The sequence below is a fragment of the Pituophis catenifer genome, unplaced genomic scaffold, assembly GCF_029215685.1.
Source record: "Pituophis catenifer annectens isolate HBS135680 unplaced genomic scaffold, rPitCat1.0.hap2 SCAF_2, whole genome shotgun sequence".
NCBI lineage: Eukaryota > Metazoa > Chordata > Lepidosauria > Squamata > Colubridae > Pituophis > Pituophis catenifer.
In genome coordinates, this window is record NW_027256882.1 from 294,880,907 (window position 1) to 295,120,228 (window position 239,322).

At 45.6% G+C, this 239,322-nt stretch overlaps 3 protein-coding genes across 5 annotated transcripts; 2 read left to right on the forward strand and 1 right to left on the reverse strand.

Annotated features, from left to right (window-relative positions):
* The first annotated feature begins 896 nt into the window (after nucleotides 1–896).
* Nucleotides 897–19,401, forward strand: DCAF12 (DDB1 and CUL4 associated factor 12). Its single transcript, XM_070936024.1, has 9 exons — nucleotides 897–1,120; nucleotides 6,609–6,863; nucleotides 9,632–9,838; nucleotides 11,347–11,407; nucleotides 12,516–12,712; nucleotides 13,765–13,830; nucleotides 16,280–16,442; nucleotides 17,392–17,570; nucleotides 18,629–19,401. The coding sequence occupies exons 1-9, from the start codon at nucleotides 1,052–1,054 to the stop codon at nucleotides 18,785–18,787; spliced, it is 1,356 nt and encodes a 451-aa protein (XP_070792125.1). The 5' UTR covers nucleotides 897–1,051; the 3' UTR covers nucleotides 18,788–19,401.
* An 8,060-nt stretch (nucleotides 19,402–27,461) lies between these two features.
* On the forward strand, nucleotides 27,462–163,894 carry UBAP2 (ubiquitin associated protein 2). 2 transcript variants are annotated; one of them, XM_070938977.1, is made up of 28 exons: nucleotides 27,462–27,516; nucleotides 66,565–66,704; nucleotides 70,492–70,569; nucleotides 74,291–74,401; nucleotides 77,857–78,010; nucleotides 80,086–80,163; nucleotides 86,907–86,961; nucleotides 90,779–90,882; nucleotides 95,153–95,205; nucleotides 98,901–98,968; nucleotides 103,538–103,727; nucleotides 105,499–105,712; nucleotides 107,377–107,654; nucleotides 111,372–111,541; nucleotides 114,668–114,884; nucleotides 117,710–117,749; nucleotides 125,448–125,625; nucleotides 127,443–127,491; nucleotides 130,984–131,164; nucleotides 135,898–135,989; nucleotides 136,625–136,675; nucleotides 148,449–148,527; nucleotides 150,568–150,782; nucleotides 152,094–152,193; nucleotides 154,141–154,248; nucleotides 156,131–156,198; nucleotides 159,436–159,627; nucleotides 163,708–163,894. In XM_070938977.1, exons 2-28 carry the CDS (start codon nucleotides 66,606–66,608, stop codon nucleotides 163,801–163,803), a joined length of 3,318 nt encoding a protein of 1,105 aa, XP_070795078.1. In that variant the 5' UTR covers nucleotides 27,462–27,516; nucleotides 66,565–66,605; the 3' UTR covers nucleotides 163,804–163,894. The 2 variants fall into 2 exon arrangements, with proteins under 2 accessions (XP_070795078.1, XP_070795079.1); XM_070938978.1 differs by having other exon boundaries at nucleotides 136,628–136,675.
* A 3,290-nt stretch (nucleotides 163,895–167,184) lies between these two features.
* On the reverse strand, nucleotides 167,185–231,915 carry UBE2R2 (ubiquitin conjugating enzyme E2 R2). Of its 2 annotated transcripts, XM_070938982.1 has the most exons (5): nucleotides 231,342–231,648; nucleotides 179,663–179,749; nucleotides 175,693–175,790; nucleotides 172,308–172,442; nucleotides 167,185–170,409 (listed from the first exon to the last, which is right to left on the reverse strand). In XM_070938982.1, the coding sequence occupies exons 1-5, from the start codon at nucleotides 231,516–231,518 to the stop codon at nucleotides 170,181–170,183; spliced, it is 726 nt and encodes a 241-aa protein (XP_070795083.1). In that variant the 5' UTR covers nucleotides 231,519–231,648; the 3' UTR covers nucleotides 167,185–170,180. The 2 variants fall into 2 exon arrangements, with proteins under 2 accessions (XP_070795083.1, XP_070795084.1); XM_070938983.1 differs by lacking the exon at nucleotides 179,663–179,749 and having other exon boundaries at nucleotides 231,342–231,915.
* Between the last annotated feature and the right edge of the window lie 7,407 nt (nucleotides 231,916–239,322).

A 239,322-nucleotide genomic window follows, 5' to 3' on the forward strand; every position in this document is an offset into this window, starting at 1 on the left:
CTGATGACCGTTTTTCACACAATGACCATTGCAGCATCCCACAGTCACATGATCCAAATTCGGACGCTTGGCAACTGACTCACATTTATGACGGTTGCACTGTCCCAGGGTCATGTGATCCAGTAGTGGGTTCCAATTACCTTTGCTACCGGCATGCGCAGAGCGTCCGTGATGACGTCTGGGAAGGTGGGCGGAGCCTCCTGCCGCCGCCACTACCGGTTCTCGCGAACCACTAGAAATCCACCACTGACGTGATCCCGTTTTGTGACTTTCTGACAAGCAAAGTCAATGGGGAAGCCGGATTCACTTAACAACCGTGTGACTAACTTGACAACTGCAGTGATTCACTTAACAATTGTGCCAAGAAAATTCGTAAAATGGGGTAAAACAAGTAATGTCTCCGTTAACCACCAAAAAAAAATATTGGCTTCCATTGTGGTCGTAACTCGAGGACTACCTGCCATTACTCAAGTGGAGGAAAAATCCCGGCTGGGCTTTAGCCATCGAAGGTCCCCTGGCGACGCATAGGGGGCGCCATAACAACCACAATGGCGCGCCCTCAACGCGCGCTTTGGCCAATCAGAGGAAGCCTCCGCGGCCAGGCCGAACCCAAATCATCGCTCCTCCTGGCGCTTGCCCAGTTGCGGGGTTTTGTTTTTTTTTTTTAACCCTGAGGGCAAGAAGCAAGTCGAGGCCGAACGGAGGAGTCGTTGCCGGGCAACCGCGAGCGAGCGAGCGGGCGGGGCGTGGTCGTCTCGCGCGCCTGCGCAGACTCTTTCACCCCCCGCCCCCCAAACCGGGCTGCCGTAAAGCGCGACGCCGTCGAAACGCTCTGCTTGGCCTCCCGCCGCGGGCGGGCGCGAAATGTCGTGAGCCGCATCCGGCCGGTGGACGGCGCGGGAGCGACCGCGCGCGGGCGGGCGGGCGAGCGAGCGGCGGCATCCCATGGTCCGTCGGGGGCGGCGGCGGCGGCGGCGGGCGTCCCTGTCCTTCCCCTCCCCCTTCATGCGGGGCCCGGGCCGGGGCCGCGCCCGAGTCGCCCCCGCCCGTTATGGCCAGGAAGACAGTTAGCAGGAAGAGGAGAGCGGCCGCCCCCGCGGCGGGGCCCGGCGGAGAGCAGGTGGGTGGCCGCCCTTCGCGCCTTCTCCCTCTCCCCCGGCGACTACAGCCCCCATCGGCCCCGGCCGTCTGCTCGGAGGGTGGCGGGACTACAGGTCCCATGCGCTCCGCGGGCCAGGGAGGCGCCTATCCCATCGCTTGCTGCCCCGTCCGGAGCTTCGGATCTGGGCTGGGTTGTTCTTCTCGCTGCTATCCGGGACTACAGGCTCCATCGTTCCCGTTCTAGTGGGTGGGAAGACTACAACGCCCATCGGCCTCTCCCGGGGGGGAGGGGCGCTGGACTGTCGTTGCCATCGCTCCCAGCCGGGACTACAGCGCCCATCGCTCCCGTTCTACTACCGTCCCCATCGCTCGCTTTCCTATGCTGAGCGCGTCGGACTACAATGACTATGCTCCCCGCCTCCTTCCTCTTGGCTCCCAGCCGCAACTACAGCCCCTATCCTCCCCACTCGAAGGGATGGGATGACTACACTCCCCATCGTCCCCGTCCCTCTTCTAAGCACGCTGACGGGTGGGGAATAGGCGCCGGACTACCTTCCCCATCGCCCCCAGCCAGAAACGGCATCCCAGGAGGGGTCACGGCGCCTATTGCTCCCTCCCTTCTAATAAGAGCGTTTGGGGACTGCAGGTCCCATGCTCCCCGCGGGAGCAGGGGGGGGAGGGCGCCGGACCCTTCCCATCGCTCCCATTCAAGGGAATGGGATGACTACAGCCCCCATCAGTCCCTCCCGCCTTCTAATCGCCTCTACGCTCGCAGGACCGCAGCTCCCATCCTCCATCCCGCGGGCGGAGGCCTTCCGGACCCCTTGCCCATCGATCCCCGCCGGGACTACAGAGCCCATCGCTTCCTCCCCTCTTCCTAACTGCAGCTCCCATCCTCCCCGCGGGCGGTGGCCCTTTGCCCATCGTTCTCCGCTGGGACTACAGCGCCCATCGCTCCCAGCCGGGGCTACAGTGCCCATCGCTCCCTCCCCTCCTCCTAACCGCAGCGCCCATCCTCCTTCCGAACCCCTTGCCCATCGCTCCCAGCCGGGACTACAGAGCCCATTGGCCCGCAGCCCCGTGGGGGGGACGTGGGGGCGCGGGCAGGCCTTGGGGCCGTTCCCGGGGGGGGGTCTTGCCCGTAGGGCGCCGGTTTGGCGCTGTGGTCGTGTGAACGCGTTTCTTTATCCCGTGTTCGCAGGAGGGAGGGGCAGGAAAGGGTTAACGCCTCTTTGGCTGAGAAGGCGGGGCTAGAAGCCTTGGGCTGATTTAATGAGCTGATGAATGACAGCCTAGCTCTGGTTTCGCTCAGCGTTGCTCTGCTTTCAGATGGCTGGACTGCACTTCCCAGAATTCCCCAGCCGGCATGGCAAGCTGGGGAATTCTGGGAGTTGAAGTCCACATGTCTTAAAAGTTACCAAGTTTTTTTGAGAGCCCAAAAGGGAGTTAGTAAGCAAAGGTGGCTGGGGAATTCTGGGAATTGGAGTCCCCCCCATCTGAAAGCCCCCAAGGTTGGCCAGTGCTGGTTTAACCAAAGGCTTTTGCGGGAAGCGCATGAGAGTTTGGATTTGATCTTGGCTTGGACTCTTCCATGTTTTATTTGTATTCATTTTATTTTATTCACTAATTAGGGTTAGAGTATTTATGTTTTTATATCGTAAAGTATATATCCTAAGATATCATATATTATCATATAATAATCGTAAATAAAAAAATAGATTTATGTACTGCCCATCTCGTCTAGAGAATGACTGTGAGTGGCTTAGAAATGTTACTTTGTAGTAATAAAACATAATAGTTTTAGAGTACAGGTGGGTCACCACTTGCGACTACAATTGAGGCCAACATTTATGTTGCTAAGTGAGACATTTGTTAAGTGACTTTTGCTGACTTACAGGCGGGGTGAGCAGCAATTTAAAATTATGCCAAATGTAACTATGCAAACGAGGACTGTATAAACAGCCTGTTGAAAAGTACATTGGGAAATAATGAGGCACAAGCTTTTTTTTGTGGGGTGGGGAATCCTCCAGCTGATGGGAAAAAAATAGGCTTTTTAAATAAGCACACCCAGGTCTTCATGGTTTTCCGAAAAACCAGTAGAGTTGGGGCCAAATTGACAAATGTTATTAGTTTATCGACGTATAAAATAGGAAGAAAAAAAAGAAAATAATGGGGAAATTTAGGAAGGAAAATGGAAGAGGAAAAACTGTACGGTAAAAGGGAAGAGAAAAAGATTATTGGCTTCTGAACTCGTTTTAGCCCAATAGAATAAGGACTACAATTGAGGCCAACATTTCTGTCACTAAGTGAAACATTTGTTAAGTGAATTTTGCTTCATTTTACAACCTTTCTTGCCCCATTTGTTAAGTGAATCAGGACAGTTATTTATTAATTTTATTTATTAAATTTTTTATACCGCCCTTCTGCTGGACTCAGGGCGGTGAACAGCCAAGAATAAAAAACATCCAATAGAAAATTTAAAGTTATTAAAATAATTAAACAAATTTTGGCCCAGATTTAAAACATCGCAACTAAAATCTGTTACAATTAAAATATCTAAGGGGTGGGGGGGTTACGCCAGCCCAGCTTGGTGAAATAGAAGTTTTGAGGGCACGGTGAAAAGCACGGAGATCTGGTATCCTACGTTATTAAGTGAGTAGCACAGTTGTTAAGTGAATCCGGCTTTCCCCTTGACTTTTCTGGTCAAAGGGGATCACGTGACCCTGGAAACACTTCAACTGTCATAAATACAAGTCAGTTGCCAAACATCTGAATTTTGGTCACCATGGGGATGCTGTAATGGTCATAAGTGTGAAGAACGGTCGTAAGTCACTTTTTTTCAGTGCCGTTGTAACTTTGAACCATCACTAAATGAACTGTTGTAAGTTGAGGACCACCTGTATTAACATAGCAGTGATGGCTAACCTTTTCCGGACTGAGTGCCCAAAGCATATGCGCACACCTGAACGCCCAAAATGCAATGCATGCACGGCCCTTGGCGCATGTGCCCCGGCCCCCATGCATGCGCACCCCCTCGCATGTGCCCCATGTACACACACACGCCCCCCACGCATGTGTGCCCCCTCCACGCCTGCGTGGCAGAGACCTGAAGACCAGCTGGCCGGCAGGAGGCAGGTGGGCAGTGTAGCTGAACTGGGGCGACAGCTTGCGTGCCATCAGAGAGGGCACTGTGTGCCACCTCGGGCACGCATGCCATAGGTTCGCCATAACAGACATACAGGCTCAGCCTTTTACTTTTGCCTAATAATATATAGTAACAACATCTGCAAAACCCAAAATCAAGGTTTCATTTTTTTTCCCACCCCGAGCACAAAGTCCAGAAGCGGTTTCCAAGTAGAAACTAAAGAAATTGCACTTTTGTCTTTAATCAAAGCAGTCGGTTTGGCCATGTCTGCTTCTCCCATCGGCTTTTGTAGCCATTTGTCCACTGTCCACTGTGGGAATCAAAGTACAGGCAGTCCTCAACTTAGAACAGTTCATTTAGTGACCGTTCAAAGTTACGACATCACCCAAAAAACGGCTTACAGACCATTTTTCACACAACCATTGCGGCATCCTCATGGTCACATGGTCAAGACTCAGACAGTTGGTAAATGGCTCATATTTATGACGGTTGCTGTGTCCCCGGGGGGGGAGGGTCACATGATCCCCTTTTGCGACCTTCTGACAAGCAAAGTCAACGGGGAAGCCAGATTCAATTAATAACCATGCGACTACCTTGACATCTGCAGTGATTCACTTAACGACTGTGGCGAGAAAGGTCGTTAAATGGGGCAAAGCTCACTTAACAAACGCCTTGCTTAGCAATGCAAATTTTGGCCTCTATTGTGGTTGTAAGTTGAGGACTAGCTGTATACTTCCATTTTTGTGCATAGATCATTCTGGATCCTATAGCATCATATTTTTGACGTTCTTTTTCACGTTTTTTGTCCATTAAAGGGGTCAAATGGAGCTTCAGGTTAGGCCTTTCTGTGGGGCAAACGTACCCAATAGCAGATCTTCCTTCTGGATCTAATCAGATAAACCTATTTCAACCCCTTAGAGCAGGGGTCTCCAACCTGGGCAACTTTAAGACTTGTGGACTTCAACTCCCAGAATTCCTCAGCTAGCAGGCTGGGGAATTCTGGGAGTTGAAGTCCACAAGTCTTAAAGTTGCCCAGATTGGAGACCCCTGCCTTAGAGCAGTGTTTCTGGGGAGCTGGCTGGGGAATTCTGGGAGTTGAAGTCCACAGGTCTTATAGTTGTCAGGTTTGGAAAACACTATTTAGAGCAGGGGACCCCAACCTGTGGGTCACAGCTCCCTAGTGGACTGTGCGGGGTTTTTGCAACCGGGCCGCAGAAACGGACGGCAAGTGCACACCCATGCGTCCTTATGCACAAGCAGCAGGCGAGCACACACGTGTGCATCCCCACTTAGAATCGAATAGAATAATAAACTTTATTGTCACTTTAAATGCACACTGATCAGCACGCCTTAAAATGAGATTCTGTTGCATACATTGCTCTCAAAGGGTCACTCCCTCCAATATACAACTATGGAAACATGACAAAAAAAATTAATGCATATACCCACATACACACACTCATCTATGACCCAGAGAAACAACACAGTCTAGTTCGGATGTATACAGATACACAGCGAGAAAAATGAACCTCGCGAGTTTTACCAGACGGAAGCATGCAAGCCCGCTCCATTTAAATGAGCAGCTGGCACACGTACAGGCCGCTCGTGCAAATGAAGCTGTGCACACTTGCCAGTCGCTCACGCGGAACCATCCCCTCTCTTTCCCTCCGGCTGGTTCGCAAAGCTGCTAAAATTTGGGGAACTCAAACGTTGCATTAAGCTGCGTTAACTGAGGGATACAATCAAGATCAAGGGAGGTCCTAATACCACTCTATAAAGCCTGAGTAAGGCCACACCTAGAGTCCTTCATCCAATTTTGGTCACCAACCAATAAAAAAGAGTTTGAGACTCTAGAAAGAGTGCAGAGAAGAGCAGCCAGGATGATTAGGGAACTGGAGGCTAAAACATACGAGGAACGGTTGCAGGAACTGGGCATGGCTAGTCTAGTGAAGAGAAGGACCAGGGGAGATAGGATAGCAGTCTTCTAATACTTGAGGGGCTGCTACAGAGAGGAGGGGGGGGGTCAAGCTATTTTCCAAAGCACCCGAAGGCCAGACAAGGAATAATGGATGGAAACTGATCAAGGAGAGATTCAACCTGGAAATAAGGAGGAATTTCCTGACAGTGAGAACAATCCACCCATAGAACAGAAGTTGCCTCCGGAAGTCGTGGGAGCTTCATCCCTGGAGGCTTTCAAGAAGAGACTGGACTGCCTTCTGTCAGAAATGGTGTAGGGTCTCCTGCTTGGGTGGGGTGGGGGTTGGACTAGATCACCTACAAGGTCCCTTCCAACTCTGTTAATCTAATCTAATCTAAAAAAACCTCCAGTTTAGAGATTTTTTTGTCCTTAATTTTCCCGCAGTACGGCTGGGATCACTCAGTTCACAAAAGGAAGAGGCTTCCGCCAGTGAAGCGGTCCTTGGTGTGCTACCTGAAAGGACGAGAGGTGCGGCTTTCCAACGATTCCAGCTACCACCGCTTGCTGCATGCATACGCAGCTCAGCAGCTGCCCGGGTTGCTGAAGGAACGAGAATTTCACCTGGGCACTCTTAACAAAGTCTTTGCGTCGCAGTGGTTAAACCACCGGCAAGTGGTGTGCGGGACGAAATGCAACACGGTAAGGGCGCGTTCCCGTGGTTATTGCCTTGATGTTTCTTCCACCAGGGCTTGGATGGCGCGAAACGTAATGCCCGTGTTAGTCCTCCAAGGTAAAGCAAGCAGAAGGGCGAGAGGAAAAATGGTAATTTTTTTTGAATGTGTGACTTCATAAAATCCCTCTGGATTATAGAGGTGGCTATAAGAATGAGAGAGGAATCTCCAATGGCAATTTTGGAGATGGCAAGGTTGACTCAGCCTTCCATCCTTTCTAAGGTAGGTGAAATGAGGATCCAGTTTGTGGGGGCAATAAGATGACTTTGTATAAATATACAAAAGTATGAAGGCTATTGCTTAACGCATTGTACGCCGCCCTGAGTCTCCGGAGAAGGGCGGCATATAAATTAAAAAGCAAAGCAAAAGCAAATTTTAAGACTTGTGGACTTCAACGCCCAGAATTACCCAGCCAGTATGGCTGGCTGAGGAATTCTGGGCATTGAAGTCCACAAGTCTTAAAATCGCCAAGTTTGGAGGCTTCTGAATTAAGAGCAGACTCATCTCCCCACCTTTCCATGTGCATCTTGCTCCCTTCCTCCCCATCTTTTAATTGCAAATTACGGCTCATCACAGTTATCCAGATGTTCAGACTGGATCTGGCATTTTTATCCACATACCGAGTCCTTCCCAAGGACCTGGGATAGGCAGATCAAGATGTTTTGAAGATGTTGCTGTTTTGTGATGTGAAAGTTACCGTCGCAGGATGGCAGCTGTTCCGAGTCAAGCTGCCTTCCTTTTGCAATTGACTGAAGGGGATTTTGTCAATGCCGATGGCGTTCAAGTGATGCTCCAGTTGTTTTGGGATTGAATCCAAATCTCTTTATCACTTGTTGGTATTGCCTTTACTTTCTTTGGCCGCAGTCGTTGTACTTCTCTTTGCAGGTCTTTGTATTTTGTGATTTTCTCCAGCTCTTTCTCTTCTCTTCTGTTGTCTCCAGGCACTGCCACATCCACTACCCAGGCTTTTTTTATCTGTCTTATCAACAATTGTTAAGTCCAGGGTGTTATGTGGCAGGTGCCTGTCTGTCTGAATTCTAAAGTCCCAGAGCAATTCTTCATTTTCTATGTCTTTCTCTATTCTATGATCCCAAAAGTTGTCGCTTGCAGGTAAATGATATTTCTTGCAGATTTTCCAATGTGCCATTGTTGCTACTTCCTCTTTTTGCCACCTCTTGCTTCTAACATCCGCGTAGAGGAGGTCAGGAGACCTGGTCTGCCCTGTAGTCACAACAGGTGTGTCCCTTCTTGTTGACTGTTCTTTAGTAAGGCTGGAGAAAATGCGGCCGAACCGGATCGGCCTGGATGAGGCTTAATTTTTTTTTTGTGGTGTCTTGTTGACTATCACACCTGAGTTGCTTTTCTGACTTAACTCTGGAACAATCAGAAACATCCGTCTGGGCTTCTGCCTCGGGGTGCTTAAACATGGTTTTGGGCACTCCTGAATTTCATTTGATGTATCTGTTGTACTAAGAACGTGGTTTCCTGGAAGACGATGCCCAACGTGCAGAAATGGGCATCGTCATCCTTGAAAACGCATGAACGGGAAAGTTGTACGTACCTCAGATCGGGTGAGTGGGGTATTGATTTTCCTGTTATAGACTATTGCTTTGCTCTGTCGTCGTTGGTAGGGAGTGTTCTTGGTGAAGAGCAAACCCTACTCCCTTCTAGCACTGATAGTGTTACCTAGTTGGGTCATGAAACGTCTGCAAGAAAACCACCAAGCTCAAAGAGCACCAAGGACCCCACAATTCTCCTCCTCCTCCTCCTCCTCCTCCTCCTCCTCCTCCTTTCCACAAAGTCCACTCCCTTCTAACACTGATGACATTACTTAGTTGGATCATGAAATGTCTTCAAGAAAACCACTAAGTTCAGAGAGCAGCAAGGACCCCACAATAGTTCCCTAAACTCCATTGCCTTTTAGCACTGATGATGTTACTTAGTTTGGTCATGAAATGTCTGCAAAAAAAAAAAAAAAACCCAAGCACAAAGGGTATCAGGGATCGTACAGCCTCTTCCTCCTCCTCCTCCTCCTCCTCCTCCTCCTCCTCCTCCTCCTCCTCCTCCTCCTCCTCCTCCTCCTCCTTTCCACAAAGTCCACTCCCTTCTAACACTGATGACATTACTTAGTTGGATCATGAAATGTCTTCAAGAAAACCACTAAGTTCAGAGAGCAGCAAGGACCCCACAATAGTTCCCTAAACCCCATTGCCTTTTAGCACTGATGATGTTACTTAGTTTGGTCATGAAATGTCTGGAAAAAAAAAAAACCAAGCACAAAGGGTATCAGGGATCGTACAGCCGCCTCCTCCTCCTCCTTCTCCTCCTCCTCCTCCTCCTCCTCCTCCTTTTCCTCCATCTCCTCCTCCTCCTCTTCCTCCATCATTTTGCAAACCCCAAGTGCTGATGACATTACGTAGTTGGGTCAGGAAATGTCTGCAAGAAAACCAGCAAGCTCAGAGTGCAGAAAGGACCCCACAGTACTCCTCTTCCTCCACTTCTCCTCCTCTCTGCAAACTCCACTTCTGTCTAGCGCTGATGACGTTACCTAGTTGGGTCATGAAACATCCGCAAGAAAACGACCAAACTTGGGAGAGCACCAAGGACCATTCAACCCTGAGCTGCAAGTTTTCTCTGCTATAAATGAGCCCATTGTTCACCTTTCCGTGTAGCTTTCTAATATATAATATCTTCCTGAAATGTCCCCCCCCCCTCCCCCGGTCTTGTCTCTTGCAGTTGTTTGTAGTCGACGTCCAAAGTGGGCAGATCACCAAGATTCCCATCCTGAAGGATCGAGAGCCCCACATCGTCAACCAGCAGGGCTGTGGGATCCATGCCATCGAGCTCAACCCTTCCAGGACCCTCTTGGCCACCGGGGGCGATAACCCCAACAGCCTCGCCATTTATCGCCTGCCCACCCTCGATCCCGTGTGCGTGGGAGATGTAAGTCCCTGCAAAGATGTGAAAGCTTTGAGTTTAGCCATCAAGAGGTCAGATCGGACACAGGAAGTCCTCGACTTACAGCAGTCTGTTTAGTGGCTGTTCAAAGTTGCAACGGCGTTGAAAAAAGTGACTTGGGACCCTTTTTTCACACTTGCGATGCTTACAAAAATTCAGAGGCTTGGCAACTGACTGTTGCCGTATCACAGGGTACTTACGAGACCGCCTTCTGCCACCAATAGCCTCTCACCGCCCAGTACGCTCCCATAGAGAGGGGCTTCTCAGGGTGCCGTCAGCCAAACAATGTCGACTGGCAGCCCCCAGGGGGAGAGCCTTTTCTGTGAGGGCACCCACCATCTGGAACGAGCTCCCCCCAGAGATATAGAAGATTCCGGATCTGCGCACTTTCCGCCGTGCCCTCAAAACATTCCTGTTTCAGCAGGCCGGCCTGGCCTAACTTTCCCTTTATATTACTTTTTGATTTTGTTTTAAACTGGGATGTCTTGAATTATCTAGGACCAGAATGTTTAGTATATTTTAATTGGTTTTTTTTTATTATTAACGTTTGTATTACATGTATTTTTATCGTTCGCTGTTCACCGCCCTGAGTCCCTTAGGAATAGGGCGGTATATAAATTTAATAAATAAATAAATAAAAATAAATAAATGTGATCCCCTTTGGTAACCTTCGGACATAGAAAATTAATGGGGAAGACAGATTCGCTTAACAACTATGTTACTAATCAACTGCAGTGATTCGTTTAACAACGGAGGCAGGAAAGGTCGTAAAGTGGGGTGAAACGCACTTCGCAAATATCTCACCAAAAATTTAGGCTCCATTGGGTCGTAAGTCAGGGACTACCTGTATTGCCTTGCTAACTTAGGTGACGAGTTGGTTAAAATCCTTCCGAATTGTTGAGGCCTGGAAAGGTAATTGATTGAGTCAACTTGTTCTCTTTTCGATTACGGAGTTAGTCCTTGACTTACGACTGTTCGTTTAGCGACCATTCTAATTTACGTTGGCACTGAAAAAAGTGACTTATGACCACTTGTCACGCTTAACGACCGTGGCAGCGTTCCCATAGTCACGTGATCAAAATTTGGGTGCTTGGCAACTGGCATGTACTTACGATGGTTCCACTGTCCCGGGGGGTGGGGGGGGGTTCCACATGATCCCCATTTGTGACCTTCCCAGCCAGGTTCAGACAAACAAACTCAATGGGGAAAGCTGGATTTACTTAATACGTGATTCACTTAACAACCTACAGAGTTTCACTTAACAACGGTGCCAAAAAAAGATAATAAAATCAGATATGATTCATTTAACAGACGCCTTGCTTAGCAACGGAAATTCTGGGACCAGAATTCCTAGTTGTAAGTCAAGGGCTATACTGTACCTGTACTCAAGTACTGTAAAAATATATTAAAATTTCTTCAATGATAGGTGAGAACTGACTGTGCTACAATCACCTGATTTCTTTGCCTTCACGTTATTCCTTCTTTCTTTTTAGGATGGGCACAAAGATTGGATATTTTCTATTGCATGGATCAGTGATACAATGGCTGTTTCTGGTAACACTCAAACTTTATATTATTGTTGTTGTTGTTGTTGTTGTTGTTGTTGTTGTTGTTGTTGTTATTATTATTATTATTATTATTATTATTATTATTATTATTATTATTATTTAGAGGAGATGTGTTCAAATTTATTCATTACAGCCATGAGGCCAGATATAAGCAAAATGTTGAATAGAAAATATTACAACTTTCTATATCAGGGGTTCTCCAAACTTGGCTGTGGTTTGTGGGCTTCAGCTCCCAGAATTCCCCAGCCAATGCCTGCTGGCTAGGGAATTCTGGGAGTTGAAGTCCACAAGTGGTAAAATTGGTAAGATTGGAGGCTATATCTATATCTATATATCCCTATCTATCTATCTATCTATCTATCTATCTATCTATCCGTATATCTGTACCTCTCTCTCTCTCTCCCTCCCTCCTTCCCTCCCTCTATCTATCAATCATCTATCTTATCTATCTGTCATCTATCAATCGATTATCTATCATCTAGCTGGCTTCTCCAGAGATAAGAGATAAAAACATTGTGCCAAGTATATGGTATTCATATTTTTATAGTATTTTATTCTCATTATATGCATGTTTTGTATAGTCTTATCCTTTTATAACGTTCTAAGTTGTCCATTACTAGACGGCCTACAAATTAGAATACGATAAGAGATGGATAGGATAGGATAGGATAGGATAGGATAGGATAGGATAGGATAGGATAGGATAGGATAGGATAGGATAAGATAGGATAGACAAATGGTTGTCCCATCTCTTCTTAAAAACGTCTAGTGTTGAAGCATTTACAACCTCTGGAGGCAAGTTGTTCCACTGATGAATTGTTCTCACTGTCAAGAAATTTCTCCTTAGTTCTAGGTTGCTTCTCTCCTTGATTAGTTTCCACCCACTGCTTCCTGTCCTGCCCTCAGGTGCTTTGGAGAATAGCTTGACTCCCTCTTCTTTGCGGCAACCCCTCAAACATTGCTATATCCTTCCTTTCATTAAACTAGAAATGCCCAATTCCAGCAACCATTCTTTAAATTGAATGACTAAATAAATCCTTCTCCTTTCTTGGACCTGCGTTCGATGCGTGCTTGAACGTGCTTCTTTCCGGTAGGCTCCCGAGATGGGTCAATGGGCCTCTGGGAAGTGACGGATGAAGTCTTGGCCAAGAGTGACGCACGGCGCAACCTGGCGCAACCTGTCCCCGTCTATGCACACATCACCCACAGGGCACTGAAGGACATCCCCAAGGAGAACACTAATCCCGCCAACTGCAAAGTCCGGGCACTTGCTTTCAACAACAGGAACAAGGTGAGGAAGACGAAGCAATGACCCTGGAAAAACAGATAGTCCTCGACGTACGACCACAACTGAGGCCAACATTTCCATTGTTAAGTGAGACTTTTCTTAAGAGAGTTTTGCCTCTTCTGACGACCCTTCCTGCCTCCATGGTTAAGTGAACCACTGCAGTTGTTCAAGTCAGTCACATGGTGTTGAAGTGAATCTGGCCTCCTTGTTGACTTTGCTCGTCAGAAGGTCGCAAAAGGGGGTCACGTGACCCCGGGATGCTGCAACAGTCATAAGTACATGCCAGTTGCCAAGCATCTTAATTTTGATCGCGTGACCTTGGGTAGGCTGCCATGGTCGTAACTGAAAAATGGCCATAGGTCACTTGTTTCAGTCCCATTGTAACTGTTGTAAGTCAAGGAATCCCTCCATTTCTACAGGTAGTCCTCGACAGTTTATTTAGACTGCAGACAGCTACCCTGGTCTGGTGCCCTGCTAAGCCGTAAACCATCATTTAGACATGACAGTGACTTACATTCATATGTTGCTAAGCCAAAACCAAACAATCTGGTGATTTCTGCAATACAGGGAGTTCTCGATTTACAACCGTTTATTTAGTGACTGTTTGACGTTACAACGGCACTGAAAAAAAGCCGGTTTTCACACTTATGACCGGTTTTTGCTTCCCTGTGGTCACGTCACGTGATCAGAATTCAGTTGCTTGGCAACTGACACATTTATGACAGTTGTAGCATCCCGAGATCATGTGATCCCCTTCATGACAAGCAAAGTAAGCGGGGAAGCCAGATTCACTGAATGACGATGTTCCTCAATTAAGAACCCAGGGATTCACTTAACTGTGAGAAGAGAGTCATAAAATAGGAGCCAAGCTTACTTGACAACTCTCTCGGTTAGCAATGGAAATTTCAGGCTCAATTGTGGTCGTAAGTCAAGGACCACCTGCAGATGAACTCAACCTCTGTTTTCAGAAAAAGCAAAATGGCTAAGTATTATGGATGTAAGTAGAAGCTTTCACATCCCAGTCGCTTGAACAGTTAATATTTTTTCTCTTCCAGGAACTGGGAGCTGTTTCTCTGGACGGATATTTCCACCTCTGGAAAGCAGAACACATGCTGTCCAAGGTAACTCCCTTCACACCTGCACACACAGGTGAATCAAACAGAACAGTTTAGTTGGAAGGGATCTTGGAGGTCTTCTAGTCCAACCCCCTGCTCAGGCACGAAACCCTATACCCGTGATGGCGAACCTGTGGCACGCGTGCCGGAAGTGGCAGGCAGAGCCATGTTGCCTGGCATGTGTGGTGTCACCCATTCCTCTTCCGGGTTTCCGGCGCACACATGCACACCGGCCAGCTAGTCTTCTGGTCACTGGTGCGCATGTGCGCGCAACAATCAGCTGGCCTTCACACATGCCAGTGTCACTTCACATGGGCACTTCACAGTGCCAGAAACCGGAAGATCAGCCAGCCAGCTGATCGTCCATTTCCCGGTGTGTGCATGCCTACTGGCCATTCTTCTTAGCGTCCATGCCGTCGACGCCCGCATGCAGCCCTGGGACATCCACCCCCTTGCCAGCCAGGAGTGCTGCCACCACTCGCTTCCCTGCATCTGCCCGCCTTGTCACCGCCACCACTGCTGCAAGGAAAGGCCCCAAAGCTGCGCTTCCCGGGATCCATGTGGGCTGCCGCAGGGGGAGACCAGGCATGGCTGGCTGGACGCTGCCCGGAGTGGGAGGCTGGCAGGAGGAGAAGGAGCCGCCGCTGTCTCTTAGCCGGCAGAAACGGCCTGTCGTCGCAGCCTGCCGCCTCCCTCCCTTCAGTTTCCATCCATTTTTCCTCCTTCTTCCATCCATTCCTGGAAAGTCCTTTTTTCACATTTTCTGAAGGCAACATTGTTGGCTTTATCTGAAACCTCATTTATTAAGGGCTTTTTAAAACTATTCCCTCCAGTTGAATTTGCCTTTTCATGGGGACATCTTAACAAAGCAACAGAACAACACAGTTGGATGGGACCCTGGAGGTCTTCTAGTCCAACCCCCTGCTCAAGGAGGAGCCTTCTACCATTTCAGGCAAATGGTTGTCCAGTCTCTTCTTATGAACCTCCAGTGATGGAGCACCCATAACTTCTGGAGGCAAGCTGTTCCACTGGTGAATTGTCCTCACTGTTAGGAAGTTTCTGCTCAATTCCAAATTGCTTCTCTCCTTGATTACTTTCTATCGGTCGTTGGACAAGAAGGATCTTCTGTTGGATCAATGAAACTCAGCAGGTTAAAAATTAAAATAGAATTTCCTGATTTGGGTGTAAGGGAGAACTTTGGCTTTGTGCTGGGTTGTGCTGACCCTTAGATGCATTTGGGGGGGAGTGGGGGAGAGAGGGCTCATGTGAGCGTAGCATTTCTTGGCAACTTGGTTGAAAAGCTACAAAGAGCATTCAAGCTCTTTTCCAGCTTCTTAATCTAGCATTGCGATCCTCTTTTGTTTTGTTGTGGGGACTCACAATTTTTTCCCTCCGGGTTTATTTGTTTAAATATCTTTTTGTTTTTGAGAAAGAGTGCAAGAACAGCACAGTGGCATCAGGCAAAATTATTTTAGCTCCTCGAAGAGTTGTGCGTTCAAAAAAAAAATTTCTGTTGTGTTGTAAAACTTCACCGTCCTTTGAAATGTTTCGTACACATTTCCGAGGTAGAAAATAAGGAAAATTTTGTTGACTTAAGTTGCACACATAACATCAGTCGAAAATTGAGTGCTTTTTTTTTTTAAAAAAAAAAACAGGATTGTTTGTGATCTGTGATGCAAATTTCTGCGTTATAGGTACTCCTTGACTTATGACCGGTCACTTAATGACTGTAGAAAGTTACAACGGCCGGTGCCAATATTTAGGAATACTATTAATCAGAATCAAATCAGAATTAGAATAGAGCTGGAAGGGACCTTGGAGGTCTTCTAGTACAGCCCCCTACTCAAGCAGGAGATCTAATAATAGATCTGGGTATTTTACATTTCCTGGGCCACATCTGTCCCTTTGGCTGTCCCTGTCCGGCCCACGTGAGATTAATTGGAAATTAGAAATCAAATGTTAAATAAATGGACATACCATGCACGCAATGTGACGTTGTTTTATTTTGAAGGTGACTTTTTTCTTCAATTTCTCCCCCTTCACAGTTCTATTGGTTTGGTCCTCCACAAGAGTTCCAGTTTTTCATGTGGGCCCTCGGGAAAATTAATTGCCAATCCTTGGTCTGTAAAAGGGGTCTCCAAACTTGGCAACTGTTAAGTCTGGGGAATCCTGGGAATTGAAGTCCACAAATCTTAACAGTTGCCAAGTTTGGAGAGCCAAAGCTTAGGCTTGCCAGCCTCAAGTCTTGTCTGGGGGAAGTAGCCTGTCTTATTATCGTCCCAGTTGTGGATTGCGTACCTTGTGCGAAATCTCCGCGGTGGATGGTGTTCATGTCGTCTGTCTGTAAAATATATCCAGAAGTGGTTCTGATTTTGGTTCGTTTATTTAAATGTCCTTCGGAGCTTCTGTGGTTCCGAGTTTTCATCAAGGTTTTTTCCCTTTCTCGCTTTTGCAGCTCCTCTCCACCAAGCTGCCCTACTGCCGGGAAAACGTGTGTCTGGCCTATGGTCAGGAGTGGTCGGTGTACGCCGTTGGGTCTCAGGCCCACGTCTCTCTCCTGGACCCCCGACAGCCTTCCCACAAGGTTAAGTCTGTCTGCTCCAGAGAGCGAGGAAGCGGTAAGGAGACCTTCCGTGAAACATTTGGGTTTGTGTATGAAAAATGGGTGGAGATGCAGCTCTTTTTGTTTTCCAACTCGGAGCCCTGCAGGTGCTTATGGATTTTCCTTCCTTCCCTCCCTCCCTCTCTTTCTTTCTTTCTTTCTCTTTCTTTTTCTCTCTCTCTTTCTTTTCCTCCCTTCCTTCCTTCCCTTCCTCCCTCCCTTTTTTCTTTCTCTCTCTTTCTTTTTCTCTCTCATTTCCTTCCTTCCTTCCTTCCTTCCTTCCTTCCTTCCTTCCCTCCCTCCCTCTCTTTCTTTCTTTCTTTCTCTTTCTTTTTCTCTCTCTTTCTTTTCCTCCCTTTCTTCCTTCCCTCCCTCCCTCCCTTTTTTCTCTTTCTTTTTCTCTTTTCCTTCCTTCCTTCCTTCCTTCCTTCCCTCCCTCCCTCCCTCTCTTTCTTTTTCTTTCTTTCTTTTTCTCTTTCTTTTCCTCCCTTCCTTCCTTCCTTCCCTCCTTCCCTCCCTCCCTTTTTTCTTTCTTTCTCTTTCTCTTTCTCTTTCTTTCTTTTTCTCTTTTCCTTCCTTCCTTCCTTCCTTCCTTCCTTCCTTCCTTCCTTCCTTCCTTCCTTCCTTCCTTCTCTTTCTTTCCCTCCCTCGCCCTTCCCCTTTCCCGTATTTACAATGGTTGCAGTATCCTTGGGGATTCTCATTTGCAACTTTGGGGAGTTTCTGACAAGCAAAGTCAATGGGCGGAGCCAGATTCACTTAAGGACCACGTCATTCACTTGAGTCCAGCGATTTGCTTAACTACAGTAGCAAAAATCGTAAAACGGGGCAAGACTCACTTAACAACTATCCCGCTTAGCAATGGAAGTTTTGGGTTCAATTGTGGTCATAAGTGAAGGACTAGGTATAGGGCCGGGATTTGTTTCCGGTTCCCATATAACGCCTCCGTCCTTCTTCCGCCACAGGCATCCGCTCCGTGAGCTTCTACGAACACATCATCACGGTGGGGACGGGACAGGGCTCCTTGCTGTTTTACGACATCCGAGCCCAGAGGTTCCTGGACGAGAAACCGCCACAGAATTTCTACGGATCAAAATTGGCAGGAAGTGAAATTCTCAAACTCTCAACCGGCAAAGGTTGGCTGGTGAGTCGCTGCAGAAGGAGGAAATGGGGGGGGTCATGTAGGGCTCCCGGGGTGGGGGGGGGGCATGTTGAGAGGTCAACAGGAGGTGTCCTCAGACTACGGAGACTCTTAGAAACCAGGTGCTTTGCATAGGTTTTTCCTTCAGTAGTTTGCGTTATCAAGATGGAAGGGAGAGTTGGTCAGCTAAAGCAGAGCTATAGAGGGATTCCAAAACTTCCCCAGCAATCACTCAATTGGTCTAGTGATGAAGGCACCAGCTAGAAATCAGGAGGTGGTGAGTTCTAGTCCTGCCATACGCATGTAAGCTGGCTGGGTGATTTTCTGCCAATCACCACGAAGCTCTTGAGTTCTAGTCCCACTTAGGCATGAAAATTGGCTGGGCGACTCTGAGCCAGTCACCAGGGACAGTGAGTTCTAGTTCCGGTTTAGGCATGAAAGCCGGCTGGGTGATTTTGGGCCAATCATCAGGAGTCTGTGAGTTCTAGTCCCACATTAGGCAAGAAAGCAAACGGTGTCTTTGGGCCAGTCTCTCAAATGACAACCTGGTCAGTTAATTCCTGTTGCTACACACCATCGATGCGATAAACCCAGAATCTGTATTTGGGAGTAAACCAGGAATTGCGTATCTCTTGTGCTGTAGTTCTCCTCTCTTTCTTCCTTGGTCTCGGAGGTGTACAGGCAGTCCTCGACTTACAGCACTTCATTTAGTGACCGTTGAAAGTTGCAGTGGCACTTTAAAAAGTCGCTGCTTTTCACACGACCGTTGCAGCATCCCCATGGTCACGTGATTAAAATTTGGGTGCTTAGCTATGAGCTCGTATTTATGACGGTCGCAGTGTCCCTGGGTCACGTGATCCCCTTTCGCAACCTTCTGTCAAGCAACGTCCGCAGGGAAGCCAGATTCACTAAACAACCGCGCGACTAACTCGACAAGAACTCAACTCAACTCGAGAAGGGCTCAATAATTGTGGTCGTAAGTCGAGGACCCGCCTGTACAGATCAGCTCTTGGGAAGGCAGTTGGTTGCATCTCTAACCGACGTCCGTTTCCTTTTGACAGAATCATGACGAAACCTGGAGGAATTACTTTTCGGACATCAGTTTCTTCCCCAACGCCGTTTACACGCACTGCTACGACTCGTCGGGCACGAAGCTTTTTGTGGCAGGAGGACCTCTTCCTTCCGGACTCCACGGGAATTACGCCGGCCTCTGGAGCTAATGACACTTTTCCCCGGGGAAAAAAAAAGCCTCTGGAAGCGTGACTTTCTCCTTCTTCTCCTCCTCCTCCTCCTCCCTCACCTTCATTTTCTCTCCTTTTTTAAAAACAAAAGGATTTGCGTGGTGGACATTCCCGTCTTCTGGTTTTGATGCCACTCGGGGTTTAAACATTTTTTTTTTTTTTAAGGAGGGGAAACCATCGATCCCGTCGGGTCTCCCAGAAGTTTTTGTACATTTTTAAAAATGGGGTGTGTTGTTGGGTTTTTTCTTTTTTTTTTCTTTTTGGTTGCTGTTGTTGTGGTGGTTGTTGACCTGCTTTTAACTTTCTACAATAGACTGAGGGTTGGCGCCCTTTTTATTGCGTTTCCTAAAAATGGCGGCGTCTTCGCCCCCGAGCTTAGGCTGACCGACCGACCATAAGTCTCATTTTTCTCCTCTTACTTCGCTGGGAGGTAGGATCCCTCGATTCGATCGGCTGCTGCCGAGCTTTCTATGAAAGCCCAGGGGCTGTTTGTGTGTGTGCGCCCGTGCGCACGCATATATGTGTACATGTATGTGCAGGTACTTTGTCGGTCACCTTTCCTGGAATAAAAACAATCTAATTAAAAATCAAAATGTATTTATACGACAGGCCTTTCTACCTAATCCACAGAGTTAGGCCTGCCCTGCCCCTTAACTCTGGGTCAACCTTTAAAAAGTGCAGGTTTCACAACGATGCCGTTTTCGTTGCTCCGTCGTTTTTTTATTTTGTTTTAATATATAAAGGCAACCATGTTCATTCAATAGAGACACATTAAAGACAATCCCTGAGAACCATATATAATGTGCCCAGCACTGGTTTAGCAGAAGCAGTTGTGAACTCGGTATGTGGATAAGTGCTTTTACACGCAGACACACACACACACACACACACACACACACACACATACATCGAGTGGGGCGGTGGCCTAGAGGTGGAGCTCTCGTCTCACAATCAGGAAGCTGTGAGTTCGATCCTAGGTAGAGGCAGATTTGCAGGTTCTTTTCTCTCTCGGCACAATGGGAATGTATCTGCTGAACAAAACTCCGCATTGGCGACAGGAAGGGCATCCGGCCGGTAAACATTGCTAGCTCCATTCAGTTGCCCAGACTCCACAAACACATACACATATACATACACATATATATACACACACACACACATTTTTCTTTTTGTTTTGAAAAGCTGGCGAATAAGCTACACAGAGTTCTTCATCCACACTCTCAGATAATGTTCGGTTGAAGCTAGCTGCTTTCCAGCTTTTAGACCGATGTTTTGTTTTTTTAAAAATGGCTTCATATAGATTGTGTTTCTAGGGTTGTTTTTTTTTTTTTTTTTAAAGCAACTTCATCAACTATGAATGCCCCAAAGGAGAAGAAATTGCAGAGGGGAGGGTGCAGCAGTGGTGAAATCCAAATTTTTTTTACTACCGGTTCTGTGGGTGTGGCTGGGTAGGTGTGGCAGGGGAAGGATACTGCAAAATCTCCATTCCCACCCCACTCGGGGGCCAACCAGAGGTGGTATTTGCCGGTTCTCCGAACTACTCAAAATTTCCGCTACCGGTTCTCTAGAACCTGTCAGAACCTGCTGGATTTCACCCCTGGGGTGCAGACATGGGTCTTCAGAAATGGAATTTTCTTCTTCAGCTAATCGGAAAGAGGAGCAAGAGTTTCTTTCCTGCCATGACATACAGGAATCAACAAGCAAATATCTGGCCTCTCTTCTGGCTTTCTAGGAAAACTAACCGGATAATTGTCCGTGGGTGGGGTAAGGGGTGGGGGGAGAGATTTTCTCCGGAAGAGTGCAAACTTAAGTGTGATGCACACGTACAGTTTGTGCTCCTTCCTGCCCTTGTCTTCATTCTTTCTCTCCCCAAGGATGAGATCGTGGTGGGAACGCAAGCTGGCTGGGGGTAAAACTCACCTTAACCAATCTTGTGCCTTGAAGGTAAAGCGTTTTAAAGAGAAAGATCTCTTAACTGCCTCCTGGATCACGGAACTGGTGGGTGAAATGCCACTTGTGCAGAAGGATAGCTTCTGAATATATAGATAGCCCCTGTCTAAACAACCATTGATTAATGACTGTTCAAAGTTACAACGGTATTGAAAAAGGGGACTTACAACCATTTTTTCCACACGACCGTTGCAGCATCCCCAAGGTCCCTTTTTTTTTTTTTTATTTGATTTATATGCCGCCCTTCTCCGGAGACTCAGGGCAGCTTACAATGCGGTTAAGCAATAGCCTTCATACTTTTGTATATTTATACAAAGTCAGCTTATTGCCCCCACAATCTGGGTCCTCATTTCACCTACCTTAGAAAGGATGGAAGGCTGAGTCAACCTTGAGCCTTGGAGAGATTCGAACCTGCAGTAATTGCAGGCAGCTGGTGTTAATCACAATGCTTTTAGTCTGCTGAGCTACCAAGCTCGTTTCAACGTTTGATCAATGTTTCAGGCTGTTGACAACTGACTCACATTTATGACCGCTGCAGTGTCTCAGGGGGAGTCAGGTGATCCCCTTTTCCGACTACAAAATCAACATGGAAGCCAGGTGCACATAACAACCATGTTATCAATTTACCAACTGCAGTGATTCACTTAACGACTGTGGCAAGAAAGGTTGTAACAATAATCAGTGGAACAACTTGCCTCCAGAAGTTGTAAATACTCCCAACACTGGAAGTTTTTATGAAGAAATTGGATAACCATTTACCTGGTGTAGGGTTTCCTGCCTGAGCAGGGGGTTGGACTTAGAAGACCTCCAAGGTCCCTTCCAACTCTGTTATTCTATTCTATTCTATTCTATTCTATTCTATTCTATTCTATTCTATTCTATTCTATTCTATTCTATTCTATTCTATTCTGTAATGAGGCAAAACTTGCTGAACTAACTTCTGTTCCATTAGCAACGGAAACTTTGGGCTCAGTTGCAGTTGTTAGTTCAAGGACTATCTGTGTCATGTGAAGCAGAGTTTAACACACATACCCACCAGTGGTGGGTTTCAAAATTTACTACCGGTTCTGTGGGCGTGGCTTGGTAGCATGGCAGAGGAAGGATACTGTACAATCTCCATTCCCACCCACTCCAGCTGAAGATTACTGCAAAATCCCCATTTCCTCCCAATCAACTGGGACTCAGGAGGCAGAGAATAGATCGGGGCGGGGCCAGTCAGAATTTTTACTACTGGTTCTCCGAACTACTCAAAATTTTCGCTGCCGGTTCTCCAGAACTGGTCAGAACCTGCTGAATACCACCTCTGATACCCACCCTTCAGAAGGTTGCATGAACTCACTGATACAAGCGAGCCTCAGACAATTGTTGTGTGTTTCTGGTCACACAACAATTAATGAGGTTTAATTGCAAGAATTTCTTTTAAGTATGATTTTGGTTCCATAAGCATAATACTCAACCTTTGGTGCTACAGCTCCCATAACTCAGGTCAGTCATGCCCTTTGTAGTCCAGGCCATACCCCAACTCTTATGGAGGGCGGAGCTATGCTCCTATAGGCAGTCCTTGAATTTCAGCAGTTCAGTTAGTGACGGTTCAAAGTTACAACAGCATTGAAAATTAACTTGGGACCATTTTTCATAGTTACAACCTTGGCACCGTCCTCGTGATCAAAATTCAGACACTTGGCCACTGACTCATATTAATGACAGTTGGAGTGTGATCCCCTTTTGCGACCTCCTGACAGTCAAAGTCCAGAGGGAAGCCTGATTCACTTAACAACTCTGTGACAAGAAAGGTCGTAAAATGGAGCAAAATTCACTTAAGTGTTTCACTTAGCAACAGAAATTTTATGCTCAATTATGGTCATAAGTCCAGGACTACCTGTACTTCAGCAGCTGATGTATCTTGGGTGTTTGCCTTCGTACAAAAGTCCACTGGTAGACAAAAACACACCTTTACTCTGAGTTCTGAAGAAAAATAAAAACATATAGGTAGTTGTTGACTTACAACTATTTGTTTAATGACTGAAGTTACAACGACACTGAAAAAAGTTACTTATGACCGTTTTTCACACTTAGGATCCATTGAAGCATCGCTGAGTTCACATCATCAAAATTCAGGTGCTTGGCAACTGACTCATTTATGACGGTTGCAGCGTCCTGATAACGATGTGATCACCATTTGTGACCTTCCCAGCTGGCTTGTGACAAGCAAAGTCAATAGGGGAAGCCAAATCTGTTTAATGACCGCGTGATTCACTTTATAACGGCTATGATTCGCTTAAGAACTATGGCGAATAGCCAGAAAAGGCTATGCTGGCATTCAAAGTCTGCAGAGTTTGGGGGAAAGGAAAAAGAATCTTCATACGCATTATTCAGACACTCGATTATGGACTCTCAGGATGTGACTGCATTTAAAAACAATAGTATTTTGCATATGTTTTTAATCCTTTTAAAAGTTCTGTCAGAGAGAAGCCATATAGTTAAAAAGAAGACTTTTGTTTTCAGCTGCATTTCTACAGTGCCACTTGGTGCTTGATGAAGGAGTTAAGTGTCTTCTTTCTGAGCTGGATTTTATCCTATATACAGATGGGTGAATTTGCCTGAGGGATAAAGCAAGTGGCCAGCTGCAAATGTCATCGTGTTTGTTACACAGATTGCCAGATATGAAATAAAGTATATGTAGATATTTCGATAGAAAATATTTGTAATTCAGGGGTGAATTGTTGGGTCCTTGGTGCTCCCTCAGCTTGGTGGTTTTCATTGAGATGTTTCATGACCCAACTGGGTAACATCTTCAGTGCTAGAAGTGGGGAGGAGGACTGTGGGATCCTTGGTGCTCTCTGAGCTTGGGTGTTTTCTTGCAGACATTTCATGGCCCAACTAGGTGACATCATCAGTGCTAGAAGGGAATGGGATTTGTGGAGAAGAGGAGGACTCTGAGGTCTTTGGTGCTCTCTGAGCTTGTTAGTTTTCTTGTAGATATTTTATTACCCAATTAGGCACTTGATGTTACCTAGTCAAGTAATAAAATGTCTGTGAGAAAACACCAAGCTTAGAGAGGATCAAGGACCTCAGAATACTGTATATGTAGTTTGAGTTAAACTGGATTTCTTGGTGCTCTCTGAGCTTGATGGTTTTGTTAGCCAACTAGATAACATCAGTGTGAGGGATTGTGGAGATACGCATGTAAAAAAAACTTGAAATTTAGTTCATAAACTGTTGAGAACCGGATCACATTCCATACACACCCTAAATTTCTCCCTGTAAAAGTTCCACTGTTTTTCATAAGTGGAAGTTGGTTCAAAGATAGGCAGCTATAGAAATGCTTTAAATAAATAAGTACACAAATAAGTTTTGGAATGAAAAGTGACTCCAGCTGTATTTATCAGAATGAAGAGTCTCCTTGTGGGGTTTCCCCCTCTGGCTAGTCATTTGATGCCAACAGGCAATCTTCATTAGGAGAGCAAGGCTGCATGACGATTAAAGCTCTCTAATAACCATCCTTAGTACTGAACACATTAAGCTTTGCAAAAATGTTGAGATCTGTAATTATCCCCGCCTGGAAACAAAGACAAGCGGGTTACCAAATCCCCATCAGCAGATTAGAATCATAGGATTCTAAGGCTGAGAGGCACCTTGGAGGTCTTCTAGTCCAAACTCCTGCTTAAGCAAGAGACTAGTCTATGCCATGCTGGACAGATGCTTGTCCAATCTCTTCTTGAAAACCTCCAGTGTTGGAGCATTCACAACTTCTGCAGGCAAGTTGTTCCACTGATTAATTGTTCTTACTGTCAGGAAGTTTCTCTTTAGTTCTAGGTTGCTTCTCTCCTTCATTAGTTTACATCCATTGCTTCTTGTCCTACCCTCAGGTGCTTTGGTGAATAGCTTGACTCCCTCTTCTTTGTGGCAACCCCTCAAATATTGGAAAACTGCTATCATGTCACCCCTAGTCCTTTTCATTAAACGAGACATATCCAACTCCTGCAACCGTTTTTCATATGTTTTAGCCTTCAACCCCTATTCATGTTTGTGGGTCTCCTCTGCACTCTTTCTAGAGTCTCCACATCTTTTCTATATTTGTGGCAACCAAAACTGGACATAATATTCTAATTATGGTCTTACCAAGACATTATGAAGCCTTCACGTGATCTTGATGCTTTCCGTCCGTTCAGGCAGCCTAGGACAGTGTTGGCTTTTTTGGCGGCTGCAGTCCACTGCTCGCTCCATCCATCCATCCATCCATCCATCCATCCATCCATCCAATTTATGATGGTGACTCAGTTTAAGTGATTGAGCGGCTATTTAACCATACATAAAATAGAATAGAATAGAATAGAATAGAATAGAATAGAATAGAATAGAATAGAATAGAATAACAGAGTTGGAAGGGACCTTGGAGGTCTTCTAGTCCAACCCCCTACCCAGGCAGTGGTACTTAAGTGGTGGTCCATCAAGACTCCAAGATCTGTCTTGAAATTATTACTGTTGAGCCAGGTACCTCCTAGTCTGAGGGGTCTTCAGTGTTCTCTGAGTTGCTGGTTTTCTTTCAGACGTTTCATGACCCTAATTAGGTAACATCATCAGTGCGATGATAATAAGATCCTGTCTTATATTTTTTTGAACCCCGAAATAAGCGCTTGGCTTTATTTTTGGGGAGGTCTTATTATTTTGGGACACGTGGAGGAAACCAAAGGAAATGGTAGGGACCCGGCTGTGCATGCGTTTAAATATTTTCGGGGAGGGCTTATTTTCGGGGGGGCTTATTTTAGCGCATGCACTTAAAAGCCCGATTGGGTTTATTATCAGGGGATGTCTTATTTTTGGGGTAGAAGACACTGAAGTTCTTCGTGGTCTCTGAGCTCGGTAGTTTTCTTGTAGATGTTTTATTACCCTACTAGGCACTGATGATGTTACCTAGTTAGGATCATGAAACGTCTACAAGAAATCAAGCAAGCTCAGAGAGCACCCAGGACTCCTCATTTCAACCCTGATCTACAAATATTCTCCTTTATTGGCACCTCCTATTCTATCCCTGTGCATTTGGCTTTTCTTGCCTAAGTAAGTGTAAAAAGTTGCTTTTCTCACCATTTTGCTTCAATGCTCCAGTCTTTTGAGATCCTTCTGGATCTGGAGGTTTCACGGAGCATGTATTGGAGGAATTGTCTTCATGGCAGATTAAATACTTTCTGTGGAGAAGGTTCTGAATTCAACAGACCTAGGAAAGATCTCTCTTTCAGTCTCTGTACTGAATGTCTATTGAGATTCTTTGTCATCCAAGTCATGGTTGTCCCAATGGTGCTTTCTTCTTTTCTTTTCAAGAGGCAACCGGACTTTCTGGTTTTTCTTTGAAGACGTTTCGCTTCTCATCCAAGAGGCTTCTTCAGCTCTGTTTTTCTTCTTCAGAGCTGAAGAGGCTCCTTGGATGAGAAGCGAAATGTCTTCAAAGAAAAACCAGAAAGTCCAGTTTCCCCCTGAAAAAAAGCACCTTTGGGACACTATTTAATTTTTGATTGATTGATTATTTTATTGGCCAAGTGTGATTAGGCACACAAGGAATTTGTCTCCAGTTTTTTCTTTCTTATCCTTTTCCTAAAATGTCCTCAGATTGTGGAATTCTAGGCTATTTTGTCTGTTTGTTGTGCAAGGCTTCCAATACAACCGTGCATTCAAACGTCTTCATTTCCATGATGCGTGTAATGGCAATCCTCCAATTACAACGGCAATTGGGACCAAAATTTCCATTACTAAGCAAAGTGGTCATTAAGTGAGTTGCGCCCAATTGTATGATCTTTTTCTACCCGGGTTGTTAAGCGAGTCACTGCCATTAAGGGAATTATCATAACTCGGAGCAGTGAACATTTCTAGTAAGTCCTTCCTCTATTTTCTCCACAACAACCCTGTGAGGCGGGTTGGACTGAGTGATTGCTATTTGGTGGATCCATATACGCATATTTACATTTTCTATATAATTTCTGTGTGTGTGTGTGTGTGTGTGTGTGTGTGTGTGTGTGTGTACACATGTATATTTTTGGGTCCTGTAATTATTTTTGTTTGTTTTTCTGTTATTTTGTTGCATTTTTTTTTTTTTTGGCTTTTACCCGGTTCAAAGTCACCCAAGGGATGGGCCGCTATATAAATTGACCGAATGAAAGAGATTATGCTGCATAATATAAGGGTAAAAAATGCCTCTTTAACACTTAACACCCACACACAAAAAAAAGGAGACTTTCACACTATCACTTTTTCCTCAGGGAGCCGCCGATCCCGCCTTTTTATTTTGGTCACGTGTTGGTGACGTCACCCGGCCCCTCCCCTTCTCCCCTCCCGATTCGCTAGTAAACAGTCCGTGTTAGTTAGAGGAGCCCCAATCCGGAGCGGAGAGACTCCCCAATCCCCGTCTGCCCCTCCCTTTTTTTTTTTTTTCCTAGTCCTATTCCTCCGCCCCTGTCAGCATCACGTGACCGAAGACGCCGAGCCGGGAACCTCCCGAGGAGACTACTGAGGAGAAGAGTGCGCGAGGCGGAAGAGGCTTGCTGCGCAGGCGCCGACCGCAGACGCGGGGCGGGCCCAGACGAGCCAACGCGCCTTCCTCCGGCTTGGTCACGTGCCGCTCTGAAGGGAGGGAGACGGGGAGGAGGCGGAGTATACGAAGGGGGAGGAGGAGGCGGAGGGAGGTCACGTGACTGTGGGAAGAGGGGGGGGCGCCGCCGCCGCCGCCGCCAGTGCTGCCGCCGACGCTTTGTGAGCACGTTGGGCAGGTAACGAGCGCGCGCGTCCGCGGCGAGGGCGGGTGGGGGCCGCGCGGGTGGGGGCTTGTCCGCGGGCCCGCGCACGGTCGGCGGGGTGGGGGTGGGCGTCCGTTCTCCCTCAGGGCGGTGGGCGGGCGGGGGGGGTGTGGGGGCTTCAGAAGCGCCTCAGCGCCCCCCCCCCTTTTTTTTTTTTCGTCCCCTCAGAATGGCGCCTCGCGAGGGGGAGGGGGAAGGAGGAGGAAGAGGAGGAGGCGGGCCCGCGACCCCCTGAGGGAGGTTTTTAGGGACAAACCTCCCCCCTTCCTGAGGGGAAACCTCGAGAAGGGAGGGGGTGGGGGAGAACTTTCCCCTCAGGCGGACTACACGCCCCATGCTCCCCAGCGCTGAGCCCGTATGGGGCCTATCAAGGGGGCTTTGCCTCCCCTCCCCTTCCCCAAAAGAGGCAGAATAAGTGACATTTTCGGAGGGGGGGGGAGCAAAGGTGGTGGGTCCTCAATCCCCCTTCTGCCCCCCCTCTCCTCCTCCTTTTCCGGGGTCACTTTCTACTTTTATTTATTAATTTATTTATGATTCCGTCTCTATATGCAGCCCCATTCTCTGCTCCCCCCCTTTTGAGATCACTTTCTACTTTTATTTATTTATTTATTCCATTTCTCTGCCCCCACCCTTATTTCTCTTCCTCTCCCCCCCCTTTTTGAGATCACTTTTTACTTGTATTTATTAATTTATTATCCCATTTCTGTATGCAGCCCTATTCTCTGCCCCCCCCTTTTTGAGATCACTTTCTACTTTTATTTATTTATTTATTCCATTTCTCTTTCTCCCCCCCCCCCCCCACTATTGTCTCCCACCCCCTTTTCGAGGTCACTTTTTACTTTTACTTGTTATTTTTTGGTATTCCATTTCTCTGCCCCCACCCTTAGTTCTCTTCCTCCTCCCCCCTTTTTGAGATCACTTTTTACTTGTATTTATTAATTTTATTATCCCATTTCTGTATGCCATCCTATTCTCTGCCCCCCTCCTTTTTGAGATCACTTCTTAATTTTATTTATTATTATCCTATTTCTATATGCAGCCCTATTCTCTGCGCCCCCCCCAGATCACTTTCTACATATATTGGTATTATTTATTATTCCATTTCTCTGCCGCCCTATTCTCTCCCTCCCTCCTTTTTTGAAATCACTTCTTACTTTTATTTATTATTTATTATTCCATTCCTATGCAGCTCTAGTCTCTCCCCTTGCGTGGCGCCACCCCCTCCCTTCGAGGTCACTTTCTACTTTTATTTAATTCTTATTTACGATTCCATATCTTGCAGTCTATTGGAGGGGACAAGAAGCTTACGTGGGGCGCCCCGCCCTTGCTTGGCTGCCCTGGCATCTGCCATGGAAAATCCAAAAATGTGCTCCCTCCCAGCTTCCCCTTCTCTGAGCCCAGTTTTATTTTGGGAGGATAGCAATCCCTTCCCAGGGTGGGTGCCTCTGCCACCCTTGGCTCCCTTCCCAGGATTGGCCGTCTCCCCCCTCCTGCTTGGAACAGGGGGTCTCTCCGCCCTCCAGTCCTTCCTGGCACAGCCTGCAGGGGGTCTGCATGGGACAGAAGGGTTGCCTGTCGCCTCCCTTGCTTGCTTTGTGTGTCTCTTCCTGGGTCAGGCTGGTGGGAGAGTGGTTTCAATCCAGCTCTTTTCCAGAGTAGTCCTTGAGTTTGGACTTATTTACTACATATAGGCATAGATAGTCCTCGACTTATGACCACGAATGAGCCCAACATTTCTGTTGTTAAGTGAGACACTTGTTCACTGAGTTTTGCCCCATTTTAGGACTTTTCTTGTCACGGTTGTTAAGTGAATCACTGCAGTTGATAAGTTAGTAACTCGGTTGTTAAGTGAATCTGGCTTCGCTGTTGACTTTCCTTGTCAGAAGGTGGGAAAATGTGATCCCATGACCTCGGGACATTGCAGGACACATCATAGATATGAACTAACGGCCAAGCACCTTGCTTCTGATCACATGATCATGGGGATGCTGAAAAAGTCATAAGTATGAAAAACCTTCATAAGTCACTTTTTTCAGTGCTGTTGCAATTTTAAATGGTCATTAAAGAAACTGTTGTAAGTCGAGGACTACCAGTAAATCCTCTACTTATAACAGCTCATTTAGTGATCATTTTTCACATTTAAGACCATTGCAGCCTCCCTATAGTTATGTGATCAAAATTCAGATACTTGACAACTGACTCATATTTATGACGGTGGCAGTGTCCTGGGGTCATATCTCCTTTTGGGTTCTTCTGACAAGCAAAGTCAATGGGGAAGCCAAGTTCACTTAACAACCGTGTTACTCTCCTAATAATTGGTCGTAAAATGGGACAAAACTCTCTTAACAAATGTCTCACTTAGCAACAGATTTTGGGCTCAATTGTGGTCCTAAGTCGAGGATTACCTGTAGATAAAGCTGCCCAACTCACAGCTAACGAGGTGACTCCTGGAGGCTTACAGAATTTCAATAAACGTATTGTGTTTCTGAAGTCTGTTCTTGTTGACTAATGAAACCTTAGTAACAGTAGTTGACTTGTTTCTTTTTGGAGTGGTGAGAGTCTAAAAAACAATTTTCAGGTTTAACTGCAGGGAGCATGGCTGAATCTATTTGGCAGAGATGCCTTAGTAACTGTATACAGGTAGTCCTCAATTTACAACTATTTGTTTAGTGACCGAAACACTGAAAAAAGTGGCTTATGACCCCTTTTCACTCTTATGGACCATTGCAGCATCCCATTGGTTACATGATCAAAATTGCATGGCTTGGCAACTGACATGTATTTATGACGGTTGCAGTATCCTGGGGTCATGTGATCCTCTTTTGCAACTCTCTGAGAAGCAAAGTTAATGGGAAAGCCAGATTCACTTAACAACCACGTTGCTAACAACTGCATTGATTCACTTAACAACTGTGGCAAAAAAGGTCATTCAGTGAGGCAAAACTCACTTAACAACTGTCCTGCTTAGCAGTGGAAATTTTGGGCACGGTGCTGGTCATAAATCGAGGACTGCCTGTGTGTCCAATCCTGCAGATATTCTGAGCCTAGCTCTCCTCTGCCTTAACCATTGAGCTTTGTTTGGGGGTTGAAAGCAGGATTAGTGTTTTTTTCAACTTGAGCAACTTATTAAGATTTGTGGATTTCGATTCTTGGAATCCCCTACCCAGCCATGCATGCAAGAGGAGAGATAGATGGAAGAGAGGGATGGAGGAAAGGGAGAGAAGGGACGGAGGGACGGAGGGAGGGAGGAAGAGAGAAAAGGAAGGAAGGGAGGGAGGGTTCTGGAGGTTGAAGTCCACACATCTTAAAATTGCCAAGCTTGGGAAACACTGATCCAGAGGGCAACAGAGGGAAAGAGTGTTCCAGGTGTTGAACTGCTGTCCTGGACAGGTGAATTAAAAGTCAAAGCGTTCACAAGTTGCTTATATCTAAAGTAGATGATTCTGCAAAATTGAAACTAGTATTTCTTGTGGAGTGAATTTCCTGATTGTTAACTGGTCTCCCAGTAAGTGAGCCTTAGAAACTACCGGTATTAAGTAGTTGCTTGATAGTAAACAACTCACAGCTTTTCTCTTAATTTGAGTGAACATTGAAAAGGGAATTAAAATGTACAAATGGGGGTAATGTTGGCTGGAAAAGTGGAAGGCCCACCTTGACTTTTGAAACAATTTTCATCCCACCCTTTCATCCAAGAAATAGGTGGATTTGAGTGTAAGGATGAAGGAATTAAAAAAAATCTGCAAGCCGTCTTTGAAAACTCTTATTTTGCAGTTAAATTTTTAGTAACATCTAGCCAGACACCAATTCTTTATTTAGCAAGTGTCTATTGTTTTATATGAGATGCATTCTTTAAATCTTGGGAAGAAGCTGTCCAACTTTTGACTTTTTTTTTTTTTTTTTGCAAACTTATTCAGAGGACATTTTCTCTGTTTTACCATACTAGCTTTAAGATTCTGCTGCACTACATATATACCTCACCTCCAACATATCTTTATACTAGGTATACTGGATTAAAAATGTATGCAATGATTAGAAGCATAGTTGGAGAAGCCAGGATTTCTTCAGATCTCAAATATCTTGAAAGTTTGCCAAAGTCTATAGGTTGTGCTAAATACCGATAATCCTCGATTTACAACCATTTATTTAGTGTCTGTTCAAAGTTGCAACGGCACTGAAGAAAGCGACTTATGACCAGTTCTCACACTTAATGGCCATTGCAGCATCTCCGTGATCACAGCAAAATTTCGGTGCTTGGCAACTGGCTAGAATTTTTGTCAATTGCATTGTCATGATGTTATGTGATTGCTGTTTGCGACTTTCCCAGCTGGCTTCTGACAAGCCATGGGGAAAGCCAGATTCGCTTAACAACCACATGATTCACTTTGCCAATAACTAGCGATTCTCTTGGCAACCATGGCAAAAGAATTGGTAAAATGGGGTGCAACTCACTTAACAACTGCCTTGGTTACCAATTGAAATTTTTGGACTCAATTCTGGTCGTAAATCTAGGACTACCTATAGTTGGGTCTCTCCTTGATTGGTTTCCATCCATTGCTTGTTGTCCTGCCTTCAGGTGCTTTGGAGAATAATAGGTTGACCCCCTTCTTTGTGGCAGCCCCTCAAATATTGGAACGCTGCTATCATACCCAATTCCTACAACAGTTCTTCATATGTTTTATCCTCCAGGCCCCTAATTATCGTTGTTGCTCTTCCCTGCACTCTTTCTAGAGTCTCAACATCTTTTTTACATTGTGGAGACCAAAACTGGATGCAGTATTCCAAGTGTGGCCTTACCAAGGCATTATAAGGCAGTACTAACACTTCATGTGATCTTGATTCTATCCCTCTGTTTATGTAGCCTAGGATTGTACTGTATTGGTTTTTTGGAAGCTGTGCCACACTGTTGGCTCATACTTAAGTGATTGTCCACCAGGACTCCCTATATCCTTCTCAATGGTAAAAATTACCATATGTTAATTTTTATCAGTACATCCTAAATTTATTAATTTGGGCATGACTGATGCACAGGCTTACTTATTTTTGGTTTCCTGTGTGTCTGTATCACTAAAATAATGCCAATATCTGCCTCACTATAAGTACAACTTAGATTGTTAGACACAATTCTCTGCCAGTGTATTTGTTTGCTTAGTATATTTCGTTTACTTTTTTGTTTGATTGCAAAAAATTCTATTGCTGGATTTGTGACATTTTCAGTATTTTCTTTCCTTTTTGTAATGACAGGATGTGGAGTTGTTTGTGAGTAAAAATCAACAACAAAAGAAATGGAGATTGCAAAAGCATTACCATGCAGCTTTTTCTGGTGTTGACGAAATGCCTTCGGATTGAATTCCTGCTTCCTTGAAAACGTTTCTTGAATGCATTAGATTTACATTCCTTCAAGCTATTATTTTAAAATCATTTGGTAGGGTGAAGAATACAGTTAATCTCAACTACCCCATTCTTTTAAAAAGAAAAACACAGATTTAAGATTTCTTACATATTCTAAGATTTAAAAGTTTGTAAGCTGCAAATTAAGAAATAATCAAGGCATAATTAAGCATGAAACTTTCCAACAGTTTCTAAAAACAATTTATCTCTCTTGATAACCTTTCAGCGTATAATTTACTCTTTCTCAATCTGTATTTATGTGGAGTTATATCTTCTGAAACCAAGGTCCTTATATTTTAATAATTCACCCTATCAGCACCAATAACTATCAAAGGTACTCTTAACTTCCCTTTCCATCTTCCCAAAACAAGATGATATGTGGGCACCTATGAATTTCTCTACTTTTTGTTTCACTGAGGCTAAAATATTTCTATGCTGAAACATTCCTTCTTCAACACTTAATCCTCGACTTAATGGCCACAATTGAACCCAAAATTTCAGTTGCTAAGCGAGACAGTTGTTAAGTGAGTTTTGCTCCATTTTTATTTATTTATTTATTTATTTATTTATTTATTTATTTATTTATTTATTTATTTATTTATTTATTTATTTATTGGTTCGATTTATATGCCGCCCTTCTCCGGAGATTCAGGGCGGCTTACAATGCGTTAAGCCTTCATACTTTTGTATATACCTGCTTAGTAGGGCTTTCGCCCCCCCCCCCCCAAGCGGTGTTCTTTTTTATACAAAGTCAGCTTATTGCCCCCACAATCCGGGTCCTCATTTTACCTACCTCGAAAGGATGGAAGACTGAGTCAACCTTGAGCCTGGTGATATTCGAACTTGCAGTAATTGCAGGCAGCTGGTGTTACTTAACAGCACTTTAGTCTGCTGCACCACCAAGGCTCTTTTTTATTTATTTATTTATTATTTATTTATTTTTCATATTTGTATACCGCCCTACTCCCGAAGGACTCAGGGCGGTGAACAGCCATAATAAATACAAATACATATAGAAGTTAAAAACTATTAAGAAACAGATTAATTTAGGCTCAAAGATTAAAAAACATCCAAATTTATCTAAAGAGGTTTAAAACCCAATTTAAAAGACAGTTATGACCTTTCCTGCCCCATGTATTAAGTAAATCACTGCAATTGTTAAATTAGTAACCTGGTTGTTAAGTGAATCCGGCTTCCCCATTGACTTTAGAATAGAATAACAGAGTTGGAAGAGACTTTGGAGGTCTTCTAGTCCAACCCCCTGCTTAGGCAGGAAACCCTATACCATTTCAGACGTTGCTCGTCACAAGGTCCCAGAAAGGGATCACATGACCGAGGGACACTGCAACTGTCACAAATACATCGCAGTTGCCAAGCGCCTTTATTTTGATTGCTTGACCATGGGGGATACTGCAATAGTGTGAAAAATGGTCACTAAACGAATGGTAGTGAGTCAAGGACTACCCGAATTTCAGTTTCTTTTAGTGAGATTGGGATTGATCCAGTAAGGGACATTTTGAGGTTAGAAAACTCAAACCTCAGTCTTGTACACTTCCAATGCAGGTAGTCCTTGACTTAACGACCACAATTGAGCCCAAAGTTTATGTTGCTAAGTGACACATTTGTTAAGTGAGCTTTTTCCCATTTTACAACTTTTCTTGTTGCGTTTGTTAAGTGCATCGTTACAGTTGCTAACTGTACATGGTCATTAAGTGAGTCCAGCTTCCTCATTGACTTTGCTTGTCAGAAGGTCACAAAAGGGGATCATGTGATCCCGGAACACAGCAGGCGTCCTAAATATGAACTAGTTCTCAAGCATTCGAATGTAAATTACATGACCTTGGGGATGCTTCATTGGTCATAAGTGTGGAAAATGGTCATAAGTCACTTTTTTCACTGCCGTCGTAACTTTGAATGGTCACTAAATGAATTGTAAGTCGAGGACTACCTGTACTGTATTGTGCCTTTTTAAAAAGCTCCTTGCAGTATTAAAGTTTCAGCCAGGACAATTTCCCACACGATCAAGTAGCAGTGATCCAATTAAAAATGTATTTTAAGGTTAGGGTCAGCTTGATAACTTCCTGAAATGAATTCAAAAGGAATTCTATGTCACCAGGCGTTCCTCCTGCTTGATTTGCAACCTCCCTGTGGGCCAAGGTTTAAAAACCTCTGCAAAAAAGTAAGGTTAAAACAACTTTAGAAATGTTTTTTCTCTACTTGCCTGTGTTCCATTATTTTTTTTTCTGAGCCATAAAAATAATTCTGTGTAACCTTGGTTTTACAGTAACTATTTTCATGTCTCTCTAGGCATGAATGTAAGCTAGTTTGTGTATAGCTGTATTGTAGATGCTTTGGCTGTATCTTCCCTAGTGCCATTTGTGTGGAATAGGAATTCGGCATACTCAAACTAGTGTTAAATGAAATGTTTTGATTTTTTTTTTCCCAAGTCCTGTTTATTACCACTATTCCATGTTCTAACAGAACAGCCAGATAATCTGATAAAACAGTTATTGTTAGTATTGGTGAAGTTTCTGTAGTATTGAATAAGCTTTGTTCATTCCTTATCCTTGGGAAAAAATCCTTTTTAAGAATTAAAAAAAGTGTGTTTAAATATTCATGCTGGCTTGCTTTTTACCTTATGCTTTGTAAGCAATTTTATTGTGCTTGGAAATACAAATACGAAATGGCTGTAACTATGGATTCTTATAAATATATGAGTGATGGAATGAAGGAAAATACTCCTCGCTATTTAAATAATTGGGAGTAAGATTACCATATTATATAGGATAGATTGTTCCCTCTCAAATTTGTAAAGCAGAAAATCCTTATTAATATAGTTCCACAATATTGTTTTCCACTAAAAATGTTTTAATCTTCACACTATCACAAGGTCATTTAAGGACAGCTAGGTTGTAAGTTTTCTCTTTCAGATTCCTACTAAATCTTTCTGTGGTTTATTGATTTTAGAATCTGACTAGGAACTAGACCTCTCTGTTGTGATTTTCATTTTGGAGTAAATTTATATTTTGAGACATTTCTCATCTTCCTTCTGCTTTCTAAAGAAAAGCTATGTCACTAAAAGCTGATTGTGGCAGGAGTTTATCTCAAGGAGCATAAAACATATGTCTAGAACTGATCAGTTTCTTCCAGACAAAAAATGCTAATCTGTCTATAAAGGTAGAATTAGAATTATAAAGATAGATGGTGACGGCATGTTGCTGTATTACTCAGTCTTGTCTTTTCAGAACTGAGAGACTCAATTATCATACATTTCTGTTAGTTAGTGGGAGGGTAAAGAATCCCTGAAAAATGCTGAAGCTCCAGCTGTTGACACTGGACATCTGGATCAAAATTTCCTTTAATATCTGAAAGCCCATCAGAAATTGTGCTTTCTGGTTTTTTTCTCCAGAGCAAAAGTGAAGCGTGTGAACAGCCCAAGGCCAGCCTTGAACACCATGTGGCTACTAGCAAAGGACACTGTTTAGAAAGAATGGTACATGAAAAATGGAAAGCATTTTGTGGTTCAGAAGAAACAAGCCCTGAGCAATTTGTTTCTCCATGCTTTGGTGAGATCAAAATCCAAAATAGCTTAGGATGTTTTGGCCGTGAGAAACAGGCTTCTAGGGTTGCAGCAAATCTGGAGGACGGGTGGCTGGCAGGAAAGAGATACAGATACTCTCTGCTTCTGTGCCACCGTTGACTTAATTGTAGCCTCCCTTGCACTTCTTATTTATTTTGTATGTGATGAGAACGTGACAGAAGAGAAGTAAACATATACACACAGTCAATGATAAAGGTTTGCAGGGGTACAGCAGTGGTCCCATAACTGGATGTCCAATTCAGCTGTCCCGCAGATCTCACCTCTGGCATTATGTCATGCAGATCTTCTAGGGAACCAGGGAATGCATGTTGTCGTGGACAGTCTCGCCCATTATTATTATTATTATTATTATTATTATTATTATTATTATTAGTTAATCTTTAGTGAGATTCACAGCCTTTGAGGCTGATTAATAGCTCAGCAGCTCGAGTCCTAACCAAGGACCTAGGAACTGTTAAGGTATCGTCAAAGGATGTAAGCTGTTCCAAGTAAGGTGGTTTTTTGTAGAGTCAAAATGTTCAAGTCCGGCAAATTTAGAATTTCTAAATAGCGGGGTAGCCCTTTGGGTATTGCTCCAAGGGCTCCAATTACAATCGGGACAACACACGATTTCTTTTTCCACAGTCGTTCAACTTCAATTTGCAAATCTCGGTACTTTGTGATTTTTTCTTGCTGCTTATCTTCAATCCGTGCATCACCAGGTATTGCAATGTCAATGAACCATACTTTTTTCTTTTCAACTATTGTTATGTCAGGTGTGTTGTGGACCAAGTGCCTGTCAGTCTGAATCCTAAAGTCCCACAAGATCTTGAGTTTCTCATTCTCTAAAACTTTCTCAACCTGATGTTCCCAGTGGTTTTTGCTGTACTCAAATCCAAACTTCTGGCACAATTTCCAGTGAATGATCTTAGCAACATAGTCATGGCGTTGTAGGTAGTCAGTTTGTGAAATTTTGCTGCATCCACTGATCAGGCAGTCGGTGGATGCAGCAAAATTTCACAAACTGACTACCTACAACGCCATGACCGTGTTGCTAAGATCATTCACTGGAATAATAATAATAATAATAATAATAATAATAATAATAATAATAATAATAATAAATAATAATTAAATTTTTATATCGCCCTTCTCCCGAAGGACTCGGGGCGGTGTACAGCCATATTAAAACAAACATATACCATAAAATTTAAAAACAATTTAAAATATATAAAAATTTGGCCCTTATGTTAAAAACTACAAACACCCAATTAAAATTCATTAATTTTCATAGTTGCCATATCAGCACCTTTGCATTTGAGGCAGCCATTTGTCATAGAATCATAGAGTTGGAAAGCACATCAATGAATCAAAACCAGAGCTGAAATGGACCTCGGAGGTCTTCTAGTCCAATCCCCTTCTCAAGCAGGAGACCCCATTTCAGACAGGTGGCTGTCCAGACTCTTCTTAAAGACCTCCAGTGATGAAGCACCTATAACTTCTGGTGGCAAGCTGTTCCACTGGTTAATTGTCCTCACTGTCAGGAAGTTCTTAATTCCAGGTTGCTTCTCTCCTTGATTAGTTTCCAACCTATTGTTTCTTGTCTTGCCTTCTGGTGCTTTGAAAAATACATTGACCCTCTCCTGTTCTTTGTGGCTGCCCCTCAAATCTGGAACACAGCTATCATGTCACCCCTAGTCCTTTGTATTGTTTACTGAGCTTTGATCATGTGACCATAGAGATACTTCAGTGGTCGCAAATGAGTAAAAACAGTCGTGAATCACTTTTTTCAGTAACTTTGAAGGTCATTAAATGAACTGTTGCAAGTCGAGGACTATTTGTACAACCTTACTGATATTACAGAATATTTGTAGCTCATGGTTGAAATGGATAATCCTTGGTGCTCTCTGAGCTTGGTTGTTTTCTTGCAGACGTTTCATGAACCAACTAGGTAACGTCATCAGTGCTAGAAGGGGGTGGACTAGATCAGGAGTCCCCAACCTTTCGGACCTCAGGGACCATTAAATTCATAATTTTAAATCCTGCGGACCAATAATATGATCTACCTAATGACCAGCTGGTAGGCGTGGCTAGGTGGTCATGTTTTTGGGTGGGCGTGGCCAACTCAATGTCACTCACATCGAGGGGCACTTCGCCAGCCTCTCCCCTCCCCTCCCAGCCACTCCTGGCCTCCCTGCCCGTACTCCTTAGGGCCGCAACAGGAAGCAGTTGTTGGAGCTAAGTAGCCATCACGAGAAAGAGTTGGCAAAACAGCTCAGTTCAAATTGGATTTGACCGAGAAGGAGGCTCAGCAGAAGCACCTCACTGAGGACTACGAGCATAGGCTTTCCAAGGAGAGGGAATACCTGTGGGAATGCAAGGCCAGGTACCGGCGCCTGGAGGCTCAGCGGATTGAGATGGTCAGCCAGTTCCAGGCCCTGAGGCAGTCCCACTGGAACGAGGCCCTCCGGCTCTTTGCCACCAGCAGCGCTTCCCTCCAGCCTTCACCCAAAGCCCCGCACCAGGAGGCCGAAGCACACCCCTAGTCAGAATTTCTGCCCCCCCTCCGACCCACACAAAAAGACCCCGAAGGGGGAGACTCTCTGCAGCAACACAAACGTTCATTGCACGTATCCGGCCCAGGGGTCGTAGTTTCAGGACCCCTGATTTAGTGCCATATAAAAAATGCAAATAATTTTTTTGTGGACCACCAAAATTACTGGACTAGATAACTCCAAATGTAAGCAATCCAGCCTCTAAGCCAGGAATTTCCTCTTTTTCTGCACTCTTCCTAATGACTTTTCATTCATTCAAGGAATTGGCCTTTTTTTTTTTTTTCTTCACTCCTGGTGGGAGGCAGCCCAAATTTGTAGTTTTCAAGACCATAAGTTTGCTTCCCTGTAATTTTGTGCACATTCCTTCTAATAGAAGCCCTCCAGAGTTTATTGGAGCTTTTTATTTTGCTGGGGGTGGATGTGTGCATTCATTTTTTGAGACTCTGGCTGGTCAGGAACCACCTCCTGTTTCCCTTTTACGTTCCAAGCTTGTGGATGCGGAAGAGAGAGAGAGAAACAGGATGCTTTGATCAGGGCCCAAATCTTGGGTCACATCCTTCTTTAGAGTTGGAGAAAAAAAGGCACGATTGTTAAGCATCTTGATATTCTTGGAGAGCCTGGCTTGACTCTAGCAGTGCAGATTTCCCTTGAATCTGGACAGGGGTTTGATAAGGTTATTTTGCACTGAATATTTTGAGGTTCAGCTGTGGGGACAGTCCATGGTTCCTCCCCAGCTCCATATAGGTAGTCCTTGATTTATAGCCATCTGTTTAGTGACTGTTCAAAGTTACACTGGCACTGGAATAGGCAATTTATGATAGTTTTTCACATTTACGGTTGCATTTTTTTTTTTTGGCAGCATCTCCAGGGTCATGTGACCAAAATTTGGGATCTTAGCAACTGGCTCATATTTATGACGGTTGCTGTCGCCCAATGTCACATGATCCCCTTTTGCGACCGTCTCACAAGCAAAGTCAACGGGGCAGCCGGATTCCCTTAACAACCATGTTACTAACTTAACAACCGCAGTGATTCACTTAACTGACAAGAAAGGTCGTAAAATGGGGCCAAACTCACTTAACAACTGCCTCGCTTAGCCAAAATATAACAAAAGGGCTTTTTTGGGGGGGTATGGGAAGGTACATATCTTTCTATCCTTACAGGTTTGTATCATACAGGCAGTCCTCGACTTAATGGCCACAATGGTATCCAAAATTTCCATTGCTAAACATGGCAGCTGTTAAGTGAGTTTGGTCCCATTTTGCGACTTTTTGCCACCGTTGTTACGTGAATTGTGCAGTTGTTAAACAAATCTGGCTTCCCCCATTGCTTGTCGGAGGCTGGCTGGAATGGTGATCCTGGGAGGCCGCAGCCATCAAATACATGCCAGCTGCTAGGTGTCTGAATTTTGATCAAGTGATCTTGGGGATGCTACAACGGTTGTAAGTGTGAAAACTGGTTTTAAGTCACTTTTTTCAGTGTCGGTGTGACTTCGAATGGTCACTAAACGAATGGTTGTAAGTCAAGGATTACCTGTACCAGTTTGCTATGGCCCGTCAGCGGCCTGTGCAATTAGTAGCTGATTCCAACAGCGAGGAGGCTGGTGTGGTGCTGCTCCAGCAGCCTGTGCAGCTGGCGCTTGAGTCAGACAATGAGGAGGCTGGAGAAGATGTGGTGCCAGAGGCAGGGATTCAGCCAGGGCCTTCAGAAGCTCCCATAAGTGAAGAGGAGGAGGAGCCTCTTCTCGATGCGCGCAGAGCTGTTAAAAGGCAGGAGTGGCTCCTTAGGAGGTCTCCTTGAGAGTAAGGCTTGGGGCTAATTGGCCACTCCCCTAGCCTACTTAAGGGAGGACAACGACATGCAATTTGCAGGAAACAACTTCGTTCATATTCCTTCGCGTCTTGATTCCAGAAACGTTTGATTCGGCTCTTGTTTATCTCTTGTCAGTTTTCCTGCAAATTGCTTCTGGGCATTCTGCCAACCACAGTAAGCTTACGGTTATCTGAAATACTGTGCCTCAGAATTGAATTATTATTCCTTGGATTCTTGTCGGCTGTTAATGAAGTTAAATGAACAGCCCTTGTTCAGAAAAGACTGATTTAAACTGTACTTGTATTTGAACAACTACTGAGAAAGCTCCTTAGTAGTCCTTAATTAGTAAACGAAGGTTTGTACGGACTTTGTGTGTGCTGCGTTCTTTGGGGTCCATAGCTGGGGCAGAACACAGTTCCTCCCAATGCCTCAGCCCATTAACTGCCCGTTTTACACTGCTGCCCTTCGGATCTTGCCTTACTTGCTCTCCCCATCTGCCTTTTTCCTCTCTCAGTGGTTCATGTGGGCGCCTGGAGTCTGTACTATACAGGCAGTCCTCGACTTATGACCACAGTTGAGCCCAAAATGTATGTTGCTAAGTGAGAAATTTGTTAAGTGAGTTCTGCCCCATTTTACAGCCTTTCCTGCCACAGTTGTTAAGTGAATCACTGCAATGGTTAAGTTAGTTGCACGCTTGTTAAGTGAATCCGGCTTCCCTATTGACTTTGCTCGTCACAAGGTCACAAAAGGGGATTACGTGACCCTAGGACACGGCGACCGTCATAAATGCGAACCAGTTGCTAAGCATCCAAATTTTGATCATGTGATCATGTCATTTGATGCTTTTAACAGTCATCAGTCGCTTTTTTTCAGTGCTGTTGTAAGCTCAGACGGTCACTAAACCAACTGTTGTAAGTCGAGAACTACCTGTAATGATTCAATTTGATCCGTGTTTTCAATCAACTGAGCAGGGCAATAAATTTAAGATTATAGTCAAAAGCCTGTAGTCGTTTTATTCCTAGGGCTAATAGCCAGGAAATGGAAACATGAAAGAAAAATGCTTAGCTCAGACTTTCTCTTTGGAACCGAGGTGGTTTCCATTATAAAATCAGCGCATTTTGGAGAAGATGCTGAGTTTTTAGCCAGCGTAATGGCACAGATTTCATCCAGCCCGAATTGAAAATTGGGTGGCACAGATGGCATCCAGGGGGTTTGCCTTCTAGGGGCAAAGCTCCCCCCCTCCTCCACTCAGGTTATTAGCAGCTGTCTTGTCTATAATAAACCAACATAGTAAGCAAAAATCTGAAGGAGTTGAAGAGACGGCTTGAACACAGACAGAGAAGGCCGAGTGCCAAATCCGCTCCTATGTAGGTTAAAGCTTCTTGAAACTTTCTTTCCTGCACAAGTTTTATCCTTAAATGAACACCTTTCAGAGATTTTCCAAGCACCCCGTCACTATTTATAGTCAAATCAGAAGAAAAATATAGTTGAATGCAGGGTGGATAAAAATCAATGATTTTTTTAAAAAAATAAAAAAAAATCAGATTTATTTGATTTAAATAGGATTTTTTTGATTATCAAATTTAAATTTTAATAAAATGCTTTTGAAGTAAAAATCTATCTAAAGATACTCTTCTATTTAAGATACATTAATAATTTAGTTTATTCAGCATGAAACGGAGCTTAGTTATGTAGCATGAGGAGGCTGTATATTCTGTAATATTGGGACTGTTGGCGAATCAACAGCAGGTCAGAGGAGGAGCTGCTGCGGGACAGATGACGGTTCTTTAAAAATTATGATTTAAATCGAGTTGATTTAAATCAAGCCTTTTTACTAGTGATTTAAATCATGATTTAAATCGTGATTTAAATTGACTTGATTTAAATCAAATCCACCCTGGTTGAATGTCCACTTACTTGCTGTGGCCAGTGATCTTTTGGGATAAGTTTCATGAGGATCTGAATTCTATTGTTAATCCGAACCACTTGGCGGCAGGCCCAATTCCCAACGCATTGAAACCAATTCAGTGCATTCAGTTATTAGGTAAGAGGCTGTAGACAAAGTCATTTGTCCAACAACATGTGCTGTTTCCCCTGCCCTTTTGTGGAGTTAATCAACTTGGTAGATTCCCTGAGATACACGATGGTTAAACTTGAGCATCTTTTTGCACTGCCCTTTCAATCAATCAGAATAGAACTGGAAGCGATCTTGGAGGTCTTCTAATCCAACCCCCTGCTCAATCAGGAGACCCTATGCCATTTCAAACAAGTGGCCGTCCAGTCTCTTTTTAAAAGCCTCCAGTGATGGAGCACCCACAACTTCAGGAGGCAAGTTGTTCCAGTGGTTAATTGTCCTCCCTGTCAGGAAATTTCTCCTTAGGTCTAGATTGCTTCTCTCCTTGACTAGTTTCCACCCACTGTGTCTTGTCCTGCCTTTAGGTGCTTTGGAGCAGTGGTCACCAGGGTGGATTTGATTTAAATCACAATTTAAATCATGATTTAAATCACTAGTAAAAAGGCTTGATTTAAATCAACTCGATTTAAATCATAATTTTTAAAGAGCAACTGTCATCTCTGCTACTCCTTTGACCCACCGTTGACTCACCGATAGTCCCAGTGTTGCAGAATATACAGCCTCATGCTACATAACTAAGCTCCATTTCATGCTGAATAAACTAAATTATTTATGTATCTTAAATAGAAAACTATCCTACGATAGATTTTTACCCCAAAAGTTTTTTATTAAAATAAATTCGATAAAAATCAAAAAAATCCGATTTAAATCAAAAAAATCTGATTTTTTTGATTTTTTTTTTTTAAATCATTGATTTTTATCCACCCTGGTGGTCACCAACTGGTGGTCTGTGGACCACTGGTGGTCCGCATGACAATTTTGGTGGTCCGCAGAAAAATTATTTGCATTTTTTTATATGGCACTAAATCAGGGGTCCTGAAACTACGACCCCTGGGCCGGATACGTGCAATGAACGTTTGTGTTGCTGCAGAGTCTCCCCCTTCGGGGTCTTCTTGTGTGGGTCGGAGTGGGGCAGAAATTCTGACTAGGGGTGTGCTTCGGCCTCCTGGTGCAGGGCTTTGGGCGAAGGCTGGAGGGAAGTGCTGCTGGTGGCAAAGAGCCGGAGGGCCTTGTTCCAGTGGGACTGCCTCAGGGCCTGGAACTGGCTGACCATCTCAACCTGCTGAGCCTCCAGGCGCCGGTACCTGGCCTTGCATTCCCACAGGTATTCCCTCTCCTTGGAAAGCCTATGCTCGTAGTCCTCAGTGAGGTGCTTCTGCTGAGCCTCCTCCTCGGTCAGATCCCATTTGAATTGAGCCAGCTGTTTTGCCAGCTCTTTCTCGTGGTGGCTACTTAGCTCCAACAACTGCTTCCTGTTGGGACCCTAAGGAGCCTGGGTGGGCAGGGAAGGAGTGGCTGGGAGGGGTGAGTAGAGGCCGGTGAGGCGGCCCTCGATGCGAGTGATTTTGAGTTGATCGCACCCACCCAGTCACATGACCACCTAGCCACGCCCACCCAGCTGGCCATTAGGCAGATCATATTAGTGGTCCACGGGATTTTAAATTATGAATTTAGTGGTCCCTGAGGTCCGAAAGGTTGGTGACCTCTGCTTTGGAGAATAGCCCCCCTCTTTGTGGCTGCCCCTCAAATACTGGAATACTGCTATCAGGTCACCCCTAGTCCTTCTTTGTATTGGTTACTGATATACTAATTTTTTCCCAGCCCCTTGTATATTAGTGTTTTCTCCAATAGCAAGCAGCAACTTGTTCATTTATTAAACTATCTCTACCCTCAATTTATCTGTAAATCTCAAAGCAGGCTTCCAAAGTCTATAAAACGGTAAGCCACAGAATAATACAATAAACCAAGCAATTAAATTAACATTTTTTGGGGGAAAATAGGTTTTTGATTTTCTAAGTGGCTGTCTTAAGCCCTACATTACGGCTTCACTATAGTTTTCCTTTATTTTCCACCTTTAGATGAAGGGTGTTGTGGCTCCGTTGTCTGAGCCTGGGCTATTGACAAAGGAAACCATCTGGTATGTTTTAATAGTTGGGGACTCTCAGAAGTGCAAAAGGGGGAAACACGCAGGACTCTTGAGATTGTTCATTCTTCCCTACATTGTGAGCCCATCTTGACTTGAGATCTCTTTCTGTGACAACAGAATGATGTCACAAATTCAGAGCTAGGGGTGAGTTAAAGTCTGACCACAGTAGGCTTGGAAGAAGAATAGAAGGAGAAGATAAATATTGCTAGTTTTCAGTCTTGCCACTGAAGAAAATGTGGCACGGAGTGGCCAAGGTAAGGTCATAGGATGTTGGAGTCTGTTAAGCAGCTACATCTGGAGTTTTGAGGATTTTAAAGGATGCTTTTCTGTACGGTGTTGATCTGTGGTAGTGGCTGTTGGGATCCTGAATGTGATAAATTATTAATATTGTAATCCAAGTCCGGGATATTTCGGATTGTTCTCTTTAAGTTTCAGCTCTGTTGCAAGTGGGTTTTAAAGAGTAACAACTAAGTTGTGTTGAGGAATTCTTGAAGCTGGTTAGGTTTGGATTTTCCCCTTCTATGGTATGAACAGTGACTGCGTTCACATGATAACCTGAAACTAACCAACTAGATTTTTTAAAATTTCAACTGTATCCTGCTTTCTTCTACGGCTACAACTTACGGAGTTAGGGTTATTGATTGATGGCTGATAGGAACCCCTGCAAATTTGGGTACCACATACCATACTCATAAAGGTATTACACCAATTAATTATAATCTCTGGTGGGCAAAAGTTTCTCAGACAAGACATTTTAACACTAGTGGCAGTTTGAAAAGGAATAACAGATTATTTGTGCAATCACAGACAATAGTTCCGATGTGAGAGAATAAATACTGTATTACCCAGCCCAGATCATAGTGTAGCTTCTCTTTCAGTGGCTTAAAAGGTAATTGTCTATCCTTTTTTGACAGTAAATTGTGCATTTTAGGAAAAACGTTTCTGAAATAGTATTCTCATTGTTCCTGTCGCCCATCTCCTCCCACTTGTGACTGCATGACTGTAACTTTGTTGGTTATATCCTTGCAATTTATATTGATATTGTTTCGTAGTATGATTTGATTGCTTATTGTACCGTCTGACATTCACTGGGTGTTGTGCCTTGTGATTCTTGACGAGTGTATTTTGTCTTTTTATGTATACCGAGAGCATATGCACCAAAGACAAATTCCTTCTGTGTCCAATCACACTTGGCCAATAAAGAATTCTATTCTATTCTATTCTATTCTATTCTATTCTATTCTATTCTATTCTATTTGACAGTGTTGAGATACAAGCAGGGGTGGGCTGCTGGGGGTTCACAGGGGTTCGGGAGAACCTCTAGCTAAGATTCTGTGCAGTTCGGAGAACCCCCAAATCCCACTCTTGGCTTGCCCCACCTGCCCCTCCCCTCCCAGGAGTCCCCACGGGGTCTGTTTTGGATGCAGGTAAGTGCAGGGCACGTGCGGAGGCTCGGGGAGGGTGAAAAATGGACCTACTGGATGTTCGGCCTCCGGAGCCTGGGGAGGCCATTTTCACCCTCTCAGAGGCTCAAGGAAAGCTTCTGGAGCCCGGGGAGGGCAAAAACGCCCCCCCCCCCCGCCATGATGAAGGAGGCCGACTAGGCCACGCCCACCATGGCCACGCCCACCCAGCAGAGAACCCCTTGCTAAAATTTTTGAAGCCCATCTCTGGATACAAGATCAAATGTAGTGAGAAAACTCATTTTACAATGGGGTCTCTACAAAAGGAAAAATCCTTTTTCCTTGAATTATAATTAACCATTGTTGTAAGTGTACAGATGATTACATGCTTCCAATTCTGCTTAATGATGAATGAGGCAATGTGTGTTTAAAACTTAACATTAACTTTATTTTATTAGTTGGTTTACAAGAATACCTTGATTTAGAGCAAGGATTGTAAATTAAAGCTGCTGCCATTGTGCCAGGAAACTGCCCAAGGCTGCTAATAATCAATGCCAGGAATTTCTCAGCTGCTGCAAATGAAAATTTATCGTGTTAAATTTGGAAAAACGTCAAGAACTTTTCTGTTTTCTGCTTAGCAGATTCTGGTAATATAGGTAGTCCTCCACTTATGACCATCATTGAGCCCCAAATTTCTGTGGCTAAACGAGACATACGTTAAGTGAGTTTTGCCTCATTTTATGACTTTTCTTGCCACCGTTAAGTGAATCTGGCTTTCCCGTGGACTTCGCTTAGCAGAAGTCACAAAAGGGGATCACATGACCCCAGGATGCCACAAGTGTCATAAATATGAATCCGTTGCCAAGCGTCTGAAGTTTGATCACATGACCTTGGGAAGGCTGCAACAGTCGTAAGCATGAAAAATGGTCTTAAGTCACTTTTTTCAGTGCCGTGGTAACTTCGAATGGTCCCTAAATGAGCTGTTGTAATTCGAGGACTACCTATAATAGTTCAGGACTTCATTTGGTGCATGATACTTGAAGGCATAACCTTCCCATTATAGAGCTTCCAGAAAGGTGAGGGGCACCTTATTTGAACAGGGCCTTCTTGGTTGTGGCACCCAGGCTTTGGAAGGCTGTTGCTTTGGAGGCCAAACTGATCTCCGGAACCGCGGCGAGCTATTGACTGAAGCCGTGGGCAGAGGCCCAAGCCGCCTCGGAAGCTGGCGGCTTTGACAGTCACACTGAGCTCGTCTGCGCAATCAGTAGCAATAATTAAGGAAAATAAAACAAAGGAAACCTGACCCAATGACCAGTTGGAAGGTCCAGAAGTGAAATAACAGGAGCAACTGCGAATGGGTGTCTCTGTCAGAAGACTGAGTCGAGAACTGGGTCCAATGGACACAAGAGGGGCGTGGCCTGAAAAGTTACAACTCAGTCTCTGGGCCAATTGCACTGTATCAAACTGGGTCCTCAATTTACCTACCTTAGAAAGGATGGAAGGCTGAGTCAACCTTGAGCCTGGCGAGATTCGAACTTACAGTAATTGCAGACAGCTGGGGTTAATCACAATGCTATCAGTCTGCTGAGCCACCAGGCCCTTCCGTTCAATACCAGGAAAAGGTTGGCTCGTGCCACCAGTATCAACCATTAGTATCACGCCCCGCTCCGACGTTCTTTTTTTGTTCTTTTTTGTTACCTATTCCATGCAAATTAAGTGTAACTTGTTTATAATGGTGTGTTTCTAAGGTCTGTGCTTTTAACTAATTCACTGTTTATGTTATGGGCTTTCCCTGTTTTATCTCGTAAATGCGAGACTCTGAATAATGTGTGGTCAAAAAAATATTTACATAGATAGAAATAAACCCATGATTTAAGTAAACACATGATTTAAGTAAAGGCCTTGTGAGCGCTTACCTTTCTGTTTCACAGTTTATTTGCCTGAAGGATGTTTTTCAAAGGTTGCAATATTAGAGGGAGGGACTAGTGCTTAACAGATGAATTTATTTAAGTGATCGCTTCTTAGTTGAATAATATTTATTGATCTCTGGTAAATCTTAAATTAGAATTGCAGAAAAAACAATTGTTACCAACCTGCCTTCCATTGAGGACCCATATACAGAACGAGCCAGAAAGAGGGCTGTGTAAATATCTACAGACCCTTTGCATCCTGGACATAAACTGTTTCAACTTCTACCCTCAAAATGACACTATAGGACACTGCATATCAGAACAACTACACACAAGGACAGTTTTTTCCCCATGCCATCACTCTGCTAAGCAGCTAATTTCCACAACACTGTCAAAACTATCTAGAAAGGCAGTATTTTACCATCATTATTCTCATCTTCCCTGTTACCTATCACCTTATCTTCTTACGACTATAACTTTGTTGCTTGTATCTTATGATTTAAATTGCTTAATTAGCATCCTGGTATGATTTATGTTGATTGCTTATTAGTATCCACGACTATCACTTAAGTGTTGTATCTAATGTTTTATGATGAATGTATTTTTGCAACGACTATGATAATGATCTATCTCTATTGTTGTATGTAGACTGAGAGCTTATGCACCGGAGACAAATTCCTTGTGTGTCTATTCACACTTGGCCAATAAAGAATTCTATCTAAAGGATGCTAAATAGTCGTCTCTGAAGCTGGGGTTTTGTCAGCTTGTCAAGTCACAAATTCCTTCATCGCAAAGTGGGTTCTACTGATAGCATGAGGTTGCATACAGGCAGGCCTCAATTTACAACCATTTGTTTAATGACCGTTTGAAGTTACCACTGTACTGAAAATGGCCATTACGCGACCCTAGGATGCTGTAATCATTGTACATACATCTTGGTTTGCCATGTGCCCAAATTTTGATCATGTGATCATTGGGATGCTGCAACAGTTTAGTTGCACAATTGTTAAGTGCGAAGACCGGTCATAACCGGTCATTCTGCCGCCAATAGCCTCCCACCGGCCAATACGCTTGCACAGAGAAGGCCTCTTCAGGGTGCCGTCGGCCAGACAATGTCGGCTGGCGACCCCCAGGGAGAGAGCCTTCTCTGTGGCGGCACCTGCCCTCTGGAACGACCTTCCCCCAGAGATACGCACGATACCAGACCTCCAGACTTTTTGTTGGGCTCTGAAAACTCATTTATTTCATCTAGCCGGGCTGGCTTGATCCCATTCTTTCGGTTTTAATTTGAAATTGGTTTTAACTGGGTTGTTTTAAATTGAGGGCCAAAAGTATTTAATGTTTTTTAAACTGTTTTTAAATTTTATATGTTGTGTTTTATCGTGGCTGTTCACCGCCCTGAGTCCTGTTGCAGAAAGGTGGTATAAAAATCAAATAAAAAAAAAATTAAATAAATAAAAATAACTCCCCATTCTCCAACCTTCCCAGCTGACTTCTGACAAGCAAAGTCAGTATGATTCACTTAACAACTGCAGTGATTTGCTTAACAACCATGGCAAAAAAGTTGTAAAATGAGGCACAACTTACTTAACTACCTCCTTGCTTAGTAGTGGAAATTCTGCTCCCTCAATTTTGGTTGTAAGCCGAAGACTTTGAATGGGATTTTGTTTCTGCCCTTGTTAGTAATACAGCTTTCTCCTTCTCAAAAGCTTCCTTGTATCCCTCTTGTCATTTAAACTGGGTTCACACAGCATGCTAGATTGTCTGGTAAGAGTATATACAGGTAGTCCTCAACTTACGACCACAACTGAGCCCAAAATTTATGTTGTTAAGGGAGAAATTTGTTAAGTGAGTTTTGCCCCATATTATGACTTAAGTGAATCACTACAGTTGTTAAATTAGTAACACAATCGTTAAACATTTCCATTGCTAAGTAAGATGGTTATTAAGTGAGTTTTGACCCATTTTACAACCTTTCTTGCCACAGTTGTTAAATGAATCACTGCAGTTATTAAGGTCGTAACACAGTTGTTAAGCCAATCTGGCTTCCCTATTGACTTTGCTTCTCAGAAGGTCTCAAAAGGAGGTTACGTGACCCCCGGGGCTCTGCAACCGTCATAAATGTGAGTCAGTTGTCAAGCATTTGAATTTTGATCACGTAACCATGTGGAGATTGCAACAGTCGTTATTATGAAAAATGGTCCTAGGTCTCTTTTTCCAGTGCCGTTGTAACTTTCAACGGTCACTAAATGAACTGTTGTAAGTTGAGGACTACCTGCAGTGCGTGAACTCAGCAATTGGGTTCTACTAATTCAAGTTTAGGGTTCAGTGCTCTTTGTCTTGTCCGTTGAAATTCAACTGATTAAAGAAAGCATCAGCAATTATTTCAGGATAATCTCCTATGTCAGATGGATGAGTCAGGATGAAAACTTCAAGCGCTACAGGTAGCCCTCAACTTACAACAGCACAACTCGTTTAGTGACTGTTCAAAGTTACAACGGCACTGAAAAAAGTGACTTATGACCATTTTTCACAGTTATGACCTTTGCAGCATCCCAATGGTCAGGTGATCAAAATTCAGATGCTTGGCAGCTGACTCATATTTACGACGGTTTTTTTTTTTTTAATTTATATGCCGCCCTTCTCCAGAGACTCAGGGCGGCTTACAATGCGTTAAGCAATAGCCTTCATACTTTTGTATATTTATACAAAGTCAGCTTATTGCTCCCACAAACTGGGTCCTCATTTAACCTACCTTAGAAAGGATGGAAGGCTGAGTCAACCTTGAGCCTGGTAAGATTCGAACCTGCAGAAATTGCAGGCAGCTGTGTTAATAACAGGGTGCTGTGTCCCGAGGTCATGTGATCCCCTTTTGTGACCTTCTGACAGGCAAAGTCAATGGGGAAGCCAGATTCACTTAACAACCGTGTTACTAACTTAACAACTGCAACGATCCACTTAACAACTGTGACAAGAAAGGTTGTTAGATTAAGATAAAATGTGGAAGGTCAATTAAGTTAAAGGGTTTCACTGTAAGAATTGAGTAAGATGAAGTACATTGTGTACAGCCAAAAAGTGTGATGTGGATTTTGAGAAACATACTTTATAAATGAAGAAATAAGATAATTAATTGAAGTAATACTAAGAAATTAGGATTTGAAGGGCGGATGGTGATATTGTTTATATATTATGTATTATGAAGAGATTAAGATAAAATAAAGTAGGGAAAAGGAATAATATGGCAGAAATTAAAATATGTAAATTGTATTTGGAAAAAACAAAAAGGAAGATTGTAAAAATCAATATATAACTATGTTATAAGTTGTATAGGATCTGACCCGGTCAATACTCTGTTCATAACATATGTATGTGAAAGAAAAATTTAAAATTTAATAAAACTTGTTTTTAAAAAAAGATTGTAAAACAGGACAAAACTCCCTTAAAATGTCTCACTTAACCACAGAAATTTTGGACCCAATTGTGGTCATAAGTCGAGAACTACCTGTATATGTAAACTTTTCACCTCTTGAGAAATGATCTCTCGGGTTTATTTGGCTTTATTTTGATGGCGAATAGCTCATCTTTCTTAACTGAAATATCATTTGGTGCTTGGAAATCACAAGGGTTGTATAATAGGCTTCATTTGATCTGCGGGGATTGCTGTGTGATATTTCTTTCCTTTCCTGAACTCAGATGTTTGACTTGGTTGTTTTCCAGCGTCTCTGAACCTAGATCAGTGATGGCGAACCTTTTTGGCACTGTGTGCTGCGTCAGGGCTGCAATCCGGAAGAGGAGCTGCCCAGGCAGGGTGCATGCACGCACCCAAAAATGAACTTCCGGTTTCAGCCAGCTACTCTTCCAGGTTTCTGGCGGTCATGCACAGGCGACGATCAGCTGGCCGGTGCGCATTCTTACACAGGAAAACGGAAGACCAGCTCTTCTAGTTTCCGCCACTGCCGCATGCAAAAAGGACAGCTGATCATAGCATGTGCATGCGCTCCAGAAACCCAGAAGAAGAACAGGCGACGCCGCACGTGCCAGGCAACATGGCTCCATGTGCCACTTTGGGCACGCGTGCCATAAGTTCGCCATCATCAGGTTAAGCAATAGCCTTCATACTTTTGTATATTTTATACAAAGTCAGCTTATTGCCCCCACAAACCGGGTCCTCATTTTACCCACCTTAGAAAGGATGGAAGGCTGAGTCGACCTTGAGCCTGGTGAGAGTTGAACTCGCAGTAATTGCAGGCAGCTGGATGTTAAATGCTGCCTTAGTAGGAGGCATTAGCCTCCTACGCCACTCAGGCTCCTTTAGAGCAGGGCTGTCCAACTTTGGCAACGTTGAGACTTCTGGACTTCCAACTTTGAGAGCAGAAAGAATGCCTGATGGAGGGATGTCTCACTCAATAACCACTTAGCTGAATGACTGAAGATTTTAGTTGTAAGTTCGGAACTACCAGTATTTGCGAACAATTAACCAGTTCCGACTAGAATTAAAAAAAAAAAAAATCCAATTGACATGAGACATTTGGAGATCAATGAAACAATTTCCTTGAAAACCAATTTCACAATGCTGTGCTTTCTCTCTCTCCCCCCCCCCCCATGCTTAATTGCTAGCTTGCCTGTTAGCTTTAAAAGCTCATTAGACAGATATCTGTGTGGAGTACGGACAGCTGTTCAAATGATTCCCATGACCATTTTTAATGGGTGACACTTATAGGGCAGCAAACAAAGTACTCCTTTGATACTCCTTGAGAATTTATTTGTCATGTTCATGTGGTGTATAGATTTTTCTGCGGTTAAGTGAGACATTGTTACGTGAGTTTTGCCCCATTTTACAACCTTTCTTGCCTCGGTTGTTAAGTGAATCATTGCAGTTGTTGAGTTGTTCAATGAATCTGGCTTCCCCATTGACTTTGGTGGTCAGAAGGTAGCAAAAAAAAATGATCCCAGGGACACAACAACGGTCATAAAATCAACCAATTGCGAAGCATCTGAATTTTGATCACATGATCATGGGGATGCTGCAAAGGTCGTAACTGTGAAAAATGGTCATAAGTCACTTTTTGGACGATCACTAAATTGTTGTAAGTCGAGGACCACCTGTATGATGTACATAACATTATAGACCAGGTTCAGATTATGGGGTGCAAAAGTGCCACACCTGGAATTCTTGTTAAGCGTTATTTGCTTTCTGGGGCCAAATAAAAACTTGGTTTGGATTTTTTTTTCATACTGACAGAGGCAGGGTATTCTAGAAAAGGTACAGTGCTTCAACTTATGACCACAATGGACCCCAACGTTTCTGTGGCTGAGCGAGACAGCCTGTTAAGGGAATTTTGTCCCATTTTAAGATCTGTCTTGTTGCCTCAGTTGTTAAGAGAATCGTTGCAGTTCTTAAATTAGTCACACGGTTAAATGAATCTGGCTTCCCCATTGACTTCGCTTGTCAGAAGGTCGCAAAGGGGGATCATGTGACCCCAGGATCCTGCAACCGTCATAAATACGAGTCAGTTGCCGAGTGTCCGAATTTTGATCACGTGGCTGTGGAGAGGCTGCAACTATTCTAAGTGTCAAAACCTGTCATAAGCCACCTTTTAATGCTGTTACAACTTTGAGCAGTCATTAAATGAACTGTTGTAAGTCAAGGACTACCTGTACTTCCTACAACCAAACTCAGAGAGCACCAAGGACCCCTCAGAAAAAATGCTCTGCTTTGTTGTACATAAAACGAATGGGATACTCGCTTAACATGTCAGAGCCTTTCTGTTCAACCTGTTGTTAGCTTCCAGAGTTGATGGAAATGGTGCTGTTGGCTGATCCTAGAGAATACAATATACAGGTCAATCAGAATAGAGCTGGAAGGGACCTTGGAGGTCTTCTAATCCAGCCCCCTGCTGAAGCAGGAGACCCTATATAATTTCAGACAGGTGGCTGTCCAGTCGCTTCTTAAAACCTTCCAATGATGGGGCACCCAGAACTTCTGGTGGCAAGCCGTTCCACTAGTTAATTGTCCTCACTGTCAGGAAGTTTTTCTTTAATTCCAGGTTGCTTCTCTCCTTGATGAGTTCCCATCCATTGCTTCTTCTCCTGCCTTCTGGTGTTTTGGAAAATAACTTGACCCCCTCCTCTTTACACCCATTCATTTAATGACTCAAAGTTACCACGGCACTGAAAAAAGTGACTTATGATCGTTTTCACACTTACAACCATTGCACATCCCCTTGGTGAATAAAACACCCTCCTTTCATTCCAGATATTTGCCCAAATATTTGAAACATATATTTCCTTTTGGGTGTAGAACACCCCAAACCATCCCTTCTATATGCAGAATGGAATAGAAGGGAAGGGAAGGGAAGGGAAGAGAAGGGAAAATAGAATAACTGTATTGTCATTTTGAATGTACACTAATTGGCAGACATTAAAATGAAATTTCATTGCATACAGCTCTCAAAGCATCACCACCTCCAATATACATTACATAAACATGACAAGATAGATAGATAGATAGATAGATAGATAGATAGATAGATAGATAGATAGAAAATTATGCATAGACCCACATATATTCTATGACACAGAGAAACAACACACTCTAGTTCAGATGTATACATGTTTATGGCAAGAAAAACCAATCCTGCGAGTTTACCGGATGGATGGCATAGGAAACAAAGCCATTACAGAATCAGGTAGTCCTGCTAGAAATACTTTGAAACCTCCTCCCAGAGGGGAGCAACAGAAACAGACCATGGAAGGTGTGTGTGTGAGTCTCTAACAATGCTTTGAGCTCTATGCACATAGCACTAATAAGTGGTATCCTTAATAACAGGAAGCGAGCTTCCTACAATCTTCTCTGCTGTTCTTACCACTCTCTGTAGGGACTTTCTATCTGAGGTACTGCTGCCTCCAAACCAAATAGGGAAGCAGTTTATTTGTAAGAACATCCTTACTTCAGTGCAGTATGTCCAAAGGAGGTTTTGTATCTAATTTGTTCCGAAAATCAATGACCTAGCTCTATGTCTTTTCCATTCCTGGTAAATTGGAGATGCTGAGAAGCTAAAAACAAATGACTCAGAAAGATGACTGGCTTTTTTTTTTTTTGAGGGGGGTTGTGTTGGCATGCCTGGTTGGTGAAATTTGCTTTTATCCTATAAAAAAAACCCCAAATTTTACAAATGTCTAAGAATCTCCACCAGTTAAGCAATTCAGGGCTCTTATATTGTTTATGAAAAACAATAGTTTTGTTTTCAAAAAACATTCAGTGGAAAAAAAAACATTCTGTCTTGTGTATTCCTCTGAATATTCTTTTAAGACACACACAATTAGCTAGTCTGCCATCAAATTCCCATCACTGCTGTGGATAAAAACGTGTCAAGAATTGTTCCTTCATGCCACCCCAACTCAGCTTTCTAAAGTTTTGAGCACAAACAGAACTTTGCCTTTTTTCAGGGGGGAAAAAAACTGAATTTATGTTTTAGTTTAGTTTAGTTTTATTAAATTTGTATACCACCCTACTCCCGAAGGACTCAGGGCGGTGAACAGGCACAAGATAAAATACAGAAATACAAAAGTTAAAAACAATTTAAAACCAAATTAAATAATATTGGCCCACGACAATTAAAATCCCAATAAATTTAAAACAAATTAAAATTTCAATTTAAAATTTAAAAGAAAGGGGAGAAAAATTAGGCCAGGCCGGCTTGCTGGAATAAGAGGGTCTTAAGAGCACGGCGGAAGGTGCGCAGATCCGGGATCCTCTGTATCTCCAGGGGGAGCTCGTTCCAGATAGTGGGTGCCCCCACAGAAAAGGCCCTCCCCCTGGGGGCCGCCAGTCGACACTGATTGGCTGATGGCACCCGGAGGAGCCCCTCTCTATGAGAGCGTACCGGCCGGTGGGAGGCTATTGGTGGTAGTAGGCGGTCCCGTAAATAACCAGGTCCTGAGCCATGGAGCGCTTTAAAGGTGGTAACCAAAACCTTGAAGCACACACGGAAGACCACCAGGAGCCAGTGCAGCTCGCGCAGGAGAGGTGTTACACGGGAGCGCCATATCGCTCCCATTACCACCCGCGCGACCGCACTCTGCGCCAGTTGGAGCCTCCGGGTGCTCCTCAAGGGGAGCCCCATGTAGAGAGCATTACAATAGTCCAGGCGGGAGGTGACGAGGGCATGAGTGACTGTGTGTAGGGAGTCCCGATCCAGAAAGGGATGCAACTGGCGGATCAGGCGAACCTGATGAAAAATCCTCCCGGTCACGGCCGTCAAGTGCTCTTCTAAAGACAGCCGTGAATCCAGGAGGACACCCTGGTTGAGCCTGAGCCTGTTCCTCCCCTTATGCTGGTCTCTGTCTTCAAAGGAGTCGCCTTATTGTGATACTGGAGAACATTTCTATTTTCCTGTGCGCTGCTCCCACTATCCATGGATGGGAGTTAATGCTTCAGCCTTTGGCAAACAACTGAGTGTTCTTTAAGACAAAAAAGACCTTCCCCAGGGACTTCCCCTTTAACCTTTGCCTAGCCACACCCCCAGTCCCATGATCCCCAGTCTTCGCTCAGTTGTTTGGCAACGCTGAAGTGTTCTCCGGGAGCTCCTGCCTTAAGGTATTGGTTTCCCTTATTCCTGGGGTTTTTCTTTGAATTTTCTTCACCCTTCCTCAGGGGCGTTTAGGATTTTATTTTATTTTTGAGTATCCTTTTCCCTCGGGGTCTTCCTTTTATTTTAGTTTTTTTCGTTGAAATTTGACTTCGCTGAAGCGCCGCTCGCAACAGCGCTGATCAGCTGGGCGCCGGATCGGAAAGCCGAGCCGCCCACGCTGCTCATTTGCACACGGCGCCAAATTCAAAACTGCTTGAAGCCCCAGCCTCACTGAAGCAACCAGCAGCTGTGCGGGGCATAGAGAAGAGCGAGCGGCTCGGATCCACGCCGCTCGAGCCGAACAAGGCAGCGTGCAGCCGCGGTTCGCCCGGCTAGCCCTGCCAGCCGCCGCCGCGCTACAGGAAGGCCGAACCACAGCGCAATCAGGCACGGCAGCTGGCTGGACCCTCGGGCCTCCAGCATAAGACCGTAGCCGGCGGGGGGGGGCACCCAAGCCAGCACCACGTGGCGCCCGCCATCTTGGATTCCACGCGGGCCGCCATTTTGGGAGCAGAGGCCTCCACCGACCCCTAGAGGCTCGTCTACGCCCTCCCTCTAGGGCGGTACCACCAAAAAAAAAAAAAAAAAAAAAGGGTTAGCTGGTGAGACCTTCGGGCTCCCAGCTGCCACCTCCCAATCTAAGGCGCAGAGCGGTCAAGCCTCACCAGCACCAACACCTGGCTTGGAGATTGCGGGCACAAACGGAGAGGGGTGGTCTTGCTCCCAACAATTGGCCATGTCTGACCCCCCTTTTTCCTCGGATCCAGAACTGGACTTAAGCCCGCCTCGCAAGGGGGCTAAGTCCTCCAAGAAGAGCGCCCGGAAACGGTCTGAAGGTACCGACCGCAGATCTAAATCCGGAAAGGGGCTGACTTTCCAGGACAAGGATGCCCAAAGACGCCATCAGGCGCTAGAGCGACAGTGCGCTAAAGCCCAGAGGGCACTGGAGTTGTCACCTAACAAGGGGCCAGGGCCAGAGAGCACGGCTGCTACCACACCCAGAGAGGCAGACCCAGCTCCGGTCTCCTGGACGGAGTTGGCCCAGACCCCGGTGACCCCGACTGTAATGGAGAGAGGGACCCAACAGGACGGAACCCCCACCCCCGTACGGGGCGGGCCAGCACCTCTCTCCCCGGCAGGGCCGTCTCGGGGCCCGGGCGTAGGAGCGCAAGGGGCATCACCACCGCCCACACAGTTGGATTTCCAAGCCATGTTCTCCACGGCATTATCATCCTTCCTAGCCGCCAGTTGGCAGCAGGCGGTACCTCCTCCGCAGCCGGCACAGGTCCAGGGACCACACCAACAGGTCCAGAACAAGTCCCGCGCCCCCGCAGCACCAGAATCCTCCTCTGAGGAGTCAGACCAAGAAGACGAGGCCCCTGAGGACGTCGAGTTCTCAGAAGACGAAGGGCTGAACCCGGACACACCAGTCTTCTCCGGGCTTTTTCGACCGTCACTATTTAGGTCGCTCCTCCACAAGGCGAGACTCACAACTAACCTGGGTATGCCGGGGGACGTAGAACCAACCCCGCCCTCTACAGCGGGGCCACACGATGCCCTTTTCAAGTCGTCTAAACAGGAGAAGGACTCCATCCCCTGTCCTCAACTATTTTCTGACGTCATCCAAAATGCTTGGGGGCAACCAGCTTCTCAAACTACACCAAGTAGCCTAGACAAGAAACTTTACTGCTCAGCCCCTGAACTAGAGGACCTGCTACTCCTCCCGACGGTGGACCAACCGGTCGCAGCACTATCATCCCCATCACTAGTTTCCTCAGAGGCACTGGATGGGCTCAAGGCGGAGGAGAAGAGGACGGAGTGGGCCTTCCGTAAAGCACATCAGGCAGTGGCCTGGGCAATCAGAACATCCACAGCCACGTCCTTTTTCAATAGAGCGGCCCTCATCTGGCTTCGCCAGATGCAAGAAAGACTCCCTTCAGACGACACCCGGCTGCACCAAGACATCAATAAGATTATAGCAGCCACCGAGTACGCATCAGATGCCTCCCTGAACTCAGCAAAGTTCGCTTCAAGGGCTCTAGCCTCCACCGTTACGGCAAGGAGGCTGTTCTGGCTCCGCCCCTGGAAGGCGGACCTCAAAGCCAAATGGAAGCTGGCCGCAGCTCCCTACAAGGCTCCCAACCTATTTGGAGCAGCCCTGGATCCTGTCCTAGTCGAGGACAAGGACAAGAGGAAGATTTTGCCATCGGCTTACCGCCGCCACGAACGGAGATACTCACCTTACCCGGTCCAACAGCCCTTTCGCCCCAGCTCAGGGCCCAGGGGGTCCTTCTCACAACGCTCCAATTACCTGGGAGGTGACAGATCACAAGATAGACAACATTTCCGAGACCGGGGCAGGAATCAACAATCCAGAAGACCCTTCCGGGGGGCAGGCTTCAAACCCACCAGAAGAGGCAAGTGACTCCAGGACCGAGGGGCCCATAGGGGGAAGACTGCTTCTCTTCCACCAGCAATGGGCCCGGTCAACATCGGACTCGTGGGTAAGGCGCACCACCTCATTTGGACTATCAATAGAATTTGTAGGTGCGCCGCCGCAACGATTTGTGCGGTGCCCTGTCCCACAGTCCTCCGAACTGCGGGCCCTGATGATACAAGAACTGACCCACCTTCAGGAGGTCAGAGCTATAGAGACAGTACCACCGGCCCTCCAAGGCTCCGGGTTCTACTCGAGCCTATTCCTTGTCCCCAAGAACTCGGGGGGATGGAGAGCCATCTTAAACCTAAAAAGGCTGAATCTGTCTGTGCGATACCACAGGTTCAAAATGCACTCACTACAGTCAATCCTAACGGGGGTCAGACGGGGGGACCTCCTCCAGTCAGTCGATCTTCGGGAGGCCTACCTTCACGTACCCATTCACCCGGACCACAGACAGTTCCTGAGGTTCGAGTACGGCGGGCAGCACTTCCAGTATCGGGCCATGCCCTTCGGACTGTCGTCGGCACCCCGCACCTTCACCAAACTGGTGGCGGTGGTAGCAGCCAAGCTCCGGGCCATCCCGGTCCGAGTCCTCTGCTACTTAGACGACATCCTGATACTCTCGTCAACTCACGACCAGGCAGTCAGGGACCGACACCTAGTCCTCGAGACGTTCCAAACCCACGGATTCACTATCAATCTCGAGAAAAGCCAACTTTATCCATCCTCTCGAATCCTGCACCTAGGGGCAGTGATAGATTCCTCCAGAGGCCAGGTCTTTCTTTCACCAGACAGGGTCCAGAATCTCCAACAACTGGCCATCCGAGTCCAGGCAGGGAGGAGGGCCTCCCTCCTACAACTATCATGCCTGCTGGGGAAGATGGTTTCCTGTTTCGGCATCGTTCCGTGGGCACGCAAACACTCGAGGGCCCTCCAGTGGTTCCTGCTTCCCTTTCAACGCTCGGGGAGGGCAAACTCGAAGCGCAAGGTTACCCTCACCCCCAAGGTGAGACGCTCTCTCAAATGGTGGACATCCAGCACACTCTCCAAGGGGTCAGAGTTCCTAGACCCGGACAGACTGATCCTCACCACGGATGCGAGCCTGCGGGGGTGGGGAGCACACCTGCACAACGGGGTGGCACAGGGCCAGTGGTCCAGGGTCGAGCAGCACAGCAGCATCAACCTGCTGGAACTCCGGGCGATCAGATTAGCACTGCACCACTTCCAGGCCACGGTGCAGGGCCGGCACGTGCTGGTCCTGACGGACAACATCTCGGCCAAGGCGCACGTGAACAGAGAGGGAGGCACGAGATCCCGCTCCCTGATGCTGGAATCAGAGGCCCTATTCGAGTGGGCGGAGAAACACCTGCTATCGATCAAGGCAGACCACATTTCGGGGTCGGCCAATGTAAGAGCAGACTGGCTCAGTCGAACAACAATAGACCAGGCAGAATGGCAACTCCACCCTCGCCTCTTCAGCAGGCTCACCGCCAGGTTCGGGAGGCCAGTGTTGGACCTGTTTGCCTCTCCAACCAACACCCAGCTCCCCCGGTTCGTGTCACGCTACCCGACGCCACAAGCAGAGGACCACGACGCTCTACACTGCAGGTGGCCAGCGGGCCTCCTTTACGCGTTCCCGCCAATCCCGTTGATCCCACGCCTGGTTCGAAAATTGCTGGCAGAGAAGGCCAATCTACTCCTGGTGGCCCCAAACTGGCCCCGAAGGCCGTGGTTCGCCGACCTGGTGGTCCTGTCGGTGGAACAACCGTGGGTGATCCCACCACATCAGGTGGTACTGTGCCAGGGCGAGGTCAACCATCCAGATCCTCAGTGGCTTCAATTAGCCGTCTGGCACTTGAGCGGGTCATCCTGAAAAAGGACAACTTACCTGATAGCGTCGTCAGCACCATTCAGGCAGCCAGACGCCCGTCAACAACTCGTATTTACGAGGCGACATGGAGGGCTTTCTGCAGCTGGAGTTCCGGTCACCACGTGGACCCCACCTCAGCATCAGTTCAGGACATTCTAAGCTTCCTACAAGCCGGGTTAGACAAAGGGCTGGCCCCAGCTACCCTAAGGCGTCAGACGGCAGCTCTATCAACCGTCATATCCTGTGCACCTTACCAGACTCTATCACACCACCCACGTATCAGAGGGTTCCTCCATGGGGCTACGAACCTCCACCCGCCGACGGTGCACCGTTACCCAACCTGGGACCTGTCCCTAGTCTTACAGGCCCTAACGGGCCCTCCCTTCGAACCTCTGGTTTCCGTCAACCTCAAACACTTGACCTTCAAGGTGACTTTTCTACTAGCAATCACCTCAGCGAGGCGAGTCTCAGAGCTAGCGGCTCTGTCCATCCGTAGGGACCTCTGCATCTTTAGAGAGTCCTCGGTGGTCCTCCGTCTAGACCCGACTTTCATCCCAAAAGTGAACTCCTGGTTCCACCGGGCACAGGAACTTACCCTACCGGACTTCTGCCCGGCGCCAAAAGACCACAGGGAGAGAAGGTGGCACACCCTGGACGTCCGGCGAGCGATCCGGACGTACATAAACAGAACGGCGCCCTTCTGACGTACTGAAGCGCTCCTGGTCTCGTTCAACCTGGCCTCCATGGGCCAGAAGATCTCGTCCCCCACGGTCAGCAGATGGATCAGAGCCTGCATTGCCTTAGCTTATGACGTAAGCTCCAAGCCGCTACTGCACAACATTCTTCCCCACTCCACTAGAAGTGTGGCCACGTCAGCAGCCTGGGCTACGCAAGCTTCAGTAGCGGATATCTGCAGAGCGGCAACCTGGGCCTCGTTGTCGCCCTTCATCCGGCACTACAAGATAGACGCTTATGATTCAGCCGAAGCGGCATTCGGCCGCCGGGTACTCCAACGAGTGGTGACCGGAGAGAACTCTGTGGGCAGTCAGCCCCCCGCCCTAGGGGTTTAAGCTTGGGTATATCCCATCCATGGATAGTGGGAGCAGCGCACAGGAAAATGGACGTTGTCTTACCTGAACGTCCCTTTTCTGGGCGCTGCGTACACTATCCATTCCCGCCCGTATCTATGGGCTGCCTGCCCGACTGTAGAGGGCTGTTTTCCGTTATGCAGTTAGCCACGTTGTTTTAGTTTAGTTAATAAAGTTATGAGTGTTACTACACCACTAGTTGTCATTGATCCTTCTTTTACGCCACATCTTCGCTCAGACTGGGGATCATGGGACTGGGGGTGTGGCTAGGCAAAGGGAAAAGGGGAAGTCCCTGGGGAAGGTCTTTTTTGTCTTAAAGAACACTCAGTTGTTTGCCAAAGGCTGAAGCATTAACTCCCATCCATGGATAGTGTACGCAGCGCCCAGAAAAGGGACGTTCAGGTAAGACAACGTCCATTCTTGTCAGACTTCAAAAACCAAGAAAGACATATTTTGATCGTTCCAAGCACATTTCTTCATTGTTCCTCCCTATCGACAGAATCTTGCCAGACTAAAGCATGCTAACACCCCCAGAAGGCATAGACAACCATTTGTTGTAACCGACTTACAAGAAGTTTATTTAGTTGTAGCATCCCCGTGGTCACGTGATTCCCTTTTGTGACCTTCTGACAAGCCAAGTCAACAGGGAAGCCAGATTCACTTAACAACCATCTTAATATCTTAACAACTGCAATGATTCACTTAACAAATGTGGCAAGGAGAGTCGTAAAATGGGACAAAACTCATTGCATTGATTCTTCCTTCTCTGGAATGTGTCCCCTGCCTCCTGGCCAGATTCCATCACAATCCTCCGTGCACCTAAAACAAGCTTATATATTGCCTCAATTACTCTATAAATTTCTGGTTACTTGCAGAAAACTAAAAAAAAAAAAAAAATCATTTCTTTCAGGCTCATAACAGTAATTGACTAAGAATTGCAGATGGAATTTCTGGAAAGATGGCTTACTCAGTGCCATCAAGCGCCTCCTATAATGTTCAGCAGGAAAATGTTTGATGTGTCCCCGACAGCACATTTCTTTTTTCTGAATGATAATACGGATAGAATGAGCCCAAAAATTGTGGTTAGTCCAGGGGGCATTGACTGAGCCCATTTACTAAATCCCTGATAATGAATTTTACAGATGCATCCAGTTTTTCCCTGAACAGGTAGTCCTCAATTTAAAACAGTTCATTTAGTGACAATTCAAAGTTACAACGGCACTGAAAAAAAGTAACTTACAACCGTTTTTCACACTAACAACCATTGCAGTGTCCCCATGCTCACGTGATCAAAATTCAGATCTTTGACCCATATTTATGACAGTTTCAGTGTCCCCGGGTCCCGTGATCCCTCTTTGCGACCTTCTGACAAGCAAAGTCCATGCGGAAGCTGGATTCACTTAACAACTGTGTGTGACTAACTTACCAACATGATTCGCTTAACAGCAGTGGCAGGGAAGGTGGTAAAATAGGGCAAAACTCACTTAAATGTTTCACTTCACGACAGAAATTTCGGGCACAATTGGGGTCGTAAGTCAAGGACTACCTGTACTATCTTTGAGCCATATATTGAAGAGTGATTTGTGTGCTGGGTTGTTAATGCCATGCGTCTCTTGATGTGTCTGCTGTTAAACACATTTGCAAAAGGTTTTGGGGACACTTAAGGTCTTTTGATCACATATCTAAGTAATGTCCCCTCCAAATAAATTACTAGTTCTGCTTATACTCTTCTAATCCGAATTAAATTGAAAAGAAGTGTTTCTGGTGAAACAAATGTGACCAAATACAGAGGTAGTCCTTGATTTACGACTGCAAGTGGGCCCAACATTGATGTTGCTAAGTGACACGTTTGTTAGGGGAATTGTGCTCCATTTTATGACCTTTCTTGCCCCAGTTGTTAAGTGAATAACATGTTTGTTAAGCGAATCTGGCTCCCCCATTAACTTTGCTTGTCAGAAGGTTACAAAATGGTGTCAAATGACCCCGGGACACTGCAACCGTCATAAATACGAAGCAGTTGCCAAGTGTCTGAATTTTGATCCCCTGACCGTGGGGACCGTTGCAACTAGAATTGGGTGTGGCTAGTTTAATGAAAAGAAGGTAGCAGTCTTCCAATATTTGAGGGGTTGCCTCAGAGAAGATGGGGTTAAGCCATTCTCCAAAGCCCCTGAAGGGAAGAGAAGAAGCAATGGATGGAAACTAACCAAGGAGAGAAGCAACCTGGAACTAAGGAGAAATTTCCTAACATTGAAAACAATTAACCAGTGGAACAGCTTGCCACCAGAAGCTGTGGGTGCTCCATCAGTGGAGGCTTTTAAGAAAATATTGGACAACCATTTGTCTGAGATGGTGTAGGGTGTCTCCTGCTTGAGCAGGGGGTTGGTCTAGGTGACCTCCAAGGTCCCTTCAAACTCTGTTATTCTGTTCGTGAGAAAAATGGTCATAATTTACTTTTGTCAGTGCTGTCACTAAACGAACTGATCTAAGACTAGGACTGCCTGTAATTAGAGGAAGAAAGTAGATCCCTAACACAGAAAGCATGAGAATATTTTCTTATAAGTGCTTAAGGCATTAACACTTCTATTTACTATGGAATCAGATATCGTGGTAATGATAGCTAAAGAGGCTCTTTTAAGAATGGCCTAGTAGCAGTGAATTTATAGAATTTAAGGATGCTCAATCACAACTGCTTACATGTATAATAAAAACTATTCCTGGTTTGAAACTGGCTCCTCTTATGGGCTCTCTCGTTACTTTAATGCTAATTTAATACTAATAGTTTGGATAATTCTGGCAAATTAGAGAATCTGGTTTGTTTCTTATTGCGATAGATAGAAGGTCTGATGTCTCCTTCCGAAGTGTAAGTTAATTGACGAAGCATTTACAGTATTAATAAAATTATTCCGTTTAGCAGGACCAGAGTAGATAGCATTGCTTATCACTTTGATCAATAGGCTCAAATAGGGTGATTCTTGTTCCAGTGTGACTTGGACAACCAACCGAGTTTTGAATTTACAAATAGTCTTTGATTTACAAACAGAACTGGGCCCAAAATTCCCATTGCTAAGCGAGACCGTTGTTAAGTGAGTTTTGCCCCATTTTACGAGCTTTCTTGCCACCGTGGTTAAGTGAACCACACCAGTCGTTAAATGAATCTACCTTCCCTATTGTCTTTGCTTGTCCTATATTCAGACATAGGACATATCATCTCTTAAGGTGTCATTAAGTGACGAGTATCTCTACCTCACACGGGGGGGGGGTATTTCTTGATTTTTGGATGGGATGAGCTTGGGAAGGCAGTGTCTGACATGTGCTGCACTGTGTAGGAGTATGTGTGTGTGTATGATGTACATAGGTTTATAGGTGATAGCACTTTCATATTTCATATTTAGCAATATTCAGATCTGTCACCTCTTTCCTTTCTGCTGAGTAAGTGGATTCTTTTTGACGGCTTTTTCCCCCTTTAAGGTGTAAATTAAGCACACACCGGTGACTGTTAAAAAAAAAATCCGGCCGTCTAAAGAATTCGCCGCTTGGTATCTTTTTATGCAGTTATTTTCATTGTCGTTCGATCTTTTATGTTATTATTTTAATTGTGCATGAAAACAAACATTACTTTTGGAGAACTTGGTGGCTTCTCAATACCAGCCTTCCCTGCTCCTTAGGAAGCCACATCCTGTACAAAATTCTCCCGCCCACATTCCACACTCTCCAGATAGTTATTTAGTTAGTTATTTTAGAAGTCATGTTAATCATCCAAGCTCCTCCCTCTCTCCCTCCTGTCTCTTTCCTCCCTCCTCCTCCCTTTTCCCCTCCCCCTCCCTTCCTTCCTGTCTCTTTCGGCCCTCTTCCTTCCCCTCCTTCCTTCCTTCCTTCCTTCCCTCCCTCCCTCCCTTCCTGTCTCTTTCCTCCCTCCTCCTGTCTCTTCCCCTTCCTTCCTTCCTTCCTTCCTTCCTTCCTTCCTTCCTTCTTTCCTATGTCTTTCCTCCCTCTTCCTTCCTCCCCTCCCCCATCCCTCCCTCTTCCTCCCCCACCCGGTCCTTCCCTCCCTTCGCGGGAGTGGGACTGCGAACACCCACAGCGCTCGCACAAGTGGGATTGTGAGTCCCTGTGATGCTTGCGCAAGTGGGCCTGTGTGCGCGCACTCACACGGCTGGTTGCAAATAGGCCACTGTCCGGTAGTGGCCCACGGCCCACGGCTTGGGGACCCCTGTCCTAGGCTATCATCTGCATTTTGGTCTTGAATGTCATGCCTCAGTGTCTGTTTCTTTCTCGTTTCAGATTTTCTATTTTGTACATACATTGTTTTGTATATACTGTATATGATGACTTCGGTGGGCAGTGAACGTACTCGGGGCACTCGAGAAAAAACACAGATTCCAGCCACGCAGCCGACACAACCACAGAAACCAGTAGTCCAGGTACGAATTCGGCAGGTTTGACTCCGTGTCCTCAACCTATCCACGTTAGTAGCCAAGCAAGAAGGATGTCATCCTTGTGAAGTGTCTAATTACATTTGGCAGGAGGTATTCTGTAGATTTGAGGTGCGGGTCCCCCAAAATCAGCACCAAAGTTTGAAGAACTATTTCTAGCTGAAAAACCCTCTTCTTCTATTTTTATTTTATTTATTTTTTTTATTGAAAAGTTTTTTAAAAATTTACAGATATTTCCCCTCCCCCCCCTCCCCTTCCAACCCTCCCCTTCCCCTCCCCCCTCCACTTCCCAGAACAAAATACAGGGTATAACATTTGACAATCATAAGCTAACATAAGCTAACTATCTATAGCCTCCTATCCCCCTCTTGAACTTTTAACTCCCCTTTTACTAAACTAAATTTAAGTACTTTATAAAATCTTTTTGATCATTCATAAGCTATTTGAAATTTTTTAGTCCGATATTTGCCTTGAATATAATCAACCCATCTTCTCCATTCTAACATATATTTCTCATTTGAATGGTCCTTTAGATATGCTGAAATTTTTGCCATTTCTACTAAATTTACTACTTTTAATGTCCATTCTTGAATAGTAGGTAAATCTTCCTTCTTCCAGTACTGCGCCACCAAGAGTCTTGCTGCAATTATTAGGTTCAGAATCAAATTAGTCTCTATAGCCGTACAATCTGTAATTATACGTAACAAAAACAACTGTGGAGTAAACTTTATCCTTTTTTTAAAAATATTTTGAATAATCCACCTCTTCTTCTATTTTTAGTGCGCCTATACAGACAGTCCTCGAGTTAAAGCAGTTCATTTAGCGACCAAAGTCACAACAGCATCGGAAAAAATGACTTCTGATCATGTTGTCACACTTATGACCACTGCAGAATCCCCATGGTCACATGATCAAAATTCAGGCTCTTTGCAACTGACTCATTTTTATGACGGTTGCAATGTCCCGGGGTCATGTGATCCCCATTTGCTTGCCCTTCAGACAAGCGAGGTCAATGGGGAAGCCGGATTCACTTAACAACCATGTTACTAACTTAATAATTATAGTAAGTCACTTAACCAATGCGGTCAGAAAGGTGCTAAAATGGGGCAAAACTCACCTAGGTCTCTCTGAGCAACAGAAATGTTTGACTCTGTTGTGGTCATAAGTTGAGGACTACCTGTACTCTCTCAACTAGTGGCAGTGAGGAAAAGTTATAATGAAACCTCGTGGAAACCATCTTCCTGTCCATCCTCCTGCTATTTTAATTTTTTCTGGCGACTGGAGCTGCTTAGCACAGCAAAAACGGGGCCTCCAATTAGAGCGGTAACCGAAACCCCTCGTCAGATGTCGCCGATGGCTTGTCCTTCTTCAAATTACAAGCTTAAAAATGGCTGCTTGTTGTTGTTGTTGTTTTTTCCCTTAATGCTTCTTCAGTTTATGCTTCCCACCCACCCCCCCCCTCCGGATTTTTGGGCTAATCAAAAAAAAAAAATAACAAAGAAAATTCAGTTTTGTTCATTGCCATTATGTTTGCAAGCCTCTCTCCCGTGCCAGAGAGTTCTCAGATATTATCCCCAAGTGGCATAACGTGACGTCTCGCTGAGATTTCCTTTTGCTCAATTTCATAAATTAGAGCTGGTGCATTCAAACAAACAAACAAAAAAAATGCAAATATATTTAACGGTGTGTTTTAACTTTGGCCAGAGACTGTATGTGTGGAGTCTTAAGGGATGCCAGGTGTTTTCTGGTCTAATCAAACTAGTTTATATCCAACTAGATCAGTGTTTCTCAACCTTGGAAGCTTGAAGATGGGTGGACTTCAACTCCCAGAATCCCCCAGCCAGCGTTGCTGGCTGGGGGATTCTGGGAGTTGAAGTCCATCCATCTTCAAGCTACCAAGGTGGAGAAACACTGAGCTAGATAGAGTTCAGGCCATCGTTTTGAGTACGTTTGCAGTTCTGTTTAGATGGTAAATGCAAATCACCACCTGTGGTTCGCATTAGAATAGCTCCATTGGGACGTATAGCCAGTTGGAAAGTCCCATCTATTTATTAAATTCACGTGCCGCCAATTAGGCGATTAGAAGCAGCTTACAAGCAACCATAGGTAGCCCTTGACTTATAACTATTTATTGAGTGACCATTTGAAGTTACAATGGCACTGAAGAAACAGACTTATGACTGTTTTTCACACATTGCAACGTCCCCATGGTCACATGATCAAAATCTAGTTGCTTGGCAACTGGCATGTATTTATGGCATGTCCCGGGGGGGTCATGTGATCCCCTTTTTCCAACCTTCTGACAAGCAAATTTCATTTTTAATGTGTGCCAGTATGCTCGCAGTAAAAAAAAAAAAGACAATAAAAGTTATCAAAAGTCAAGGGGAAGCCACATTCACTTAACAACCATGTTCCTAACTTAACAGCTGCCTTGATTCACTTAACAGCTGTGGCAAGAGAGGTCGTAAAATGGAGCAAAGCTCACTTGACAACCGACTTGCTTAGCGACAGAAATTCTAGGCTGAGTTGCGGTCTTAAGTCGAGGACTACTCGTAAAAAATGAGATAAAAATATTAAAAGTGGTAAATATCAGCCTGTATTTATTTGCCAGGAGATAAATTTGAGAGCGATGAAGATGAAGAACCTATTTTTTTTCTATACCTCCCCCAAAAGCAATAATTTGCAGCCGCCCACCATTATTTATTTTCTAAATAATGCTCATAGGCCCCAGAAACAGCTGGATAATAGTCCTGAAGGCTGGTTTGTTTTACAGAATATCAGCTTCCCATTCTTTTTATGATGATTTAAATATTGTATTTTTAAACAGTTGGACTATGAAGCCTGAAAGCCAACGAAGGAAGTTATCTAAGGGTCAGCCGTGCTAATCCGAGATTCTACACCTCCAATAACTTATTATTTTGCTTTCCAACGTAATTATAATTGGCTCTGCTTAAAGGAGGGAAGATTTAGTGTTAAGCCCTGGCCGGGTCACTGTTATTGTTCAGCCAAGTGTTATTCAACGAACCATCCTTAATGTGATGTGCTTAAAGCCATTATAAGGATTTACAGATTTAGGTCCCCACCCTCTTATAAACACAAAAGCTCTTAAGGCCTTTTAACTGTGCTTTGGAGTGCTGATTACAGCTCCTAATCTCCTCGAAATATACTTCATTTGATAAAATATTATCAGCCCATTTTTCTGTGCTGCATGTTAAATCATGTACATCTTAAGAAATGTTTTCTGTTGGACTGTCGTTAGGAGTCATTTATTTTTTAAACACTCGCTTATAATCTGGAATGGGGTTGCTGGACAGGGAAAAAGAACCACAGAAAACATCTGATTTCCCTTCCCCCTCTCTGAATTAAAAATAGAAGAGTAAATTGCAGGAAAGTGAGTAGTGGGGGGAGTACAGACAGTCCTTGACTTAAAACAGTTGATATAGTGACCAAAGTTATAAGGGCACTGAAAAAAGTGACATGAACATTTTTCACACTTATGACCATTGCAACATCCCCATGGTCACGTGATTAAAATTCAGATGCTTGGCAACTGATTCATATTTATGACGGTTGCAGTGTCATGTGATCCCCGTTTGTGACCTTCTGACAAGCAAAGCGGTAAAGTAAGTCAAAACTCACTGAACAAGCTTCTCACATAGCAACATAAATTTTGGGCTCAATTACGGTCGTCAGCCGAGGACTACCTGTACAGGACACCTGATTTTCAATGCGAATTTGTCTCTTATATTTCATGGACGTTTTTGTGTTTTTTCAGGCCACAGCAGAGCAAATCCGCCTGGCCCAGATGATATACGATAAGAACGATGCAGACTTTGAAGATAAAGTGAAACAAGTAAGTATCCATCCCAGCTTTGCTTTGGGGAGGGGGAGAGGGGATTGCCTTTACATGTAGTTGAGTGGAGTCCAGTCCTGTACAGGCAGTCCTCGACTTACAATAGTTCATTTAGAGACCACAGTTACAATAGCTTTATTTATTTATTTATTTATTTAGTTAGTTATTTAGTTATTTAGTTATTTAGTTATTTAGTTATTTAGTTATTTAGTTAGTTAGTTAGTTAGTTAGTTAGTTAGTTAGTTAGTTAGTTAGTTAGTTAGTATACCGTCCTTCTCCCAGAAGGGACTCAGGGCGGTGAACAGCCAAAATTAAAAAAAACATACAATACAAAAGTTAAGATAATTAAAAAGAATTAAATCATTGGCTTCCCAATTTAAAACCCCCAAGTCTATAAAATTTACTGAGTAATGACCATTTTACACACGTACGACCGCTACAGCATCCCAATGGTCACACGATAAAAATTCAGTCTCTTGGCAATTGTTTCCTATTTATGACGGTTGCAGTGTCCTGGGGTCACGTGATCCCTTTTTGCGACGTTCGGACAAAGAAAGCATTCTGACCCAGCTCCCCAAACACGACAGACCCTTTGATGTGAACTCAAAAGATTCCTTTATTAGGAGCGCCGGCAGCCCTGGCAAAAAGTTTCTCTCTCACCACAGGCTAACAAGTCCGTCTAGCAGGGAGATGAATAGTTGTCTGCCACATCTATTCATCTTCACCCCCTGCCTTTTATCCCCAGAGCTAGGAAGGGGCTTCACTAGCAGCAGTGGCTCTTCCATCCCATGGACCGGCCTATAGATTTCCACTACTCTCCTCTCCTCTGCCTTTTGCGCATCCACGCGTCAGGCTCTGGACCCAGCTGTTCCTCCTCTTCCTCATCAGCCACCTCCAGACCTGGGAACTGTTGACTCTCCATCTGAGGGCTGACAGATGGCCCAGGCTCTGCCTCTCTCTCTCTCTCTCTCTCTCTGCCAGCTCCATTCCCTCCTCCCCCCTCAAAACTCTCAGGTTGCCTTGATGCTGGCCCTGACTCCCACGCTTCCTCCTCCTCCTCCTAAATTCGGCCCCTGGAGGGGCCAGCGGCCGACAGGCCACAACAGAAAGTCAGCGGGAAAGCCAGATTCATTTAACAATGAAAGAACAATGGCAAGAATGGAAACAATGGCAAGAAGGGTCATAAAGCGGGGCAAAATTCACTTAACGAACATCTCGCTTAGCAACAGAACCGTTGGGCTGAATCGTAGTCATACGCGGAGGACTTGCTTGTCTATTCTAAAGCCTTATCCAAACCCTCTTGCTTCCCGAAATTGAACTTCTTCTGCCTTCTGATATGTTGCTGTGAATATTGGCACCAGCAGTCCCTGACTTCCAGCCGTTCATTTAGTGGCAATTTGAGGACCCCACAGCGCTGAAAAAAGTTGCAGCATTGCCGCAGGATCAAAACTTCAGGTACTCAACAGCTGGCATGTATTTACAACGGTTGCAGCCTCTGGAGTTGTGTGATTGCCATTTGCGATCTTCCCAGCTAGTTTCCAACAGGAAGAGTCAATGGAGGAAAAGTAGATTTGCTTAATGACCTTATGATTCACTTAACAACCGCAGTGATTCCTCTGTGGCCAGAATGGTCATAAAATTTGGTGCGTCTCACTTAACAGCTGCCCTGCTTTAGCAAACAGAAATTCTAATCCTAATTGTGGTCATAAGCCAAGGACTACTTGTATCTTTTCAAGAGAAAAAATCAGGGGTTGGATATGTGGAAAAGCCAGAACAAGATACAGGGAGTCCTCGGCTTATGACCAGAATGAAGCCCAACGTTTCCATGGCTGAGCAAGATGGTTATTAAGTGAGTTTTGCCCCATTTTACTATCTTTCTTGCCATAGTTGTTAAGTGGATCACTGCAATTGTTAAGTTAGTAACCCGGTTGTTAAGTGAATCTGGCTTCTCCATTGACATTGCATGTCAGAAGGTCGCAAAAGGGGATCACATGACCCAGGGACGCTGCGACTGTCATAAATACGAGCCAGCTGCCAAGCGTCTGCAACAGCTGTAAGTTTGAAAAATGGTTACTTTTTTCAGTGCCATTATAACTTTGGATGGTCTCCAAGCGAATGGTTGTAAGTTGAGGACTACCCGCATTAAGTGATGAATCCTGTTAGAATTATGTTGGGATCTTTTTTCGCCCTGGCTTTGACTCCCAGGGAGCCATAGGCTTCTTTCGACCTGCCCAGATGCTTTTATCCCTTTTCCCCATTTCACCACCGGTGCAAGCATGAAAATGCGTGGAGCTTCTGTCTGCACTCTGTATATGAATCCCTTCCCTGGAGCAAGCAGAGAAGCTGAAACATGGCTTGATAGGGACTGTTTACGTGTGGGGAGGAGGAGTGGAATGAGGAAACTGAATCAATTGGGTCCCCAGATAAACAACATTTATGTAGTTTGCGGTTAAACTGTGGGATCCTTGATGCTCTCTCAGCTTGGCTCTTTTCTTGTAGATGTTTTATGACCGAACTAAGTAAGATCATGATGATATTACCTACTTTGATAATGAAACATCTGCAAAATTTATATATATTTTTAAATGTTTTTTAATATTTGTATTCTATGTTTTTTATCTTGGCTGTACACCTCCCTGAGTCCTCAGGGAGAAGGGCGGTATATAAATTGGAAATTAAAATTAAATTAAAGAAAACCACGAATCTCAGAGAGTGCCAAGGACTCTACAGTCCCCCTCCCCCCTCCTCCTCCCCGCAACCCTACTCCCATCTAGCACTGATGATGTTACTTAGTTTGGTAATGAAACATCTGCAATAAAACCACCAATCTTACAGAGTACTAAGGACCCCACAGTCTCCCTCCCCCCATCCTCCTCCTCATTGCAAACTCCACTCCCAGGAAGCACTGATGATGTTACCTAGTTTGGTAATGAAATGCCTGCAAGAAAACACTTAAGTGCAGAGAGCCCCAAGAATCCCACAGTATTTTATGTTCCAAGTTCAGCCAGTGTTTTTGGCTATATTGTTCTTGAAGTAATTAAAGCATATTTGGGGGCTAGATTATTCTCCCACATTCTTGGATTGAGATAGATGGAGTCCCTTGGATGTGTTCATTATTTATTTTATTTTATTTTTTTGCTTTAATTTATATGCCGCCCTTCTCCGGAGACTCAGGGCGGCTTACAATGCGTTAAGCAATAGCCTTCATACTTTTGTATATTTATACAAAGTCAGCTTATTGCCCCCACAATCTGGGTCCTCATTTCACCTACCTTAGAAAGGATGGAAGGCTGAGTCAACCTTGAGCCTTGGAGAGATTCGAACTTACAGTAATTGCAAGCAGCAGATGTTAATAACAGTGCTTTAGTCCACTGTACTACAGGCTCTTTTGTTTTCTATCCCAGATTGTATCAAGATCTCATCTTGGTTTTTATTTGCATTTTTTTAAGCATTATTTGGAGACTGCAAGTTATCACACAAAGTCCAAATTAAATTAAATTCATAAATTCTAAAGTTAATAGCAGTGATTCTGAGCTAATCTATAACTTGCCGTAGACTGTAACCAATCTGAGCAGCTGTAATTTTATATTAATTAGACCCCCACATAGACACATTCACTGCCATGTTTCTGTTTCTTGTGTAAAGTTGCCTTGGTTATTCCGAGCTGCTTTTTAATATGTGTGTGTATGTGGGTTTTTATTTATATATATATATATTTTAGCTGATGGAAGTGACAGGGAAGAATCAGGATGACTGCATCGTAGCTCTGCACGATTGTAATGGTGATGTGAACAGAGCAATCAACCTCTTGCTGGAAGGAAGCTCAGATACAGTAAGTGCTCAATTTAGAGTCTTTTAGAGTTCTTTAAAAAGTTGCCTTTCTAGAAGTTTACTTGTGAGGAAGACTTCCTGCTTTTAGTGAGAAATGTGAAGGCTAAAAAATGTTAACCCTTTTAGGACAAATCTTGCAGAGCTCAGAAATGTTGAATAAACAGCTTCCAATATTTAATATTTTCCCATCACTATTCTGCAAATATTAAGATTAAATGTGTTCTCCTGGTCAGGATCCTATGGGCTTTTTAAGCTTTTGCTTGTTCTCCAAGAAAGCAGAATTTTAAAACCTCACGATGAGCCATGCAGGAAATTGAAACACCCAACTCCATATTGACTTTCTCATCTTTCTGGGTTCTGAAATTTCAGCAAGTATTATTCAAGCATACCTGACCCACATTAGGGACAAGGAGCATGCTTTTTTTTTAAAAAAAAAAAAAAGCAGATATTTTTACGTTACTTAATTATCTGCTCACTGCCTTCCAATTTATCCCTTTCTTTCCTCCTAAATAACTGTGCCATCCATGTAACCTTATGTTTATGGTCTAGTGTGCATGAAATAAGCCAGGGCCGTTTTCTTTTTCATTAAGATAATGAAAAATGAAACCCTTGCTCTTTTGTGAAGTTACGAACACTCTCCTTAATGTTCAGTTTGCCTTCTTGCTTAAGGCAACCAAGACAACATTGGCAACGGGATAACAGATTTTCCCCCTTGTTTGTTTGTTGGTTTGTTTTGAAAATTTCTATGGTTGCCCAACTCACGTACGATAACTCTAGGTTGCCTATAGAAATAGAACCCCAAATAGAAACACCCCCCAATACATTCCCACCTCTTTGGTGACTACAATCAAACATACCACTTGATGGGCTCCATGTCACGCTGGCTTCCCCAGACTTACTGGCAAAACCATGTTTTGAGGGTCCCAAAGATGCTTTTTTCAAGAGGCAGCTGGACTTTTTTCTTTGAAGACGTTTCGCTTCTCATCCAAGAAGCTTCTTCAGCTCTGACTGGATGGTGGGGAGGGGAAGGATTTATATTCCTTGCAGACAGCTGGTCATTTGCATCTTTTTAGAGAGTCTTTGAAGCACTTGGAGGTTTCTCTGTGTCCTCAGGATCACCTGAGTGGTGCAAATGGTTCCTGTAGTCTGCAATTTTTTTCCTCTGGAAATCCATTCCTACTCCCACCCCATTCCAAGGGTCTTCATCCCAAATTGCATGGCTCAAAGTCTGTAGAGATTCTCAGTCATCCAGGTCAGAGTTGTCCCAAAGGTGCTTTTTCAAGAGGCAATTGGACTTTCTGGTTTTTCTTTGAAGACGTTTCGCTTCTCATCCAAGAAGGTTCTTCAGATGAGAAGTGATGCAGAGCTGAAGAAGCTTCATGGATGAGAGACAAAATGTCTTCAAAGAAAAACCAGAAAGTCCAGTTGCCTCTTGAAAAAGTACCTTTGGGACAACCATGACTTGGATGACCGAGAATCTCCATAGACATGTCTTGAGGGCCATTTAAAAGAATGTCAGGGTGGGGGTGTGGCAATCTTATCTCCACAGAGATGATATTCCACAGGGAGGAAGCCACCATTGAGGAGGCCCTTCTTCCTGGTCTCACTAGATGGCCTTCCTTAAGAGACGGCACCTGTTACATACCCTGCCTCCCCACTCTGGTGGGTTGAGTAGAGATAACAGGGAAATGATGGTCTTTCAAATGGCAGGGAGGGAGTCACCACGGAGAAGTCCACCAGATGGATTTCCTTAGGAGAGGAGACCCATCGCATTCCCTGCCTCCCCATTTTGGTGGGTCAGATAGATAATGACTTTTATTTCCTCTTGAACCCTGATAGGAACCTCCTAAACTAGAATCTTCTCCAGGAATGCGAAAGGCAACGGTTCCACCTCCTGATTGTCCCAACCTTACATCTACCCTGTCTGGAGGCTGGAATTTATACCTCCACATCTGTCTCCTTTTTTATTTTCTGCTTAGCAGCATTCAGAGTGAATTCCTTTCCTCTGAAGGCCTATAAACATCCCGGTTTAAGCACATTGTGGGTTTATTAGGGATCACGCTGGTTATTGGGGTTCAGCTGGTTATAAGCTGGAGGAGTCACAGTTGTAGTGCATATGGGGTGGAATTCCTCCTGAATGGACACTTCCTAGAAAAATTACAGTGGGGCATTTATCTTTCGTCGCCCATTTTGGGGGCTATGATTCATGCCCGTTCTTCCAGCACCCTTGGCTGTTCCTGGAATTGCTTGAATCAGGCAACTCTGCTTCCTTTCCAGGAATATCCAGTCACCTGGTTCAGGGAACGCATTGTGTGTGTGCTGCATTGTGAGCAAAGAGCTGGATAAAATGCAATTTAACATTGCACAAACTAGGGCCCCCTTTTTTGTTTCCCCTTTATCTAGCTCTTGTCTCTAGCCAGTTGGCACTTGAAGCACTGACAGACACTCTCTCTCTCTCTTCTCCTGCTGAACATGCGAGCACAGGCAGCAACTCACATTTTTTGCACGGAAGCCCCAGACGTGCAGCCACCCTCATCTCTGGCCTTGCAAAGGAGGAATAAGTGCAGTGCCTCAAAGAAATGAGGGCACGTGTAGTGCAGAAACACACAAATCTCTTTAGCATTTTGGTTTATTTTTTATTTTTTTAACTAAGTACAGTGCCTCGGAGATTGCAGCAAGGCTAGCGAGGGAAGAAATCTCGTTCCAAATGACAGGCTGGAGAAAAAAGGTTCCATTAGGACTTAAGTGTGGAAGGGGGAACACAAGCGTTTTTAACTGTCAAGTATTTTTTTTTTTTAGTTGTAAGCCTCCCAGAGACATTGATGGAGATGGGCAACTGTAGAAATTGAATGAACGAACGAACGAACAAACAAACAAATGAACAAATGAACAAATGAACAAATGAATGAATAAACAAACAAACTCTTTTCCCAGTGTCCTATTTTTGTTCATCCCTTCCTGGGACTAAAAAATACAGGTAGTCCTTGACTTACGACCACAATTCAGTCCAAAATTTATGTTGCTAAGTGAGACATTTGTTAAATCAGTTTTTGGATCCTTTTATGACTTTTTTTTTTTTTTTGCTACAGTTGTTAGGTGAATCATTGCACTTGTTAATTTAGTAAAACGGTCACTAAGTGAATCTGGCTTTCCCCATCGGCTTTGCTTGTCAGAAGGTGACAAAAGGCCTCCTGACAAGCAAACTTCACAACTGTCTCGTTCAGCAACAAAAATTTTGGGCTCGATTGTGGTTGTAAACCCAGAATACCTGTACATTCGTTTCTTAGAATACTGCTCCAGTGTTGTCAATTTCTAGATTTTGTGAGTCTCGGGTGTAGCTGGAAGGGTCCAGAAATGTTCTCCAAGAGGTTTTGGAGATGGTGGTTGGGTAAGGCTCTGTTAGGCCGTCTTTAATTTTGAATTATTTTGTCTTGTTTTCCTCCTTCACCTAACTAGACTTCGTGGGAGACGGTAGGAGGCAAGAAGAAAAGCCTTGGAAAAGAGAGCTCAGAAAACAAAGAGAACAGAGAAAAGCGAGGGGACAGAGAAGTGAGTCGTGGACGGGGAATTTCCAGCAGAAGAGGAAGAGGGGGCAGCCGTGGTCGAGAGTGTAAGTCCCAGACTTTGGACTGCGAGGCGTGGGGTGGCAGTAGTTAGAATAGAAATAGAAAATAATTCTTTATTGGCCAAGTGTGATTGGACACACAAGGAATTTGTCTTTGGTACATAAGCTCTCAGTGTATATAAAAAAATACATTCATCAAGAATCATAAAATACAACACTTAATAATAGTCATAGGATACTAAATAAGCCATCAAAATCATACTAGGAAACTAAATAAAACAATATAAATTGTAAAGATACAAGCAACAAGGTTATAGTCATGAGTAGAAGGAGATAGGTAATAGGAAGGATGAGAAGAATAATAGTAATACAGTCTTACTAAATAGTTTGACAGTGTTGTGGGAATGAGTTGTTTAGCAGACTGGCTGCATGGGGGGAAAAACTGTCCTTGTGTCTAGTTGTTCTGGTGTGCAATGCTCTATAATCGTGATGGCGAACCTATGGCACGTGTGCCACAGGTGGCAGATGGAGCTATATCGGTGGGCATGCCAGTGTTGCCCTAGCTGAGCTCCAGCACGCATGCGCATGCCGGCCAACTGATTTTCGGGCCTTCCGTGCCTACCGGAAGTCAGGAAACGGTGTTTCCAGCCTCCGGGGGTGTGGGGGTGGGGAAAGCTGTTTTCGCCCTCCCCAGGCTCCAAGAAAGCCTCAGGAGCCTGGGGAGGGCGAAAAAAGGGTCTACAATGCGCAGGAGGGCGGGGCGCATTGAATTATGGGTGTGGGCACTCACATGCGTGCCCCCCGCACTCTCCCGCTTTTGGCACGCGACGGCAAAAAGGTTAGCCATCACTGCTGAACGACTACCCAATGTCGTTCTGAGGGTAGAAATTGAAACAATAGATGTCCAGGATGTGAGGGGTCTGTAGAGTTGCTTGCAGCTCGACTAGGAGCACAGCATGATGGGCTTGAGCTGCTTCTTTGTATGTTTGCAACAGAGGCTGATGGGGAAAAACACACACACACACACACACACACACACACACACACACACACAGCTGCCCTGGGAAGAAGCTTAACCCCAATTGGCTTTTGCTGTGTCCTTGATTCCTTTCTACCCCAGGATGAGAACACCGGGGTGATTTGGGGCCCTGATGAAGAATGTGTGAAAGGCACCCTACAAACTCTCAACTGTGGGGCCTGAACAGCCTTCCTTTGAAGAAGGCTTGGGACGTCTCAGACATTTCAAAACTGTCAGGACATTGTAACACTCAGTAAAACAACTCTGCCATATAGACAAAAACAGAAAACCATGGGGCTCTTGATGCTTGTGAGCTTGCTTGTTTTCTTGTGGATGTTTCATTACCCAACTAGGTAACATCATCAGTGCTAGTGCGGCCTGCTTTTTTTTGGTCCCAGAACACACCCTCTCCAGCAACCTACACCAAAATAAGCAGGGATTAATACCAGACAAATAAGCAGAACACAGTACTGTAACTCAGGAGTCCCCAAACCCAGTCTGTAGCCCAGGGTGGGCGTGGCCAGCTCAACGTCGCTCATTGAGGCTCTGTTTCCGGCCACAACAGCCTCCTGCAGCCCTCTGTCAGTGAAAGCAGCCCTCCCAAGCTCCATTTTTACTAGCAGAGGGCTGCAGGAGGCTGCTGTAGCCTGAAACGGAGGCCAGGAGGCCTGCGTGTGGCTCTTGCGAGCTCCGCTTTCACTGGCAGAGGCACCGTGGACCGGTCCTTCACTCCTTTTAGGGCGAGCCCGTGGGCCAGATCTAAGCACCCTGCAGGCCAGATCTGGCCCACGGGCCTTGAGTTTGACACCCCTGATTTAGATAAATGAAAGACAGCATGAAAATGTGTAACCGGATGAATAGAAAGAGACTACAAGTTGCAAGCCGGTGGAAAAATGAAGGTGTGTTGTTAAACAAGGGTTGATTACCACATTGACAAAGACAATGCGCAACAGTCACATTTGCCACCCATCCTTGCACCCTCCTTCCTTCCCCTCTTGCTGTCTTACGTTTGTGGACAGTTGGAAATATCTGTCTAAACTATCTGATCTAAAAATGATGCGTATGTTCTGAGATTATATTTCTGTATTTCTCTCATCTCCAGTTAGAGTCGAAGAAAATGGAGTAGAATCGCCACCTGGGGATAGGCCTTCCGATCGTGGCAAACGTGGCAAGGGGAGAGGTAAAGTACACGTATTTACATTCCCTAACTGCTCGTGCTCAAAATACGTATTTTTTGGAGTATAAGACATTCAGTGTATAAGACGCACCTAAATTTTCACCCCCTTTTAGGGGGTAAAAAGGTGCGTTTTATACACCGAATGTAGCCCCTCCCACCCACTGGCCTCCACCCTTTGGCCTCTGCCTCCCAGCAGTTTACCTGCTTGCAGCAAGAACAAACAGCTCGTTTCAGTTTCAGCACAGTCTAATTAGCACAAGTTAAATGGCCTCCCGACTCTCAGCTGTTTTGCTCTCAGCTGTTTTGCGGGGGCCTCTGCTGCTTGCTGCAAGGAGGTAAATTGCTGGGAGCAGATTTTTTTTTTTCCTTGTGCTAATCAAGCTATGCTGAAAACAAAAACGAAAGTAAAGCAGGCTGTTTGCTGTTTGCTGCAACGAGGCAAAATTGCTGGGAGGCAGAGGCAGATTTCTTTTTCTTCTTTTCCTCACCCAAAAAGGTAGGTGCGTCTTATAGTCCGGAGAGTCTTATACTCCGAAAAATATGGTAGTTAAGCCACCTCTCCTAATTTTTATTTTTTTTAAAAAAGAAACCCACCTCAAAAGGAACATTTTGGGTGGAAAAACTTCTGTGATGCATTTTTTGCAACTTCTAGGACGGAAGGTCTGTAGGGGGTTTGTTTGCTTTTGTGTTTGTGAAGGTGTGTTGTGTTTAAGGTACGTTATGGCCGAGAAGAACATCTTACAAATAATAAAAGCATCGCCTGACATGCTTAAAAATGACTGGAATTGCCCTTTTATCAGATAACCACAAAGGAGTGCAGACTAAAACTGTGCAGCTAGTCCTCAATGTACAAGCACAGTTGAGGCCAAACTTTATGTTTATTTTTTTTTTTTTTAATTTGATTTATATGCCGCCCTTCTCCGGAGACTCAGGGCGGCTTACAATGCGCTAAGCAATAGCCTTCATCCTTTTGTATATTTATACAAAGTCAGCTTATTGCCCCCACAAACTGGGTCCTCATTTCACCTACCTTAGAAAGGATGGAAGGCTGAGTCAACCTTGAGCCTTGGCGAGATTCGAACCCTGCAATAATTGCAGGCAGCTGGTCTTAATAAGCTTAATAACAGGGTGCCTTAAACCCCTGTACCACCAAGGCTCCTTGGTGCTAAATGAAACATTTGTGAAGTGAGTTTTGCCCCATTTTACGACCTTTTTTGCCAACATTGTTAAATGAATCACTGCAGTTATGTTTGTCACATGGTTGTTAAGTGAATCTGGCTTCCCCATTGACTTTGTGTTGTGGCCTGTCGGCCGCCGGCCCCTCCATCAGCCGAATCGGAGGAGGAGGCTTGGGAGTCAGGGTCAGCATCAGGGCAACCTGAGTGCTCCGAGGGGGAAGAGGGAATGGAACTGGCAGAGAGAGAGAGAGACAGAGGTGGAGCCTGGGCCATCCATCAGCCCTCAGATGGAGAGTCAACAGCCCCCAGGTCTGGAAGTGACTGATGAGGAAGAGGAGGAACAGCTGGGTCCAGTGCCTGAAGCACGGATGCGCAGAAGGCAGAGGAGAGGAGAGCAGTGGAAATCTATGGGCCAGTCCCTGGGATGGAAGAGCCACCGCTGCAAGCGAAGCCCCACCCTAGCTCTGGGGATAAAAGGCAGGGGGCGGAGATGAATAGATGTGGCAGACAACTATTCTTCTCCCTGCCGGATGGACTTCTTAGCCTGCGGTGAGAGAGAAACTTTTTGTCGGGGCTGCTGGTGCTCCTAAAAAAGGAATCTTTGAGTTCACCTACAGAGGATTTGTCGTGTTTGGGGAGCTGGGTCACTTCGCTTGTCAGAAGGTTGCAAAAGGAGATCACGTGACCTCGGGACATGGCAACCATCATAAATATGTGCCAGTTACATCCGAATTTCGACCACGTGATCATGGGGATGCTGAAATGATCGTAAGTGTGAAAAACAGTCATAAGTTACTTTTTAAAGAGCAGTTGTAACTTCCAACCGTCACTAAGCAAACTGCTGTAAATCAAGGACTACCTTTAATTAAGTCTCAAATCAGCTGGAAATCAGCAGAAGACTGTGGAGGTTTATCAGTAAAAATTGCTGGTAAACTGCCCCTGATTAACCTTTTATTTTCTTCTCCCACATCGAACGTAAAATAAAAACCTTGGCTTGGCCAGGCGTTGAAACCAGGCTCTCCTGCCCGGGATTTTGCATGTTAATCTCCTCGTACTAAAACAAAGCAAAGTCCTCCAGTGGTATTTTTAACTTCTAAGCAAAGCGGGATTACAATTTGGACTGGCACCACAATCATAATTTATTGTGAAAAGCTCAGTTTCAATATATATACTTATATAATCTCTGTGCTTTTCACCGAGTGAACCACAAAATGCTCGTTACTCAGCAGAGCAACTGCCAGCTGCCCGTCCACTTTGGGGTCCAGAAGCACAGCTGAGAATGCAAATTATGGCAGAAGCCTGGACTGCTGGACGTGGCATCCTGGCAGAGAACCTGGCAGCCCTAATAAGCATGTTTGTCAACATTGTCTGTGGAGCTTCTCCATCATCCAAGTCATGGTTGTTCCAAAGGTGCTTTTCAAAAGGAAATTTGGATTTCTTTTTTTTCTTCGAAAATGTTTCGCTTCTCATCTATGAAGATTCTCTGTCATCCGGATCATGATTGTCCCAAAGCTGCTTTTTTTCAAGAGGCAACTGGACTTTCTTTGTTTTTCTTTGAAGACATTTCACTTCTCATCCAAGAAGCCTCTTCAGTTCTGACTGAACGGGGGCGAATGGAAGGATTTAGAATATAAGAATTTTCTAAAGAGTATATATCCGTTTGTCAACATCGTCCCTGGTCCTATGGTTCAGATTTGGCAAAGTGGACTATTGTGTTTATGAATCGCAAAACTGTGCTTCACTTATTGTGGCCGTGTCGTGTGGGAATTTACCGGAGAAAGCAATTATGTTTGGAAAAAGTTAGCAGTAAAAGGAAATCAGGCCGCCAAAGAACACGATGGATGGATACCATCAAAGCTGATGCCAGACAGAGCATAAAACAACTCAAAGAAATAATGCAAGATCAGAAGCAATATTTGAGGGGCTGCCACAGAGAGGAGAAGGGGATCAAGCTATTTTCGAAAGCACCTGAAGGCCAGACAGGGAATAATGGATGGAAACTGATCAAGGAGAGATTCAACCTGGAAATAAGGAGACATTTTCTGACAGTGAGAACTATCAACCCATGGAACAGAAGTTGACTTCAGAAGCTGTGGGAGCTTCATCACTGGAGGCTTTCAAGAAAAGACTGGACTGCCATCTGTCAGGAATGGTGTAGGGTCTCCTGCTTGGGCGGGGGGTTGGACTAGAAGACCTCCAAGGTCCCTTCTGTTATTCTGATTCTGAAGATGCTGAGAGACATGGCCCAGATGACTGAATGGACATCATCATCATCATCATCATCATCGTGTTTATGAACATTTTTCGGACTGATTGCTCATTCGAAGATGCCATTCTCACAAAAGATGGAGGAAGATCCGATAGCCAAGTCCCAACTAAACCCCACAGGAAGCAAGGAAGGAGTGGGCAGGCTTTATTTTTCTCGTGAGGGGAGAAAAATACCAGAGGGCAAAGGTTTATCTTCCGAAGAGACTTGGTAAAGTCAGGTGTCTCTTTTCTTAAGAGGGTTAGGAAGGTGGTGTCGAAATGATTTTTTTTTTTCCCTAGAGAGCTACTGCTTGTCCGAATAACTAATTAAAGATTTTAAAAAACAGAGTATGGAGGATCAGAAGGACAGGAACATAATCCCTAGCACTTTTTTCTCGTCATCCGTCTAGTCCGTGTATTAATGGCTTTTATACCAACTACAGCAGTGGGATCAAACTTTAGTATGCAATGAATCTACAACACAGGTAAAACCTCCACTTACAACAGTTCATTTAGTGACTGCTCAAAATTACAAGGGCACTGAAAAAAGTGACTTACATTTTTCACACTTAATGACCGTTGCAGCATCCCCATGGTCACATGATCAAAATTTGGACGTTTGATAACTGACTCATATTTATGACAGTTGAAGTGTCCCGGGGTCACGTGATCCCCTTTTGCGTCCTTCTGACAGGCAAAGTCAATGGGGAAACTGGATTCATTTAACAACCAGGTTACTAACTTAACAACTGCAGCACTTCACTTAACAACTGTGGCAAGTAAGGTCATAAAACGGGGCAAAACTCAGTTAATGTCTCACTTAGCAACAGAAAGTTTGGACTCAATTGTGGTCGTAAGTCAAGGACTACCTGTATTTATGTCGACTTGGTGGTGAGAATATTTATTGTTAGGCTGCATCTTTGATACAAACATTTTCTGACATGTCGCTTTTCATGTTTCAAAAATTCTTGAGGATTAGAAAGTGTTCTGAGCACATTTGGTCATTGCTGCCTTGGGACAAGAAAATAAAACAGATGAGAAAAAAACAAATAAAATCTTCTTTCATATCTCCAGATAGATGAAAAATAAATTCTGATGAATTCTGATTCTTTCTTTCTTTCTTTCTTTCTTTCTTTCTTTCTTTCTTTCTTTCTTTCTTTCTTTCTTTCTTTCTTTCTTTCTCTCCCTCCCTCCCTCCCTCCCTCCCTCCCTCCCTCCCTCCTTCCTTCCTTCCTTCCTTCCTTCCTTCCTTCCTTCCTTCCTTCCTTCTCTCTCTCTCTTTCTCGCAAACCTTGAGTTGCTTGCTTATATTCTTACATATAAGAATAACATTATTTTGCATTTCCTGCTGTTCTGCTCTAGAGGTGAAGGGCCTGTCTGCCTCCAGTTTCTCAGTAGTTGATGTTGACGTGTAAATTCAGATCCCTGCTGTGTTTGCCTTACTAGCCCTTGAGCAGTGACTGATTTACAGTCAGAAAAGGACGACCGGGGAAAACGCAGAGGGGAATGGTAAAGGACCCAGCTAAAAAGGAAGATGGCAGATTCTAGCCCAAGGCCAGCCAGGAATCATAGCAGTAGAAATGTTCTGGAAGTCAAGTCAATCTGAATAATGGGGTCATTTCTATGGGACTGGATGCGTTTTCAGGCCTAGACTGCAGTCGCTAAATTCTTATGGATCCTTGGGGCTCCCTGAGCTTGGTTGTTTTCTTGCAGATGTTTGATTACCCAAATGGGTAACATCATCGGGGCTAGAATGGTTTGCTCTCTTGTCTATATACAGGTAGTCCTTGACTTATAACAGTTCATTTAGTGACTGTTACAGCGGCACTGAAAAAATGTGACTTATGACCGTTTTTCAGTTACGAGCTTTGCAGCATCCCCTTGATCAAAATTGAGGTGCTTGGCAACTGGTTCATACTTATGACGGTTGCAATGTCCCGGGGTCACGTGATCCCCTCTTTCAACCTTCTGAGAAGCAGAGTCAATGGGGAAGCCTCTTCACTTAACAATCAGGTTACTAACTTATCAACTGCAGTGATTCGGTTAACAACTGTGGCAAGAAAGGTTGTAAAATGGGGCAAAACTCAAGTATCTTGCTGAGAGAGAGAAAGAGATGTAGGTAGGTAGGTAGGTAGGTAGATTGAGATAGATAATGAGAGAGAGAGAGATAATGTGTGTGTGAGAGCAAGAGTGAGAGAGACTGAGAACGAAGGAAGGAGGGATATTTATTTATTTATTTATTTATTTATTTATTGGTTTGATTTATATGCAGCCTTTCTCCGGAGACTCAGGGCGGCTTACAATGCGTTAAGCAATAGCCTTCATACTTTTTTGTATATACCTGCTTAGTAGGACTTTTGGCCCCACCAAGAAGTGTTCTTTTTATACAAAATCAGTTTATTGCCCCCACAATACGGGTCCTCATTTTACCTACCTTGGAAGGATGGAAGGCTGAGTCAACCTTGAGCCTGGCGAGATTTGAACTTGCAGTAATTGCAGGCAGCTGGCAGCTAAGTGCTACTTTAACAGCATTTTAGTCCGCTGCGCCACCAAGGCTCCTACAGATAGATAGATAGATAGATAGATAGATAGATAGATAGATAGATAGATAGATAGATGTAGGTAGATAGAGGTAGGTGGTAGGTAGGTAGGTAGATAAATTGATGGATTGATATAGATAGGTGGGTAGGTAGAGATAGATAAATATAGGTAGGTAGGTAAAGAAAGGTAGGTATAGGTAGGTAGGTAGGTAGGTAGGTAGGGATAGATAGATAGATATAGATGATAAATAGAGAGACATAGACAGACAGATGATAGATAGATAGATAGATAGATAGATAGATAGATAGATAGATAGATAGATAAAGATACCGGTAGGTAGGTAGGTCGGTCGGTAGATATAAAAGCAAAGAGCAAGACCCACTTCCTTCTATCGTTGTGTCATGAAACGCCTGCAAGAACACAACCCAGAACCAAGGAATCCACAGATCAACCCTCAGCTACAAATACCCTCTTCTTCTATTGGTCTCGTGGCTTTTTTAAACTGAGCTTTCCCTCAATTTGATCCTGCACTCCTACATTTTGGACCAGGAAATAGAACCAGATTTTCTCAGGGTAACCGTTCTTCCTCTAGCGTCCTTATAAATATTAGTTCTACCAAGTTACCTTAATCCTAAACCTGGTTCTGTTTCCTTGTCCAAGATGCATTTTACCCTTAGAAGGAGGGGGGGAAAAAGTGCTCCCCCCCCTTTCCTTGTTTTCCTCTTGAAATTCCATTTATCCACTTTGCCCTTTGAAACTAAGTTCTTCCTTTTTCTGTAGGATTTGGACGGGCCAGAGGAAGAGGAACTGGGAGATTTTCAGCCCAAGGCATGGGGTAGGTTTTTAATAACAGACGTAAGATTTGTATTTTAATTGCATGTGGACCAAACAATACTGCTTAACTGTGCATGGTTGGAAATTCTTCAAATTTTGTTGAGCAGGACTTTCTGTCTATTCCTCTTAGCAAAGGAACTTGAAAAAGGACAAAAGCCGTCAAATTAGAAATCCAGAAAACCAGTTTGTAAGTCTTTCTTAGGCATGGAAGCCAGCTGGATGACCTGAGGCCATTTATTCCCTTTCAGGAGCTGACTAATCAATAACATCTCATTACATCATAGCAATAGCACTTAGCAAGAGCAAGAGCAATTAGACTTATATACCACTTCATAGTGCTTTTAGAGCCCTCTCTAAGCGGTTTACAGAATCAGCATATTGCCCCCAACAACCTAGGTCCTCATTTCACCGACCTTGGAATGGTAGGGGGCTGAGTCAACCCTGAGCCAGTCATGATCAAACTCCTGGCTGTGGGCAGACTTAACTTCCAATATTGCATTCTAACCATTGCACAACCTCAGTTTTTAAACAGAATAAGGAAAGAATAGAATAGAATAGAATCAGAGGTGGGTTTCAGCAGGTTCTGACCAGTTCTGGAGAACCGGTTGTAAAAATTCTGACTGGCCCTGCCCCCATCTATTCTCTGCCTCCCAAGTCCCAGCTGACCGGGAGGAAATGGGGATTTTCAGTAACCTTCCCATGGAGTGGGGAGGAAATGGAGATTTTACAGTATCCTTCCCCTGCCACACCCACCAAGCCATGCCCACCAAGCAGTGCCACACCCACCAAGCCACACCCACAGAACCGGTAGTAAAAAAATTTGAAACCCACCACAGAATAGAGTAGAGTAGAGTAGAGTAGAGTAGAGTAGAGTAGAGTAGAATAGAATAGAATAGAATAGAATAGAATAGAATAGAATAGAATAGAATAGAATAGAATAGAATAGAATCTTTATTGGCCAAATGTGATTGGGCACACAAGGAATTTGTCTTCGGTGCATAAGCTCTCAGTGTACATAAAGCTATAAGTGATATCATGCATTGATAGCTTGGTTTTCAGATCTAGGTGAATCCAGTTCAGAAACGGTGGTTCCCTTGTAGAATCCCTGGTGCTCTCTGAGCTTTTTTTCTTTTTTGCAGACGTTTCATTACCCAACAAGGTAACATCATCAGTGCTGGAAGGGACTGGGATTTGCAGAGAGGAGGAGGTCTCTGTTTATGTATAAACGGCTTGCCCTGTCAGTATTAATAAGATTGTTCCTGATAGTTCATTGATTAGGCTGTTGTTTACTCTGGGGTCCTTGGTATCCTCTGAGCTTGGTAGTTTTCTTGCAGACATCTCATTACCCAACTGGGTAACATCATCAGTTTTGGAAAGGATTGAGGTTTGCTCCGTGTCCTTTGGTTATTTTTGCTTTAGTGATCTTTGATGATTTTGATCTTGTGTTTACTGTCCAGTGTCACAATTGTGAAGTGGGCAGCTATATAACTTGCTATAATAAGTAAAGCGGCAGTGAAAAAACCGTCATACAGGATAACTTTTTGTTAGCAGATCTGCTTGAATGGACAAAAATATCAGGGCAACCTTGACATTTAAAGGGATTGTTTTCAGTGCTGATTAATAAATCTAAGGGAAACTATTTTTTGTTGAGTTACACTACTGGTTGTTTTTCTCCCTCTGTCTCCACACCCAGGCAAAGTTTTCCAATTCCCCTTTTCAACCTGGAAATTTCGTATAAAGTATCAATATTGCCCCACTGATCTATGACTTGATCTACCTTTATGGATGTTTTCTTTTAGACAGTTGTGAGTGTGGCAACCCACAAAACTTTCCACTTCGTGAAGTAGCCCGTTTCAAGCATTTCGTTAAGGACTAGAACAGTTCAAAATGAAATGCTTTTCAGATCCATACTGGCAATTAAATTAAAAGAGTTTTTCTTTTCTCCCTATTCATCCTATTTCCTCTACTTCTGCGGATGCTAAACATTTAATTACTTCAATTTATATTTAATTAATTCAATTTATATGCCGCCCCTCTCCGAAGACTCAAGGCGGCATGGAGGGTTCCTGGATGTGGCCAATCTTGGTGGCCCTTCCATGGTCTGGATTCCACCAAAAAGCACATGAGATCCTGGCTTCAATCCCCAGAGGTAGTGGAGGGTTGAAATACTGACCTGAAAGACTGGAAACAGGACTCATTGACAACATACAGTGTAAAGACTGGAACCGAGATTATGTAGGACAAACGGGCAGAAGACTAGCAGAAGACTGCATCCATGAACACCGACTGGCAGTCAGAAGACAGGATGGAAACTTTTAATTTCACAACATATGAACAGAGTCAACCATAGTTTCAGCTGGGAGACTATGACCATCCTAGACCAAGCCAAGTCCCCAAACGCAAGACAATTCCTGGAAGCCTGGCACTCAGACAAATCGTCCATCAATAGATACATAGATATAAATAACATCTACACACTGTGGAAAAGAAGACAATCAACAAATGAAAAAGGGATCGGGAAAATCAAAAGGCCTCCCCCCCAGCAGTCAACACCCCAGCTGAGCATGGATTAACACTTCAAGATTAACATTAGTCCAACAATCGTAAATGTAAACAATGCTCTAATCAAGGAACTGCCAAGCAAGCTAACAGTAAACAGCCCAAACAAAGAATCTCTTTAAGACCTCTCCCACCAGCCCTGACAGGCCAATATACGTTGAGAGCAAACCCCTCTCCCTTCCAGCACTGATGATGTTATCTAGTTGGGTAGTAAAATGTCTACAAGGAAACAACCAGGCTCAGAGAGCACCAAGGACCCCACAGTCCTCCTTCCCATCACAACCCCCTCCTCTCTTCTAGCACTGATGACGTTACCTAGCAATAGCACTTAGACTTATATACCGCTTCACAGTGCTTTTACAGCCCCCTCTAAGGGGTTTACAGAGTCAGCCTCTTGTCCCCGACAATCTAGGCCCGTGATGGCGAACCTATGGCACGCGTGCCACAGGTGGCACACGAAGCCATATCAGTGGGCACGTGAGCGTTGACCTAGCTCAGCTCCGTTGGGACTGGAAGTCAGAAAACCGACTGTTTCCGGCCTCCGGAGGGCCTCGGCAGGGGGTGGGAGGCTGTTTTCCGCCCTCCCCAGGTCCCTAGAAAGGCTCTGGAGCCTGGGGAGGGCGAAAAATGGGCCTACCGGGCCCACCATATTGGCTTTTGGCACCCATCATGTGCCAAAAGCTGTGGGAGCGCAGGTCATGCATGCATGTATGGGGGGTGGGGCACATTGAATTATGGGTATGGGCACATGCACGCACAATTTCCCCCACGCTCCCGCCACTTTTGGCACGCGACAGCAAAAAGGTTAGCCATTACTGATCTAGGCCCTCATTTTACCAACCTTGGAAGGATGGAAGGCTTGAGCCGGTGGGACTTGAACTACCAAGCTGCTGGCAATCGGCAGTCAGCAGAAGTAGCCTGCAGTACTGCATTCTAACCACTGCCCCACCAAGGCTCTAGTTGTGCTGTGTTGGGTAGTAAAACATCCGCAAGGAAACAGACAAGCTCAGAGACCACCAAGGACTCCAGAGTTCTCTTCCTCCCCCCTCCCCCTTCTAGCACTGATGATGTTACCTAGTTGGGTAATAAAACGTCTGCAAGGAAACAACCAGGCTCAGAGAAGACCAAGGACCCATCAGAGCGACCTCTGAGGCCTCTCTAGGTTGGAAGGGAAAATGGTGGGCTAGGCTGAGCAGACAATTATCAAAGCCTCGCTTTCTCTAAGAGTTCTGACTTTCTCCACCTCTCTTGACCTGTAGGACGTTTAACCCTGCAGATTACACCGATTCCTCAGCCACCGACGGCTTTGGGGCAAAACAGGAGTCTTGGGAACTGGGAGAAAACGATACAGCTGAAGGAACAGGTGAGGGAACGGCAAGGTTACAGATTACAAGCCTGTCCCAAATTGCCAATAGCCGGGTAATAATTGCTGTGCCTTTCCCGATAACAGCAAAATGTGCATCTTTTTCTGAGAATAGTTGAAGGTAAGGCGTAAATGCTGCCTGTAATCTTACCTGTGAAACAGTTTTCAATAAAGGGGAATATTTGTAGCTCGGGGTTGACCTGAGAGGGGTCCTTGGTGCTCTCTGAGCTTGCTTCTTTTCTTGCAGATGTTTCATGACCCAAACTAGGTTTGCAAGAAAACAAGCAAGCTCAGAGAGCACCAAGGACCCCTCAAAAGAGTTTTCCATTGGCACGTGTGTGTGTGTGTGTGTGTGTGTGTGTGAGAGAGAGAGAGAGAGAGAGAGAGAGAGAGAGAGAGAGAGAGAGGGGGGGGGGGGGGGGGGAGGGAGGGAGGGAGGGAGAATGAAAATGATGTGGAACTAAGAACTTGGTTTTCTACCCACCACTTATCCTCCCCACAAAGGGAGAATGCCATTGCAGCCACTTTATACCAAACTCGGCACTTCTTTGATCTTTTTCTGTCGAAGCTGCTTGTGAATTCTTCTTTTTTGTGATCAATGCCATGAGGTGGAGACAGAATAACCGAGTTGGAAGGGACCTTGAACGTCTTCTAGTCCAGGCCACTACTCAGGCAGGAGATCCTATACCCGTGATGGCGAACCTATGGCACGCGTGCCACAGGTGTCACGCGGAGCCATATTAGTGGGCACGCCAGCTCAGCTCTGGGGCGCATGCGCGGGCCAGCCAGCTGATTTTCGGGCCTTCTGGGCCCACCAGAAGTAGGGAAACAGGCTGTTTCCCGCCTCAGGAGGGCCTGGGGGGGTGGGGAAGGCCCGTTTTTTCTTTCTTACCTGGCTTCAGATCCTCTCTGTGTATCTGGGAACGGCAAAAACAGCCTTTCCCACTCCCTTGGAGGCCCTACGGAGGCTGAAAGGGCCCATTTCCCCACTCACGGTGGGACAGGAAGTGACATTTTTTCCTGTCCCCAGCCTCCAGAGACTTCTAGAGAGGCTCCTAGAGACTCCTAGAGAGGCTCCTAGAGACTCCTAGAGAGGTTCTGGAGGCTGGGGACAGCAAAAAAGTCACTTCCTGTCCCACCGGGAGTTGGGAAATGGGCCCTTTCAACCTCCGTAGGGCCTCCAAGGGAGTGGGAAAGGCTGTTTTTGCCGTTCCCAGATACACAGAGAGGATCTGGAACCAGGTAAGAAAGAAAAAGGGGCCTACCAGGTCATCCTGTGCCAGGAGCGGGGGGGAGGGGGGGGGTTGCGCACACATGCGCGTGGGCACGTGCGTGCGCAACCCTCCCCCCCCTCTCCTGGCACGCAATGGCAAAAAGGTTAGCCATCACTGTCCTATACCATATCAGACAAGTGGCTGTACAGTCTCTTCTTAAAAGCCTCCAGTGATGGAGCACCCACAACTTCTGGAGGCAACTTCTGTTCCACTGATTAATGGTTCTCACTGTTAGAAAGTGAGAACAATTAGGAAGTTTCTCCCTAATTCCAGGTAGCTTCTTTCCTTGAGTGGTTCCCATCCATTGTTTCTTGTCCTGCCCATTAGTCTCGTGCTTTGGAAAATGAGTTGACTCCCTCTTCTTTGTGACAGCCTTTGAAGAGTGGCTCGTGTGAAATTTTCCACATGCTACAGCAGCGCCCATTTTTCAAAATGTCTATCCTCTGTTAATTTACTTAGTCCGAACTTAGAACAGAAGAGATACTCAGGGATGCAAAATAAACAAAGACTTAACGTATTTGCAGGACGGATGTCAAGATATGTTTTTATAATAGCTCCACAGTCAAGTTTTCCTGGTTTGCAAACCAGTGGAAGCATGTCAGGTTGGGAACTTTTTAGTTTAAGGTAGCTTGGGGTCAGAATAGCCCCCAAGAAACCCACTTGTACATAAATGTCATCTACATTTACAGTCCGGGTAAATTTGTTGTTACTTTTGAATTTTCATGAGCACTGGAAAAATTGCCAGTGGTTTGGAAGCATCGACGAAGAAAAAAAACCCTTATGTTTCTGGGAATCCATAGGTCATATTTCACCTGGGTGGGAATTATTCCTCTTTTAGGAAAACATTTTAATATCTTCAGCGTCCCAGTTTTCCATTTTATAATCTGCTTAAGTAATTTTAAAACAACTTTACTTGAAACCTGTTTCAGTGTCTTTGCGTGACAATAATCCTCGCTGCCTGATAGCAGTTTGTATGTATCATGACTCCCAAGTAAGAAAATAAATAAATAAAACATGAAAAACATTTTTGGAAATCCCAGTGAACACACACACACACACACACACACAAACAAAATCAATCACCACCTGTGAGATGATTTCTAAAAATGAAAGCTTTTTAATTTTGGCTGAAAAAAAATCATTTTGACTTCTGGAGGCTTTGCCCGGTGACCCAGAACGTGGGTGTCCTCACTCTGAACTTGACTTGGCTCTTCTGTTTCTGCCATGAGCTGTTAATTTGCATAGTTTAAAAATGATTTATCACCGTAGCAGGCTGGGAGGGTTTGTTTTAAGATGTTGGGATGTGGGCTAGAGAGCAGCTTTTGTAAGGATGGCCTGAACCAAAGCTTAGAAGACCCTACTTTCTTTTTTTTTTTTTAATAATTTTTATTGAGTATTTTACATTATAAAACCAAATACACAATAGCAAAAGAAGTCAAGAGACAAAAATAAAAACACACGCACATCAGACGTTAAAATACAATATTAACAACAGATATATACAATTTTACAACTTTCTGCATCAACTTTTTTTATCCTTCTGCTCTTTCACTTTATTGTTAAATATTCATAATTAACTGCTTTGTTAGCAGGATCATTATTTATATTTATATCCAGTATGTTAATATCAAATTTCACTTTATATTCTTATTTCTTAATTTGATTTCTGTTTTCCAACCATGTATAAAACCTATTCCACACTTTATAATAATCCAAGTTAGAAGACCCTAGTTTCTATCCTGCCTTTATTTCTTTTTCTTTAATAAACAATTCAAGGTGGCGAACATACCTGATACAGGTCGTCCTTGGCTTATGACCACAATTGAGGTCAAAATTTATGTTGCTAAGTGAGATATTTGTTAAGGGAGATTTGCCCCATTCTACGATTTTTCTTGCCACGTTTGGTAAGTGAATTACTGCAGTTCAGTTAGTAACATAGGGTTGTTAAGTGTATCTGGCTTCCCCATTGCTTCTGAGAAGGTCGTGAAAGGGGATCACATGACCTTGGAAAACAGCAATGGTCATAAGTAAGAAACCAGTTGTCCAGCATCCAAATGTAAATCACATGACCATGGGGATGCTGCAATGGCCATAAGTATGAAAAATGGTCATAAGTCACTCTTTTCAGTGCCGTTGTAACTTTGAACGGTAGGTAAACAAACTGTTGTAAGTTGAGGACTACCTGTAGACTTTCCTCCTCCTCTTTTCCTCTTTTCCTATCAACCCTGCGAGCTGGATTGGGCTGAGAGAAAGACGACTAGCTCAAAGTCACCCAGCTGGCTTTCATGCCTAAAATGGGACTAGAACTCACAGTCTCCTGGTGATTGGCCCAAACACACCCAGCTGGCTTTTATGCCTAAGGTGGGACTCGAACTCATGTCCTCCCAGTTCCTAGCCTGATTCTTAACCATTAGACCAAATTGGCTCTTTTGAACTGTGTGGCTCAATGCCTCCTTTCCCTCTTCTTTCATACGTTTTTATCATTTCTATTAGTTTAATAATTTGCTATAGTAAGCACCTCTTGGACCACAGCGGAAAACTTTTCAAGTGATCCGAGAAACAGATGCTCCTTCCTTCCGAATCTCAGTTCTCCCACCTACATCTCTGTGGTGGGCAGGACACGGAGTGGCTGAGGATTGATTTTACAGGTTTGCAGGCAGCTCTGACCTTCTTCTGCGGATAAGACTTGGTCCAAAAGCAAAATTCAGATTTTTTGGCTTCGGTGAGGGCAGAGTCATTTTCTTTAGCAGTGTCTGATATCTTGCATTAATATTAATTGGTGGCCCATAGGTTTAATCCTACATGTTTTCATCTGTCAGATGCAATCACATCTGTAATCCAAGACGCGGAAAACGTATGGCCCTCGGCTACGACCCCTAACATCCCTAACCATTGTCCATTTTGGGTTCGGCTGCTTGGGAATTGTAATTTCAGCAAGGTACCGGTTTCCTTAAGAAATGAGCAGTTTTTTTTCTGATCAGCCCTTTGTTCTACAGGAGCATGGAAGAATTCAATAGAAGAATGGACGGCCGAAGACTGGAACGAAGATGTAAGTCTAGATTTTGTTTGCTTTGTTGTTGTGCAGTGCTGGTTCTCTTTGAAAAGTCTGTTGCAGAATACATGGCCTGACTTTTAAACACTTTTAACTCCTTGAATGTTATTTGCTAATTTTAATCCTGGGGTATTGTTCAAGATTATTAGTGTTAATACTGCTTTATAATGCCTTGATAAGGCCACGCTGGGAATACTGCATCCAGTTTTGGTCGCCACGAGGTAAAAAAGATGTGGAGACTCTAGAAAGAGTGCAGAGAAGAGCAACAAAGATGATGAGGGGACTGGAGGCTAAAACTTATGAAGAACGGTTGCAGGAACTGGGTAAGTCTAGTTTAATGAAAAGAAGGACCAGGGATGACATGATAGCAGTCTTCCAATATTTGAAGGGCTGTCACAGAGAGGAGGGAGTCAAGCTATTCTCCAAAGCCCCTGAGGTCAGGAGGAAAAGCAATGGGTGGAAACTAATCAAGGAAAGAAGCAACCTAGAACTAAGGAGAAATTTCCTGACAGTTAGAACAATTAATCAGTGGAGCAACCTATCTTCAGAAGTTGTGGTTGCTCCAACGCTGGAAGTTTTTAAGAAGAGATTGGACAGGCATTTATCTGAAATGCTATAGGGTCTCCTGCTTGAGCAGGGGGTTGGAGTAGAAGACCTCCAAGGTCCCTTCCAATTCTGTTATTCTATTTTAAATATAATTTTTCAGAGGATTTAAGCGGAGACTAGGCAGATCTCCTAAGACCTGTGCTATCACAACTTTGTGAAAATCTACACTTTTAAAGTATGGAAAATACAGCTACGGGTACTTTTCAACTTACAATCATTAGTTTAGTCAGCATTTGAAGTATACAACGGCACTGAAAAAGCGACTTATGACTCTTCACAATTAGGAGTGTTCCGGCATCCCCACGTCACATGATGGGGTTTTAAATTGGGGCGGCCGTTTAATTTAATTTATTTTTAATTATTTTAACTTTTATATTGTATGTTATTTTAATTCTCGGCTGTTCACCGCCCTGAGTCCCTTCGGGGAGAAGGGCAAGATATAAATTTAATAAATAATAATAATAATAATAATAATAATAATAATAATAATAATAATAATAATAATGTTGATGATGATCAAAATTTGGAGGCTTGGCAATTGACTCGTATTTATGATGGTTGCAATATCCTGGTGTCATGTGATCCCCTTTTGCGACCTTCTGACAAAGTCAGTGGGGAAGCCAGATTCACTTAACAACCGTGTTGCTAACTTTAACAACTGCAGGGGTTCACTTAACAAATGTGGCAAGAAAAGTCATCAAACGAGGCAAAACTCACTTAACAAATTTCTCACTTAACAACATAACACTTTGGGGCTCAATTGTGCTTGTGAGTCAAGAGTTACCTGTCTTGTGTTCCTTGTGTAGGTGGTGGCTGAAAGTGCCATAGGTGTTTCATTGGTCTGATCGAGAAGCTTCTAATCGCTTCTTCAGATAACCCAAAATAACAAACCATACATTTAAGGGATGATTGTCTGTGGTTTGTCCTCAGACCTGACTAGAACCGAGCTTGCTTCTCAAGAGTGGAAATTTTGGCCCGGAGAACCTGACTGGTCATTTGATTCCAGCAAAATCCCCAATTTAACCAGCTGCTGGTTTCAAGGAATTGTCAGTTTCCAGAAAGGAATTCTTGGCGTTTTTTTTGTTGTTGATGTTGTGCCTCACTTAGATTTTGGCCAGCATTTCACAAGCAGATTAAGTTGCTTCTCAGAAATCTTGCGGGCTTCTGTGTAACCTAAAACCTTTCAGCTGTTGTGTGGATCAAGTGACCTCATAATTGCCACCGTTTTTGGGCTGTGTCCTGTTTACCTTTCTGGACAGGCTGGAGCAGCAGCTCCACCCACAAGCAGAGGACAGTTATAGGCTGGTTTATTTTAGGATATAGAGACACACTTCTTGCTTTGGGAGTTGCTTGCAAGGGTTGTGTTGTGTGTTGACCTACCAATGTATGAGGGCATTTGTGGCCTCTTGAAATAACCATTCCTTAACAGTCTGTGGAGATTCTCAGTCATTCAGGTCACCCGAGAATACACTAAGGCAGAAGCTTGTCCACCCCAAAGATAAAACACCCAGACACAAACTGAGCAACGTGGTATATGCAGGGCAATGCAGTGAGCCATGTGCAGAGCTGTACACTGGGGAAACAAAACAGCCACTTCATAAGCACATGACACAACACAGGAGAACAAACTAGGACTAGATTCAGCAGTGCAGACACAGGCCACTCTTTTGAAGTCAGCAAAGTCCACATTCTGGACAGAGAGGACTGCTGGTTTGAAAGAGGGGTCAAAGAGGCCATCTCTGCCCAAATTGAACAGCCCTCTATCAACATAGGGGGAAGGATATGACATCATTTATCTCCAGTCTACAACACAGTCCTTTCAGCAGTTCCAAGAAGGCTCCACACCCATTTGCACCCGTCAGGTGATCCTGATGCCACAGATAACCTCCAGGTGACCTTAATGACCCTCTAAAAAGATGTAAATGTCCAGCTGTCTGCAAGGAGTATAAATCCTTCCCTTCCCCACTGTCTGTTCAGAGCTGAAGAAGCTTCTTGGATGAGAAGCAAAACGTCTTCAAAGAAAAACCAGAAAGTCCAGTTGCCTCTTGGAAAAGCACCTTTGGGACATTCCTTAACAGGTGCTTGCTGGATTTTCCCAGTCACTGTTAAAGCAGGTCTCCATCAGTCCTAGGAGGGAAGCACAAAACGTCTGTTTGAAAGAAGTTCTGATAGAAATCACCGTCTCCTGGTGATTGGCCCAAAGTCACCCAGCTGGCTTTCATGCCTAAGGCGGGACTAGAACTCCAATTCTAGAACTCCAATTCTAGGTTTCTAGGCTAGCACCTTAACCCCTACATCAAAATGGCTGTGATGACCCAGGGCGTGGCACGGAAGCAACACAGCCAGAGAACATGGTCATCAGCTATAGTTATACCAATTTTTAGAAAGGATGACCCTACTTCAGTTGAAAATTATAGACCACTCTCTTTGTGTTGTGTTATATGCAAAGTTATGGAATCAATTATAAACCAATCCATTGTTTTGCCACTTTGAGACAAACAATTTGCTTAGCCGCAGAAATATTGAATTCAATTGTAGTCATAAGTCGAGGATTACCTGTACAGAAAAGGTTCAGATCTGCCCTGAAGAACTTTATTCTGGTTTGGAATATTTCAAATTTCAAATCTTTATTGTCAGTGCACAACATACATACAGTGAGATTGGTTGAGCTCCCTCAACCAATGAATATACATTGATCAAAGCCTATACATATACATATACATTCATGGAGGAGGGTGGGGGCTGAGGCTTTGATCTATTGGGGAAGGCTGCCCTTCTGTCTAGGCGTACATGCATCGAGGGAAAAATCTTTAATTTGCCAGGAACAAAAATGAAGCTATTTGATATATTTTTATAGACACTGCCCTTCCCCTAAACATGTATGCGGTGCTGTTTTTCCATCATTCCCTCTTTGCCCATATCCATGTAAATTATTGCCTGCAAATGTGAGATAATTTTGTCTGTGCTTTAAAATCTTTCCAGTACCTTGTGTTTTTTGTTGCTATCTCCTGCAAAAAAAAAAGGGGGGGGGAGAATTAATGCAAAATATATTATTCTTGCTCTTTTTTTTTTGTCTGATCTTTTAGCTTTCAGAAACAAAGGTCTTCACAGCTTCATCAGTTCCAGCCGAGAACCATGTCGCTTCTGGTCAAAGGTACATATTTTCCTACGTTGTCTCTCTCAATGGGTATTATGGGATGGCCCTTTTCTCAGATGGAATTGTTGGTCCTTTCCATAATTATTTACAAGTGTACACATAGACCAGAAACACTGGAACTGAGAGCCCTAGAGGTGTCTGCTGCAGCCTCCTGCTATGTACATGGTCCCTTTAGGACAGGTGACTTATCTATCCAGCTTCTCTCTGGAGAAGGGGAACATACTGTACAGGTAGTCCTCGACTGACAACAATTCGCTTAATGACTGTCCGAAGTTAAAGCAGCACTGGAAAATAGTGACAGGGCAGCTCCCCCACGATCACATGATCAAAATTCAGAAGCTCAGCAACTGGCTTGTACAACTGGACGGTTGCAGTGTTGCAGTCGTGTGTTCATATTTTGCAACCTTCTCTCTCACAAGCAAAGTCAAGGGGGAAGCCAGATTCACTTAAAAAAAACCTGTTACTAATTTAACAACTTAAGCGATTCACTTAACAGCTGTGGCAAGAAAGAAGGCGTAAAATGGGGGCAAAACGCATTTTAACCACAGGAAATTTGAGCTCAGTTGCGGTTGTAAGTTGGGGACAACCTCTATTTTGTGACTTTCATTTATCAAGGCTTTACATGTTTCCTGTCAAATTTCATACTGTTTATTTTGGCCCACTGTTCATACTTAACCGGCAGATGTTCTCTCTCTCTGTGTTCAGAAATGTTGGCCTTAATTCTGGGATGCTGCCAACTCACTTCAGCCACCTTGCTGCGGGATAACTCACTGCCGGGACAATTCAACAATTGTATTTGATTATTTAAAATAATTTTTAAAATTACTTTAATGTTTGCCATTCAGATTTCGTCTTGCCCTCCCCCCCCCCCCCTTGTTCCTCCTTTCTTTGATGGTCCTATTCCACCATTTCTATGTAACTTTTGTCCTGTGGTAAATTGTCCCACGGTGAGTCTCCCGTGCTGAGTTGTTGGCTGCAGCGAATTGGCTGTGGCAAGTTGTCCTAGATCCCCAAAACTCACTGATAAAAACCTTGGACTTCACTGAGCCCCCTGGCCCTCCAATTGATGCTGCTCTCCAAGCTGATACGGAGTGATTTACGACGGCTGTCTAGCTGCAGTCATTCAGCCAATTATAAATCCATCTACCTGTTAATTTACCATTTTATTAATGAGGCTATTGTGAGACACTTAGTCAAATGTCTGCTGAGGTCAAGGTACACTATGTTCATAGCATTCCCCCAATCTATTAAGCTAGTAACTCTGTCAAAAGAAAAAGGGAGATAAAGTCAGCCAGCCGTGACTAATTGTTACATTCTTCTCCTGGTGCTCACAAGCAGCAGCTTTTGAATAATCTGTTCAAGGACCTTGCTCTATATAGATCTCAAGTTGACAAGCCTGTATATATACATATTTTTTAATGCTTTCCTAATTTAAAGATGGGGATGAATTGCTCTGGTTCTTTTGGAGGCCGCTTCCATCAGAGCTGCACTGGGAGCTCGCTCACTGAAAGTGCAACACAAATGCTTCAATTTTAATGCCCCCACCGCCACAGTGAAGCTCCTTCTAATGTAGAGATGTCGCTTCAAAATAGAGAAAAGCAAGATTTTACACTTAGGCAAGAAAAGCCAAACGTACTACAGATTGGGTGAAACTTGGCTCAGTAGCAGTAACTGTGGAAAGGATCTTGGACAATCACTTAAATATTTATTTATTTATTTTGAATCAAGTTTTATTGATTTCCCCCCCCCCCCCCATTCACCCGCATCTTTTTTTGAACAGATTATTGGCCATTTCTTATCTTATACAATTTTTCAAGTTCAAATACATTTTACTCAATTACAATTTTTGCCAAAATCTTCCCTTTTTCCCTATTTTTTCTTTAATTCATATCTCAATATTTCTATATTTATTTATATAAACAACATCTTCATTCGCTCTCAAATTCTAATTTTCTTGTTTGTTCACATTTATTCTCTCTTATTTTTTAACAATTTCTTCTTTATCTTCATATATTCATATGTGTGTTCAGAGTCGCCTTTCTTCCATTTTCTCTTTTTTGTTATACAGCAGTCTTTCTTCTCAGTCACTTCCCTTTCCCTCTCTTCCTTCCTTCTTCCTTTCTTTTCCTCCTTACTACTCCCCCTTCCTTTCTCCTTCTCCTCCTTTCTTCCTCCCTGACTAACCCTCTCTCCTACTCTGATTTCCCCTCCCTTCCTTCCTCCCCTCTCTTCTATCCCTCTCTCTCCTTTCCTTTTCTCCCATCTCTCTACTTCTTCTTCCATCTCTCTCTATTGCTGTATAGATTTTCAATTTAATATTTTCACTATGGTGTCCAGGCAACCCCGACCTTTCTTTCATTTATTAAATATCTTTCTCAAAATTCTTCTTATCTTTTTAATTGTTAACAATATATATTTATAATGGGAGGGCCTTCTCTGTGGGGGCACCTACCCTCTGGAATCAGCTGCCCTCAGAGATAAGTCGAATCCAAGACCTTGGTGCCTTCTGCCATGCCCTTAAAACTTTCTTTTTTCATTAAGCCGGGCTGGCTTAACATGTTTTTTAGCATATTTTAAAAAAATTTTAATTGGTTTGTTATCTTAAATTGGGGCCAAATTAATATATATCCTTTTAATTGTTTTTAATGTTTGTATTGTATGTTTTTATCTGGCTGTACACCGCCCTGAGTCCCTCGGGAGAAGGTGCGGTATATAAATTCGAAATAAAATAAATAAAAATAAAATAATTCACATCTTAATCATTTCTAATTGCCCCCGATCTAATTAGTTCTTATTTTAATCTTAATTTGCCTTCTTTCCCTTTTTTGATTACATTTCAAATATATAGTTTAAAATATTCCAATTTATTACAATTGGACAATCATTTAAATATGAGCCAAAAATATGCAGCAGCCACCAAAAAAGCCAACACAGTTCTGGGCTGCATCAACAGAGGGAGAGAATCAAGATCACGTGAAGGGTTAATGCCACTTTCTAAGGCCTTGGGAAGGCCACACTTGGAATATGGCATCCAGTTTATATGGCATCCATATAAAAAAGAACCCTACTACTGTGATATACAGGGAGCCCTCAACCTATGACCACAATTGAACTCAAAGTTTATGTTGCTAACCGAGTCAGTTGTTAAGTGAATCAATGCAGTTTTTAAATTAGCAGCCTGGTTATTAAGTGCAGCTGGTATCCCCATTGACTTTGCTGGTGAGAAGGTCGCAAAAGGGGATCACATGATCCCAGGACAGTGCAGCCGTCATAAATATGAGTTAGTTGCCAACCATCCGAATGTAAACGTGGCCATGGGGATGCTGCAACGGTCGTAAGTGTGAAAAATGGTCATAAGTCACTTTTTCCCGGTGTTGTTGTAACTTTGAAGGGTCACTTAAGTGAACTGTTGTAAGTGGAGGACTGCCTGTATTAGGGACTATATCTTTATTATGTATTTGTTAGATTTAAATCCCCCCTTTTGCTCTAAGAGCTCAAGGCAGCATCGTTCCCTCACCCTGGCTCCCTTTTTCCCCAGGGCAGCAAACCTAAGGGATAGAAGCCTATGGAAATTCTCAGTCATTCAGGTCACGGTTGTCCCAAAGGGGCTTTTTTCAGGAGGCAACTGGACTTTTCTTGTTTTTCCTTCTTTGAAGACGTTTCACTTCTCATCCTTCGGATGTGTGAGAGTATGAATGGATTTTCAAAAAATGCAGACGACAGGAACCAGGAGCACCACTCAGGTGACCCTCAGGACACAGATAAACCTCCAAGGGCTTCAACGGCCCTCTAAAAGGATGCAAATTTATTTATGTATTTATTTATTTTACTTACATTTATATGCCGCCCTTCTCCCAAAGGACTCAGCTGTCTGCAAGGAATATAAATCCTTCCCTTCCCCACCATCCAGTCAGAGCTGAAGAAGCTTCTTGGATGAGAAGCGAAACGTCTTCAAAAGAAAAACCAGAAAGTCCCGTTGCCTCTTGGGACAAACATGACCTGGATGACGGAGAATCTCTACAGACTTTTAGCCATGCACTTTGGGATGAAGAGCCTTCAAATGGTGTGGGGGTATGAATGGATTTCCAGAGAAAAAATTGCAGACTACAGGAACCATTTGCATCTCTCCGGTGACCCTGAGAACACGGAGAAACCTCCAAATGCTTCAAAGACCCTCTAAAAGGATGGAAATGACCAGCTGTCTGCAGGGAATATAAATCCTTCCATTCCCCACCATCCAGTCAGAGCTGAAGAAGCTTCTTGGAAGAGAAGCGAAACATCTTCAAAGAAGAAAAACCAAGAAAATCCAGTTGAAAAAGCCCCTTAGGGATTAAGGGTTAGATTGAGCTGAGAGAGGTTGGCTGGTCCAACATCACCTAGGGAGCTCTTATGGCTGCGAGTGGGCTTGAACTCAGATTCTTCAGTCCTAGTCTTTCACCATTAATCTCTTGGTCTCCCTCCTGTGCATACTCAGGAGTCTTTGGCTACTTTGAATTCCTCCTGGCCTGTCTCCTAGCTTCCTTCCATTTTTTCTAAATTTTCTTCCTCTTTCCCTTTGATACGTAGCATTGATCTGGTGACGCTGCTTCAGAACCCTGGCGCCCCGAATCAAGACCCAGAGGCCGCCTCCTTCGATGCTACTCAGCAGCAAGGCTTCGGCCAGGCGCTCGTCTTCACCAATTCCCAGCACAATCCTCCGACGGCCTCGGGAACAAGCAATCCAAGCACTGTGAACACTTACTCGGCACAAAGCCTGGTAATGTCCCTCCTATCGGTGACTCAGAACCCCGCGGTCAAAGATCTGGCAACGAATCCGGGAAAACGAAATGGGACGGCTTTGAACTGCGATGGGAACTCTTGTTTGTCTTTCGCAAAGGATAATTGTGGCGGTCCTTGGTACTCTCTGAGCTGGGTGGTTTCCTTGCAGACGTTTCATTACCCAACCTAGTACCCTGTTTCCCTCAAAATAAGACATTCCCTGATAATGTCTTATTATCAAGGGGGGGGGAAAATTGTCCCCCTCAGAACGGGCTCGCAATCTGGGTGTCCTCCTAGACTCACAGCTAAGATTGGAACAACATCTGGCAGCTGTGGCTAGGGGGACCTTTGCACAGGTTCGTCTGGTGCACCAATTGTGACTCTACTTGGATCAGGAGCCTCTCCTCACAGTCACTCATGCCCTTGTCACCTCACGGTTGGATTATTGCAACGCGCTCTACATGAGGCTACCCCTGAAAAGTGTTCGGAGACTTCAGTTGGTGCAGAATACAGCCGCGCGAGCTATTGTGGGTGCACCTAGATACACCCACATTCCACCAATTCTCCGCGAGCTGCACGGCTCCCTATCGGTCTCCGGGCGCAATTCAAGGTGTTGGCTATTACCTTTAAAGCCCTACATGGCTCAGGGCCAGGGTATCTTCGAGACCGCCTTCTACCGCATAGCTCCCAGCGACCGATAAGATCCCACAGAGTTGGTCTCCTCTGGGTCCCATCAGCTAAACAATGTCAGCTGGCGGGCCTGCGGGGGAGGGCCTTCTCTGTGGCTGCCCCAGCTCTCTGGAACCAATTACCTCCTGCGGTCAGGACCATCCTCACCCTATTGGCCTTCCAGAAAGCGGTGAAGACCTGGCTTTTCCGGCAGGCCTGGGGCCGTTGATCTCGCTCTTGTGATTTGGCGAGATCCGGCCATGAATGGTGTGAATGAGTTTTAATTGTTTTTAATGTTTTAATTTTTAATGTTTTTATATATGGTTTTTAATGCATTGTAAGCCGCCTTGAGTCTTCAGAGAAAGGCGGCATACAAGTTGAATGAATAAATAAATAAATAAATAAAACAGCCAAGCTCAGAGAGCACCAAGGACCACACGGTTCAACCCTGAGCTACAAATATTCCTTTCCATCCACCATGGATAACCTTTGTACTTGTAGCTTTCCAGGGAGGCTTACTGACTCCTCCCAATTGGAAGCTGGAGTGATCTACTTAATGTGATTCTTGTGAGGAGCACAGATCACACCCTCTGCATAATAATTACTACCAATTAGCCTCGTTGGTGAGGTGCCCAGTAGTTTCAGTCTGGAAGACTGTGATGTGGACTTCTTTCCAGTTACATATCTGACTGGTTTATGTGGAAATCAACTATTCCTGAGCCTTTGAATCTAGGTTTAATAAATACATTTTTATTGTTGGTGATATCTAGTTCATGCCTCCTCCTTATAATATAAAGTGCATTAATATAATACTAGAACTAAGGAGAAATGTCCTGACAGTGAGAACAATTAATCAGTGGAATGACTTGCCTCCAGAAGTTGTGGGTGCTTCACTATTGGAGGTTTCTCGTAAGAAATTGGACAACCATTTGTCTGAAATGGTATAAGGTTCTCTTGCTTGAACAGGGGGTTGGACTAGAAGACCTCCGAGGTCCCTTCCAACGCTCTTATTCTGTATTCCCTATTCTGTAGTATCTTAATACAGGCAGCGTGGATGTTATTCAGTGTCTGCTCACGTTTGCCGCTTTCCTTTTTCCTAGTCTTCGGTGCTGACTTCTGGATTCAGAGAACTTAGCTCTTCAAAGTTAGCCAACTCTACTGGTTCTCAGATTTTGGAGCCTCTGAAATCTCCAGGTTTGGGCCAGTTCGCCTCACAGGGTCCTCTCAGTACAGCCTCTCCAGTGTCCACAACTCCAACCTCATCCTGGGATGTCAAATCTTCGACTTCGCAGCCTTCGATCCTCAGCCATTTCGGTAAGTGTTCAGGCTTGCAAGTCAGTAGAAACACCCCTGGCGGCGCCCCCCCCCCCCCAAATCTTCTTTATACACACAGTCACATATTTTGTTGAAATGGAATGTAACATTGTCCGATGAAACATTCCTTTGGGGGTTTCAGCTCCTACAGTGTGTTGTTGTTGTTGTTGTTAAAAAAGAGCTATGATGGCGCAGTGGTTAGAATGCAGCATTGCAGGCTAATTCTGCCCACAGCCAGGAGTTTGATCCTGATTGGCTCAAGGTTGATTCAGCCTTCCATCTTTCCAAGGTGGGTAAAATGAGGACCCAGGTTGTTGGGGGCCAGAGGCTGACTCTGTAAACCGCTTAGAAAGGGCTGTAAAAGCACTGTAAAGCGGTATATAAGTCTAAGTGCTATTGCTATTGTGATAGACAGACAGACAGACAGACAGATAGAGCCATGGTGGCGTAGTGGTTAGAATATAGTATTGCAGGCTAATTCTGCCCACAGCCAGGAGTTCAATCCTGAGTGGCTCAAGGTTGACTCAGCCTTCCATCGTTCCAAGGTCGGCACAATGAGGACCCAGATTGTTGGGGACAATATTCTGACTCTGTAAACCACTTAGAGAGGGCTGTCAAACATATAAGTCTGTTATAGATATATATATGAGAGAGAGGGAGAGGGAGAGGCTAATTCTGCCCGCAGAATTCTGCCCGCAGGAGTTCGATCCTGACCAGCTCAAGGTGGACTCAGCCTTCCATCCTTCCAAGGTTGGTAAAATGAGGACTCAGATTGTTGGGGGCAAGAGGCTGAATCTGTAAACCGCTTAGAGCAGAGTTTTCCAGGTTGGCTCCTCGGGGCAGGGAGGAGGGGGGGGGAAAGAGAGGATGATTTTGTGGGAGGGGCAGGCACATGCATGGGTGCCTGTAACGTTTGTGGCGATGCTCACACAAGTGGGGGCGCAACCGCCCGCTTCGACGCTCGGGTGAGTGTGGCCCCAAGCGCCCCCAATGAGGCTCGCATGACTGGGAGCACGACTGGAGGCTTCCAGTGGTTAATTGTTCTCCGTAAGAGTAATAGTAAGAGAGTTGGAAGAGAGATTGGAGGTCTTCTAGTCCAACCCCTGTCCAAGGCAGGAGACCTTATACCAGTGGGTCTCAACCTTCCTAATGCTGCGACCCTTTAATACAGTTTCTCATGTTGTGGTGACCCCCAACCATAAAATTATTCCTAAAACCATTGAAAATATGTGTTTTTGGATGGTCTTAGGCGACCCCTGTGAAAGGGTCATTTGACCCCCAGTGGTCCCGACCCACAGGTTGAGAACCACTGCCTTATACCATCCCGGACAAATGGCTTTCCATTCTTTTCTTGAAAACCTGGACACTCACAACTTCTGGAGGCAAGCAGTTCCACTGGTTAATTGTCCTCACTGTAAGGAAGTTTGAGCGAGAGTTGAGACTGGCAGGCTGAAGCTTATGGACCAGGGGTCTCCAAACTTGGCAACTTTAAAGCTTCTGAACTTCAGTTCCTAGAATTCCTCAGCTGGCTCAGGGATTCTGGGAGTTGAAGTCCACAAGTCATAAAAGGGCCATCCTTCCCCTCCTCTGCTCTCAGGTGTACCTAAAGTGAGGTTCGATGATGGATTTCCATGTTTCTTTTTTCCCCCGCTAATCCTATCCAGACTTCAAATCCCAACCTGAGCCGTCCCCGGTCCTAAGTCAACTGACGCAGCGGCAGCAACAACCCCCACCTCCACCGGCAGCCACCGTCCCACCTCCTGGACTGGAATATTTCGCCTCACAGAAAGCCCGGGAGCCCTTGCCGGTGGACAGCTGTGCAGCTGGCAACAAAACTGGTCCACTCTCCAGCCTGTCTCCAGAAAATCCAGGGGTGCCAGCCCACCAAACGCAGCAGAAGCAGATCAAGCCATCGAAGCGGAGGACGCCCCCAGTTTCAAAAGTGAGTAATTTTGCAGCGGTCAAGAGATAGGAGGAGAATTTCTGGTAAATGGATGATCTGGATGCAAATGAAGACAGCCTGTGTCAGGTCTGCCATCTTCCACATTCTCCACTTCCGTGGCATCATCATCATCTTTTAATGTCCCCATAATCCCTTGCGGAGTGGAGTCTGGGCAACTGAATGGAGCTGAGTGATTACTGGCCGGATGCCCTTCCTGTTGCCAATGCTGAGTTTTGTTCGGTAGATACATTCTCATTGTGCCCAGAGAAAGAAATATCTGCCTCTACCTAGGATTGACTTCACAGCCTCCTGATTGTGAGGTGAGAGTTCCAGCTCTAGGCCACCGCACCACTCCTCCACCCCCGTGCCATCCTGCCATAAAATGCAGGGAGGAGGGATTAACAGGGTTACAGGAACCGGAGATGAAAGACAAGGATGGAGCTGTGAGAATGGAATGTGGAACTCTACAAACAGCTGCCAAACCTCAAAGATGTTCCCAAAACATCTAATTCAAATACTATTGGACAATGATAGTCAAGGGGAGGGGAGGGGAGGGGAGGGGGAGGGGAGAGGGAAAACACAGGCTTTGCACGAGAATATTCCTATCAAGCTTTGCTTGCGCAGTAACCGCTTGACTTTAGTAGAAGTAAACCTTTCATTTCAAAAAGGGAGTCGAGGGTCTTTCTTTCCTGACGGCTCAAGTTGAGACGAGCCTGACAGCCTGTCCCATTTTACGGGATCATCTGAGGAGTCCTGTAATTCCCCTTTTGTGACCTTCGAACGAGCAAAATCAACAGGGAATCCAGATTCACTGAACAACCAGGTTAACCATTTAACAACTGCAGTGGTTCATTTAACACACGTCGGGAGAAAATGGGGCAAAACTCACTGAACACATTTCTCACTTACTGTGTTTCCTTGAAAGTAAGACCCTGTCGTATATTTTTTTGAACCCCGAAATAAGCGCTTGGCCTTATTTTCAGGGAGGTCTTTTTTTTTTTTTTTTAATTAAAGAGTTTTACAAAAATTTTTTACAAATATTTCCCCATCCCCCCCTCCCTTCCTTACCCTCCCCCCCCCCCCGAACTTCCCGGAACAAAATACAGGGTATAACAATTAACAATCATATGCTAAGCTAAGCTAGCTATCTATGGACTCCTATCCCCCCCTTCTCACTTTAACTCCCCTTTTACTTAACTAAATATGAATACTCTTAATTTTTCTATTCATTCATAAGCTATTTGATACTTTTTAGTCCGATATTTGTTTTGAATATAATCAATCCATTTTCTCCATTCCGATATATATCTTTCTTGTGAATAGTCTTTCAAATATGCTGAAATTTTTGCCATTTCTGCTAAATTCGCTACTTTTAATTTTCAGGGAGGTCTTATTGTTTTGGGGCGTGTGGAGCGAGACGGGGCTCCTCTTGCCGTCTTACCTGATTTCCAGCTCTGTCTCCCTAACCCTAACCAGAGGAAATAGCGGGGACTGGCTGCGCATTCGGTTAAATATTTTCCAGGAGGGCTTATTTTCAGGGGGGGTATTTTCGGGGTGGGGGTGGGGCTTATTTTGAGCATGTGCTCAAAAGCCCGATTGGACTTATTATTCAGGGAGGTAGCAACATAAATTTTGGGCTCAATTGGTCCTGTCCTCTTTTAGGATAACGCCCAGAAACTTCAAACTGGCCACTCTCTCCCCCAGGGGGAGAGCCTTCTCTGTGGGGGCACCTACTATCTGGAACGAGCTCCCCCCCGAGATACGGAGGATTCCGGATCTGCGCACCTTCCGTCGCACGCTTAAGACGTTTCTATTCCAGCAAGCCGGCCTGACTTAAACTTCTCCGTTTTTAAATGGGAATTTTAAATTCGGTTTTAAATTATTGGGGTTTTAAATATGGTTCAGCCAAATTTATTTAATTTGTTTTATCTCTATTTTAAATTTTGTATTTATATGTTTTATTTTTATGGCTGTTCACCGCCCTGAGTCCTTCGGGAGTAGGGCGGTATACAAATTCAATAAAAACTAAAAAAAAAACTAAAAAAAACTTGCTCCACTCGGTCTCCATTGATAAGCAAGGGCTGGATGTCTGATCTGTTCCTTCTATAGTCCACTATAAGCTCCTTGGTCTTATTGGTGTTCAGGACCAAGTTATCGTCTCCGCACCACGAACACAACCGGTCCACCTCATCTCGATAGGCCAACTCATGATGAGTCCCACCACTGTTGTATCATCTGCAAATTCAGTAATAGGATTACTGGCGTGAGTGGGAATGCAGCCATGCGCACAAAGAGTACAGAGTAAGGGATTCAACACACCAGATTAAGGGCTGAAGAGATATGATGACCTAATCTGAGCCTCTGAGAGCGGCCAGACAGAAAATCCGTAATCCAAAGGCAGATTGAATCCGTAATCCAAAGGCAGATTGAACGCCCAAGACCCATAAGTTTAGACACTAGTTTACGTGGAAGTATTGTGTTAAATGCAGAGCCAAAATCTACAAACGGCATCCTCACATCCTTCTGCCCCCCCACCCCCCGGCTGTTCCAAATGAGTCACTGCAGTGTGAAGAGTGATGGCTATAGCATCCTCTATAGATCTATTTTTACTTAGAACAGCAGCCCCCAACTTTTCGGGGACCAGTTCTGTGGAGAGAGGCTTTTCCAGGGACCAGAAAGGACGTGGTTTCGTGCGATGCCTGCATCCCGCGGTTGGGGCTTTGCTTGCTTGCACGGCCTGGTTTCTGGCACGATGCGGTCCGCTGCCAGTGGTTGGGGACTCCTGAGTTAGAAGGCCAAGTTGAGACAGGTCGGACACATCCTTTCCAATGACAGATGATCAATGCCCCCACGGAGAGGGCTCGCAACTTGGGCGTCCTCCTGGATGCACGGCTGTCTTTAGAAGAGCATATGACGGCCGTGGCCCGGGGGGGCTTTTTATCAGGTTCGCCTGATATGCCAGTTGCGCCCCTTTCTGGATCGGGACTCCCTACGCACGGTCACTCAGGCGCTCGTCACCTCCCGACTGGACTACTGCAATGCTCTCTACATGGGGCTCCCCCTGGGGTGCACCCGGAGGCTCCAGCTGGCCCAGAATGCAGCCGCGCGGGGGATTATGGAGCGACGGGGCACTCCCATGTGTCACCTCTCCTGCGCGAGCTGCACTAGCTCCTGGTGGTCTTCTGGGTGCGCTTCAAGGTGTTGGTGACCACCTTTAAAGCGTTCCATGGCTTAGGGCCGGGGTATCTACGAGACCGCCTTCTGCCACCAATAGCCTCCCACCGGCCAGTAGTCTCCCACAGAGAGGGCCTCCTCAGGGTGCCATCCGCCAGACAATGTCGGCTGGCAACCCCCAGGGGGAGAGCCTTCTCTATGGCGGCGCCCGCCCTCTGGAACAACCTCCCCCCCAGAGATACGCACAATACCAGACCTCTGGACTTTTTGTCGGGCCCTGAAAACTTATTTATTTCACCTAGCCGGGCTGGCTTGATCCCACTGTTTCGGTTAAATTGAATTGATTTTAATTGGGTTTTAAATTGTGGCCAAAAATATTTAATTATTTTTTAAACTGTTTTTAAATTTTGTATGTTCTGTTTTATTCTGGCTGTTCCCCACCCTGAGTCCTGCTGGAGAAGGGCAGTATACAAATTAAAACAAATAAATAAACAGGAAATGTTCCTTTTCCCTGCTGGTTACAATCTGCTATGTCCTTTTTAGATCCCTTCCTCTGCGGTGGAAATGCCTGGATCGACTGATGTTTCGGGCCTAAACGTACAATTTGGGGCACTTGAATTCGGGCTGGAACCTGCGGTCTCAGATTTTGGACCTGCTGCAAGCTACGAAAGCAGCCCAGCACCCAATAATATCTTGTACACCAAGCCTGTAAAGTAAGTGGATTTTCAGTCTAGAGGCGGGGTACAAAGAGAGGCTGATGGCCTCGTCTGTGTCATCATCACAATGACACAGGATGCGACAGGCACAAAGGAGGTCATTTGAGCAGTGGTGGCGTTCGGATGACTCTCCTGGGCTCTGACACAGATGATTTGAGAAGCAGGAACGTAAGGCTGAAGCTTCCCTCTGAGTTCCTGAAAAGATCTACAGTATCTAGAAAATGAGGGTACCAGAGAAGGTTAAGAACTTCAGAAGGGTTGGGGGCATCCAGTTCCATTTCTTCTTGGATGATGCTGGATTCAAGCATGACATACAGAAGCTGACAGGTTGGGAAGAAGGAAGCAGGAGAGGAAAATAGTTCGGTAACACTGATGATGTTACCTAGTCGGGTAATCAGATGTCTGCAAGGAAACCACCAAGTTTAGAGAGCACTAAGGATCACACAGTTGTTGTCCTCCACCTCCTCCTCCTCCTCCTCCTCCTCCTCGCAAAACCCGTTTCCTTCTAGCACTGATAATGTTACCTAGTTGGGTCATGAAACATCTACATCTCAGGACCAGGGTACTTACGAGACCGCCTTCTGCCACCAATAGCCTCCCACTGACCAGTACGCTCCCATAGAGAGGGGCTCCTCCGGGTGCCGTCGGCCAAACAATGTCGACTGGCGGCCCCCAGGGGGAGAGTCTTCTCTGTGGGGGCACCTATGATCTGGAACGATCTCCCCCCGGAGATACGGAGGATCCAAGACTTACGCATCTTCCGCCGCGCCCTAAAAACGTTTTTATTCCAACAGGCTGGTCTGGCCTAACTCTCCCTTTTAAATTGGGTTTTAAATGTTTTTTTAGATAAATTGGATGTTTTTAATTTGTTTTTTGAGCCTAAAATATTTAATCTGTTTTTAATAGTTTTTAACTTTTGTATGTCTCTGTATTTTATTTTGGCTGTTCACCGCCCTGAGTCCTTCGGGAGTAGGGCGGTATACAAATATGATAAATAAATAAATAAATACAACTGTGATGGTGAACCTGTGGCACGTGTGCCACAGGTGGCATGCGGAGCCATATCGGTGGGCATGCAAGCGTCGCCCTAGTTCAGCTCCGGCGCTTTTTTGGGCCCACCGGAAGTCGGGAAACAGGCTGTTTCTGGCCTCTGGAGGGCCTCCAGTGGGACTGGAAGGCCCATTTTTCGCTCTCCCCAGGCTCCAGAGCCTTTCTAGGAGCCTGGGGAGGGCGAAAACAAATCCCCCCCCCAGTGGCCCTCTGGAGGCTGGAAATGGCCCGTTTCCCGACTTCCACTGGAAGTTTCCAAACTTCTGGTGGAAGTCCAAACTATCAAATGGGGCGTTTTCGGCCTCCAGAGGGCCACCAGGGGTGGGGAAGGGCTTTTTCGCTCTCCAAAGGCTCCTAGAAAGCCTCTGGAACCTGGGGAGGGTGAAAAAACAGGCCTATTGGGCCCACCGTGCCATCGCTTGCCAAAAGCGGGGGGGAGCACGGGGTGGGTCATGCACACATGTGCGGGAGGCACATTGAATTATGGGTGTGGGCACGAGCGCGACCCCCCCATGCAACCACCCCATACCTGATCACCTCCCCCAAGTGACGACCCCCCCCCCACTTTTGGCACGCGGTGGCAAAAAGGTTCGCCATCACTGGTCTACAAGAAAACCAGGCTCAGAGAGCATCAACAACTCCACCGTAGTTCTCCTCCTTCCTTCTCCTCCTCCCTTCTGCTCCTGCTCCTCAACCCCACTCCCTTGTAGCACTGATGATATTCCCTAACTGGGTCATGAAACGTCTGCAAGAAAACCACCAAGCTCAGAGAGCACCAAGCACCTTCCTCACACTTCAAACCCTGAGCAGCTACGAATATTCTGTTGTCCCTGCTCCGATTCAACGTCTGAAAAATCGGTCAAGACGTTTCCTGAAATGTTAGAATATCCAAGCGCCACTCTGATAATTCCTCGGCCTCGGTGCTTTTCGATCTGCGTCTTGAGACAGAATATTTAAATGCAGATCTCATGGCTGAACCCTCCGCCCTCCCTCCCCCCCTTTTTTTTTTCAGATTTTCATGCTTTTTCTCTCTCACCTCTTTTCTGACTCAGCATTTTCAGGAGTCTCAAAAGCATACATAACCGCCTATGCATATTTTTCCCCCTTTGTTTCGATCGATTTACATAACCGTCCACCTCACAACCACCTTAAACTTCTGCAAACAACGCAAACCAACAGAAACGGGCCAAATCCTTCCCTTCCATGCCTGGGAAAGCTGCCATGTCTTGAATGCTTTCCAAAGTGTGAATAGAGTTGTGGTTAAACTTGGGCGGGGTGGAGGTGGAAAGGGTAAAACAACCTTAATCCTGTTATTTGCCTTATTATGCGTTTAGCTTTTCACTTCATGGATCCCACCCGTTCGGAATGCATTTTTCAGAGGCTGAAGCCCTGGGTTGCATAAACAGAGGCATCGAATCAAAATCACAGGAAGGATTAGTACCGCTTTATAAAGCCTTGAATAAATAAACTTCTGGGTTTCCTTGAAGTCTTGACTTTGCCTCCCCTCTGCCAGGACTCGAACTTCTCGTAAAGGCCGCTTGGTCTTTTTAAGTCGTGGAAATGTTTGTCAAATGTTCCTTTTTTTCTCCCTATTCATGTACAGGTAGTCCTCAGCTTACGACCCCCACATTTCGGTTGCTTAAGCGAAAGTCCATTTTTTTGCCCCGTTCTGCAGCCTTTCTTGTCACGGTTGTTAAATGAATCGCTGCCGCTGTCAAGTTAGCAGCAGGGTCGTTGAGCAAATCCGGCTTCCTTATGGACATTGCATGTCGGAAAGTCGCAAAAGGGTAACACGTGGCAACACACACACACAGACACACCCGGGGATGCTGCAACCGTCATAAATATGAGCCAGTTGCCAAGCGTCTGAATTTTAATCACGGGGACGCTGCGCTGTTCGTAAGTCCCTTTTTTTCCAGTGCTGTTGTAACTACGAACGGTCACGACACCGTTGTAAGACGAGGACTGCCTGTATTCCCGGCTGCGTATCCCTTTTAGCCTAGCTGCTGAGCTGCCTAGTGACTCCTGAATAAACCTTGACCAAGAACCATACGTGGTTTTTACCTTTTCCAGTGAACCTCTGAATACCTCTTTGCCAATGTCCAATACAGTACAGGAGTCCGCCTACGTCACCCCTGTCGTCACATCCATCCTGACCTGCTCTGCCCAGAGCGCTAGCCTTGTAACGGATTCCTCCTCCTCCTCCTCCTACGACCAGGCCTCTGCGCATAACAGGGTGACATACCAAAGTTCGGTGCCTCCGTCAGAACCTGCCTCCGTGGCTGTCATGGTAAGTATGCTCAGGGAAACACATCACTCATTGCCTTTGGTGGACTTCTTACGATGAGGGTGCTTGCTGGCATTGGATTAACTCCCCTCCCAACTGTGTTCCTTTATATTTACTTTTATTTAGATGTTTTTATGGCCTTTCGTTTGCCAAACTCTTAAGCAGCTCACAAGCAACAACATACAATATGGAAAAATACCGTTATTTATTTATTTAGCGTCTTGTGAGAATTAAATAATTGTCCAGGTGGAATCTACCCATCCAATTTAGAGTCAAACTCTGCCTTAATGGCACTTAATCTATCAGTCTACTTTGATTTATTATGTTTTTCCATATGCCATCCAGGAAACCTGACAGGCGGGGTAGGAATTCAGGGCTTTTTCCACTGTAATTCCTAACAATCGGTATTTAGGTTCTGCGGCCCTCAATTGTGTAAATTAGTTCACAAGAATATTTTTCTCCTGCATCTAAATTGGCAGCCTCCTTCATACCCACAATTGTGTTCTGTGTTGTGAAGGCGTTTTGTTTTTAACGGATCAAATTGGATCTCCCCATCTTGAGCGTCAACCAAGTTTTAAAACTCTTTTGAGTATGGGGGGAAAAAAATCCATATTTTATACCCCGGCAATTAATTTTTAGTCCTTTCCTTGTTACAGGAGGTCCTTGAGTAATAAGGCCTGCCCATTATGGTCGTGAATTGTGACGGTTGACAAGACATCATTAAGTCTTTTTTTTTTTTTTTTTTTTTAACCAATGATGGTTAATACTGCTGTCGAGCCCCGGCCGGGACTTGCCATCTCTGGGGACGCTGGGGAACCTGGGACCGAACGGAGCGCCCACCTGACCACATATGATGGCGGGATCGGCTCCGTGCAGCAGCCTAGCAGTTGAGGTGACGCAGCCTGCCAAAGAACTACCGGCGCTGTCCTGTGACGTCATGGCTGCGACATCGGGAACGTCACGGCGCTCAACAGCTGATGTGGGGAGGGGGAATTTTGAAAGTGCAATGCCGGATGGTGGTTTAGGAGCCGGGGAGGAAATAAATAACGCTGCACGGCGGTTGCGTGCAGCGCTGACTCTCTCGGCTCCATCTGTCATCCAGACCGTGTCCGTCAAAAATCACCAGAAATGATGCCAAGCAACAGTAGTTTAGCAGCAACACAGCAAGAGGAACAGAACGAACCGGATCACAGGGTTTAAGTTAGCGCTGCACGCAACCGCCTTGCAGCGCTATTTATTTTCTCCCCGGCTCCTAAATTACCATCCGGCATTGCACTTTCAAAATTCCCCCTCCCCACATCAGCTGTTGAGCGCCGTGATGTTCCTGATGTCGCAGCCACGACCTCACAGGACAGCGCCGGTAGTTCTCAGCAGTCATTAAATTGAATCCGTGTTCACTAGTGCAGGGGTGGGCAAAAGTGGCCCTTTTACAACCTGTGGACTTCAACTCCCAGAATTCCTGAGACAGCCAAGCTGGCTCAGGAATTCTGGGAGTTGAAGTCCACAGGTCATAAAGGGGCCATATTTGCCCACCTCTGCACTAGGGGACAGTTTTGCCAAACAACCCCCTCCCCCCCCCAGAAATAAATGCTGGTTAACCAAAAGATTGCTCAAAGGTAAATGCTCAACCATCATAAAACACAGTTACATGAATGTGAGATGTAGGAAAGGTTGCTAACGCACCTGAAATGTGGTCATGTGACCATGGTGGTGGGCGGGCTATCCTGACCTGCTTCCACCACCCCACACTTCAAATCCAGGTGATAAGTACCCCAGTGGTGGGTTTCTACTGATTTGCCCCGGTTCAAGCAAACTGGTAGCGGCAGCAGCGGGAGGCTCTGCCCCCCCCCCCCCCCCCGGCCCGGATGTCATCACTGATGTTCTGCACATGTGCAGAAGGTTCTGCGCATGCGCAGAAACGCCATGTGTGAGCGAAGCACGCGCTCACAGTTTCAAACCAGTAGCGAAGGTAAGTGAAACCCACTACTAAAGTACCTTGTTTCCCCCAAAATATTTTTTCAGTTAGCCGGTCTGTCCTGATTTTAGGGTTAGTTTTAAAATTTTAATATTTATTTTAAATTGACAAGTTTTAAATTATGGGCCAAATTTATAAATTATTTTAACTTTATTTTTAACCGTGATGTTTGTATAGATGTTTCTTATCTGGCTGTTCACCGCCCTGAGTCCGAAAGGAGAAGGGCGGTATAGAAATTCAAATAAATAAATAAATAAATAAAATAAGAACATCCCCTGATAATAAGCCCAATCGGGCTTTTGAGCGCATGGCAATAAGACCGAGTGTTTATTTCAGGATTCAAAAAAATACAAGATAGGATCTTATTTTCGGGGAAACACGGTACCCCCACCCCCAGTAGGTCCATCGTAACTTTGAACAGTTGCTAAGTGACAGGTTAAAAGTCTGAAGCGATTCTCAATCATCCAAGTCATGGTTCTCACAAAAGTGCTTTTTCAGGAGGCAACTGGACTTTCTTGTTCTTCTTCTTCTCTTCTTCTTTGCTTCTCACCCAAGAAGCTTCTTCTGCTCTGACTGGAGCTGATTCCCTTCCCCACCATCCTGTCAGAACTGAAGAAGCATCTTGGATGAGATGCGAAACGTTTTCAGAGAAAAAACAAGAAAGTCCAGTTGCTTCCTGAAAAAAAAACACCTTTGGGATAAGTGACAGGTTGTAAGTTGAGCACATTAGCTAAAGTGATAAACGTTAGGGAAAAGAATGACATTGAACACATGGGGATCATTTGATATACTTTGTATTTTTGCTTTAATTTTTCGATTAAAAACGACGCTAATCCGTGTCTTCGACTTTCAGAATGGACACAACGGTGTTCGAATGCAGCCAGCTCTTGACAGTAAGTAGATGAAATCTCAGCTTGACATCTGCATTTAAAAGTTTTTGGCGGCTTCTGCACGTCATCCATGCCTGCGTTTTCCCCCCTTATTTTGGCAGATAGGTGGGCTGATTTGTTTCCCAAATCTCTGAGAGAATTCTCAGAGAATTCTGGGAGTTGAAGTCCATACGTCCAATATTGAGAAAATGCTTTCATAGTTGTAGAATTCATACTGGTGGGCTTCTCATGATTCAGATTAGGAAAAACACAAGGACAGGTGTTTCTCGGGATGAGAGAGCAGCAAACAAAGAGCTACAATCTCTTTTATTAGTTACCCAAATACAGCGTCATCAGAAGGCGTTATTATAGCCACACATCTCATATTACACACAAGAGATAGGGAAACAATGGTAAAGATACAAAGCAAAACCTAACTCTGGCTGCTTGGTATCAGATACTACCAGGCGAGAGGCCCATCTCTGTTATCTGATTCTCAGGAATGTGTTTACAAAGAGATAAGAGATATTTTTACTTTGTATCCCAGGATGTTTATACAAGGAGATATCTTTACTTTGTATCCCAGGATGTTTATACAAGGAGATATCTTTACTTTTGCAGGCACGTCCTATGTTAAAAACAATGAGAGAATGAATAGGGCCCTTCAGAGAGTATCCATATGAACCCGCTTTTCTTAGTCAGATTATTTCGATGCTAAGCTCCATACAAGTGTCCAACCAGTTAAACTGGTCTATACATGTACTATGGCCACTGCATTCCCACATTTCCTCTGTTTTTGTTTTTTGCAACAGGGTTCAGCTGTGTTGTTATTATGATGTTCTCTTTATGCCTGGGAAACATGTCTATCATCATAGCAAACAAAGCAGGAATATATTGAATACTACAACATACAGAAATAAGCAAAGCAATAATCATGAGTACAGTAGAGAATATGTTCTTCATCCATCTGGTTTCTGCAAATGTTTTTAGCTCACCCATCCTTTTATTATGGTGAATAAAGTTAGTGGAAAAGTGGCCAGGAGATGTCAAGCGAGGTAGGCCATCAAGTTTCTGAGGTGTACATTTCCACAAATCACTCACACAAATTGTAAATCCATCCGAATCCAGACACCCAAGAAAACCACATGTCAGGAGTTTGTAACCTCTGAGTTATCTTGGAAGCCCTATCTTGCAAGTCCCGAGCACCTCCTCTGACCACACCTGATTTGTTCCTCCAGTTCCAGAAGGGCTTTGGTTTCACTTTTCAGGACGTCCTTCCTATTGGAGGGAATAAAACCTTTGCACATTTGCAGAAGGGAGGGGAGACATTGGATACAGCAACAAAGCAAAACAAGCAGTACAATTATAGATACAATAGTTGGCATAATTGATTTCAACCAAGAACCATCCAGGAGCCATGACCAAAGAGCAGTCCAGGTGTCAATGGCGCCAGATCCATTGGATGATAAGGGATTGTTTTTTGATCAAGTTTTCCATATGTTCTATGGTGTGAGTGATGTTATACTGATAATCAGATACATAGGTACAACAACGTGAATGTATAAGGGCACAATTGCCTCCTTTAGCTAAGGCATATCGGTTTTGTAAGACTACCTCTCTGATTTCAGCCAGTTCTTTATTCATCAGCTTCAGCACCTTGATAGTCTCGTTGAACATATGTATTGTCCAGTTATTTAATAAATGAAGATCCCAATAGTTCATTGCCACCCGAAATTGGGCAAGATGCCTCTGGATATCTGAGTTTTTAATGAACCACCCAGTGTCAGTGATGAGTGTGGTTTAGGAAATAGGAGTAGTGGAGTTTGTCCGATTAGCAGCCATTTGAATGTCTTTTACTGTCCCATCATGATTGAATGTAGAGGTTGCTGACATGAAGGATCATGAGATGTAGGGGCAATAGATGCAAGATCATGACTTAATTCCAGAATCCATGATATATAGTCTCTTTTATGTTTTTGTTACAGAGGCCCATTGTCCTTATCCACTCCCCCCTCAGCTGGAAATGTCAATATGGGAACCTTAGGTGTTGGAGTAGACTTAGGTAGAAAGTAAGGACCTTGTGCATAGACAATGCGTTTGTGGCAGGAGCGTTCTTACATGGTCACTTGAGAGTCCCAAAGCTAACAATGTCCAAGGCCATAAACAAATCATAGTCACTTATACGTGTGAAACAAAATTACTAGCAAAATCAGAAAAACAATTCTACTAACATTAGTATGTGTAAGAAAGTGTTAAAATGTATATGTACAATGTGAAGGTAGTTTCCTCCTGATGAATATTCGCTGTGCTCAGGGGACCAACTTCCGGTGTAGTTCTGCAAAGCTGATGGTCACCACCTTGCGTTAAGAGTCTGTTGCCGGGAGGACTCAGCAAGATGTTTTTTCTCTTAAATCTCAGCACCAGGGGTTTCTCCTTTTTGTTGTAAATGAAATGGTCTTACGTGTCTTTTGGGGATCCAAATGATGCGATCATAGTCCTGGACAGCAGCATATCCATGGCCCCAGGTAATAAGGTCAGCAGGTCCTCTCCATGCAGGATCAGGTAGTTGGTGGAAATAGACCTTCGGTTTTAGGGTAGCTGATGGATAAGCAGAAAAATGGCGGGTCGCAGCCGATGTGGGAGGCTGTCCAGTCAGGTTAAGGAAGTTCAAAGTATATAAACAAAGATTGAGTTTGTTTTGCATGGCTGGGAGGCCGAGGCATTTTTCCTCTTTCAATTTTATAAGCCAAATTTGTGTGTGATGGACCACTTGTTACAAAAGTCTGCAAAGGCAGTACTGGTGTAGTAGATCCATTGTCAGTTTTAAGTTCAATTGGGCGTCCCATCGATGCAGAAGTCCGAATACAATGATTTATTACATGTTTGGTTGCTTCTCCCCTTTTTGGGAATGCCAATAATGAGTCCTGAATAAGTATCCAAGGAAACATGCAAATATTTCCATGGGGCAAAGGATGGATACTGAGTTACATCCATTTGCCAAATTTCACAAGTTTTAAGTCCTCTAGGGTTACACCCATAGGGATAGAATGAGCTTGTTGACTACAGGTAGGACATTGTTGTATGATGGCAGTTGCTTCGGCTGCCGTGAGGCCAAATTGCTTCACTAATGCTTTTTATTTTGATAAAAATAGGCATGACTGTCCCATGGTGTGATGGAAGATATAACCATGAGCGCAATTGCAGCTTTGTCATTTCCCTCTTCCAATCTCTGTCTCCGCTACCCACAATATCTATAACCTTCCAATAAACAAATCTCCTTATAACACTAAACATTCAAGTCCTTTCTCCCACTGCCATTCTGACTTCCAAGCCAGCCCGTCTGTGCAAACCAACTTTCTCTTAAACAATTCAACTCCTTCTCTGCACCAATATCTGATTGTCCTTCTAAATCTCCTTGTAAACTAGCATACTTCCAAAAGTCAACTTTCTGCTTTCCTTCACTAACTCTCTCTTACATTCCCTATAACACTGGGTTCTTTGCATACCAGTCTTTATTCAAAATAGCACAATTATCTATTCACAGCCTACAATATCCACAGTCAATCCTAAAAATTTCCTCAACTCTTCAGGTGTTACTTCTTTCATTAATTAAATGTCCTATGTATTTTATCTCTCTTTCTACATATTGTAACTTCTAACTCATCTCTGTGATAATTCCAAACAAACAAACAAATAAACAAACAACCAACAGACAAACAAAGAACAAACATGCCATCTGTTAAGTATGCAAAATGCACGTAGACATAAAAACAATAAGGAGTATTTTGAGTCAATACTCTGAAATAGAATTGGGTATGAAAGTATTTAAAACGTCAAAAATGTTCAGAAGGAAAAAATCAAAATTGCATTCTGAGCCGTTCAGTGCTCTGCAAAGGCAGGTATCAGATATCACCCTTTCACTCCCGCCTTTCTCTGGCTCGTTCTCTGAGAGAAAAAAAATGGTTAAAAGTACAAAGTAGCCCCCCCCCCCCCTTTTCGTGCCTCTCATCTCCCAGGGAAAAAAAGGAGGGGGTGAGGGAAAGGAAAAAAATTTTTAAAACAGACCAAGCCTCCCTTCTCCTCGTAGGGCAGGGAGAGAAAAGAAAAAAAAATGCTTATACACAAAATTACATTTCATGCAATCCAATACACACCCATTCACATCTGTACTGCAATCAGACCTTTTGTATAATACATCCTTCATGCGAATCAGTCATTCAAATTATTTCAATGAACTAGTTTATTCCCAAAACAGTGAAAAAATTCAGGCAACAGTCATAATCACAAAAGGTGATATGGGCCCATAACCATTGCCTGGTTTTCCACAGTTTCAAGTTCAAACCCAGTCAATTTTTGCTGGCCAGCCAAGCATATCAATTCCACACACTATCATTATAGATGCACATCAACAAAATATTTTTAACAGAAATCACTTCAAGTTGATTAATTCAAATTATCTGAGTCTTCCCATTTAGACAGGCTCTAATTTTATTTCCTGCTAAACCCCGGGTGGGAAGAACAATAAACAATTTATTTTTTTCAGCCTGAGAAACATACTGAGAGTCATAGATCAGATTAAAAGCTTGTTGAGAAAAAATGTGAAAGCTAAGATAGTCGCAGACAATTAGTGTAAGATTCTTTCCAGATGTCGTCATAATTATCCTTGTAAGCAATGGCTCCTTTGGAGAAAATCATTAAGCAAGTAAACCTAGGATCTTTAGGCAAATGATATGAAATACAGCTTACATAGTCAGTTAGAGCACACTGAAGAGATTAATCATTCCGAAGACAAAAGTAAAAGTCAGATTTTGGGATAGAAAGAATAATATTTATTAGATCAGTTCCATTTCTTCGACAGTCTGGATTACGTCCCAAGGTTATAATTTCAGCAATAGCTTAAATAAAGGGTAAAACATTTTTAGATGGTAATGAGACAAATAAAGCAATGTACTTTTTGCTGTTCTAAAACAGAATTAAATCTCCTGGCTTTTTTCTTTTAGTCAATAACTCAAATAATGGACTAAGTAAATGCATAGGTAAAGAGAAATATGAGCAGTCCCAATTAATAGTACCCAGTAATTGTTGCAAATTTAACTTTGGGTAACTTTAAAAGCCGGAGCAGAAAGAGATTGCACATACAGATAAGGAGCTGTATTTTCTCTGGGGCAATGTGCAATTCATTTACACATAAATCATTTTGTATTTTCAAAAAGCCAATTAGGTTGTATTTTTTGTGCTCCAATTAAGATGTCATCTATACGATGATCCTGACACACTTTAATCATATCTGCCAAATTAAGATTTTTTCCCAGCCCAACAATAGCTTTTAAGTGGTGTTGTTTTTTAGCTTTCTTTCTTTATGTTAGAGAAGGCTTGTAAACGCTTGCCAGAAACAAGCATTTTTCTGAAGGCTTGTTAAGCACATTCAGAAGAAGCTTGCAAAATTGCAGCCGGCAGACACACTGAAAGCATTTCAGCAATTTATTCTATCCATCCCCCTTTTTTTTGTCTAACTGTTTCTTTAAATTCTGCTTAGTGGGGGTGTAACTGACTCCTTCAGAATGAGCTGATGTTTAATTTCATGCCGTGCGTCTGTGTGGGTGATTTAACGTGAGAGCAATCTCTCAACAAAGTCTGAAAAGGAACTATTAACAGTGTCCTGAAGGCTTTTATTTATTTATTTTTTAATGTATCATAAAACACTCTATAACTAATCTCCAGAGTGCAAAAAATTTTTCAGGGCTGGGGAGGTTTGTGGAGGCATGTTCCCATCTGCTTCCACAGATTCACTTTTAAAGAGCCCTTTTATTGCCAAAAGTATTTTAGAAGGTAGATCAAATTCTTTTCATGGGCAGGACTTTCCCGTTATCTTTTTAAAACAATAATTGAGGACTTGGCCAATTCTCTAAGTTTGTGGAGGTACGTAACCTGGGAGAACTAGAGAATTCTGCCCCCATACTCACGATTTATGGGAGGGTGCTTCGTTCGCAGACGACCGGCCCTGGTTTGCAGAGGCTCTTCCAGCCGAATGAGTATGAGGGTGCCAAGAGACGTGCTCGATCCATGAATCACGTCGGGGTCACCAGATGTAGAATTCATACTGGTGGGCTTCTCATGATTCAGATTAGGAAAAACACAAGGACAGGTGTTTCTCGGGATGAGAGAGCAGCAAACAAAGAGCTACAATCTCTTTTATTAGTTACCCAAATACAGCGTCATCAGAAGGCGTTATTATAGCCACACATCTCATATTACACACAAGAGATAGGGAAACAATGGTAAAGATACAAAGCAAAACCTAACTCTGGCTGCTTGGTATCAGATACTACCAGGCGAGAGGCCCATCTCTGTTATCTGATTCTCAGGAATGTGTTTACAAAGAGATAAGAGATATTTTTACTTTGTATCCCAGGATGTTTATACAAGGAGATATCTTTACTTTGTATCCCAGGATGTTTATACAAGGAGATATCTTTACTTTTGCAGGCACGTCCTATGTTAAAAACAATGAGAGAATGAATAGGGCCCTTCAGAGAGTATCCATATGAACCCGCTTTTCTTAGTCAGATTATTTCGATGCTAAGCTCCATACAAGTGTCCAACCAGTTAAACTGGTCTATACATGTACTATGGCCACTGCATTCCCACACATAGTAGAATAAAAACAAAACAGGGTAGGCCCCTATCTCTCCTTTCCCATCCCTTTCCCAGCTTTGACCAACGGTTTAAATGATAGGGTCCATGTTACTCTCTTCCTTAACCCTAAATATTGGATTTTTTTCCCCTGCCAATTTCTCCTACTGGATTTCCTGTAGCAGAAAGCAGTTTTAGTAGTCCAGAAATGGGCAGCAGCAAGTCAGTTTTCTATCCATTACAGGTAGTTCTGGGTTTACAACCATTCATTTAGTGACTTTTGCAACCGCACTGAAACAGGTGACTTAACGGCTGGTCCTCGCATTTACGACCATTGCCGTATCCCATGGTCACTTGATCGAAAGTTGGGCGCTGGGCATGTGGTTCACTTAACTGCAATGATTTGCTTAGTAACCATGCCAAAAAAAAAAGTCATAAAATCAGGTGCAATTTCCTTAATGATCTTCTTGCTTAGCAACAAAAATTCTAGTCCCAATTGTGGTTATAAGCTGAGAACTACCTATGACCACCTTAAAATACGTTTTGAAAGCTGTTGTGTCATCATTCCTAAATCAATCATAGTGATGGCATCTATGGAGATTCTCAGTTATCCAGGTCATGGTTGTCCCAAAGGTGTTTTTTAAAAAAAAGACAACTGGACTTTGTTTTTCCTTGAAGAAGTTTCTCTTCTCATCCAAGGAGCTTCTTCCGTTCTGACTGAATGATGGAGAATGGAAGGATTTATATTCCTTGCAGCCAACTGGTCCTTAGCACTCTCTCTCTGAGCACCTTTGGGACAATAGTGATGGTGGGATAGACTGTCTTGGTTTTTCTTCAACAACATTTCAGCTGGGCAACTTTTAATTGCAGAGAAGTCTGCTTGCAGCATGACTCAGTCGTTCTCTTTCGCATCCACCTGCAAGGGGATGGAGTAGGTAGCTGAAAGGGCGCCTGAACTCTGTGAGAAGGAATCCTACCATAGCAGAAACACACCTTCTAAAACAAAAAGAAAAACCCAAGTCCTGATTGGCACAAATGATTGGCTATATTTCCATTTCTTCTCTGAATACCATTTCCCCAACTTTGCAGCTGCTTCGTCTGTTCCCACGTCAAAGCTGGAAACCTCTCCTCCGTCGCTACCTGCCCAAGGTCCTTCGTTGCCGAGCACCACGGCTTCCACCTCTTTGCTTCTGCCTTCAGCACCTTCTCACACGGCAGCACTTCCATCAAGTGACTTGGCCAACAGCTCCCTCTCTCAGTTAAGCAGGTACGGCAGAAGATGGAAGGGGAGGCTTTGTGGGCAGTTGCCAGGCTCCAAAAACAAAGGAAGACACTGTATGATTCTCCTAAGCAGATTCCTTTATTGTTCCTCACCTGTAGACAGAATCGTGTCAAAGTAAAGCATGTTAACACCCTCATAAGGCAAATAGTCTGGGAACTATTGTGGAGGAGCCATCTACCTTCTTTCGCTCACACAAACTATCTAAACTGCACAATCTCTTGCGTTTCTAGAATGCAGCCTCTCCTTTCTGGAAATCCGGAGAAAGAAGGGAGGGAGGAAGGGAGATAGGAAGGGAAAGAAGGGAGGGAGGGAAGGGAGGAAGGAAAGAAGGAAAGCAAGGGAAAAGAATGTGTTGTGACGGAAGGAGGGAGGAAGGAAAGACAGGAAGGAAGGAAGGAGGGAGAAAGGGAAGTAATGGGGAGGGAGAAAGGAAGGAAGGAAGGAAGGAAGGCTCTCAAAACCAAGAAACACACATTGTGATTATTCCTAGCAGATTCCTTTATTGTTCCTCACTGATAGACAGAATCTTAACAAACGAAAGCATCTAATATAAGGCATATACCCTAGGAAGTATTAGGGAGGAGCTGTTTTCACCCTCTTTCTCTCCACAAACTACCTAAAGGGCATTGTTTCTTGCTCCTCTGGAATGCGGCCCATCCCTCCTGGGAATCCAGACCCCATTCCACTACACCAATAGCTGTGTGAGCAGGGAACGCCATGGAGATCCTGATAAATTAGCTTATTTCATTGATAAAGTGTTCCATCCTGCTAAGACTCGGGATGAATCCGAACTGCCTCCTTTTCTTGGTTGGCCTGGCACTATTGAGAAGAACAAGGGAGAAGGTCTTAACAGCTTCTTCAGAATGCCCAGCAACGGGAAGGGCCATTTGGCTAGGGAAATTCTGGCAACGGAAGCACACGCATCAGGAAAATGCCCCAGATTGGGAGGGAGATGGTGGTGGAAACCAGGAGACTGTGAGTTCTAGTCCCACTTTAGGCATGAAAGCTGGCTGGGTGACTGGGCCAATCCCTGGGGAGATGGTGAGTTCTAGTCCTACCTTAATCATGAAAGCCGGCTGCGTGACTTTGGGTCAATCACTAGGAGACAGTGAGTTCTAGTCCTACCTTAGTCAGGAAAGCCAGTTGGGTCACTTTGGGCCAATCACTAGGAGACTATGAGTTCTAGTCCCGCCCTAGACATGAAAGCCAACCAAGAGACTTTGGGCCAGTCACAAGGAGACTGAGTTCTAGTCCCACTTTAGGCATGAAAGCTGGCTGGGTGACTGGGCCAATCCCTGGGGAGATGGTGAGTTCTAGTCCTACCTTAGTCATGAAAGCTGGCTGCATGACTTTGGGCCAACCACCAGGAGATGGAGAATTCTAGTCCCATTTTGGGCATGAAAGCCGACTGGATGACTTTGACCCAACCACTCGCTCTCAGCTCAATCCCCATCACAGGATTATTGTTGTGAGGAAAAATAGGTGGCGGAAGGACAATATGATCAACACCTTAGGTTGTTTGTAATAAAAATAAAAATTAAAAGGTGGGATATAAATCCATTCGTTCACTCGTTCTGTGGAGGCCTAGGCCCAGCAGCATTGAGCTCATAAATCTTCGGTAGCTGAAGCTTTCACGAGGCAAGTAGACTTTGGTGTGGTGGTTTTCTTCTAAAGATTTCTTCTGAACCTCTTGAACTGACTCTCTCCACACGATTGTCGACTTTGAGGGAGACCAGAGACTGGATGCTTAGATAAGAATGGACTGAACGTAAAATAACTCTTTGTTTTTGGTTTCTGCTCAGTTCTCTCTCAGATCATCCAAGCAGCCTCTCTTCTGCCTCGTCACATACGGTGAGTCCTGTCTAGAAGTGAACATTTTTATTTATTTATTTATTTATTTAATTTGTATACCGCCCTTCTCCAACAGGATTCAGGGCGGTGAACAGCCATGATAAAACACAACATATAAAATTTAAAAACAGTTTAAAAGGTAATTAAATAATTTCAGCCCACAATTTAAAACAACCCAATTAAAATCAATTTCAAATTAAAACTGAAGGGATGGGATCAAGCCAGCCCGGCTAGGTGAAATAAATGAGTTTTCAGGGCCCGGCAAAAAGTCCGGAGGTCTGGTATTGTGCGTATCTCTGGGGGTAGGTCGTTCCAGAGGGCAGGTGCCGCCACAGAGAAGGCTCTCCCCCTGGGGGTCGCCGGCCGACATTGTCTGGCCGACGGCACCCTGAGGAGGCCCTGAGAAGTATCCTGTTTAATTTCACAAAAAGTGTATGCCTTTGTGGTGTCTTACATTTAACTTATATTAATTTACATTTTGGGGCAGGGGAATCCAACCTCGGCGACTTTAAGACCTGTGGACTTCAACTCCTAGAATTCCCCAATCAGTATAGCTGGCTGGGGAAATCTGGGAGTTGGAAGTCTACAAGTCTTAAAGTCGCCAAGGTTGGACCCCTGCTGCTTTAGGGACAACCCTCTTGTTACTAAAACACACTTCTGGTGTGTTGTTTTAAAACAGGCAAAAATAGTACTTAGACTTTAGACTTAGAATAACTTTATTGTCACTTTGAATGTCCACTAATCGGCATACATTAAAATGAAATTTCATTGCCTACAGCTCTCAAAGGGTCACCACCTCCTATATACACTACATTAGCATGACAAGATAAATAAATACAAAATACCAAAATACTGTTAAATTAGGTTAGCGCAGCAGCTTAGCATTCCACTGATGAACGCAAATATATTGCTTCACCTGCTCGAATGGTGTATTTGCAAGGAAGAATGCGGTGATTCCCCTTTTGAAGAGCTAATATATTTTCAGCATTGTTAACACTCTCCCACGGAGTGGAACGGTGCCCTAGAGGTGGAGCTCTTGCTTCACAATCTGGAGGCTGTGAGTTCAATCCTAGGTAGAGGCAGAATATATCTGCTGAACAAAACTCCGCATTGGTGACAGGAAGGGCAGCTGGCCATTAAAACACTTTGCTAGCTCCATTCAGTTGCCCAGACTCCACTCCACAAGGGATTATGGGGTCGTTAAATGAAGTGGATGATTGTTTACACTCTCCCAGGTTTATTCTTAACTTGTTCGTATCTGAGGCTCGACAGTTATTAGAAGCAAATTAATGGGAGGTAAGAGCAGCTTCTCTCCCAAATCATAAAATATGCTCATGCCATAACATCTTTATTGGCATTTATTTTCCCTGAGATCGATTTCCCATCTACCCCTTTAGACACCTTTAGCTGATTTTCTGTCACTCTCGGACGGTTGTCTGTTTCAGGTCCAAAAGAAGAACGTATGACTTTGAGGGGTCCTTGTCTGAGCTTGCTTGTTTTCTTGTAGACATTTCATTACCCAACTAGGTAACATCTTCAATGCTAATAAGGAGCGGGATGTGTGGATAGGAGGAGGAGCACGAGGACTGTGGGGTCACTGGTGCTCTCTGAACTTGCTTGTTTTCTTGCAGATGTTCCATTACCCAACGAGGTAACATCATCAGTGCTAGAAGGGAATGCAGTTTGCTGTCAATTTACATTCTGGTGTCTTGCCTGCCTGTGTGGGTCTTAGAGGTCCTTTGGTTGGGCTGTTTGCTGATGGCTCTTTTGACAGTTTCTTGATTGGGGGATTAATTTACTTGACTGTTGGTCCGACGGTAACCTTGGAGTTAATCTATGCTGATGTGGGTGCCGATTATCGATGAAGAGATGCTGGAGTCTTTTTCTCTTTTGGGCTGGTTGATTGTCTCTTCTGCATAGTCTATAGATGTTGTTAACGTTCCTGTGTCTATGGATGGCTGATATGTCAGAGTGCCAGGCTTCTAGACATTCCCTGGCATTTTTGGACTTGGCCTGGTCTAGGATAGTCACATTTTCCCAATTAAAACTATGGTTAAATCTGTCTATATATTGTGAAATTAAAGAATTTTCATCCTGTCTTCCGACTGCCAGTTGGCGTTCATGGATGCGTTCTGCCAGCCTTCTGCCTGTTTGTCCTCCATTGTGGTTGTTGCAGTCCTTACATTGTATGTTGTAGATGACTCCTGTTTTTCGCTTCTGGGGCTGTTGGGTCTTTTGGTCTGCTTAGGATATTTTGAAGGGCTTGAATTGGCTTGTGTGCTGCACTGATTCCATGTGGTTGTAGGAGTCTGTCGGTGGTTTCTGAGATATTCTTGATGCGTGTGTTGGAAGAAATATCCATCTGGTTCAGTTCCAAGCGGGGAGAAAGACACTGGAAACATGGAGGCTGATTGGAAAGATGGTTTAATGCCAAAGCAGAACCACCAAGCACATGGCTCTCTGGTGCAGCTGAACACATGGGGTTGAGAGTGAGGGTTATTTATACCTTCTCTTGGGCCTTGCCCTTGAGCTTTCTGTTCTGTGGCAAGGGCATGTATTCTATTAGCTGTAGTCAGAATCCCATGGGGCCATGTGGGGTCATGTTTGTCTGAGATAAGTTTGGTTGAAGTTTGGATTCTGATGCAATGTCCTTTGGAGATTTGCAGTGAGGCCTGCTACTAGATAATCCTGTTATGTGCTGGAGGGTCATGTCTTAATCCCATTACCCTGGAGCTGAAGGTCTTTTGTCTTGTAGATAGGTTGGCCCAGTCCTTCTCAATGGGCACCAAATGTCTGCTGGGGGCAGGGGGCAACTGGAGTTTTTTAAGAAGGGACTGGACAGCCATTTATCCAAAGCACTTGTATATAAACAGAGAGCCTGTAGAGCTGGGCTGACAAACTCAATTTCATTGAGGGCCACATCAGGGCTGTGGTTGACCTCCAGGCGGGGGCGTGGCCAGCTTGACACCACTCCCCAAACTGTTTCCTCTTTGCATTGGGTAGACCAGCCCGAAGCAACGCAGGCTGGCCCCTTGCATTTTCCAGGACAGCCCTGCAAGCCGGATCCGACCACATTGCGGGACGGATTCAGCCCACAGGCCTTGTGTTTGACTCCCCTGCTCTAGAGATTCTCGGCCATCTAGGTCATGGTTGTCCCAAAGGTGCTTTTTCAGGAGGCAACTGGACTTTCAGTCAGAGCAGAAGAAGAATCTTGCAACGAGAAGCGAAATGTCTTCGAAGAAAAACAAGAAAGTCCAGTTGCCTCCTGAAAAAGCACCTTTGGGCCATAAACGGAGAGCACAACCCCTTTCTTTCAGCACTGATGACGTTACCTAGTTGGGTCATGAAACGTCTGCAAGAAAACAACCAAGCTCAGAGATCATCAAGGACCCCCCCCCCCCTTGTATGTCATTTGTTAATGAAGCTTACATTTGGTGAGGAATCTCCTTGGTTCTGTTTTTTAACCTCACGCCGCCTCTTTTTCCTTTCCAGCACAACAGCGTCGAGAACGCCACCGCGCTCCAGCCCTCCAACACTTTCTCAGTTGCCGCAACCCTGGCTACCACCTCTTCGGCCACCAGCCTGGCCAGCACGACCCACAGCCTCGGCCTGAATGCGACCAGCGTCTCTCTGCCAATTCCCACCAGCCGGGCCGCTCCCTTAGTGTCTTCAGGTTCGCAATCTTAACCGATCGCATGGCTGTAGCAAGAGAGGATTTGAGCCTGCGGGTCCATCCATGAGAGACCCCTTGAGCATTGAAAAAAACAGGATGCCTTTTCTTAAAAGACTGGCTTTTTTAAAAAAAGCACGCTTTGCGCACGGCCTACAAAATAAAAAAAAAATGCCTGGCTTTTTAACGCGTGGAAATATGTGAAATTCCTACATATCCAGGGTAAAGTAGCTGCAACTGCAAAGAAGAAGTGTAGCCTTGCAATTGTGAGAAAGTAGAATGGAATCCGTATTATCCCCCTTTCTCTTGCTAAGACAATTTCCAATTATTCAAAAAATAATAATTAATCATGGAAATTAGGATGACGTCCATGCAGAAGTTATTGGGGCTAGAACGTCCGGTACAGGTAGTCCTCGACTTACAACCTTTAGTGACCGTTCAAAGTTACAACAGCATTGAAAAATGTGACTTGCGAGTGTTTTTTACAGTTAACAACCTTTGCAGCATCCCCATGGCCATGTAATCAAAATTCAAATGCTTGGCAACTGGCATGTACTTATGACAGTTGCAGTGTCCCAAGGTCATGTGACAACATGTAACTACCGGATTATTAACTTATCAATTGCAGGGATTAATTTAACAACTGGGGCAAGAAAGATCATAAAATTTGGCAAAACTCACTTAACCAACGTCTCCACTTAGCAACAGAAATTTTGGGCTCAATTGTGGTCGTAAATAGAGGACTACCTATATAGGATTTCTTGCGGAAGATGTCAGTCTGAATTAGGGTACATCTGGCTCCCCTTCAGCATGGAAAGCACTGAATTCGAATTCAGCTGAATTCAAATTCAGCTCCAAAGATTGATGAAGGTTGAGGTTTAGAGGTTTTTCAGCATCAATTTTGCCATCAAAAATCAAGAGAAGGTTGTTTTGCAAAATCTTTTACCTTTCACAGGAAGTTCTGGCAGCCTTTTGCAGAAATAATTGCTTTGTTTTTTTCAATTTTCACAGGGTGGACTATGTTTTCAGCAGGATCCTTCTGCCTCTCTTGATTTTCATCCTTTTCACTTAATACAGTACAGGTAGTCCTCAAGTTACAACCGTCCGTTTAGCGACAGTTCAAAGTTAACAATGGCACTGGACAAAAACGAGTTAGGAAAGTTTTTCACACTTAGCCACCATTTTTAGCGTCCCCATTGGCACACGATCAGAATTTGGACGCTTGGCAACTGCTTCGTATTTATGACGGCTGCAGTCCCCCAGGGTCACGTGATCCGCTTTTGCGACCTGCTGACAAGCAAAGTCAATAAGGGAAACCAAATTCACTTAATGACTGCAGGGATCCACTTAAGAGCTGTGCCGAAAAAGGTTGTAAAATGGGGCAGCACTTGCTTAACAACTGTCTCACAAAGCAACAGAAAGTTTGGGCTCACTTGCGGTGGTAAGTCGAGGATTGCCTGTACTTTCAGTCGTCTAAATTTCAATGAGATTTTTCTACTTTTTGGTTTTCTCTTAAACCGTATTTTAATCCTGTTTCAATCCTGTTTCAGGTTCGCTAGGACTGCCTTGGTCATGCTACCTTGGCAGAGCCGGGGTAGGCATGGGGCATCTCTCTTGGTTTTCCTTGACTTCTCAGTAGCACTGGAGACCATTCGTCACGGTATCCTGAGCTCTGGGACTGGAGATGGCTCTGCAGTGGGGGCTGTGGGGGGGCTTGGATGATGGAGAGATTGTTCCCTAGGCCCCCTCCTCTGTGGGGTGCTACAGGGATCTTCTGTTTCCCCCCCCCCTCTGATTCAATGTGTGCATGGAATCATTGGCCCAAAGATACTTTTTCCAAAAGGCAACTGGACTTCCTTCCTTCCTTCCTTCCTTCCTTCCTTCCTTCCTTCCTTCCTTCCTTCCTTCCTTCCTTTTTCCTTCCTTCCTTCCTTCCTTCCTTTTTTTCTTACTCTCTCTCTCTCTCTCTTTTCTTCCTTCCTTCCTTCCTTCCTTCCTTCCTTCCTTCCTTCCTTCCTTCCTTCCTTCCTTCCATTCATTCTTTCTCTCTCTCTCTTTCTCTTTCTCCTTCCTTCCTTCCCTCCCTCCTAACATTTTGCTTCTCATCCAAGAACCTTCTACATTTCATCCAAAAACTGAAGAAGCTTCTTAGATGAGAAGCAAAATGTCTTCAAGGAAAAACAAGGGAAGTCCGGTTGCCTTTTGAAAAAGCTCCTTCCTTCCTTCCTTCCTTCCCTCCCTCCCTCCCTCCCTCCCTCCCATCTTAAAGTCAAAACACAGTCCAGTCGCCTTTTGAAAAAGCCCCTTTGGGACAACCATGACTTGGATGACGGAGAATCTCCACAGACATGAAACCTTTGGGTGACGCCATCCATCGATTTGGGTTTCGGTATTATCAGTATGCCGATGATGCCTAATTATATATTTTGATCCCCGGGTCAGCCAGATGATTCTGAGTCTCAGCCGCCCTGAGTCTTCGGAGAAAGGCGGCATATAAATTGAACTAATAATAATTCTGTCAGGTTTCTGCCTCAGTGGTTGGAGACTCTGCGATTTTTGTAACGGGAGGAACCATCTCCGACTCAAACCTACCTTTTGGATGCTTGGGCCAACCAGGACTGGAGATATTCTATCTCTGACCTTGGATGGAATACAGGTAGTCCTCGACTTACAGCCATTCATTTAGTGACCATTCAAGATTACAACAGCACTGGAAAAGTGACTTATGACCATTTTTCACACTTAGGACCATTGCAGCATCTCCACAGTCACATGATCAAAATTCAGAGGCTTGGCAACTGGCATGTACTTACGACAGTTGCTTATTCCGGGGTCCTGTGATCCCCTTTTCGTGACCTTCTAACAAGCCGAGTCAAAGGGGAAGCCCGAGTCACTTAACAGCCTGTGACTAACTTAACAAGTGCAGTGATTCACTTAACAACCGTGGCAAGAAAGGTCGTACAATGAGGCGAAGTTCCCATAATACCTGCCTCACTTAGCAAGCTAACTTTTGGGCTCAATTCCGGTCGTAAATCGAGGACTACCTATCGCACTTCCTCATTCGTGAATGGCACGTCATCTGGGGTTCTTCCTGGACTCACAGGTGCTAAATCAGCAGGTGGCAGCTGTGGCCAAGGAGACCTGCGCTCAGGTCTTTATCTGGTATGGCAGTTGTGCCCCTCTCTCAATTGGGAGGCTTTTCAGGCAGTAACTCATATCCCGGTCAGTTCATGGCTTGACTTTTACATCACAGTCTACATGGGGCTGCCCTTGAAATCCACCCAGAAGCTTTAGCGGACCAGAGCACAATGGCACAAGAAGGAAAGAGAATGCAAATTCTTGCAAATTCTCTTCTTGGGTCTATATACCCTTACAAGGAAACGTCCTTGAGGAAGCCGCTTTAGAATAACAGAATATCAGAGCTGGAAGGGACCTTGGAGGTCTTCTAGTCCAACCCCCTGCGCAAGCAGGAATCCCTATACCAGTTGAGACAAATGGTTGTCCAATCTCTTCTTAAAAACCTCCAGTGATGGAGCAACCAAAACTTCTAGTGTCCAGCTGTTCCACTGGCTAATTGTTCTCACTGTCGGGAAATTTCTGCCTGCCCTCTGGAATGGCATCCCTGGCCTTTAACTAGGATGGGTTCACCCCCTTTTTAGAACCAGGTTGTGCGTCTGTCGCGGCCCTGTTTTGCCATCGTTACTGCTACTAGTACTGTCATTCCGTTTTTATCATTTTAAGTCTCACTTTCTCTTGTCAACAACCCAGAATTGTTGGGAATCGGACAGTGCACAAATTGAATAATAATAAACAGATTTCCCAGGGCCTGATCCAATCCATCATCGTTAGCTATAAATTTAACGACAGAAGCCTCCACAAACGGATGATTTTTGATAGTGCTGAAGGCGCCAGGTGGAAGTTACGTTCTTTGTGAGTTTGAAAATACAGGAAGTCCTCAACTTAACAAGCATTCATTTAGTGACCAAAGTTACAACGGCACTGGAAAAACGTGACTTAAGACTGTTTTTCACACTTTCGACCATTGCAACATCCCTGTGGCCAAGTGATCAAAATTCAGGTGCTTGGCAACTGACTCACATTTATGACGGTTGCATTGTCCTGGGCGGGGGTTGTCACGTGATTCACGTTTAGCGACCTGAGAAACAAAGTCAATGGGGAAGCCAGATTCTCTTAAGCGACTGAGTCACTGCAGTTAACGATTCTGGCAAGACAGGCTGGAAAATGGGGCAAAACTCCCCCGTCTTGTTTAACAATGAAGATTTTGGGCTCGGTTGTAGTCGTAAGTCGAGGACTCCCTGCCATCTGCTTCATTTGAGGGTCAAAAAAAAAAAAAAAAGATCTCCCATCACGTAACCAATGAGATTCCCCCTACAGGGTGTTGTGTTAAGTCAAGAACTTCTCAGTGGCTCTCAGAACGGTCTGCGGTGATCTGAGGAGGCTTCCAGTTGAACAGAGAGAGCAAAACGGAAGGCAGCAGGGAGGGAGGGAGGGAGGGAGGGGATCGGGTTGGACAGGGGTCTCAGAACCAAGGTGATCCACTGGGTCTCTTCTTCTTGTTTACCGCAACAACTTCTTCTTCCTTGCCTCTTTGTCTGTCGCGATCGGAAGTGACTCCCAGCTTTCTCGAAATGCCCCAATTCGAAGCCGTCTGTCCTCTTCTTTCCCCATTTGCTAAGGGGGTGTTTTGTTTTAAAAGTGTTTCTTTTTATTTGCAGCCAAAGCGCCCCCCAACCTTCCCCAAGGTGTGCCACCCTTGTTGCATAACCAGTATTTTGTCGGACCTGGAGGACTCCTGCCTGCCTACCCAGTAAGCTATTTCCTTGTGCCTCCTTCCCTCCCTTGTCTTGCCCTGCTGCCGGTTATGGGGAGGTGTTGAGCAGCTGGTTATGGGGAGGGCTCTGGGGTGGAGGTGGAGGGTCAGCCTGGGCCCTGTCCTTTCCTGACCACTCAGTTGAATCTGGAGACAGGTAGGGCAGTTACAATCCTGTCTATGGGTTGTACATTATGGGCCCCTATAGAATTCAGGAAACGAGCAAAGAAGAGGAAGCCCTCCGTTCACAAGTAATCCCTGATCTGAACCTTCTTGGGCATCTCAGGGTTTTAGAATTTATTTGATTTGCAGTGGGGCCCTGGGTGATCTCTGAGCTTGGTTGTTTCCTTGTAGACATTTAATTAGCCAACTAGGTAACGTCATCAGTGCTAGAAGGGAGTGGGGTTTGTGGAGTGGAGGAGGAAAAGGAAGAGGGAGGAGGAGGGAGGGAGGGAGGGAGAGGAGGTGGGGAGGAGAACTGTGGGGCTTTGGTGCTGTCTGAGTTTGGTTATTTTCTTGCAAATGTTTCATGACCCAGCTAGGTAACATCATCAGTGCTAGAAGAGAGTGGGGTTTGTGGAGGGAAACATCAATCTTGTGATGTTTGCATGTGTACTTTTCCTGTCTTTAAGCAGATTTACGGTTATGATGATCTTCAGATGCTCCAATCCAGGCTGCCTGTGGTAAGTAACCCTTTTTTTTAATTTTCTCACTTTACGGAGTCTTTAAATATATAATTGTATATGGAAAGTGGCATCTAAGTTTCAGCAATCCTGTGTCTTCAGTTGCAAAACATAAAGGGTAGGTTTCCAGCCTTTGCAATTCTCATTGTTTTCAATAAAAGCTTACAAATTGTGGAGGGAGGCAGTCATGTTTGCAACCAGACAAGATTTCTTTTCACGCTGCATGGCAACTTTCTCTTGAACTTTACGTATGAGTTTTTCCTTCTCACCAAAACCCTGGATAACGGAAAACTGTTGCGTCACACAGTTGCATGCTCAGAGTTGCTTCAGCCGGGTGCATTCATTCTGATACCAGCCTTTGTACAAGGAAGCATTTACTCAACAGTTTTCCTTCCTCATTTATAAAAGGATAACAAGACTTGGAAGGGACCTTGGAGGTCTTCTAGTCCAACCCCTGTTTGTGCAGGAGACCCTATACCGTTGATGGTGAACCTATGGCACGTGTGCCACAGGTGGCACGTGAGCTCAGCTCCGGCACACATGCGCACGCTGGCCAGCTGATTTTCGGGCCTTCCGGGCCCACCGGAAGTCGAGAAACGGGCTCCATCCTCCGGAGGGCCTCCGGGGGAGGTGGGGAGGCTGTTTTCGCCCTCCCCAGGCTCCAAGAAAGCCTCGAGCCTGGGGAGAGCGAATAAACGGACCTACCGGACCCACCATGCCATCACGTGCCAAAAGCGGGGGAGGGGGGAACAGATTGAATTATGGACGTGGGCACGCGCGGCCCCCTTGCACTCCTCTGCTTTTGGCACGCAACGGCAAAAAGGTTAGCCATCGCTGCCCTATACCATTTCAGACAAATGATTATCCAATTTCTTTTTTAAGAACCTCCAGTGATGGAGCATCCACAACTTCTGAAGGCAACTTCTGTTTCACTAATTAATTCTTCTACTTGTCAAGAAAGTTCTAGGTTGGTTCTCTCCTTGCTTAGTTTCCATCTGTTGCTTCTTCTGCCTTCAGGTGCTTTGGAGAATAGCTTGACTCCCTCTTCTTCGTGGCAACCCCTGAGATATTGGAAGACTGTTATCCTGTCTCCCCTAGTCCTTCCTTTCATTAAACTAAACATACCCAGTTCTTGTAACTGTTCTTCATTATATTAATATAACAAAGAGACATAATAGCAGTCTCTCAGTATTTGAGGGGCTGCCCCAGAGAGGAGGAGGGGGGTCAAGCTATTCTCCAATCCACCCGAAGGCCAGACAAGGAATAATGGATGGAAACTGACCAAGGAGAGATTCAACCTGGAAATAAGGAGGACTTTTCTGACAGTGAGAACTATCAATCAATGGAACAGAAACTGCCTTCGGAAGTTGTGGGAGCTTCATCCCTGGAAGCTTTCAAGAAGAGGCTGGGCTGCCCTCTGTCAGAAGTGGTGTAGTAGGGTCTCCTGCTTGGGTGCGGGGTTGGACTAGATGACCTACAAGGTCCCTTCCAACTCTGTTAGCCTGCATCTATATTTTACTCATTATTTTCTGTGTAGGACCAATAAGATTCATTGTAAGGTAAGAAAGTTGTCTCCATCCCGGTATTTCATTGACCAATCACACGGAAGGTTCTTGTGTTTCCTTGTGTCTCTGAAGGGTGTCCTCTCTCTGTTCTGAGCAGTGTTGTGTTGGTTTACCATATAATTTATCGGGTAAATGGCTAAGCAAAGAGAAGCCTGCTCTTTTTATTGAAAGCAAAAAGAAACATAATTGGAAGGGTAGTTCTGAGGAGACTTCACTGACATCTTAAGAATGGGGACAGGATTGTATTAATCGTTATGTGTGACTATTGGTGATAAATCACCTTTTTTAGCTGAGGGTAACTTGGAATGGTCATAAGTTGAGGACTGCCTGTAAAAGTCACAAACTGTGCTGTGTTCATGGCTTTATATTTTCTGGATCGGGAAGGAGATATAGAAGCATAGCCAGCCGCACAAACTGTTGTGGCCCTTCAGCAGCCTGTGCAGGTAGTAGCTGATTCAGACAGCGAGGAGGCTGGTGTGGTGCTGCACCAGCAGCCTGTGCAGCTGGCACTCGAGTCAGACAATGAGGAGGCTGGAGAAGATGGGGTGCCAGAGGTGGGGATTCAGCCAGGGCCTTCAGAAGCTCCCATAAGTGAAGAGGATGAAGAGGAGGAGCCTCTTCTCGATGCACGGGTGCGCAGAGTGGCCAAAAGGCAGGAGTGGCTCCTCAGGAGGTGGTCTCCTCAAGGGTAAGGCTTGGGGCTAATTGGCCACTCCCTTAACGTATTTAAGGAGGAACGCTGACTGGAGCAATTTGCAGGAAACAACTTAGTTCACATACCTTCGTGTTTTGCTTATCTTATCAGCTTCCTGCAAATTGCTTCTGGGCATTCTGCCAACCACAGTAAGCTTTCAGTTATTATTCTTTGAATTCTTGGCGGCTGTTAATGCAATTAATTAACAGCCATTGTTGTAAAAGACTGGTTTATTTAGTAAACTAAGGTTTGAATGGACTTTGTGTGTGCTGCGTTCTTTGGGGTCCGTAGCTGGGACAGACCACAAACAGGCTGCAGAACAGTTTTCATCCGTGGGCTGTCAGACTCCTGAATGAGAAATAACATCATAACTATGTAGTATGAGGGATTGCAGGGCCGGCGCAATGTGTAACATGTTCACACTGGTGCAATATGACTGGGTGTTTTGTTAACATGATTTATTGGGTTAGGGACTTTCTGTCTTCACTGTGAGTTGTATTGTGTTGGGGGGGTGTGCACTGTAGGAGCTCCACCAATCTCATTGCACATACGTTGTGCGCTGACAATAAAGATTTGAATTGAATTGAATTGGAGGGGGCCGAGCCCTAGAACTGGGTTGCAGCTTCTCTTTTTCGGGTCAGTCTTAACTTTGATCAATCATTAAGCAACTGGTCATAACTAGAGAGCTATCTGTATTGCTGTTACTCAATTAATGTTAATAATAAGCTAAAGAGAGCCAATTTGGTCTGGTGGTTAAGTCACTAGGCTAGAGAACGGGAGTCAGTGAGTTCTAGTCCTGCCTTATCCATGAAAACTAGCTGGGTGACTTATGGGCCGATCACCAGGAGACTGTGAGTTCCAGTCCTGCCTCAGACATGAGAGCAGATTTAGTGACTTTGAGCCAATCAGCAGGAGGCGGTGAGTTTTAGTCCCGCCTTAGGCATGAGAGTTGACGGGATGATTTTGGGCCAATCACCAGTTCTAGTCCCGCCTTAGAACTGAAAGCCAGCTCAGTGATGTCGGGCCAATCAGCAGGAAACAGTGAGTTCTAATCCCGCCTTAGGCATGAGAGCTGACTGGGTGATTTTGGGCCAATCACCAGGAGATGCAGAGTTCTAGTCCCGCCTTAGGTGTGAAAGCCAGCTGATTGCCTTTGGTCCAGTCAATCTCTTTCAGTCCAGCTCACCTCACAGGGTTGTTGTTGTTGGGAAAATAGGAGCAAGAAGGTGTGTCGGATACGTTCACTGCCTCGAGTTACTTGCGAAAATAATAAAGGCAGGATACGAACCAAGAAGCAAATAAATGGATATAATGCAGGGCCAAAATTCCACCTAAAAGGTAAGCATGGAACCTTTGCTCCAAAGGCAAAGAGAAGAGACTCAGAGACAAACTGTTGGGATGAAACCTGCCTGCACTCCTATATACAGGTAGTCCTCCACTTACGACCACAATTGACCCCAAAATTCAGGTTGCTACGTGAGACATTTGTTAAGTGAGTTTGGCCCCAATTTACGCCCTTTCTAGCCACAGTTGTTAAGTGAGTCACTGCAGTTGTTAAATTAATAACATAGTTGTGAAGTGAATCCGGTTTCTCCGTTGACTTTGCGTGTTACAAGATCACAAAAGGGGATCACGTGACCCCGGGACACTGCAAATGTCATATAAGTATGAGTCAGTTGCCGAGTGTCTGAATTTTGATCATGTGACTATGCGGATGCTACAACAGTCGTAAGTAGGGAAAATGGTCATAAAAGTCACTTTTTTCAGGGTTGTAACATCGAATGGTCACTAAATGAACGGTGCTACGTCATCGTAAGTCAAAGACTACCCATAGTTTCTTTTCTTTTTTTTTTAAAAAAGCACACTTTTATTTCAAAACGTAGCATTGCAAAATAATTAAATAAATAACAGAACATGTAAAAACTATTGAAAAAGTCCAGTGGGTCCAGCTTCGGTTCAAAATCAAACCTTAATATTTTCTTGTGGCTCCCACATTAAAATGACTCTTAATTTGACCTTTCGTTGAATGAAACGTTTAATTCAACATTCGTATCATTTGTAAAAAAATATGTATATCTATAAATAAAGGCAGGGCTCCAATAAATACATATATAAAATAAATAGATTAAAAACGCGCTTCAGATCTCCATTCTCTCGGTCAGTCTGTCCAGATACATGAAATCCACCTGGATCTCATGTCTTATAAACTCTTGGGCGCATCTGTCAAGTCCCTTCTCCTCGAGGTAATTCCTGATGCTGCGGAAATACTTCATCAGTTGCAGTTTGTGCATCCATTCCTTCTGGCTTTTTCCCAGCTTCGGTTTTCTTCCTTCGAGGCACCTCTGGATCCTCTGAGTTTGCGCGTGCAGCTTTTCGAGGAACCTAGAATCACAAAACAGTAAGAGATTGTCTCTTAGAGATTTCTCATTCATCCGGATCACAGTTGTTCCAAATGTATTTTTTTCAAAAGGCAACTGGACTTTCTTTTTCCTCGAAGGTGTTTCGCTTCTCATCCGAGAAGCTTCTTCAGTTCTGACTCAACTGGAAGAAGAGCCACAGAACTGAAGCCAGAACTGAAGAAGCTCCTTGGATGAGAAGCAAAACGTCTTCAAGGTAAAACAAAATCCAGTTGCCTTTTGAAAAAAGCACCCTTGGTTTTTCCTCGAAGACGTTTCACTTTTCATCCGAGAAGCTTCCTCAGTTCTGACTCAGCTGGAAGAAGAGCCACAGAACTGAAGCCAGAACTGAAGAAGCTTCTCAGATGAGAAGCAAAACGTCTTCAAGGCAAAACAAAGTCCAGTTGCCTTTTGAAAAAAACACCATTGAGAGGGATTTCTTTGAAAACATTTCACTTCTCATCCAAGAAGCTTCCTCAGTTCTGAAGTACTGAACGGAAGAAACTTTTCAGATGAGAAGCAAAATGTTTTCAAAGAAAAAAGCCCAGGAAAGTCCAGTTGCCTTTGGGAAAAGCACCTTTTTTGGGAGCTACCTCACAGGGATGTTGTTGGGAGAAAAATTGGAAAACTAAGTATTCTTAGTTAGCTAGTTTACTTTATTGTCATTGCACCTCATACAATGAAATTAAATGCCATCTTCAGTGTACATTATAACCATACAAAATAAAACACAAACAAACATCTGTCACATTCTATATACAATTGAATTGAAAATCCCTGATATTGCATTAACTGCTTTGAGCTCCTGGAGGGGTAAAGCAGGATAGAGTTTAAAAATAAATTAAATCAGAATATTTTCCAGTGCTTTCAGATGGCTGCAAATTCCTCTATCTATCTATCTATCTATCTATCTATCTATCTATCTATCTATCTATCTATCATCTATCTATCTATCTATCTATCTATCTATCTATCTATCTATCTATCTATCTATATCTATCTAATAGATAATGAATAATAATTACTTACTAATAAATTATTTATTTAACAATGTCCAGTTGCCTTTTAAAAAAACACCTTTGGGACAAAACAGCAGTGTTTGAGAGGAAAAAAAATAATTACTTTTCCTCAACCATTTTGTCTCCCTGCCTGGATCCCATCCTACCACAGGTAGTCCTCAACTTACGACCTCAATCGAGCCCAAAATTTATGTAGCTGAAACTTTTGTTAAGTGAGTTTTGCCCCCATTTAATGACCTTTCTTGCTTTCCTTTTTTCTTAAGTAAATGACTTGCAGCTGTTAAGTTAGCAACATGGTTGTTAAAAGTATCGGACTTCCCCATTGACTGTTGTAAGTCGAGGACTACCTGCACAGAGATATACACACGGAGAAAGAAAAAACGGACTGACCTTTTTCTCAAGGTGGTCTCCCAGGTGACCCAAAGATGATCATTCTTGAGGAGATGCAGGAATCTCTGAAGCATCTCCAGGACTGCTTTGGTGGCAGCTTGTGGCTGTCGTATCCCGAGGAGTTGTATGGGGAAACTGAACGCTGGCATCTTCCGCAGACACTGTGCGGGAAGCCTCGCCTTCATCCCTTTCAGCAGCTCCACGCTTTGCCAGTTCAGTCTTCGCTGTTGCAGTTTCAGAAGGTTGCAGTTCGATCCCGAGGCTGGAACAGTCAGCAGGAGCACCAGGCAGAGCAGCCCCATGGGCACGGGAATCTTTTTGGGTGGCATGGAAGGATACGACGAAGTCCCAGCTCTGGGTTCTGCCATGGATTCCCCTCTGTCCTCCAGCAGCACTGAAGCGAAGGGCTCCAGCATCCCTCTCTTTATGCTCTTGGTAGCCCATGTTCCTTTTTATCATTTCTCTCTCGAATTCCCCTGCTTTCAGTTTCAGTTTTCAATTTCAACTTCCATGGAGTTTTCCCCCTTTTGGTGGGGCTGGTGGGGCTTCGATGCTTGTAGCTGAGATGGGACCTCATTCTGTCTCTTCCAGCTCCCAAAATGATATTTCCTATCCCCTCCTCCCACCCCAAAAGACCCCCACCCCCCAATAGCCAACACTGCTAGTTCTATGCTGCACATTTCATTGCCTGCAAGCCAACCCTTGAGTCTTGCAATACGTAGGTAGATTTTGACTTACAACGGGTCACTATTTATTTATTTATTTATTTATTTATTTATTTATTTATTTATTTATTTATTTATTTATTTATTTATTTATATGCCGCCCTTCTCTGGAGACTCAGGGCGGCTTACAATGCATTAAGCAATAGCCTTCATACTTTTGTATATTTTATACAAAGTCAGTTTATTGCCCCCACAATCCGGGTCCTCATTTTACCCACCTTAGAAAGGATGGAAGGCTGAGTCGACCTTGAGCCTGGTGAGAATTGAACTCGCAGTAATTGCAGGCAGCTGGATGTTAAATGCTGCCTTAGTAGGAGGCATTAGCCTCCTACGCCACTCAGGCTCCTACTTAATGGCCGTTCCAAATTACAACGGCACTGAAAAAAGGGACTTACGACCGTTTTTCACACTTACGACCGTTGCAGCGTCCCCATGGTTGCGTCATTTACATTTGGATGCTTGGCAACTGACTCACATTTATGACGGTTGCTGTGTCCTGGGGGGGGACTGTCACACGATCACCTTTCACGGTTTAATGTCATCGATCTGCTCTCTAAGCAGGGGAAGTGAGATAACATCACTTCTGCATTCGTCATCTCCCAGCTGGATTACTGCAATGCCCTCTCCATAGGGCTGCCCTTGAAGAGTATTCGGAAGCGACCACTGGTACAGAACAAGGCAATACAAGACAGTCCTGGACTGGCCCAATTTTTGCTTCTTTTAACCATCGCCAGGTCTTCTTGTTATCTGCTCGGCCTAATTTTATTTTAACCCTTGTATGTTGGCTTTTCAAATTGTTATCAGTTTACCAAAATATAAAGGGAAATAAAAACTCTGGGAAACCAGGGGAAGGAAAAAGAGAACGTGTAAAAAAGTAAAACGTGGAGGCTGTAAGTTTGTAATCTTCCACTGTCGGAATCCAACGCTAGTTTCCCCATTATTTATCATTATCTCTAGTTTCCCCTTATTTTTTTATTTTCCTTTGTATTTTATATTTCGAGAAGCTATTTTAACCGTCTTATTGAGGTCTGCAGAAGATATTTCTCTCTCTCTGGGCACACTGAGAATGTATCTGCCGAACAAAACTCCGCATTGGCGACAGGAAGGGCATCCGGCCAGTAAACAGTCAGCTCCATTCAATTTTCCACACTCCACCCCGCAAGGGATTATGGGGTCGTTAAAAGAGGATCGTTGAGGTCTGAAGAAGCTCTGTTGGACCAGAGCAAGGGTAACGGGTAGGAATTGCATTGGGGCGCAGTGGCACACCGCTGTGGGGTGAGGTGCGAGGGTTTGCCAGTTTGTTTCCAGGTGCCTTTCCAGGTGTTGGGGAATCACCTTTTAAAGCTCTTCATGACACGGGATCCAGGCCCCGATGCAATTAATCCGCCCCGCTTAACTCTGCCACAAGAAACTTTTTTTTTCAGACCTCAATAAAACTGGGCCGAGCAGAAAACAAGAAGGCTTGGCCATGGCTAAAATAGGAAAATCGACGATACTTTTAACGGCACCAAACAACTCCCCTATTTATTTATTTATTTATTTATTTATTTATTTATTTATTGAATTTCTATACCGCCCTACTCCCGAAGGACTCAGGGCGGTGCACAGCCATGAAATAAAACACATAAATATACAAAATTTAAAATCGAATAAAATGGATTAAATAAATTTGGCTGAATTAATACCCATAATTTAAAAATACCCATATTTTAAAATCCATTAAAATTTAGAATTTACACTTAAAAGGGAGAAGATTTAGGCGAGGCCAGCTTGATGAAATAAAAGCGTCTTCAGCTCGCGGCGGAAGGTGCGCAGATCCGGAATCCTCCGTATCTCTGGGGGGAGCTCATTCCAGATCGTCGGTGCCCCCACAGAGAAGGCTCTCCCCCTAGGGGCCGACAGCCGACATTGTTTGGCCGACGGCACCTGGAGGAGCCCCTCTCTGTGGGAGCGTACTGGTCGGTGGGAGGCTGATGATGGTAGTAGGCGGTCCCGTATGCATGGAAAGGACTCAATTGGCACATAAAAGGGCCAATTGCAGTCTATAAAACATCTGCAACCAACCAACTCAAATACCCCCAGAGGCAAACAGGAGCAAAATTTGCCTAATTCCAAAATCTATAGCTTGGCTTTATATAGATCAGTCATTTACCTTCCGTAAAAGTTGGCCTCTTCCAATAATTCATACCACGTAGTATTAACAGATGTGGTAGGATTATAGGGTTTCCTGCCTGAGCAGGGGGTTGGACTAGAAGACCTCCAAGGTCCCACCTAACCCTATTATTCTGTTAACACCGGACTTCCTTGGATTGTTTCCAACGCTCTTCCTTTTATTCCCCCTTTATTCGATGTTTTCTTTTTAAAATAAATTGTGAACGCTGCTACCAGTCGAGTCATTGTTTATTAAATACTTGGCAGCATGTCCCCCCCCCCCCTTTTTTTTTTTTTTTTCCATTTTCTATTTTGGAAATCCCAATGTTGGAATTAAGAGTCGGAGCTGAGATACTGAAAACAAAACAGACTCGAAACCGAAAGTATGTGTGTGTGTGGCGGGGGGGGGGGGGGGAACGGACTACGGTTCCAAATATGGACAAGGAAGAAATGACTCAATCTCTTTGAGATGATTTCATGCAGTAACAACTGTGAATGTGATGTAAGGAAGATTTGTGCAAATTCAGGCCTGCTTCTTACTCTGCATAGCCTTCCGAAGAATGTGAAAACAAAGCGGGAGGGAGGAGGAAAAAGGCAGCATGCCAAGAATTAATTTGAAACACCCTGCAACACAGCCGGGATCGTGATTCTCTAAAGCTTAGCCTTGGCCAGCTGTGTTTCCTCTCCTGCCCCCTACTCTACCCCAAAATGATAATTTGACCCTGTTCTTTAGAGTAGACAGGACAAGAAAGCACAGATGGAAACTACTCAAGGAGAGAAGCAACCTGGAATGAAAGAGAAATTTCCTGACAGTGAGGGCAATTAAGCAGGGGAACAGCTTGCCACCAGAAGTTTTGAATCCTCCAACACTGGGAGTTTTTAAGAAGAGAAATTTATCTGAAATAGTATAGGTTCTCCTGCTTGAGCAGGGGGCTGGACTAGAAGACCTCCAAGGTCCCTTCCAACTCTGATATTCTGTTATTTAGTAGATGGAAACTAATCAAGGAGAGAAGGAACTTAGAACCAAGGAGAAATTTCCTGACAGTGAGGACAATTAAGCAGGGGAACAGCTTGCCACCAGAACTGGTGGGTGCTCTATTACTGAAGGTTTTTAAGAAGAGACTGAGCAGCTAACTGTCTGAAATAGTATAGGTTCTCCTGCTTGAACAAGGGGCTGGACTAGAGGACCTCTGAGGTCCCTTCCAACTCTGCTATTCTCTTATTCTTCCTATTTTTCTGCTGCAAGAGCTAGAGCTGCAGGAGGCTCCAGCTTAAAAAAAATGGGCTCAGTTTGCTCAGATTCCGGGATCACCTGGGTGAACCCACAAGAAGTTGTCTATCGTTTTCTTTTTTTTTTTTTTTTAAAAATCAAGATAGATTTTAACAAGATAAATATGGTGATTTTTAAATGTCGCTGTTTACTATAACTTGATTCAAAGCAAATAATTCTTAAGTTTTCCTTGATGCTTGCAATTTTTTTTTTTCCTTTAATTTATATGCCGCCCTTCTCCGGAGACTCAGGGCGGCTTACAATGCGTTAAGCAATAGCCTTCATCCTTTTGTATATTTATACAAAGTCAGCTTGTTGCCCCCACAAACTGGGTCCTCATTTAACCTACCTTAGAAAGGATGGAAGGCTGAGTCGACCTTGAGCCTTGGAGAGATTCGAACCTGCAGTAATTGCAAGCAGCAGATGTTAATAATGGTGCTTTAGTCCACTGTACTGTACACTATGCTGTACACTGTACAATTAAGTCCATCAGAACTCTGAACCGTCATTAAGTGACCGGATGTAAATTAAGGACTACCTGTAGTCTAGGCTGTAATCTGGTTTTAGAAATGGAGGTAATGCTCGACTTACAACCATTCTCCTTAGTGACCATTCAAGGTTACAACAGCAGTGGAAAAAGTGACTTACGGCCACTGTGGATTCCCGTGGTCATGTGAACAGGATTTGGACGCTTGGCAACTGGCATGTACTTGTGACAGTTGTGCTGTCTCGGGTTCATGTGATCAGCATTTGTAACCTTCACACTGGCTTCCAACAAGCAGAGTCAATGTGGGAAGCCAGATTGGCTTAACGACCACATAGGTCACTCAGCAACTGATTTGCTTAACTGTGGCAAAAAAAGTCATAAAATTAACATAACTCACTTAAGAACCTTGGTGGTGCAGTGCTTAGAATGCAGCATTGCAGGATAACTCTGCCCACAGTCTGGAGTTCGATCTTGATGGAGCTCAGGGTTGACTCAGGACTTCCATCCTTCCGAGGTGGGTAAAATGAGGACCCAAATTGTTCGGGGCAAGAGGCTGACTCTGTACACTGCTTAGAGAGGGCTGGAAAGCACCGTGAAGTGTTATATAAGTCTAAGTGCTATCACTATTGCTCTAGATGGAGGATTGGATGGATAGAAGAGGATTGATTGGATGGAGGATGGATGGATGGATGGATGGATGGATGGATGGATAGATAGATAGATAGATAGATAGATAGATAGATAGATAGATAGATATACAGCCATGGTGGTACAGTGGTTAGAATGCAATATTACAGGCTAAATCATGCCCACTGCCAGCAGTTCGATCCTGTCCAGCTCAAAGTTGACTCAGCCTTCCATCCTTCTGAGTTGGGTAAAATGAGGCCCTGGATTATTGGGGGCAAGAGGCCGACTCTGTAAACCATTCAGAGAGTGCTGTAAAGCCCTATGAAGCGGTATATAAGTCTTAAGTAGCTATGGCTATTGCCTTGCTTTGCAACAGAAACTTCTGGACTCCGTTGCAGTCATAAATTGAGGACTACCTGTAAATTATTGTGTTGCTTTCCTTTTTGTAGGATTACTATGGAATCACATTCCCTGCTCCTGCGAACCTGACCAGCAGAGACGGAGCCCTTGCTAACAACCCTTACTCAGGTGAGGCAGTGTTCAGGTATGGCTGTGGACTTCCTCTGTCCATGCCAGGCTGCATGTTGTTTGATTGTTGCATTGTGATGGCTACCCCAGTGAAGAGTCCATTGCTTCCTATGCCTTTTCTGTCAACCCCCGAGAAGACCAAAAATTCAGGCTCACATGGATGTCATCTCCAGGACTCTTGCTCACCTGGTTGGACACATGGCTGTCCATCACCTGGACTATCTAAGTCCTCTTTTGGTCTTCTTCTACACACACTTTCTGTTGAACCTCCCAGAGTGGAGAGCAGGGCTGCCCATCCTTGATAACTTTTAAGACTTGTGGACTTCCAACTCCCAGTTGGTTGACTGGGGAATTCTGGGAATTGAAGTCCATAGTGTTAGCGTCTCAGACATAGAAAGGGGAGGAGAAGCCTGAACTTTTGCCTGCTAAATCCCTTTGAAGATTCAGTCTTCTCGGAGATGGGGAGGGGGGAGACATTCCTGTGACCTGACGAAGAAAGGAATCAGGAAAGTGACTTGGAAGATAGCCAATGAGAAGCAGAGAATTGGGGATCGGAAAGGGAGGGATTGGGGGGCAAAGGTCAGTACTGACCGCGAAAAGAGTCAGGATCAGATGGCTGTGCTCGAATAAAGAGAAAATTTCCTTAAAGATCGGCAGTTTGGAAGTTCATTTATTTTGAGATAGCATCGAAACCTGACACATAGGTCTTAAAGTTGTCAAGTTTGGAGACCCAGCGGTGAAATCCAGCAGGTTCTGACAGGTTCTGGAGAACCGGTAGCAGAAATTTTGAGCAGTTTGGAGAACCGGCAAATATCACCTCTGGCTGGCCCCAGAGTGGGGTGGGAATGGGGATTTCACAGTATCCTTCCCCTGGAGTGGGGTGGGAATGGAGATTTTGCAATATTCTTTCCCGTGGAGTGGGGAGGGAATGGAGATTTTGCAGTATCCTCCCCCTGCCACACCCATCAAACCACTCCCACCAAGCCATGCCACACCCACCAAGCCACGCCCACAGAACCCGTAGTAAAATTTGGATTTCACCACTGCCCTGTTCTAAACGCTTACAGATGTGATGAATAACAAAGCACAGAATGGTGAAAAAGTGTATTGGTGGAAGACTTGAAACAGTATTGCTGGCTGGGGGATTCTGGGAGTTGAAGTCCACAAAGTTGTCAAGATTGGACACCCCTGGTATAGAGCCTTAGCAGAATAGGCAGAAACCATCATTGGGTAACAGAAAGATGGGGACAAATTTCTGTGGACAGTCCCAGGTATTAGAGGCAGGACCAACCAGCCATCAGGAGGCACAACCATGAAAACAGCAGAGAGAGATTAACAGTCCTTCTAAGAAAGATTGAGCCTCAAAAACCAACCTGTTCAATGTCTGTAGAGATTCTCAGTCCTCCAGGTCAGGGTTGTCCCAAAGGAGCTTTTTCAAGAGGCAACTGGACTTTCTGGTTTTTTCTTTTGAAGACCTTTCGCTTCTCGTCCAAGAAGCTTCTTCAGCTCTTGACTGGAGGGTGGGGAATGGAAGGATTTATGCTCCCTGCAGACAGCTGGTCCTTTGCATCCTTTTTTAACGAGTCGTTAAGGTCACCTGGAGCCTAATGTGTGTCTTGAGAGTCACCTGAGTGGTGCAAATGGTTCCTGTAGTCTGCAATTTTTCTGGAAATCGGTTTCTACTCCCACACCATTTCAAGGGTCTCCATCCCAAATTGCATAGCTCAAAGCCTGTAGAGATTCTCCGTCATCCAGGTCATGGTTGTCCCAAAGGAGCTTTTTTCAGGAGCTTCCACGACCCTCTAAAAGGATGCAAATGAGCAGCTGTCTGCAAGGAGTAGAATCCTTCCATTCCCCACCATCCAGTCAGAGCTGAAGAAGCTTCCTGGATGAGAAGCGAAACGTCTTCAAAAGAAAATCCAGGTGTCTCCTGAAAAAGCCCCCTTGGGACAACCTGTTCAATCCTCCCAAGGAGGAATCGCCACAGTCTTAACGTCCGTTCCTGAACCGCTGTTTTGTTACTTCCTTCTTCCTGTCCAGGTGATATCACAAAATTTGGCCGCGGAGATTCAGCTTCCCCCTCGCCCGCCACCACCCTTGCCCAGGCCCAGCAGAACCAGACCCAGGCCCACCACACGGCTCAGCAGGCCTTCCTCAACCCCACGTTGCCGCCCGGGTACAGCTACACTGGCTTGCCATATTACGCTGGTGTGCCAGGAGTTCCCAGTGCTTTCCAGTATGGCCCCACCATGTTTGTAAGTCTCAGGTTCCCGAACTGTGGTTGGGCATTGGCTGCGATTCTTCCATAACTGTTGCATCTGAGGGGCCCTTGGTGCTCCCTGAGCTTGGTTGTAGTCTTAATAGATGATTTATTACCCAGCTAGGGAACATCATCAGTGTGAGGAGGAGGAGGAGGAGGAGGAGGAGGAGGAGGGGAAAAGGTGGAGGAGAGGAGGAGGAGGAGGAGGAGTGAGAGAAGGAGGGGGAAGGGGAGGAGGATGAAAGGGGGGCGGAGGAGGATGAGAGGGAGGGGGAGAATTATTATGATTATGATTATTTATTGTATTTATATGCTGCCCTCTCTCCGAAGGACTCACGGCGGCTCACATCAAACGAAACAATCCCAATAAATACAAATTAAAACAGACTAAAACAGACTAAAAACCAATTTAAAACAGTAGAATTGTGGAGTCCTAGATGCTCTCCCTGCTTGGTTTGCTTGCAGACGTTTCATGACCCAACTAGGGAACATCATCAGTGCTAGAAGGGGGTTGGAGGAGGAGAAGGAGTGGGGGAGGAGCAGAGGTGGGTTTCAGCAGGTTCTGACCAGTTTTGGAGAACCGGTAGTGGAAATTTCGAGTAGTTCGGAGAACCGGTAGTAAAAATTCTGACTGGCCCCGCCCCCATCTGTTCTCTGCCTCCCAAGTCCCAGCTGATCGGGAGGGAATGGGGGTTTTGCAATAACCTTCCCCTGGAATGGGGTGGGAATGGGGATTTTACAGTATCCTTTGCCACGCCCACCAAGCCACACCCACCAAGCCATGCTATGCCCACCAAGCCACACCCACAGAACCGGTAGTAAAAATTCTGACTGGCCCTGCCCCCATCGATTCCCTGCTTGAGTCCCAGCTGATTGGGAGGAAATGGGGATTTTACAGTATCCTTCCCCTGGTGTGTGGAGGGAATGGAGATTTTGCAGGATCCTTCCCCTGCCACGCCCACCAAGCCATGCCACAGCCACCAAGCCACACCCACAGAACCAGTAGTAAAAAATTTTGAAACCCACAACTGGGGAGGAGGATAACTGTGGGCTCCTTGATGCTCTCGGTGCTTGGCTGTTTTCTTGCAGGTATTTTATGACCAACTAGGGTTATTTCTAGTCTTCAGCAAAAGCATGCCCTCGCGAACCACGGATTTCTTTAATGACCAGTGTCCTCTTAACGACCACTGCAAAAAAGGTCATAAAATGAGTTTAGATAAGATAACCTTTATTGTCATTTTTTACGGTGAGCACGCTGGCCCACATTCAACGTAAAATTCTGTTGCCTCCCTTGACCTTCTTCCAGGTCCCTCCAGCCTCGGCCAAGCAGCACAGCGTGGCCTTGAATGCCGCTTCCACGCCCTTCCAGCAGGCTGGCAGCTACGGCCAGCACAGTTATGGAGCAGGTGACGGCCCTGGCGCAGGGGGTGGCAGGCTCAGGAGGAGGGGGGTGGCGGTGGTGGCATGTCTCCATTTTTGGGCAGGGCGGAAGGACCATTGCCAACCTGGCTCTGGGCGGGGGGGGAGGGCACAGGAGGAAGGGACAGTCCTGCTCCAGGGATGAGGGTTGTGGAAGGCACACCCTCCCTCTTTTGGCCTGGGAGGAGAGCAGAGCCCCCCCCCCCCAGTTCCATTACGGGCGTAAGTCGAGGACTACCTCTAAGCAGCCTGTCCCTCTTGGATTAACTTGAGGGGCAGCAGGCCATGGGTAGCCCTCGATCTACGACCGTAATGGAGATAGACTTACTTGCTTCTTTCTTTCTTTCTTTCTTTCTTTCTTTCTTTCTTTCTTTCTTTCTTTCTTTCTTTCTTTCTTTCTTTCTTTCTTTCTTTCTTTCTTTCTTTCTTTCTTTCTTTCTTTCTTTCTTTCTTTCTTTCTTTCTTTCTTTCTTTCTTTCTTTCTTTCTTTCTTTCTTTCTTTCTTTCTTTCTTTCTTTCTTTCTTTCTTTCTTTCTTTCTTTCTTTCTTTCTTTCTTTCTTCAATTTATATGCCGCCCTCCTCCGGAGATTCAGGGTGGTTTACAATGCGTTAAGCAATAGCCTTCATACTTTTGTATATACCTGCTTAGTAGGGCTTTCGGGGCCCCCTTAAGCGGTGGGTTCTTTTTTATACAAAATCACCTTATTGCCCCCACAATCCGGGTCCTCATTTTACCTACCTCTGAAGGAGGGAAGGCTGAGTCAACCTTGAGCCTGGTGAGATTCGAACTCGCAGTAATTGCAGGCAGCTGGCAGCTAAGTGCTACTTTAACAGCAGTTTTAGTCTGCTGCTCCACCAAGGCTCATCAAGGGGTGAGCCTTGCTTAATAAAAGCCTCACCCCTTGTTCTCCCTGATGGAGTCATTAAGCAGAGCGGAGGCTGCCTCGGTTGGGGAGGCGCTGGGAAGCCTAGCACAGCCCAGGGCGGCTCTTAACTTGGCCCTTTGTGCTGGTTCAGCAAGGGAAGGAATTAAAAAAAAAGGGGGGGGTTGCTCTTTTTTAAATAGGGTCAGCTCAAGGGAGGTGGGGGGAGTCGACGACTTCAGTCCCCAAATTTGGTACAATCCGCTTCCTTTGAACGCCTTGCGAGGGGGGCTTTCTGGCTTTCAAAGCTGGGTGTAAAGTTATTTGAAACTCTTGTCTGTGGGGATTTGGCCTGGATGACCAGCTTCTCTTGACTTGTATATGGTGTAATGTGTGTATTGTTTCAGTGTAGTCCTCGACTTACAACCATTCATTTAGTGACCCTTCGAAGTTACAACAGCACTTACGACCAGTTTCCACACTTCCGACCGTTGCAGCATCCCCAAGGTCATGTGATCAAAACTCAGATGCTTGGCAAACCGACTCACATTTATGACGGTCGCAGTGTCCCCGGGGGGGAGTCACCTGATCCCCTTTTGCGACCTTCTCACAGGCCAACTCAACGGGGGAAGCCAGATTCACTTGACAACCAGGTTCCTCACTTAACAACCGCAGTGATTCAGTTAACAAATATGACAAGAAGAGTCGTAAAATGGGGCAAAACTCACATAGCGCATTTCTCGCTTAGCAGTGGAAATTTTGAGCTCACTTGTGGTCGTGAGGCGAGGACTGCCTGTACTTGTCTGATACCCTACTTTTCCTTTAGAGTAGGGTTTTCTTCTGCCCTTTTTTGTTTATTTCATTTAATTGATCCTTTTTTTTGCTTTTGCTGCATGCTTAGTTTTCAAGATGGGTATGAAGATAATCATATTTATTATCATTTATATCCGAAAAATGTAAATTTTGGATGCTCCTACACTTTCGGGCTGCGATACTTGGTGCACAATTGCAATGGTGACAGCAACCATGAAAATGGCCTTTCTCCTTCCCTCCCACCCCCCCACCCCCAGGTTATGATGACCTCACCCAGGGGACGGCGGCTGGAGACTACAGCAAAGGGCCGTACGTTGCCACCTCTCAAACACAAAACAAGTCAGCTGGCGGCGGAGCAGGGAAAGGTAATTTGGGGGTGCTCTTTTTCTAACGGGGGGGGAGAGGGTTCAGAGCTCAGGGTTGAACTGTGGGGTCCTTGGTGCTCTCTGAGCATGGTGGTTTTCTTGCAGACATTTCATGACCCAGCTAGGGAACCTCATCAGTGCTAGAAGGGAGTGGGGTTTGCAGAGAGGAGGATTGGGAGGACGACGACTGTGGGGTGCTTGGTGGGTTTTTTTGCAGATGTTTCATGACCCAACTGTGGAACATGCTAGAAGGGAGAGGAGGTGGAGGACTGTGGGGTCCTTGGTGCTCTCCGAGACTGGTTGTTTTCTTGCAGACGTTTCGTTGGGTACCCAACTAGGGAACCTCATCAGTGCTAGAAGAGAAAGGGGCTTGGCCTTTGTTTATACGTAAACGGCTTGCCCTGCCAGTGTTGGGGGGAAGTGTTCTGGGTACCCAATCAAGGAACCTCCAACTCAGATAATCAGTCAATCAATCAGCAGGGAACTGCCCAATCCAGGAAACCAGCAAGACCCCTCCCACCAACACTAAGAAGGCAACACATCTGTAGAGAGAGAGAGAGAGAGTGCGAGGCCCCCTCCCTTCCAGCACTGAGGATGCTGCCTAGTTGGGCCTGAGGGTTGACAGCCCTTGTCCTGATGGGTATTCTGGAGGACATTGGAGACTCAGCTGCTCTCCTTGGCCTTGAACTGACTGCATTGGGCATCTTGTTTCTTGTTTTAGATCATCTTTTGAGAGTTATTTTGCTTTTATGCTATTGGGTGGCACCTACGTCAAATAAAATATAGTAGATAATAAATTAAACCAGGGGTGAAATCCACTTACCTTTGCTACCGGTTCGCAAATGGGAACGCACATGTGCGTTTACTTTGCTCGTGCGCGACACCTCTGCGCATGTGCAGGACCTTTTGCACATGCACAGAGTATCAAAAACTGGATGTGATGATGTCTGGACGGATGGGCGGAGCCTCCCGCCACCGGCGCTACCGGTTCGCCCAAGCTGGATAGAACCAGCTGCATTTCACCACTGAATTAAACAACAGAATATAATATATGGTAATATAAACTTAAAAGGGGCACGGTGGCTCAGTGGCTAAGACACTGTGCTTGTCGATCGAAAGGTCGGCAGTTCAACAGTTTGAATCCCTAGTGCTGTGTAACGGGGTGAGCTCCCGTGACTTGTCCCAGCTTCTGCCAACCTAGCAGTTCGAAAGCAGGTAAAAAATGCAAGTAGGAAAATAGGGACCATCTTTGGTGGGAAGGTAACAGCGTTCCATGCGCTTTTGGCATTGAGTCATGCCGGCCACATGACCATGGAGGCATCTTCGGACAGCGCTGGCTCTTCGGCTTTGAAACGGAGATGAGCACCGCCCCCTAGAGCCGGGAACGACTAGCACACATGTGCGAGTGGAACCTTTACCTTTACCTTAATATAAACTTCCACCAGCATGGAGAGAACGACCATCGTTTTAAGAACTGGGATTATGCCCCATTTCATATGTGTTACATTGTGGTTGGTTGGTTGGTTCATTCATTCATTCTAGATTTTAGTGCTCTGCAGACAGGAAAAGGCAGGGTACCAGTTGGAGGAGTAATACGTTCCAGTTTGTTCTCCTCCAGAAGAAAAATGGAAAGTGTTTTCTTACGGCACGAAGGGAGCATCAACTCTGCTTCATTCCGTGACCCATGGGGCTCTTCCACTCGAAGGGAAGCTGCACTCGGAGGGTGTCAGAGCACATACGGCCCAAAGAACGTGGTTGCCCATCACCTTTTGACATTGTGGAGATCCAGTCATGGGAAACGCTCTCACCCCCTGGCTGTTTGCGTAGCTGACCCAACTCTCTCTCTCTCTCTCTCTCTCTCTCTCTCTCTCTCTGTCCCCAGGTGTTTCTGTGAACTCAAGTAACACAGGTGTGCCTGACATTAGTGGCTCTGTCTACAATAAAGCTCAGGTGAGTTCAGCGTCTTTGTGTCCGGACTGATTTCGTGTTCGGCTTCCTCATCAGGGATGGTCCTGATGAGAGAGAGTGACCTAAAACATCAAGATGGCAGCCACGGAGCAGCAGGACTGAAACTCCACCTGCGTTTTATTTGTGTTGTTGTCGTCACCATGTTTTTGACCACACCCTGTCCTGTCCTGGGGGCATTTCAACATCCCATCCAGTGGTGGGTTGTTACCAGTTCTCCCCGGTTCTTGTGAACCAGTAGTGGAACTTTTGAGTAGTTCGGAGAACCGGCCATCTCTACCTGGCCCCGCCCCCAATTTATTCGCTGCCTCCCAGTCTCCCAGCTGATCAGCTAGAAGGAAAAAATCAGGGCTTACTTGACAAAGAAGAGAGAGAAAAAAACAAGACACTGTGGCTTTAAATTGAGAAGCCAAGAAGCCTCCCAACTGATCGCCTAGAACCGATCTGCTCCTTGTAAACCGCTCGGTGTTGGTAGATTGGCAATTGAGGCCTGAACTGCCTGAAAGCGGTTTCCGATGCTCTCGGTGGTGGCAGAGCAGCAAAAAACTGTTTAAACTCTTGCCGCAGCACTTCAAAGGGCCGCCCTACAGCTGATCAGCGGTAAAAGGCCATGTGGTGGTAGACCAGTGTGCTCCAAAAACAAATGAGTAGACCGGTACGACTCTGCAAGCAGTTAAAAGCCTGGTAGACCAGTACTTCTGCTAAATCCTAAAGAATTGTTTGTCACATGACCATCAAACCACGCCCACAAAATAAGCCACGCCCACAGAACCGGTAGTAAAAAAATTTAGAACCCACCCCTGATCCCATCCCATCCCAACTCTCTTAAAGGGTTCGTAAGGGTTCGTAAGTCTGTCCTGCCCTGGAAATGTTATGACCCAGGTCACCTAGGTAGAGGCCGGCCTTGGGAGAATTATTTATTGCTCTGTTAAATTTAGAATAAAAGAGTTGGAAGGGACCTTGGAGGTCTTCTAGTCCAACCCCCTGCTTAGGCAGGAAACCTTATACCACTTCAGACAAATGGTTGTCCAATATCTTTTTAAAAACTTCCAGTGTTGGAGCATTCACAACTTCTGGAGGCAAGTTGCTCCACTGATTAAATGTTCTCACTGCCAGGAAATTTCTCCTTCGTTTCCCCCCATTGCTTCTTGTCCTGCCCTCAGGTGCTTTGGAGAATAGCTTGATCCCCTCTTCTTTGTTTGTTTGTTTCACAACAAACGACCCTACAACACCCCACACTACCCTGAAGGCAGCTTCCCAGAGTCCCACAAACCAAAGCTAGTAAGCAGCAAACCAATTTGCAAAGGCAGAGTCCAAAAACAAGGTGAAAGCTCACGGGGCGAGGTCCAGAGTCCAGGGACAAAGGCCAGAGGGAACTCCACGAGGCCAAAGGCAGTCCTCAAGGCAAAGGCAAGTCACAGGCAAGAGCACGAGTCAAAGCCTGGGGAATGTAAGCCAAAACAAACAATGGTCCCCAACAGATTCCCCCCCCCCCCGGCATCTCCTTAAGTCAACCCACACCAGGTGTTCCTTGTGAGGAAGGAGAGGCGGCCTTCTCGCCAGCAGCCTTGCAGACCTCCTTCGAGCTTGCCTCCGCTCTGCTCTCGTGCCCTTGGATCGAGCGGGGGAGGCAGCTGTTCCTCATCGGAGGGGATCATCTGTCTCTCAACACCATAGCCTGTTTGCAGCCAATCCTCCCCATGTCTGTGAGGGCAGGCAGCTCTCCGCCTGGTCGACTACCTCTCCCAAAGCCTGAGGGGCCCGGGACAGCATCATCCTCAGCCCTTGGCCTCTCCAGACATGCCGAGGGAGGTTTTGTGACCTAGGCTCACTTAGTAATTACAAGACACAGTTAGTCCCAAACAAACCTATTTTATTATAACAGCTGAGAATTATTTCATTCCCTGCTTAGTCCAAATTAATTGCAAACCAAGTCTTTCAGAATAAGTCCATCGGGTTTATCACAAACCTTTATCTTCTTTGGCATTCTGCCAAAGGCCTTTCTTGGCAAAGCCCCACAAAGTTCAGAAACAAGACACGCCAACTGGAAACAGATTTAGCAATGTTACTTTCCTACAAAGAGCCCAAGAGCTTTTGCTGCTCTTTTAACCCTTATGGGAGGGGTCAATCATCTCCTGGCCTTACACCCGAGTCATCCCTTTTGCTTTAGTTGCTCTTGCCTTTTGGCAGCTGTGCGAATGCGCGCACTAGGAACAGGCTCCTCCTGTTCCTCTGCCTCTCTGCTGTCCGACTCTGGAGGCTCCGGAGTCCACACATCACTCCTGGATGGCCCTGGAACCATCTCTGCCTCCGACGCAGAGCCCTCGTCTGGGCCTTCCCCTGACTCCAGGACTGGTCCATTGTCCTTTCCAGCTTCCTCACTGTCTGACTGCTGCCAGCTCCGCAGGCTTCTGGTGGACCACAACAGGAGGTGTGCCATCCCCGTCAGATGGTCCCGGTTCCTCCTCCTCCTCCTTTGAACTGGGATCTGATGGGGCCATGACCTCTGAGTAGCCCTTCTCTCCAGCCTGCAGGGGTTAATGCTCCACTGCTTCTATAACCTCAGTTTCCTTAAACATAGCTAGTCCTCGATTTACAACTACAATGGAGCTCAATATTTCTGTTGCTGAGCGACACTGCCACATTTTGCCTCATTTTGCAACCTTTCTTGCCACAGTTGTTAAGTGGAATCATTGCAGTTACTAAATACTTAAGTCAGTCTGGCTTCCCCCATTGATTTGGCTTGTCGGAAGGTCGCAAAAGGGGATCACGTGACCCTCCCCCTCCCCCGGGGACCCTACAACCATCACAAGTACATGTCAGTTGCCCAGCCTCTGAATTTTGATCACGTGACCATGGGGTCGTCAGTGTGAAAAACAGTCATAAATCACTTTTTTTCGGTGCAGTTATAACTTCCAAGGCCATTAAACGAACAGCTGTAAGTTGAGAACTACCCCAACTTGCCTATAAATATAAATATACGTATAAATATTTGTATAACTACTTAGCAAGTGGCAGGGACCACAAAGCCTTGAATTTAGCCAGTCTAGAGGGCCCCAAACTGGGAAGAAAGTCAGCCTCATGGACCTTATTGAGTTGGGTTTCCTTGCCCTGCTCTTCAGCCATCATCTGCAGATGATGCCTCTCTGCCCACCACCCCACCCTGGCTTTTTAAAGGATGCAAGTTTCAATTTTTGTTCCCCTCTCTCCTCCTCTTTCCAGGCTTTTGACAAGCAGGGATTCCACGCCGGGACCCCTCCCCCGTTCAACCTGCCCTCGGCCCTCAGCTCCACGGGGCCCCTGAACCCCGGGGCTGCTGCTGGCTACGCTCCAGCACCCTTCCTCCATATCTTGCCTGCGCACCAACAGCCGCATTCCCAGGTGCTGCACCATCATCTTCAACAGGACGGGCAGGTGAGTGGCTGGATCCCTCTTGGTAACCCGTTGTCTTTTCTAACCCTGGTTTTCTTTCTGGTCAAAATGGATGATTTCAACACAAAAGGATTGAATTAGAGGATTTGAGAGCGTGCCGGCTGCCACTTTATGCTTGCTTGTCCTTTGTGGGACAGACTGCCACGAAGTGTGGGGAAGGGGAACGAAGGCGAATGCTTGGGGAAACGGAAGTAACCACTGTATCTCCTCCAGGCACTGCCTCAAGGTCACCCAGGTGGCAGGAGGAAAGAGGGGCCCACATGCCAAAAATGGGCTTGGACCAAGCTTGGAAACCTATTTCCTGAACCTGATTGGTTCCATGGGGTGGGTGATGAGAGACAGCTAAAGGGGGGAAGAGTTGAACTAGGGGGTTTGGGCACACGATTCTCAGCTCTGGCTTTGCATTACAGACAGTCCTCAACTTACGCCCAAAATTTATGCGGGTAAGTGAGAAATTTGTGAAGTGAGTTTCGTCCCATTTTATGACCTCTCTTGCCACCGTGGTTAAGTGAATCACATCAGCTGTTAAGTGAGTTACACAGTGGTTCAGGTTTATCCGGTTTCCCCATTGACTTTGCGGGCCGGGCGGTCGCAAAAGAGGATCACATGACCCCGGGTCACTGCAACCATCATAAATGCGAATCAGTGGTGAAGCATCCGAATGTCAATCCCGTGACCATGGGGATGCTGCAGCGGTCGTAAGTGTGAAAAGTGGTCATTAAGTCACTTTTTGTAGTACCGTTGTAAACGAGCGGTCACTAAGTGAACTGTCGACTTGTGTCGAGGACTGTCTGTACTGCAATACTTTCCTCGTTGCGGCAGGCCTGACAGAGGGATTAAGAGCCGTCATTTTAGAAAAACTTCCATGCTGTGTTGGGGAGGAAATGAAACCTACGGCTATTCTAGTTTTCCCCCTTTTTGCTCAGGAGACAGGAAATCCTTGCAGGCCGTCTGTTAAAAAAATCCTTCCAGTTCGTCTTCCAATTCTCTGCACCCATCAGCCCTCCATCTTCAAAACACAGAGGGGAAGGCCTGTGAAGCCCCTTCCTTTAAATCTGGCAGCATGTCAGCACTTCAAGCTGCATTTACTCTAGTGCTGACATAAGAAGGAGAAGCGAAGGCATCTGGAAAGGGACGTTTGACTTTTCACCTACTTATTTTCCCTGGAGATAATATCCCCTAGGACCGTGATGGCGAACCTATGGCATGCGTGCCACAGGTGGCACACGAAGCCATATCGGTGGGCACGCGAGCGTTGACCTAGCTCAGCTCCGGTGAGACTGGAAGTCGGAAAACCGGCTATTTCCGGCCTCCGGAGGGCCTCGGTGGTGGTGGGGGGGCTGTTTTTGCCCTCCCTAGGTCCCTAGAAAGGCTCTGGAGCCTGGGGAGGGCGAAAAATGGGCCTACCGGGCCCACCATACTCTCATGTGCCAAAAGCTGCGGGAGCGCAGGTCATGCATGCATGTATGGGGGGTGGGGCACATTGAATTATGGGTATGGGCACATGCACGCACAATTTCCCCCACACTCCCACCACTTTTGGCACGCGACAGCAAAAAGGTTAGCCATCACTGCCCTAGGAGATGAGATGGGAGGGGGGAAATTCCTTTGAGCTGGAGCAGTAGATTAGGGGTAGAATGACTTGGAAGATGGCCAATGAGCGCAGGGGAGTGGGGAACGGAAAGGGAGGGTTTTGGGGCTGGAAGTCAGTGTTGGCTTCGATTGGAGTCGGGTTAGAATGTCGTGCTTAATAAATAGGAGTTTTTCATCAAAGACTTTGTTTGAAATGCAATTTATTTGAGACGACCTCGAAACTTGACACAGCTCTTGTTGTGGCCAGCCAGCGGAGCTGGGGGCAGACTCGGACAGTGAGGAGGTTGGGGAGGAACAGGGGCCAGTCCTGGAGTCTGAGGAAGGCTCTGATGAGAGCTCTGCATCAGAGGCAGAGATGGGGCCAGGGCCGTCCGACAGTTATCAACTACCTTCGGAGTCGGAGATAAGTGGGACTGAAGAACAGCTGGAGCCTGTTCCCGATGTGCGCATGCGCAGAGCTGCCAGGAGAAGGGAACAATTAAGGAACAGGGTTCGACTCGGGAGTAAAGGCGCAAGGGGACGCTGAATGGCCCCTCCCATAGGGAATAAAGAGGAGCGAAAGAAGAGTGGTGTCGGGAGGAGACAATTAGTTCGTTTATTAGCGGGAAGATTTGCTTCATCTGAAAAGACTCCTTGCCACGTATCCCATTGTACCGCGTTGAGCCTGGCAACTATCCAAGGACTGATAAGAGTCCGTAGTTGCAATTCACCCTTGAAAGACTCTTTGCTGGGACTTTGCTGGATGTGAATGCTAGAAATTCACATTAGCCAAAGAAAAAGGGGGGTTTTTTGGGGGGGGGGACAAGGAGTCTGTTCCGTGATCTAGGTCAGGACAGCCCTGCTTAGAGCATCCAAAGATGATCTTCCAATGATTTAGGGCAGGGGGTCCTCAAACTTGGCAGCTTTAAGACTTGTGGACTTCAACTCCCAGAATTCTCCAGCCAGCATAGCTGGCTGGAGAATTCTGGGAGTTGAAGTCCACAAGTCTTAAAGCTGCCAAGTTTGAAGACCTCTGCTCTAGGGTACTCAAAGGCTGCGCCAAGACTTCTGGTGCTGATGGGACACCTTCAGTGAGAAGAGCCAACCTTCCCCACGTGGTTAAGCCAAGAGGAAAAATTGGGATAAGTTTCAGGGTGCTCCCTAAAGGGCCTAGGACCGTGATGGCACCCAGCACCCTCTCTGTGGGCACGCGAGCCATCGCCCCAGCCAGCTGTTCTTTGAGCCTCTGCCGTGCATATGCAGGGGAAAGCGGGGTGCATGTGGGGTGCCGCACACGCATGGGGGCATGCACAGGTGGCGTGCATGTGCGGGGGGGGCAGGGCACAGGGCGGAACACACGCGCATTGCATTTGGGGGGGGGTTCACGTGCTTTGGGTGCTTGGTCCAGGAAAGGTTAGCCGTCACTGGCCTAGGATGACACTCCACGTGAATGGAAAATGTGCCCCCACAAGGCTCTGCGGAGATTCTCTTATCATCCAGGCCACGGTGGCCCCCCAAAGGGTTCTTTTCCCAAAAGGCAACTCGGTTTTCTTGGGTTTGGATGCGAAAATGTTTCAGAACTGAAGACGCTTCTTCAGAATAACCGAGTTGGAAGGGTACCTTGGAGGTCATCTAGTCCAGCCTCCTGCTCAAGCAGGAGACCTTATACCATTTCAGACCAGTGGCTGTCCAGTCCCTTCTTGAAAACCTCCAGTGATGGAGCCCCCACAACTTCTGGAGGGAAGTCGTTCCACTGGTGAATTGTCCTAACTGTCAGGAAATTTCTCCTTAGTTCTAGGTTGATTCTTTCCTTGGGAAGTTTCCGTCCGTTGCTTCTTCTCCTGCCTTCTGGTGCTTTGGAGAATAATTTGACAAACACCCCCCCCCCTTTTCAGGCAGCCCCTCAAATACCGGGAGACTGCTGTCATGTGCCCCCTAGTCTCTCTTTTCTCTAGACTGGCCAAACCCAAATCCTGTAGCCCTTCTTCACATAGTTGTATGTGAAGGTCTCCAGGCCTTTAATCCTCTTGGTTGCTCTTCTCTGCACTCTTTCCAGAGTCTCAACGTCTTTTTTTTTTTATATTTTGGTGACCGAAACTGGATGCTGCATTCCAAGTGTGGCCTTACAAAGCAATAGAATCAACTTCTCGTCCTCTTGGATGGGAAGCAAAACATTTTGAAAGAAAGAAAGAAAAAAGGAGGAAAGAGGAGCTGCCTTTTGGAAAAAACACCTTTGGGACATTCTACAAAGTGCCTTCACCTCCTGGGATGGAGCTGGGGCCATGATAGGCAAAGGAGGAGGCCTTGTGTGCTATGAGGGAGAGACCATCAGCCCAGGGGCGGTTAGGGAACTCAAGGACACAACAGGTTTTATATAACTGTATTTTAATATTTGATTCATTTAATCTTTGATTCATCCACCGCCCAAAGGAAATGGCTGCCGTCTCAAATAAATGATAAAGAAAACTTTTCCCCTCCGTTTCTCCGTAGGGCGGATCTGCCCAGCGCAACCAACCCAACCCCCTGCAGCAGAAACCTCAGGCTACAAAAACCACCTACGGGACTTCTCCGTACTGGACGAACTAAGCTCTGGCGCAGAGGAAAGGCAGGGAGACCGTCCGGAGTAGCCCAGGGTCCTTCTCAGGCTCCCACCGGAGACCGTCGACTGCGGAGGGAAAAAGAGATGCCCCCCCCCACTTCCTCCTCCTTCCTGGGGGAGCTCGGCTCAGACACCCCGTGGGAAGAATTGGCAGACACTCCCCTCGTTCGTGACTCTTCCCGATTTGCTGTTTTCTGTAAAATATTTATGTATGTACTTGTAAAGGTAGTAGAGCCTAATCGTGGTTCCTGCATGTTTCCGAAGACTTTTTTTAAATTTTCTTCCCGATAAGGAGGGCTAAAACAGACCGGCTCCCCCTTCGGGCCCTCTGGCAGCTTCTCTCTCTCTCTTTTGTATAGTTTGGAGGATTTTAGCGCTTGTCCAAGGGACAGGAGTGTGCCACTTTTTAAAATTATATATATATAATTTTCAAATATATATATATATATATATATATATTTGACCCCGGAAGCCTTTTCTGACTTTAAAAATACTACTTCGCTCAGGCAAGCAGTCAGAGACTCAGAAAAAAACCAGGAGTTTTTAATCTGTTCTTTGTTTCTTTTTCTTTTAAAAAAATAATAAAATACAATTTTGGCGTTTTCCGAAGGGCCCTGCTTCGTTTGGCCCCCGTTCCTGCCAGCCGGAAGGTTGGTGGGCAGCCTAGTTATAAATTGCAATGTTGCACTTTTCTTGGGACAATTAAGAAATAAGCTAAAGGTTATTAGTCTCCCTTCACGCCCATGTTCCGTTTTTTTGTTTTCGGTAGCCATTGCTTGGACTGCCAGCGTCTCCCCAAATGGTGTCTGCCGATCCTGAGCTCCCTTTCCTTGGCCAGGACACCCTCCTGCCTTCCACGGCCGCGTTCTTCCTCCCCTCTTGAGAGGGGCACCAAGACTGAAGGGGGTGGGTGCCAGAAAACTTCCCCTCACCTTAATGAAGGTTTCAGAAATTTCATTTATTTTTTAGCTCAGACCCTCCTCTAATAAAGTTCTAAGCATATCAACAATGTTTGCGGTCTCTGTTTTCCAACCGGATTCAGTGGGTGGTTCGGTAACTGACCTCCCCAAGACTATCCAACTCAGCAGCAGCTCTAAGGGGCCCCATGTGCCACTGCCAAAAGGTAGAAGCCAGCCTCCTTCTTCTTTGGTCTAGAAAGGAGTATATGGAGAACAGAAGCTTTCTACATCGTTGAGAGTTGGGTCTCAGAAGATGAGGAAGAGATGGGTCTCAAAAGGTTCATGTAGGCATCTTGCTTACCTTGGGTGGAAGGAGACCCAGCACGTAGGGAAGGGGTCAACACACAGGGATTGTTTGCTTGGGAAGATTGAAATTTATCAGTTTACCACCAATAAAGGGAACTTTCAGTGCCTCCAGAAATGGTAGAAGGTAATTTCTATAGATCATTGGCAATTCAAGTACTACTACTACTGTTGGGAGTGCCGAAGCACTTCCATGTTGAAACGATTTCATCGGTGACCTCACCATTGCCTGGAGGACGCCCAATTAGGGGCTCCTTTCACGTCCCCATTAAGTTGCCCATTGAAGTGGTACCTGTTTATTTACTCGCGATTGTCTGCTGTCGAACTGCTGGGTCAGCAGGAGGTGGAGCGAGTGACGGGAGCTCACTCCTGGCAGCAAACGGGTCTCGAACGTGAACCTGCCAATCATCAGCCCAGTGTCTTAGCCTCGTGAGTTTCCGCACCCTTCGATTTTAAGAACCAGCAGAGCGGTTCTGGGACTTGGCCTGAGGTGGGATGCTTCTGGTTATCCAAAAATCACACTTTGCTCACTTGCTTCTTCAAGTAGCAGACTGCAACAACGGGCAAAGAGAACTAACCTACAATGGCCGGTGAATCATCTGGACCAGGGGTGTCAAACTCGATTTCATTGAGGGCTGCATCAGGGTTTTATTTTAACCTTGGGGAAGTCGGGGAGGCCATGGCCAGCTCGAAGTCACTCGTGTTGGCGCTTATGGTGGCCCAAGCACTCTGCCAGCGAAAACAGGAGCTTGGGAGGACTGCACAGTCAGTCCTTCGCTGTTTCCAGGGCGGCCCTGCGGGCCAGAACTAAGCATCCTGCGGGCCAGTTCCGGCCTCCAGGCCTTGAGTTTCACACCCCTGATCTGGACTATTGTGTTTCAGAAACCGCCAAAGTTGTAAAAGGTGGGGTTTGGAGCAGTGTAGTCGCTCCAGATCTCAGAAAACAGTGAGTTGCCGGGAGTGATTCTGGAGTGGCTCAGTTTCCTTCTCGTATCCTGGCAGTGAGCAACCTATCCAGCACCCTACATTTCCCTTCATAGCCACCCGGGGCCTGTTTTTTCTGCCACCAACACAGCCAATGCTTATCTTAATGCCAACCTAGGTAGCTTGAAGACTATTCCTGAAATGTTAGGATCTCAAAGGGCGAAAATAAAATAATAAATAAATAAAATCGGAATGTAACTGCTACACTTTGTTCCCTTTCGCCATTGTTGGCTAATTGCTTTGCTTGACTTTGCTAGCAGTGAGTGGGATCAGACTTCTGTGGTCCAGCTTAAAATTTCTATTAAATTACAGTTTTGCCACGCAAGGAAAAATACTGACTTGGAGCCTATGGCTAGAAGCTGTGAAACCGACAATATTTGTCCAAAAAAACCCCCCATCCGAGCAGGGACCTTCAGTGATAAATTATTCCAATTTAAAACTGCAAACCCCTTTTTTAAAACCGGTGGTTAGCTTAGGAATGACCGCTATCCTGCCATCCTGTCTTGGCTGCCATTTTCACTGTGAAGGGATGTAATTAACAGAATGACAAGAGCTGGAGGGGACCTTGGAGGTCTTCTAGTCCAACCCTCTGCTTAGGCAGGAAACCCTACACCACTTCAGACAAACGGTTGTCCGTTAATCTCTTCTTAAAAGCCTCCAGTGATGGAGCATTCACCACTTCTGGTGGCAAGCTGTTCCACTGGTTAATTGTTCTCACTGTCAGGAAATTTCTCCTTAGTTCTAAGTTGCTTCTCTCCTTGGTTAGTTTCCACCCATTGCTTCTTATCCTACTCTCAGGTGCTTTGGAGAATAGCTTGACTCCCTCTTCTTTGGGGCAGCCCCTGAGATATTGGAAGAGAACCAGAAAAAATCTCCCCAAAGGAGAACCTTAAAACTGCCCTGCAAGCCAAGCCTGCACGAATCCACAAACACACAGCTCCTCTTTTTGTGCAGTTTGTGGTGGTTCCCAAGACGTCTCCGACGCAGGGCCCAGAGAACTGAGGGAACCCAGCAGGCGTTACCTGCAGCAGGAGCCTCGCAAGGATGGACACCGCAACATCTCGAGAACTTCGGCAGGCCAGCGAACGTGGCTTTTGAACATGCAATCAGCAAGAAGAGCGCTACTGTATTCCACATTTTATTAGTCAGACAGATGTGCAGAAAAACCAAAACTAAATTACCATAAGGAGGGAGAGAGAGAGAGAGAAGACAACACAAAAGAAAGAGGGAGGGGGAAGAGAGAAAAATAGGCCTTTGTTAACCTGGTCTAAAGGAATTGAACCAACCCAAGAAGAGAACGAAGGAAAGGAAGAAATACTTAGAATTTCAGCAGTGAAAATTTTACCCAAAGAATCCTAGTGTGCTCCCTGCTGGTTTCGGAACGGGTTTAGGAATTGAACGTTCCTTTTCGAATCGGAAAAATGTAAACGCAGACAAAAGGTAAAGAGAGGAGAGAACCAGGCGAGGGATGGCTCAAGTAAACATTTGTCCTCAAATCTCTCGAATCCGCATTTTCAGCAAAATCGGTTGGATCCTGAAAGGGGAAACCAGCAAGGTGCTAAACCGGAAAGGAACGTCCCGTTTGTCGCAGGGGAGGAGAGGCAGCCCTGGCTGGCGGGTTGGGGGTTCCCCAGCCCCCCCTTAAAAACGTAGCCCAAGGGAAGGACGGAGGTCTAATAACGCATCTCGCACACCACCAAGCTTCAGCGTACAAGTCACTGGAGAGAATACAGTCAAAATACAAGACAGCTGAAAGACGCGGCATCCTCATTTCAAGCCGAGCCAAGGATGCCAATGCCGGACCCAGCACCCCCTCCCTCCTCCTCGAGGACCCCCTTCAAGGGCTGACATTCGGGGTGCCCGTTGCAACAGCGCCACTCCTGCACACTTTTCAGAGTTTATAACGAGTTCCTCTCGCAGGAGGGAATGAAAAAAAATAAAATTAAGATTGTCCAAAGCAGGCTCTTGGCAACCAAACGTTACGCATTTGGATTGTTCTGTCCACCATTGTCTTTTCTTTTCTTGGGGTTCATCCGAACGGCCCTCCTTGTCCAACAGGGGGGACCCACCCAGAGTTACCCTTCTTTCCACCAGGGGGCCAGAAGCAAAATTGAAGGGCTCCGTGTTTGAGGAAGCGTTGCAACCATCTCTCTGGTTCTGAAGGGCCATCCAACCTGAGAAGACCCAACTGCAGCTTTGGGTCAATGGGGGTCAAAGAGGGCCCTTCCTGGCTAGGATCCTGAGAGGCCCTCAAGGGCCAGGCTCAGAAATGGGGCGGATGAAAGGCAAAGCCAGTGTTTGAAGGAGAAGCACAATTCCTGGATGGGTGTCTGGGACCACTCCAGCAGCCTCTCTTTTCCTGCAATCAGATGAATGGGGGTACCCCAGAAACACTCATCGGGTCTTGGCTGGTTTCCCTTCAGATCATCACTGCCGAAATAAACTTGGACCTCCTGCCGTCGTTCCCCAAAGCACTTAAGTCTTCTTATGGGGAACCCTTCATCTGGGCAGTGGGACTTGATGGAGCTGCCAAGGAGCCATCGCTCCGACAGCATCGGGTCTACCGCCCAGAAAGGAATACAAGCAACGTACCCCAAAGACTCCCCCCCATCACCTCTCTGTTTTCTAATGGCTCTTCTGGAATTTGCAACCGGCGACCCTTGTTTCCTTTTAGACAAGTCTATTTCTTGCTTCTCCAGCATTGGGGTGGTCTAAGACAGGGCTCTTGTCCAAGCTTGGCAACTTGAAGACTTGTGGACTTCAACTCCCAGAATCCCTCAGCCAGCATAACTTAGCTGCTTGAGGAATTCTGGGAGTTGAAGTCCACAAAAGTTGCCAAGGCTGGAGAGCCTCCCTCGGTTTAAGAAATGCTTTGGGGCAGCCCCCCTCTATCTACCCAGCCCCAGAAGTGATGCTCACTTCTTCCGAAGACAGACCCGTCTGCGGCAAGGCGCCTGTTGCAAACCTACAGGTGCAGAAAGCTGCTGGGTCTCGCGGAGAGAAGCCGTGTTCCAGATCCCATTCCTGGCCTCGTATTACAGCGCTGCTCTCCGCCATCGGGGAAATAGGCAGCCGCTCCCTGGATGCAACCCTCTGTAACTCGGGACAGAAAACGGTGCGCGTTTCGACGTGTTTATTGGAAGATTCATATCACAAGACAACTGCTCCCCCACTCGGACGATCCCCCCCCTCGATCTGCCTCGGGAGGTTTTCAGCCCCCCCTTGCCAAGCTGCCAATCCCACCCACCTCCCTCGTCCCGCCGTGAGCTTAGCAAACTTGAAATTGGAACAGCGGGCCTTTTTCGGCAACAGGTCTGGCAGCGGCCTAGTTCAAAAACACAGAAGCTTTTCGCCCTCCGCCTTGAGGGGGGAAGGGGGGGAGAGAAAAAAAATAACAAAAAAGGAGTAAAACCACCACCGGCACCAACCACCACAAGGCTAAACAAGTGCGCACACGAGGAGCAGCGAAGACGACCCCGGAAAAGAAGAAGTAGGGGGGGCTCTACGCAAGCTCGTGGGGGAGTGTGTCCCCCCCACTCCACGGTCTCCGCCGGGCGTTAAAATACATCAAAACCTCTTGATGAAAGACTGGGTTTAATTCGAGAACCTAAACACAGAGCCAGACTGTTTTGCTGTACTGTGAACTCTCCGGAAGGGAAGAGGGGCAGGCAGGGAGGGAGGGGGGGTGGCAGGGAGGAGGTATTGTCTTTTTTTTTAAAAAAAAAAAAAAAGGAGAGGAAGGGAGGGAGGGAAATCAAAAACACAGTGATGGGACGGGAAAGGAAGTGCGATCCAAGATCATCCGCGCAGGTCTTTCTCGCTACGAGGCCAAAAGGACCGGGAAGTGATGGAGGGGACGGACGAAACCAAGAATCCGTACGAGAGGAGAAAAGCAGGAAACGCACGTTTTGGTTGGGGTCTTTTCGCCCCACCCGCCCGCCCCTTTGAAGGTATATCTCTCTCTTTTTTTTTTTTATCCTTCTTCTTTTTTTCTTTTTTTCTGAACGGTCATTGGATTTACCGCTGCGTCCCCTCTGGCAAAACTGGCGGGGCAGTACGATTGGGAGGCTGGGCGGGCGGGTGGAAGAGGGAGGGAAGAAGGGCCAGAAGGGGGCAGGTCACGACTCCTCGTTGCCGGAATCATCGTCGTCGTAACAATCGGCGTCTTCCTCTTCCTCCTCCTCCTCGTCTTCGTCGTCGATGTCGTCGTCGTACAGGTCGTCGTAAAGCAAGTCGGAGCTGTTGTCGTTGGAAGGCACTTTAGTTTTGATGCAGTACTCGGCCAGCGTGGTGGGCACCTTCACACCGTCCTTCTCCGCCTCCGCCTTGGTGGCCTGCACTTGTTTCCTGCAAGGGGGAGGGGAGGGCGGGGAAGTTAGGGGAGGCTCAGCCTCACCAGCCTACCCACCCCTCAATGCCCACCCCCTCCCCCTCTGACACGTTGCACCCAGGTTTCCCTTGCCCCACGGATGCCAGCCGCTCAGACCCGACTCTTCCAATATCCACATCCGAGGTGTGCCAGCCAATGCATGAGAACTCTCCTTAATACAGGCAGTCCTTGACTTATAACCATTCATTTAATGACCGTTGAAAGTTATACCGGCACTGAAAAAAGGGACTTGTGATGGTCTTTCACATCTATGACCTTTTCAGCATCCTCACGATCACGGGATCGAAATTCAGATGTTTGGCGACCGGTTCACTTTTATGACGGTCGCAGTGTCCCTGGGGGGAGGGTCACATGATCCCCTTTTGTGACCTTCTCACAAGGAAACTCAATGGGGAAGCCGGATTCATTTAACGACCAGGTTACTACCGTATTTTTCGGAGTATAAGATGCACCTTAGATTTTGGGGAGGAAAATAAGAAAAAAAAAATCTGCCTCTGCCTACCAGCATCCATCGGTATTCATCTGGCTAGCGTCCTGTCAGTGTGCGAGAGAGTTGAGGGCTGTTTGGAAACTGAGTGAGCAACAAGGAAGGAGACAGCAAGGAGCCTGGGCGTGGCTTAGTTGTGCAGCTCTTAGTCTGTGCTGAGCTAGTGCTAGTCTGCTGCTCAAAACTGAAACTGAAACTCCTCTCCTCTGCTTGTGTTTTGCTTGTATTGACTACCACATTGGAAAACCTGCTTTTGGCATTGTATATTTACTTTATGCGTTATATTATATATAAAGAGAAGTTATTGAATCCTGCTGAATCAGTTACTTGTGTGTGCTTTCTGGATGTGATTGCTGTTGCAAACTCTGACACGTCCTTGCAGCAAATAGCAAACAGCCAGGTCAGCTTCAGCACATTATTGCAGCCTGATTCAGCAGGAGCAGCTGATTAGCGGGTGGATCGGCCTCCCAAAATACCCCCAATCAGCTGTTCCAGGCTGCAGGGATTGCCACAGACCATCGCCTCCTCCGTGCCTCGTGTTTTTGGATACATTTGGTGTATAAGATGCACCCAAATTTTCACTCTCTTTTAGGGGGGGAAAAGTGCATCTTATACTCCGAAAAATATGGTAACTTATCAGCTGCAGTGATTCACTGAACAACTGAGGCAAGAGAGGTCATAAAGCTCACCTAACAAATGTCTCGCTTAGCAACATAAATTTGGGGCTACACTGTGGTTGTAAGTTGAGGACTACCTGTAATTCCAAGCCATGTTTTGGTCCAACTGGCCAAAGGCTTGAGGGAGCTGAGCCTCCTGGCTCTGCCCAGCAACCTTTAGTGCCCCCCTCACACCCGCAGGACCAGGAGAGCTGAACTCTTTGGACTGAGGGGTCGGCTCACTACCAGGAAGGGCAGAAGTCAAGAAACTCAGAGGAGAAGTTCAGAGTTTCTTCTCTGCCCCGAGATATTTATCTTCCTCTAGAATATCTGTGACTCAGGGTTGGACTGTGGGGTCTTGCAGACGCTTCATGGCCCAAGTAGGGAACATCATCAGTGCTTAAATAGAAGTGGAGATTTGGGAGAAGAGGAGGAGGAGAAGGGCAGGAGGAGGAAGAAGAAGAGGAAGAGGAGGAGGAAGAGGACTGTGGGGCCCTTGGTGCTTTTTCAGCGTCATTTTTTTCCTGCAGACGTTTTGTGACCCAACTAGGGAACATCATCAGCGGAAGAAGTCCCCCACCTTTCTAGCACTGATGATGTTAGCTAGTTGGGGTCATGAAACAAGGAAACCGCCCAGCTCAGAGAGCTCCAAAGACCTGCCACATCAAACGGGCTCCCCTTCTCCACCAGCCGCTCCCCATCTCGGACTTACCGGATGATTTCCGCATATTCTTTGTCTTTCCCTTTGCTGTCCCTCCATTTCCTGAACATAACGGAGGCGTCCACGTTTGCCGGAGAGAACGTGTTGGGCTCATTAAGCAAGGAGATTACGCTCAGTAGGATAGTCCTGGGGAAAGAGAGAGGAGGAGAAAGTGTACCCGGAGCTCAGCACACATATGCAGGAGACACAGAGTTGGAAGGAGCCTTGGAGGTCTTCTAGTCCAACCCCCTGCCCAGGCAGGAGACCTTATAACATTTCAGACAAATGGCTGTCCAATCTCTTCTTAAAAGCCTCCAGTGATGGAGCAGCCACACTGCTCTGGAGGCAAGTTGTTCCACTGATTAATTGTTCTCACTATCAGGAAATTCATCCTTAATTCTAGGTTGCTTCACTCTTTGATTAGTTTCCATCCGTTGCTTCTTTTTTCTGCCTTCTGGTGCTTTGGAGAATAGCTTGACTCCCTCTTCTTTGGGGCAGCCCCTGAGATATTGGAAGACTGCTGTCATGTCTCCCCTGGTCCTTCTCTTCATTAAACTAGACATACCCAGTTCCTGCATCCGTTCTTCATATGTTTTATCCTCCAGTCCCCTAATCCTCTTTGTTGCTCTTCTCGGCACCCTTTCTAGAGTCTCAACACCTTTTTTACATCGTGGCGACCAAAACTGGATGCAGGATTCCAAGTGTGGCCTTACCAAGGCATCATAAAGTGGTATTAACACTTCACTTGATCTTGATTCTATCCCTCTGTTTATTCAGCCTAGAACTGTGTTGGCTTTTTTGGCAGCTGCAGCACACGGCTGGCCCAGATTTAAGGGATTGTCCACTCGGACTCCAAGGTGCCTCTCACAGTTACTACTAATGTGTTTTCCCGAAAATAAGATCGGGTCTTATATTAATTTTTGCTCCGAAAGATGCATTACGCATGTAGAGACGTAGACGCTCTCTACATGGGGCTCCCCTTGAGGAGCACCCGGAGGCTCCAACTGGTCCAGAATGCAGTTGCGCGGGTGGTTATGGGTGTGAATCGGCGCACCCACATAACATCCCTCCTGCGCGAGCTGCACTGGCTCCCGGTGGTCTTCTGGGTGCGCTTCAAGGTGTTGGTTCTCACCTTTAAAGCGCTCCATGGCTTAGGGCCAGGGTATTTACGAGACCGCCTGCTGCTACCGATAACCTCCCACCGGCCAATACGCTCTCACAGAGAGGGACTCCTCAGGGTGCCGTCGGTCAGGCAATGTCAGCTGGCGACCCCCAGGGGGAGGGCCTTCTCTGTGGGAGCACCCGCCCTCTGGAACGAGCTACCTCCCGGAATACGGCTGATTCCGGATCTACGCACTTTCCGTAAGGCCCTGAAGACGTTTTTATTTCAGCAAACCGGACTGGCCTGAATAGGTTTTATGGGTTAGTTTTTAATTGTATTGCTAGGGGTTTTAAATTGGGGCGGCCATTTAATTTAATTTATTCTTAATTATTTTAACTTTTATACTGCATGTTATTTTAATTCTCGGTTGTTCACTGCCCTGAGTCCCTTCGGGGAGAAGGGCGGGATATAAATTCAATAAATAAATAATAAATAATAATTAGGGTTTATTTTCTGCTTAGATTTTATTTTGGGGGAAATCCAGTACTGAAAGCGTCGGTCTGGCTGATGATCTTAACTGGGGCTTATATTTGGGGTAGCATTCCCCAAATTCCCCAATTCCGAGCATTCTGAAAAATCATGCTAGGGCTTATTTTCCGGGAAACAGGGTATTGAGCCAAGTACCACCTATTCTATACCTGAGTATTTGGTCTTTCTTGCCTAAACACAGGACTAAACTTTTCTCCATCACTGAGCTGCATTTTGTTTTAATAATAGGGACATTCCTCTTGCATCCAAGACTGCACAGCTGCATTATCGTCTTGGGGGGAGGGGGCAAGAGGGGGGAGGGGTGGGGGAGGGGGAAGGTGGGGGAAGGGGCGGATGGGGGTAGAGGCGTTCCCCGCCCCCATCCTTTCTTGTTTCTCCTAGATCTGGCCTGAAGGCAGAATTCCGGGGAAATGGGCATTTATCGCTTGCTATCCAAGCTATCTTCTGGTGCGAATCCTTGAAAAGGGACATGCGCAGATATGGTGGAAGTGTCTTCATTAGCCTCCCTCTCAGTTTATTGTTTTTCTCAATACAGGTAGTCCTCAACGTACAACAGTTCATTTGGTGACCAAAGTTACGACGGCACTGAAAAAAAGTGACTTATGACCGTTTTTCACACTTGCGACTGTTGCAGCTACCCCCCCCCCCGAGTCACGTGATCAAAATTTTGGATGCTTGGCAACTGACTCGCATTTATGACAGTCGCAGTGTGATCCCCTTTTGAGACCACCTGACCAGCGAAGTCAACGGAGAAGCCCGATTCACTTAACAACCGGGTTGCTAACTTAACAACTGCAGGGATTCGCTTAACAACGGAGGCAAGAAAGGTCGTAAAATGAAGCCAGACTCGCTGATCTATTGTCTCATGTAGAAACAGAAATTGTGGGCTCCATTTTGGTCGTAAGTTGAGGATTACCTGTTATACTACGTGCTGAAATTTGCTTTTTCAAGGGGAAAATTAAATCCAAATGCAATCTTTAACTATCAGTTTTGCAAAACGGAGTTTCACATGGTCCAGTTTTTATAACCCCATTTCTGAAGAGCCCGTGCGCAGTGTGACAATCTCCTTTAGCCAAGAAGGGCCCTGTGCAAAATGGGTCAGTTGTCGTGCTTTGCGGTTTCTCTCTCTCTGTTTAGCACATACCCTCCGTTTACTAAACTGAGCCCGGCGTCTCTGAACCGGCAGGGCCAGGATGAGCTTCAAAGTTTATTTATTCGGGTTATTTTTTCGGAATGGCAGGTTAGGGGCTGCACGCATAAGGGGGTAGGATGGAGGGCCCTCCCTGGACTCCTCAGGTAGTCCTCGACTTACAGAAGTTTGTTTAGTGACCGTTCGAAGTTACCACAGCCCTGAAAAAAGTGACTTAGGACCGTTTTCTGCACTTACAGACATTTTTCACACTTATGACCACTGTAGCATCTCCATGGCTATGTGATCAAACTTTGGGTGCTTGGCAACTGACTCACATTTATGACGGTTGCGGTGTCCTGGGGTCATGTGATCCCCTTTTCCGACCATCGGACACTGGGGAAAGTTAAATTCACTTAACCACCGTGTCACTAACTGAACAAGTGTGGCGATTCGCTTAACAACCGTGGCAAGAGAGGTTGTAAATTGGGGCAAAATTCACCTAACAACTGCCTCGCTTAGCAGATTGAAATCTGGGGCTTGATTGTGGTCGTAAGTCGAGGATTACCTATACTACAATTGGGTAGAAACAAATTTTTGGTCTCGGAGGGTCTTACCTGACATTCTGGGTGGGGTTCCACCTTTCCGATGGCAGCTCTCCACTTTGAGGATCATCTACAGGTGGGTGAAGAATTGAAATACATACATCCCCATTCTATGGAAAGAAAAGTGGACGGTGGGTATGAAGAGAGACAACGAAGTTAAACTATGCAGCAAACAGACCACGCATAAAAATCCTCTCTGCCTATTTCCTAAAGATCAAGTGTAAACTTCTTTCACTTCAAGCAAGGCACATATTTTGCTACACACACACACACACACACACACACACACACACACACACACACACTAGCTGCGGGCTCTAAATCCCAACACATCTGGGACTTACAATACTTTACAGAACTCAATGCGGCTTTCCAGGCTCAGTAGGAATAAAGCTGGAAGGGCTCTTGGAGGTCTTCTAGTCCAGCCCCCTGCTCAAGTAGAAGACCTTGTAGCATTCTGGGGCAAAATGATTCTTCAATCTCTTCTTAAAAGCCTCCAGGAGCCTGAGTGGCGTAGGAGGCTAATGCCTCCTACTAAGGCAGCATTTAACATCCAGCTGCCTGCAATTTCTGCTGGTTCGAATCTCGCCAAGGCTCAAGGTTGACTCAGCCTTCCATCCTTTCTAAGGTAGGTGAAATGAGGACCCAGTTTGTGGGGGCAATAAGCTGACTTTGTATAAAATATACAAAAGGATGAAGGCTATTGCTTAACACATTGTAAGCTGCCCTGAGTCTCCAGAGAAGGGCGGCATATAAAAATAAATAAATAAATAAATAAATAAATAAATAAATAAATAAATCCAGTGCTGGAGCGCCTACAACGTCTGGATGCAAGCTGTTCCACTGATTCATTACCAGAACAACAGAGTTTGAAGGGACCTTGGAGGTCATCTAGTCCAACCCCCTGCTCAAGCAGGAGACCAATTCAAGGGGCTGCCCAGTCTCTTCTTAAATCCCTCCAGTAACGAAGGACCCATAACTTCTGAAGAGAAGCTCTTCAATGGTTCTCACTGTTAGGTAGTTTTCTGCTTCATTCCAGGTTGTGTCCTTTGTAGCTGTAGGGGGGCTTCTCGACACTTACATAAAACTTAATTCTCTTTCTTGAGCCCCAATATTATCAACACACCGATAACCCCCCATTTAATTGACTTTATTTACGCCAAATAATTCCACCAGGGGGAGCCAGAGCTCTCGACGAGAAGCCCCAGCTGCCAGCCCTGCCTTACGACTGGATCTTCACAAGCAGATTCTCCTAGATTCGCGATGGCGAACCTATGGCACGGGTGCCACACGTGGCACACGGAGCCATATCTCTAGGCACGCGAGTGCATGTTCGCGCTGGCCAGCTGATTTTCAGGCCTTCCGGGCCCACTGGAAGTCGGGAAATGGGCTGTTTCCGGGCCTCTGGAGGGCCTCCAGGAGGGTGGGGAAGGTCATTTTTGCCCTCCCCAGGCTCCTAGAAAGGCTCTGGAGCCTGGGGAGGGCAAAAAAATGGGCTGATCAGGCCCACCATGTCATCACGTGCCAAAAGCGGGGGGGAAGGGGGTAGAGCAGGGGGGGGTCATGCATGCATGTATGAGGGGACAGGGCACATTGAATTACGGGTGTGGGCACACACACGCGCAATTCACCCCCCCCTCCGCCCGCTTTTGGCACACGATGGCAAAAGGGTTAGCCATCACTGTCCTGGATGAAGGGTGTCAAACTTGATTTCATTGAGGGCAGCATCAGGGTTGTGTTTGACCGGGGGGCTGGGGAGGTGGCCAGTTCAACGTCACTCATGTCGGGGTGGGGGCCCCTGTGGTGGCCAAATGCTAAGGCAGGACTTCCCTCAGACTCTCCCTCCCACTCATTATCTACGGGACCGCCTGGTACCACCAATAGCCTCCCACCGGCCAGTACGCTCCCATAGAGAGGGGCTCCTCCGGGTGCCGTCGGCCAAACAATGTCAACTGGCGGCCCCCAGGGGGAGAGCCTTCTCTTTGGGGGCACCTACGATCTGGAACGAGCTTCCCCCGGAGATACAGAGGATCCCGGATCTGCGCACCTTCCGTCGCGCTCTCAAGACTTTCCTATTTCATCAAGCTGGCCTGACCTAAATCTCCTCCCCTTTTTAAATATAAATTTTAATTTGTTTTTAAATTATGGGGTATTTTAAATTTGTTCAGCTAAATCATTTAATTCATTTTATTTTATTTTAAACTTTTGTATTTATGTGTTTTATCTTGTGGCTGTTCACCGCCCTGAGTCCTTCGGGAGAAGGGCGGTATAGAAATTTAATAAAATAAATAAATAAATTATAACCTTCCTTCCTTTTTGCTACCGGTTCTCCGAACAACCCGCCGCCATCGCTACCGGATCAGGCGATCCGGTCCAAAATGGGAGCATTTCACCCAATATATTGCCTCCGATTCTGCAGAACTAATTCCCTTTTTAACCCTTCCTTCCTCCCTCCCTTCGGCTAAAGCTAGAGGGAGAGTTCCAAAAGACAACCGAGGCTGTGCAGAGGAAACCTTTTACAGCCTCGGTCATTAAACGAACCCAGTTCGTTTAATGCCCGTTCAGGATCAATGCAAGCAATGCCACGTATAATTAAAAGGGTGTAATTCAAGCCAGACATTTCATAAAAATAGAGCAGGGGCAAATTAATTCAGCCGGCAAAACATTCGGAAGAGGGACCTTCACCGGCTGAATTTATGAATTCAGGATAATCCTGGATTTACAACAGTTCATTTAGAGACCGACCAAAGTTACGAAGGCACTGGGGGGGAAAAAGGGAACTTGTGACCGTTTTTAACATGACCACTGCAGTGACGTCGTGAACAAAATTCAAACGCTTGGCAACTGACTCGTATTTATGACGGTTGCTGTGTCCCGGGGTGTGTGTGTGTCACGTGATCCCCTTTTGGGACCTCCTGATGAGAAGAGTCAATAGGGAAGCCAGATTCGCTGAACGACCGTGTCTCTAAGCTAACAACCGCAGTGATTCGCTTAACGACTGTGGCAGGAAAGGTCGTAAGAGGGGGCAAAATTCACCGAACGAACGTCTCATAGTTAGCAACAGGAAAGTTTGGGCTCCATCGTGGTCGTAAGTCGAGGATTACCCGTTCTTCCGGGGACACAGCTCCCTACCCCTGCTCTGAAGAGTTTTCCCTTAAGGATGAGATTCCAGAACCTGCTCCTTGGACTGCAAAAGGGACCTTTTCTGGATTTCTCCTTTCCAAATTTCTGGAGCACCTGTTGTGGCCTGTCGGCCACCGGCCCCTCCAGCACTGAATCAGAGGAGGAGGAGGAAGTGTGGGAGTCAGGGCCAGCATCAGGGCAACCTGAGAGCTCCGAGGGGGAAGAGGGAACGGAGCTGGCAGAGAGAGAGAGTCAGACAGAGGACAAGCCTGGGCCGTCCGTCAGCCCTCGGATGGAGAGTCAACAGTTCCCAGGTCTGGAGGTGGCTGATGAGGAAGAGGAGGAACAGCTGGGTCCAGAGCCTGATGCGTGGATGCGCAGAAGGCAGAGGAGAGGAGAGCAGTGGAAATCTATGGGCCGGTCCTTGGGATGGAAGAACCACCGCTGTTAGCGAAGCCCCACCCTAGCTCTGGGGATAAAAGGCAGGGGACGGAGATGAATAGATGTGGCAGACAACTATTCATCTCCCCTGCCGGACAGACTTGTTAGCCTGCGGTGAGAGAGAAACTTTTTGTGGGCTGCTGGCACTCCTCATAAAGGAATCTTTTGAGTTCACTTCAGAGGGTTTGTGGTGTTTGGGGAACTGGATCAGAAGAGCAGCAGAGAGAGCACTGCCAACAGAGCCTCCATCTTACTGGGTCTCCACGCATCCCTTTTTGAGGGCGGTGGAAGGAGAGGAGTCCAGAGCTGGGCGTCACAAAGCATGAAACATGCACAGGAATTCCGGCTTTGCAACGAAGGCGGGTGCTGCGAAGGTCTTTTTTAATGACACCCACTCCATGCGCTGAAGTCAACCTACCTCGTAAATGTTCGGGTGCCACATTTTGGTCAGAAATCTGAAGGTAGGTGGTGAATACGGGTAATCTATAGGAAATTTAATATGAGCCTGAAAGAGAGAAAGAGGGAGCCACATTAAGCATTGATTAAGTACAAACAGAAGAGAAGATTTGTAGTTCAGGAGTGAACTGTGGGGTCCTTGGTGCTCTCTGAGCTTGGTGGTTTTCTTGCAGACGTTTCATGACCCAACTAGGGAACATCATCAAGGCTAGAAGGGAGTGGGGTGTGTGGGGAGGACTGTGGGATCCTTAGCACTCTCCAAGCTTGGTGGTTTTCTTGCAGACCTTTCATGACCCAACTAGGTAACATCATCAGTACTAGAAAGGAGTGGGGTTGGTAGAGAAGAGGACGACAACTGTGGACTACTTGGTGCTCCTGAACTTGATTGTTTCCTTGGCAGACATTTCATGACCTAACTAGGTGACATCATCAGTGTAGACGGGAGTGGGGTGTGTAGGGAGGAGGAGGGATGGAGGGAGGAACAGGAAGACGACTGTGGGGTCCTTGGTGCTCTCTGACCTTGGTGATTTTCTTGCAGACATTTCATGACCTAACTAGGTGACATCATCAGTTTAATTTACTTTATTGTCACTGCACATGGTACAACGAAATTAAATGCTGTCTTCAGTGTACATGATAGCTATAAAAATAAAAACACAAACATACATCCCATTCCGGTGGGACCGGAAGTTGGCAAATGGGCCATTTTGGGCCTCCGGAGAACCTCCGGGGGGGGGGAAGGCCCTTTCCACCCTCCCCAGACTCCTAGAGAGGCTCTGGAGCCAGGTGAGGGAGAAAACGGGCCTTCCCCACCACCACCCCGGAGGCAGGAAACAGCCTGTTTCCCTACTTCTAGTGGGTCCAGAAGGTCCGAAAATCAGCTGGCGCACCGGAGCTGAGCTCACGTGCCCACTGATATGGGCACGTGTGCCATAGGTTCGCCATCACGGCACTAGGGGAATTAACTTTTTCTCTGGCTTTACACAATACACCGACTCCTATGTAAACCAAACAGCCTGGGATGCACACGACAGCTAAGCTGGAGAAATCTCTCTGAAGGCCCCGGATGCTGCGTAGACGTTGCAACTGAGCTCCTGAGAGTTCAGCAGAGAATTCGAACGACTTTTCACAGGCTCCTAAAAATCAGCAGAAAAGTACTTTGGGGGACACAGCACAACCCCTCTTAGCTACGTCGGCCATCCACTGGTGGTCAGGACAGTTATTGGTGAGAAAAAATAAGATTACAAATCTGAGAGAGTTCAGGGCTGAACAGGTAGCATGCCAATATTTTAAGTCAGTAAACAGCCAAATTGGGTCAGAAGGTTGGACATCTGGTGAGGTGCAGGCACGGTGGATCATACTAGGCAGATAAAATAACTTTTATGGTCGTTTTTCTTTACTGTGAGCACACTGGCCCATGTTAAAAATGGAATTCTGTTGCCTGCTCTCAAGGGAAAGTATATATCTACCCAAACACATACATAACACATGTAGGTATATACATACATATATGGATGGATGGATGGATGGACGGAGAGATAGATGAATCATTTCCAATGTTTTGTAACAGGCATTCAATGCAGCAAGCATTAAAATACAATATTATTTTAATATTGTACAAAAAAAGCCTTGGTGGCGCAGCAGACTAAAACTACTGTTAAAGTAGCACTTAGCTGCCAGCTGCCTGCAATTACTGCGAGTTCGAATCTCACCAGGCTCAAGGTTGACTCAGCCTTCCATCCTTTTGAGGTAAGTAAAATGAGGACCCGGATTGTGGGGGCAATAAGATGACTTTGTATATATAAAAAAAGAACACCGCTTAGGGGGAGCCGAAAGCCCTACTAAGCAGGTATATACAAAAGTATGAAGGCTATTGCTTAACGCATTGTAAGCCGCCCTGAGTCTCCGGAAGAGGGCGGCATATAAATCAAACTAATAAAAATAAAAAATAAATAAAATAAAATATTTATTCCAAAGAAAGAAAAGTTTTTTCATCCCCCCCAAACATCCCAAAGGAGCTTTTTTCAAGAGGCAACTGGACTTTCTGGTTTTTCTCTGAAGATGTTTCGCTTCTCATCCAAGAAGCTTCCTCAGCTCTGACTGAATGGTGAGGAATGGAAGGATTTATGCTCCTTGCAGACAGCTGGTCATTGGCATCCTTTTTATAGTGTCGTTGAGGACACTTGACACACACAAAGAAAAACACACACGCCACCACCAAGCGTCCCTTTTCCACCACTTGCAACACGTGAGCCAGGCTAAGGTCAATGGCTTTGAGGGAGAGCTTGCAACCTGCCTAAATCCCCCAAATTCGGCACTATAATGATCCTCTGATGTTCAGCGGTGATAAAATCCACAACATTTGGGATTTTCCTTCTATTCCCCCGGGGAAGGGGGGAATTCCCCATTAATGAAAGAAAAATAAAGGATATTCCTCAACTGCTTCCATGGCAACCGTTCAAGGCTTCGGCTTTCTGCTTAGGGTCGAAGAAATGCACCAAGCGCTCGGAGCTGCTTCCAGCTTCAAAGGCTGGCAGTCCTCGGCTTACAACACATTCAAAGTGTGTCTCAAGATACGGTTCCCAAATGGCTGGCTGGGGAATTCTGGGATTTGAAGTCCACCAGTCTTAAAGTGGCCAAGTTTGGAGATTGCCCCCTGATCCAAGACCCCAAAACCCAACAGACAAATACAGAGGCCCCCTACACTGCCTATTTCCATATCAGTTTCTTCCCGTTTCTTCCAGCGCCATTAAAGACTGAGTGACATCAGCATATCGGAGGTACCCAATCTTAAAAATCTTGATTGACAGCCGCCGCTGGCTTTGTACAGTTGTTAAAACTGCATCCGAAATAAAGTGGGTTAAAAGCAGGGTGGATAAAAATAAATGATTTTTTTTAAAAAAATCAAAAAAATCAGACTTTTTTGATTTAAATCGGATTTTTTTTTATTTAAATTGGATTTTTTTGATTTTTATCGAATTTATTTTAATAAAAAACTTTTGGGGTAAAAATCTATCATAAGATAGTTTTCTATTTAAGATACATGAATAATTTAGTTTATTCAGCATGAAATGGAGCTTAGTTATATAGCATGAGGAGGCTGTATAGTCTGCAACACTGGGACTATCGGTGAGTCAACAGTGGGTCAAAGGAGTAGCAGAGATGAGAGTTGCTCTTTAAAAATTATGATTTAAATCGAGTCGATTTAAATCAAGCCTTTTTACTAGTGATTTAAATCATGATTTAAATCATGATTTAAATCGACTCGATTTAAATCAAATCCACCCTGGTTAAAAGTGAATGAAATTTATGAGACCATCCCGTTAAAAAAAAGGGGGTATCTCTACAATAGTGGATCCAACTCAGGCGTGAAATGCTATCGGTTCGCACCAGTTCGGGCGAACCGGTAGTAAAAAAGAAGCTACGGGTTCCGAACCGGTATTTCCGACGATCAGCTGTGCCGCGCAATTTAGAATATCTAGAAAGCAGGAAATCCTGCTTTCTACTGAATCTAAATCACACAGCACAGCCGTTCCCCCCCTCCCCCCCGCTGTTCTGCTTACCTTCCCAAGCCTCTTTTTGCCACACAAATCGCGTGTTTGGCATGTACTATGCATGCGCGCATGTGCAGCGTGCATTTGGTGCAGACTGCATGTGCACGCAGTGTGCTTTTTGCACGCATTGCGCATGTGTGCGCAGTGGGCACTTGGCACGCACCGGGCATGCGCAGGCAGCGAACCGATGGCAAACCAGGGAAAATTTCACCACTGGTCCAACTCATAGGAACGGCTCAGGAGAATAGCGTGTTCCTCTTGGTTTTAGGGTTTACTGATTGATTTATATTTATTGGTTTTATTGTGTGATGGACAGCCATACAAATCTTTGAGGAAAGACAGAAAAAAAGAAGGAAGGAAGGAAGGAAGGAAGGAAGGAAGGAAGGAAGGAAGGAAGGAAGGAAGGAAGGAAAAAAAAGAAAGAGAAAGGAAGGAAGGAAGAAAGAAAGAAGGAAAGGAAGGAAGGAAGGAGTGTGGATAAAACTTGATTTTTTAAAAAAAATCAAAACAATCAGATTTTTTTTAATTTAAATTGAATCTTTTTGATTTTAATCAAATTTATCTTAATAAAATGCTTTGGGAGTAAAAATCTATCTAAATATACTTTTCTATTTAAGATTCATTAATCATTTAGTTTATTCAGCATGAAACGGAGCTGAGTTATGTAGCAGGAGGAGGCTGTATATTCTGCAATATTGGGACTGTCGGTGAGTCAACAGCCGGTCAGAGGAGGAGCTGCTGGGGGACAGAGACAACAGTTGCTCTTTAAAAATTATGATTTAAATCAAGTTGATTTAAATCAAGCTTTTTTACTAGTGATTTAACTTGTGATTTAAATCGTGATTTAAAATCGACTTTGATTTAAATCAATTCCACCCTGAAAGGAAGGAGGATGAGAAAGAGGAAAGGAGGGTGGCTGGGGAATTCTGGGAGTTGAAGTCCACACCTCTTAAAGGGACCAGGGGCCGCTCCCTTCTCCTTGGCGCTCCAGGGATGGGTGGAAAGAGTTGGCTTTCTTATGCTCTCCGGAGGCTTCGGAGAGGATTGGAGCATTGCAAGAGGAATGTGTTGTGAAAGCAAGAGCTCCTGCCAAATTTGCCAGAGTGTGAGTTGTGTTGGCTAGGAACACAAACACAATGGGCTTCGAGACAAATTCTCCGCCCGGTGAATTCTTCCCAGAACAAACCCGACTGCCTTATTTGGAGGGTTTCTGGAAGAGCAACCGAGAAAACCCGCTGGGTTGATTCGCGGCTCGTAATCCAGCCGTCGTGCTAAATCCCGCCTAACAGATCTTTTTTTTCAGAGTGATCCACTCTTCTTCGGAATGTGGTGCCAAATTTACTGACAGTATCATCGCGGAAATACAAAAAAATAAAATAAAATACAGATAATCCTCAATTTACAGCCACAATTGAGCCCAAGATTTATGTCTTTAAGTGAGAAATTTGTTAAGCGAGTTTTGCCCCGTTTTACGACTTCTTTTGGAACATTTTTTTAAGAGACTCACAGAAGTTGTTAAGTCAGTCACACGGTTGTTAAGTGAATCTGGCTTCCCCATTGACATTGCTTGTCAGAAGGTCACTTGACCCCGAGACACTGCGACCGTCATAAATATGAGGAGCTGCCAAGCGCCTGAATTTTGAGCACCTGACCACAAGGATGTTACAATGGTCGTTAAGTGTGAAAAATGGTCATTAAATGAACTGGTGTAACTCAAGGATTACCTGTAGAGAGAACTGCAGGCAGTCCTTGACGTATGAACAAAATTGAGCCAGTTAAAGTAAGATAGTCATTAAGTGAGTTTTGCCTCACTTTATGACCTTTCTTGCAACAGCTGTTAAGTGAATCATCACAGTTATTAAATTAGTAACAAGGTCGTTACGCGAATCTGACTTTCCCTGCTGACTTCGCTTCTCAGAAGGTCGCAAAAGGGGGTCACGTGACCCCTGGGGCAGTGGGGCGACCGTCGTAAAGATGAGGCAGGAGGGGGGGACCATGAGAAAAACACGGCAGTTGCCAAAGCATTTTGATCCCGTGACCAGGGGGAGATGGCAACGGTCGTTAAGTGTGAAAAATGGCCCTGAGTCAGTCTTTTCAGTGCCGTTGTACGGTCACTGAACAAACGGTCATATGTCGAGGACTGCCTGCACAACGGAAGGAGAGAGCTGTGCAAAGACACAATAAGACACCCTGGGACAGAGAGAGAAGAAACAACAACAAAAAATCCACCAGGATAAGCTAGAAAAGGACTTGTGGTTATAGAAATGGCTGGTCATATATATTAATGTGTAAAAGCAAAAAATTGAGGATGGAGGGTTTTTAATCTTGGGCTAAGGAAGACTTGGAATTCAATGCCTTTTTTATTTTTATTTTATTTTCCCCCTCTTGAATCTCCCTCCCCCCTTTCCCTCCCCCCATTCCTTTTCTTTTCCTTAATTTCCTATTTTGTTTTCTTCTTTTCTTTGTAATTTATATAATAGAACAAAAAAAAATGTAGGGTTTTTTTTAAAAGCAGTTTGGGAGATATTAGACAAGGTTATTACAAAAATAAAAATAAGACAATCATGTTTTTATTCAAAGGTATCACTTGCCACATTTGCAAAGTTAGGTTAAATTCCAGGCCGGCATTCCCTCCAAAGCAGTACAGCTAGTCCTCAACGTACAACAATTGAGCCCAAAATTTATGTTGCTAAGTGAGTCATAGGTTAAGGGGGTTTTACCCCTTTTTTTTACAAACTTTCTTGCCATGTTTGTTAAGCGAATCCTTGCAGTTGTTAAGTTAGTGACATGGTTGTTAAATGAATCGGGTTTCTCCGTGGGCTCTGCTTGTCAGAAGGTTGCAAAAGGGGATCGTGGGACCCCGAGACGGTCACTAAATGAACTGTTGTAAGTTGAGGACTTCCTGTACTGGAAAAGCTGGAGGTACTGGAATATCGGAGGAATTGGGGCTGGGTCAGCTCCCTACAGGGAAAGCTATAATAATTGGGGTTCTTACATTTATTGGGGAAAATGGTAGTGACGACAGCTGGTTCTGGAGATCTAGACAGGTAGTCCTCGCCTTACGGCCAAAATTGAGCCCAAAATGTCCATCGCTAAGCGAGACCGTTGTTGAATTTCCCATTTTACGGCCTTTCTTGTCATCGTTGTTAAGTGAATCACTGCAGTTGTTGAGTTAGTGAGACAGTCGTTAGGTGGAATCCGGCTTCCCCATTAACTTTGCTTGTCAGAACGTCGCAAAAGGGGATCGCAGGACCCCCGGGACACTGTGACCGTCATAAATACGTGTCACTAAGCGAATCACTGTAAGTCAAGGACCACCTACAAGGATTCCTCGGCTTATGACCCCAATTGAGCCCAGAACTCATGTTGCAAAGGGAGAAATCCTTTCAGCGAGTTTCGCCCCATTTTACGACTTTCCTTGCCACATTCGGGGAGGGAATCCCTGCAGCGGTTAAATTAGGAACACGGTCATTAAATGAATCTGGCTCCCCTGTGGACTTGGGCTTGTCATAAAAAGGGGATCACGGGACCCTTGGACACTGCGGCCGTCACAAACATCAATGGTCAAGAATGTCAGTCACGTGACTATGGGGATGCCTGCAACGGTCGTGTGAAAAACGGTCCCAATTCATTTTTTTCCCAGTGCGTTGGTAACTTTGAACGGTCACTAAATGAACTGTTATAAATCAGGGACGACCTGTGTAAAGTGAGAAAAAATACCCCTCCACGCGGTAGCTGTTAAAACGCAAGATGCTTAAACTGGGGGTTGACCGAAGCCAACGCGCTAAACGAAACACTAAGTCAGTGTTTCTCAACCTTGGCCGCTGGACGATGGGTGGACTTCAACTCCCAGAACCCCCAGCTTTGCTGGCTGGGGAATTGTGGGAGTTGAAGTCCACCCATCGTCCAGCGGCCAAGGTTGAGAAACACTGCACTAAGCCATGCAAGAACTACTTTCTGCAAAAGTAACCTGGTTAGAAGGCTAGGCAGAAGCCTTTGCTGGATTTCTCGTTGCTCCGGTGTGCCACCTGAAGACAGCGGCAGATGGTTAAACCACGGAGCACCGCACCGCAACTCGGTGCAGCTTCAAAAACAGCGGAGACAAACTCACAAAGCACCTGTGGCTTGCAGTCATGACAACTGCAGTGGTGTTAGGGAAGAAACCGACAGACCAGCATTAAACCTGGATGAAACTGGAGGAGGCAAGGCTCAGGTCTCCTGGTCACCTGAGATAACCTTCTGCTGCTATTTTGTTTTTTAAAATTGTTGGTTTTGCAAAGCTGGGATCCGCTGTTTTCTTGAAACAAACGGAAGACCTAAATTGGCTCATTGGGGAAGAAACGCAAAGCCAATCGTAAAGCAGCAATAAATATTTCAAGCAGAAGCCAGACGTCTGCAACGGCACACAAAACGTCACAAATTCAGCATTTGTTCCCGACAAACGCCCACTCCGTCTCCTTAAATCTCAGTCCCCAGGTGTGCCTTGTGAAGAGGGGCAGGGTGCTCTTCTCCGAAGAAGTCTGGTCAGCCTGCGCTGTTCTCGCCTTCTCTCCACTCTCCGTGCTCGGGGATCAGGAGGGGTCGGTCCTTGCTCATTGCCTGAGCTCTGTCACTCCTCAGGTCCACTGTCTGCACTTTCTTCCCCCCTCTCGGTCATCCTACCCCCGTTCCTCCCTGCTAACAAGCCGTCCCAATTCTGAGGGGGCCCTGGCCTGTCTCGGCCTGCTCCTCCCCGCGTTCCTCCAAAGCCAACGAAGCCGCCTCCTCGATCTCCTTCCGGCTAGTCCTCCTCTGCAGATTCAGGCTCTGACGGGGGCATGACGGTCTCCAATGGATACCGTTTTCCCGAAAATAAGTCATCCCCTGATAATAAGCCCAATCGGGCTTTTGAGCACATGCATTAAAATAAGCCCCTCCCCCGAAAATAAGCCCTCCCCGAAAATATTTAAACGCAGAGCTGGAAATCAGGTAAGACAGCAAGAGGAGCCCCATCTTGCTCCACGTGCCCCAAAATAATAAGACCTCCCTGAAAATAAAGCCGAGCGCTTATTTCGGGGTTCAAAAAAAAATATAAGACAGGGTCTTATTTTTGGGGAAACACGGTAGTTAGGACTGAAGAAAGAAGAACTGCAACCAGCCTGACTTCCAGAGATGATATTCAGCCGGTTGCCCGCCCCACCTGCCGCGCCCCGGCTCTACGCCGTCCTATTTAGGCATGTTTTTGAGGCCTGGCGCATGCGCGGAAGTGGCACATACGAGCGAAGCGAACCGGTAGGGAAAGTAAGTGAATACCATCCCTGCTGAAAACTGCGCTGGTCAGAAGGAAGGCTGAGATAGAGGTAGTCCTCGACTTAAAACAGTTTATTTAGCGACCGTTCAAAGTTAAACGGCACTGGAAAAAGTGACTTAGGACCGTTTTTCACACTTGCGACCGTTGCAGCGTCCTCGGGGGTCACGTGATCAAAATTCAGACGCTTGGCAACTGACTCGTATTTATGACGGTTGCAGTCTCCTGGGGGGGTCACGTGATCCCCTTTTGCGACCTGCTGACAAGCAAAGTCAAGGGGGAAGCCAGATTCACTTAACAACTGTGTTACTGACTTAACAACAGGAGCGGGTCATTTAACAGCTGTGGCATGCAAGGTCGTAAAATGGGACAAAGCTCACTTAACAAAATGTCTCACTTAGGAGCAGAAATTCTGGACTCAATTGTGGTTGTAAATTCTTCTGCTCTCTTGATGGCATCGTACACTTTCGTTTGTTCTCTAACCCAAGTGCAGGTCTCTCTATCTTGGCTTGTGATTCTGAGCGTGTAACTTTCCATGGCTCTTTGTGCCACTCTTAGCTTTTGTATCGATTGTGAGATTAGTGCTATATACATACCTCCCTCTCCCTCTCTCCCTACCCACCCATTCGTTTTCTATCCCTCCATCCATCCATCATTTATCTTCTTCTGTCTGTCTGTCTGTCTGTCTGTCTGTCTGTCTGTCTATCTATCTATCTATCTATCTATCTATCATCTATCTATCTATTATCCATCTATCTATTATCCATCTATCTTCTATCTACCATTTACCTACCTACCTACCCATCTATCCATCCATCATCTTACCTACCATCTACCTACCCATATCTATGTATCTAACATCCATCTATCCATCCATCCATCTTCTATCTACCATTTACCTACCTACCTATCCATTCATCCATCACCTACCTACCATCTACCTACCCATCATATCTATGTATCTATCATCCATCATCTGTCTGTCGGTCTATCTATCTATCTATCTATCTATCTATCTATCTATCTATCATCTATCCATCTTCTATCTTCCATTTATCTATCTTCCCATCCATCCATCATCTACCTACCTACCATCTACCTACCCATATCTATGTATCTATCATCCATCACCTATCATCTATCTATCTATCTATCTATCTATCTATCTATCTATCTATCTATCTATCTATCATTTACCTACCTACCCATCCATCTATCCATCATCTACCTACCTACTATCTACCTACCCAACATATCTATCTATCTATCCATCCATCCATCCATCCATCCATCCATCTCTATCTAACCTCACTGTCCATTTTGAATACACAGCGGGAAGAGGAAATATGTTGACTCCTATGTTCATTAACTCAACCCGAGGATGCCCCTGACCCTTGTGGCCCCTTCAAAGGGACCTAGCCGAGAGCCCCCAAAGCAGCCCAGCCCGCTGCTGGAGTCTCCTGGCAGGGATTTCTTTTCATGCGCGAGCGAGACGTGAGGCAGCCGAGCCCGATCCTCCCTTGGCAACGGAGAGCCTGCATGTTCTGAAGCTTTCTCCCTGCAGGCTTGGCTCGGCAGCTCCCTTAAAAACCGCTTGCCAGTCGGCCTGCAACGCTTGGAAAGGGAGGGGGTGCTTTGCAAGAGGCAAGTCCCCCGGCAGAAATTGCTGAAGGGGTGGGAGGCGCAGCTGCTTTGATGAACGACCCACCCGCCTGGACCCGAGCCAACGCCCCCCAGTCTTGAAAAGGAAGAGAGACTCAACTGAAGATGGGCTTCAATCCATGCGCAGATTTTCATGGCTCGGAGTAAATCGAGGCAGGAGGGTGGGTGGGGCTCCCTGGGAAAGGGAGGGGAGAATATGGCCCCGTCCATCCTGTCAAGACTCAGCCCTGGATGGCTGCTGATCCATCATGCTGGCTGGGGAATTCTGGGAACTTTAAGTCCATACATCTTACAGGGGCGATTTACAGCACAGAGAAGTGGGGAAGGACAAAACGCAGACCCTGTTTCCCCCCCCCCTTTTGAAAATGTTTTGCTTCTCATCCAACTGAAGCTTCTTCAGTTCCACTGCATGAGAATTCACATCAATGGGAGGAGAATTCAGTTCAGTTCTTGGATTAGGAGCTGCTGAAATGACACCCTGAAGGAGGAAGAGTGAGCCCAACAACAGGGAGCGCGGCCCACAAGATGCTCGGGAGACGCAGTCTAGCACCGTGATGGCAAACCTATGGCATGTGTGCCAAAGGTGGCCTGCAGAGCCCTCTCTGCTGGCATACGCGCCATCGCCCCAGGCCAGATCTCCGTGGCGTTTCTTTCGTGAGTTTCTGTTTCTCTGCAAAGGACGAAAATGAAGCTCATGAAAGAAAAAGATCTTGCCTCTTGCTGCGCTGCCGGTGTTGGGATGCCCTGCCTCCCAGCCGGTTTTCGGATCTCTGCTGCGCATGTGCACGTTTGTGCATGTCCATGCATGTGCATCTTCATGCATGCCACTCATGTGCACCTTCGTGCATGCACACATTTGCGCATGCCTTTTGTTTGGGCGTACGTGTGCATGCAGTTTGGGCACTCGATGTCTGAAAGGTTCGCCATCGCTGGTCTAGCAGAAGACACGGGGATGAAGAAAGGTGGCGGAGAAGGAGGGAGACTGAGCCAAGAACAAGGAACACGGCCCACCAGAAGTTAGGAGAAAAGCAGAAGACAGAGGGGATTGTTCTGTCCCCGTACCACACACGCACCCCCACGGATAGCCCGGAATTAATAAGCCACACGACAAAACTCTTTGAAGATAAAGCTGGCAGCAACCCAGTGGCTAGCTGCCAATTCAGACTTTACTCACATAAAACAAAGATTAGACTGCAAGCATTCCGATAAAACAGGCAGAGTGTCAACAATACAAGGATTAATCCAAATGCAGTCCGATAAAGCAGGCAAAGTCCAGTAACGCAGAGATCATGGATTATTTCTAGTTTTTGCTCGTCACAAACTGAACCGGCCACCACACCCACATTTATACCCTGTGGGGTGTGGTCCAGTGACTCAGCTAATCTCTGGCACGCCTTCCCCTCTGCTGCGCACGCTTCTCCCTGTGCCTCTGCCGAGGGTCCAGCCAGCACTTATCTTCTTCATCGCTGTCCACCTGTGGCTGCAGGGACTTGCTTGGCTCTGAGCCTATCTTTTGGCCTTCGGTGTCCTCCAGAGGCATTGCCAGAGAGGAGGGTCCTGGAGAGGGAGGCCTTGCCAACTCCTCTCCCTCACTCTCAGAGTCTGCATCTGTCGATAGCCCAGGCTCAGGCAACGGAGCCACAACAGGGATGAAGGAAAGTAGAAGGCACCTGCTCTCGGCCTTGGAGCCTCAGGTGGAACTGAAGGAGAAGCACCTCTTCTGCTCTTAACCCGTTGGAAAAGGCGCACCGCTACCATACTTGAGAGGGAGGGGTGGCCCAGAGGACGCTTGCAATTCAGCCGCTCTTTGTAGCTGGCTCAGTGGGTTTGTTTTGTGAAGTCTGTCCCGTTGCTGTGTTTATGCCATGTGCCTGCTGGGTCACAATGCTGCCACGGGCAGAGAGCCAATCCTCAAATGGCATCTGGAAGGCCTCAAATGCCCAACGCTTTCTGGGCTGTATCTCCCAAGCTCTCTTGCTGGAAAGACCTGAGCGGAATCCAACCTCACCACAACCGTGGTTCCCCCCCCCTCATTGCTCCTTCTCTAGCAACGGTGTTTCATCTCGTCCCTCTGGAATGAACTCCCCCCCCCCAGAGATCGGACGATTCCAGATCTACGTACTTTCCGTCGGGCCCTCAAAACTTTATTTCATCAAGCCAGGCTGGCCTAACTCTCCAATGGTGTAATTTTAATTTGAATTTTAAATGGGGGATTTTAACTGTCAGGCCAAATTGTTTAATATATTTTTAAATTTATTTTTATTTTTTTTATTTTTAATTTGATTTATATGCCGCCCTTCTCCGGAGACTCAGGGCGGCTTACAGTGCATTAAGCAATAGCCTTCATACTTTTGTATATTTATACAAAGTCAGCTTATTGCCCCCACAAACTGGGTCCTCATTTCACCTACCTTAGAAAGGATGGAAGGCTGAGTCGACCTTCAGCCTGGTGAGATTCGAACCTGCAGTAATTGCAGGCAGCTGGTCTTAATCACAATGCTATCAGTCTGCTGAGCCACCAGGCTTCTACCTATGGCTGTTCACCACCCTGAGTCCTTGGGGAGAAGGGCGGTATATAAATTTAAATATTAAATTAAATTAAATTAAATTAAATCTCACTTCCAGCTCCTACTTCTAAACCAAGCCTCCGGCCCTCATGAATAGCCTGTGTGCTAGTTAAGGTTTCCTCCACATTCATTTGCTCCTTTTGTTCAAAGGCTCTCCATCCAACCTTCTTGGGCTCAAGGCTTCCTCGTCCTCCTCCACACCACCTTTCCTTCATCCCCCGTGTCTTCTACCATTTCTCCTAACTTCTTGTGGGCCGTGTTCCTTGTTCCTGGGCTCGGTCTTCCTCCTTCTCCAAAAACCTTTCCTTCATCCCTTGTGTCTTCTGCTAGACTGTTTCTCCTGCGCTTCTTCTGGGCCATGTTTCCTGTTCTTGGCTTAGTCCTCCTCCTCCTCCTCCTCCTCCTCCTCCTCCACCTCTCCTTCAGGGTGTCATTTCAGCAGCTTCTCATCCAAGAACTGAACTGAATCCTCACCCAACTGAACTGAAGAAGCTTCTTGGATGAGAAGCGGAAGGTTTTCAAGGAAATTAAAACAAGGGAAGTTCAGTTGCCTTTTGGAAAAGCACTTTTGAACTAACCTGTGTTTAAGAGGAAACTTCAAAAAGATGCTTGCAGGTCTATGCAGTCCAGAATTCGGTGCCACGCCGATGGCCAACTTTGATACCCTTTGGGAAAGTGTTCAGGTCTGGATTGGAAAGCCGGATCTAACTCGCAGGCCATCTCACAGCACTCAATAATTAAAGCTATCCTGCCAGTAATTCAGGAGACAGTCAACAACCATCTGTGTCCCGAGCCCCCCCGATGGAAACCTGATCCTCCGTGAATCTGTCCAGCCCGCTTTTCAAACCATCGAAACTGGCTGCCGTTCTCACAAGTGCTGGAAGCCAAATCTGCATCGTTTGCCCCCCATGTGCCATGTGCGAAAAGTATTTCCTTCTCTTGGCAGGGAAGTTCTCTGCGTTCCGTTTCAAGGGGTGACCTTGAGTTCGAACACTGTGAGGGGGAAAAAAAAATTGACCCTTTTCTCCGTCCACATTAAAGCCAGGCATTTTTTTAACTCCCTCTATCATCTCTCTCTCTTTTATACTCTGCAAAGAAGAGGGGGGAGTCAAGCTATTCTCCAAAGCGCCTGAAGCCAAGACAAGAAATAATGGATGGAAACTAATCGAGGAGAGAAGCAACTTGGAATTAGGGAGAAACTTCCTGACAGGGAGGACAATTAACCAGAGGAACAGCTTGCCACCAGAAGTTGTGGATGCTCCATCACTTAAAAGTTTTTAAGAAGAGACTGGAGAGCCACCTATCTGAATGCTTGAGCAGGGCGTCCCTTCTGCTATTCTCCAAATTCTCCTTTGTTCCCTCTTCAAAAGCCCGAAATGCAGGGAAATCTGCTCCAGCTCTCTACATCATTCATGTTGGTGAGTCTTTTTTGTTCTCCAGTTTTGTAACATCCAAAAATCAAGCAGGTTTTCAAGAAAAGATCGGACAACCACTTTTCCTGGATGGCATAAGGTCTTCAGCCTTGGGTAGGGGTTGGACTAGAAGACCTCCAAGGTCCCTTCCCAGCCCTGTGATTCTATGATTCTCAAGGTGCAGCTACCAGAATTGCATAAAATCCCAAGCTTGGTCTCTCCCTACGTTGGAATAAGGACATGATTATACTGCTTAGATCCCCTTCTGATTCATAGCATACTGTATGTATGTATGTATGTATGTATGTATGTATGTATGCATTTATTATCTATCTATCTATCTATCTATCTATCTATCTATCTATCTATCTATCTATCTTCTGTCTATCTACCTACCTACCTACCTATCATCTATCTCTCATCTCTATCTATCTATTTATCTATCTATCTATCTATCTATCTATCTATCTATCTATCATCTATCTATCTACCTACCTACCTATCATCTATTTATCTATCTATCTATCTATCTATCTATCTATCTATCTATCTATCTATCATCTATCTATCTACCTACCTACCTACCTATCATCTATCTCTATCTATCTCTATCTCTCATATCTATCTATCTATCTATCTATCTATCTATCTATCTATCTATCTATCTATCTATCATCTATCTCTTTCATCTATCTACCTACCTACTTATCATCTACCTCTATCTATATTATCTATCTACCTACCTACCTACCTACCTACCATCTATCTCTCTCATCTATCTATCATCTATCTCTTTCATCTATCTACCTACCTACCTATCATCTACCTCTATCTATCTATCTTATCTTATCTATCTTATCTATCTTATCTATCTATCTATCTATCTATCTATCTATCTATCTATCTATCTATCTAATAAACACACAAACAAATAAATAAATTTATTAACTGCCCATCTTATCAGAGGGTAACTCTGGGTGGCTTATAATATTAAAAAACTAAAACTATGTAAATAATATACTACAAAATATAAATGTATAATAGCTAAGAGATGGGGAGGGAGGGAGGGAAGGAGTAGGATGAGTGGGGGTTGGGGGAGATGAGATCTGATATTAATCTATCAACCACCCCCTACACGAAACCCCTTCTTTACAGAATGGCGTGTGACCTTGGGGCACACGGTCATAAATACAAGCCAGTTGCCAAGCATCTGAATTTTGATCACAAGATTGTGGGGATGCTCTCTGAGTTTGGTGGCTTTCTTGCAAACATTTCATTATCAAACTAGGTAACAGCATCAGTGCTAGAAGGGAGAGGAGGAGGAGGATTGTGGGGTCTTTGTTGCTCTTTCAACTTGGTGGATTTCTTGCAAACATTTCATGACCAAACTAGGTGACATCATCAGTGCTAGAAGGGAAGAGGAGGAGGAGGACTGTGGTGTTCTTAGTGCTCTATGAGCTTGGTTGTTTTCTTGCAGATTACTCAGCTAGCGCACTGATGATGTTATCTAGTTGGGTAATGAAACGTTTGCAAGAAAACAACCAAGCTCAGAGGATCCCGCAGTTCAACCCTGAGCTGCAAATATTCTCTTCTATGGGAATCCTTTTGATTTTTCCAAAATGTTAGCTATGTTGAGTGTATTTGCTTCAAATAAACAAGCTGAATTTTAACTGAAGGCTCTTTTCTTCTATCCAACACCGTGGGAAATTTATCAGGAGGAGAGCACTCTTTTGAGATCTGAATATTCACCAAAATAAGTTGAGAGGCCCAAGGGAAGGGAAGCAACGGAACAGGCAGCCCAGGTGAGCCGGGGGGGGGGTGGGTGGGTTCGTGTTATTCACCTTTAGCATTCTATGAGCGGAAAGAAATTTATCGCAGTCTATTTTTTATGCCATGCAGGTTATTTTAACCCGACAGACACGAGTCCTGATATAGGAAGCCGATAAATGTTGAGTGTCGACATCCATAATGCATGATTAAGAGTGTATTAAAACGGCGGTAACGGTCTTGCAAGAATCAAAGGGTCTCTCAGATTGCAAAGGGATGGGGAGGGGTGGAAATTCCCAGAAGCTATCCGTAGATGAGACCACCCTGTGTCTACAAAGGTTGATTGCTTTACAGCAGTGTTTCTCAACCTTGGAAGCTTGAAGATGGGAGGACTTCAACTCCCAGAATCCCCCAGCCAGCGCTGCTGGCTGGGGGATTCTGGGAGTTGAAGTCCTCCCATCTTCAAGCTACCAAGGTTGAGAAACACTGCCTTACGGATTGGGACTGGCCATAGTGGGAGCCTCCCCCCCCCCTCCACGCACTGTTTTGTCTGCCCACTTGCATTATTTAAGGGTTTAAACTCACAAATGCCTTCGGGGAAGTAAAAATAGCTAAGCAGAGCAGTCCCTCCCACCCTCAGCCTCATCAATATTTTAGGCTACCTTAGGAAAATCAGCCTCCAGCTAACTGGCTGACTGTGATTCAGGGACTGCCTGGCCCACCTAGCTCAGCCCCCCCCCTCCTCTCTTCCACTTCCTCCTCCTCCTCTTCCTCCCTCCTTTCTCCTGCTCCTCTTCCCTCCTCTCCCCACTCTTCCTCTTCCTCCTCCCTCTTCTTCACCTTCCTTCTCCTCCCTCTTGTCTTTCTCCTCCTCCTCTCCTCTCTTCCTCCTGGTTCCTCCCCATTCCTCTTCCTTTTCCTCTTCCCCCTCCCTAAATCTTCCTCCTCCTCTCTCCTTTTCTTCCCCTTTGTCTTCCTCCATTCTTCTGCTGCTGCTTCTTTCTTTTTCTCTTCCCCCTCCCTTCTCCTCCTCCTTTGACTTCCTCCCTCTCTTCCTCCCCACTCCTCCTCTCCTCCCTTCTCTTCTTCCTCCTCTTCCCTCTCCTTCTCTCCTCCTCCTCCTCCTCCATTCCTCCCTCCTTTCTCCTGCTCCTCTTCCCTCCTCTCCCCACTCTTCCTCCTCCCTCTTCTTCACCTTCCTTCTCCTCCCTCTTGTCTTTCTCCTCCTCCTCTCCTCTCTTCCTCCTGGTTCCTCCCCATTCCTCTTCCTTTTCCTCTTCCCCCTCCCTAATCTTCCTCGGCCTCTCTCCTTTTCTTCCCCTTTGTCTTCCTCCATTCTTCTGCTGCTGCTTCTTCCTTTTTCTCCTCCCCTCCCTTCTCCTCCTCCTCTGACTTCCTCCCTCTCTTCCTCTTTCTCCTCCTCCCCTCCCTTCTCTTCTTCCTCCTCTTCCCTCTCCTTCTCTCCTCCTCCTCCTCCATTCCTCCCTCCTTTCTCCTGCTCCTCTTCCCTCCTCTCCCCACTCTTCCTCCTCCCTCTTCTTCACCTTCCTTCTCCTCCCTCTTGTCTTTCTCCTCCTCCTCTCCTCTCTTCCTCCTGGTTCCTCCCCATTCCTCTTCCTTTTCCTCTTCCCCCTCCCTAATCTTCCTCGGCCTCTCTCCTTTTCTTCCCCTTTGTCTTCCTCCATTCTTCTGCTGCTGCTTCTTCCTTTTTCTCCTCCCCTCCCTTCTCCTCCTCCTCTGACTTCCTCCCTCTCTTCCTCTTTCTCCTCCTCCCCACTCCTCCTCTCCTCCCTTCTCTTCTTCCTCCTCTTCCCTCTCCTTCTCTCCTCCTCCTCCATTCCTCCCTCCTTTCTCCTGCTCCTCTTCCCTCCTCTCCCCACTCTTCCTCCTCCCTCTTCTTCACCTTCCTTCTCCTCCCTCTTGTCTTTCTCCTCCTCCTCTCCTCTCTTCCTCCTGGTTCCTCCCCATTCCTCTTCCTTTTCCTCTTCCCCCTCCCTAATCTTCCTCGGCCTCTCTCCTTTTCTTCCCCTTTGTCTTCCTCCATTCTTCTGCTGCTGCTTCTTCCTTTTTCTCCTCCCCTCCCTTCTCCTCCTCCTCTGACTTCCTCCCTCTCTTCCTCTTTCTCCTCCTCCCCTCCCTTCTCTTCTTCCTCCTCTTCCCTCTCCTTCTCTCCTCCTCCTCCTCCATTCCTCCCTCCTTTCTCCTGCTCCTCTTCCCTCCTCTCCCCACTCTTCCTCCTCCCTCTTCTTCACCTTCCTTCTCCTCCCTCTTGTCTTTCTCCTCCTCCTCTCCTCTCTTCCTCCTGGTTCCTCCCCATTCCTCTTCCTTTTCCTCTTCCCCCTCCCTAATCTTCCTCGGCCTCTCTCCTTTTCTTCCCCTTTGTCTTCCTCCATTCTTCTGCTGCTGCTTCTTCCTTTTTCTCCTCCCCTCCCTTCTCCTCCTCCTCTGACTTCCTCCCTCTCTTCCTCTTTCTCCTCCTCCCCACTCCTCCTCTCCTCCCTTCTCTTCTTCCTCCTCTTCCCTCTCCTTCTCTCCTCCTCCTCCATTCCTCCCTCCTTTCTCCTGCTCCTCTTCCCTCCTCTCCCCACTCTTCCTCCTCCCTCTTCTTCACCTTCCTTCTCCTCCCTCTTGTCTTTCTCCTCCTCCTCTCCTCTCTTCCTCCTGGTTCCTCCCCATTCCTCTTCCTTTTCCTCTTCCCCCTCCCTAATCTTCCTCGGCCTCTCTCCTTTTCTTCCCCTTTGTCTTCCTCCATTCTTCTGCTGCTGCTTCTTCCTTTTTCTCCTCCCCTCCCTTCTCCTCCTCCTCTGACTTCCTCCCTCTCTTCCTCTTTCTCCTCCTCCCCTCCCTTCTCTTCTTCCTCCTCTTCCCTCTCCTTCTCTCCTCCTCCTCCTCCATTCCTCCCTCCTTTCTCCTGCTCCTCTTCCCTCCTCTCCCCACTCTTCCTCCTCCCTCTTCTTCACCTTCCTTCTCCTCCCTCTTGTCTTTCTCCTCCTCCTCTCCTCTCTTCCTCCTGGTTCCTCCCCATTCCTCTTCCTTTTCCTCTTCCCCCTCCCTAATCTTCCTCCTCCTCTCTCCTTTTCTTCCCCTTTGTCTTCCTCCATTCTTCTGCTGCTGCTTCTTCCTTTTTCTCCTCCCCTCCCTTCTCCTCCTCCTCTGATTTCCTCCCTCTCTTCCTCTTTCTCCTCCTCCCCACTCCTCCTCTCCTCCCTTCTCTTCTTCCTCCTCTTCCCTCTCCTTCTCTCCTCCTCCTCCATTCCTCCCTCCTTTCTCCTGCTCCTCTTCCCTCCTCTCCCCACTCTTCCTCCTCCCTCTTCTTCACCTTCCTTCTCCTCCCTCTTGTCTTTCTCCTCCTCCTCTCCTCTCTTCCTCCTGGTTCCTCCCCATTCCTCTTCCTTTTCCTCTTCCCCCTCCCTAATCTTCCTCGGCCTCTCTCCTTTTCTTCCCCTTTGTCTTCCTCCATTCTTCTGCTGCTGCTTCTTCCTTTTTCTCCTCCCCTCCCTTCTCCTCCTCCTCTGACTTCCTCCCTCTCTTCCTCTTTCTCCTCCTCCCCTCCCTTCTCTTCTTCCTCCTCTTCCCTCTCCTTCTCTCCTCCTCCTCCTCCATTCCTCCCTCCTTTCTCCTGCTCCTCTTCCCTCCTCTCCCCACTCTTCCTCCTCCCTCTTCTTCACCTTCCTTCTCCTCCCTCTTGTCTTTCTCCTCCTCCTCTCCTCTCTTCCTCCTGGTTCCTCCCCATTCCTCTTCCTTTTCCTCTTCCCCCTCCCTAATCTTCCTCGGCCTCTCTCCTTTTCTTCCCCTTTGTCTTCCTCCATTCTTCTGCTGCTGCTTCTTCCTTTTTCTCCTCCCCTCCCTTCTCCTCCTCCTCTGACTTCCTCCCTCTCTTCCTCTTTCTCCTCCTCCCCACTCCTCCTCTCCTCCCTTCTCTTCTTCCTCCTCTTCCCTCTCCTTCTCTCCTCCTCCTCCATTCCTCCCTCCTTTCTCCTGCTCCTCTTCCCTCCTCTCCCCACTCTTCCTCCTCCCTCTTCTTCACCTTCCTTCTCCTCCCTCTTGTCTTTCTCCTCCTCCTCTCCTCTCTTCCTCCTGGTTCCTCCCCATTCCTCTTCCTTTTCCTCTTCCCCCTCCCTAATCTTCCTCGGCCTCTCTCCTTTTCTTCCCCTTTGTCTTCCTCCATTCTTCTGCTGCTGCTTCTTCCTTTTTCTCCTCCCCTCCCTTCTCCTCCTCCTCTGACTTCCTCCCTCTCTTCCTCTTTCTCCTCCTCCCCTCCCTTCTCTTCTTCCTCCTCTTCCCTCTCCTTCTCTCCTCCTCCTCCTCCATTCCTCCCTCCTTTCTCCTGCTCCTCTTCCCTCCTCTCCCCACTCTTCCTCCTCCCTCTTCTTCACCTTCCTTCTCCTCCCTCTTGTCTTTCTCCTCCTCCTCTCCTCTCTTCCTCCTGGTTCCTCCCCATTCCTCTTCCTTTTCCTCTTCCCCCTCCCTAATCTTCCTCCTCCTCTCTCCTTTTCTTCCCCTTTGTCTTCCTCCATTCTTCTGCTGCTGCTTCTTCCTTTTTCTCCTCCCCCTCCCTTCTCCTCCTCCTCTGATTTCCTCCCTCTCTTCCTCTTTCTCCTCCTCCCCACTCCTCCTCTCCTCCCTTCTCTTCTTCCTCCTCTTCCCTCTCCTTCTCTCCTCCTCCTCCATTCCTCCTCTGTCTGCACAGCAGTCTCTCTCTCTCTCTCTCTCTCTCCCTCTCTCTCTCTCTCTCTCCTCCATCGCAGGCAGCTGTCCTCTCCTCCTCCTCCTCCTCGCTGGGAGCAGCAAAGAGAATTATTTATAGCCTGGGAAGTGTAAACTGCTGCAATGTTACACAACTGCCTTCCCACCCGCCATCATCCACCCGGCTGCAAAAGGCCAGGCTCCTTTCCAAAAAGCCCAGAGCATCCGTCGTCCCACTTAACAACCAGGAGAAAAACGAAGAGTTTAGCTTTCTGGGGCTGCAATGCAGGCGCTCTGGAGGAATGGCCACGTAACCTCTCAATCAGAGGCTGCGTTTCACACAAACAAGGGCCTGGTGCAAAGGCAAAGGGAGCCTCGTCTTCTAGCTGGCCCCCCTCCCCAAGTCCCCATGTTCCTTTTCCTTGACTATATTGGGAGTGCCTTAGGGGAGACGGGATAGCAGAGTGTGAAATGTACTCATTTATTTATTTGTATCCCGCCTTTATTATTTTTACAAAGAAGTCAGCGAACAGGACCTCACAGACCTCCTCTGCAAACCGCACTCCCTTCTATGCACTGATGATGTTACCTAGTTGGGTCATGAAACGTCTGCAAGGAAACAAGCAAGCCCAGAGAGCACCAAGAACCCCATAATTCAAGGCTAAGCCACAAATAATTTATTCCGTTGGTATCATTATTCATGATTATTTCTGGATCACCTGATGACTTGATGACTTCTAGCACAGCAGCTTACATTAAAAGTTCATGGCAAGGACCAACAATTTATTGTCTTTGTTTGCCTGATGAGTAACTAGACCAACGGTTGAGTCAATTAACCAATTTTCTGGATTTGCACCCCGGAGGGAATTATAAACTCACCACATAGGCTAAAACAACGGTGGCTAATGCGTGGTTTTTTTCACAACTTCTAAGGGTGCAAACAAGCGTTTCCAGAAAAACTCCAGGTTGTGGGTCCCAGTTTTGCAAGCGAGGAGGAGGAATTTGGGCACTGGTTACTTGCTTGCATAAAATCCCAGAAGAATTTCTTGGGCTGGCTTATGAGTGAGGGTGTTTGTCTAAGTTAAGTGTTGCCCGCTGGCTGAGAACGTTGCTTTTCTGCTATTCCTATCAGATCCAAAATAGCTTTCGAGGGAGAAACTGAGGCTGCACTGAACAATCTAAAGAAACTGAAGTCTCCAAAAAAAAAAAAAAAAAAAACCCCACCAACGGGGAAGGGAGGCCCAGTCTAGGAGCCAACAGAGCGGAGTGTCCTGGGGTGGGTGTGTATGTGTTATCTTGGCACCCCAGGCATGGTTTCTGGCCCTGGCATCTTAAGCTGCTCTGCTTTGCATTTCAAGAATTGCTTATTCCAGAATTTCTCCTTTGTAGGCACAAGAGAGAGAGAAGGAGGGAGGAAGAAGCAGGCTTATTTAAGGCTTGCAAGCAGCACAGGCGGGATTTACAGCTGTCAACTGAGCCAAGACTCAGCCTTTCTCTGCTGTAACAGGATAATAAAAGGGAAGGGAGGCGAGAGAGAGAGAGAGAGAGAGAGAGAGAGAGAGAGAGAGAGAGAGACAGAGAGAGACAGAGAGAGACAGAGAGGAAGAGGAAGCAAAGAAGGGAGAGAGAGGGTGGGAGAAAGAAAGAGAGAGAGAGAGAAAGAAAGAAAGAAAGAAAGAAAGAAAGAAAGAAAGAAAGAAAGGGTGAAACAGAGAAGGAAAGATAAAAGGGAGAGAGAAAAAGAGGGAAAGAATGAAAGAGAAAGGAAGAAAAAGAGAGAGAAAAAGAATAAACAGGAAAGAGAAAAAAGAGAGTGAAATAGAGAAGGAAAGATAAAAGGAGGAAGAAAGAAAAAACAGAAAAGAGAATAGGAGAAAGGAAAAGGAAAAGAAAAGAGGAAAAGAAAGAGAAAAAGGAAGAGAAAGAATGAGAAAGAAAAAGAGAAAAAAGGAAGAAAAAGTGAAATAGAGGAGGAAAGATAAATGGGAGGAAGAAAGAAAAGAAAAAGAAATGAAGAAAGAGAGAAAAAGAAAGAAAGAAAGAAAGAAAGAAAGAAAGAAAGAAAGAAAGAAAGAAAGAAAGAAAGACAATTTCCACCGTTTCCAATTAGGCGCATATAAAAAGTAAAAATAACCAAGCCAGGCATTTGTTCTGCAATTACACCCCAGCGTGGGGGAAACATCAGGTGGAGCTGCATTTGCCAATGCCACTTAAAACACAACTTCCTTCTGCAAACTGGAATAAACACTTTCTACTTGCATGCAATTATTTACAGATCCAAAATCTGTGCATTAAAGAAAATAACATAAACGAAAACAGAGGAAGAACTCCTGCAATGTAACAAGGACAGAAGTTTGGATTCCCTGCTACTCAATGTATAGATAAGAGGGAGGAAGAACAGAACAAGTTTTTGTATGTGTGTGTCTCTCTCCCTCTCTCCCATTTCTCTTTCTACTCTCTCTCTCTCTTCTCTCTTTCTCTTCAATTTCAACTTCAATTTCTTCACTGACTATGCAGTACCTTGTTTTTTTACAACATACAGGTAGTCCTCGACTTACAACAGTTCGTTCAGCGGCACTGAAAAAAGTAACGTAGGACCGTTTTTCATAGTTACCGCCATTGCAGCATCCCCGTGGTCACGTGATCCAAATCCGGCCGTTGGGCAATTTATTTGCGACCGTCAAATATTTATGACGGTCCTATTTTCCCGGTGGTCACGTGATCCCCATTTGCGACCTTCTCACAAGCAGTCAGTGGGGAAGCCTGATTCACTTAACAACCGTGCTAACTGGCTTAACAACTGCAATGATTCACTAAACAAATGTGGCCGGGAAAGTCGTAAAATGGGGCAAAACTCACTTAGCAACATAAATTCTGGGTTGGAATCTAGGGGTCTTGAAAGAGTTCATATTCGTCAACTGACTCGCATTTATGACGGTTGCAGTCTCCCGGGGGGGTCACGTGATCCCCTTTTGCGACCTGCTGACAAGCGAACTCAGTAAGGGAAACCAAATTCACTTAATGGCTGCACAATTCACTTAACAACTGAAGGGATTTCCTTGACAGCTGGGGCAAAAAAAAGCTGGCAAAATGGGAGAAAACTCACTTAACCGTCTCGCTTAGCCACGGATATTTGGGGCTCCGTTGTGGTCGTTAAGACGAGGACTACCTGTGGTCCGCACCAGAAGCCCCTCCATCAACAGAGCCAGTTTTGTGATTCTGTTGTGCGTTTTCCTCCACGGCTGGTGCGAATATTCGGGGCCCTTTCAAAACGATGTCAACGCACAATTTCCGAGCTCTTCCCAAATCTTCTTTTATTGTGCTGATCTGTTCTTTGCTGACTGCTGATTTCACTGTTATTTTTAATTTGGGGTTTTCCGCTTTGCTACGGCTTAATTGCTGCGAGTGGATCCCGGAGTCAGTTAAAGGGAAAGCTAGTTTCTGAATTCGGTGGATGGACAGAGAGATTCCTCAAAGCAGGAGTCAGCGACAGACAACTCGAGTCTCACCAAATTAAATTGCCTGCAGGAGTTCTCCTCTGCGTGGAACACAGGGAGTTCACGACTTACGACAGTTCAGTTAGTGACCGTTCAAAGTTACGACGGCACCCCCAAAAAGGGACTTACGACCGTTTTTTTCACACTTACAACCGTTGCAGCAACCCCAGATGCTTGGCAACGGTCCCAATGCTCAGGTGATCCCCTTTTGCGACCTTCTGACCCGCCAAGTCAATGGGGGAAGCCGGATTCACTTAACAACCGAGTGCCTAATGAAATCAACTTAACAACTTCGGTGATTCAGTGGCAAGGGAGGTCACAAAATGGAGCAAAACTCACGTAACTGTCTCACTTAGCAACAGAAATTTTGGGCTCAGCTGTGGCCATAAGTCAAGGACGACACGTATTCAGTATTTCATTTCATGTGATAATACCACATTATAATGCCAAAGTTTCAGAGGCAGAAAAAAAAAAAGCAAGGCACAGAGCTCACAACCAAGGAACCTGTTGCTAAGATTCACCTCTGGGAACAGCTGATTGGGGGGGATATTCTGGGAGGCCGATCCACTCGCCAATCAGCTGTTTTCTTATTTCCCTCCCCAAAAACTAAGGTGCGTCTTATACTCCGAAAAATACGGTACTTGTCTGAAATGGCACAGGTTCTGAAATGGCACAGGGTCTCCTGCATAGCTGGCTGGAGAATTCTGGGAGTTTAAGTCCACAAGTCTTAAAAGCGGCCAACTTTGAAGACCTCTGTTCTAGATCTACATATAGTAAGACTTTCAAAACAGCCAATAAAATTCCATTCAAAGGACACCCTCCCATTTCAAGGACCCCTATCCATTACACGGGGAGGGATGTCCGGCTAGCCAATCAAATTTTATTGCAAATCACAGTATTTATCTCAATTCCGCAATTCCACTACTGATAGGAAATGAGGCAAATGACATATATTCAGATTTAACTAACTGTTCCCTCAATGTTCTATTAAACAGAGGCTTTATGGTGAAGCCAAGGCAAGACTTATAAAGAAGGGATCTTTGGTGGCCCGAGACAGGGGTTGTCCTTAAAATTTCTTGGGGGTCTTAAAGACTACAAAGAGTGTGGAACTATACCGGGGGAGGGGGGGCAGAATCAGATCCAAAGGGTTTACTACCCCCCAACGGAATGAGCTACGTAAGCGATGAGTTCTTTGTCGCAGGTCTTTTGAGGGGAAGCTGAAATATCTTACGGCTAATCTCTTTTACGGTTAGTTCTTGAGTTACGAGCAATCACTTAGTGACAGTTCAAAGTTACGACAGATTACCCCAGGAGTACTTACAACTAGGAGTCAAGGTTCTGACAGCTAGGCTTCCCACCCACCCATGGGGTCATGGGGTCATATTTTAGAGCCCTTGAAAACCAACCCAAATTTATGGCTGTTTGCAGTGTCAAGTGACTTGAATTATGACATTTTTGGGGAGGCTGGGAAGAGGTGTTGGGAGTGGAGTGAGAAAACGCTCATTGCAGACAATGGATTTCCTTAAGAACTGCCCGTTCACTTAACAACTGGGATGATTCACTTAACAACCCCTACAGGTAGTCCTCCACTTACGACCACAGTTGCCAAGTATCTGGATTTTGATCATGTGACCACAGGGATGCTGCAATGGTCGTAAGTGTGAAAAGCGGTCCTAAGTCACCTTTTTCAATGCCGTTGTAACTTTGAATGGTCACTAAATGAACTACTGTTAACTCAAGGACTACCTGTAAAAATGGACACAGTCAGGAGGTAATCTGCATGTCTTAAAACCATTAATTTCGGCCTCTAGGACAGTCATAAGCTGAGGACTACCAGGACAAAGTGAAGCTTTGACCTGATTAGATGGCTTCCGAGACCTTTTTCATTTTATAATTTTGACATTCATGTTTGGCTCTTAAACGTGGGGCGGCTCATTCGGGAATGGCCAGTCTTAGATGTTAAGATTGCTAGATGACAAGTCTATCTAACAAAAATGAATTTCAATCTGAAATAAAAGTAAGATTTTTACACTTAGGAAAGAAAAACCAACTGTATAAGTTACAGGCTAGGTGTCAGGTGGACACTCCTGTTAACGACCTTTGCACATCAAAGACCTTCACACAAATGTCATAAAATGGGGCAAGACTCACTCTTTTGAGACTTGTGGACTTCAACTCCCAGAGGTCTCCAACCTTGGCCACTTTTGAGACTTGTGGACTTCAACTCCCAGAGTTCCAGGGGTCTCCAACCTTGGCCAGTTTGAGACTTGTGGACTTCAACTCCCAGAGTTCCAGAGGTCTCCAACCTTGGCCACTTTTGAGACTTGTGGACTTCAACTCCCAGAGGTCTCCAACCTTAGCCACTTTTGAGACTTGTGGACTTCAACTCCCAGAGTTCCAGGGGTCTCCAACCTTGGGCAGTTTGAGACTTGTGGACTTCAACTCCCAGAGTTCCAGAGGTCTCCAACCTTGGCCACTTTTGAGACTTGTGGACTTCAACTCCCAGAGTTCCAGGGGTCTCCAACCTTGGCCACTTTTGAGACTTGTGGACTTCAACTCCCAGAGTTCCAGAGGTCTCCAACCTTGGCCAGTTTGAGACTTGTGGACTTCAACTCCCAGAGGTCTCCAACCTTGGCCACTTTTGAGACTTGTGGACTTCAACTCTCAGAGTTCCAGGGGTCTCCAACCTTGGCCAGTTGAGACTTGTGGACTTCAACTCCCAGAAGTCTCCAACCTTGGCCACTTTTGAGACTTGTGGACTTCAACTCCCAGAGTTCCAGGGGTCTCCAACTTTGGCCAGTTTGAGACTTGTGGACTTCAACTCCCAGAGTTCCAGGGGTCTCCAACCTTGGCCACTTTTGAGACTTGTGGACTTCAACTCCCAGAGGTCTCCAACTTTGGCCAGTTTGAGACTTGTGGACTTCAACTCCCAGAGTTCCAGGGGTCTCCAACCTTGGCCACTTTTGAGACTTGTGGACTTCAACTCCCAGAGGTCTCCAACCTTGGCCAGTTTGAGACTTGTGGACTTCAACTCCCAGAGTTCCTCAGTCAGCTGAGGAACTCTGGGAGTTGAAGTCCACAAGTCTCAAACTGGCCAAGGTTGGAGACTCCTGCTCTAGAAGACACACAAGTTCCGTATCACAGTTCTTTTAAGAAATTACCCACGGAAGTATGGAGGAAGGTCGGCTATTTGTATGATTAGGGATTTTAGGAAGGAGATGTACAAACGTCGACTCACAGTCAACAGGTTGAATAAAATGCCACCCGGTCAGCAAATCTGTCTGAAATATTTCACAATAGGCAGTCGCAGAATTTGGTGTCGACAAGTGTCCGAGGAGACCAAATGTTTTCATTTGCTCGGTTAAGTGACACTTCGAATAAAGCGTCTCACTTCTGCACTGTCTATTGGGACACCTTTCTCTGTACCAAAATAGGCCCCTTAACTTACAACCCCCTTCTTTGAGTGACTGAATTTACAAGGACCTGTAAAAAAGTGACTTACAAACAGATCTCGTACTCAATTAAAAAGATGTTGAGGCTTTGGAAAAAGCGCAGAGAAGAGCAACTAAGATGATTAAAGGCCTGGAGACTAAAACATATGAAAAATGGCTGCAGGAATTGGGTTTGGCCAGTCTAGAGAAAAGAAGGACTGGGGGGTGGGGCAGGGGAAACATGATAGCAGGATTTCTGTATTTGAGGGGCTGCCCCAAAGAAGAGGGGGTCAAGCTATTCTCCAAAGCACCAGAAGGCAGGAGAAGCAATGGATGGAAACTAATAAAGGAAAAAAGCAACCTGTAATTAAGGAGAAACTTCCTAACAGTGAGGACAATTAATCAGTGGAACAGCTTGCCACCAGAAATTGTGGGTGCTTCATCACTGGAGGTTTTTAAGAAGAGACTGGTCAGTTTACTTGTCTGAAATGCTAGAGGTTCTCCTGCTTCAGCACGGGGCTGGACTGGAAGACCTCCAAGGTCCCGATTATGACTGTCATAGCATCCTTATATTCACAGGATTAAAATCTGGGCGCCTGACGACCGGCATGTACCCTTTTTTCCCGAAAATAAGACATCCCCTGATAATAAGGCCAATCGGGCTTTTGAGCGCATGCGCTAAAATGAACCTCCCCCCGAAAATAAGCCCTCCCTGAAAATATTTAAATGCAGAGCTGGAAATCCGGTAAGACGGCAAGAGGAGCCCCATCTTGCTCCATGCACCCCAAAATAATAAGACCTCCCCGAAAATAAGGCCAAGTGCTTATTTCGGGGTTCAAAAAAATATAAGACAGGGTCTTATTTTCGGGAAAACACGGTATTTACAATGTTTGCAATGTCCCAGGGACATATGATTGCTATTTGTATTCTTCCCAGCTGGCTCCTGACAAGCAAAGTCAAGTGGGGGAAGCTGGATTCATTTAACAACTACGTGATTCACTTAACAACTGTGGCAAAAGTGTTGCGAAATAGGGCCAAATTCACTTAACAACTGCAAATTTTGGTGCCTTTTTTGGGGGTCATACTACCTGTAATTTCTTCCGGATTACAATTGCTTCGTACAGATCAGGAGACGGGAGTGAGATTAAGTCATATTAAGTTCTGCTTCCACCCCCATGAGAACAAAATAGAATAATTTCTGGGGTGACATACAGAGATGACACGACAATACTGGCAACACAATTCCCCTTGTTTGCCGTCTTGCAACTAATTGAACAACTTCCCAAGCTTCACAGAAATGTTTAGGTGCCTCCAACACACCATCCTTCGCACCCCCAGTGTGTGAGCATCACACATTCTTGTGCACCTGCTAAAGTAATATTCAGCACTGCCTGAAAAGCCCTTTTTAAGATTCCGTTCGTTAGTCTGAAAAATACAAGCTAGAAAAATGTTTGTTATCTTGTACTGCTAGACCGTCACGGAGCTTGGAATTTCCACTGTATGTCATGAAGGCCGTAAGTCGAGGCATCCATGTGAGTCATCCGATTTTATGACAATTTTCTGGTGGTTGTTAAGAGGACCCACTGTCTGCAATTAGTGGGTTTTTTTTTTTTTTTTGGGCTGGAAACTGAAAGTAAATAGCAATAGCACTTAGACTTATATACCGCTTCATAATGCTTTCACAGCCCCCTCTAAGCGGTTTACAGAGTAAGCCTCTGGCCCCCAACAATCTGGGTCCTCATTTTATTGACCACGGAAGGACGGAAGGCTGAGTCAACCTTGAGCTGGCCAGGATCAAACTGCTGGCAGTGGGCAGTGGGTTAGCCTGTAATATTGCATTCTAACCACTGCACACAATGGCTATCTATCCATCCATCCAATCAATCCTCGTCCATCCATCCAATCCCCCACCTATAGCAATAATAATAGCGCTTAAGACTTATATACTGTCTCATAGTGCTTTTACAGCCCTCTCTAAGGGGTTTACAGAGTCAGCATAATTGCCCCCAACAATCTGGGTCCCCATTTTACCCACCCCGGAAGGGTAGAAGGCTGAGATGCGCTGATTGCTTCTGATGACGTCAGGGTCATTGGCCGGTTCTATTGAACCAGTCCGAACCAGGGGCAACCCACCACTGCATGTCACCCCTAGTCCTTCTTTTCGTTAGACTAGATATACTCAATTCCAGCAATCAGTTCTTCGTACTTTTTTAGCCTCCGGTCCCTTAATCATCTTTGTTGCTCTTCTCTGCACTTTTTCTAGAGTCATCAACAGCAGGTAGGACCTCTTCCAAAGCCCTGTTCTCCCTCTTCTGCAACAACCCCAAAACCCTAGCTTGCCATGCTCAGCATTTCCTCCCGCCAAGCATTCCCAGAAGCTTCTAGCCAAGAAACGGCCTCTCTGGGTCTCCCTCTTTTGCCACGGAGGATCAAAGCAGGGCCAAAACCACCTCTGCTAGGTTCTGCTAGGAAGGCCTTCCAGGGAGCAGATTCCAAGCTAAGAGGTTCCCCCTTCCCTTGCATCTCCGTAGCTGCAGCTGATGGGCGTCAGGCCTCCCCTTTGCCGCCTGGGCTATAAAAAGAGCCCTTTGCAGAGTTGGCACCCGGGTCCAATGCTGCTGGGGAGGATGGTGCAGCTGCCAATTTGCTCCTTGCCTGCAAACTGGGGAGGAGGAGGAGGAGGAGGGTGGGGTGCAGCTGGAGGGAAGGACTCAAAGGGAGAACTTATAAATAGCCATTTCTTACAGTACCCTTTCTAAGTGGAGGGTTCTCCCAGGCAGGGAGGGAACATGGTGTGGTTATGTTGGCTGTAAAATTGGGGATGGAGGTTGCTGTAGATACGGGTGGGGCACGGTGAACAACAACAACAGCAGCAGCAGCGAACGATGAGAGAATATACCACAATCATTGCAAATGAGGGTTAGCTGCTAGGGGAAGGGCAGGGTAGACTGGAAAGAGAAGGGAGGAAAAAGGATTCGTGAAAAGAGGAGAAAGGAAGAGAGGAGGAGAAGGGAGGGAGTGGGAGGGAGGGAGCGGGAGGGAAGGAAAGAAGAGGGGGAGGAGGAGGAAGCTGAAGAGGTGGGGAGAGGGAAGAGGAAGAAGAGGGGAGAGGTACGGGAAGGAGGGAGGAAGAGAGGAGGAGAATAATACAACAACAACAACAACAACAACAACAACAACAATAATACCCAAAGGGCTACCCCACTATTTAGAAATTCTAAATTTGCCGGACTTGAACATTTTGACTCTACAAAAAACCACCTTACTCGGAACAGCTTACATCCTCCGACGATACCTTAACAGTTCCTAGGTCCTTGGTTAGGACTCGAGCTGCTGAGCTATTAACCAGCCTCAAAGGCTGTGAATCTCACTAAAGATTAACCAATAAATAATAATAATAATAATTTATGATTCTAAATAATTCTAAATTTATAATAATAATATAATAATATAATAATATAATAATATAATAATAATAAATAATTCTAAATTTGCCGGACTTGAACATTTTGACTCTACAAAAAACCACCTTACTCGGAACAGCTTACATCCTCCGACGATACCTTAACAGTTCCTAGGTCCTTGGTTAGGACTCGAGCTGCTGAGCTATTAACCAGCCTCAAAGGCTGTGAATCTCACTAAAGATTAACTAATAATAATAATAATAATAATAATAATAATAATAGGAAGAAGAAGAAGAAGAAGAAGAAGAAGAAGAAGAAGAAGAAGAAGAAGAAGAAGAAGAAGAAGAAGAAAGATAATAAGCAGAAGAATCAGCAGAATAGGAAAAAAGAGGAAGAGGAGGAGGAGAGGAAGAAGGAGGAAGGGAGAAAGGAGGAGGAGGAAGAGAAGGAGAGGAAGAAAGAAGAATGGAATCAGGAAGGTTACCCCACTAGCTGGTTAAAATACTGGCTGGGGATTATGAGAGCTGTGGTCCCAACCAATTTAATCATCCTGGGGCCAAAGGAAGGCTGGTAGACAGCAGCCTTACTGCAATGAACCCCAACCTGATCCACCACAACTCTATTCCTTTGACAGAAATGGCTCCCGTCACAATATTAACAGCTGGCAGATTATTATTGTTTTCAATACTGAAAAACAAAGCAGAACACAAAGGACCTCTTGCACCCTGCTGCGCATGAAATTCCCCCAGAAGGCACGCATGGAGGGACGCACGGTCTCCCAAGGGACAGGCCCAGCTTCTCACTCCTGGCAAAGCAAAGGAGACCAAAATGGGACGCAAACATGAAGGAGGCCTGGTCCAGTACTGAGGCTTCTTGGTTCTTGTCTGTGCACCGAAAAACCTTTTCAAAATCCATCTTGCAAAAATGGATCTATTCTGCAGTCCCAGAAACTATATCTGTTACAAAATACACCTGAATTTAATAGGGAGGCAGGGTTGCTTAGATAGGACAATAATGGCCTTCTCAACGGGCCTGGTGGCTCAGCAGACTAATAGCATTGTGATTAACACCAGCTGTCTGCAATTACTGTAAGTTCGAATCTCGCCAAGGCTTAAGGTTGACTCAGCCTTCCATCCTTTCTAAGGTAGGTAAAATGAGGACCCAGATTGTGGGGGCAATAAGCTGACTTTGTATAAATATACAAAAGAATGAAGGCTATTGCTTAACGCATTGTAAGCCGCCCTGAGTCTCCGGAGAAGAGAAGAGCATATAAATCAAATTAAAAAAAAAAAAATTAGGCCTCCAGAGGCCATGGACCGGCTCAAACTGGAAGCTTCCAGGTCGAAACTAAAAACCAGGATGGGAAACTCAGGCTCCATTACAACCTGTGAACTTCGACTCCCAGAATCCCAGCATGGCTGGCTCAGGAATTCTGGGAATTGAAGTCCACAGGGTGTTTTTTTTTTTTAAAAAAAATAACCCTCAGGAATTCTGGGAGTTGAAGTCCACAGGGTATAAAAGGCTCAGGAATTCTGGGAGTTGAAAGCCAGAAGTTGAAAAGGGCTCAGGAATTCTGGGAGTTGAAGTCCACAGGTCGTAAAAAGCTCAGGAATTCTGGGAGTTGAAGTCCACAGGTTGTAAAAAGCTCAGGAATTCTGGGAGTTGAAGTCCACAGATTGTAAAAAGCTCAGGAATTCTGGGAGTTGAAGTCCACAGGTGGTAAAAAAGCTCAGGAATTCTGGGAGTTGAAGTCCACAGGTCGTAAAAAGCTCAGGAATTCTGGGAGTTGAAGTCCACAGATTGTAAAAAGCTCAGGAATTCTGGGAGTTGAAGTCCACAGGTCGTAAAAAGCTCAGGAATTCTGGGAGTTGAAGTCCACAGGTCGTAAATAGCTCAGGAATTCTGGGAGTTGAAGTCCACAGATTGTAAAAAAGCTCAGGAATTCTGGGAGTTGAAGTCCACAGGTGGTAAAAAAGCTCAGGAATTCTGGGAGTTGAAGTCCACAGGTCGTAAAAAGCTCAGGAATTCTGGGAGTTGAAGTCCACAGGTCGTAAAAAGCTCAGGAATTCTGGGAGTTGAAGTCCACAGATTGTAAAAAGCTCAGGAATTCTGGGAGTTGAAGTCCACAGGTCGTAAAAAGCTCAGGAATTCTGGGAGTTGAAGTCCACAGGTCGTAAATAGCTCAGGAATTCTGGGAGTTGAAGTCCACAGGTGGTAAAAAAGCTCAGGAATTCTGGGAGTTGAAGTCCACAGGTGGTAAAAAACTCAAGAATTCTGGGAGTTGAAGCCCACAGGTCGTAAAGTGGGCCAGAGTTATCCACCCCTACTCAACAAGGTAGCCATCAACCCTCAATGGCCATTTTGTTGCTTTTATGGCTACGACAGCTCTGTGCGTGTCCCGAGTATCTGGTTGGTAAAAAAAGCGAGGACTCCTTGCTCGCCACACAATTGTCATGGAAACTAATGAAAAACTCAGAAAGATTCCTCCAAATTATCATTTTGCAGGGAAAAGGCAGCTGGGCTCACTACAATCATTGGTCGCTTTACATGTTAAGCCCTTAATAAACTCCAACAACTCTGGCTCTTCAAAAAAAAACCAGCCACCCTCGCCTTGGCCCTCACTGGGCAAATGATGGGTGTCGTAGTAGAAACCGCACACAGCAGCAGCTGTGCATGTCTGTCCGTCAGATCGGCCGCCAGTTGCCAAGGGAAACCCAACACAAGCAAGAGAGGTTTTAATCAGACACGGCAATATTTGTGACATGTTGACTCAAGAGAGGCCCGCCTTTACAATACAGCTAGTCCTCGGCTTACAACCATTCATTTAGTGACCAGATGACGTTGAAATGGCGTTGGAGACAAGTGGCTTGTGACCCGGCTTTCACACTTCACAACATCTACAGCGTCCCATGGTCCAAAATCAGGGCAGCTGGCAGGCGTTTCGGGAATCACCTGATCAATATTTGTAATCTTCTCACCCAGCTTCCGACAAGCAAAGTCAATGGGATTCGCTCAACGACCGCACGATTCCCTTAGGAACCGCAGTCGTTCGCTTAACCGCAGTGGCAAAAAGGTCATAAAATGAGGCAAAATCGACTCAACTGCCTTTCTTTTAGTAATGGAAATTCTCGGCTCACCTGCGGACTACTGGGATAAGAGACATGGGGTGGGGTGGGGGGCACAGTGGTTAGAATGCAGGATTGCGGGCAAACTCTGCCCACAGCCAGCAGTTCAATCCTGATGGGGCTCCAGGTGGACTCAGCCTTCCGTCCTTCCGAGGTGGATAAAATGAGGACCCAGATGGTTGGGGGCAAGAGGCTGACTCTGAAAACTGCTTAGAGGGGACCGTAAAAGCACTGTGAAGTGGTTTATAGGTCTAAGTGCGATTGCTATTTCTTCCTTATCTTCCTTCCTTCCCTCCACGAGCCGTTCTGGTGCAGTGGTTAGAATGCAGTACTGCAGGCTAATTCTGCCAACTGCCAGGGGTTTGATCCTGGCCAGATCAAGGTCGACTCAGCCTTCCGTCCTTCCGAGGTGGGTAAAATGAGGACCCAGATTGTTGGGGGCAAGAGGCTGACTCTGTAAACCGCTTAGAGGGGGCTGTAAAAGCACTATGAAGTGGTATATAAGTGTGATTGCTAAGTTCTCTCTGTCTATCATCCATCCATATCTATCTATCTATCTATCTATCTATCTATCTATCTATCTATCTATCATCTATCTATCTATCTATCATCTATCTATTATCTATCTATCTATCTATCATCTATATCTGAGTGATGGCGGCACAGTGGTTAGAATGCAGTACTGCAGGCAAATTCTGTCCGCTGCCAGCAGTTCGATCCTGACTGGCTCAAAGTTGACTCAGCCTTGCATCCTTCCGAGGTCACTAAAACAAGGACCCAGATTGTTGGGGGCAAGAGGCTGACTCTGTAAACCGCTTAGAGAGGGCTGTAAAAGCCCCGTGAAACGGTATAGAAATCTAAGCGCTGCTGCTCTTAAAGAACGCGTCGTCGTCGCAAGAATGAGATTCTGCCAACTTGCTTCTTTCATTCAGAAGGAAGCGATCGCAGACAGCAGAAGCGTTAAGCGACAAGTGTTTGATTTCACAACAATGGGGCAGGACACAGATGTGGCAAAAAGCCCCAGGGCTCAGCATAAAGAGGACGACATCCCTCAGGCTAATAACACCACAATGCTCTGAAGCACATAAATTGGCTTCCACACACCAGAGAGCCAAGTGGGATGCAGCCGTTAAGGTATTGGATGGCGAGCCAGATGGAAGCCCCCCCCCACACACAGCCCCCTTTCCGTGTAACCCCAGAAGCCCCTGGGGGACTCCCACCCAGTTGCTCACTCTCAGTTCAATCTACACCTTTTTTTTTTAAACAGATATCAGAGTTGGAAGGGACCTTCTAGGTCATCTAGTCTAACCCCCCTTTGGCCTTTTCAGCTTCAGGTGCTCTTCTTGAGCTCTTGAAGGAAGGGCACAAAACAAGCCTCAAGCAGGCAGTCCTCGACTTACAACAGCTCATTTAGTGACCGTTCAAAGTTACACCGGCACTGGAAAAAGTGACTCATGACCGTGTTTCACACTTACGACCTTTGCACAGCATCCCCGTGGTCAGGCAATTTACGTTCGGATGCTTGACAACTGACTCACGCTTATGACGGTTGTGGTGTCCCACAGTCGATGGGATCCCCTTTTGCGACCTTCTGACGAGCAAAGTCGACAGGGAAGCTGCGTTTCTTTAACGACGGTGCTACAGATGCAAGAATCTGCAGGGATTCACTTAACAAGTTTCATTTAAAACTCGCTGAAGAAATTTCTCACTGAACAACATAAATTTGGGGCTCCATTGTGGCCATAAATTGAAGACTACTTGTAAACAATGAAAGAGAGACTGAGAATAAATCATAAATAATGAGGGAAAGTTGTAAATAATAAAAGAGCCACTGCGCTGGTATCACTAAAATCCACCGTCTGCTCTTCGAAAATAAAACATTTTCTGAAATGTTGATTTAAAAAGACTGCTCAAACCCACCAAACTTGGCCACTGTAAAACGTGTGGACTAGGGAATTCTGGGAGTTGAAGTCCCCCCTGACTCGACTGCCAAAACCACATCAGCTTTAGCTGTGCAGCATGGAACCTCATGAAGAATGCAGAGTTTGAAGGTGAAAAACACACCAAATTAGGTTGATGAGGGGTGAGTGGGTGGACAGTAAACTCCACCTGCCTTGAAAACAATCATCAATAATGCAGGCAATTCCTCGATTTACGACAATCAAGCCCCGAATTTCTGTGGCTAAGTGAAACATTTGTTAAGTGAGTTTTGTCCCACTTTATGATTTTTCTTGCCATGGTTGTTAAATGAATCTGGATTCCCTCGTTGACTTGGTTGGTCGCAAAAGGGGATCACGTGAACCCCGGGACTGTTGTGGCCCACCAGCAGCCTGCGCGGATCGTGGCTGATCCCGATGAAGAGGAGGCTGGTGTGGTGTCGCGCCAGCATCCTGCGCACGTCGAACAGCGAGGAGGCCGAAGAGGATGTGGTGCCAGAGGCAGAGACTCAGCCTGGGCCTTCAGAATCTCCGGAGGCTCCTTCAAGTGGAGAGAGTGAAGTGGAGGAGCCTCTCCTCAATGCTCCAGCACGCAGGGCTGCCAAAAGGCAGGAATGGCTACTCAGGAGGAGGAGGTCTCCTCGAGAGAAAGGTTTGAGGATAATTGGCCACTCCCTTAGCCTATTTAAGTCGCAGGCAGTTAGTAATTTCTTGCTGGAAACAATGTGTAATTATTATGGAGCATTTTTGAAGAGTGAGTGTCTTATTGTATCTTGTTTTCTGGGCTGGTTGCCAACCTTTGCCAGACTTTGTTTATTCTTGGTACGTTATAACTTTGATAAGGACCGTTGGTGTGTGTCACAATCCTTGGGAATCCGGAGCTGGAGCAGAACAGGGACACTGAAACCTGTCACAAGTACATGCCAGTTGCCAAGCGTCTACATTTTGATTGCGTGGCGGTGGGGATGATGCAACGGTCATAAGGGTGGAAAAATGGTCCTAGGTTCCTTTTTTTCAGTGCTGTTGTAACTTCCGTCACTAAACGAATGGTCGTAAGATGAAGAACACCTGTGTTGCTCAAAATTTTTCCATTTCCAGAATAATTAAACGTTTCCATCAGCAAGAATCTACCATGCAAACTACCATGCCTAGCCGAGATAAGAATTACAACTGGGGGAAATTTTGAGTATTTGAGTAAGACTCCCCCTTTATCTATCTCACCAGCTTTCTCTCTGTTGTGGTCCGCAAGCAGCCTGCGGAACTGGCAGCAGAGTCGGACAGTGAGGAGGCTTGGGAGGAACATGGGCCAATCCTGGAGTCTGGGGAAGGCTCGGACGAGGACTCTGCGTCGGAGGCAGAGATGGGGCCAGGGCCATCTGGGAATTACGTGCGGATTCCGGAGCCTCCAGAGTCGGACATCAAAGAGGCAGAGGAACAGGGATAACCTGTTCCTAGTGCGCGCATGTGCAGAGCTGCCAGAAGGCAAGAACAGTTTAGAAAAAAAGGGGCGACTCAGGACTAAGCTTGGAGATGATTCCCCCCCCCAATATAAGACATAAAGGGACATGAGCCTTTGCATGAAGCAACTTTGTTTGTTCTGGTCAGTTTAAATTCTGAAGCTCTGTTTGATTCTGGACTCCATGTGGCTTTGCCGATTAGGTCTTTGGCAGCATGTTAAGGGAGATAAAGTTGGGTGATTATCAGTCTTATCTCAAAGGACTACTATTTGGGACTCATCTGTGAATGAACAGAATTCACACCTGTTAAAATAAAACAGGTTTTTGGGACTACTCCTGTGTTTTCCTGACTCAGGAAGCCTAGGTCACAACACTCTCCGAGGCTGAAAGAGAGGAAGCTGCCTGCTGGGAAAGAGAAGCTCGGCCCTCTTTGCTGACCCTCTCTGGTGTACTAAAGTTGTACCGGTTTAAAGAGAAAAAAAAAAGAGTTTTAAAAAGGATATTTGTAAAAGATTTTTTAAAAAATCTCTAGTTTGGAGGAAGGGAATCTAAATTTAATATTGAAGTTCAAAGCCCGCATGTTAAGAAGTTAAAGAAAAAGATGTACTAGAAAAGTTTTGATTTTAGAAACGTGTTTAAAGAAAAGCTTTTAGCGTTTTAGAAAAGGTGTGTGGAGGGGGGGAAAGAGCATTTTCCCCTGTAAGGATCTGAAAGAATACAGCAAACCTTGTTAATAAAAATGGCGACAGTTCGCGAAGGTTATCAGGTGCAAATAGAAATACATACTATTTCCATAGCAAGGAAGATAAAAGTAGGAACGGAGATAGAAGAGAATAGAAGCTGGAAGGGACCCTGGAGGTCTTATAGTCCAGCCCTCTGCTTGAGCAGGAGAACCTATACCATTTCAGATAAGTGGCTTAGTTTCTTCTTTAAAACTTCCAGCGATGGAAGAGGAGAATATATTTAAGTACGTTTTTCACTTCTGGATTTTGTGCTTGAGATGGAGGGGAAAAAAATGAAACTTTGACTTTTTGTTGTGCAAAAAGTTGAGGCTGGAACCTTTTTAATCTTGTACTCTGCTAAAAAAGAGTCTGAAGCCAATGCCTTTTTCTTCTTTTTTTCCCCCTTGTACCCCTTTCCCTTTCTCCTCCTAATATTTCTACTTTTCTTTGTATTTTATATATAAATAAAAATAATAAAAATACGTAGCGGACAATCGCGAGCACTGAAAAACAAAAAAGGAATAGGGGGGTTGCTGCCATTTGTGCAACGCACACAAAGTTACACCATACGCAAGCTGGACCCAAGTCCAGGTTCCCAGCAGCTGATTTTCCTAATATGGCAAAGAGAGTGTTTGGGGGGGGGGGGGAAAGCCCATCATATCTCAGGAGTTTTATGGTATGAGCTCTTCAACATTTTTTGGGAGAGGCAGCCCGATTTTCAAAAGTAGCTAGAGCACGTTTGGATAAAACCTTCGCGGACTATAAGTTAGGGACCCTGGAAGGGCTGCGGAATCTATGTTTTTTGGGTACGCAGAAAATACAGAAAGATTATCTGCTTAAGCTTCTGGAGCTATCGCTTTCAGACGGAACGAGCTACGGTAACAGCCTCCTTTTTTCAATGGTTATTTCTTTGGGAATTCTCAATTCAATCTTTACTGAGATTCTGCTTTGTCCCCAATAACTTTATCGACTCAGCCATGGCTCAGATCCTAGGCATTCTTTGTAATAGCACTATTTTTTTTTTTTAACGTAACAGAATAGCACAATGACAGAAATGGAAGGGACCTTGGAGGTCTTCTAGTCCAACCCCCTGCTCAATCAGGAGAACAGGTACAATTTGAGACAAGTGGCGGTCCAGTCTCTTCTTAAAAACTTCCAGTGTTGGAGCATTCACAACTTCTGGAGGCAAGGAGTTCCACTGGTTAATTGTCCTCACTGTTAGGAAGTTTCTCCTTCGTTCCAGGTTGCTTCTCTCCTTGATTAGTTTCCATCCGTTGCTTCTTGTCCTGCCTTCAGGTGCTTTGGAAAATAATCTGACCTCCTCCTCTTTGTAGGAGCCCCTCAAATGCTGGAATATTGCTATCATGTCCCACCCCCTGTCCTTCTTTTCACCAGACTAGACATACCAAATTCCTGCAACCGTTCTTTGTCCTTCCATCTTCAAATATTGGAAGGCGGTTAGATCGTGTCTGTATGATGCTTTTTCAAAGTACTTTTCCTTTGGCTGACCAGGAATGACCCAGTGCATCCATCCATCCCATAGTGATCGCAAGCAATGAAGCCAGCCTTCCCCAGTCGCTATCTTCCGTCGCCCCCAAGCCCTTCGCCCCCGTTGGGGGGTCTGGAGTTTGCGGAAGGAGCGGCTCAGACAAAGAGGACATGCTTAGCAGCACAGAGAAGGTTCCAGATTCAATCAGCATCATTTGCAATTAAAATAGGACTTGGGGGGCGGAGGGGGGGGCAGGATTTCTCTACCCAGGGTGTTTGAATGCTGCTGGTGTCATTTGCAGCAACAGGAACTAATGGCCTGACAAGGTGCATACGGGTAACGGATGATCTATCCATCAAATCAATGCCAATTTGAATTGGTAATCCCCTGGAAGGGGATCAGGGCAGGAGTTGGCTCTGCCAGGGCTGCGAAACACTCAAGAGAGGAGACAGGCTGGGCTGCTAAAGAGAATCCCAAGTAGCTAATTAGATAATGGAGAGCTCTCAGGGGACCCGGAGAAGGAGTGAGAATCTATCGAGTAAAAGGGCTGTGAAGATTAAAAAAAAAAAACGCTCCCTTAGGCACGATCAAGAACCAGGGTAGCAAAACTGCAGGCAAAAACAAAGAGGATCACAGGAAGCTTTATACTGCACTGGTAAGGCCACCCTTCCGTCAGAATACAGCTGGAAGGGACCTCGGAGGTCTTCTAGTCCAACCCCCCTGCTCAAGCAGGAGGCCCTACACCAGGGGAGTCAAACTCGATTTCATTGAGGGCCGCATCAGGGTTGTTGTTTGACCTCGGGGAGTGGGGGTAGGGGAGCATGGCCGGCTTGACGTCACTCGTATAGGGTAGGGGGCACTCAAGGCCCGCAGGCCTTGAGTGATTTTTTACTTCTTTTGTCTGTCTATGAGATAACTGCCGGTAAAATGTAGTTAGCTAGTTTTTTACTTTTATAATAAAATGCTTCTTAGAATACATTCGGGTTTTCTTTCTTTGAAAGTATACAGCATGGAAAACAAGATCCATTCACCTCCAATTAATTACAGTTTCCCCAAGGGGGTGAACGAGGCTGACTCACGCTTAAACATTGACCCCCCCTGCCCTCTACCATTTCAGACAAGTGGCCGCCCAGTCTCTTCTTGAAAACCTCCAGTGATGGAGCACCCATAACTTCTGTCCTACTGGTTCACTGTCCCGTCAGGAAGTTTCTCCTTAATTCCAGGTTGCTTCTCTCCTGGATTAGTTTCCATCCGTTGCTTCTCGTCCTGCCTTCTGGTGCTTTGGAAAATATAATGACAAACCCCCCCCCCCACTTCTTTGTGGCACCCCTTCAAATACTGGACTCCTGCTATCATGCCCCCCTTAGTCCTTCTTGAAATAATGCACCCAGTTCTGGTCACAATACCAAAAAAAGATACTGGGATCTTAGAAAGAGTGGAGAGGAGAATAAGATAATCAGGGATCCACATGATGAGCGGTTGAAGGAACTATGTATGTTTAACGTAAGGGAGAGGCGGCTTAGGGGAGGCCTGATAGCAGCTTCCAGTATTTGAGGGGCTGCCACAAAGAAGAGGGGGCCCCCCGCAACTTATTTTCCAAAGCACCAGAAGGCAGGATAAGAAACAATGGGTGGACACTAATTAAATAGAGAAGCAACCTGGAATTAAGGAGAAACTTCCTAACAGAGAGAACAAATAACCAGTGGAACTGTGTGCCACCAGAAGTTGTGAGCGCTCCATCACTGGAGGTTTTTAGAAGAGACTGGACAGCCACATGTCTGAAATTTATTTATTGTTTATTTATTTATTGGTTTGATTTATATGCCGCCCTTCTCCGGAGACTCAGGGCGGCTTACAATGCTTTTTAAGCAATAGCCTTCATACTTTTGTATATACCTGCTTAGTAGGGTTTTCGCCCCCCCCCCAAAGCGGTGTTCTTTTTTATACAAAGTCAGCTTATTGCCTCCACAATGCGGGTCCTCATTTTACCTACCTCGGAAGGATGGAAGGCTGAGTCAACCTTGAGCCTGGGGAGATTTGAACTTGCAGTAATTGCAGGCAGCTGGTGCTACTTAACAGCACTTTTTTGGTGCCAGCCACAGCCTGGCCTAATTTTTCCCTTTTTAAAACGCAAATTTTAATTCGTTTTTAATTTATTGGGGTGTTTTAAATCTGTCTTAGGCCAAATTGTTTAATTCGGTTTTATTCTGTTTTTAAATTTTGTATTTATGTGTTTTTATCTTGTGGCTGTTCACCGCCCTGAGTCCTTCGGGAGTAGGGCGGTATATAAATCAACTAAACTAAACTAAACTAACTTTAGTCTGCTGCGCCACCAAGGCTCTTCAAATGACGTAAGGTCTCCTGCCTGAGCAGGGGGTTGGACTATTTATTTATTTATTTATTTATTTATTAGATTTTTATACCGCCCCCTCTCCCGAAGGACTCGGGGCGGTGAACAGCCAAAGTTAAAAACATACAATATAAACAATTAAAATACGTTTAAAACAAAATTAAATCTAAAATGGCTCCCCAATTTAAAACGCCTTACCCATACCCCTATAAGACGAATTTAAAATTTAAAAATTTAAAATTTCCACATTTAAAAAGGGGGAAGATTTAGGCCAGGCCAGCTTGATAAAATAGAAAAGTCTTAAGCGCGCGGCGGAAGGTGCGCAGATCCGGGATCCTCCGTATCTCCGGGGGGAGCTCGTTCCAAATCGTAGGTGCCCCCACAGAGAAGGCTCTCCCCCTAGGGGCCGACAGCCGACATTGTTTGGCCGACGGCACCCGGAGGAGCCCCTCTCTATGGGAGCGTACTGGCCGGTGGGAGGCTATTGGTGGTAGCAGGCGGTCCCGTAAATAAGAATAAATAAGACTAGAAGACCTCCAAGGTCCCTTCCGGCTCTGTTCTGATTGACTGATTGAAAAGATACAAAAGGTTGGCAAAGCCTTAAAGAAATTCAGATTTTTTTCTCAACCAGCTGGCAAAGATTTCCTCCAGCACTTGGGCAAGGGTTGGGAGCACAGCCACGCGTGGTGACTTCCGTCTAGCGTGCCGAGGGGCCAGAGCGAATGAGCTTCCATGACAGCTTCTTGGCAACTGATATTGGGAACAAAGTCCCTTCTCTGCTGGTGCTGCAAATCCCACTCTATGGTTCACTGATCACTGCAGAGTAAATAAATACCTGGGTATCTAGGTGTCAATCCCATTTAAAACAGACCTGCTCAATTTCAGCTACAGGCAGAGTCCTTGACTTACAACAGCCCGTTTCGTGACCGTTACGAAGTTACGACGCCAACAAAAAGTGAATGGCGACCATTTTTCACACTTACGACCGTTGCAGCATCCCCCCCCCCCGGTCGCGTGATCAAAATCTGGATGCTTGGCAACTGGTTCGTATTAATGTCGGATGCATTTTCCCAGGGCGGGGGGGGGGGGAGGTAGAGGTGTCACGTGATCCGCTTTTGCAACCTCCTGACAAGCACAGTCAATGGGGGAGCCAGATTCGCTTAACAACTGTTTTCCAAACAACTTAACAACTACAATGATTCGCTTAACGACAGGGGAAAGAGAGGTTATACAATGGGTCAAAACAACTGTCTTGCTTAGCAACAGAAATTTGGGGCTCAATTGTGGTCGTAAGCCGAGGACTACCTGTATCAACGTTATAAGGCCGCAACAATCTTTGGTTTCTACTTGGCAGGAAGACATCAAAATTCTTCATTACAGTAGTGGCCAAAATTGTGGAAACCTTTTAGGAAAAGTGTATTTTTGAGGTTTGATGGCTCAATAACACCACTTTTTTCTTTTTTGAAGTTTCAAGGTAATTCTTTTCCACTGCTGGAATGGCCTGAGAATAGCCCAATAACCTTCACCCAATTGAAAATCTATGGAGAAGAAACTGGTTTGTCAGAAGCGACCCAGCAATAAAACCCAGTTAATAGAAGCCATCCTTCAATCTTGGTTTCACATGATAACAGCTGCAGAACTAAAAGACTTGGTTCACACCATGAGAAGACGTTGTAAGGCTGTAATTCATGCTAAAGGTTACCCAACTAAGGATTAACTGACATGGGCATAATATTTGCATATCTCATTTTTTTCTATCATGATCATTTTTGTATATTTCATTTTTTCTACGTGTTTCACTTTTCTTCTTTATACTGTAACTGCTATTCTAATAGGAAATCCTTCATAAAAGTTATTGCATTACGTTCTTGATTCAATTATCTTTCCACTGATTTATAATTTTATGGAACTATTCCAAAACAAAAAGTGGTGTTATTAGCTACTTTTAGAAAATACACTTTTCCCAAAAGGTTTCTACAATTTTGGCCACTACTGTATGTCATGCCACTATAACCAGACCGAGAGATCTATTTTCCTTAACAGAAAAGATTACTGTTAAAAAAAAAATACAACCTTTTAAGAGCCACAAGGAGCTACGTAGAGAGCATACAAGCATTCCTGGTGCCAAAGAATAGCCGTGTGGCACCGTGTTAATCTTTGGAAATGATACAGCTGGTCCTGGCCATCAACAGATCTGCTTGAGAAAAATGCACGTAAATCCCCTTCTTAGCCTCCGAGCATCTCTTTTTCCTTCAAGGTTGCCAAAGATGAATGGGACGGTGCTCTTAAGACTAGCCACAATTATCGCTAGGCTGAACTCCAAATTCTCTCGTTGGCTTTTTTCTAGTAGTCCATCCCTAAGGTTAGTGAACTTGAAATAACAGAATTGGAAAGGACCTTGGAGGTCTTCTAGTCCAACCCCCTGCTCGGGCAGGAAACTCTATCCCATTTCAGACAAATGCCTGTCCAATCTCTTCTTAAAAACCTCCAGTGTTGGAGCATTCACAACTTCTGCAGGCAAGTCATTCCACCGATTAATCGTTCTCACTATCAGTAAATTCCTCCTTAGTTCTAAGTTGCTCCTCTCCTTGATTAGTTTCTATCCTTTTTTTCTTCTTCTCCTGCCTTCTGGTGCTTTGGAGAATAGCTTGACTCCCTCTTCTTTGTGGCAGCCCCTGAGATATTAAGAGTACTGCTATCATGTCACCCCTGGTCCTTTTCATTAAATTAGATTTTAAAGAACAGTTGCTGGAATTGGATACGTCTAGTTTAATGAAAAGAAGGACCGGGGTGACATGATTTAGAAGACTTAGACTAACTTTATTGTCGCTTTGAATGTACACTAACCGGCATACATTAAAATGAAATTTCGTTGCCTACAGCTCTCAAAGGATCACCCCCTCCAATGTACACTACATGAAACATGACAAGATAAATAAATACAAAATTATGCATATATGATAGCAGCGTTCCGATATCTCGGGGTTTGCCACAAAGAAGAGGGAGTCAAACTATTCTCCAAAGCACCTGTAGGCAGGACAAGAAGGGTGGAAACTAATTCCCACAACACTGTCAAACTATTTACTAAGGCTGTATCCTATTACCTATCTCCTCCTACTCATGACTATTAACCTTGTTGCTTTATGATTTATATTGTTTTAGTTTCCTAGTATGATTTGATTGCTTATTTAGTATCCTATGATTATCACTAAGTGTTGTATCTTATGATTCTTGATGAATGTATTTTTCTCCTTTTTATGTACTCCGAGAGCGTATGCACCAAAGACAAATTCCTTGTGTGTCCAATCACACTTGGCCAATAAAGAATTCTATTCTATTCTATTCTATTCTATTCTATTCTATTCTATTCTATTCTATTCTATTCTATTCTATTCTATTCTCTCCTCTCCTCTCCTCTCCTCTCCTCTCCTCCCCTCCCCTCCCCTCCCCTCCCCTCCCCTCCCCTCTCCTCTCCTCTCCTCTCCTCTCCTCTCCTCTCCTCTCCGAGAAGCAACTTGGAATTAAGGAGAAACCAGTCAAAAATTGATCGGAATAAGAGCAGAGGGCATACAAAACACAGATGCTTATTGCAATCCAGTTTCTGGTTGAAAATTACATCCCAAATGCTATTGCAGATAGTCCTCGACTTACAACCATTTGTTTAGTGAGGTCGAACTTATGACAATACTGAAAAAAAGTGACATAGCCATTTTTCACACCCCCACGGTCATGTGATCAAAATTCACCTGGCTCGCAGTGTCCTTGGGATCACGTGATCCCCCTTTTTGCAACCTTCTGACAACGAAAGTCAATGGGGAAGTCAGATTCACTTAACAACCGTGTTAATAACTGTGTGGTGATTCAGGTAACAACTGTGTCAAGGAAGGGACAAAACTCACCTAACAACTGTCTGACTAAGCAACAGAAATTTCGGGGTCTCTTGTGTTTGCAAATCTACCTACATTCTGAATCTGGACCTGCAGAAAAATCTGGTTTTATGGAACGCTCGTACCCTATGGTCCAGGATCAATATACGGTAGGATATTTTTTCCTACAGCTCTGAGAGGTAGACCAGTCTGATTGATAAATTTCCTCAAACACTGTAAAAAAAAAAAAGAACCTTTAAAATCATAACATTAGTGTCCCGTGTTCAAAAAGATACCCAACCGGATGCCTCTGAGCTATTGATTCCAGAATGGCCTCCCCCCCCCCTTTGTTGATTATGAAACCTAAAACCTTTGACAGTGGCAACAGAAGACCAACCCATGAAGAAAAAGTTTTTCTTCTGTTAAAAACCTAATTCATAGAGAAAAAGAATGGAGAAACATTCAGAAACAGATAAGGAAATCTTCAAAGGATGCAGGGATCCTTAAGAGGCCACGAGGGCCTTTTAGGTTGTGGAGCCACACTTGTGAAAAGCCAAAAAGACTGGACTAGATTTCCTACTGACATTTTTTCTAGGAAAGACCCTGTGCTCCCTTTGACTTTAATTGCTTGCTCTTTATCAAAGTAACGTATTTACTGTATATAATTCCTTATGCTATTCATTGCATTGCTCCATTTTGTGGAGCCTTTACCCAACAATAAAGGAGAATATTTGTAGCTCAGGGTTGAAATGAGAGGTCCTGGGTGTTCTCTGAGCTTGGTGGTTTTCTTGCAGACGTTTCATGACCCAACTAAGTAACATCATCAGTGCTAGAAAAGAGTGGGGTTTGCAGAGAAGAGGAGGAGGATTGGGGAAGTCCTTGGTGCTCTCTTGAGCTTTTAAAAACCTTCCAGAAAATTTCAGTTAAGTCTCTGATTTCCTAGATAGCTACAATTACTGCGTGAATTAGTGCACTCTGTATTTTATTTGCATCAGGGCCAATAGTTGCAATGGTGGTCTCCAGAACATACGGTTGTTTGTTGTTTTTTTAGAAGGACTGAAGAAAACACCCTCGATGGTTCTAAGCATTTTGTTGCACAGATAGAAGCAGCATCTCTCTGGATACCACACGCTCTGGAAAAAACAACCAAGGTCATCCCCCATCTCCTGTCCTGCATGCATTCAGCTGCTGGTTGATGAAAGACAGCTGCCTCGCTGGACCTGAGTTTGATCCAATTGAACCATTATGTTCCTAATCCGCCTTCCATAATACGCCAGTGATGAGCTGGACCGGGTATTTTAGTTCTCTTTGCTGTCTACAAAGACATGAAATTTCATATTCAGGACCACAAGGCTTTTTAAAAACGCCGTTTTTCATTTTTATGGGTTCCCCCGCCAAGGGGTTCAGGCCGGCATCCCTTATCGGTCTCATGTTGACAACCGCTTTAGGATAACTGCTGCTCCCCTGTGGGTTGAAAACTTCCAGCTGGCCTCTCCACAGAAAAGATGCGCGAGGTTTATGGTTTCATGAAATTTCTTGGACGTTGAGCTGTTGTGACGTGGAGCCAAAAGTCATAGGCTGCAAAATATACCGCAGCCTACATTTGAGGGTTTAGCCCTTTGGGAACCCTGTCTGCTCATTTCTCCTAATCCTGGCCTTCTAGTGTGGTGTGACTAGGACAATCCTAGTTTATTCTGACTTACTTTTAAGTGCTTTGAATAAGGAGAAACACAGATGTCAGTTGATAACTCACATTAATCAGCAAGTCCTATGATCAGTTACAATCAATTCTGCGATTCACGATACAGCTCTAAAATTAAACCCAACTGAGTTTTGAAGAGTACAGCTATCAGCCAAGTCCTCAGCTACACTTAAAACGCGGCAAGTATAATTGAGTAACAAGAACACGTCACGCTTATAATTTCAGTCTCGAACATATCTACCTGGGTAGCAGGTAAAGGTAGGATACTGCAAGATATATTTTAATAACTGTTTGGGGTCCCTGTGCATTCAGAACAGCCACTGGCCTCCCAAGGAAGGGCTTGAAAAAGAATGTCAAACCTTGGGAACTTTAAGTCTTGTGGACTTCAACTCCCAGGATTCCCCATGCTGGCTGGGGAATTCTGGGAGTTGAAGTCCACAAGCCCCAAGGTTGGACACCCCTACCTTAAAATACAAAGTAAGTAGGCAAAACCACCCCACAAAGGACTACCATCAACTTACATATGACAACACGCACATGCATAAAAAAATAATTTTCACCCAATAAGAGGACTTTTCGCTTAATAGGGGATCCAGGTATTTTACCAGAATTTGCAAAGCACATTCTAAAAGTTCATTTGTTTATAATTTCACCTCATATACTGCATTCAACATCTTCCCTCTCCAGTTCAAATCAACGCATAGCAGAATTACTTGGCGTCCACACTTTTAAAACTCTAGGATTAAAAACAACAACAGCAACATACATTTCCCTAGCATTTTACACTGGAAGTTAACACACCTGCCAGTGCACCAGCAAATAGGTTGCCCAGACTGATAAATGTTAGCAGCAAGGAAACCTACAGATCTGGAGATCAATTTTTTTTTTTAAAAAAAAAGACAAGATGGGGTGACCCTCATAAAAACAGGGGAAGGGCCCTGATCATATGGTCACTGCTACCCTTTTTAATTCTTCCTCCCCCCCAACCTCCTCCTAACAGTTGTTCCTGATTTGTAAGGTCTTTCCAATGAAAATAATCAATTAAGCAGAAGTGTGGCCCTTTATGACTTGTGGACTTCAACTCCCAGCATTCCTGTGTCAGCGTGGGCAAGCCACTGGTATACTTGTGGACTGTAATTCCCAGAATTCCTGAGCCATCATGGCTGGCTCAGGAATTCTGGGAATTGAAGTCCACAACTCATCAAAGGGCCGTAGTTCCCCACCCCTGAATTAAATGAACCATTCACAATATGCTCCTGAAACAAAAGGCATTCCAGTCCATCCTCCAATGCAAACTCAGCTTAGAAATGTCCATTATTATTTACTGGGCCCACAAATTCGGCGACTGGTCCATGGATCCAGTGCACCCCTCGAAAGATCCTTTTCAAGATCCAAAGTGCTCCAGGTAAACGCCAAGAGAAAAATACCTGCCCGCTTTCCAGGTAAACGCCAAGAGATATACCTGTCCACTTTGGGTTCTAAAGCAAGCCAGTTCTTTCCATGAGAATTCTGCCAGTCCTCCCAATAGCATTCTGGTTTATGTACACATTTATTTTTCCTTACATTTATATGCGGCTCATCTCACATAAAACTACATGAGATAATAGGCGAGATAAACTTTCTCTCACGGATAAAGCGACTCTGGGCAGCCTTCCATGCAATTCGGTTTTGGATCTGATCTGGCTAACCTTTAACCTTTCAACCAAAGGCACGGAGAATCCTTTTGTCTCCCTGGGGGGTGGGGGGGAGAGGAGGAGAAGCGGAGCTGATTTTATTTTTATTTATTTATTTATTAAATTTATATGCTGCCCATCTGTCAGAGCGGCTCTGGGAGGATTACACAATGATAACAAGGTAAAAAAAAAAAAGATAATATGGAAGATTAAATTAATTAAAATGTGGGGGGAAAAACCCTTTTGTCAGCCTTCAGAAATGGAAGGGGAGAAAAGCAAAGGGATGGGCCCTGAAAAGGGAGGGGGGCCCCCACCCTTCCCAGTTGCCGGGTTTTCCCCAGATGGCCTAAGGAGAAGGGGGGAAATTGGGGGAGGGAGCTAAGAGGACCAGACACAGCCCCTCCTCTCTCATTGAAATGCAGGGAGGAGGGGTAGAGAAGGGAGTCTCAGAGGAACAAAGCGAGAAGAAAAAGTGCCCCTGAATGCAGGGAGACCCTCATTAAAATGGGGGGGGGGAGGCAAAGCAGAGAAACAGTCATGAAACATGGGTTGCAAAAGCAGGGAGGCCTTCATAAAAAGCGGGGTACAGAAGCAGAGAAGCTCTCATGAAAACTGGGGTGTCAGAGCGGGAAGGATCCCATTAAAAGTGGGGTGCCAAAAGCAGGGAGATCCTCATGTAAAGAGGGGAGTCCCTCCTTAAAAACAAGGTGCCGAAGCGGGGAGACCGCCATGAAAAGTGGGGTGTCAAGCCAGAGAGACTCCTCCGTCAACTAAAAGCAGGGAGACCCTCACTAGAAAGCGGGGTGCAAACCCGGCGAGTCTCTTATGAGAAATGGGGAGGCCTTCATATAAAAAGGGTGGGGGAGGGGCAAAGCGGGAGACTGGAGTGAAACGTGGGGAGCAAACTCAAGACCCTCATGAGAAGCGGGGAGGCCTTCATTAAAAAGGGGGTGCAAACCCGAGGAGGTCCCCAAGGGGGGGGGTTGCAAACCTGTAAAAATGGAGAGACCCTCATGAAAAAGAGGGCTGGCACAGGCAGGGAGACCCTCAGGAAAAGCGGGGTGCAAAACTGGAGAGACCATTTTGAAAAATTGGGCAGAGCCCTCAGGAAAGCTGGGGTGCGAAGGCAGGGAGAGACTTGTCCCCCATGAAAAGTGGGGAGACCCACAGGAGAAAGCAGGATGCCAAAGTGGGGGGACCCTCAGGAAAAGTGGGGTGCAAAACCCTTGAAGACCCCCTCCTTCAAAAGTGGAGATACCCTTATGAAAAAGCAAGGGTGCTACAGTGGGAAGACCATGAAAAGTGGGGTACAAAACCAGACAGACCCTCATGAAAAAGCAGGGAGAACCTCAGGAAAAGTGGGGTGCAAAGGCAGGGAGAGCTCCCCCTCTCCTTGAAAAAGAGGGGAGACCCTCAGGAAAAGTGGGGTGCCAAACCCTTGAAGACCCCCTCCTTCAAAAGCGGAGAGACCCTCTTGGAAAAGCAAGGGTGCTACAATGGGGAGACCGCCCTGAAAAGTGGGGTGCAAAGCCAGAAAGACCCTCATGAAGAAGTGGGGAGACTCTCAGGAAAAGAGGGGTACCAAGCCTTTAAAGACCCCTTCCTTCAAAAGCGGAGAGACCCCTCATGAAAAAGCAGGGAGAACCTCAGGAAAAGTGGGGTGCAAAGGCAGGGAAAGCCCCCTCCCCTTGAAAAAGCGGGGAGACCCTCATGAAAAAGCAAGGGTGCTACAATGGGGAGACCGCCCTGAAAAGTGGGGTGCAAAACCAGACAGACCCTCATGTCTCCTTCCTTCAACTGGAGGGAGAGACCCCTCATGAAAAAGCGGGGTGCAAAGGCAGAGACCCCCCCTCCCTCCCCTTGAAAACCGGGGTGCCAAACCCTTGGGAGTGGGGGGGTGGGGGGACAGAGAAGCCCCTTCCTCTCCTTTAGAGCCTGCTCCCTCCTTCCCCCCGGGGGGGGGCGCTGTGGGGGGGGAGGGGAAGGGGGGACGGTTGGGGGGGAGGGGCTTGGGGGGGAGGGGCTTGGGGAGCGGAGGGGGGCGTGGCCTCACCTTGAAGTAGCCGCCCTCGTAGAGCGTGTTGGGCGGGCCGAAGATGGCCACCTCCCAGTTGTAGAGGTCGGACTCGTCGACCAGGGTGATGCGGAAGCCCTCCACCGGCTCCTCCTGCAGCCCCTTCAGCTCCAGCATCAGCGCCTTCTGGGAGCTGCTCACCTGCTGCTGCGCCATGGCGGCCCCGGAGGAGGAGGAGGAGGAGGAGGAAGGCGAGACGGGAGCCGCTCAGGCCGGGCAGGGCCTGGCCGCGGCGGGGCAGGCCGGGCCAGGCCGCCCGGCCCGCCCGCCGCCGCCGCGATCCTCTTGCTCCGTGCGGGGGGGGGGAAGGGGAGGGTGGGGGAGGGGAGGCCCGAGGCGGCGGCGGGGGGGGAGGGGAAGGGGGGGAGGCAAAGGCGGACGAGCGCGGCCTCCGCCACCGAGCGAGGCAGCCGCGGGGCCCCCTCGACGACGACGCTGCTTCCTTTTGTGACGGCGACGCCGCTCGCTCGCTCGCTCGCTCGGCCGGTCGTTCCCGCTGACGGGAACGCGCCCGCTCCGCCCGGCAGGCCCCGCCCTCCCTTCCGGCCTGCCGCTTCCGCTTCCGCCTTCCTGCCTGGGCAGGGAGGCGCGAGGCCGGGCCGGCCGCCTGCCTGCCTGCCTGCCTCTACGCGCACGCGCACGCGGGAGGGGGGGCGGCGCTCGCAAACGCCTTTCCTCCCGGTGACGTCAGAGGCGGCCTTGGCAACGCCTTCTCCCCGGTGACGTCAGAGGCGGCTTTATTGGGAAGGTTTTAACCAGCGCTCTGATGGACTGGGCTGAACGCGCTCTCGTTCTCTCGAACTTCCCCGCCCCACTCCTAACCCCGCCCTCCGCCGTTATATCATTGGTTGCCTCCTTAGCTTCACTCTCATGGGTCACGCCCTAAAGGGAACGGAGCCTTTCCTCTCCCCTCTCTCTTGTCCAATGTTTAGCCTAGTCCCGCCCCCCACCATTATACCATTGGTTGCCTTCTAAAGCTTAATTCTCATGGGTCCCGCCCTAAAGGGAAGGGAGCGTTCGGCCATTGGTCGCTGCTTGTTAAAAAGTATTCAGGCTTCTTCAGGGATTGGCTGGTTGCCGGCTCTGTCGTCCAAGCTCTTTGGCGGTGGGAGGGGCTCTTAAATGGACGGAACCATTAAGACTTTGGAAGGGGGGTGGAGGTTGGAGTTGATTGAAATGTTGTTTTCAATGAAAAAAGAGGACATTTCCTCAGTGTTGATTTATTAGACGTTATTTCCAAAATCCTTTGCAATGATTAAAGTGGGAAATTAATTGTCATGAGAGGTGCAATAAAATGTAGGCAATGGATCATGTATATGTATGTATGCATGTATATATATGTATGTGTGCATACACACATATATACATATACATTTATATACACACAGTGTATATGTATATGTGTGTATACAATATAGATAGATAAATAGAGATGGAGATAGATAGAGATGATAGGTAGAAGATAGATTCATAGTCCTTTTAACAATCCAAGTCTTAGCCATATAAAGTGCAATACAAGATCAATCCAGGGATATAAAATCTTCTTACCAGTTTGAAGAAAAATACAAGGAACATTCAGGAACAATATAAAAACAGTTCAATAAATATCAGGAAACAGTAATAAATAAGACATGCTGAAACAATTACCATTTAGAGAGATCAAAAATAGTTACAGCATAGTCGCAGGTAAAAATATGGTGTAGTGTCCACAACTAACCACATTTAAGCTCTCCTTAAATCCATTGGCTACACAGCTCATCCGATCAGGATGCATAAGGGCTCAGCAAGGTTCTTAAAGCAACATAATACATTTACATGTTACAAACATGTACAATGTTGGATTATATATTACCTGGCCAACGATTAGACAATGACCATTTCCTAACTAGATAGATAGATAGATAGATAGATAGATAGATGGATAGATGGATAGATGGATAGATGGATAGATGGATAGATGGATAGATGGATAGATAGATAGATGGATGGATGGATGGATGGATGGATAGATGGATAGATGGATAGATGGATAGATGGATAGATGGATAGATGGATAGATGGATAGATAGATAGATAGATAGAGATCTCTCTCTCACTCCCTCTGCCCAGAACAGGGCTTATGGTCTGGTTTATGCAATAAGATCACATTAATGCATTGGGCCAAATCATGTGCAAACCACCATTAGGCTAAGCTTTGATGTAACCACAGATGCAAACAGCAGTGAAATCCAGCTGGATCTATCCAGCTCGCACGAACTGGTAGCGCCGGCAGTGGAAGACTCCGCCCACCCGCTGGGACATCATTACGTCCCATTTTTGACCCTCTGCGCAGCTGCAGAAGAGGTTAGGGTTAGTGCACTCCCATTCCCGAACCAGTAGCGAAGATAATTGGATTTCACTGCTGGATACAAGCCAGTGTAAACCACCATAAACCAAGTTGAGCAGCCTCAATGGGTTTTACTGACCAGTAGAGTATAACCTAGTGTTAAGAACTGCAACTCCCAGAATTCTGCGCTGGCTAAGGGAATTATGGGAGTTTAAAAGTCCACATAAAGTTGCCAAGATTGAAAAACGCAGCAATAAGTCCCATGGTAAGCTTTGACAGGAGCACGGACAACTGAGAATTTTTAATAATTTTATTGTCACTTTGAATGTACGTTAATCGGCATACATTAAAATGAAATTTTGTTGCATGCAGCTCTCAAATGGTCACCACCTCCAATATATACTACATAATATAACAAATAAATATAGATACAGAATTATGCATATACCTGTTGTGGAATGATGAGGACAAAGCAACATTCCTAGGTCAGCCAGAGACAGTTTTATTGCGCAAGGTTCAGAGCCAGTTTTGTACATGAAGCTTTGAACAAGGAGAGAACTCTGTTACAACGGTTTTATACACTTTTAAGACAAAGGATTCTGTTAACTCAGCAGTTTATATGGGCATATACATTTGTTATATTTAATTGACATTTCCTAATTACTAAGTTTTATATTATCCTTGCCAAACAATCATAATTCTTCTGTAAATTACTGAAGCATAGACTCAAATCATCTTCTGATGACAGACAACTTTTAACTCATGTGGATCCCCTTGACCTAACCAACCTTTAATCTGTATGTCATTAGAATGTTCCTTTCTTCTGACAACTTAAGAGGCCTCCTAAAGGTATCAAAAGGATTTTGGCTGAGTTTGTACTTTCTCCCAACTGGATGCATTTTCTGCTTTTTATAATAGAGTGAATAGAAAGTTATCCAGTGGTCATCTATCAGATCCCTTCATTTACATTATACCCACATATATTCTATGACAAAGAGAAACAACATAGTCTAGGTTGGATGTATATAAAACAAGAAATGTTCTGATTTTGTTAAATTTCTTAATCTAAACAGATTTCTCGTAGTCTGGATAAAATTTATCATACTTTATCATTTTATTATTGTTCTTGATATTTATTCTGTTTATATCTTCATGATGCATATAAGCTTTAAAAACAATGTGATGTACTCTTATTTACAATTGATTAATAAAATGTTGAAAAACTTTTAATTTTTAGGTCAAATGTAAATTCCCTGTTTCTTCAATTTTATCTCTCTTTTTGGTCTTATTATTCTATATGTTTAATAATAAAGTGACAATAAAATGATAATAAATCTTTATGAGTATATATAGGTAATATAATAAAACGTGAGCATAAGGTTGAATTTCCTGAGAATAATTTAAGGACACGAACAATACTTTCCTATGTAAACTTCCTTTGGGATACTGATCTTAAATCTTACTTCAAGTAGTTACAGGCAGTCCTTGACTTATGACCACAATTGAGCCTAACATTTATGTTGGTAAGTGAGACATTTGTTAAGTGAGTTTTGCCCCATTTTATGACCTTACTTGCCTTAGTTGTTAAGTGAATCACTGTAGTTATTAAGTTAGTAATATGGTTGTTAATAACTGCAGTGATTAATAACAGTTATTAAGTTAGTAATATGGTTGTTAAGGGACATGGTGGCTCAGTGGCTAAGATGCTGAGCTTGTCGATTGAAAGTTCGGCAGTTCAGTGGGTCGAATCCCTAGTGCCGCATAACGGGGTGAGCTTCACAAACCGGATGAATACCACCTCTAGTCGTAAGTGTGAAAAATGGTCACAAGTCAGTTTTTAGTGCCGTTATAAGTTCGACCATCACTAAATGAACTGTTGTAAGGCAAGGACTACCTGTACAGTGGCTTGGGACAGATTGAGTAAGAGACCCTTGGTTGACATACTGTGCTCCCCGACCATAGGAATATTCTTACTGTTGGCTCAGGATAGTAGTTTGTCTAATAAACTACAGTTAAAGAAACTATGGCTTCTTGTAAATTGTGGTTTCTCCAAAAACTACAGCTAAACAAACTATGGCTTCTTATAACTGTGGCTTATCCAATAAATGACAGTTAAACAAACTGGCTTCTTGTAAATTGTGGTTTATCCAAAAATTACAGCTAAACAAACTATGGCTTTTGCTAAATTGTGATTTATCCAATAAACTGCAACTAAACAAACCATGGCTTCCTATAATTATGGCTTACCCAATAAATGACAGTGAAACAAGCTATGGCTTCTTGTAATTAATGAATCCCTCAAAGAGCCACGGATGGAGACAGGAGGTTCGGGCACTTGTGGGATAGTGTAAAGAAAAAAATCACGGGTGGGGTTTTCCATTCTTGTGATAAAACTTTGGGTGTGAAAAGGGGCGGGGCTGCCATTGCACACACCTGGGACACCTGCCAACAACAATTCTTAAAGCAAAACCAAGGGCGCCCTCTGCTGGACACTAGAGAAACTGGTATTTAGTAGGAAGACCACCAAAAGGGGAAATGCGGTTTTCTGGAATGGAAATCAAGTTCTACAATTTATTAATATTCCGTACTTCTTAACAGCCCATCCCCTTCCCTACACAATGCCCTTGCAGAGGAACTCCATGAAGCTGAAAGATTGAATTCTTTGATTCTTTAATGAGTAATTCCAGGCAGTGAATAGACATAATATTCCTTCCTCCTGTTAATTTCATTTGCACAACAACAACCTTGTTAGGTGGGTTGGGTTTAGAAATAGGGACTGACCCAATGTCACCCAGCTATTTTCGTGCCTAAGGTGGAACTAGAACTCACAGTCTCCTGGTAATTGTCCCAAAGCCAGCCTGCCAATATTTATGCCTAAGGCGGAACTAGAACTCAGGGTCTCCTGGTGATTGGTTGAAAATCAGCCAGCCAAGGCTCATGCCTGAAATGGAACTAGAATTCACTGTCTCCTAGTGATTGTCCCAAAGAGAGCCATCCAATATTTATGCCTAAGGCGGAACTAGAACTCACAGTCTCCTGGTGATTGGTTGAAAATCAGCCAGCCAAGGCTCATGCCTGAAGTGGAACTAGAATTCACTGTCTCCTAGTGATTGTCCCAAAGAGAGCCATCCAATATTTATGCCTAAGGCAGAACTAGAACTCACGGTCTCCTGGTGATTGGTTGAAAATCAGCCAGCCAAGGCTCATGCCTGAAGTGGAACTAGAATTCACTGTCTCCTAGTGATTGTCCCAAAGAGAGCCATCCAATATTTATGCCTAAGGCAGAACTAGAACTCACGGTCTCCTGGTGATTGGTTGAAAATCAGCCAGCCAAGGCTCATGCCTGAAGTGGAACTAGAATTCACTGTCTCCTAGTGATTGTCCCAAAGAGAGCCATCCAATATTTATGCCTAAGGCGGAACTAGAACTCACAGTCTCCTGGTGATTGGTTGAAAATCAGCCAGCCAAGGCTCATGCCTGAAATGGAACTAGAATTCACTGTCTCCTAGTGATTGTCCCAAAGAGAGCCATCCAATATTTATGCCTAAGGCGGAACTAGAACTCACAGTCTCCTGGTGATTGGTTGAAAATCAGCCAGCCAAGGCTCATGCCTGAAATGGAACTAGAATTCACTGTCTCCTAGTGATTGTCCCAAAGAGAGCCATCCAATATTTATGCCTAAGGCAGAACTAGAACTCACGGTCTCCTGGTGATTGGTTGAAAATCAGCCAGCCAAGGCTCATGCCTGAAATGGAACTAGAATTCACTGTCTCCTAGTGATTGTCCCAAAGAGAGCCATCCAATATTTATGCCTAAGGCGGAACTAGAACTCACAGTCTCCTGGTGATTGGTTGAAAATCAGCCAGCCAAGGCTCATGCCTGAAGTGGAACTAGAATTCACTGTCTCCTAGTGATTGTCCCAAAGAGAGCCATCCAATATTTATGCCTAAGGCGGAACTAGAACTCACAGTCTCCTGGTGATTGGTTGAAAATCAGCCAGCCAAGGCTCATGCCTGAAGTGGAACTAGAATTCACTGTCTCCTAGTGATTGTCCCAAAGAGAGCCATCCAATATTTATGCCTAAGGCGGAACTAGAACTCACGGTCTCCTGGTAATTGGTTGAAAATCAGCCAGCCAAGGCTCATGCCTGAAGTGGAACTAGAATTCACTGTCTCCTAGTGATTGTCCCAAAGAGAGCCATCCAATATTTATGCCTAAGGCAGAACTAGAACTCACGGTCTCCTGGTGATTGGTTGAAAATCAGCCAGCCAAGGCTCATGCCTGAAGTGGAACTAGAATTCACTGTCTCCTAGTGATTGTCCCAAAGAGAGCCATCCAATATTTATGCCTAAGGCGGAACTAGAACTCACGGTCTCCTGGTGATTGGTTGAAAATCAGCCAGCCAACGCTCATGCCTGAAGTGGAACTAGAACTGGTGAAATGTCTCCTTTGATCAGTTTCCAACCATTGTTCCTTGTCTGGCCTTTGGGTGCTTTGGAAAATAGGTGGGCCCCTCCTCTCTGTGATAACCCATCACCCATTTTAAACTCACCAAGGTTGAAAAATACTCGTTCGATTGCATTACAAGACAGGACAATCTGTTTGGTTGCCAGTAGCATTTTTGCCAAACGTCCCTTTTGAGGGGGGGAAAAAAATTAAGATTTCCGTTGCAACCTTCACATTTTTTTCCTGTGGTTTTTGCATGCGCTGATGTACATCAAAACCCCGAGCCTCCTAAATGGTTGTCCCTCTTCTGAAAATACCCAGGTAGTCCTTGAGTCACGGCCCCCATTGAGCCCCAAATGTCTGTTGCTAAACGAGACATTTGTTAAGTGAGTTCTGCCCCCTTTTACGACCTTTCTTGCCATAGTTGTTAAGTGAATCATTGCAGTTCTTAAGTTAGTAACCCGGTTGTTATAATGTAATGAAGCGGGCTCTGATGGATGACCACTGGATAACTTTCTATTCACTCTATTCTAAAAAGCAATGCATCCGGCTGGAAAGAGTACAAACTCAGCCAAGGTCCTTTTGGTTCCTCTAGGAGGCCTCTAAGTTGTCAGAAGAAAGGAACATTCTAATGACATACATCTTAAGGGTTGGTTAGGTCAAGGGGATCCACATGAGTTAAAAGTTGTCCATCGTTAAAAGATAAAAGAGATGCTTCAGTAATCTACAAAAAGAATTATGATTGTTTTGCAAAGAAACTCTGTAATGTCAATTAAAATTGATAAATGTATAGGATCATATGAACTGCTGACTTCAAAAGAATCCTTTGTCTAGAAGGGTATAAAACCAGTGTACCTAATTCCTGTCTTTGTTCAACGCTTCATGTACAGAGCCTTGAACCTATTGCGCAATATATATATAAAATCTGTCTCTGATCAACCCAAAAGTTGTGTTTGTCTTATTAAATCCACAACAGTTAAGTGAAACTGGCTTCCCCATTGACTTTGCTTGCCAGAAGGTCACAAAAGCGGATCGCGTGACCCCGCCCCGGGACGCTGCAACCGTCATAAATACGAGCCAGCTGCCAACCATCTGAATTTTGATCATGTTAAGGCAGGACGTAAAATGAAATTGGATATAAGAGTGAAATAATACGGGGTCAGCCTGCATGATCTCTGAAGGGCTCTT

Bases quoted from the DNA above. Each gene is read 5' to 3' on its own strand.
- DCAF12 (XM_070936024.1), top strand. From the start codon at position 1,052: ATGGCCAGGAAGACAGTTAGCAGGAAGAGGAGAGCGGCCGCCCCCGCG. The intron at 6,864-9,631 runs GTAAGGGCGCGT...TGTCTCTTGCAG, and splicing joins GCGGGACGAAATGCAACACG to TTGTTTGTAGTCGACGTCCA. The intron at 12,713-13,764 runs GTGAGGAAGACG...TTTCTCTTCCAG, and splicing joins CTTTCAACAACAGGAACAAG to GAACTGGGAGCTGTTTCTCT.
- UBAP2 (XM_070938977.1), top strand. From the start codon at position 66,606: ATGATGACTTCGGTGGGCAGTGAACGTACTCGGGGCACTCGAGAAAAA. The intron at 114,885-117,709 runs GTAAGTATGCTC...TTCGACTTTCAG, and splicing joins CTGCCTCCGTGGCTGTCATG to AATGGACACAACGGTGTTCG. The intron at 154,249-156,130 runs GTAATTTGGGGG...CTCTGTCCCCAG, and splicing joins TGGCGGCGGAGCAGGGAAAG to GTGTTTCTGTGAACTCAAGT.
- UBE2R2 (XM_070938982.1), bottom strand. From the start codon at position 231,518: ATGGCGCAGCAGCAGGTGAGCAGCTCCCAGAAGGCGCTGATGCTGGAG. The intron at 179,750-231,341 runs GTGAGGCCACGC...TCTCTCTTTCAG, and splicing joins ACGAGGGCGGCTACTTCAAG to GCTCATATTAAATTTCCTAT. The intron at 175,791-179,662 runs GTAGGTTGACTT...TTCTTTCCATAG, and splicing joins GGCACCCGAACATTTACGAG to AATGGGGATGTATGTATTTC.